At 46.8% G+C, this 288,358-nt stretch overlaps 2 protein-coding genes across 6 annotated transcripts; one reads left to right on the top strand and one right to left on the bottom strand.

Moving 5' to 3' along the window:
- Window positions 1-14,911: 14,911 nt before the first annotated feature.
- On the bottom strand, window positions 14,912-49,103 carry IRAK4 (interleukin 1 receptor associated kinase 4). 5 transcript variants are annotated; one of them, XM_069764740.1, is made up of 12 exons: window positions 48,977-49,103; window positions 37,712-37,881; window positions 33,580-33,725; window positions 31,825-31,968; window positions 30,191-30,351; window positions 25,080-25,144; window positions 21,666-21,780; window positions 21,472-21,581; window positions 21,205-21,388; window positions 15,575-15,637; window positions 15,315-15,473; window positions 14,912-15,224 (listed from the first exon to the last, which is right to left on the bottom strand). In XM_069764740.1, the coding sequence occupies exons 2-12, from the start codon at window positions 37,870-37,872 to the stop codon at window positions 15,177-15,179; spliced, it is 1,356 nt and encodes a 451-aa protein (XP_069620841.1). In that variant the 5' UTR covers window positions 37,873-37,881; window positions 48,977-49,103; the 3' UTR covers window positions 14,912-15,176. The 5 variants fall into 5 exon arrangements, with proteins under 5 accessions (XP_069620841.1, XP_069620840.1, XP_069620838.1 ...); XM_069764739.1 differs by having other exon boundaries at window positions 48,972-49,019; XM_069764737.1 differs by having other exon boundaries at window positions 48,699-48,984.
- PUS7L (pseudouridine synthase 7 like) lies at window positions 49,049-152,415 on the top strand. The gene is made up of 9 exons (XM_069764736.1): window positions 49,049-49,093; window positions 113,652-114,535; window positions 114,650-114,809; window positions 115,001-115,196; window positions 117,329-117,427; window positions 121,025-121,106; window positions 143,851-144,131; window positions 144,221-144,274; window positions 152,033-152,415. The coding sequence occupies exons 2-9, from the start codon at window positions 113,668-113,670 to the stop codon at window positions 152,360-152,362; spliced, it is 2,070 nt and encodes a 689-aa protein (XP_069620837.1). The 5' UTR covers window positions 49,049-49,093; window positions 113,652-113,667; the 3' UTR covers window positions 152,363-152,415.
- Window positions 152,416-288,358: the final 135,943 nt, after the last annotated feature.

Below are 288,358 nucleotides of genomic sequence, written 5' to 3' on the forward strand. Positions count from 1 at the left end.
ATCGCTGGGCAATATACTACGTGGCTGGGCAATATACTACGTGGTTGGGCAATATACTACATCGCTGGGCAATATACTACGTGACTGGGCAATATACTACGTGGCTGGGCAATATACGTCGCAGAGCAATATACTACATCGCTGGGCAATATACTACGTCGTTGGGCAATATACTACATCGCTGGGCAATATACTACATCGCTGGGCAATATACTACGTCGCTGCCCAATATACTACATCGCTGGGCAATATACTACATCGCTGGGCAATATACTACATCGCTGGGCAATATACTACGTCGCTGGCCAATATACTACATCGCTGGGCAATATACTACGTCGCTGGGCAATATACTACATCGCTGGGCAATATACCACATCGCTGGGCAATATACTACGTCGCTGCCCAATATACTACGTGGCTGGGTAATATACTACATCGCTGGGCAATATACCACATCGCTGGACAATATACTACGTCGCTGTCCAATATACTATGTGGCTGGGCAATATACTACGTGGCTGGGCAATATAATACGTCGCTGGGCAATATACTACGTGACTGGGCAATATACTACGTGGACATGTATATTCTAGAGTCCCCGATGCGTTAGAATCGGGTCACCATCTAGTAATAACTATATTTGCAGATTAAACTGTAATTATGTTATTGGCATTATCTCCCAAATAAAAATAAAATACTGCTATATTGCTGTAGTACAATCATTAAAATTAAACATTACTGAATTGTTAGTTTTCGTAAAGGGAACCTGTCACCCCCCTTGGCGTTTCTAACTAAAATTGCCACCTTGTGCAGCACTAATGCTGCATTCTGCCAAGGTGGCTATTTTATTTGGGGTCCCTGCAAACGCTGAACTATTCGTTTTTATAATTTGCCCCTCATACCTGTAGTCTGTCCGGGGGGCATGTCTTTTCCCCCTGGACACAAACGCCTCCCAGCCATCCCTCAACCCCTCCGTGCGCCGCCTCCTCTGCAGTTATTAATGTCCCCGGCGCCTGCGCTGTAAGTTCCCATCATGTGATGGGAGTCGAAGGGCAGTGCAAACTGCGCATGCCCAAAAAAACTTACAGCGCAGGAGCCGGTAACGTTAATGACTGCAGAGGAGGCGGCAAACGGAGGGCCTGAGGGATGGCTGGGAGGCATTTGTGTCGGGGGGGAGGGGGGTGTCAGGCCCCCCTGACAAACTACAGGTAAGAGGGGCAAATTCTAAAAATGAATATTTCAGTGTTGACAGAATGCAGCATTAGTGCTGCACAAGGTGGCTCTTTTAGTTAAAAAGCCAGGGGGGGTGACAGGTTCCTTTTAAGAAGCCTAATTTTCAATGCTGATGTCTCCTGTACAATGAAATATAATATATAATATCACATGTAATAGAAAAGCTTAAATGTATTATCTGACAAGAGGTTGTTCATTTTTCTCATTTTTTCATGAACATAAAGTGTGACCAAGTGTCTATAGTAAAAACTAAAACTACTTTACATTTGAAAATTATGGAATATCAAGCCTTTCAATTTACAGTTTAAAAAAATCTACAAAGATTAGATTTAATTAGGATATAAAATTAAGTGAAAATATTGTCTGAAATAGACAAAGGCCTGGTAAATATATACTCACTATTAAAATCGGATCTGAATGAATCTGTAAACCAAATGATGTTGTTAAACAGCAATACTGATGTATAATGGATGCCCAGAGAATATTGGGAATTACCAGGGCTAGTCACAGAACCTGGATAATCGGGACAGTTTCCAGAGTTAAGGTCATTGTGTTTACAATTCTTTTTTCAGTCAATTGTTGTGTCCAATCAATCCAGAAGATGGCAGCACTCACAAAACAGTGAATCATCTGTATTTCAAAACATCAGCTAAAACAAAAACATTGTGTATGGTATGGCTGGTATGTTTTCTCGTGACATATTATACTTCATGATAGTGGTAACATTTATTTGATATGACTTGCGTTTATTTGTTGAAAATGTCGCAATTTTCACATTTTTATGCCCTTAAATCAGAGAGTCATATATCGCACATAATAGTTAACAAATAATAATAATAATAATCTTTATTTTTATATAGCGCTAACATATTCCGCAGCGCTTTACAGTTTGCACACATTATCATCACTGTCCCCGTTGGGGCTCACAATTTAAATTCCCTATCAGTATGTCTTTGGAATGTGGGAGGAAACCGGAGTGCCCGGAGGAAACCCACGCAAACACGGAGAGAACATACAAACTCTTTGCAGATGTTGTCCTTGGTGGGGCTTGAACCCAGGACTCCAGCGCTGCAAGGCTGCTGTGCTAACCACTGAGCCACCGTGCTGCCCAAACAAATAACATTTCCCGCATGCTTACTTCACATCCACACAATTTTGGAAACATAAGTAAACAAAGTTTATTAACCCTTCAAGTGCTCCATAAGAATTAATGCAATGTAAGATAGATTTTTTTTTCACAAAAAATTTAATTTAGCCCCATTTGTTTTTCATTTTCACAAGGGGAACAGGAGAAAATGAACCCCAAATTTGTCGTGCAATTTCTCTTGAGTACATCGATACCGATATGTGGGGGAATACTACTGTTTGGGAGCATGGCAGGGCTCGGAAGGGAAGAACCATTTTAAGTTTTAAATGCAAAAATGTCTGGAATCGAGAGCGCCAAGTTGTGCTGGAGAACCCCTGATGTGCCTAAACAGTGTAAACCCCCACAAGTGACCCTATTTTGGAAACGAGACACCTCATGGAATGTATCTACAGTGGGGAAAATAAGTATTTGATCCCTTGCTGATTTTGTAAGTTTGCCCACTGACAAAGACATGAACAGTTTATAATTTTAAGGGTAGGTTCATTTTAACTTTGAGATGTAGAATATCAAAAATAAAATCCAGAAAATCACATTGTATAAATGTATTTGCATTTTGCAGTGAGAAATAAGTATTTGATCCCCTACCAACCATTAAGTGTTCTGGCTCCTACAGACCAGTTAGATGCTCCTATTCAACTCGTTATCTGCATTATACAGTCACCTTAATAAAAGACTCCTGTCCACAGACTCAATCACTGCAAGATGGGCACGACCTAAGAGCTTTATAAGGATGCAGCTTCACGGCCGTGGCAAACAACCTCCGCTAGGGGGCACAGGTTAGGGGAAAAAGGTAGCACTCATCGTGTAACACCACAGAGCAAAGCGAGGAGTGCGACTAGGAGGCGGCAGAGTACTCAGAGAGGCCGGTCAGCAACAAGCAGGAAGATGAAGTACCAGAAGTCACAGCAATGCACGTGGTCAGAGACAAGCCAGAGATCGGAACAAGATGGGAGCGTGGGATCCAAAAGATGAGACAGAAGATGTAGTCGGGGTACGAGCCAAAGAGTCAAAGCCAGACGGAAACGTAATAACCATACGTACCAAACGTAATAATGACCATCTATTATCCTTTCAGAGAACGAAGTGCTGATACAGTATCTGTGGTGAAGGATGTGACCTGTCCAGTTGATTGACGATTGAGTGGAGCATCACCAGTTATTTGGAATAAGAAAAAAGAACAATGATAACAATTAAAGGAGCTTCCTTGAATTGCGAGTTAGGACCTGGAAACATCTTTTAAGGAATAATCCCAATATGAACAATCCATGAATTATATAACTCTTGGGATATGAATAAGTAATGATGGTGATGTTTAATGTGGATTGAATTACAGTGTTTTAATGTGCTTTAGTGTCAAGTTTCCACTGCTATAAGGGTTTCACTATAATATATTATTTGTTTATTCTTATTATATTTAGGTTTTTTTTGTGTTTATTTACACTAGTATATACATTTTTTCTTTTTTGTTCATTAATAGGTGTAATGTGGGAGACAACTATAGACTCGCCTCACTTTCAAATAACCACTGTTCACATAGTATACATTTGGTCTAATCATCAGTATCATATGTACATATATTATTGGCTAATTCCATTATGCAGTTTATCTACACACTACTATTTTCACTGATTGCCGGGATGGTGCTCATGCCCCGCTGTAGTCGTTCTGGATGTCCTGCTCCTGGCAACTGATGGTAGCGCTTGACTTCTGCCCGGTTATCACTGGAAGGCTTGCGTTCCATTGGCCGGAGGTGGGAGGTCTCTGCGTGGGTGACGTCGGCGCCGGATGCGCCGCTGGGTCCCGGCTTACACGTGGGTTACTATGGACACAGGCGCAGTATTTAGATATTAGTATTTAATGCCAAATGTGAGGTCATATCAAGGCGGGCATACAGATAGTCACCGGCACAGGTGCAATGATTCTATGTAGCAGTATTACAGTTATTGGCTCTCTGATTGGCTAAATGGATGGTTAAAATGGATCCCAGTCTCTCCTCCAAACACGCCCCCAGAAGGATAGGCGAAACGCGCATCGGGGTGAGACGCAGCAGGGAAGACACGTCATTCAGGTATTCTTGCTATCTTATGCACTTTATAGGCAGTGGTTATTTACTAGGAACATAGCCAGTTTTTTAATTAGATCTTGACATGGAAACTTAGGGAAGCAATCTTCATAATGATATGAGCATCTGTATGACAAGTATATATGGTAAATTTAGGTCCATTTATGAAGGACACGTTGTTTTTCTATAGGGAACATATAACTCTGCCATGCAATGTATACGAATTGAGTAATATGGAACATTTTGTGGTGTGTCGTTACCTGCTGGTCCTCTAGTTTCGCTTGAGGCATCCAGTATATACTTGAATAATTTTATGTATTTGTTATGAATAAACTTTACTGATTTTATATATACACTCCTTGTTCCTTGATTGGTTCTGAGTTGATGGAAACGTAATAACAGATGGAAAGCAGGAGGCAGGGTTCAGAATTCAAGCCAAGTCATACACTGTAGGAAGCCACCAAACCCACACCAAGTCAGGGATAGGGAATGGGTCAGGAAGAAATACAGGTAATCAGAGGCAGAAGGATCACACTAGGGTATACGGGTCAGCTGCTCAAGCCAGGGACTGGAACTATCACTGACATGCTACCAGGAGGGGCACCAATAAATAGCCACCCACGAACAAAAGAGAGGCAAGAAAGGTTAACCCCATCATATCCAGGCCGGGGAAAGAAAAGCAAGAAGCAAACCCTGACCTGGATCATGACAGATGTCACGGACAAGAGCATAGACCTGCACAAAGCTGGAATGAGCTACAAAACCATACGTAAGAGGCTGGGTGAGGAGACAACTGTTGGTGCAATAGTAAGAAAATGGAAGAAATACAAAATGCCTATCAATCGACATCTATCTGGGGCACCATGTAAAATTTCACCTTGTGGGGTATCCTTGAACATGAGGAAGGTGAGAGATCAGCCTAAAAACTACACTGGGAACTTGTTAATGATCTCAAGGCAGCTAGGACCACAGTCACCAAGAAAACCATTGGTCACACATTACACTGTAAAGGTTTAAAATCCTGCAGTGCCAGCAAGGTCCCCCTGCTCAAGAAGGCACATATGCAGGCCGGTCTGAAGTTTGCCAATGAACACCTGGATAATTCTATGACTGATTGGGAAAAGGTGCTGTGGTCAGATGAGACAAAAATTGAGGTATTTGGCATTAACTCAACTCGCCGTGTTTGGAGGAAGAGAAATGTTGCCTATGACCCAAAGAACACCGTCCCCACTATCAAGCATTGAGGTGAAAACATTATGTTTTGGGGGTATTTCTCTGCTAAGGGCACAGGACTACTTCACCGCATCAATGGGAGAATGGATGGAGCCATGTACCGTAAAATCCTGAGTGACAACCTCCTTCCCTCTGCCAGGAAATTAGAAATGGGTGGGTCTTCCAGCAAGACAATGACCCAAAATATACAGTCAAGGCAACAAAGGAGTTGCTTAAAAAGAAGCACATTAAGGTCATGGAGTGGCCTAGCTAATCTCCAGACTTTAATCCCATAGAAAACTTATGGAGGGAGATGATGCTCCAAGTTGCCAAGTGACAGCCTCAAAATCTTAATGATTTAGAGATGATCTGCAAAGAGGAGTGGAACAAAATTCCTCCTTATATGTGCGCAAACCTCATCACCAACTACAAAAATTGTCTGACTGCTGTGCTTGCCAACAAGGGTTTTGCTACCAAGTATTAAGTCTTGTTTGCCAGGGGGATCAAATACTTATTTTTCACTGTAAAATGCAAATACAGTTAGGGCCAGAAATATTTGGACAGTGACACAATTTTCGCGAGTTGGGCTCTGCATGCCACCACATTGGATTTGAAATGAAACCTCTACAACAGAATTCAAGTGCAGATTGTAACGTTTAATTTGAAGGGTTGAACAAAAATATCTGATAGAAAATGTAGGAATTGTACACATTTCTTTACAAACACTCCACATTTTAGGAGGTCAAAAGTAATTGGACAAATAAACATAACCCAAACAAAATATTTTTATTTTCAATATTTTGTTGCAAATCCTTTGGAGGCAATCACTGCCTTAAGTCTGGAACCCATGGACATCACCAAACGCTGGGTTTCCTCCTTCTTAATGCTTTGCCAGGCCTTTACAGCCGCAGCCTTCAGGTCTTGCTTGTTTGTGGGTCTTTCCGTCTTAAGTCTGGATTTGAGCAAGTGAAATGCATGCTCAATTGGGTTTAGATCTGGAGATTGACTTGGCCATTGCAGAATGTTCCACTTTTTGGCACTCATGAACTCCTGGGTAGCTTTGGCTGTATGCTTGGGGTCATTGTCCATCTGTACTATGAAGCGCCGTCCAATCAACTTTGCAGCATTTGGCTGAATCTGGGCTGAAAGTATATCCCGGTACACTTCAGAATTCATCCGGCTACTCTTGTCTGCTCTTATGTCATCAATAAACACAAGTGACCCAGTGCCATTGAAAGCCATGCATGCCCATGCCATCACGTTGCCTCCACCATGTTTTACAGAGGATGTGGTGTGCCTTGGATCATGTGCCGTTCCCTTTCTTCTCCAAACTTTTTTCTTCCCATCATTCTGGTACAGGTTGATCTTTGTCTCATCTGTCCATAGAATACTTTTCCAGAACTGAGCTGGCTTCTTGAGGTGTTTTTCTGCAAATTTAACTCTGGCCTGTCTATTTTTGGTATTGATGAATGGTTTGCATCTAGATGTGAACCCTTTGTATTTACTGTCATGGAGTCTTCTCTTTACTGTTGACTTAGAGACAGATACACCTACTTCACTGAGAGTGTTCTGGACTTCAGTTGATGTTGTGAACGGGTTCTTCTTCACCAAATTAAGTATGCGGCGATCATCCACCACTGTTGTCATCCGTGGACGCCCAGGCCTTTTTGAGTTCCCAAGCTCACCAGTCAATTCCTTTTTTCTCAGAATGTACCCAACTGTTGATTTTGCTACTCCAAGCATGTCTGCTATCTCTCTGATGGATTTTTTCTTTTTTTTCAGCCTCAGGATGTTCTGCTTCACCTCAATTGAGAGTTCCTTTGACCGCATGTTGTCTGCTCACAGCAACAGCTTCCAAATGCAAAACCACACACCTGGAATCCACCCCTGACCTTTTAACTACTTCATTGATTACAGGTTAACGAGGGAGACGCCTTCAGAGTTAATTGCAGCCCTTAGAGTCCATTGTCCAATTACTTTTGGTCCCTTGAAAAAGAGGACGCTATGCATTACAGAGCTATGATTCCTAAACCCTTTCTCCGATTTAGATGTGGAAACTATCATATTGCAGCTGGGAGTGTGCACTTTCAGCCCATATTATATATATATATATAATTGTATTTCTGAACATGTTTTTGTAAACAGCTAAAATAACAAAACTTGTGTCACTGTCCAAATATTTCTGGCCCTAACTGTAAATGTATATAATTTATACCATGTGAATTTCTGGATTTTATTTTTGATATTCTATCTCTCAATGTTAAAATTAACCTACCCTTAAAGTTATAGATTGTCCATGTCTGTCAGTGGGCAAACTTACAAAATCAGCAAGGGATCAAACACTTATTTTCCCCACTGTAGATGTGGGGTGAGCACCTTGAACTCCCGGGTGCTTCACAGAAGTTAATAAGATAAAGCTGTGAAAACAAAAACATAAATAACATTTTCCCACAAAATTATTTTAGCCTCAAATTTTTAAATTTTCATGATAGCAGGAGAAAATACACCGTACAATTTTTTGTGCAATTTCTCCTGAGTGCACTAATACCACATGTGGTCGAAAACTACTTTTGAGGCACAGTGCAAAGCTCAGAAGGGAAGAAACACTATAATGTTCAGATTTTGCTGGAATGGTTTTAGAGTGCCATGTCACATTGGCAGAGCCCCTGACGTGTCAGAACAGCAGAAACTCCCCCATAAGTGACATCATTTTACAAACTACACCTCTCAATTAATTCATCTAGGTGTGCAGTGAACATGTTGACACAACATGTGTGTGACGACACAGCATTTCTTAATTATGCCAGACATAAATTGTGTAGTCACAGAATCAAAGTATTGACTCTTCTTATGGGATGAATATTTACCTCTACAGTATTACCATCTCCTACATTATATTTTGTTATCTCTGAAAAACAGTAATGCATGACCACTGAACAATGATGTTTGCTGATGTGTTGATTACATACCTTGTCCATGCTAGATAGGTTTTCCTCCTCTGGGAATGCCAACAAACTATGTAAATTGATTACATAATCATGTCTAAAAATGAACCATACGGCGCTGCTTAGTTGCTCCAGGTGAATAAGCAGCAAATATATGGACGAAATCACTCCCAATCGTCCCAGAAGTGGTTAATCAAAGAAAACTATATGTGATATTTGCGCTAAGTTCGCCTATATGAAGCCATAAATAGTTAAAATACTGGGAAATGTCATAAACAAGGTTCCCCATACAGGACTGTGATTAACAAGATGTGTTTACCTTAATATCAAAGAAAAGGAAATCTGTGTCCAGTGCTGACATGCGGAAAGGTCCTTCACTCATGTGCTGAAAGGTTGGTATCTGAAGCCTTCCCTGAATCTCTGTTCTGGAAATATCCAATATGTTGCAGGACCAACTAATCCTACGCGTTTCAGATCCCTGATGGAGTCAGTGACTCTGAAACGCGTAGGATTAGTTGGTCCCCCCCCCCCTCAAGTGACCCCATTTTGGAAATTATACTCCTGCTAAACATGTGGACTGTAAATGTAGTTTAGGCCCATTGTGTGACTCAAAAGAGAAGGGGAATTTGGGAGTGCATAACTTGCTGGATTTCTCTTGGAGGGCGAGGAGCCATTGTGTTTTTCCAGAGCCTTTTTACTACCAGTAACGTGGAAGCCCCTTATATTTCCATTGACAGATGACAGACCACTTGCATTTTATGACTGAGTTGAAGCTTTTATTGGGAACATTTTACAAAACTTCTTGGATCACATTTATTTGGCGCTCTACGCTAAGCACTTACTTTGGGGGTTTCCATCTAAATCTCCAAATGACGCGATTCAGATGAAACCCCTCGAGGGATCCTTTCACCATAAGGCAGCAGTTACTTTGGACTCCGACCTTTTCAGAAGTGCACAAAACTGTGCTAGAAGGCACTTTTATGCATGCCAAAAGTGCAGTGGCAAAAACCATCAAGCGCTACAAAGAAACTGGCTCACATGAGGACCACCCCAGGAAAGGAAGACCAAGAGTCACCTCTGCTTCTGAGGATAAGTTTATCCGAGTCGCCAGCCTCAGAAATCGCAGGTTAACAGCAGCTCAGATTAGAGACCAGGTCAATACCACACAGAGTTCTAGCAGCAAACACATCTCTACAACAACTGTTAAGAGGAGACTTTGTGCAGCAGGCCTTCATGGTAAAATAGCTGCTAGGAAACCACTGCTAAGGACAGGCAACAAGCAGAAGAGACTTGTTTGGGCTAAAGAACACAAGGAATGGACATTAGACCAGTGGAAATCTGTGCTTTGGTCTGATGAGTCCAAATATGAGATCTTTGGTTCCAACCACCGTGTCTCCGCGCGACGCAGAAAAGGTGACCGGATGGATGCTACATGCCTGGTTCCTATCATGAAGCATGGAGGAGGAGATGTGATGGTGTGGGGGTGCTTTGCTGTTGACACCGTTGTGGATTTATTCAGAATTGAAGGCATACTGAACCAGCATGGCTACCACAGCATCTTGCAGCGGCATGCTATTCCATTCGGTTTGCGTTTAGTTGGAACATCATTTATTTTTCAACAGGACAATGACCCCAAACATACCTCCAGGCTGTGTAAGGGCTCTTTGACCAAGAAGGAGAGTGATGGGGTGCTATGCCACATGACCTGGCCTCCACAGTCACCAGACCTGAACCCAATCGAGATGGTTTGGGGTGAGCCGGACTGCAGAGTGAAGGCAAAAGGGCCAACAAGTGCTAAGCATCTCTGGGAACTCCTTCAAGATTGTTGGAAGACCATTCCCGGTGACTACCTCTTGAAGCCCATCAAGAGAATGCCAAGAGTGTGCAAAGCAGTCATCAAAGCAAGAGGTGGCTACTTTGAAGACCCTAGAATATAAGACATAAGTTCAGTTGTTTCACACTTTTTTGTTAAGTATATAATTCCACATGTGTTAACTCATAGTTTTGATGCCTTCAGTGTGAATGTACAATTTTCATAGTCATGAAAATACAGAAAAATCTTTAAATGAGAAGGTGTGTCCAAACTTTTGGTCTGTACTGTATATCTATCTATATATACATATATATCAGCAGGTGAAGAGTTGTTTCTATTCCTCGTGCGGTATATTAGGCGGCTTTATTCTTCGGGTCGATGCGATTACAGCAATGTCAAATTTATATATTTTTTATGTTTGGCTGCCATCACACACTACAATAACCTTTTTTTTTTTTTTTTTTGCATTACCATATTTTTATAATTTTCATATATTTCTGCCAACAGTCATATGAGGGCATGTGTTTTGTGAGATGTTTTTATTGGTACCATTTTATGGGCCCATGACATTTTCTGATCACTTTCTATTATGAACTTTGGGAGGCAGAAAGAACATAAAACAGCAATTCAGGTTTTTTGTTTTTTTTTAGTATCATCCAGCTTCCTGCATACCATACTTAAATTATGGCAGATATTGAAAAAGTTGTGAGACAACACAAAAATATAGGACCATAGGTGATGCACATATTAATATGCGGATCATATAAAGAATTGGTGCATAAAAGACCTTATGAGAAAATTTTATATATATATATATATATATATATATATACACACATTTTTATCTAAGCAATAATTAATCAATTACCAAGGTTAAAAAAACAGACTGATCCAAAGGATAGGACACATACTAAAACAAAGGTAAATAATCACAAGCACATGATGGTAATTAAGCAGACATACATGGAATTAAAAGGTATGTATACCCTGAAACAATACTGCACTATATCCCAATCTAATGGATACACAGGGTAGAATACATATATCTATCCAACCTAAACAATAGTAAAGTTCATGTGCAATAGAAAGGGTTTTTTTTTCCATAAACTAGTTTATTTATTAATTAAGAACAGCATATAGTTACAACATTTCTAAATACAACCAAATTGGTAGTTTTCATTATAGTTGTGCAGACCATAGTGATACTGTCAAAAGTTTTCAAAAATCTCAAGATATGTTAATGTCAAATCACATATCAACATACCCCCCCACCCTTTTTTTTTTCAAGAACAGTATGACATATTAATGAATTGTTCATTAACTTCTTGCCATCAAGTTGGGCTTTGTCAAGCCTGACAAAGGAAAGAAAATAACTTTTAGAAGAAAATTATAAAAAAAATAGAAAAGTCAAGAAGATATCCTAAGGGGAGAGGAAGAGATGAGCAAGGTTTATGAATCAACCCAGATTCAGGTATGTACAAGTACAAAGTATGGTGTCTTCATCACGACAGAAGGATTGAGGAGTACTCCGGGGAATCTCTGAATAAAATCCATCCTTGCCAACTACGGAAAAAGTTGTCCAAGCTAATTTTATTATGAGCAAAGAGTCTTTCCATTCTACACAAATAATCCATTTCAAGAGACCATTCTTGGATAGATGGAGTGATTCTAGAATGCCAGTGTCTGGGAATGCCTGTTCTAGTGGCAGATAAACTGTCTCAGCAATCCTCTTTTGATAGATTTAAAAGACCCTGGTATCCTAGAAAGAAGTCAGATCTGGGGAGTTCTAGATGATGATTCCCCTGTAATGTGTTTGTGAACATCAAAGACTTTGCTCCAGAGGCCACTTATTTGAGGGCATTCCCAACAGATATGAAGCATAGTGCCTTCAGCATTTTCACATCTCCAGCATTTATTGGAGACAGAGGGAAATATCTTATGAAGATCTGCTTGGCAACTATACCATCTAGTTATGATTTCAGGCTGTTTTTTTAACCTTGATTATTGGATTGTTAATTATTGTTTAATTAAAATTCATACATTTAATATATTTTTCTCATATGGTCTTTTGTGCAGCAATCCTTCATACTTAAATTCTGGCTAAACCCCCAAGACCAGTACATGAGCAACCAGATCGGATTTTCTGTGTAGGTCTACTTACAATTCACCATTTTGAGATGTGGTCTTCATACCAGTTTGCTGAATCTGGAGCTAATGCATCAAGCTGGCAGACAGCTGCAAGCCACAATTCATGGGACCGCGATCCAGAGCTACAGGTTGGGCCCTGCTCTGCTTGGAGTGCGGTTTCTCATCCTGGTGAGGGGCCTCCCGCATACCAGGTGACTGAACGCTCTTCAAGTGACAGAACTTCGGGACTCATGTTGGCGACACTGGTTAGGGCCACACTTCCGCATGTACTAGTCCCTGGGAAGAAGGTGGGAGTAAGTTGTATCCATGAAGATGCCAACAACAAATCCATGACCCAGGTGGACGTGCCCCACAAAGTAGGAATGCTCAAAGACTTGTTGCATGCTATTGTTTTATTGTCGAGATTTTCCTTTCTATGTACTGGCTAGAGAGATGGATGTAGTGTAATGATCAGACAGGTGGCAGTGCATGTGTAGCACAGCCGTGCATGAGGCTGTGTGTCTGCAGAGCAGTATGGTACTGGTGCAAGTGTTTTGCATGTTGCTTGTAGTACTAGACTGATAGCATGTTGTAGGCAGTGAGTGTCTTTACAATATGCATATGGCAGAGTCTGTGTGAGTGGTGTGCATGTGGCAGATCATTGCATGTAATCTGTAGATAGCAGAGCCTTTTAGGCTCTATGTGTTGGCAGATGGTGCCCTGTCCCCCGATTTTGGGCAGAGGGGAAATATGTAGCAAAGCCAGGTAGGCTAGTGTTAAATCCTAGCACTGCAGGTCTTGATTAGATGCACTTGACTTGCTTTGACCAGAGCCTGTGTTCACTAGGGGTGTCAGTCTGCTGGATGCAGAGTGTGCTGCTGGTGACAGACCAGACCAAAATATGATCTATAGCTCTTAGAGAGACATGCCAGGATCTCTTGTCTGAATGGAGACTACATGGGTCAGCTAGGAAAGCGGAGCAGTCTGTGTGTGTTGGAGCTGCAAGAAGCATGTAGAAACTGCAGCCTGTCCAGTGTGAGCTGTGCCGAGAGTTGAACATTTTGTTTTGGAGCTGGAAGCTCGGGCTGAAAAGGGTACCGCGACTGGTGGGATCGTACCTCTTCTGTGTATGAAGTTTCAGGTGAGACCGCACTGACATATGTGCCCTTCTAAATAAACTGTTTATTTGCTGTGATACCTTTCTGCCCAGAAGAGGCTGTTTTTTGGTTCTCTTGGAGGAGTTTTATGAAGGCAATAAACTACACTTGTTTGGGCCTGTGTGAATGCTAGCTAATGCCTGAGAGGGTGACTCCCCACAGATCCCACAATTCAGAAGAACAATTGGGATACTGTATTTGGACCTTGTTTGTTAATAGGGAATCCTTAACACACACACACCAAAATCACCAGTGTGGGCCTTCCCTAATTTTTCTTACATAAAAAGGGCAACCCCAGTCTGATTGGTACTCCTTGAGTCACGTTCCGTATTTTCCATCAGTATTTGTAAGCCAAAACCAAGAGTGGGTGATAAATCCAGAAGTGGTGACGTGTTTCTATTATACTTTTTCTCTGGCTCTTCCACTCCTGATTTTGGCTTACAGATATTGAGGTAAAACACCGACCAAATACTGAATGTGCGAACATGCCATTACGTCTCATGATGAAACTCAAATTAAATACATTAGAGAGTGGCTTTAAACGTTCTTTGCAAAACTAGAATTAAAAGGTAATTTAGTTTAGAATAGCCATTGGTAAGTATAGGACCTTCAATTAGATGTAGCGGAGAGCGGCTTCAAGAGTGACTCTTCCCCCGTAGCTGGACCCAAGTACAACAGACAGCACACCAATTTCATTGTGTATCATGTAAAGCTTCAGTTCCATGTGGTTATACAGAGGGATTAGACACTACAGGTTACATCTGATCTCTGGGGAACTCAGACATTCAACAAATTGTCAACTCCTGCTAATAATGAGGTATTCTAAAAGTGGACAATCACTTAAAGCACTTAACGAAATAATGTTAACATCTAGTAAAGTGTTTCTGCCTAGTGTTGAGTGAAAGTGGTCACTACTCGAGTTATCATTGGTGCGCCAAGTATGGTAGGGATTGCCTGCCATATACGGGAAATCCTGACATGTTTTTTGGCTGTCCAACAGCCAAGACACATGCAGGGCGGAGACTTTAGCATGTGACTCAAGCACCCGCAATACTTTGTGCATACCTGAGCACCAGATGTAAACTCGAGTGGTGAGCACTTGCACTCTATGAATTGCTATCAATTTCATGTCTTTACTACATTGGAACATACTGTACATTAAAAAGGAAGATGGCATTCTAATATAGAAAAGGAAATTATTCATCTAAGGCGGTTGATTTACTAATTTATTTATATTTGTTACACAAAGTAGGAGATGCATAAAATCAAGAACAGAGAAAACTGGAGGAGATACATACAGCAAACGACACTGCACTTTTCTATTACACTAGTTCTTGTACAAGGACAAAGATGTTCGCCTTTGTTTCCGCTCAAGGCCTCTTTACCAATTTTATCTGCCAGATTCTTTAAAAATAAATTGTTACAGTAAGTGTAATTTAAAATGTAATAAATATATGCACAGAGAACATAGCACAAGTCAGAAACCAGAAAGGATGCTGGTGCAGTTTTCCAAATCATGGAGCACCTGTAGAATGAAATATAATGTTACAGGTTAACTGTGCAAACTGATGAAAAATATGCAATCTATTCTGCAAAATAGGTTGCCTATATATACCGTGTCAATGTTTGGTCTCTTATTCTTCGTTTGGTTCAGACACCGGCTAGAAATACTGTACATTTTTTCTACGAAGTGGAGCTCTACATCTTTCATATTTTTATCCACATACTCCTCAAGTGTTTTCTCTTCCTCTTCAATTTCTTCTTTCATCTCAAGCTGAGGGGAACAAAAAGAGAGAAAAAAAAAGCTTTTTCTGCATGTAAAGGAACTGAAAAAACTAAACTAAACTATGCAAGAAGTTAAAAAAAAATTGTTACCAGTAATACTGGATTCCGATCCTCATCAAATGGTGCAAGGCCAGAAATTATTTCCAACAATACCTAAAAATACAGTGTTGAATAAAGTGAGATTTACAAACATATTTTGTAGTTACATATCAGTGATACGTGCAAATATACGATGTACAGTTAGGTCCATATATATTTTGGACAGAGACAACATTTTTCTAAATTTGGTTATAGACATTACCACAATGAATTTGAAACAAAACAACTCAGATGCAGTTGAAGTTCAGACTTTCAGCTTTCATTTGATGGTATCCACATTAAAATTGGATGAAGGGTTTAGGAGTTTCAGCTCCTTAACATGTGCCACCCTGTTTTTAAAGGGACCAAAAGTAATTGGACAATTGACTCCAAGGCTATTTCATGGACAGGTTTGGGCAATCCCTTCGTTATGTCATTCTCAATTAAGCAGATAAAAGGCCTGGAGTTGATTTGAGGTGTGGTGCTTGCATTTGGAAGGTTTTGCTGTGAAGTAAATATGCAGTCAAAGGAGCTCTCCATGCAGGTGAAACAAGCCATCCTTAAGCTGCGAAAACAGAAAAAGCCCATCCGAGAAGTTGGTACAATATTAGGAGTGGCAAAATCTACAGTTTGGTACATCCTGAGAAAGAAAGCACTGGTGAACTCATCAATGCAGAAAGACCTGGGCGCCCACGGAAGACAACAGTGGTGGATGATCGCAGAATAATCTCCATAGTGAAGAGAAACCCCTTCACAACAGCCAACCAAGTGAACAACACTCTCCAGGAGGTAGGCGTATCAATATCCAAATCCACCATAAAGAGAAGACTGCATAAAAGTAAATACAGAGGGTTCACTGCATGGTGCAAGCCACTCATAAGCATCAAGAATAAAAAGCCTAGACTGGACTTTGCTAAAAAAAATATCTAAAAAAGCCAGCACAGTTCTGGAAGAACATTCTTTGGACAGATGAAATCAAGATCAACCTCTACCAGAATGATGGAAAGAGAAAAGTATGGCGAAGGCGTGGTACAGCTCATGATCCAAAGCATACCACATCATCTGTAAAACACGGCGGAGGCAGTGTGATGGCTTGGGCATGCATGGCTGCCAGTGGCACTGGGTCACTAGTGTTTATTGATGATGTGACACAGGACAGAAGCAGCCGAATGAATTCTGAGGTATTCAGAGCCATACTGTGTGCTCAGATCCAGCCAAATGCAGCCAAACTGATAGGTCGTAGTTTCATACTACAGATGGAGAATAACCTAAAACACAAAGCCAAAGCAACCCAGGAGTTTATTACAGCAAAGAAGTGGAATATTCTTGAATTGCCAAGCCAATCACCTGATCTCAACCCAATTGAGCAGCACTTCACTTGTTAAAGACTAAACTTCAGACAGAAAGGCCCACAAAAAAACAGCAACTGAAAACCACCGCAGTGAAGGCCTGGCAGAGCATCTAAAAGGAGGAAACACAGCGTCTGGTGATGTCCATGAGTTCAAAACTTCAGGCAGTCATTGCCAACAAAGGGTTTTCAACCAAGTACTAGAAATGAACATTTTATTTAAAATTATTTAATCTGTCCAATTACTTTTGGTCCCTTTAAAAACAGGGTGGCACATGTTAAGGAGCTGAAACTCCTAAACGCTTCATCCAATTTTAATGTGGATACCCTCAAATGAAAGCTGAAAGTCTGAACTTCAACTGCATCTGAATTGTTTTTTTTTTTTAAATTCATTGTGGTAATGTCTATAACCAAAATTAGAAAAATGTCTCTGTCCAAATATATATGGACCTAACTGTATATAGTCATCAAAGTTATTCAACCCCATCACAAATTAGGTTTATTAGAAATAATTACAAACTTTTTGCTGTTTACAATAAACCAAAGAAATAAGAATAATTTAAGTAGCTCAACACAACTAGTAAAATACCGTATATACTCATATTAACATAGTAACATAGTTAGTAAGGCCGAAAAAAGACATTTGTCCATCCAGTTCAGCCTATATTCCATCATAATAAATCCCCAGATCTACGTCCTTCTACAGAACCTAATAATTGTATGATACAATATTGTTCTGCTCCAGAGTATACTCGAGTATAAGCCGAGATTTTCAGCCCAAATTTTTGGGCTGAATGTGCCCCTCTCGGCTTATACTCGAGTCATGATCGGCGGTGGGGTCAGCGGGTGAGGGGGAGATAGCGTGTCGCACTCACCTAGTCCCGGCGCTCCCCATGCCCGTCCCACTGTCTTCGGTGCCGCAGCTCTTCCCCTGTTTTCAGCGGTCACGTGGGACCGCTCATTAAAGTTATGAATATGGACTCTACTCCCATAGGGGTGGAGCCGCATATTCATTCCTCTAATGAGCGGTAACGGTGACCGCTGACAGAGGAAGAGGCTGCGGCACCCGGAGACCAGCTGTCCGGGAGAAGGAGCCAGGGACGCCGGGAGCAGGTGAGTATTACATATTTACCTGTCCACGTTCCACCCGCCGGGCGCCGCTCCGTCTTCCCGTCCTCTGGCAGTGACTGTGCAGGTCAGAGGGCGCGATGACGTACTATTGTACGCCGCCCTGTGCCTGAACAGTCAGTGCAGAGAGACGCCGAGACGGGATTGCTGAGGAGCTGCAAGCAAGAGAGGTGAGTAAGTCATCTATGGGGCCATAATGAACGGTGCAGAGCATTCTATATGGCACAGCTTTATATGGAGCATCTATGGGGCCATACTGCACGGTGCAGAGCATTATACTGTATATGGCACAGCTTTATATGGAGCATCTATGGGGCCATAATGAACGGTGCAGAGCATTATACATGACACAGCTTTATGTGGAGCATCTATGGGGCCATAATGAACGGTGCAGAGCATTATATATGGCACAGCTTTATATGGAGCATCTATGGGGCCATAATGAACGGTGCAGAGCATTATATATGGCACAGCTTTCTATGGAGCATATATGGGGCCATAATGAACGGTGCAGAGCATTATATATGGCACAGCTTTATATGGAGCATCTATGGGGCCATAATGAACAGTGCAGAGCATTATATATGGCACAGCTATCTATGGAGCATCTATGGGGCCATAATGAACGGAATGGAGCATCTATTTTTATTTTTGAAATTCACCGGTAGCTGCTGCATTTTCCACCCTAGGCTTATACTCGAGTCAATAAGTTTTCCCAGTTTTTTGTGGCAAAATTAGGGGGGTCGGGTTATACTCGAGTATAAACGGTAACTGATTTCTCAAAATCCAAATACAAAATGCCACTTTTAAATGACTACTGCAGGCTCTGAATATTTTAGACACTCAAGGCAAGCATCTTTATTACTTAAAGGGAATCTGTCTGCAGAATCAACCCTCCTAAGCCCTCTAGATGAGCATGTAGGTAATAGAAAGCTGAATTATACCATACTTGGATATCTGCGATCTGATGTTTTATACCAGAGAAATCTATGATTTTTCTTATATGTTAAGGAGCTGTTCTAGGCTATGGGCTGAACACTAATCTGCATAAGACTCCGCCCCAGAGCTTATTTTAAATGAAATGGAGTGCTGCCAGAGTAAAATACGTAATGACTGACAGTCTACTCTCCCACAATGGTAATACCCACTTTCATTAACCCTCCGTCAGGAACAATGGATCTGACAGGCGCAGCACTTCTACTTTCATTTCTCCCTTCTCACCAGATTTTCAGGAAACCCCCTCCCTCTAGATAGTCTCCTGGCTCTAGCTGATGAGTGAAACCTGATACCACAGTTGGTCTGCAGAGCTTCAGGAAGGAAGATATAGCTGTGCTGGCTTCTCAGGCTCATTGGTCCCGAACACATAACACTTTATAAGGTTGGTATGTAATGTTTTTAGTCATTACTATTGTTTATTTAGTTTGTTTTATGAATGGATAGAGAAAGGTTTGTGGATATTTCATATAAATAAGGCAGATTTTCTTACAAATAAATGGCTATTTGATGGGAGTTTTGAAATTTGTGTATATCAAAGTTATTACTTTTATGTTGAGTAAATGGGTTTGTTTTGCACCTGATAATGTGTAGACTCTTAGTACATCCCTATGAAGGTCTATTATCACTTTTAGATCACTGAATTTGAGAAAAATAGATATTCTAGGCATTTTTGTAGCCTGCGCTTGATAGGCACATAGTTCCATTACGAGTTAGTGCAAATATTGTTCCTGACGGAGGGTTAAAAATGGGCTCTGGAGGCAGATTCTCGGGGAGATCAGTTCCCTGCCCACAGATCTTAACAGCTCATTTACATATGTGAATTTTTCAGGAACAAGACATCGGATCGCTGATATCAAGGAATTATTTTATTCACCTTTCTATTACATGCATTCTCAAGTAACAGTTTAGGAGGGTTGATCCTGACAGATTCCCTTTAGTGGAACACCTTTTGAAAATGTAATGCATGGCCAGACACCAGATTCTAGAAATGTTCCTGAGGAATTGCAGCCTCTAGTTCACCAAAATTCTTGGGTTTGTGTGGTACAACTGCTTTCTTCAAATCCCACCAAAGATTTTCTAGGGGGTTAGGTCAAGCAGCAACTAACAGTCAATCCAGAATCTTCCAGAACTTCTGAAACCAAGTTTGGGTGGATTTTGTTTCCAGTGCTTGAGCAAGCAAAGCAGAACCCAATGGATCACCTAGCCAGTACTAGGCTATTCTGTAGATAGGATGGTCTTTCAGTGTATGCTTCCTCCTCTAGACCTACTGCTGATACAGTTTCAAAATTCTACTTCTGTTTCATCATTCCACGGAATAAAACCCCCAAACATCTGACTTATTTTGTATAAGTTTGAGCATATTGGAGACATATTTTCTTGTGCTTTTTGGTCAGTATAGAGACATTCAGCATTTAGTATGCACCTTACTGTGCAATCAAAATTGCCTCCTGATCTTGATGCAGGTCTTTTGCAGTCACTCGAAGGTTTTTTATCACATGCTTCCTAAGGAATATGTCAGCAGCCACTGACAGCTTTCTCTTTGTGCCATGTCCAAGTAGTATAGCTAAAGTTCATTTAACTTTGAACTTGAGAACTATGATTCCAACTGCAACTCTAAGAACACAACTTTCAGAAGAAGAACTGGAAGATTCTGGATTGGCTGTAACAGTCTTCCAAGTTAAACCTCATAGAAAATCATTGGTGGATTTCATAAAGGCAGCTGAAGCCTAGGAAGAAGGGACTAGTTTTCCTCAGGAACGGTACCAGAAGCTGGCATCAACCTTGCAGTAGATCATGACAGCCAAAGGGTGTCTACTAAGTACTAAAGACATGTAGGGGTTGAATTCTGAAACTACGGTAGTCAGTAAAAGTAGCACTTTGTGTTGAATTTGGAGAACCCACTTGTTATATTAGTTGTGAGGAGCCATTTACATTGTTCTTAAAAGACTAACTTCTGCTAATACATTTTCAATCAAGGTTGAATTATTTTGATTGCAACTATATAATATTCATCTATACAGACACAAAACAGTGCGTATTTGATACATTAGTATATAATATATTTGTATTATGTATTGCCAAACAACCATTATTGTTGGATACATTGGAACATATCTCTGAAGCAGCTATTGCAAAACCATTAAAAGTGAAGCATGCTACAGTTACTTACCACGCCAAAGCTGAATATATCAGATTTTATAGTGACCTCTCCCCGTAGGGCCTCTGGAGCCATGTATGCTGTCGTGCCAACAATTCTTTCCGTCATCATGGTTCGTGCCAGATGTCCAGTAGCTCTCGCAAGACCAAAGTCAGAGATTTGGGGGGTAAAATTATCATCCAGAAGAATATTTGCACTTAAAGAAAAATAAAAAAAAATCAACATTGCTTCATAATGAAACAATTTAATTGTAATAATTTATTTGTGATAATCACCAACCTCTTAATGTCTCTATGGACGTGATTATTTTCATGTAAATATTTGATTCCTTGTGCTGTTCCCAACATAATATTACATCTCCTATTCCAGGATAGTGGAGCCGTGTTATTCTGGAAGAAGAAGAAAATGAGTTTCATTCATGTCAGGCACCAACCGTACATCTACTCACAAAGAAGAACATAATGGCCACTCACCAGACAAGCAAGTCGGTCCAGTAGAGAACCATTAGACATGTAAGTGTAAACCAAGCAGTAATTATCACCATCATTCGAGAAGCCAAGTAATTTCACAATGTTCTCATGATGACATCTAGAAAGTTGTTAAACTAAATGTAAATATTAATGTTTAAAATACAGTGTTGATGAATAGCACATGGAAACCTAGAAATGCCATACTATACAGTACCGTGCAAAGGTTTTTGGAAGCATGGCTAGAAGTGGTCTTCAAGAAAGAATTTTTGCCCAAAAGTCCTACACTGAACATCGAAACAAGGCCAAGCGGCTTAAAAGAAGTCATCCACTACAATGTGTGGTGGGCAGATCGATATAAACCTTAGAAATAAGGCTTTCTTCAAATACCTTGCATTTCCAAATGTGTCTAAGCGGCGCTATTGGTGTCCACTCATCGCCATCACGTGACCAGCTGAAGCTGCCTCTGATGACCGGTGATGTCAAGTCAACTTCTAGAACTGGAAGATGAACGAGCATCACCGAGGAAGGACCCAGTATCCCTGAGTGACTGGGCTGTGAGAGGAGTTTCACTGCACATCCCAGCTCAGCATGGCGCACGCTCTCCTGCACTGCTTTCATTCGTGATGCTGGGCTGGGTTGTGCGGTGAAGCTCCACCCAAAGCCCAGTCACAGGACTGGAGAGCGGTATAATAAGGAGTGTCTATTCAAAACTGAAGTATTGTGGAGGTTGCTTACAATTTGTAGCTGCATTTGTCAAACTGAGTTGGGGATGTGTTTAAGAATAATGGTGCCCTCAATGCTGACATATACGGGCAGAGTCTTCTCTATCAGCAATACCATCAGTGAGGCATCTGATTGGCTCCAAATTTATTCTGCGGCAAGATGACCCCAAACATACGGCTAATGTCATTAACAACTATCTGGAGAATAACAAAAACAAGGAGTCCTGGAAGTGATGGCATAAATGGAGCCCTGATCTCAACATCATATAGTCTGTCTAGGATAATATATGAGCAAGCCTACATCCATAGAAGATCTGTGGTTGTTCCTTAAAGATGTTTGGAACAACCTCCTCCTGAGTTCAATCAAAAGCTGTGAGAGTGTTCCTAGAAGAACTGATGCCATTTCGAAGGCAAAGGGTGGTCACACCAAATACTGATTTAATTTAGATTTCTATTTTGTTCAGTCACCATTTACTATTAAAAATAAAATTTTTGACACTTCTATCTTTAAAAGCATTCTTACTTTGCAGCATTTTTTCCACACCTGCCTAAAACTTTTGGACAGTACCTTTATTAGCCATGTTTTTTGTGTGCACTTGCTGCATAATAGACTGAAAAATCACAACAGTGAATTCTTATGATTAAGCAATAGGATATACTGGATAATAATACTCCAATTTTCCCAGTGAACATAGTAGACTATTCAAGATGAATATTAAGCAAACTATTGGGATCACTATATAATAAGGTAAACTAGCCATAGCTAGAAGAAAAGTAAGCCATGGTATGAGCCATAGGGAGAAGCAACCAAATGTGTTCAAAACGCCACAAATGAAAACAAAATTAAAAAGTGAAATTCCAGCCTAAAATAAAACCACCTTTTACTTACCTATTTCTTTTTAATGCCCATAATATACTTCAAAATAGCTATCCCAAGGTAGCAAAAAAAAATAAAACAAATACATTTGTATAATAACAGTGCACAGTGTCTTAAGAGACACGTATATTCGATTAATATTGAATTGTATGGACACACACACTCCATGGCGTACATATATGAAGAGCATGATTGTAGGAGTAAACTTTCTCCTCTAAGTGTGCTTTCACATTGCGTTCTGTGCCCCAGTTGGGGCATACATCTGAAATCCCCCGCAAAACAGGTTCCGGACGCATATGCCGACGGGGCCAATGCACTTTTTTTGGGGAGTGAACGCCTACATCATCAGCGCATGCGTCCAGACCCCGTTTTCTGGGGGATTTCGGACATATGCCCTGACGGGGACACGGAACGCAATGTAAAAGCACACTAATATACCAGTTTGCAATATGAAGTGCAGAGAGTGTGTTGTGAGCCTGCCCTCTTCATCTAAGGATCTAGGCTATCATCATTTCCAGCTATCTGCATGAAGTTCCACACTATGTCAGATGAGTATGATGTCTTTTGGGGTTGTATCTCTTTGTGCCCCTATTTGTCATTTTGTAAACTGGAATATTTTGGGGTTGAAGCATGTGTGTGGTAACATCTATGCATTTATATTATGCGGACTGTTATTTTGCATATTTGCTGGAATATTTATCAGGGTCATCCTTTTCATATTGGGGGATTGTTATTGCAGCTATGATATAGCTTTTACTGTTCTAACATTTTTGAGTGACTTTAGTTGATTGTTATCTCTCCCTTGTATACATTCACACCCCCGTTTTTTGCCTGTGTTATCATACACTGACACCACTTCATCTTGATATCATACAATGATTACAGGCCATCTAGCCCTCTGTTTCTGACTATCAGCCTTATAGGGTCTCTATAGGAGTTCAGGTACAGCCATCGTACGAGCGGGGGCGCCAATCTCGCTTTTTCTTAGGGTGCCAACCTCCGCATCTAGGTAGGTGCTCAGATAGAAGTGGTATCCAGGGAGAGGTCACTCATTTCTTCACATTGGTTTAGTGAGTTTGTCATGACATCGTTGCACTAATATTATCACCTTGTGGTTGTTAACCATTTAGGTGCTGGCAGTTCAGATTTTTTGACTGGGCATACTTCTATCATGTTAGAGGGGTCTTTTTCCTATCATTATTTACATTGACTAGTCAGGTAGAGAGCGTCTATTTTTTGGTCTGCTCTCTTGTATTTTTACAAGCCCGGGTTTTCCTAGGCGATTTAATTATAAGGAACAAATCCCGCTCTTGGGATTCTTTTATTATGTTCACTTAATAAAGGTTATATTTTAATAGGGTAGTTTTCCTTCGTAAGCCATGAAGTGCACACTGCAATCATTTAATGGGTTCACTACAGATATGCTATATGTCATACAATAAAAAAAGCACCATGGAAAACGATGCTACTATAAAATTAAAGGGATTGTCCAGGTTCTCAGGCTGGATCTGCTGCGGCATAATAAAAATCCCCTGCTGCCCCAGCGCCACCTCTCTCTGCTATTCTTTGTTTACAGGGCTGCAGTGGTAAATGTCCCATCTACAGCATGTGACCACTGCAACTGATCACTGGGATCAGAAACCATGGCAACAGACAGAACAAGTTTGCTCAACTCCGTTGTTTTCAATGAAATCAGAACGGTAACAAGCAGTTGGAAAAAAATACATTAAAAATAAGAGACAAAACCGTGAGAGCAATGCAATGTATGTAAACTACCGCACGGTATAAACAGAAGTAGTATTGGGTACATGTACTCACTGAGCCATTGTTTTTATTTCCTGTTCAAACTGATCTTTAAGGTCCTGTAAACTTGCATCAGCAATCTGCGAAAATTAGATAATTGTGCATTGAGGACATGTCACGTGCGCAAAAAAAAGAACTTGGGAGGGGGATTATCTGGGACTTGGTTTTATTTTTTTATTGTTACTACAGAATTAAGAACTAACAAGCAAACTACAGCTTTTTCTGCCCGATGCCCATCTCTGCTGGCTCAGAGCGGTCACAGACCGCTCCTGACGGTGATTCTGCAACCTCCGGTGACATCAGGTCAACAAAGCATCTTCTGCTCCACTTTGCTCTGCTGACAGGGCATTTCTGTGGATGTTATGCTGATTAACAGCCATATCCCCGCTGCTGCCTAACAGCAGGGGTCAGCTGTCAATCAGCATGACATTGCTAGTTACCCCTCTGACAGACTAGATCAGAAGAGGAAGAGCTGCTCAGTTGACCTGAGGTCAGCAGCAGAATCACTGGCAGGAGTGGTCCGTGACACCTTAGTTGACATGCCCTTAGCTCCACACCTAAAATACTTTTCTTTAAATACCCTGTCTACTTTTTCGTTTTATGTTGCGTCACTCAAATACAGAGATATTCACGGTTGTTGCTTTTGGAGAGCAGTAAGAAATCGCTGGGCTCCGCATTCATGGCAAGATAGAGAGCACAAGTTCTCTAAACCCAGTTGTTTTCAAAGGACCCAGACAACACCATAGCAGTCACAACAAGTTGCAGAAAAATAAAAAGACAAACCAGTGGGAGCAATGCAACACTATATTTAACCTCAAATACTGTGTCCAATGGGACGTTTCGTCAGCATCTTCTCTGGGAGTGCCTTCCTCCAAGGCGCTGTCAATCAAAGCAAAGCGCTCATCTAGCAGTCTAAGGGCAGGTGCAGACAAGCGTATTTTTGGTCCGAGTGTGATCTGACAAAACATTAAACACAGCCAGACCAAGGTTATGTTTTCGGGCACTGCAGATTTTCATTTTTTTTTCCCTTGGACAGTGCCTGTCTGAGGAAACAATCGCTTAATGCCCGACTTTGATCCGATATTTGGATCGCACTTGGCTATGCAAGTCAATGAGGGTGTGGGAATCATTGTGCTGCACTTGGATGACATCTGAGTGAAGTCCGATTTCCATGGCCTCATAATTAAGATGGATACATTTTTTTTTCTCAGTCTTCTGATCCAAAAGAATCAGAGTACACTATGGTCACACTCTGTTCAATCTCTGATAAGAGTTTGATTAGAGTGACGTGCATAATCGGCCAGATTCTCTCAGATGAGGACATCTACGGCCGTCTGCACCTGCCCTAAGATGCTGCTGAGCTGTTATTAATTGCATCTGGGAGGGAGAGGTGAAAAAGTAAATGCTCAAGAAGCTCCAAGTTGGCCTCCAAGGAAAGATTTCACATACTGAGCTCCAAAAGCAATAAGGCTACGTTCAGACTAGCGTTGTGCTAGTGTGCGTCGGGCGACGCAGCGGCGACGCACGCGTCATGCGCCCCTATGTTTAACATGGGGGACGCATGCGTTTTTGTTTGTTGCGTTTTTGCGACGCATGCGTCTTTTTTGCCGCAAGCGTCGGACCAAGAAAACGCAACAAGTTGCATTTTTCTTGCGTCCGATTTTCGGCAAAAAACGACGCACGCGTCGCAAAACGCAGCGTTTTTGCGTGCGTTTTGCCGCGTTTTTGCGTGCGTTGTGCGTGGAGTCGCCGACGCAGCGGCGCACAACGCTAGTCTGAACGTAGCCTAAATGTGACTATCTCTGCAATGGAGTGGTGCAGCAAACAAAAAAATTGAAAAGAACAGCAAAACTGGGGAAGCACAGGGATTTTTACAAGCTATTTAGCTACCTTTTTTAAGCAAGTGACAGGTCCTTTTTAATACTATGTAAAGTCATGGGCACAGAAATAGGTCATCAATATCAGCTCAGTGGGAGTCCAACACCAGGAAACCCCACTAATCAGCTGTCTGGATGTAAAGATATGGAGCAGATACAGTTTGGTATTATACACAGTTTAGCGATCACTCCGGGGTGATGCATCTTATCTCTCATACATTTGAATGGGAGATACTGGAATACTCAGCAGTAACTACTAACAATGTGCTGCTCCACTCTGTATACTGCTTTCATCTGGCCACGGACAAAACAGATATCAGCTGATCAGTGGCGGAACCGGGTGTCAAATTCCCACTGATCTAATGCTGATGACCAGTCCTTCAGATCACTATGCGAGTCCCAGACAACTCCTTTAACTTATAAAATGTATCTCAAATGTGCAGTAAGTAGTGATGAGCGAGCGTGGTCTGATAAGGCGTTATTCGAGCACGCTCGTGTGCTAATAGCGGGTCTTCGGCTGCTGTACAACAGCAGTAACACATGCAGGGAGTGCCTAACAAACAGGCCGTGAGACATGCAGCCACTGCGACATGAACGCAGAGTATCTTTGGCGTGCTCAAGTACTAATAGCACATGAGAGTGCTCCGATAACACCTTACCCGTGCATGCTCACTCTTCACTAGTAGTAAGTATATTACCTTTATGTATACAATTTTACTTGTGTGGTTGAGTTAAAAAAAAAAAAAAAAAAAAGAGGATATAAAACAAGTATTTGTTTGAAAATAATTACTGACCCGGCTGTGCAAACTTGTGGACACAGACATCAAATTACTGTTTAGTTACAACGACTGCAAATATAAAAAGGTGTTGGAACCCGTTATTAAGGGAAGTCTGTCATCCCCAAAATGCATTTTAAGCAAGCTATAGCTTCATATAATGGAATTAAACCTTATAAAAATCATACTAGCATTGTAACTATTAGTGTTACAGTGCATGAGAAAATAACTTAATTTGCATGCAAATGTATGGTTGGGTGCAACCCCTTGGCGCGGCCAAGATTTTGGTGCACTGTTACAAACCCTTTCTTGGGGTGAACTCGGGTCTTAAGTGAGCCAGGGTGCGTGCGAGTGCGCACTGACTCCCGGTGACGGGCTGAGCATGTGCATGCAGTGGATGTGCGCTTTCTCCTCCCTGTCTCCACCCTGCTGACGCCACTCGCTACACTCCAGGGTGTAACAGTGTAGTGGAGTGCCTTAGCGAAGAGCCAAAGATGAGAAGAAGCCCAGCCACTGTGTGTTCCTGGCTGAGCACGGCGGTGTCAACCGCCTGACTTTAGGTAGCACTCTGAGGCTAGGTTCACATTGCGTTAAACGGACTGCGCAACACAAGTGCCTTTTAAAAATCACATTATGCGATCGCGCTAGCGGTGACGGACCCTGAAACGCTGCAGACCGCGTCCGAGGGTCCGTCACAAAATGACGGCACATCACTAACACATGCCGATTATGACATGCGTTAGCGATGCACTACATAATGGCAGTCAATGGGTGCGCTAACGCATCTGTTACATATTGCAATGTGAACCTAGCCTAAGAAGTGATCACTGTGAACCAGAAGCACGGAAAGACCCAAACTTGCAAAGTGAGAGGGTGTAAGGGTGAACTCTTAAGAATGCCAAAAGGTGCAGTGAAGCCCTTTCATGTGCATAAAACTCAAAGTTGTTTTCTGAGGCATCGTACCACTAGCAGATACAGTGCTAATAGGACTTTTATAAGAGCCAAGCCCCCGATATCGTGGTATAGCCTGATGCATATTGGGGGTTACAGTTTCACTTTAAGTCAGGGAACAGATTATATGACAATAACTAAGTCACGCAGTGATAATTACCGTATATACTCGAGTATAAGCCGAGATTTTCAGCCCATTTTTGGGGGCTGAAAGTGCCCCTCTCGGCTTATACTCGAGTCATACCCAGGGGTCGGAAGGAGAGGGGGAGCAGGGGCTGTCTAATTATACTCACCTGCTCCAGGTGCGGTCCCTGTAGGTCCCCGGCTCACTGGCTCCCCAGCTTCTTCCTGTACTGAGTGGTCACATGGTTCCGCTCATTACAGTAATGAATATGCGGCTCCACCTCCCATAGGGGTGGAGTCGCATATTCATTACTGTAATGAGCGGTAACTGTGACCGCTCAGTACAGGAAGAAGCTGCCAGCAACTGCAGCGTGCCAGGAGCAGGTGAGTATAATGGGGAGGGGATCGCTGCGCGATATTCACCTGCTCCCCGTTCCGGGCGCCGCTCCGTCTTCAGCGTCTTCTGCAGTGACGCTCAGGTTAGAGGGCGCGGTGACGTGGTTAGTGCGCACCCTCTGCCTGAACGTCAGTGCAGAAGATGCTGAAGATGGAGCGGCGCCGGAACGAAGTCAGGTGAATATTGAAAGTGCCGGGGACCTCAGCGACGGAGAGGTGAGTGTGATTTTTTTTTTATCGCAGCAACAGCAAATGGGGCAAGTGTATGCATGGAGCATCTATGGGGCCATAACATTTGTGCAGCACTATACTATATGGGACAACTGTCTGTATGGGACCATAACTAACGTTTGTGCAGCATTATATGGGGCAAGTGTCTGTATGGGGCCATAATGTTTGTGCAGCACTATATGGGGCAAGTGTCTGCATGGAGCATCTATGGGGCCATAACGTTTGTGCAGCACTGTATGGGGCAAATATCTTTATGGAGCATCTTATGGGGCCATTATTAACCTTTATGCAGGATTATATGGGGAATATTTTAATATGAAGCATCTTATGGGGCCATCATAAACTTTTTGGAGCATTATATGGGGCTCCTGATTCAATATGGATATTCAAAAACACTTAACCTACTGATGTCTCAATTAATTTTACTTTTATTGGTATCCATTTTTATTTTTGAAATTTACCGGTAGCTGCTGCATTTCCCACCCTAGGCTTATACTCGAGTCATTAAGTTTTCCTAGTTTTTTGTGGCAAAACTAGGGGGGGGAGGGAAAGGTCGGCTTATACTTGGGTCGGCTTATACTCGAGCATATACGTTAACCCTTATCTGACGTAGTTTTACGATTATAAGACAGGATTCTATCATCCCTCTATCTAACTCACAAGGACCCGGTTTGAAAAGGCACCCAACCCCAGCAAGGATGAATGATCATTACGGTAATTTATATATTTTTTTTGTAATTTAGTAAAATAAAGAGACAAGACTGATACCTACATTTGTTAGTTTTTTCACTGCCACATACTGATTCTTTAAGTGGCCCTGGAAAACCATTCCAAAGCCACCCTCTCCAATCTTACTTCCTCCATTAGAAAGTGGTCGATCATCAAAGTCTCTTGTAATTCTCTTCAGAAAATTAAAGGAAAAAATGCCAAAACCTGCAACATGACATAGTAAACAGAATTAGAACCTTTGTGCAGTGTGTAAGCATTGTACTTTCCACAGAGTGAGAGGATTATACCAGCTATGGCAATAGACGTCGCCATAGACCAGCTGTGTGTCCGGGCAGAAGTCACGTTGTGACGCACTTGTGATGCCACTGCTGCAGTGGTAGTGGGCGCTGGAGCGGGTGAAGGTGAGCAACACTGATTTTATTAATATTAGCTATAGAAAGCCCAAGGGCTGAAGAAAAATGCAGAAAAAAAAAAAAAACCTACATTTTGTTTGCTTCTTGTAATTTCTGGTAAAGTTACAACAACTTTGTTTTTCCTCACCTTTTTCCAAGAGCCAGAATTTTTTTATTTTTCTGTCAACATAGTCCTATGAAGGCTTGATTTTTATAGGACGACCGGTACTTTTCGATGACACAATCCATTTTATTAGATAATGTATTCCAAAAAATTGGAAAAAAAATCCAAGTGCAGTGAAATGGTGAAAACGTGCAATTATTTTTGTTTTTTTTATTTACAGCATTTATTATACTGTAAAGGTGACCTGGAAATGTGATTCTCCAGATCAGTAAAATTACGGTGATATCAAACAAAATATTTTTTTTTATTTCGGTGGTTTAAAAAAGAAAATTTGTATATTCTGAGATCTGTCATGTTTTCAATATTCACATGATGGAGCCGAGTGAAGGCTTGTTTCTTGAGCCGACATTTTTATTGATCCAATGCTTTGATCACCTCTTAATGCTATTTTTTTGTCCTGTTGCGTTGGCAGAGAAAAAAAAAAGTCTGACATTTTCATTTTTTTTTTATTTTGCGGATTGGATTAATTAAATTTTGATAGTACCAAAGTAGTGATACCACATGTGTATTTATCTAATGTATCTTTTTTACAGTATTTTGTAGCAGAAGACTTAACCCTGCGATTGCCTAATTGCTTATACTATATATAGAAATACCGAAGTATTGATGTTTATAGCAAAAAAAAATTAAATCACAGTCTCCTATGAATGCGAGCTACAGGCTGGCTTTCACAGAAGCACCATCATGACAGACACTTAAGTCTTCAGGAGTCCCCTGGTAGTCATGGCAACCAACCTGCGCCCTGCGAATGCGTCACGGGCATGCCGATTGGGGATTAGAACTGAACCCACCCAACATGAATGCTGTAAATGCCGCTGTCATAGTTGGACAGCAGCATTTAATAGGCAAAAAGATGCAGCTCCGCTCCACATGCGGCTGTTAGAGACAGAAGATGGCTGAATATTACAGGCATCATCTGCCAGGAAAGATGTGGGCTCAAGAGGTGACATATGAAGTACTAGTATGTCACATGTCGGTAAGGGGTTATTGACCCCTTATTCTTTCAGTTCTCATTTAAAAAGTATTGAAACAAAACAAAAAGTTGAAAATTAAAATAATTGATTGTGAAAAGCATTATAGCCAGAGGTAAGAATCCACTACCTGTTGTCTCTTCATCATTTTGCTCAGGTTCTGTGCTCTGTAACACAGGGTTGCCACGTTCTGTTTTGCCACTTGTCTCAGAAGTTTGTGGCTTCTGCATTTCATCCATAGGAAGTGTTCGGCAACTGGAGCTTGGCGATGGCTCTGTTTTCAAGCAAGACAATTAAGAAACACAGTGTCATGGTAAGATAGATCATGGTCAACTAGTAGTATCTAATCCAAGTTTATAGAAAATAAGTCTTGAATAGTCAAACATAAGTAAACTTATAACTGAAAGAGTAACTTTTTTATGTTAAATTTTGTCCGGCATGGAAAGCTATGAAACTTTTATAATAAATATATTAGGGGATTTGTATTTATTCCTATAACAAAAAATGCATTTAAGTGACTTCTACACCCCTATTTTTACCCTGTTTATGTGCTGCCTTCAGCAGAGGGCAGGTATGATCCACACATTTATATTACGCCATTCATTTCCAAAGCGCTTTTACAAACATTTTCCCCTGTGATCATTGGGGCACCAGTCTGTCAGAGTACCTGGAGGAAACCCCCGCAAACCTGGGGAGAACATACAACCTCCTTGCAGATGTTGTCTTTTGGTAAGATTTGAACCCAGGATCCCAGCGCTCCCCATGTACAGATAATTGTTCCTATGTCTAAACTAAACTAGCGGTTTCTTTTGAAAATTCAGGGAAACTTAAGTAAAAGTTATAGATAGTTATAGAGGTTAATCTAACAAAGGGTGAACTACGTGGAGACAGAAATAAAGAAAAAAAAAGGGTCAATTATAGGGAGGAAGGAAGGTACCGTAAATGAGAATAGTCTATCCTCTTTATATTCCATAATTTCTATCTAATACCATTTGACCGATAATGCAGACATTATGAAAGGGGATATACGCTTTTGCATCTTCATTTATTGTTCCAATGCATCCATATGCCATGGTAAGTAAACTCTGCACATAACCTGGACCCAGAAGCCAATGAAATGTGTGGGATTCAGAAAGGGCTTGGGAGGTGCACTGCTTTCAGACGTCACTAAAAGCCCGATTTGGAAGGGTCAGGAAGCGAGTTTTGACATCTCGCCACATGTCTCAACCTCCTTCACTGCAGACAGGTCATTTGTATGTTATGAGTGCCACATTTATTTATTTTATAGAGTTAGGTCATTGCTGGGGCAAATAAACAATGGGGCAGAAATGGATGGTGGTGGTAGGAGGCCAAAACACCTGATAAGTTCTTTATAATTCAAAATCTCCATTCACTTTGAGTTTACAGCTCTTAAGGAAACCTACATCTCCATGGTGACAGACTACAAACAAACCCACTGTAGTCTGATCCTGCAGTCATACTCCCTTCTATCTGTTCACCAGTTTTTTTCTAACCTGAACTGAGCACAACACCAAGAACAGACTATACATTTTGTTTGTAGCCTGTACCCATGTAATGCAGAATTTGATGGCACCTGTAGCACAAAACAGAAGGATATTGTAGTTCAGAGAAGTGTGAAATGAGTTTCTTCATTAGTCACGTTATATGTATTACAACATATTAAAAAGATTAACCTTCCCAATTTGGCAAAGTCTGCCGTTTCCCCCCCATATCACACACACATAAGTTATATGATTTACTATGAAACTTGGCAAAGTGTGCGAGATTTTACATTTATGTAACTTACAATCTGAACAGCTCTCAAGTACAAGTTAATGCGATATAAGCACAGAAAAAATCCATGAAATAGCATTTTAATGCATACCATATGGAAAAAGTGAAGCAACCGTCAAAAATTCATTCCTCAGCAGCAAGTCCGTAAGGTCTTGTACGGTGCAGTTTGTTGTACCCCAGTCATAAAGTAACTCATGTGTAGGGCTTTTCCCCTTCTGAATGACTCCTTCAAATCGCCTGTAAAATATAGGAAACAGTCAATTGTGGATAAGGAAGTACTGTACAATACTATGGCATCATGAAGGCCGAATGACTAGAAAATACCACACATTTATTGCTGGCTTTTTTTTGCTTTATAAAAAAAGTGTTAATGAGTAACAAATGGGAGCTGACAATTCCCTACCAGATTCCTGCAAGGAAGCGGTCTGTGTAGAAATGCAGCCATATTGGAAAAGGGGACTGAGTACTTGAGATCCACTGTTAACCCCTTCACTCTGACCCAGTTTTCACCTTCCTGACCAGGCCAAATTTTACAGTTCTGCCTAGTGTCACTGTCTGTTAATAACCCTGGAACGCTTCAACATATTCTAGCGATTCGCTTTTGTGACACATTCTACTTCATGTTAGTAGTAAATTTAGGCCGATATTTGTGTTTATTTGGGAAAATATTTGAATTGCAAAGTTTTCTCCAAAATTAAAATTTTGATGCCCTTAAACCAGATAGTTAATAACTAATATTTCCCAAATGTCTACTTTATACAAGAATCATTATTTTAAACATCTTTTGTTAGTAAGTTAGAAGGGTTAAAAGTTGACCAATGATTTCTCAATTTTTCAACAAAATTTACCAAACCAAGTTTTTGTAGGGACCACATCACATTTGAAGTGACTTTGAGGGGCCTATATGACAGAAAATATCCAAAAGTGGCTCCATTCTAGAAACTGCACCCCACATAGTGCTCAAAACCACATTCAAGAAGTTTACTGACTCCTCGGGTGCTTCACAGGAATAAATGGAACGTAAAAGGAAAAAAAAAAAAGAAACTTTTACTTTTCCTCAATAATGTTGATTTAGCCCCAAATATTTCATTTTCACAAAGGTAACAGGAGATAATGGACCATACAATTTGTTGGGCAAATTCTCCTGAGTACACCAATACCCCAAATGTTTACTACAGGGCTCAGCAGAGAAGGAGCGCCATTTGACTTTTGGAGAGCAAAATTGGCTGGACTACATAGCAGATGCCATATCGTGTTTGCAGAGCCTAAACAGTGGAAAACCCCCACATGTGACCCCATTTTGGAAACTACAACCCTCAAGAAATTCATCTAGATGTGTGGTGAGCACCTTGAACCCACAGGTGCTTCACAGAATTTTAGAACATTGAGAAGTGAAAATTAAAAAAAAAAAAAAAAAACGTTTTGCCCCCACATTTTTCATTTTAAAAAGGGTAACAGGAGAAAATGGACCACAAAATTTGTTGTGCAATCTCTCCCATGTACACAGATATCCCACATGTGGTGGAAAACTACTGCTTGGGCACACGGCAGGGCAGGAGTGCCCACTGAATTTTGGCTGGAATAGAGTTCTGATGCAATGTCATATTTGAAGAACCGTTGACATGCCAAAACAGCAGAAACCCCAAAAGTGACCCCATTTTGGAAAATGTACCTCTAGAGTAATTCATCTAGCGGTGAAGTGAGCATTTTTAACCATCAGGCAACTCACAGAATTGTATAACATTGGACTAAATAAATGGAAATTTACCATTTTTTTCCACTAAAATGCTGCTCTGGCCCCAAGTTTTTAATAGGGATAACAAGAAAATGCACGGTATAATTTGTTATGCAATTTCTCCTGCGTACATCAATACACCATACATGGTAGAAAACTACTTTTGAGGCACAATGCAAAGCTCGGAAGGGAAGACGGATCATATTTGAGTTCAGATTTTGCTGGAATGGAGTAGGGCACCATGACACATTGGCAGAGCCACTGACCGGAGGTGCCAAGAACAGCAGAACCGATCCATAAGTGACCCCATTTTACAAACCACACCCCCAAATACATTCAACTAGGGGTGCAAGGAACATGTTGATACCACATGTGCCTCACAGAATTGTATACCACTGGGCAATAATGAAGGCATAATTACATTTTTACCACTTAACTGTGGTTTTAGCCCCAAGTTTTTAATTTTTATAAGGGCTAATAGACAAAAAAATGGACCTTGCAGTTTGTTGTGCAATTTTTCCTCAGTGCGCCAATAGTCTAGATGTAACTAAGAACTACTTTTCAGGCAGTGGAAAGATAGAAAGGAAGGAGTGCCATACTGTAGTCCAGATTTTACTGTTGTTGCTTGCGGGTGCCATGACCCACTGGAAGAGCCCTTAATGTGCCAGAACAACAGAACTCCACCATAAGGGTATGTGTCCACTTTCACGATGTCAGGCGGTATCATCGGAGCGGCTTTGCCGCTCTGCGGTAAGCTCCGCCCCCTTCTGGAACGCGATGATGCCGGATGTGTTCATAGCACACATCCGGCATCATCGCACCCATCGCATAGGGCCCTGTGCTATATCTTGCGGCGATGCAGCGTCGCCGCAAGATATACGGACATGCTGCGATCTGAAAAGACGCGCAGCATGTCCGGAGTCGCAGGGCCGCCGCGTGCGTGTTACCACGCATAGTGAAGACGGGATTTCATTCAATCCCCTCCACTATGCTGTAACATCTGGATGCTGCGTGTCTGACGCTGCGGCTCTATGCAACGTCAGACGCGCAGCGTTTCCTGCACGTGGAAACATACCCTAAGTGACCCCATTTTACAAACTACACCTCTCAATTAATTCAGCTAAGTGATCATATTGACACCACAAGTGTGTAACATAATTTTATACCATTGGGCAGTGAAGGAAAAATAATTTTTAAACACAAAATTGGTTTAGCCACAAATTTTACATTTTCATGAGGGAAAATAGGTAAAAACGGCACCAAAATGTGTCACACAATTTCTGCTGAACGTGGCAATATGCCATATGTCTGTACAGTACTGGTTGGCCACACGGCAAGACACGGGAGAGATGGAATGCTATTTGCCTCTTGGAAGAGTAAATTATTGTAATATATAGGGTGGGCCATTTATATGGATACACCTGGGTGGGCGATTTATAAAGTTGGATCCAAAATGGCTGACTTCAAAATGGCAGCCATGGTCACCACCCTTCTTGAAAAGTTTTCCCCCTTCCATATGCTAATGTGCCACAAACAGGAATTGATATCACCAACCATTCCCATTTTATTTAGGTGTATCCATGTAAAGTAGCCCACCCTGTAGTTTGCGGACTACATATACAGAGCCATCAATTGCCAGAAGAGCAGGATCCCCCTTCAACTGACCCCATTTATCTAGAGACAATTTTCTCAATGAAGCGTTTGAAAGAATCAGTCCTAGTGCAGTGACACACCCCAGTGCACTTCCATCATGATTTGCATATAACTTTGGCTTCTATGCTAAATTTCCATGATTATAATGTCGGATCTCTACAATGAATGTACTAAGTCACCAGGATTTTGTCACCTATTCTGAGAGCAGCATTACGTAGAGACTGAAACTCTCATTCCAGTGATGTGTCACTAACTGAGCTGCTGGCTGCAGTTTTGATAAAATGACTATTTTATCAGCAGCAGAATACCATTAGAGGACGAAAACCTGCTCTGTATAATAACAACCATACCACTGATTGGTTGCCTTCAACCTATGCACAGTGTACACAGAAAGCTGCCTATCAGTGATGTGGGCGGGTTACATGCAACGTTGCGGTAGTCCCGGCACGTTATGGTGCCAGTATGGCTGGTACTTATCTTCTCTAGTGCCGTCGCTCTGGAACTCCCACCTGGGACAATCTATTCATCTCACGTACTCAGTCCTGCCTAGGCCCGTGACCTTCAAGAGTTATAAACTCTGGGCCTTTCTGCTATTCATCACAGTTCACCACATAAACTCCTCAAGGGGGAAAGTAGGCAGCATATCTATCGCCTTACATATACACAGCTCATCATTCAGACAACTGGTGGTTTTATCAAAATGACAGCACAGCATGCAGAACAGTAAGTTACATCACGCTGCTCTCGGGGGTAGTAGAAACCTACGTTTTGGCACGGAGAACAACTCAAGAACATACATTTTCTAAAGAATAATTGGAAAAATATAGTCTTATACCTTATATGAAGCTGTGTATATCGAGGCTCTCCTGAAGATTTCCTTATATCCACAGCCAGCTTTTTCCATCCTTCTTGGGGATCAAGAAAATCAGACAACTGGCGGAAAAGTGCAGGACTGAGGTTACGAACATAAGTGGACGGTGATATGGTCTTACTCATTTCACAATCCTGTAAGAAAAATATAAAGTGTGATCTGGTCATGTAGAAAACACTTCCTGGCTTAGAATACAAAACACCATTAGTAAGTTTTAGTCATATCTATTTTCCTTACTCGGTTATATCGCGCCATTACTTCCACAGCGCCTTTCAGGCATCATCATCACTGTCACTATTGCGGCTCGCAAGCTAAGGCTACGTTCACATTTGCATTGTTGGGTACAGCATCGTCGACGCATAACGACGCATGCGTCATGTGCCCCTATCTTTAACATGGGGGTCGCATGGACATGCACCGATATGCGTTGTATTGCGTTTTTGACGCACCAGACAGGGAGCGGAAGACGCTACTTGTAGCGTTTTCCCTGGCCAAAATTCAAGAACATTACTAGTTTATGGCAACGCATGCGTCAAAAAACGCAGCGTTGTGTTTTGCGTTGTTGGTTGCGTCGACGACGCTGCGCCCAACAACGCAAATGTGAACGTAGCCTTAGTTGACGATTAGTATGCCTTTTACAGTAGCACCAACATGTTCCGGAGCCTCTTACAATTCAGTGAGTACATGTACCAACAAAACCAGACATTCGAGAGCAACAAGGTAGTAACTAATTCAAACGATGAATTACAGTACTCGTCACAAGAGCTCACAATCTGTAGGTAAAAGGTGTGACAAAGGGCTAGTTCTGATCAGCGGTCAGGGTGTAGTACCCATGCGCCAGTTACTCAGACAGCTTCTGACTATGAACACTTATGAAGTAAGTTAGGGTTCAAGGAGAATGAATTGTTAGGCCGGATTGACATATTAGTGTTTTGCAGTTTGAGAAAGGAAAGGACCAACCGCGGATCTCCTCACCCAAACTTGCAGCCGCAGACATAAATGAGGCTGGAGAGGTTGGCTCAGGAGACCATGGCCAGTTCATGCATTACTGTCTGTAATAGGAGGGAGTGAGAAACACGGATGTGTGAATCCAGTATTATGGAACTAATCAGGAGGTGACGAATAAGGTACAAGACAGAGGTGAAGTGTTTTAATTGAAAAGCGCCTGTGCTCTAGAGGTTATCGTATAGTACAGCAGTTGTATACTGTACTGTGGAGGTTATAGTATAGAATAGAAGGTCAGGACAAAACTAGGTGGCATCTGCCTGGGGCTCAGCCCGCAGAGGGGCGCTGTCAGGCTGTATTATGCAGTGCTAAGGTCTCTGTAGGGGCAGCAAAATGCTGCTCCCTGGAAGATGGATTTGGCCATTTTTCGAGTCAGTTGTTACACTGAAGGAGGATAGTATAGAGCCTAGACATCATAGGAGGCACACTGTGTGAAGAAAGGGCCCAATATGGAAAGGGGCACTTACAATAGGGGCAGTGTGGCAGTTATAGCTAATAAGGGGGGACACTGCGGTGGTTATAGATAACAGAGACAAACAGTGGCAGTTATAGTCCGGAAGGGGATATGCGTGCAGGAAATATTTTAAAAAGGAGAAGACTACATGGTTGCCCTGTACAAGAGAGACAGTCTGGAGGTCATGTTTTGGGCAGGGGTGCAATGAGAAGCAATTAGTCAGCAATTGTATACAGGGCTGACTTGACGTTGCAGTTGAGCATTGTACTAAGCTCGGTGATTGTAGCCATGTACTGATGGCGCTTCTGGCCATGGATTGTGCCGGATTCATGTACTGACAGCGACGTTTCGGTCCAAGAAAGTGAACTTTTTTCAAGCTTTTGCACCCAGATTCTCTATTCTGCTTGTTGTGCTGCTCTGTTTTTCTCCATATATTGTTAGATAACTATATACATGAATATGCTAATAAAACATTGCTGCGTCTGATAAGGGTTACTAAATCTGTATTTATGCTAGGCACATTAATTATAAAATGAGAACTGTGCAATTAATACTCTAATAGTGTGTAATACACTCTCGTCAGGAGTCAGCTCTGCTCGCCTGTTAAAGCGGTCCTCACATGACAACCCATATGCATTTCTCATACTTACGGTCACATGCCAAATAACTTCTTTTCCTGCCTCTCTCGACATGTCACTGTAATTATGCTAATCACATGAGTGGTCACAAAACGACCAAACTGCTCGACACGGGTTGTCCACTACTTGGAAAAAGTCATCACAATCCCTTTATTTCCCAACGTAAAATAATAACAGCCTGTACTCACTATGATGCCAGCAGTGTTCCAGCAATGTCGCGTCTCCCCGGGCACATGTGAAGTAGCCAATCAGCAGCCGCTAATGGTCCACTTCACCCTCACTGCCTTCAAATGTACCGTCACAGAGCAGCAGATCTCACTTCTTACAGGTACGGCTTCATCCGAAGGAAGTGAGAATGCAGGTAACCATTAGCGCCCACTGTTTGGCTGAAGGGCCCACATGACAAAATAGTGTCCCGTTAGACTCGGCACTGGTGCAGGCTGTTATTTTATGTGGGGAACAGGGGAAGACATATCATTGGGGCAACCTGTGTGGTCGCACAGGGGCTCATTTCTACTTTCAAAGCATGTGCAATTTTGCAGTTTTAGTAGCTCATGGGCAGCAAAGAACCCATATATTGTTCTTGCACAGGGGACCTTTTCTGACTGTGTCCGCCAGTGGTGAGGAATATGGTGCTTAAGAAGGGATGTGGTGGATAACCATTTTAATATATGTATCGGAGGAGGGGCAGCAGACTGAATTTTCGCCACAGGTTCAGGAAATCCTAGATATGTCTTTGCTTATAGTATGGAAGTTGTAGTAAAGTGTTGTATAGTAAAAATTCCCATATAACAGATTAGAACTTCCAAGAGGCCTATAGAAGTCAGACTTTATCTGGAACAGCAGAATGCACTCCGCAGCCAGGCAGACGGAGTAGTGTACACAGGCAGAGCACGGAGCCTGACCTATGTAGCCGTACACTCAGCAGCCCAGGCAGACGGTGTAGTGTACACAGGCAGAGCACGGAGCCTGACCTATGTAACCGTACACTCAGCAGCCAGGCAGACGGAGTAGTGTACACAGGCAGAGCACGGAGCCTGACCTATGTAGCCGTACACTCAGCAGCCAGGCAGACGGTGTAGTGTACACAGGCAGAGCACGGAGCCTGACCTATGTAGCCGTACACTCAGCAGCCCAGGCAGACGGAGTAGTGTACACAGGCAGAGCACGGAGCCTGACCTATGTAGCCGTACACTCAGCAGCCCAGGCAGACGGAGTAGTGTACACAGGCAGAGCACGGAGCCTGACCTATGTAGCCGTACACTCAGCAGCCCAGGCAGACGGTGTAGTGTACACAGGCAGTGCACGGAGCCTGACCTAGGGAGCCGTACACTCAGCAGCCCAGGCAGACGGAGTAGTGTACACAGGCAGTGCACCAAGCCTGACCTATGTAGCTGTACACTCAGCAGCCCAGGCAGACGGTGTAGTGTACACAGGCAGAGCACGGAGCCTGACCTAGGGAGCCGTACACTCAGCAGCCCAGGCAGACGGTGTAGTGTACACAGGCAGTGCACCGAGCCTGACCTAGGTAACCTTACACTCAGCAGCCCAGGCAGACGGAGTAGTGTACACAGGCAGAGCACGGAGCCTGACCTAGGGAGCCGTACACTCAGCAGCCCAGGCAGACGGAGTAGTGTACACAGGCAGTGCACCAAGCCTGACCTATGTAGCTGTACACTCAGCAGCCCAGGCAGACGGTGTAGTGTACACAGGCAGAGCACGGAGCCTGACCTAGGGAGCCGTACACTCAGCAGCCCAGGCAGACGGTGTAGTGTACACAGGCAGTGCACCGAGCCTGACCTAGGTAACCTTACACTCAGCAGCCCAGGCAGACGGAGTAGTGTACACAGGCAGAGCACGGAGCCTGACCTAGGGAGCCGTACACTCAGCAGCCCAGGCAGACGGTGTAGTGTACACAGGCAGTGCACCGAGCCTGACCTAGGGAGCCGTACACTCAGCAGCCCAGGCAGACGGTGTAGTGTACACAGGCAGAGCACGGAGCCTGACCTATGTAGCCGTACACTCAGCAGCCCAGGCAGACGGTGTAGTGTACACAGGCAGTGCACCGAGCCTGACCTAGGGAGCCGTACACTCAGCAGCCCAGGCAGACGGAGTAGTGTACACAGGCAGTGCACCAAGCCTGACCTATGTAGCTGTACACTCAGCAGCCCAGGCAGACGGTGTAGTGTACACAGGCAGAGCACGGAGCCTGACCTAGGGAGCCGTACACTCAGCAGCCCAGGCAGACGGTGTAGTGTACACAGGCAGTGCACCGAGCCTGACCTAGGTAACCTTACACTCAGCAGCCCAGGCAGACGGAGTAGTGTACACAGGCAGAGCACGGAGCCTGACCTAGGGAGCCGTACACTCAGCAGCCCAGGCAGACGGTGTAGTGTACACAGGCAGTGCACCGAGCCTGACCTAGGGAGCCGTACACTCAGCAGCCCAGGCAGACGGTGTAGTGTACACAGGCAGAGCACGGAGCCTGACCTATGTAGCCGTACACTCAGCAGCCCAGGCAGACGGTGTAGTGTACACAGGCAGTGCACCGAGCCTGACCTAGGGAGCCGTACACTCAGCAGCCCAGGCAGACGGAGTAGTGTACACAGGCAGAGCACGGAGCCTGACCTAGGGAGCCGTACACTCAGCAGCCCAGGCAGACGGAGTAGTGTACACAGGCAGAGCACGGAGCCTGACCTATGTAGCCGTACACTCAGCAGCCCAGGCAGACGGAGTAGTGTACACAGGCAGTGCACCGAGCCTGACCTATGTAGCCGTACACTCAGCAGCCCAGGCAGACGGAGTAGTGTACACAGGCAGTGCACCGAGCCTGACCTAGGGAGCCGTACACTCAGCAGCCCAGGCAGACGGTGTAGTGTACACAGGCAAAGCACGGAGCCTGACCTATGTAGCCGTACACTCAGCAGCCCAGGCAGACGGTGTAGTGTACACAGGCAAAGCACGGAGCCTGACCTAGGTAACCGTACACTCAGCAGCCAGGCAGACGGAGTAGTGTACACAGGCAGAGCACGGAGCCTGACCTAGGGAGCCGTACACTCAGCAGCCCAGGCAGACGGAGTAGTGTACACAGGCAGAGCACGGAGCCTGACCTAGGGAGCCGTACACTCAGCAGCCCAGGCAGACGGTGTAGTGTACACAGGCAGTGCACCGAGCCTGACCTAGGTAACCTTACACTCAGCAGCCCAGGCAGACGGAGTAGTGTACACAGGCAGAGCACGGAGCCTGACCTAGGGAGCCGTACACTCAGCAGCCCAGGCAGACGGTGTAGTGTACACAGGCAGTGCACCGAGCCTGACCTAGGGAGCCGTACACTCAGCAGCCCAGGCAGACGGTGTAGTGTACACAGGCAGAGCACGGAGCCTGACCTATGTAGCCGTACACTCAGCAGCCCAGGCAGACGGTGTAGTGTACACAGGCAGTGCACCGAGCCTGACCTAGGGAGCCGTACACTCAGCAGCCCAGGCAGACGGAGTAGTGTACACAGGCAGAGCACGGAGCCTGACCTAGGGAGCCGTACACTCAGCAGCCCAGGCAGACGGAGTAGTGTACACAGGCAGAGCACGGAGCCTGACCTATGTAGCCGTACACTCAGCAGCCCAGGCAGACGGAGTAGTGTACACAGGCAGTGCACCGAGCCTGACCTATGTAGCCGTACACTCAGCAGCCCAGGCAGACGGAGTAGTGTACACAGGCAGTGCACCGAGCCTGACCTAGGGAGCCGTACACTCAGCAGCCCAGGCAGACGGTGTAGTGTACACAGGCAAAGCACGGAGCCTGACCTATGTAGCCGTACACTCAGCAGCCCAGGCAGACGGTGTAGTGTACACAGGCAAAGCACGGAGCCTGACCTAGGTAACCGTACACTCAGCAGCCAGGCAGACGGAGTAGTGTACACAGGCAGAGCACGGAGCCTGACCTAGGGAGCCGTACACTCAGCAGCCCAGGCAGACGGAGTAGTGTACACAGGCAGAGCACGGAGCCTGACCTAGGGAGCCGTACACTCAGCAGCCCAGGCAGACGGTGTAGTGTACACAGGCAGTGCACCGAGCCTGACCTAGGAAGCCGTACACTCAGCAGCCCAGGCAGACGGTGTAGTGTACACAGGCAGAGCACGGAGCCTGACCTATGTAGCCGTACACTCAGCAGCCCAGGCAGACGGTGTAGTGTACACAGGCAGTGCACCGAGCCTGACCTAGGGAGCCGTACACTCAGCAGCCCAGGCAGACGGAGTAGTGTACACAGGCAGAGCACGGAGCCTGACCTAGGGAGCCGTACACTCAGCAGCCCAGGCAGACGGAGTAGTGTACACAGGCAGAGCACGGAGCCTGACCTATGTAGCCGTACACTCAGCAGCCCAGGCAGACGGAGTAGTGTACACAGGCAGTGCACCGAGCCTGACCTATGTAGCCGTACACTCAGCAGCCCAGGCAGACGGAGTAGTGTACACAGGCAGTGCACCGAGCCTGACCTAGGGAGCCGTACACTCAGCAGCCCAGGCAGACGGTGTAGTGTACACAGGCAAAGCACGGAGCCTGACCTATGTAGCCGTACACTCAGCAGCCCAGGCAGATGGTGTAGTGTACACAGGCAAAGCACGGAGCCTGACCTAGGTAACCGTACACTCAGCAGCCAGGCAGACGGAGTAGTGTACACAGGCAGAGCACGGAGCCTGACCTAGGGAGCCGTACACTCAGCAGCCCAGGCAGACGGAGTAGTGTACACAGGCAGAGCACGGAGCCTGACCTAGGGAGCCGTACACTCAGCAGCCCAGGCAGACGGAGTAGTGTACACAGGCAGAGCACGGAGCCTGACCTAGGGAGCCGTACACTCAGCAGCCCAGGCAGACGGTGTAGTGTACACAGGCAGTGCACCGAGCCTGACCTAGGGAGCCGTACACTCAGCAGCCCAGGCAGACGGAGTAGTGTACACAGGCAGAGCACGGAGCCTGACCTATGTAGCCGTACACTCAGCAGCCCAGGCAGACGGTGTAGTGTACACAGGCAGTGCACCGAGCCTGACCTAGGGAGCCGTACACTCAGCAGCCCAGGCAGACGGAGTAGTGTACACAGGCAGAGCACGGAGCCTGACCTAGGTAACCGTACACTCAGCAGCCAGGCAGACGGAGTAGTGTACACAGGCAGAGCACGGAGCCTGACCTAGGGAGCCGTACACTCAGCAGCCCAGGCAGACGGAGTAGTGTACACAGGCAAAGCACGGAGCCTGACCTAGGTAACCGTACACTCAGCAGCCCAGGCAGACGGTGTAGTGTACACAGGCAGGGCACGGAGCCTGACCTATGTAGCCGTACACTCAGCAGCCCAGGCAGACGGTGTAGTGTACACAGGCAGAGCACGGAGCCTGACCTATGTAGCCGTACACTCAGCAGCCCAGGCAGACGGTGTAGTGTACACAGGCAGTGCACCGAGCCTGACCTAGGGAGCCGTACACTCAGCAGCCCAGGCAGACGGAGTAGTGTACACAGGCAAAGCACGGAGCCTGACCTAGGTAACCGTACACTCAGCAGCCCAGGCAGATGGTGTAGTGTACACAGGCAGAGCACGGAGCCTGACCTATGTAGCCGTACACTCAGCAGCCCAGGCAGACGGTGTAGTGTACACAGGCAGTGCACCGAGCCTGACCTAGGGAGCCGTACACTTAGCAGCCCAGGCAGACGGTGTAGTGTACACAGGCAAAGCACGGAGCCTGACCTAGGTAACCGTACACTCAGCAGCCAGGCAGACGGAGTAGTGTACACAGGCAGAGCACGGAGCCTGACCTATGTAGCCGTACACTCAGCAGCCCAGGCAGACGGTGTAGTGTACACAGGCAGAGCACCGAGCCTGACCTAGGTAACCTTACACTCAGCAGCCCAAACAGACGGTGTAGTGTACACAGGCGGAGCACGGAGCCTGACCTAGGGAGCCGTACACTCAGCAGCCCAGGCAGACGGAGTAGTGTACACAGGCAGAGCACGGAGCCTGACCTAGGGAGCCGTACACTCAGCAGCCCAGGCAGACGGTGTAGTGTACACAGGCAGTGCACCGAGCCTGACCTAGGGAGCCGTACACTCAGCAGCCCAGGCAGACGGAGTAGTGTACACAGGCAGAGCACGGAGCCTGACCTATGTAGCCGTACACTCAGCAGCCCAGGCAGACGGTGTAGTGTACACAGGCAGTGCACCGACCCTGACCTAGGGAGCCGTACACTCAGCAGCCCAGGCAGACGGAGTAGTGTACACAGGCAGAGCACGGAGCCTGACCTAGGTAACCGTACACTCAGCAGCCAGGCAGACGGAGTAGTGTACACAGGCAGAGCACGGAGCCTGACCTAGGGAGCCGTACACTCAGCAGCCCAGGCAGACGGAGTAGTGTACACAGGCAGAGCACGGAGTCTGACCTAGGGAGCCGTACACTCAGCAGCCCAGGCAGACGGAGTAGTGTACACAGGCAAAGCACGGAGCCTGACCTAGGTAACCGTACACTCAGCAGCCCAGGCAGACGGTGTAGTGTACACAGGCAGGGCACGGAGCCTGACCTATGTAGCCGTACACTCAGCAGCCCAGGCAGACGGTGTAGTGTACACAGGCAGAGCACGGAGCCTGACCTATGTAGCCGTACACTCAGCAGCCCAGGCAGACGGTGTAGTGTACACAGGCAGTGCACCGAGCCTGACCTAGGGAGCCGTACACTCAGCAGCCCAGGCAGACGGAGTAGTGTACACAGGCAAAGCACGGAGCCTGACCTAGGTAACCGTACACTCAGCAGCCCAGGCAGATGGTGTAGTGTACACAGGCAGAGCACGGAGCCTGACCTATGTAGCCGTACACTCAGCAGCCCAGGCAGACGGTGTAGTGTACACAGGCAGTGCACCGAGCCTGACCTAGGGAGCCGTACACTCAGCAGCCCAGGCAGACGGAGTAGTGTACACAGGCAAAGCACGGAGCCTGACCTAGGTAACCGTACACTCAGCAGCCCAGGCAGACGGTGTAGTGTACACAGGCAAAGCACGGAGCCTGACCTATGTAGCCGTACACTCAGCAGCCTAGGCAGACGGAGTAGTGTACACAGGCAGAGCACGGAGCCTGACCTAGGTAACCGTACACTCAGCAGCCAGGCAGACGGAGTAGTGTACACAGGCAAAGCACGGAGCCTGACCTAGGTAACCGCACACTCAGCAGCCAGGCAGACGGAGTAGTGTACACAGGCAGAGCACGGAGCCTAACCTAGGTAACCGTACACTCAGCAGCCAGGCAGACGGAGTAGTGTACACAGGCAAAGCACGGAGCCTGACCTAGGTAACCGCACACTCAGCAGCCAGGCAGACGGAGTAGTGTACACAGGCAGAGCACGGAGCCTGACCTATGTAGCCGTACACTCAGCAGCCCAGGCAGACGGTGTAGTGTACACAGGCAGTGCACCGAGCCTGACCTAGGGAGCCGTACACTTAGCAGCCCAGGCAGACGGTGTAGTGTACACAGGCAAAGCACGGAGCCTGACCTAGGTAACCGTACACTCAGCAGCCCAGGCAGACGGAGTAGTGTACACAGGCAGAGCACGGAGCCTGACCTAGGGAGCCGTACACTCAGCAGCCCAGGCAGACGGTGTAGTGTACACAGGCGGAGCACGGAGCCTGACCTAGGTAACCGTACACTCAGCAGCCCAGGCAGACGGAGTAGTGTACACAGGCAGAGCACGGAGCCTGACCTAGGGAGCCGTACACTCAGCAGCCCAGGCAGACGGAGTAGTGTACACAGGCGGAGCACGGAGCCTGACCTAGGGAGCCGTACACTCAGCAGCCCAAACAGACGGAGTAATGTACACAGGTGGAGCACGGAGCCTGACCTAGGTAGCAGCACACTCAGCAGCCCAGGCAGACGGTGTAGTGTACACAGGCAGAGCACCGAGCCTGACCTAGGTAACCTTACACTCAGCAGCCCAAACAGACGGTGTAGTGTACACAGGCGGAGCACGGAGCCTGACAGTTAGTTTCTTATTCTGTTTTTTTATAGGTTCAACAACAATTAATAATCATCACTATAATAACATACAATGCCGCGAGGTGCCATGACGTGAATACAAAAAAAACAGCTACAAAAATTATAAAACTGGCACAACAATGGACATCAAAGTGGGCACCGAAGGGCGTTAATGGGTTAAATGACTTTGGGCCACTGATCTCACACTTAGTATACACATATAGTGATGCCCTGCATCAAACCCAGGTCCTGTTAACCTGGCCCAAATGTGTTTTGGGCATCAGAATTGGCATCAAAGTGGGCAAACAGCCAATTTTCACAGATTTGAATAAGTAACTGATGTTTTTAAAGGGTTAAATGACTTTGGCCACTGATCTGTGTATTCCTAGTGTGAAATCAGTGGCCCAAAGTCATTTAACCTCTTAAAAACACCAGTCACTTATTCAAATGGCCAAAATCGACTGCCCACTTTGATGCCAGCTCTGATGCCCAGAACCCATTTGGGCCAGGCTGGAGAGACCTGGGTTTGATGTGGGGCGCCCTGTTCTATATGCCTGCACTGTGGTATCAGTGGCCCAAAGTCATTTAACCCTTTCACTAACGCCCTTCGGTGCCCACTTTGATGCCCACTTTTGTGCCAGTTTTATAATTCGTGTAGCTGTTTTTCAGTGTATTCACATCAGGGCTCCTCGCTGCACTGTATGTTATTATTGTGATGCTTATTATTTGTTGTTGTTAAACCTATAAAAACAACAGAAAAGAAAAAATTGCTGAATAAGAAACCAACTTCAGCCTGGTGCCGCCCAGGTGGTGCCAAGCGGTTACTCCCACCGAGACCCTACTGCCCATGGCACTCACCCGCTGCCGCCCCAGCACCGACCCCTCCAGCAGTGATGCACGCACACATACGGGACATTTCCGCATCCTCTCTGCTGCTTTCACAATACTGAACTCTCCGGCGGCCGGCACCCTTTCAGTGCTGCAGCCGGCGCTAGTTCCCCCACATCTGATCCGTACAGACTCAGGGCCGCGGCCGCACACACAAGCCCGGAGTCCGGCCCATAGTGACTCCATACAGCCACAAGTGCACGGTCACTGTCATGACACATCGTCCATGTATTACACCCTGACCTGACCCTGTGCCTTTAAGGCGCTCTGGGTGACACAGCCATCTAATTGGTTCCTGGAATCCGTAATGGGCGTGGTCTGCGGGCAGGAAGCTGAGGAGCTCTGAGGATCCGTACAGCAGTCAGGTTAGGTTACACGTGTTTGGTCATTCACAATGTGACTAGTGGACTACAAGTCACAGCATGCATCGCGTCTGGGGTGTCATGTGACTCTATTACACTGAAGGTTACACACTTTATTGGTTTGGACTAATCCAGTCTCGTCAGCAGTCATCTCTATGGGTCAGCGCTTGGACCGCAGCTTGTCACTGCGCTGGCCAGTGTGCCCATGGATGTGGCCATCGGCGGGGGCGTTAAAGAAAAACTATTATAATAAAAAACACACTGAGCTGTATGTACCATCTCCATTAATGCCCCGAGCTCAGTTGTTTGGCTGCAGCAGTAATGTCACATAGACGGCACTGCAGCCGATCACTGAGGTCAACAGCTGAAGTAGTCTACACAAGCAGAGCCACTCAGCCTAGTCATTGGCTGCAGCGCTGTCGATGTGACATCAACGGTGCAGAGATGGTTACAGTCACAGGGGAGATGCAGGGAGCAGATACAGTCACAGGGGAGATGCAGGGAGCAGATACAGTCACAGGGGAGATGTAGGGGGCAGATACAGTCACAGGGGAGATGCAGGGGGCAGATACAGTCACAGGGGAGATGCAGGGGGCAGATACAGTCACAGGGGAGATGCAGGGTGCAGATACAGTCACAGGGGAGATGCAGGGGGCAGATACAGTCACAGGGGAGATGCAGGGGGCAGATACAGTCACAGGGGAGATGCAGGGGGCAGATACAGTCACAGGGGAGATGCAGGGGGCAGATACAGTCACAGGGGAGATGCAGGGGGCAGATACAGTCACAGGGGAGATGCAGGGGGCAGATACAGTCACATGGGAGGTGCAAGGAGCAGATACAGTCACAGGGGAGATGCAGGGGGCAGATACAGTCACAGGGGAGATGCAGGGGGCAGATACAGTCACATGGGAGGTGCAAGGAGCAGATACAGTCACAGGGGAGATGCAGGGGGCAGATACAGTCACATGGGAGGTGCAAGGAGCAGATACAGTCACAGGGGAGATGCAGGGGGCAGATACAGTCACAGGGGAGATGCAGGGGGCAGATACAGTCACATGGGAGGTGCAAGGAGCAGATACAGTCACAGGGGAGATGCAGGGAGCAGATACAGTCACAGGGGAGATGCAGGGGGCAGATACAGTCACAGGAAATGCAGGGGGCAGATACAGTCACAGGGGAGATGCAGGGGGCAGATACAGTCACAGGAGATGCAGGGAGCAGATACAGTCACAGGAGATGCAGGGAGCAGATACAGTCACAGGGGAGATGCAGGGAGCATATACAGTCACAGGGGAGATGCAGGAAGCAGATACAGTCACAGGAGATGCAGGGAGCAGATACAGTCACAGGGGAGATGCAGGGGGCAGATACAGTCACAGGAGATGCAGGGAGCAGATACAGTCACAGGAGATGCAGGGAGCAGATACAGTCACAGGGGAGATGCAGGGAGCAGATACAGTCACAGGGGAGATGCAGGGAGCAGATACAGTCACAGGAGATGCAGGGAGCAGATACAGTCACAGGGGAGATGCAGGGGGCAGATATAGTCACAGGAGATGCAGGGAGCAGATACAGTCACAGGAGATGCAGGGAGCAGATACAGTCACAGGGGAGATGCAGGGAGCAGATACAGTCACAGGGGAGATGCAGGGAGCAGATACAGTCACAGGGGAGATGCAGGGAGCAGATACAGTCACAGGGGAGATGCAGGGAGCAGATACAGTCACAGGGGAGATGCAGGGGGCAGATACAGTCACAGGGGAGATGCAGGGAGCAGATACAGTCACAGGGAAGATGCAGGGAGCAGATACAGTCACAGGGGAGATGCAGGGGGCAGATATAGTCACAGGAGATGCAGGGAGCAGATACAGTCACAGGAGATGCAGGGAGCAGATACAGTCACAGGGGAGATGCAGGAAGCAGATACAGTCACAGGAGATGCAGGGAGCAGATACAGTCACAGGGGAGATGCAGGGGGCAGATACAGTCACAGGAGATGCAGGGAGCAGATACAGTCACAGGAGATGCAGGGAGCAGATACAGTCACAGGGGAGATGCAGGGAGCAGATACAGTCACAGGGGAGATGCAGGGAGCAGATACAGTCACAGGAGATGCAGGGAGCAGATACAGTCACAGGGGAGATGCAGGGGGCAGATACAGTCACAGGAGATGCAGGGAGCAGATACAGTCACAGGAGATGCAGGGAGCAGATACAGTCACAGGGGAGATGCAGGGAGCAGATACAGTCACAGGGGAGATGCAGGGAGCAGATACAGTCACAGGAGATGCAGGGAGCAGATACAGTCACAGGGGAGATGCAGGGAGCATATACAGTCACAGGGGAGATGCAGGAAGCAGATACAGTCACAGGAGATGCAGGGAGCAGATACAGTCACAGGGGAGATGCAGGGGGCAGATACAGTCACAGGAGATGCAGGGAGCAGATACAGTCACAGGAGATGCAGGGAGCAGATACAGTCACAGGGGAGATGCAGGGAGCAGATACAGTCACAGGGGAGATGCAGGGAGCAGATACAGTCACAGGGGAGATGCAGGGAGCAGATACAGTCACAGGGGAGATGCAGGGGGCAGATACAGTCACAGGGGAGATGCAGGGAGCAGATACAGTCACAGGGGAGATGCAGGGAGCAGATACAGTCACAGGGGAGATGCAGGGAGCAGATACAGTCACAGGGGAGATGCAGGGGGCAGATACAGTCACAGGGGAGATGCAGGGGGCAGATACAGTCACAGGGGAGATGCAGGGAGCAGATACAGTCACAGGGGAGATGCAGGGAGCAGATACAGTCACAGGGGAGATGCAGGGGGCAGATACAGTCACAGGGGAGATGCAGGGAGCAGATACAGTCACAGGGGAGATGCAGGGAGCAGATACAGTCACAGGGGAGATGCAGGGAGCAGATACAGTCACAGGGGAGATGCAGGGGGCAGATACAGTCACAGGGGAGATGCAGGGGGCAGATACAGTCACAGGGGAGATGCAGGGGGCAGATACAGTCACAGGGGAGATGCAGGGAGCAGATACAGTCACAGGGGAGATGCAGGGGGCAGATACAGTCACAGGGGAGATGCAGGGAGCAGATACTGTCACAGGGGAGATGCAGGGAGCAGATACAGTCACAGGGGAGATGCAGGGAGCAGATACAGTCACAGGGGAGATGCAGGGGGCAGATACAGTCACAGGGGAGATGCAGGGAGCAGATACAGTCACAGGGGAGATGCAGGGAGCAGATACAGTCACAGGGGAGATGCAGGGAGCAGATACAGTCACAGGGGAGATGCAGGGGGCAGATACAGTCACAGGGGAGATGCAGGGGGCAGATACAGTCACAGGGGAGATGCAGGGGGCAGATACAGTCACAGGGGAGATGCAGGGAGCAGATACAGTCACAGGGGAGATGCAGGGGGCAGATACAGTCACAGGGGAGATGCAGGGGGCAGATACAGTCACAGGGGAGATGCAGGGGGCAGATACAGTCACAGGGGAGATGCAGGGGGCAGATACAGTCACAGGGGAGATGCAGGGAGCAGATACAGTCACAGGGGAGATGCAGGGGGCAGATACAGTCACAGGGGAGATGCAGGGGGCAGATACAGTCACAGGGGAGATGCAGGGGGCAGATACAGTCACAGGGGAGATGCAGGGGGCAGATACAGTCACAGGGGAGATGCAGGGGGCAGATACAGTCACAGGGGAGATGCAGGGGGCAGATACAGTCACATGGGAGGTGCAAGGAGCAGATACAGTCACAGGGGAGATGCAGGGGGCAGATACAGTCACAGGGGAGATGCAGGGGGCAGATACAGTCACATGGGAGGTGCAGGGAGCAGATACAGTCACAGGGGAGATGCAGGGGGCAGATACAGTCACAGGGGAGATGCAGGGGGCAGATACAGTCACAGGGGAGATGCAGGGGGCAGATACAGTCACATGGGAGGTGCAAGGAGCAGATACAGTCACAGGGGAGATGCAGGGGGCAGATACAGTCACAGGGGAGATGCAGGGGGCAGATACAGTCACATGGGAGGTGCAAGGAGCAGATACAGTCACAGGGGAGATGCAGGGGGCAGATACAGTCACATGGGAGGTGCAAGGAGCAGATACAGTCACAGGGGAGATGCAGGGGGCAGATACAGTCACAGGGGAGATGCAGGGGGCAGATACAGTCACATGGGAGGTGCAAGGAGCAGATACAGTCACAGGGGAGATGCAGGGAGCAGATACAGTCACAGGGGAGATGCAGGGGGCAGATACAGTCACAGGAAATGCAGGGGGCAGATACAGTCACAGGGGAGATGCAGGGGGCAGATACAGTCACAGGGGAGATGCAGGGAGCAGATACAGTCACAGGGGAGATGCAGGGAGCAGATACAGTCACAGGGGAGATGCAGGGAGCAGATACAGTCACAGGGGAGATGCAGGGAGCAGATACAGTCACAGGAGATGCAGGGAGCAGATACAGTCACAGGGGAGATGCAGGGGGCAGATATAGTCACAGGAGATGCAGGGAGCAGATACAGTCACAGGAGATGCAGGGAGCAGATACAGTCACAGGGGAGATGCAGGGAGCAGATACAGTCACAGGAGATGCAGGGAGCAGATACAGTCACAGGAGATGCAGGGAGCAGATACAGTCACAGGGGAGATGCAGGGGGCAGATACAGTCACAGGAGATGCAGGGAGCAGATACAGTCACAGGAGATGCAGGGAGCAGATACAGTCAAAGGGGAGATGCAGGGAGCAGATACAGTCACAGGGGAGATGCAGGGAGCAGATACAGTCACAGGAGATGCAGGGAGCAGATACAGTCACAGGAGATGCAGGGAGCAGATACAGTCACAGGGGAGATGCAGGGAGCAGATACAGTCACAGGGGAGATGCAGGGAGCAGATACAGTCACAGGGGAGATGCAGGGAGCAGATACAGTCACAGGGGAGATGCAGGGGGCAGATACAGTCACAGGAGATGCAGGGAGCAGATACAGTCACAGGAGATGCAGGGAGCAGATACAGTCACAGGGGAGATGCAGGAAGCAGATACAGTCACAGGAGATGCAGGGAGCAGATACAGTCACAGGGGAGATGCAGGGGGCAGATACAGTCACAGGAGATGCAGGGAGCAGATACAGTCACAGGAGATGCAGGGAGCAGATACAGTCACAGGGGAGATGCAGGGAGCAGATACAGTCACAGGGGAGATGCAGGGGGCAGATACAGTCACAGGGGAGATGCAGGGGGCAGATACAGTCACAGGGGAGATGCAGGGGGCAGATACAGTCACAGGGGAGATGCAGGGAGCAGATACAGTCACAGGGGAGATGCAGGGGGCAGATACAGTCACAGGGGAGATGCAGGGAGCAGATACAGTCACAGGGGAGATGCAGGGAGCAGATACAGTCACAGGGGAGATGCAGGGAGCAGATACAGTCACAGGGGAGATGCAGGGGGCAGATACAGTCACAGGGGAGATGCAGGGAGCAGATACAGTCACAGGGGAGATGCAGGGAGCAGATACAGTCACAGGGGAGATGCAGGGAGCAGATACAGTCACAGGGGAGATGCAGGGGGCAGATACAGTCACAGGGGAGATGCAGGGGGCAGATACAGTCACAGGGGAGATGCAGGGGGCAGATACAGTCACAGGGGAGATGCAGGGGGCAGATACAGTCACAGGGGAGATGCAGGGAGCAGATACAGTCACAGGGGAGATGCAGGGGGCAGATACAGTCACAGGGGAGATGCAGGGGGCAGATACAGTCACAGGGGAGATGCAGGGGGCAGATACAGTCACAGGGGAGATGCAGGGAGCAGATACAGTCACAGGGGAGATGCAGGGGGCAGATACAGTCACAGGGGAGATGCAGGGGGCAGATACAGTCACAGGGGAGATGCAGGGGGCAGATACAGTCACAGGGGAGATGCAGGGGGCAGATACAGTCACAGGGGAGATGCAGGGGGCAGATACAGTCACAGGGGAGATGCAGGGGGCAGATACAGTCACATGGGAGGTGCAAGGAGCAGATACAGTCACAGGGGAGATGCAGGGGGCAGATACAGTCACAGGGGAGATGCAGGGGGCAGATACAGTCACATGGGAGGTGCAAGGAGCAGATACAGTCACAGGGGAGATGCAGGGGGCAGATACAGTCACATGGGAGGTGCAAGGAGCAGATACAGTCACAGGGGAGATGCAGGGGGCAGATACAGTCACAGGGGAGATGCAGGGGGCAGATACAGTCACATGGGAGGTGCAAGGAGCAGATACAGTCACAGGGGAGATGCAGGGAGCAGATACAGTCACAGGGGAGATGCAGGGGGCAGATACAGTCACAGGAAATGCAGGGGGCAGATACAGTCACAGGGGAGATGCAGGGGGCAGATACAGTCACAGGAGATGCAGGGAGCAGATACAGTCACAGGAGATGCAGGGAGCAGATACAGTCACAGGGGAGATGCAGGGAGCATATACAGTCACAGGGGAGATGCAGGAAGCAGATACAGTCACAGGAGATGCAGGGAGCAGATACAGTCACAGGGGAGATGCAGGGGGCAGATACAGTCACAGGAGATGCAGGGAGCAGATACAGTCACAGGAGATGCAGGGAGCAGATACAGTCACAGGGGAGATGCAGGGAGCAGATACAGTCACAGGGGAGATGCAGGGAGCAGATACAGTCACAGGAGATGCAGGGAGCAGATACAGTCACAGGGGAGATGCAGGGGGCAGATATAGTCACAGGAGATGCAGGGAGCAGATACAGTCACAGGAGATGCAGGGAGCAGATACAGTCACAGGGGAGATGCAGGGAGCAGATACAGTCACAGGAGATGCAGGGAGCAGATACAGTCACAGGAGATGCAGGGAGCAGATACAGTCACAGGGGAGATGCAGGGGGCAGATACAGTCACAGGAGATGCAGGGAGCAGATACAGTCACAGGAGATGCAGGGAGCAGATACAGTCAAAGGGGAGATGCAGGGAGCAGATACAGTCACAGGGGAGATGCAGGGAGCAGATACAGTCACAGGAGATGCAGGGAGCAGATACAGTCACAGGAGATGCAGGGAGCAGATACAGTCACAGGGGAGATGCAGGGGGCAGATACAGTCACATGGGAAGTGCAGGGAGCAGATACAGTCACAGGGGAGATGCAGGGAGCAGATACAGTCACAGGGGAGATGCAGGGGGCAGATACAGTCACAGGAGATGCAGGGGGCAGATACAGTCACAGGGGAGATGCAGGGGGCAGATACAGTCACAGGAGATGCAGGGAGCAGATACATTCACAGGGGAGATGCAGGGAGCAGATACAGTCACAGGGGAGATGCAGGGGGCAGATACAGTCACAGGAGATGCAGGGGGCAGATACAGTCACAGGAGAGATGCAGGGGGCAGATACAGTCACAGGGGAGATGCAGGGGGCAGATACAGTCACATGGGAGGTGCAGGGAGCAGATACAGTCACAGGGGAGATGTAGGGAGCAGATACAGTCACAGGGGAGGTGCAGGGAGCAGATACAGTCACAGGGGAGATGTAGGGAGCAGATACAGTCACAGGGGAGATGCAGGGGGCAGATACAGTCACGGGAGATGCAGGGAGCAGATACAGTCACAGGGGATGCAGGGAGCAGATACAGTCACAGGAGATGCAGGGAGCAGATACAGTCACATGGGAGGTGCAGGGAGCAGATACAGTCACAGGGGAGATGTAGGGAGCAGATACAGTCACAGGGGAGGTGCAGGGAGCACATACAGTCACAGGGGAGATGTAGGGAGCAGATACAGTCACAGGGGAGATGCAGGGGGCAGATACAGTCACGGGAGATGCAGGGAGCAGATACAGTCACAGGAGATGCAGGGAGCAGATACAGTCAAAGGGGAGATGCAGGGAGCAGATACAGTCACAGGGGAGATGCAGGGAGCAGATACAGTCACAGGAGATGCAGGGAGCAGATACAGTCACAGGAGATGCAGGGAGCAGATAAAGTCACAGGGGAGATGCAGGGGGCAGATACAGTCACATGGGAGGTGCAGGGAGCAGATACAGTCACAGGGGAGATGCAGGGAGCAGATACAGTCACAGGGGAGATGCAGGGGGCAGATACAGTCACAGGAGATGCAGGGGGCAGATACAGTCACAGGGGAGATGCAGGGGGCAGATACAGTCACAGGAGATGCAGGGAGCAGATACATTCACAGGGGAGATGCAGGGAGCAGATACAGTCACAGGGGAGATGCAGGGGGCAGATACAGTCACAGGAGATGCAGGGGGCAGATACAGTCACAGGGGAGATGCAGGGGGCAGATACAGTCACAGGGGAGATGCAGGGGGCAGATACAGTCACATGGGAGGTGCAGGGAGCAGATACAGTCACAGGGGAGATGTAGGGAGCAGATACAGTCACAGGGGAGGTGCAGGGAGCAGATACAGTCACAGGGGAGATGTAGGGAGCAGATACAGTCACAGGGGAGATGCAGGGGGCAGATACAGTCACGGGAGATGCAGGGGGCAGATACAGTCACAGGGGATGCAGGGAGCAGATACAGTCACAGGAGATGCAGGGAGCAGATACAGTCACATGGGAGGTGCAGGGAGCAGATACAGTCACAGGGGAGATGTAGGGAGCAGATACAGTCACAGGGGAGGTGCAGGGAGCAGATACAGTCACAGGGGAGATGCAGGGAGCAGATACAGTCAGAGGAGATGCAGGGAGCAGATACAGTCACACGGGAGATGCAGGGAGCAGATACAGTCACAGGAGATGCAGGGAGCAGATACAGTCACAGGAGATGCAGGGAGCAGATACAGTCACAGGGGAGATGCAGGGAGAAGATACAGTCACAGGGGAGATGCAGGGAGCAGATACAGTCACAGGGGAGATGCAGGGAGCAGATACAGTCACAGGAGATGCAGGGAGCAGATACAGTCACACGGGAGATGCAAGGAGCAGATACAGTCACAGGAGATGCAGGGAGCAGATACAGTCACAGGAGATGCAGGGAGCAGATACAGTCACAGGGGAGATGCAGGGGGCAGATACAGTCACAGGAGATGCAGGGAGCAGATACAGTCACAGGAGATGCAGGGAGCAGATACAGTCAAAGGGGAGATGCAGGGAGCAGATACAGTCACGGGAGATGCAGGGAGCAGATACAGTCACAGGAGATGCAGGGAGCAGATACAGTCACAGGAGATGCAGGGAGCAGATACAGTCACAGGGGAGATGCAGGGGGCAGATACAGTCACATGGGAAGTGCAGGGAGCAGATACAGTCACAGGGGAGATGCAGGGAGCAGATACAGTCACAGGGGAGATGCAGGGAGCAGATACAGTCACAGGGGAGATGCAGGGGGCAGATACAGTCACAGGAGATGCAGGGGGCAGATACAGTCACAGGGGAGATGCAGGGGGCAGATACAGTCACAGGGGAGATGCAGGGGGCAGATACAGTCACATGGGAGGTGCAGGGAGCAGATACAGTCACAGGGGAGATGTAGGGAGCAGATACAGTCACAGGGGAGGTGCAGGGAGCAGATACAGTCACAGGGGAGATGTAGGGAGCAGATACAGTCACAGGGGAGATGCAGGGGGCAGATACAGTCACGGGAGATGCAGGGGGCAGATACAGTCACAGGGGATGCAGGGAGCAGATACAGTCACAGGAGATGCAGGGAGCAGATACAGTCACATGGGAGGTGCAGGGAGCAGATACAGTCACAGGGGAGATGTAGGGAGCAGATACAGTCACAGGGGAGGTGCAGGGAGCAGATACAGTCACAGGGGAGATGCAGGGAGCAGATACAGTCACAGGAGATGCAGGGAGCAGATACAGTCACACGGGAGATGCAGGGAGCAGATACAGTCACAGGAGATGCAGGGAGCAGATACAGTCACAGGAGATGCAGGGAGCAGATACAGTCACAGGGGAGATGCAGGGAGCAGATACAGTCACAGGGGAGATGCAGGGAGCAGATACAGTCACAGGGGAGATGCAGGGAGCAGATACAGTCACAGGAGATGCAGGGAGCAGATACAGTCACACGGGAGATGCAGGGAGCAGATACAGTCACAGGGGAGATGCAGGGAGCAGATACAGTCACAGGGGAGATGCAGGGAGCAGATACAGTCACAGGGGAGATGCAGGGAGCAGATACAGTCACAGGAGATGCAGGGAGCAGATACAGTCACACGGGAGATGCAAGGAGCAGATACAGTCACAGGAGATGCAGGGAGCAGATACAGTCACAGGAGATGCAGGGAGCAGATACAGTCACAGGGGAGATGCAAGGAGCAGATACAGTCACAGGAGATGCAGGGAGCAGATACAGTCACATGGGAGGTGCAGGGAGCAGATACAGTCACAGGGGAGATGTAGGGAGCAGATACAGTCACAGGGGAGGTGCAGGGAGCAGATACAGTCACAGGGGAGATGCAGGGAGCAGATACAGTCACAGGAGATGCAGGGAGCAGATACAGTCAAAGGGGAGATGCAGGGAGCAGATACAGTCACGGGAGATGCAGGGAGCAGATACAGTCACAGGAGATGCAGGGAGCAGATACAGTCACAGGAGATGCAGGGAGCAGATACAGTCACAGGGGAGATGCAGGGGGCAGATACAGTCACATGGGAAGTGCAGGGAGCAGATACAGTCACAGGGGAGATGCAGGGAGCAGATACAGTCACAGGGGAGATGCAGGGGGCAGATACAGTCACAGGAGATTCAGGGGGCAGATACAGTCACAGGGGAGATGCAGGGGGCAGATACAGTCACACGGGAGATGCAGGGAGCAGATACAGTCACAGGAGATGCAGGGAGCAGATACAGTCACAGGAGATGCAGGGAGCAGATACAGTCACAGGGGAGATGCAGGGAGCAGATACAGTCACAGGGGAGATGCAGGGAGCAGATACAGTCACAGGGGAGATGCAGGGAGCAGATACAGTCACAGGAGATGCAGGGAGCAGATACAGTCACACGGGAGATGCAAGGAGCAGATACAGTCACAGGAGATGCAGGGAGCAGATACAGTCACAGGAGATGCAGGGAGCAGATACAGTCACAGGGGAGATGCAGGGGGCAGATACAGTCACAGGAGATGCAGGGAGCAGATACAGTCACAGGAGATGCAGGGAGCAGATACAGTCAAAGGGGAGATGCAGGGAGCAGATACAGTCACAGGGGAGATGCAGGGAGCAGATACAGTCACAGGAGATGCAGGGAGCAGATACAGTCACAGGAGATGCAGGGAGCAGATACAGTCACAGGGGAGATGCAGGGGGCAGATACAGTCACATGGGAAGTGCAGGGAGCAGATACAGTCACAGGGGAGATGCAGGGAGCAGATACAGTCACAGGGGAGATGCAGGGGGCAGATACAGTCACAGGAGATGCAGGGGGCAGATACAGTCACAGGGGAGATGCAGGGGGCAGATACAGTCACAGGAGATGCAGGGAGCAGATACATTCACAGGGGAGATGCAGGGAGCAGATACAGTCACAGGGGAGATGCAGGGGGCAGATACAGTCACAGGAGATGCAGGGGGCAGATACAGTCACAGGGGAGATGCAGGGGGCAGATACAGTCACAGGGGAGATGCAGGGGGCAGATACAGTCACATGGGAGGTGCAGGGAGCAGATACAGTCACAGGGGAGATGTAGGGAGCAGATACAGTCACAGGGGAGGTGCAGGGAGCAGATACAGTCACAGGGGAGATGTAGGGAGCAGATACAGTCACAGGGGAGATGCAGGGGGCAGATACAGTCACGGGAGATGCAGGGAGCAGATACAGTCACAGGGGATGCAGGGAGCAGATACAGTCACAGGAGATGCAGGGAGCAGATACAGTCACATGGGAGGTGCAGGGAGCAGATACAGTCACAGGGGAGATGTAGGGAGCAGATACAGTCACAGGGGAGGTGCAGGGAGCACATACAGTCACAGGGGAGATGTAGGGAGCAGATACAGTCACAGGGGAGATGCAGGGGGCAGATACAGTCACGGGAGATGCAGGGAGCAGATACAGTCACAGGAGATGCAGGGAGCAGATACAGTCAAAGGGGAGATGCAGGGAGCAGATACAGTCACAGGGGAGATGCAGGGAGCAGATACAGTCACAGGAGATGCAGGGAGCAGATACAGTCACAGGAGATGCAGGGAGCAGATACAGTCACAGGGGAGATGCAGGGGGCAGATACAGTCACATGGGAGGTGCAGGGAGCAGATACAGTCACAGGGGAGATGCAGGGAGCAGATACAGTCACAGGGGAGATGCAGGGGGCAGATACAGTCACAGGAGATGCAGGGGGCAGATACAGTCACAGGGGAGATGCAGGGGGCAGATACAGTCACAGGAGATGCAGGGAGCAGATACATTCACAGGGGAGATGCAGGGAGCAGATACAGTCACAGGGGAGATGCAGGGGGCAGATACAGTCACAGGAGATGCAGGGGGCAGATACAGTCACAGGGGAGATGCAGGGGGCAGATACAGTCACAGGGGAGATGCAGGGGGCAGATACAGTCACATGGGAGGTGCAGGGAGCAGATACAGTCACAGGGGAGATGTAGGGAGCAGATACAGTCACAGGGGAGGTGCAGGGAGCAGATACAGTCACAGGGGAGATGTAGGGAGCAGATACAGTCACAGGGGAGATGCAGGGGGCAGATACAGTCACGGGAGATGCAGGGGGCAGATACAGTCACAGGGGATGCAGGGAGCAGATACAGTCACAGGAGATGCAGGGAGCAGATACAGTCACATGGGAGGTGCAGGGAGCAGATACAGTCACAGGGGAGATGTAGGGAGCAGATACAGTCACAGGGGAGGTGCAGGGAGCAGATACAGTCACAGGGGAGATGCAGGGAGCAGATACAGTCACAGGAGATGCAGGGAGCAGATACAGTCACACGGGAGATGCAGGGAGCAGATACAGTCACAGGAGATGCAGGGAGCAGATACAGTCACAGGAGATGCAGGGAGCAGATACAGTCACAGGGGAGATGCAGGGAGCAGATACAGTCACAGGGGAGATGCAGGGAGCAGATACAGTCACAGGGGAGATGCAGGGAGCAGATACAGTCACAGGAGATGCAGGGAGCAGATACAGTCACACGGGAGATGCAAGGAGCAGATACAGTCACAGGAGATGCAGGGAGCAGATACAGTCACAGGAGATGCAGGGAGCAGATACAGTCACAGGGGAGATGCAGGGAGCAGATACAGTCACAGGGGAGATGTAGGGAGCAGATACAGTCACAGGGGAGGTGCAGGGAGCAGATACAGTCACAGGGGAGATGCAGGGGGCAGATACAGTCACAGGAGATGCAGGGAGCAGATACAGTCACACGGGAGATGCAGGGAGCAGATACAGTCACAGGAGATGCAGGGAGCAGATACAGTCACAGGAGATGCAGGGAGCAGATACAGTCACAGGGGAGATGCAGGGAGCAGATACAGTCACAGGGGAGATGCAGGGAGCAGATACAGTCACAGGGGAGATGCAGGGAGCAGATACAGTCACAGGAGATGCAGGGAGCAGATACAGTCACACGGGAGATGCAGGGAGCAGATACAGTCACAGGAGATGCAGGGAGCAGATACAGTCACAGGAGATGCAGGGAGCAGATACAGTCACAGGGGAGATGCAGGGAGCAGATACAGTCACAGGGGAGATGCAGGGAGCAGTGTTGTGAGTTCTGTTTTTGGGCTCCCTCTGGTGGTTACTGATGGTACTGGGTGACTTGTCTTTCCTGGGTTTCTGGGTTCCACCTGTTCCATCAGCATATGGGAGTTTCCTATTTAACCTGGCTTTGCTGGCATTTCCTCGCCGGTTATCAATGTATCCAGTCTGTCTTGTTACCTCTGCTCCCTGCTCCTAGAACCTTCTGGTCAAGCTAAGTTTGGATTTTCCTGTTTTGGTGTTTTGCTTTATTTGGTTTGTAGTCCAGCCTGCAGATATGTGATTCTTGCTGCTGGTTGCTCTAGTGGGCTGAAATTGCTCCTCATGTACCATGAGTTGGCACATGAGTTCAAGTAATTTCAGGATGGTTTTTTTGAAGGGTTTTTCGCTGACCGCGCAGTTCACTTTTGTATCCTCTGCTATCTAGCTTTAGCGGGCCTCATTTTGCTGAAACTGTTTTCATACTGCGTATGTGCTTTCCTCTCATTTCACCGTCATTATATGTGGGGGGCTGCTATTTCTGTGGGGAATTTCTCTGGAGACAAGAGAGGTCTGTTTCTTCTAATAGGGGAAGTTAGATCTTCGGCTGGAGCGAGACGTCTAGGATCATCGTAGGCACGTTCCCCGGCTACTTTTATTTGTGTGTTAGGTTCAGGGTCGCGGTCAGCTCAGGTTCCATCGCCCTAGAGCTTGTTTGTATCTGTGCTTGTCCTTTAGTGATCCCCTGCCATTGGGATCATGACAGTATAACCGGCCCACAAAGTGTTAATTGTATTGGCTGAAGTAGGAGGATAAGTAGTCTGAGGAAGTTTTTTTTTTTTTTTTTTCTCTTTCCCTCAGAGTTTGCTGCCTAGCCTTATTGCAGCGTGGCTACTTCCTCCTCCTCTTAATCTTTGAATGGCTCTGATCCCAGCTGTTTATCATGGACGTCCAGAGTTTGGCTTCCAGCCTGAATAATCTTGCCACTAAGGTTCAAAATATACAGGATTTTGTTGTACATGCTCCTATGTCTGAACCTAGAATTCCTGTCCCAGAGTTTTTTTCTGGAGATAGATCTCGTTTTCTGAATTTTAGGAACAATTGCAAGTTGTTTCTTTCTTTGAAATCTCGCTCCTCTGGAGACCCTGCTCAGCAAGTCAAGATAATTATATCTTTCCTGCGGGGTGACCCTCAGGATTGGGCATTTGCATTGGCACCAGGGGACCCTGCGTTGCTTAATGCGGATGCGTTTTTTCTGGCATTAGGTTTGCTCTATGAGGAACCTAACCAAGAGATTCAGGCTGAAAAAACTTTGTTGGCCCTCTCTCAGGGGCAAGATGAAGCAGAAATTTATTGTCAAAAATTTCGGAAGTGGTCGGTACTTACTCAGTGGAATGAGTGCGCTCTGGCTGCAAAGTTTAGAGATGGCCTTTCTGAGGCCATTAAAGATGTTATGGTGGGGTTCCCTGCGCCTGCTGGTCTGAATGAGTCTATGACTATGGCTGTTCAGATTGATCGGCGTTTACGGGAGCGCAAACCTGTGCATCATTTGGCGGTGTCGTCTGAACCGTCACCTGAGATAATGCAATGTGATAGAATTCAGTCCAGAAGTGAACGGCAAAAGTATAGGCGGAAAAAAGGGTTGTGCTTTTATTGTGGTGATTCAGCTCATGTTATATCAGCATGCTCTAAACGCACAAAAAAGGTTGATAAGTCTGTTGCCATTAGTACTTTACAGTCTAAGTTCATTCTGTCTGTGACTCTGATTTGTTCATTATCATCCATTTCCGTCGATGCCTATGTGGATTCAGGCGCTGCCCTGAGTCTTATGGATTGGTCATTTGCCAATCGCTGTGAGTTTAGTCTGGAGCCTCTGGAAGTCCCTATTCCTTTGAAGGGAATTGACTCTACACCTTTGGCTATGAATAAACCTCAGTACTGGACACAAGTGACCATGCGTATGACTCCCGTTCACCAGGAGGTGATTCGCTTCCTGGTACTGTATAATTTGCATGATGTTCTAGTACTTGGTCTGCCATGGTTACAAACTCATAATCCAGTCCTTGACTGGAAATCAATGTCTGTGTTAAGCTGGGGTTGTCAGGGGGTTCATGATGATGCACCTCCGATTTCTATCGCTTCATCTACTCCTTCTGAGATTCCTGTGTTTTTGTCTGACTATCGGGATGTTTTTGAGGAGCCTAAGCTCAGTTCGCTTCCTCCTCACAGGGATTGCGATTGTGCTATAAATTTAATTCCAGGCAGTAAATTTCCTAAAGGTCGTTTGTTCAATCTGTCAGTGCCAGAGCATACTGCTATGCGGGATTATGTTAAGGAGTCCTTGGAAAAGGGACATATCCGTCCATCTTTGTCCCCTTTGGGAGCAGGTTTTTTTTTCGTGGCCAAAAAAGATGGTTCCTTGAGGCCTTGTATAGATTATCGTCTTTTGAATAAGATTACCGTAAAATATCAGTATCCTTTGCCATTGTTGACTGATTTGTTTGCTCGCATTAAGGGGGCTAAATGGTTCACTAAGATTGATCTTCGGGGTGCGTATAATCTTATACGAATAAAGCAAGGTGATGAGTGGAAAACCGCATTTAATACGCCTGAGGGCCATTTTGAGTATTTGGTAATGCCTTTTGGACTTTCTAATGCTCCTTCAGTCTTCCAGTCCTTTATGCACGATATTTTCCGTGAATATCTGGATAAATTTATGATTGTGTATTTGGATGATATTTTGGTTTTTTCTGATGACTGGGAGTCTCATGTTCAGCAGGTCAGGAAGGTGTTTCAGGTCCTGCGGGCCAATTCCTTGTTTGTAAAAGGCTCAAAGTGTCTCTTTGGAGTCCAGAAGATTTCTTTCTTGGGGTATATTTTTTCCCCTTCTACTATTGAGATGGATCCCGTCAAGGTTCAGGCTATTTGTGACTGGACGCAGCCTACATCTCTTAAGAGTCTACAGAAGTTCTTGGGCTTTGCTAATTTCTATCGTCGTTTTATAACTAATTTTTCTAGTGTTGTTAAGCCTTTGACGGATTTGACTAAGAAGGGTGCTGATGTTGCTAATTGGTCTCCTGCGGCTGTGGAGGCCTTTCAGGAACTTAAGCGCCGGTTTTCTTCTGCTCCTGTGTTGCGTCAGCCAGATGTTTCGCTCCCTTTTCAGGTTGAGGTTGATGCTTCCGAGATTGGAGCGGGGGCGGTTTTGTCACAGAGAAGCTCCGATGGCTCAGTGATGAAGCCATGCGCGTTTTTTTTTCTAGAAAGTTTTCGCCGGCTGAGCGGAATTATGATGTTGGTAATCGGGAACTTTTGGCCATGAAGTGGGCATTTGAGGAGTGGCGTCATTGGCTTGAGGGTGCTAGACATCGTGTGGTGGTCTTGACTGATCACAAAAATTTGATTTACCTTGAGTCTGCCAGGCGTCTGAATCCTAGACAGGCTCGTTGGTCACTGTTTTTCTCTCGTTTCAATTTTGTGGTTTCATACCTGCCAGGTTCAAAGAATGTGAAGGCGGATGCTCTTTCTAGGAGTTTTGTGCCTGACTCCCTTGGAAATTCTGAGCCCTCTGGTATCCTTAGGGATGGGGTGATTTTGTCTGCTGTCTCCCCAGACTTGCGACGTGCTTTGCAGGAGTTTCAGGCGGGTAAACCTGATCGTTGTCCACCTGAGAGACTGTTTGTTCCGGATAATTGGACCAGTAGAGTCATCTCCGAGGTCCATTCTTCTGCGTTGGCAGGTCATCCTGGAATATTTGGTACTAGAGACTTGGTGGCCAGGTCTTTTTGGTGGCCTTCCTTGTCGAGGGATGTGCGTTCTTTTGTGCAGTCTTGTGAGGTTTGTGCTCGGGCTAAGCCTTGCTGTTCTCGGGCCAGTGGATTGTTGTCACCTTTGCCTATCCCGAAGAGGCCTTGGACGCACATTTCCATGGACTTTATTTCGGATCTCCCTGTCTCTCAAAAAATGTCCGTCATCTGGGTTGTGTGTGATCGCTTTTCTAAAATGGTTCATCTGGTACCCTTGCCTAAGTTGCCTTCCTCCTCTGAGTTGGTCCCTCTGTTTTTTCAGAATGTGGTTCGTTTGCATGGGATTCCTGAGAACATCGTTTCTGACAGGGGATCCCAGTTTGTGTCTAGATTTTGGCGGACGTTCTGTGCTAAGATGGGCATTGATTTGTCCTTTTCGTCTGCATTCCATCCTCAGACGAATGGCCAGACTGAACGAACTAATCAGACCTTGGAAACTTATTTAAGGTGTTTTGTTTCTGCTGATCAGGATGACTGGGTTACCTTTTTGCCGTTGGCCGAGTTTGCCCTTAATAATCAGGCTAGTTCTGCTACCTTGGTTTCTCCTTTCTTTTGTAATTCGGGGTTTCATCCTCGTTTTTCCTCTGGTCAGGTGGAACCTTCTGATTGTCCTGGAGTGGACATGGTGGTGGATAGGTTGCATCGGATTTGGAGTCATGTGGTGGACAATTTGAAGTTGTCCCAGGAGAAGGCTCAGCAGTTTGCTAATCGCCGTCGCCGCGTGGGTCCTCGACTTCTTGTTGGTGACTTGGTGTGGTTGTCTTCTCGTTTTGTTCCTATGAAGGTCTCTTCTCCTAAGTTCAAGCCTCGGTTCATCGGTCCCTATAGGATCTTGGAAATTCTTAACCCTGTGTCGTTTCGTTTGGATCTCCCGGCATCGTTTGCTATTCATAATGTGTTTCATCGGTCGTTGTTGCGGAAGTATGAGGTACCTGTTGTTCCTTCGCTTGAGCCTCCTGCTCCAGTGCTGGTGGAGGGAGAATTGGAGTATGTTGTGGAGAAGATCTTGGATTCTCGTATTTCCAGACGGAAACTCCAGTATTTGGTCAAGTGGAAGGGTTATGGTCAGGAGGATAATTCTTGGGTGGTTGCCTCGGATGTTCATGCTGATGATTTGGTTCGCGCTTTTCATAGGGCTCATCCTGGTCGCCCTGGTGGTTCTCGTGAGGGTTCGGTGACCCCTCCTCAAGGGGGGGGTACTGTTGTGAGTTCTGTTTTTGGGCTCCCTCTGGTGGTTACTGATGGTACTGGGTGACTTGTCTTTCCTGGGTTTCTGGGTTCCACCTGTTCCATCAGCATATGGGAGTTTCCTATTTAACCTGGCTTTGCTGGCATTTCCTCGCCGGTTATCAATGTATCCAGTATGTCTTGTTACCTCTGCTCCCTGCTCCTAGAACCTTCTGGTCAAGCTAAGTTTGGATTTTCCTGTTTTGGTGTTTTGCTTTATTTGGTTTTTAGTCCAGCCTGCAGATATGTGATTCTTGCTGCTGGTTGCTCTAGTGGGCTGAAATTGCTCCTCATGTACCATGAGTTGGCACATGAGTTCAAGTAATTTCAGGATGGTTTTTTTGAAGGGTTTTTCGCTGACCGCGCAGTTCACTTTTGTATCCTCTGCTATCTAGCTTTAGCGGGCCTCATTTTGCTGAAACTGTTTTCATACTGCGTATGTGCTTTCCTCTCATTTCACCGTCATTATATGTGGGGGGCTGCTATTTCTGTGGGGGATTTCTCTGGAGGCAAGAGAGGTCTGTGTTTCTTCTAATAGGGGAAGTTAGATCTTCGGCTGGAGCGAGACGTCTAGGATCATCGTAGGCACGTTCCCCGGCTACTTTTATTTGTGTGTTAGGTTCAGGGTCGCGGTCAGCTCAGGTTCCATCGCCCTAGAGCTTGTTTGTATCTGTGCTTGTCCTTTAGTGATCCCCTGCCATTGGGATCATGACAGAGCAGATACAGTCACAGGAGATGCAGGGAGCAGATACAGTCACACGGGAGATGCAGGGAGCAGATACAGTCACAGGAGATGCAGGGAGCAGATACAGTCACAGGAGATGCAGGGAGCAGATACAGTCACAGGGGAGATGCAGGGAGCAGATACAGTCACAGGGGAGATGCAGGGAGCAGATACAGTCACAGGGGAGATGCAGGGAGCAGATACAGTCACAGGAGATGCAGGGAGCAGATACAGTCACACGGGAGATGCAAGGAGCAGATACAGTCACAGGAGATGCAGGGAGCAGATACAGTCACAGGAGATGCAGGGAGCAGATACAGTCACAGGGGAGATGCAGGGAGCAGATACAGTCACAGGGGAGATGTAGGGAGCAGATACAGTCACAGGGGAGGTGCAGGGAGCAGATACAGTCACAGGGGAGATGCAGGGGGCAGATACAGTCATGGGAGATGCAGGGGGCAGATACAGTCACAGGGGATGCAGGGAGCAGATACAGTCACAGGAGATGCAGGGAGCAGATACAGTCACATGGGAGGTGCAGGGAGCAGATACAGTCACAGGGGAGATGTAGGGAGCAGATACAGTCACAGGGGAGGTGCAGGGAGCAGATACAGTCACAGGGGAGATGTAGGGAGCAGATACAGTCACAGGGGAGATGCAGGGGGCAGATACAGTCACGGGAGATGCAGGGGGCAGATACAGTCACAGGGGATGCAGGGAGCAGATAGAGTCACAGGAGATGCAGGGAGCAGATACAGTCACATGGGAGGTGCAGGGAGCAGATACAGTCACAGGGGAGATGTAGGGAGCAGATACAGTCACAGGGGAGATGCAGGGGGCAGATACAGTCACGGGAGATGCAGGGGGCAGATACAGTCACAGGGGAGATGCAGGGGGCAGATACAGTCACATGGGAGGTGCAGGGAGCAGATACAGTCACAGGGGAGATGTAGGGAGCAGATAAAGTCACAGGGGAGATGCAGGGGGCAGATACAGTCACGGGAGATGCAGGGGGCAGATACAGTCACGGGAGATGCAGGGAGCAGATACAGTCACAGGGGAGATGCAGGGAGCAGATACAGTCACAGGGGAGATGCAGGGGGCAGATACAGTCACAGGAGATGCAGGGAGCAGATACAGTCACGGGAGATGCAGGGAGCGGTTACAGTCACGGGAGATGCAGGGGGCACATACAGTCACATGGGAGGTGCAGGGGGCAGATACAGTCACAGGGGAGATGCAGGGAGCAGATACAGTCACAGGAGATGCAGGGAGCAGATACAGTCACGGGAGATGCAGGGAGCAGATACAGTCACAGGGGAGATGCAGGAAGCAGATACAGTCACGGGGCGGTTACAGTCACAGGAGATGCAGGGAGCAGATACAGTCACAGGAGATGCAGGGAGCAGATACAGTCACAGGGGAGATGCAGGGAGCAGATACAGTCACAGGGGAGATGCAGGGAGCAGATACAGTCACAGGAGATGCAGGGAGCAGATACAGTCACACGGGAGATGCAGGGAGCAGATACAGTCACAGGGGAGATGCAGGGAGCAGATACAGTCACAGGAGATGCAGGGAGCAGATACAGTCACGGGAGATGCAGGGAGCAGATACAGTCACGGGGCGGTTACAGTCACGGGAGATGCAGGGAGCGGTTACAGTCACAGGAGATGCAGGGAGCAGATACAGTCACGGGAGATGCAGGGAGCAGATACAGTCACAGGGGAGATGCAGGGAGCAGATACAGTCACGGGGCGGTTACAGTCACAGGAGACGCAGGGAGCAAATACAGTCACAGGAGATGCAGGGAGCAGATACAGTCACAGGGGAGATGCAGGGAGCAGATACAGTCACAGGGGAGATGCAGGGAGCAGATACAGTCACAGGAGATGCAGGGAGCAGATACAGTCACACGGGAGATGCAGGGAGCAGATACAGTCACAGGGGAGATGCAGGGAGCAGATACAGTCACAGGAGATGCAGGGAGCAGATACAGTCACAGGAGATGCAGGGAGCAGATACAGTCACAGGGGAGATGCAGGGAGCAGATACAGTCACAGGAGATGCAGGGAGCAGATACAGTCACAGGAGATGCAGGGAGCAGATACAGTCACACGGGAGATGCAGGGAGCAGATACAGTCACAGGAGATGCAGGGAGCAGATACAGTCACAGGGGAGATGCAGGGAGCAGATACAGTCACAGGGGAGATGCAGGGAGCAGATACAGTCACAGGAGATGCAGAGAGCAGATACAGTCACACGGGAGATGCAGGGAGCAGATACAGTCACAGGAGATGCAGGGAGCAGATACAGTCACAGGAGATGCAGGGAGCAGATACAGTCACAGGGGAGATGCAGGGAGCAGATACAGTCACGGGAGATGCAGGGAGCAGATACAGTCACAGGGGAGATGCAGGGAGCAGATACAGTCACAGGAGATGCAGGGAGCAGATACAGTCACACGGGAGATGCAAGGAGCAGATACAGTCACAGGAGATGCAGGGAGCAGATACAGTCACAGGAGATGCAGGGAGCAGATACAGTCACAGGGGAGATGCAGGGAGCAGATACAGTCACGGGGCGGTTACAGTCACAGGAGATGCAGGGAGCAAATACAGTCACAGGAGATGCAGGGAGCAGATACAGTCACAGGGGAGATGCAGGGAGCAGATACAGTCACAGGGGAGATGCAGGGAGCAGATACAGTCACAGGAGATGCAGGGAGCAGATACAGTCACACGGGAGATGCAGGGAGCAGATACAGTCACAGGGGAGATGCAGGGAGCAGATACAGTCACAGGAGATGCAGGGAGCAGATACAGTCACAGGAGATGCAGGGAGCAGATACAGTCACAGAGGAGATGCAGGGAGCAGATACAGTCACAGGAGATGCAGGGAGCAGACACAGTCACACGGGAGATGCAGGGAGCAGATACAGTCACAGGAGATGCAGGGAGCAGATACAGTCACAGGAGATGCAGGGAGCAGATACAGTCACGGGAGATGCAGGGAGCAGATACAGTCACAGGGGAGATGCAGGAAGCAGATACAGTCACGGGGCGGTTACAGTCACAGGAGATGCAGGGAGCAGATACAGTCACAGGAGATGCAGGGAGCAGATACAGTCACAGGGGAGATGCAGGGAGCAGATACAGTCACAGGAGATGCAGGGAGCAGATACAGTCACAGGGGACATGCAGGGAGCAGATACAGTCACAGGAGATGCAGGGAGCAGATACAGTCACACGGGAGATGCAGGGAGCAGATACAGTCACAGGAGATGCAGGGAGCAGATACAGTCACAGGAGATGCAGGGAGCAGATACAGTCACAGGGGAGATGCAGGGAGCAGATACAGTCACAGGGGAGATGCAGGGAGCAGATACAGTCACAGGGGAGATGCAGGGAGCAGATACAGTCACAGGAGATGCAGGGAGCAGATACAGTCACACGGGAGATGCAAGGAGCAGATACAGTCACAGGAGATGCAGGGAGCAGATACAGTCACAGGAGATGCAGGGAGCAGATACAGTCACAGGGGAGATGCAGGGAGCAGATACAGTCACAGGGGAGATGTAGGGAGCAGATACAGTCACAGGGGAGGTGCAGGGAGCAGATACAGTCACAGGGGAGATGCAGGGGGCAGATACAGTCATGGGAGATGCAGGGGGCAGATACAGTCACAGGGGATGCAGGGAGCAGATACAGTCACAGGAGATGCAGGGAGCAGATACAGTCACATGGGAGGTGCAGGGAGCAGATACAGTCACAGGGGAGATGTAGGGAGCAGATACAGTCACAGGGGAGGTGCAGGGAGCAGATACAGTCACAGGGGAGATGTAGGGAGCAGATACAGTCACAGGGGAGATGCAGGGGGCAGATACAGTCACGGGAGATGCAGGGGGCAGATACAGTCACAGGGGATGCAGGGAGCAGATAGAGTCACAGGAGATGCAGGGAGCAGATACAGTCACATGGGAGGTGCAGGGAGCAGATACAGTCACAGGGGAGATGTAGGGAGCAGATACAGTCACAGGGGAGATGCAGGGGGCAGATACAGTCACGGGAGATGCAGGGGGCAGATACAGTCACAGGGGAGATGCAGGGGGCAGATACAGTCACATGGGAGGTGCAGGGAGCAGATACAGTCACAGGGGAGATGTAGGGAGCAGATAAAGTCACAGGGGAGATGCAGGGGGCAGATACAGTCACGGGAGATGCAGGGGGCAGATACAGTCACGGGAGATGCAGGGAGCAGATACAGTCACAGGGGAGATGCAGGGAGCAGATACAGTCACAGGGGAGATGCAGGGGGCAGATACAGTCACAGGAGATGCAGGGAGCAGATACAGTCACGGGAGATGCAGGGAGCGGTTACAGTCACGGGAGATGCAGGGGGCACATACAGTCACATGGGAGGTGCAGGGGGCAGATACAGTCACAGGGGAGATGCAGGGAGCAGATACAGTCACAGGAGATGCAGGGAGCAGATACAGTCACGGGAGATGCAGGGAGCAGATACAGTCACAGGGGAGATGCAGGAAGCAGATACAGTCACGGGGCGGTTACAGTCACAGGAGATGCAGGGAGCAGATACAGTCACAGGAGATGCAGGGAGCAGATACAGTCACAGGGGAGATGCAGGGAGCAGATACAGTCACAGGGGAGATGCAGGGAGCAGATACAGTCACAGGAGATGTAGGGAGCAGATACAGTCACACGGGAGATGCAGGGAGCAGATACAGTCACAGGGGAGATGCAGGGAGCAGATACAGTCACAGGAGATGCAGGGAGCAGATACAGTCACGGGAGATGCAGGGAGCAGATACAGTCACGGGGCGGTTACAGTCACGGGAGATGCAGGGAGCGGTTACAGTCACAGGAGATGCAGGGAGCAGATACAGTCACGGGAGATGCAGGGAGCAGATACAGTCACAGGGGAGATGCAGGGAGCAGATACAGTCACGGGGCGGTTACAGTCACAGGAGACGCAGGGAGCAAATACAGTCACAGGAGATGCAGGGAGCAGATACAGTCACAGGGGAGATGCAGGGAGCAGATACAGTCACAGGGGAGATGCAGGGAGCAGATACAGTCACAGGAGATGCAGGGAGCAGATACAGTCACACGGGAGATGCAGGGAGCAGATACAGTCACAGGGGAGATGCAGGGAGCAGATACAGTCACAGGAGATGCAGGGAGCAGATACAGTCACAGGAGATGCAGGGAGCAGATACAGTCACAGGGGAGATGCAGGGAGCAGATACAGTCACAGGAGATGCAGGGAGCAGATACAGTCACACGGGAGATGCAGGGAGCAGATACAGTCACAGGAGATGCAGGGAGCAGATACAGTCACAGGAGATGCAGGGAGCAGATACAGTCACAGGGGAGATGCAGGGAGCAGATACAGTCACAGGGGAGATGCAGGGAGCAGATACAGTCACAGGAGATGCAGAGAGCAGATACAGTCACACGGGAGATGCAGGGAGCAGATACAGTCACAGGAGATGCAGGGAGCAGATACAGTCACAGGAGATGCAGGGAGCAGATACAGTCACAGGGGAGATGCAGGGAGCAGATACAGTCACGGGAGATGCAGGGAGCAGATACAGTCACAGGGGAGATGCAGGGAGCAGATACAGTCACAGGAGATGCAGGGAGCAGATACAGTCACAGGAGATGCAGGGAGCAGATACAGTCACACGGGAGATGCAAGGAGCAGATACAGTCACAGGAGATGCAGGGAGCAGATACAGTCACAGGAGATGCATGGAGCAGATACAGTCACAGGGGAGATGCAGGGAGCAGATACAGTCACGGGGCGGTTACAGTCACAGGAGATGCAGGGAGCAAATACAGTCACAGGAGATGCAGGGAGCAGATACAGTCACAGGGGAGATGCAGGGAGCAGATACAGTCACAGGGGAGATGCAGGGAGCAGATACAGTCACAGGAGATGCAGGGAGCAGATACAGTCACACGGGAGATGCAGGGAGCAGATACAGTCACAGGGGAGATGCAGGGAGCAGATACAGTCACAGGAGATGCAGGGAGCAGATACAGTCACAGGAGATGCAGGGAGCAGATACAGTCACAGGGGAGATGCAGGGAGCAGATACAGTCACAGGAGATGCAGGGAGCAGACACAGTCACACGGGAGATGCAGGGAGCAGATACAGTCACAGGAGATGCAGGGAGCAGATACAGTCACAGGAGATGCAGGGAGCAGATACAGTCACAGGGGAGATGCAGGGAGCAGATACAGTCACAGGGGAGATGCAGGGAGCAGATACAGTCACAGGAGATGCAGGCAGCAGATACAGTCACGCGGGAGATGCAGGGAGCAGATACAGTCACAGGAGATGCAGGGAGCAGATACAGTCACAGGAGATGCAGGGAGCAGATACAGTCACAGGGGAGATGCAGGGAGCAGATACAGTCACGGGAGATGCAGGGAGCAGATACAGTCACAGGGGAGATGCAGGGAGCAGATACAGTCACAGGAGATGCAGGGAGCAGATACAGTCACACGGGAGATGCAAGGAGCAGATACAGTCACAGGAGATGCAGGGAGCAGATACAGTCACAGGAGATGCAGGGAGCAGATACAGTCACAGGGGAGATGCAGGGAGCAGATACAGTCACAGGAGATGCAGGGAGCAGATACAGTCACACGGGAGATGCAGGGAGCAGATACAGTCACAGGAGATGCAGGGAGCAGATACAGTCACAGGAGATGCAGGGAGCAGATACAGTCACACGGGAGATGCAGGGAGCAGATACAGTCACAGGGGAGATGCAGGGAGCAGATACAGTCACAGGAGATGCAGGGAGCAGATACAGTCACGGGAGATGCAGGGAGCAGATACAGTCACAGGGGAGATGCAGGGAGCAGATACAGTCACAGGAGATGCAGGGAGCAGATACAGTCACGGGAGATGCAGGGAGCAGATACAGTCACAGGGGAGATGCAGGGAGCAGATACAGTCACAGGAGATGCAGGGAGCAGATACAGTCACGGGAGATGCAGGGAGCGGTTACAGTCACGGGAGATGCAGGGAGCAGATACAGTCACGGGGCGGTTACAGTCACGGGAGATGCAGGGAGCGGTTACAGTCACAGGAGATGCAGGGAGCAGATACAGTCACGGGAGATGCAGGGAGCAGATACAGTCACAGGGGAGATGCAGGGAGCAGATACAGTCACGGGGCGGTTACAGTCACAGGAGATGCAGGGAGCAGATACAGTCACAGGAGATGCAGGGAGCAGATACAGTCACAGGGGAGATGCAGGGAGCAGATACAGTCACAGGGGAGATGCAGGGAGCAGATACAGTCACAGGAGATGCAGGGAGCAGATACAGTCACACGGGAGATGCAGGGAGCAGATACAGTCACAGGGAAGATGCAGCGAGCAGATACAGTCACAGGACATGCAGGGAGCAGATACAGTCACAGGAGATGCAGGGAGCAGATACAGTCACAGGGGAGATGCAGGGAGCAGATACAGTCACAGGGGAGATGCAGGGAGCAGATACAGTCACAGGGGAGATGCAGGGAGCAGATACAGTCACAGGAGATGCAGGGAGCAGATACAGTCACACGGGAGATGCAGGGACCAGATACAGTCACAGGAGATGAAGGGAGCAGATACAGTCACAGGAGATGCAGGGAGCAGATACAGTCACAGGCGAGATGCAGGGAGCAGATACAGTCACAGGGGAGATGCAGGGAGCAGATACAGTCACGGGGCGGTTACAGTCACAGGAGATGCAGGGAGCAGATACAGTCACAGGAGATGCAGGGAGCAGATACAGTCACAGGGGAGATGCAGGGAGCAGATACAGTCACAGGGGAGATGCAGGGAGCAGATACAGTCACAGGAGATGCAGGGAGCAGATACAGTCACACGGGAGATGCAGGGAGCAGATACAGTCACAGGGAAGATGCAGCGAGCAGATACAGTCACAGGAGATGCAGGGAGCAGATACAGTCACAGGAGATGCAGGGAGCAGATACAGTCACAGGGGAGATGCAGGGAGCAGATACAGTCACAGGGGAGATGCAGGGAGCAGATACAGTCACAGGGGAGATGCAGGGAGCAGATACAGTCACAGGAGATGCAAGGAGCAGATACAGTCACACGGGAGATGCAGGGACCAGATACAGTCACAGGAGATGCAGGGAGCAGATACAGTCACAGGAGATGCAGGGAGCAGATACAGTCACAGGGGAGATGCAGGGAGCAGATACAGTCACAGGAGATGCAGGGAGCAGATACAGTCACACGGGAGATGCAGGGAGCAGATACAGTCACAGGAGATGCAGGGAGCAGATACAGTCACAGGAGATGCAGGGAGCAGATACAGTCACAGGGGAGATGCAGGGAGCAGATACAGTCACAGGGGAGATGCAGGGAGCAGATACAGTCACAGCGGAGATGCAGGGAGCAGATGCAGTCACAGGAGATGCAGGGAGCAGATACAGTCACACGGGAGATGCAAGGAGCAGATACAGTCACAGGAGATGCAGGGAGCAGATACAGTCACAGGAGATGCAGGGAGCAGATACAGTCACAGGGGAGATGCAGGGAGCAGATACAGTCACAGGAGATGCAGGGAGCAGATACAGTCACACGGGAGATGCAGGGAGCAGATACAGTCACAGGAGATGCAGGGAGCAGATACAGTCACAGGAGATGCAGGGAGCAGATACAGTCACAGGGGAGATGCAGGGCGCAGATACAGTCACAGGGGAGATGCAGGGAGCAGATACAGTCACAGGAGATGCAGGGAGCAGATACAGTCACACGGGAGATGCAGGGAGCAGATACAGTCACAGGGGAGATGCAGGGAGCAGATACAGTCACAGGGGAGATGCAGGGAGCAGATACAGTCACAGGAGATGCAGGGAGCAGATACAGTCACAGGAGATACAGGGAGCAGATACAGTCACAGGGGAGATGCAGGGAGCAGATACAGTCACAGGGGAGATGCAGGGAGCAGATACAGTCACAGGGGAGATGCAGGGAGCAGATACAGTCACAGGAGATGCAGGGAGCAGATACAGTCACACGGGAGATGCAGGGAGCAGATACAGTCACAGGAGATGCAGGGAGCAGATACAGTCACAGGAGATGCAGGGAGCAGATACAGTCACACGGGAGATGCAGGGAGCAGATACAGTCACAGGAGATGCAGGGAGCAGATACAGTCACGGAAGATGCAGGGAGCAGATACAGTCACAGGGGAGATGCAGGGAGCAGATACAGTCACAGGGGAGATGCAGGGAGCAGAAACAGTCACAGGGGAGATGCAGGGAGCAGATACAGTCACAGGAGATGCAGGGAGCAGATACAGTCACACGGGAGATGCAAGGAGCAGATACAGTCACAGGAGATGCAGGGAACAGATACAGTCACAGGAGATGCAGGGAGCAGATACAGTCACAGGGGAGATGCAGGGAGCAGATACAGTCACAGGAGATGAAGGAACAGATACAGTCACACGGGAGATGCAGGGAGCAGATACAGTCACAGGAGATGCAGGGAGCAGATACAGTCACAGGAGATGCAGGGAGCAGATACAGTCACAGGGGAGATGCAGGGAGCAGATACAGTCACAGGAGATGCAGGGAGCAGATACAGTCACAGGGGACATGCAGGGAGCAGATACAGTCACAGGAGATGCAGGGAGCAGATACAGTCACAGGGGAGATGCAGGGAGCAGATACAGTCACAGGAGATGCAGGGAGCAGATACAGTCACACGGGAGATGCAGGGAGCAGATACAGTCACAGGAGATGCAGGGAGCAGATACAGTCACAGGAGATGCAGGGAGTAGATACAGTCACGGGAGATGCAGGGAGCAGATACAGTCACAGGAGATGCAGGGAGCACATACAGTCACACGGGAGATGCAGGGAGCAGATACAGTCACAGGAGATGCAGGGAGCAGATACAGTCACAGGAGATGCAGGGAGCAGATACAGTCACAGGGGAGATGCAGGGAGCAGATACAGTCACAGGAGATGCAGGGAGCAGATACAGTCACAGGAGATGCAGGGAGCAGATACAGTCACAGGAGATGCAGGGAGCAGATACAGTCACAGGAGATGCAGGGAGCAGTAACAGTCACAGGAGATGCAGGGAGCAGTAACAGTCACAGGAGATGCAGGGAGCAGATACAGTCACGGGAGATGCAGGGAGCAGATACAGTCACGGGAGATGCAGAGAGCAGATACAGTCACAGGGGAGATGCAGGGAGCAGATACAGTCACAGGAGATGCAGGGAGCAGATACAGTCACAGGAGATGCAGGGAGCAGATACAGTCACAGGGGAGATGCAGGGAACGGATACAGTCACAGGGGAGATGCAGGGAGCAGATACAGTCACAGGGGAGATTCAGGGAGCAGATACAGTCACAGGGGAGATGCAGGGATCGGATACAGTCACAGGGGAGATGCAGGGAGCAGATACAGTCACAGGGGAGATTCAGGGAGCAGATACAGTCACAGGGGAGATGCAGGGAGCGGTTACAGTCACAGGGGAGTTGCAGGGACCGGATACAGTCACGGGAGATGCAGGGAGCAGCTACAGTCACAGAAGATGCAGGGAGCAGATACAGTCACAGGAGATGCAGGGAGCAGATACAGTCACAGGGGAGATGCAGGGAGCAGATGCAGTCACAGGTGAGATGCAGGGAGCAGATACAGTTACGGGAGATGCAGGGAGCAGTTAGTCACGGGAGATGCAGGGAGCAGTTACAGTCACGGGGCGGTTACAGTCACGGGAGATGCAGGGAGCGGTTACAGTCACGGGAGATGCAGGGAGCAGATACAGTCACAGGAGATGCAGGGAGCGGTTACAGTCACGGGAGATGCAGGGAGCGGTTACAGTCACGAGTAATGCAGGGAGTAGATACAGTCACAGGAGATGCAGGGAGCAGTTACAGTCACAGGAGATGCAGGGAGCGGTTACAGTCACAGGGGAGATGCAGGGAGCGGTTACAGTTACAGGAGATGCAGGGAGCAGATACAGTCACAGGGAAGATGCAGGGAGCAGATACAGTCACAGGAGATGCAGGGAGCGGTTACAGTCACAGGGGAGATGCAGGGAGCGGCTACAGTCACAGGGGAGATGCCGGGAGCAGATACATTCACGGGAGATGCAGGGAGCAGATACAGTCACAGGAGATGCAGGGAGCAGATACAGTCACAGGAGATGCAGGGAGCAGATACAGTCACGGGAAATGCAGGGAGCAGATACAGTCACGGGAGATGCAGGGAGCAGATACAGTCACGGGAGATGCAGGGAGCAGCTACAGTCACGGGAGATGCAGGGAGCAGATACAGTCACGGGAGATGCAGGGAGCAGATACAGTCACAGGGGAGATGCAGGGAGCAGATACAGTCACAGGAGATGCAGGGAGCAGATACAGTCACAGGGGAGATGCAGGGAGCAGATACAGTCACAGGAGATGCAGGGAGCAGATACAGTCACACGGGAGATGCAGGGAGCAGATACAGTCACAGGAGATGCAGGGAGCAGATACAGTCACAGGAGATGCAGGGAGCAGATACAGTCACAGGGGAGATGCAGGGAGCAGATACAGTCACAGGGGAGATGCAGGGAGCAGATGCAGTCACAGGGGAGATACAGGGAGCAGATACAGTCACAGGGGAGATGCGGGGAGCGGATACAGTCACAGGGGAGATGCAGGGATCGGATACAGTCACAGGGGAGATGCAGGGAGCAGATACAGTCACAGGGGAGATTCAGGGAGCAGATACAGTCACAGGGGAGATGCAGGGAGCGGTTACAGTCACAGGGGAGTTGCAGGGACCGGATACAGTCACGGGAGATGCAGGGAGCAGCTACAGTCACAGAAGATGCAGGGAGCAGATACAGTCACAGGAGATGCAGGGAGCAGATACAGTCACAGGGGAGATGCAGGGAGCAGATGCAGTCACAGGTGAGATGCAGGGAGCAGATACAGTTACGGGAGATGCAGGGAGCAGTTAGTCACGGGAGATGCAGGGAGCAGTTACAGTCACGGGGCGGTTACAGTCACGGGAGATGCAGGGAGCGGTTACAGTCACGGGAGATGCAGGGAGCAGATACAGTCACAGGAGATGCAGGGAGCGGTTACAGTCACGGGAGATGCAGGGAGCGGTTACAGTCACGAGAGATGCAGGGAGTAGATACAGTCACAGGAGATGCAGGGAGCAGTTACAGTCACAGGAGATGCAGGGAGCGGTTACAGTCACAGGGGAGATGCAGGGAGCGGTTACAGTTACAGGAGATGCAGGGAGCAGATACAGTCACAGGGGAGATGCAGGGAGCAGATACAGTCACAGGAGATGCAGGGAGCGGTTACAGTCACAGGGGAGATGCAGGGAGCAGATACATTCACGGGAGATGCAGGGAGCAGATACAGTCACAGGAGATGCAGGGAGCAGATACAGTCACAGGAGATGCAGGGAGCAGATACAGTCACGGGAAATGCAGGGAGCAGATACAGTCACGGGAGATGCAGGGAGCAGATACAGTCACGGGAGATGCAGGGAGCAGCTACAGTCACGGGAGATGCAGGGAGCAGATACAGTCACGGGAGATGCAGGGAGCAGATACAGTCACAGGGGAGATGCAGGGAGCAGATACAGTCACAGGAGATGCAGGGAGCAGATACATTCACAGGGGAGATGCAGGGAGCAGATACAGTCACGGGAGATGCAGGGAGCAGATACAGTCACGGGAGATGCAGGGAGCAGTTACAGTTACGGGAGATGCAGGGAGCAGTTACAGTCACGGGAGATGCAGGGAGCAGATACAGTCACGGGGCGGTTACAGTCACGGGAGATGCAGGGAGCGGTTACAGTCACAGGAGATGCAGGGAGCAGATACAGTCACGGGAGATGCAGGGAGCAGATACAGTCACAGGGGAGATGCAGGGAGCAGATACAGTCACAGGAGATGCAGGGAGCAGATACATTCACAGGGGAGATGCAGGGAGCAGATACAGTCACGGGAGATGCAGGGAGCAGATACAGTCACGGGAGATGCAGGGAGCAGTTACAGTTACGGGAGATGCAGGGAGCAGTTACAGTCACAGGAGATGCAGGGAGCAGATACAGTCACAGGAGATGCAGGGAGCAGTTACAGTCACGGGAGATGCAGGGAGCAGTTACAGTCACGGGGCGGTTACAGTCACGGGAGATGCAGGGAGCGGTTACAGTCACGGGAGATGCAGGGAGCAGATACAGTCACAGGAGATGCAGGGAGCAGATACAGTCACAGGGGAGATGCAGGGAGCAGATACAGTCACAGGGGAGATGCAGGGAGCAGATACAGTCACAGGAGATGCAGGGAGCAGATACAGTCACACGGGAGATGCAGGGAGCAGATACAGTCACAGGAGATGCAGGGAGCAGATACAGTCACAGGAGATGCAGGGAGCAGATACAGTCACAGGGGAGATGCAGGGAGCAGATACAGTCACAGGGGAGATGCAGGGAGCAGATACAGTCACAGGGGAGATGCAGGGAGCAGATACAGTCACAGGAGATGCAGGGAGCAGATACAGTCACACGGGAGATGCAAGGAGCAGATACAGTCACAGGAGATGCAGGGAGCAGATACAGTCACAGGAGATGCAGGGAGCAGATACAGTCACAGGGGAGATGCAGGGAGCAGATACAGTCACACGGGAGATGCAGGGAGCAGATACAGTCACACGGGAGATGCAGGGAGCAGATACAGTCACAGGAGATGCAGGGAGCAGATACAGTCACAGGAGATGCAGGGAGCAGATACAGTCACAGGGGAGATGCAGGGAGCAGATACAGTCACAGGGGAGATGCAGGGAGCAGATATAGTCACAGGAGATGCATGGAGCAGATACAGTCACGGGAGATGCAGGGAGCAGATACAGTCACAGGGGAGATGGAGGGAGCAGATACAGTCACGGGAGATGCAGGGAGCAGATACAGTCACGGGAGATGCAGGGAGCAGATACAGTCACAGGGGAGATGCAGGGAGCAGATACAGTCACATGGGAGGTGCAGGGGGCAGATACAGTCACAGGGGAGATGCAGGGAGCAGATACAGTCACAGGGGAGATGCAGGGAGCAGATACAGTCACAGGGGAGATGCAGGGAGCAGATACAGTCACAGGAGATGCAGGGAGCAGATACAGTCACACGGGAGATGCAGGGAGCAGATACAGTCACAGGGGAGATGCAGGGAGCAGATACAGTCACAGGAGATGCAGGGAGCAGATACAGTCACACGGGAGATGCAGGGAGCAGATACAGTCACAGGGGAGATGCAGGGAGCAGATACAGTCACAGGGGAGATGCAGGGAGCAGATACAGTCACAGGAGATGCAGGGAGCAGATACAGTCACAGGAGATACAGGGAGCAGATACAGTCACAGGGGAGATGCAGGGAGCAGATACAGTCACAGGGGAGATGCAGGGAGCAGATACAGTCACAGGGGAGATGCAGGGAGCAGATACAGTCACAGGAGATGCAGGGAGCAGATACAGTCACACGGGAGATGCAGGGAGCAGATACAGTCACAGGAGATGCAGGGAGCAGATACAGTCACAGGAGATGCAGGGAGCAGATACAGTCACACGGGAGATGCAGGGAGCAGATACAGTCACAGGAGATGCAGGGAGCAGATACAGTCACGGAAGATGCAGGGAGCAGATACAGTCACAGGGGAGATGCAGGGAGCAGATACAGTCACAGGGGAGATGCAGGGAGCAGAAACAGTCACAGGGGAGATGCAGGGAGCAGATACAGTCACAGGAGATGCAGGGAGCAGATACAGTCACACGGGAGATGCAAGGAGCAGATACAGTCACAGGAGATGCAGGGAACAGATACAGTCACAGGAGATGCAGGGAGCAGATACAGTCACAGGGGAGATGCAGGGAGCAGATACAGTCACAGGAGATGCAGGGAACAGATACAGTCACACGGGAGATGCAGGGAGCAGATACAGTCACAGGAGATGCAGGGAGCAGATACAGTCACAGGAGATGCAGGGAGCAGATACAGTCACAGGGGAGATGCAGGGAGCAGATACAGTCACAGGAGATGCAGGGAGCAGATACAGTCACAGGGGACATGCAGGGAGCAGATACAGTCACAGGAGATGCAGGGAGCAGATACAGTCACAGGGGAGATGCAGGGAGCAGATACAGTCACAGGAGATGCAGGGAGCAGATACAGTCACACGGGAGATGCAGGGAGCAGATACAGTCACAGGAGATGCAGGGAGCAGATACAGTCACAGGAGATGCAGGGAGTAGATACAGTCACGGGAGATGCAGGGAGCAGATACAGTCACAGGAGATGCAGGGAGCACATACAGTCACACGGGAGATGCAGGGAGCAGATACAGTCACAGGAGATGCAGGGAGCAGATACAGTCACAGGAGATGCAGGGAGCAGATACAGTCACAGGGGAGATGCAGGGAGCAGATACAGTCACAGGAGATGCAGGGAGCAGATACAGTCACAGGAGATGCAGGGAGCAGATACAGTCACAGGAGATGCAGGGAGCAGATACAGTCACAGGAGATGCAGGGAGCAGTAACAGTCACAGGAGATGCAGGGAGCAGTAACAGTCACAGGAGATGCAGGGAGCAGATACAGTCACGGGAGATGCAGGGAGCAGATACAGTCACGGGAGATGCAGAGAGCAGATACAGTCACAGGGGAGATGCAGGGAGCAGATACAGTCACAGGAGATGCAGGGAGCAGATACAGTCACAGGAGATGCAGGGAGCAGATACAGTCACAGGGGAGATGCAGGGAACGGATACAGTCACAGGGGAGATGCAGGGAGCAGATACAGTCACAGGGGAGATTCAGGGAGCAGATACAGTCACAGGGGAGATGCAGGGATCGGATACAGTCACAGGGGAGATGCAGGGAGCAGATACAGTCACAGGGGAGATTCAGGGAGCAGATACAGTCACAGGGGAGATGCAGGGAGCGGTTACAGTCACAGGGGAGTTGCAGGGACCGGATACAGTCACGGGAGATGCAGGGAGCAGCTACAGTCACAGAAGATGCAGGGAGCAGATACAGTCACAGGAGATGCAGGGAGCAGATACAGTCACAGGGGAGATGCAGGGAGCAGATGCAGTCACAGGTGAGATGCAGGGAGCAGATACAGTTACGGGAGATGCAGGGAGCAGTTAGTCACGGGAGATGCAGGGAGCAGTTACAGTCACGGGGCGGTTACAGTCACGGGAGATGCAGGGAGCGGTTACAGTCACGGGAGATGCAGGGAGCAGATACAGTCACAGGAGATGCAGGGAGCGGTTACAGTCACGGGAGATGCAGGGAGCGGTTACAGTCACGAGAGATGCAGGGAGTAGATACAGTCACAGGAGATGCAGGGAGCAGTTACAGTCACAGGAGATGCAGGGAGCGGTTACAGTCACAGGGGAGATGCAGGGAGCGGTTACAGTTACAGGAGATGCAGGGAGCAGATACAGTCACAGGGAAGATGCAGGGAGCAGATACAGTCACAGGAGATGCAGGGAGCGGTTACAGTCACAGGGGAGATGCAGGGAGCGGCTACAGTCACAGGGGAGATGCCGGGAGCAGATACATTCACGGGAGATGCAGGGAGCAGATACAGTCACAGGAGATGCAGGGAGCAGATACAGTCACAGGAGATGCAGGGAGCAGATACAGTCACGGGAAATGCAGGGAGCAGATACAGTCACGGGAGATGCAGGGAGCAGATACAGTCACGGGAGATGCAGGGAGCAGCTACAGTCACGGGAGATGCAGGGAGCAGATACAGTCACGGGAGATGCAGGGAGCAGATACAGTCACAGGGGAGATGCAGGGAGCAGATACAGTCACAGGAGATGCAGGGAGCAGATACAGTCACAGGGGAGATGCAGGGAGCAGATACAGTCACAGGAGATGCAGGGAGCAGATACAGTCACACGGGAGATGCAGGGAGCAGATACAGTCACAGGAGATGCAGGGAGCAGATACAGTCACAGGAGATGCAGGGAGCAGATACAGTCACAGGGGAGATGCAGGGAGCAGATACAGTCACAGGGGAGATGCAGGGAGCAGATGCAGTCACAGGGGAGATACAGGGAGCAGATACAGTCACAGGGGAGATGCGGGGAGCGGATACAGTCACAGGGGAGATGCAGGGATCGGATACAGTCACAGGGGAGATGCAGGGAGCAGATACAGTCACAGGGGAGATTCAGGGAGCAGATACAGTCACAGGGGAGATGCAGGGAGCGGTTACAGTCACAGGGGAGTTGCAGGGACCGGATACAGTCACGGGAGATGCAGGGAGCAGCTACAGTCACAGAAGATGCAGGGAGCAGATACAGTCACAGGAGATGCAGGGAGCAGATACAGTCACAGGGGAGATGCAGGGAGCAGATGCAGTCACAGGTGAGATGCAGGGAGCAGATACAGTTACGGGAGATGCAGGGAGCAGTTAGTCACGGGAGATGCAGGGAGCAGTTACAGTCACGGGGCGGTTACAGTCACGGGAGATGCAGGGAGCGGTTACAGTCACGGGAGATGCAGGGAGCAGATACAGTCACAGGAGATGCAGGGAGCGGTTACAGTCACGGGAGATGCAGGGAGCGGTTACAGTCACGAGAGATGCAGGGAGTAGATACAGTCACAGGAGATGCAGGGAGCAGTTACAGTCACAGGAGATGCAGGGAGCGGTTACAGTCACAGGGGAGATGCAGGGAGCGGTTACAGTTACAGGAGATGCAGGGAGCAGATACAGTCACAGGGGAGATGCAGGGAGCAGATACAGTCACAGGAGATGCAGGGAGCGGTTACAGTCACAGGGGAGATGCAGGGAGCAGATACATTCATGGGAGATGCAGGGAGCAGATACAGTCACAGGAGATGCAGGGAGCAGATACAGTCACAGGAGATGCAGGGAGCAGATACAGTCAAGGGAAATGCAGGGAGCAGATACAGTCACGGGAGATGCAGGGAGCAGATACAGTCACGGGAGATGCAGGGAGCAGCTACAGTCACGGGAGATGCAGGGAGCAGATACAGTCACGGGAGATGCAGGGAGCAGATACAGTCACAGGGGAGATGCAGGGAGCAGATACAGTCACAGGAGATGCAGGGAGCAGATACATTCACAGGGGAGATGCAGGGAGCAGATACAGTCACGGGAGATGCAGGGAGCAGATACAGTCACGGGAGATGCAGGGAGCAGTTACAGTTACGGGAGATGCAGGGAGCAGTTACAGTCACGGGAGATGCAGGGAGCAGATACAGTCACGGGGCGGTTACAGTCACGGGAGATGCAGGGAGCGGTTACAGTCACAGGAGATGCAGGGAGCAGATACAGTCACGGGAGATGCAGGGAGCAGATACAGTCACAGGGGAGATGCAGGGAGCAGATACAGTCACAGGAGATGCAGGGAGCAGATACATTCACAGGGGAGATGCAGGGAGCAGATACAGTCACGGGAGATGCAGGGAGCAGATACAGTCACGGGAGATGCAGGGAGCAGTTACAGTTACGGGAGATGCAGGGAGCAGTTACAGTCACAGGAGATGCAGGGAGCAGATACAGTCACAGGAGATGCAGGGAGCAGTTACAGTCACGGGAGATGCAGGGAGCAGTTACAGTCACGGGGCGGTTACAGTCACGGGAGATGCAGGGAGCGGTTACAGTCACGGGAGATGCAGGGAGCAGATACAGTCACAGGAGATGCAGGGAGCAGATACAGTCACAGGGGAGATGCAGGGAGCAGATACAGTCACAGGGGAGATGCAGGGAGCAGATACAGTCACAGGAGATGCAGGGAGCAGATACAGTCACACGGGAGATGCAGGGAGCAGATACAGTCACAGGAGATGCAGGGAGCAGATACAGTCACAGGAGATGCAGGGAGCAGATACAGTCACAGGGGAGATGCAGGGAGCAGATACAGTCACAGGGGAGATGCAGGGAGCAGATACAGTCACAGGGGAGATGCAGGGAGCAGATACAGTCACAGGAGATGCAGGGAGCAGATACAGTCACACGGGAGATGCAAGGAGCAGATACAGTCACAGGAGATGCAGGGAGCAGATACAGTCACAGGAGATGCAGGGAGCAGATACAGTCACAGGGGAGATGCAGGGAGCAGATACAGTCACACGGGAGATGCAGGGAGCAGATACAGTCACACGGGAGATGCAGGGAGCAGATACAGTCACAGGAGATGCAGGGAGCAGATACAGTCACAGGAGATGCAGGGAGCAGATACAGTCACAGGGGAGATGCAGGGAGCAGATACAGTCACAGGGGAGATGCAGGGAGCAGATATAGTCACAGGAGATGCATGGAGCAGATACAGTCACGGGAGATGCAGGGAGCAGATACAGTCACAGGGGAGATGGAGGGAGCAGATACAGTCACGGGAGATGCAGGGAGCAGATACAGTCACGGGAGATGCAGGGAGCAGATACAGTCACAGGGGAGATGCAGGGAGCAGATACAGTCACATGGGAGGTGCAGGGGGCAGATACAGTCACAGGGGAGATGCAGGGAGCAGATACAGTCACAGGGGAGATGCAGGGAGCAGATACAGTCACAGGGGAGATGCAGGGAGCAGATACAGTCACAGGAGATGCAGGGAGCAGATACAGTCACACGGGAGATGCAGGGAGCAGATACAGTCACAGGGGAGATGCAGGGAGCAGATACAGTCACAGGAGATGCAGGGAGCAGATACAGTCACAGGAGATGCAGGGAGCAGATACAGTCACAGGGGAGATGCAGGGAGCAGATACAGTCACAGGGGAGATGCAGGGAGCAGATACAGTCACAGGGGAGATGCAGGGAGCAGATACAGTCACAGGAGATGCAGGGAGCAGATACAGTCACACGGGAGATGCAGGGAGCAGATACAGTCACAGGAGATGCAGGGAGCAGATACAGTCACAGGAGATGCAGGGAGCAGATACAGTCACAGGGGAGATGCAGGGAGCAGATACAGTCACAGGAGATGCAGGGAGCAGATACAGTCACACGGGAGATGCAGGGAGCAGATACAGTCACAGGAGATGCAGGGAGCAGATACAGTCACAGGAGATGCAGGGAGCAGATACAGTCACAGGGGAGATGCAGGGAGCAGATACAGTCACAGGGGAGATGCAGGGAGCAGCTACAGTCAGAGGGGAGATGCAGGGAGCAGATACAGTCACAGGAGATGCAGGGAGCAGATACAGTCACAGGAGATGCAGGGAGCAGCTACAGTCACAGAAGATGCAGGGAGCAGATACAGTCACAGGAGATGCAGGGAGCAGATACAGTCACAGGGGAGATGCAGGGAGCAGATGCAGTCACAGGAGATGCAGGGAGCAGATACAGTCACACGGGAGATGCAAGGAGCAGATACAGTCACAGGAGATGCAGGGAGCAGATACAGTCACAGGGGAGATGCAGGGAGCAGATACAGTCACAGGGGAGATGCAGGGAGCAGATACAGTCACAGGAGATGCAGGGAGCAGATACAGTCACACGGGAGATGCAAGGAGCAGATACAGTCACAGGAGATGCAGGGAGCAGATACAGTCACAGGAGATGCAGGGAGCAGATACAGTCACAGGGGAGATGCAGGGAGCAGATACAGTCACAGGAGATGCAGGGAGCAGATACAGTCACACGGGAGATGCAGGGAGCAGATACAGTCACACGGGAGATGCAGGGAGCAGATACAGTCACAGGAGATGCAGGGAGCAGATACAGTCACAAGAGATGCAGGGAGCAGATACAGTCACAGGGGAGATGCAGGGAGCAGATACAGTCACAGGGGAGATGCAGGGAGCAGATACAGTCACAGGAGATGCATGGAGCAGATACAGTCACGGGAGATGCAGGGAGCAGATACAGTCACAGGGGAGATGGAGGGAGCAGATACAGTCACGGGAGATGCAGGGAGCAGATACAGTCACGGGAGATGCAGGGAGCAGATACAGTCACGGGAGATGCAGGGAGCAGATACAGTCACAGGGGAGATGCAGGGAGCAGATACAGTCACATGGGAGGTGCAGGGGGCAGATACAGTCACAGGGGAGATGCAGGGAGCAGATACAGTCACAGGGGAGATGCAGGGAGCAGATACAGTCACAGGGGAGATGCAGGGAGCAGATACAGTCACAGGAGATGCAGGGAGCAGATACAGTCACACGGGAGATGCAGGGAGCAGATACAGTCACAGGGGAGATGCAGGGAGCAGATACAGTCACAGGAGATGCAGGGAGCAGATACAGTCACAGGAGATGCAGGGAGCAGATACAGTCACAGGGGAGATGCAGGGAGCAGATACAGTCACAGGGGAGATGCAGGGAGCAGATACAGTCACAGGGGAGATGCAGGGAGCAGATACAGTCACAGGAGATGCAGGGAGCAGATACAGTCACACGGGAGATGCAGGGAGCAGATACAGTCACAGGAGATGCAGGGAGCAGATACAGTCACAGGAGATGCAGGAAGCAGATACAGTCACAGGGGAGATGCAGGGAGCAGATACAGTCACAGGAGATGCAGGGAGCAGATACAGTCAAACGGGAGATGCAGGGAGCAGATACAGTCACAGGAGATGCAGGGAGCAGATACAGTCACAGGAGATGCAGGGAGCAGATACAGTCACAGGGGAGATGCAGGGAGCAGATACAGTCACAGGGGAGATGCAGGGAGCAGCTACAGTCAGAGGGGAGATGCAGGGAGCAGATACAGTCGCAGGAGATGCAGGGAGCAGATACAGTCACAGGAGATGCAGGGAGCAGCTACAGTCACAGAAGATGCAGGGAGCAGATACAGTCACAGGAGATGCAGGGAGCAGATACAGTCACAGGGGAGATGCAGGGAGCAGATGCAGTCACAGGTGAGATGCAGGGAGCAGATACAGTTACGGGAGATGCAGGGAGCAGTTAGTCACGGGAGATGCAGGGAGCAGTTACAGTCACGGGGCGGTTACAGTCACCGGAGATGCAGGGAGCGGTTACAGTCACGGGAGATGCAGGGAGCAGATACAGTCACGGGAGATGCAGGGAGCGGTTACAGTCACGGGAGATGCAGGGAGCGGTTACAGTCACGAGAGATGCAGGGAGTAGATACAGTCACAGGAGATGCAGGGAGCAGTTACAGTCACAGGAGATGCAGGGAGCGGTTACAGTCACAGGGGAGATGCAGGGAGCAGTTACAGTCACAGGAGATGCAGGGAGCAGATACAGTCACAGGGGAGATGCAGGGAGCAGATACAGTCACAGGAGATGCAGGGAGCGGTTACAGTCACAGGGGAGATGCAGGGAGCGGCTACAGTCACAGGGGAGATGCCGGGAGCAGATACAGTCATGGGAGATGCAGGGAGCAGATACAGTCACGGGAGATGCAGGGAGCAGATACAGTCACAGGAGATGCAGGGAGCAGATACAGTCACGGGAAATGCAGGGAGCAGATACAGTCACGGGAGATGCAGGGAGCAGATACAGTCACGTGAGATGCAGGGAGCAGATACAGTCACGGGAGATGCAGGGAGCAGATACAGTCACGGGAGATGCAGGGAGCAGATACAGTCACACGGGAGATGCAGGGAGCAGATACAGTCACAGGAGATGCAGGGAGCAGATACAGTCACAGGAGATGCAGGGAGCAGATACAGTCACACGGGAGATGCAGGGAGCAGATACAGTCACAGGAGATGCAGGGAGCAGATACAGTCACGGAAGATGCAGGGAGCAGATACAGTCACAGGGGAGATGCAGGGAGCAGATACAGTCACAGGGGAGATGCAGGGAGCAGAAACAGTCACAGGGGAGATGCAGGGAGCAGATACAGTCACAGGAGATGCAGGGAGCAGATACAGTCACACGGGAGATGCAAGGAGCAGATACAGTCACAGGTGATGCAGGGAACAGATACAGTCACAGGAGATGCAGGGAGCAGATACAGTCACAGGGGAGATGCAGGGAGCAGATACAGTCACAGGAGATGCAGGGAACAGATACAGTCACACGGGAGATGCAGGGAGCAGATACAGTCACAGGAGATGCAGGGAGCAGATACAGTCACAGGAGATGCAGGGAGCAGATACAGTCACAGGGGAGATGCAGGGAGCAGATACAGTCACAGGAGATGCAGGGAGCAGATACAGTCACAGGGGACATGCAGGGAGCAGATACAGTCACAGGAGATGCAGGGAGCAGATACAGTCACAGGGGAGATGCAGGGAGCAGATACAGTCACAGGAGATGCAGGGAGCAGATACAGTCACACGGGAGATGCAGGGAGCAGATACAGTCACAGGAGATGCAGGGAGCAGATACAGTCACAGGAGATGCAGGGAGTAGATACAGTCACGGGAGATGCAGGGAGCAGATACAGTCACAGGAGATGCAGGGAGCACATACAGTCACACGGGAGATGCAGGGAGCAGATACAGTCACAGGAGATGCAGGGAGCAGATACAGTCACAGGAGATGCAGGGAGCAGATACAGTCACAGGGGAGATGCAGGGAGCAGATACAGTCACAGGAGATGCAGGGAGCAGATACAGTCACAGGAGATGCAGGGAGCAGATACAGTCACAGGAGATGCAGGGAGCAGATACAGTCACAGGAGATGCAGGGAGCAGTAACAGTCACAGGAGATGCAGGGAGCAGTAACAGTCACAGGAGATGCAGGGAGCAGATACAGTCACGGGAGATGCAGGGAGCAGATACAGTCACGGGAGATGCAGAGAGCAGATACAGTCACAGGGGAGATGCAGGGAGCAGATACAGTCACAGGAGATGCAGGGAGCAGATACAGTCACAGGAGATGCAGGGAGCAGATACAGTCACAGGGGAGATGCAGGGAACGGATACAGTCACAGGGGAGATGCAGGGAGCAGATACAGTCACAGGGGAGATTCAGGGAGCAGATACAGTCACAGGGGAGATGCAGGGATCGGATACAGTCACAGGGGAGATGCAGGGAGCAGATACAGTCACAGGGGAGATTCAGGGAGCAGATACAGTCACAGGGGAGATGCAGGGAGCGGTTACAGTCACAGGGGAGTTGCAGGGACCGGATACAGTCACGGGAGATGCAGGGAGCAGCTACAGTCACAGAAGATGCAGGGAGCAGATACAGTCACAGGAGATGCAGGGAGCAGATACAGTCACAGGGGAGATGCAGGGAGTAGATGCAGTCACAGGTGAGATGCAGGGAGCAGATACAGTTACGGGAGATGCAGGGAGCAGTTAGTCACGGGAGATGCAGGGAGCAGTTACAGTCACGGGGCGGTTACAGTCACGGGAGATGCAGGGAGCGGTTACAGTCACGGGAGATGCAGGGAGCAGATACAGTCACAGGAGATGCAGGGAGCGGTTACAGTCACGGGAGATGCAGGGAGCGGTTACAGTCACGAGAGATGCAGGGAGTAGATACAGTCACAGGAGATGCAGGGAGCAGTTACAGTCACAGGAGATGCAGGGAGCGGTTACAGTCACAGGGGAGATGCAGGGAGCGGTTACAGTTACAGGAGATGCAGGGAGCAGATACAGTCACAGGGAAGATGCAGGGAGCAGATACAGTCACAGGAGATGCAGGGAGCGGTTACAGTCACAGGGGAGATGCAGGGAGCGGCTACAGTCACAGGGGAGATGCCGGGAGCAGATACATTCACGGGAGATGCAGGGAGCAGATACAGTCACAGGAGATGCAGGGAGCAGATACAGTCACAGGAGATGCAGGGAGCAGATACAGTCACGGGAAATGCAGGGAGCAGATACAGTCACGGGAGATGCAGGGAGCAGATACAGTCACGGGAGATGAAGGGAGCAGCTACAGTCACGGGAGATGCAGGGAGCAGATACAGTCACGGGAGATGCAGGGAGCAGATACAGTCACAGGGGAGATGCAGGGAGCAGATACAGTCACAGGAGATGCAGGGAGCAGATACAGTCACAGGGGAGATGCAGGGAGCAGATACAGTCACAGGAGATGCAGGGAGCAGATACAGTCACACGGGAGATGCAGGGAGCAGATACAGTCACAGGAGATGCAGGGAGCAGATACAGTCACAGGAGATGCAGGGAGCAGATACAGTCACAGGGGAGATGCAGGGAGCAGATACAGTCACAGGGGAGATGCAGGGAGCAGATGCAGTCACAGGGGAGATACAGGGAGCAGATACAGTCACAGGGGAGATGCGGGGAGCGGATACAGTCACAGGGGAGATGCAGGGATCGGATACAGTCACAGGGGAGATGCAGGGAGCAGATACAGTCACAGGGGAGATTCAGGGAGCAGATACAGTCACAGGGGAGATGCAGGGAGCGGTTACAGTCACAGGGGAGTTGCAGGGACCGGATACAGTCACGGGAGATGCAGGGAGCAGCTACAGTCACAGAAGATGCAGGGAGCAGATACAGTCACAGGAGATGCAGGGAGCAGATACAGTCACAGGGGAGATGCAGGGAGCAGATGCAGTCACAGGTGAGATGCAGGGAGCAGATACAGTTACGGGAGATGCAGGGAGCAGTTAGTCACGGGAGATGCAGGGAGCAGTTACAGTCACGGGGCGGTTACAGTCACGGGAGATGCAGGGAGCGGTTACAGTCACGGGAGATGCAGGGAGCAGATACAGTCACAGGAGATGCAGGGAGCGGTTACAGTCACGGGAGATGCAGGGAGCGGTTACAGTCACGAGAGATGCAGGGAGTAGATACAGTCACAGGAGATGCAGGGAGCAGTTACAGTCACAGGAGATGCAGGGAGCGGTTACAGTCACAGGGGAGATGCAGGGAGCGGTTACAGTTACAGGAGATGCAGGGAGCAGATACAGTCACAGGGGAGATGCAGGGAGCAGATACAGTCACAGGAGATGCAGGGAGCGGTTACAGTCACAGGGGAGATGCAGGGAGCAGATACATTCATGGGAGATGCAGGGAGCAGATACAGTCACAGGAGATGCAGGGAGCAGATACAGTCACAGGAGATGCAGGGAGCAGATACAGTCACGGGAAATGCAGGGAGCAGATACAGTCACGGGAGATGCAGGGAGCAGATACAGTCACGGGAGATGCAGGGAGCAGCTACAGTCACGGGAGATGCAGGGAGCAGATACAGTCACGGGAGATGCAGGGAGCAGATACAGTCACAGGGGAGATGCAGGGAGCAGATACAGTCACAGGAGATGCAGGGAGCAGATACATTCACAGGGGAGATGCAGGGAGCAGATACAGTCACGGGAGATGCAGGGAGCAGATACAGTCACGGGAGATGCAGGGAGCAGTTACAGTTACGGGAGATGCAGGGAGCAGTTACAGTCACGGGAGATGCAGGGAGCAGATACAGTCACGGGGCGGTTACAGTCACGGGAGATGCAGGGAGCGGTTACAGTCACAGGAGATGCAGGGAGCAGATACAGTCACGGGAGATGCAGGGAGCAGATACAGTCACAGGGGAGATGCAGGGAGCAGATACAGTCACAGGAGATGCAGGGAGCAGATACATTCACAGGGGAGATGCAGGGAGCAGATACAGTCACGGGAGATGCAGGGAGCAGATACAGTCACGGGAGATGCAGGGAGCAGTTACAGTTACGGGAGATGCAGGGAGCAGTTACAGTCACAGGAGATGCAGGGAGCAGATACAGTCACAGGAGATGCAGGGAGCAGTTACAGTCACGGGAGATGCAGGGAGCAGTTACAGTCACGGGGCGGTTACAGTCACGGGAGATGCAGGGAGCGGTTACAGTCACGGGAGATGCAGGGAGCAGATACAGTCACAGGAGATGCAGGGAGCAGATACAGTCACAGGGGAGATGCAGGGAGCAGATACAGTCACAGGGGAGATGCAGGGAGCAGATACAGTCACAGGAGATGCAGGGAGCAGATACAGTCACACGGGAGATGCAGGGAGCAGATACAGTCACAGGAGATGCAGGGAGCAGATACAGTCACAGGAGATGCAGGGAGCAGATACAGTCACAGGGGAGATGCAGGGAGCAGATACAGTCACAGGGGAGATGCAGGGAGCAGATACAGTCACAGGGGAGATGCAGGGAGCAGATACAGTCACAGGAGATGCAGGGAGCAGATACAGTCACACGGGAGATGCAAGGAGCAGATACAGTCACAGGAGATGCAGGGAGCAGATACAGTCACAGGAGATGCAGGGAGCAGATACAGTCACAGGGGAGATGCAGGGAGCAGATACAGTCACACGGGAGATGCAGGGAGCAGATACAGTCACACGGGAGATGCAGGGAGCAGATACAGTCACAGGAGATGCAGGGAGCAGATACAGTCACAGGAGATGCAGGGAGCAGATACAGTCACAGGGGAGATGCAGGGAGCAGATACAGTCACAGGGGAGATGCAGGGAGCAGATATAGTCACAGGAGATGCATGGAGCAGATACAGTCACGGGAGATGCAGGGAGCAGATACAGTCACAGGGGAGATGGAGGGAGCAGATACAGTCACGGGAGATGCAGGGAGCAGATACAGTCACGGGAGATGCAGGGAGCAGATACAGTCACAGGGGAGATGCAGGGAGCAGATACAGTCACATGGGAGGTGCAGGGGGCAGATACAGTCACAGGGGAGATGCAGGGAGCAGATACAGTCACAGGGGAGATGCAGGGAGCAGATACAGTCACAGGGGAGATGCAGGGAGCAGATACAGTCACAGGAGATGCAGGGAGCAGATACAGTCACACGGGAGATGCAGGGAGCAGATACAGTCACAGGGGAGATGCAGGGAGCAGATACAGTCACAGGAGATGCAGGGAGCAGATACAGTCACAGGAGATGCAGGGAGCAGATACAGTCACAGGGGAGATGCAGGGAGCAGATACAGTCACAGGGGAGATGCAGGGAGCAGATACAGTCACAGGGGAGATGCAGGGAGCAGATACAGTCACAGGAGATGCAGGGAGCAGATACAGTCACACGGGAGATGCAGGGAGCAGATACAGTCACAGGAGATGCAGGGAGCAGATACAGTCACAGGAGATGCAGGGAGCAGATACAGTCACAGGGGAGATGCAGGGAGCAGATACAGTCACAGGAGATGCAGGGAGCAGATACAGTCACACGGGAGATGCAGGGAGCAGATACAGTCACAGGAGATGCAGGGAGCAGATACAGTCACAGGAGATGCAGGGAGCAGATACAGTCACAGGGGAGATGCAGGGAGCAGATACAGTCACAGGGGAGATGCAGGGAGCAGCTACAGTCAGAGGGGAGATGCAGGGAGCAGATACAGTCACAGGAGATGCAGGGAGCAGATACAGTCACAGGAGATGCAGGGAGCAGCTACAGTCACAGAAGATGCAGGGAGCAGATACAGTCACAGGAGATGCAGGGAGCAGATACAGTCACAGGGGAGATGCAGGGAGCAGATGCAGTCACAGGAGATGCAGGGAGCAGATACAGTCACACGGGAGATGCAAGGAGCAGATACAGTCACAGGAGATGCAGGGAGCAGATACAGTCACAGGGGAGATGCAGGGAGCAGATACAGTCACAGGGGAGATGCAGGGAGCAGATACAGTCACAGGAGATGCAGGGAGCAGATACAGTCACACGGGAGATGCAAGGAGCAGATACAGTCACAGGAGATGCAGGGAGCAGATACAGTCACAGGAGATGCAGGGAGCAGATACAGTCACAGGGGAGATGCAGGGAGCAGATACAGTCACAGGAGATGCAGGGAGCAGATACAGTCACACGGGAGATGCAGGGAGCAGATACAGTCACACGGGAGATGCAGGGAGCAGATACAGTCACAGGAGATGCAGGGAGCAGATACAGTCACAAGAGATGCAGGGAGCAGATACAGTCACAGGGGAGATGCAGGGAGCAGATACAGTCACAGGGGAGATGCAGGGAGCAGATACAGTCACAGGAGATGCATGGAGCAGATACAGTCACGGGAGATGCAGGGAGCAGATACAGTCACAGGGGAGATGGAGGGAGCAGATACAGTCACGGGAGATGCAGGGAGCAGATACAGTCACGGGAGATGCAGGGAGCAGATACAGTCACGGGAGATGCAGGGAGCAGATACAGTCACAGGGGAGATGCAGGGAGCAGATACAGTCACATGGGAGGTGCAGGGGGCAGATACAGTCACAGGGGAGATGCAGGGAGCAGATACAGTCACAGGGGAGATGCAGGGAGCAGATACAGTCACAGGGGAGATGCAGGGAGCAGATACAGTCACAGGAGATGCAGGGAGCAGATACAGTCACACGGGAGATGCAGGGAGCAGATACAGTCACAGGGGAGATGCAGGGAGCAGATACAGTCACAGGAGATGCAGGGAGCAGATACAGTCACAGGAGATGCAGGGAGCAGATACAGTCACAGGGGAGATGCAGGGAGCAGATACAGTCACAGGGGAGATGCAGGGAGCAGATACAGTCACAGGGGAGATGCAGGGAGCAGATACAGTCACAGGAGATGCAGGGAGCAGATACAGTCACACGGGAGATGCAGGGAGCAGATACAGTCACAGGAGATGCAGGGAGCAGATACAGTCACAGGAGATGCAGGAAGCAGATACAGTCACAGGGGAGATGCAGGGAGCAGATACAGTCACAGGAGATGCAGGGAGCAGATACAGTCAAACGGGAGATGCAGGGAGCAGATACAGTCACAGGAGATGCAGGGAGCAGATACAGTCACAGGAGATGCAGGGAGCAGATACAGTCACAGGGGAGATGCAGGGAGCAGATACAGTCACAGGGGAGATGCAGGGAGCAGCTACAGTCAGAGGGGAGATGCAGGGAGCAGATACAGTCGCAGGAGATGCAGGGAGCAGATACAGTCACAGGAGATGCAGGGAGCAGCTACAGTCACAGAAGATGCAGGGAGCAGATACAGTCACAGGAGATGCAGGGAGCAGATACAGTCACAGGGGAGATGCAGGGAGCAGATGCAGTCACAGGTGAGATGCAGGGAGCAGATACAGTTACGGGAGATGCAGGGAGCAGTTAGTCACGGGAGATGCAGGGAGCAGTTACAGTCACGGGGCGGTTACAGTCACCGGAGATGCAGGGAGCGGTTACAGTCACGGGAGATGCAGGGAGCAGATACAGTCACGGGAGATGCAGGGAGCGGTTACAGTCACGGGAGATGCAGGGAGCGGTTACAGTCACGAGAGATGCAGGGAGTAGATACAGTCACAGGAGATGCAGGGAGCAGTTACAGTCACAGGAGATGCAGGGAGCGGTTACAGTCACAGGGGAGATGCAGGGAGCAGTTACAGTCACAGGAGATGCAGGGAGCAGATACAGTCACAGGGGAGATGCAGGGAGCAGATACAGTCACAGGAGATGCAGGGAGCGGTTACAGTCACAGGGGAGATGCAGGGAGCGGCTACAGTCACAGGGGAGATGCCGGGAGCAGATACAGTCATGGGAGATGCAGGGAGCAGATACAGTCACGGGAGATGCAGGGAGCAGATACAGTCACAGGAGATGCAGGGAGCAGATACAGTCACGGGAAATGCAGGGAGCAGATACAGTCACGGGAGATGCAGGGAGCAGATACAGTCACGTGAGATGCAGGGAGCAGATACAGTCACGGGAGATGCAGGGAGCAGATACAGTCACGGGAGATGCAGGGAGCAGATACAGTCACAGGGGAGATGCAGGGAGCAGATACAGTCACAGGAGATGCAGGGAGCAGATACATTCACAGGGGAGATGCAGGGAGCAGATACAGTCACGGGAGATGCAGGGAGCAGATACAGTCACGGGAGATGCAGGGAGCAGTTACAGTTACGGGAGATGCAGGGAGCAGTTACAGTCACGGGAGATGCAGGGAGCAGATACAGTCACGGGGCGGTTACAGTCACGGGAGATGCAGGGAGCGGTTACAGTCACAGGAGATGCAGGGAGCAGATACAGTCACGGGAGATGCAGGGAGCAGATACAGTCACAGGGGAGATGCAGGGAGCAGATACAGTCACAGGAGATGCAGGGAGCAGATACATTCACAGGGGAGATGCAGGGAGCAGATACAGTCACGGGAGATGCAGGGAGCAGATACAGTCACGGGAGATGCAGGGAGCAGTTACAGTTACGGGAGATGCAGGGAGCAGTTACAGTCACAGGAGATGCAGGGAGCAGATACAGTCACAGGAGATGCAGGGAGCAGTTACAGTCACGGGAGATGCAGGGAGCAGTTACAGTCACGGGGCGGTTACAGTCACGGGAGATGCAGGGAGCGGTTACAGTCACGGGAGATGCAGGGAGCAGATACAGTCACGGGAGATGCAGGGAGCGGTTACAGTCACGGGAGATGCAGGGAGCGGTTACAGTCACGGGAGATGCAGGGAGCGATTACAAGGGGCGGTTACAGTCACAGGAGATGCAGGGAGAGGTTACAAGGGACAGTTATAGTCACGGGAGATGCAGGGAGCAGATACAGTCACGGGGCGGTTACAGTCACGGGAGATGCAGGGAGTGGTTACAGTCACGGGAGATGCAGGGAGCAGTTACAGTCACGGGAGATGCAGGGAGCAGTTACAGTCACGGGAGATGCAGGGAGCGGTTACAGTCACGGGAGATGCAGGGAGGGGTTACAAGAGGCGGTTACAGTCACTGGAGATGCAGGGAGAGGTTACAAGGGACGGTTATAGTCACGGGAGATGCAGGGAGCAGATACAGTCACGGGGCGGTTAGTCACGGGAGATGCAGGGAGTGGTTACAGTCACGGGAGATGCAGGGAGCAGTTACAAGGGGCGGTTACAGTCACGGGAGATGCAGGGAGAGGTTACAAGGGACGGTTATAGTCACGGGAGATGCAGGGAGCAGATACAGTCACGGGGCGGTTACAGTCACGGGAGATGCAGGGAGTGGTTACAAGGGGCGGTTACAGTCACGGGAGATGCAGGGAGCAGTCACAGGGGGCGGTTACAGTCACATGGAAGATGCAGGGAGCCGTTACAGTCACGGTGCGGTGTGGGGAGCGGTTACAGTCATTAGGGTAGTCCTGGGATTGGTCACAGTAATGGTGTCGGGATGGGATCAGTTATAGTCGCAGGGCCGGTGCAGGGATCAGTTACAGTCAAGGGGATTGGTAACGGTCACGGGACCAGTGCAGGGATCGGTTACAGTCACGGTGACAGTGCAAGATGCGGTTACAGTCATGGGGGCAGTGCAGGGAGCAGTTGCAGTCATGGGGGGCAGTGCAGGGAGCGGTTACCGTCATGGGGCCATTGCAGGGAGCAGTTACAGTCACGGAGCTGTGCAATGAGCGGGTATGGTCACGGGGACGGTACAGGGATCGATTACAGTCACAGGGAAGGTGTGGGGATTGGATAGAGTCGAGGGGAGTGGAGCGCCCGCTAAGACCCTGGGGTACTCAGAACGGGCCGGTTCTTAAAGGGATGTATCACAGTGGCAGTAACTCAGTCGGTGGCCCTGGGCGTCCAATAAAAGGAGTTAAAAGTGTAATGGGGAACAAAGTCTGAAGAGTAGTAATGTTCATGACGCCACCTGTGGTACTCAGCCAGGGATGGCCGACGCTGCTTAAAGGGGTCCACTGGGGATGATGGTATTGCAGCAGAGGTGGTATATCTCCCCTCAGGTAGAGCTTAGTCCCCAGGGCTCCCGGTGCAGTTGGTAAGGATGATAGATGGTGAAATGCAGGAAAGAATTGGAGGACACAAAGTTGAAGTCTCTTTACCTTTTACTGTGATGACGTTCAGGTACACAAATTACAGGTGCTCTTTGGAATCTGGGCAGCTTGGAAGCGATTCGGAATCCTCCTAGCCAGGTGGGGCTGGAAGCCTTCCTTTCTGCACTGTGTTCTCAGTCCCTTGCTGCTGGAGGCTTCAGCTGCTTGAGGCTTCATACAAGGTCCTCACTCACTCTGTCCTCATAGGTGGACACTACCCGCATGGCAGGCAACTCGAGCCTTTTTACAGGTGTCCCTTCTCGTGGTGATTCTGGGCTCAAATCTGCTGCTGTGCCTTCGGTTGTAATTGTGGCCAGGAGACTTGGAATCTCCTGGCCGGTTTCTGCTGTGGGGCATAGTTACCCCCACAACATCAGACTTCCGGCCTCCGCTTTCTTGCACTTGAACCTGGAGGGAGCCCACTCGCAGCTCCACTCCAGTTTCTCTCTCCTCCTGTGCTCCTTCTCCCCTCACTGTCTCCTACAGACTGACTGCTAACTATTCCTCCAGCCAAAATATATAAGGAAGCTACCCTCAAACAGGGTCAAGAGCTCCCCCTTCTGGCCTGGAGTCAGAACAGAGTTGTATGTACATGTTACCTGTTAAGGGGATTGTTCTCGCTTCCAGGGATGGCATCACCCTGCCCGTGAGGAAGGTAATACCACTGTGACAACCGGATTCCAGGGGTGTCACAGGAGCAGTGCAGGGAGCGCTTACAGTCACCGGGACAGTGCATGGAGCTGCTACAGTCATGGAGACGGTGCAGCGAGCGGTTACAGTCAAGATGAGCAATTACAGTCATGGGGCCGATGCAGGGAGTGGTTATAGTCAATGGGGGGGTATAGAGATCGGTTACAGTCACTCAGGCGGTTGTATTGCCAAGTTTTTAACACTAATTTTCAGATACGGCTTTAACGAAGGCTACTACTTGTGATATAACACAGTTTTATTTCAAAGTACTAAATTAGATGCAGAGAGCTGTTACAATCACTGTGGCAGGGCAGGGAGCGGTTACAGTGACGGGGTGGTGAAGAGAGCAGTTATAGTCACGGAGGCGGTACAGGGACTGGTTACAGTCACGGGGCTGTACAAGGAGCAGTTACAGTCATGGGTGGTGCAGAAAGTGGTTACCGGCAAAAGGAGTGGTTACAGTCAGGGGGCCGATGCAGAGATCAGTTGCAGTCACGGGGGCAGTGAAGGGAGCTGTTACAATCAAGGGGGTGATACAGGAAGCAGTTATAGTCACAGGAGCAGTACAGGGATCGGATACAGTCATGGGGCAGTGTGGAGATCAGTTACGGGGCGGTGCGGGGAGCAGTTACAGTCAGTAGTAGTGCAGGCAGCACTTACAGTCTCGGGGGCGGTGCAATGAGTGGCTACAGTCATGAGGGCGGTGCAGGGAGAGGTTAGTCACTGGTCACTATACTGTGAGCGTGGCTGTAATCGCTCCCCGCACTGACTGACATTCTGCTGTCCGTAGTATGTGTGTGTGCAGAGCAGGCTGTCAGTCACTGTGTCAGGGAGTGAGGTCAGTGCAGTCAGTCACTGTATAGTGAGTGATTATAACCGCCCCTAGCATACCTCCCAACCGTCCCTCATTGTGCGGGACTGCCCCAGATCTGATGCTTGTCCCGGCTGTCCTGCACTGGATGCAGAGCTTCCCGCAGACAGAACAGTTGATGCTGCTGTCACACGCCCCCTTTTGTAAGGCCACGCCCCTTCCCCGTCGGTGTGTTCCTGAGTCTCCCAGTGTGCCTCACAGTTCAGAGAGAGGGGACACCTGAGGGGACATAACACAGCCGAACACAGCCTGGGTGCCGGCGGCAATGTAAGCAGCAGGCCATGAGTGGACTGGAGGCTGCTAATGGGACAGATGCAGATCAGTGAGTAGTGGATGTCACAGAGATGACTCCTCCGTCCAGTGCATTGTGGAGGAGGAGCAGCTGCAGCTCCCTGGGAGAGAGTGACAACACTAATCAATGTGGCTGCTTTATTTCCCCAGGCATAAAAGGGCTAAGCCCCTATGACAGTCAGTCACTGTATCATCATGTGCTAATTACAAGCTGCAGCTCCGCTCGGTACACTTCGTACACAGACACACACACGCGGCTCTGCTCGGTGCACCTCGTACACACACGCGGCTCCGTTCGGTTCACCTCGTACACGCACGCGCAGCTCCGCTCGGTTCACCTCGTGTACACACACGCGGCTCCGCTCGGTTTACCTCGTACACACACACGCGGCTCCGCTCGGTTCACCTCGTACACGCACGCGCGGCTCCGCTTGGTTCACCTCATGTACACACACGCGGCTCCGCTCGGTTCACCTCGTACACACACGCGGCTCCGCTCGGTTCACCTCGTGTACACCCACACGCGGCTCCGCTCGGTTCACCTCGTACACACACACGCGGCTCCGCTCGGTTCACCTCGTACACACACACGCGGCTCCGCTCGGTTCACCTCGTACACGCACGCGCGGCTCCGCTTGGTTCACCTCGTGTACACACACGCGGCTCCGCTCGGTTCACCTCGTACACACACGCGGCTCCGCTCGGTGCACCACACACACACGCGGCTCCGCTTGGTACACCTCACACACGCACGCGGCTCCGCTTGGTACACCTCGTACACACATGGCTCCGCTCGGTGCACCTCGTACTGTGAAAGGTGTACGGAGCAGAGTCGTGTGTAAGAGGTGTACGGAGCCATGTGTACGAGGTGTACGGAGCCATGTGTACGAGGTGTACGGAGCACAGCCGCGTGTGTACGAGGTGTACGGAGCGGAGCAGCATGTGAAAGGTGTACGGAGCAGAGTCATGTGTACGAGGTGTACGGAGCACAGCCGCATGTGTACGGAGCGGAGCCACGTGTGTACAAGGTGTACGCAGCGGAGTCGTGTGTACGGAGCGGAGCAGCATGTGAAAGGTGTACGGAACGGAGTCGTGTGTACGAGCTGTACAGAGCCGTGTGTACGAGGTGTACGGAGCACAGCCGCGTGTGTACAAGGTGTACGGAGCGGAGCAGCATGTGAAAGGTGTACGGAGTGGAGCCGTGTGTGTACAAGGTGTACGGAGCACAGCCGCGTGTATACGAGGTGTACGGAGCGGAGCAGCATGTGAAAGGTGTACGGAGCAAAGTCGTGTGTAAGAGGTGTACGGAGCCGTGTGTACGAGGTGTACGGAGCACAGCCGCGTGTGTACGAGGTGTATGGAGCACAGCCGCGTGTGTACGAAGCACAGCCGCATGTGTACGAGGTGTACGGAGCACAGCCGCGTGTGTACGAGGTGTAAGGAGCACAGCCGCGTGTGTACGAGGTGTACGGAGCACAGCCGCGTGTGTACCAGGTGTACGGAGCGGAGCAGCATGTGAAAGGTGTACGGAGCGGAGTCGTGTGTAAGAGGTGTACGGAGCCATGTGTACGAGGTGTACGGAGCGGAGCAGCATGTGAAAGGTGTATGGAGCAGAGTCATGTGTACGAGGTGTACGGAGCACAGCCGCATGTTTACGAGGTGTACGGAGCGGAGCCACGTGTGTACGAGGTGTACAGAGCAGAGCCACGTGTGTACGAGGTGTGCGGAGCAGAGCCATGCGTGTACAAGGTATACGGAGCGGAGCAGCGTGTGCAATGTGTATAGAGCGGAGCCGTGTGTGTATGAGATGTATGGAGAGGAGCCGTATGTGTACGCAGCGGAGCCGTGTGTGTGGAAGGTATACGGAGCGGAGCAGCGTGTGCAATGTGTATGGAGCGGAGCGGTGTGTGTATGAGGTGTACGGAGTAGTGCCATGTGTACGAGATGTATGGAGCGGAGCCGTGTGTGTATGAGGTGTATGGAGCGGAGCCGTGTATGAGGTATATGGAGCGGAGCTGAATGTGTACGAGGTGTACGGAGCGGAGCCGTGTGTGTATGAGATGTATGGAGTGGAGCCGTGTGTGCAAAGTGTACTGAGCGCAGCCGCGTGTGTAGGAGTAGCTATGCGTGGCCATTATACGGTACGAAGTATCATGTGCGGCCAATATACAGTATGGAGCATCATGTGCAGTCATTATACAGTATGGAGCATCATGTGTGGCCATTGTACAGTATGGAGCATCATGTGTGGCCATTGTACAGTATGGAGTATCATCTGTGGCCATTGTACAGTATGGAGCATCATGTGTGGCCATTGTACAGTATGGAGCATCATGTGTGGCCATTGTACAGTATGGAGCATCATCTGTGGCCATTGTACAGTATGGAGCATCATGTGTGGCCATTGTACAGTGTGGAGCATTATATGGGGCCATTGTACAGTATGGAGCATCGCATCATGTGTGGCCATTGTACAGTATGGAGCATCATGTGTGGCCATTATACAGTATGTAGCATCATGTGTGGCCATTGTACAGTATGGAGCATCTTGTGCGGCCATTGTACAGTATGGAGCATCATGTGTGGCCATTGTACAGTATGGAGCATCATGTGTGGCCATTATACAGTATGTAGCATCATGTGGCCATTGTACAGTATAGAGCATCATGTGTGGCCATTATACAGTATGGAGCATCATGTGCGGCCATTATACAGTATGGAGCATCATGTGTGGCCAATATACAGTATAGAGCATCATGTGTGGCCTTTATACAGTATAAAGCATCATGTGCGGCCATTATACAGTATTGAGCATCATGTGCGGCCATTATACAGTATTGAGCATCATGTGTGGCCATTATACAGTATGGAGCATCATGTGTGGCCATTATACAGTATAGAGCATCATGTGTGGCCTTTATACAGTATAGAGCATCATGTGCGGCCATTATACAGAATGGAGCATCATGTGGGGCTATTATACAGTACGGAGCATCATGTGCGGCCATTATACAGTATGGAGCATCATGTGTGGCCATCATACAGTATGGAGCATCATGTGTGGCCATTATACAGTATGTAGCATCATGTGTGGCCATTGTACAGTATGGAGCATCTTGTGCGGCCATTGTGCAGTATGGAGCATCATGTGTGGCCATTGTACAGTATGGAGCATCATGTGTGGCCTTTATACAGTATAGAGCATCATGTGCGGCCATTATACAGTATTGAGCATCATGTGCGGCCATTATACAGTATTGAGCATCATCTGTGGCCATTGTACAGTATGGAGCATCATGTGTGGCCATTGTACAGTATGGAGCATCATGTGTGGCCATTGTACAGTATGGAGCATCATCTGTGGCCATTGTACAGTATGGAGCATCATGTGTGGCCATTGTACAGTATGGAGCATTATATGGGGCCATTGTACAGTATGGAGCATCGCATCATGTGTGGCCATTGTACAGTATGGAGCATCATGTGTGGCCATTATACAGTATGTAGCATCATGTGTGGCCATTGTACAGTATGGAGCATCTTGTGCGGCCATTGTACAGTATGGAGCATCATGTGTGGCCATTGTACAGTATGGAGCATCATGTGTGGCCATTATACAGTATGTAGCATCATGTGTGGCCATTGTACAGTATAGAGCATCATGTGTGGCCTTTATACAGTATAGAGCATCATGTGTGGCCATTATACAGTATGGAGCATCATGTGCGGCCATTATACAGTATGGAGCATCATGTGCGGCCATTATACAGTATTGAGCATCATGTGCGGCCATTATACAGTATTGAGCATCATGTGTGGCCATTATACAGTATGGAGCATCATGTGCGGCCATTATACAGTATGGAGCATCATGTGCGGCCATTATACAGTATTGAGCATCATGTGCGGCCATTATACAGTATTGAGCATCATGTGTGGCCATTATACAGTATGGAGCATCATGTGCGGCCATTATACAGTATGGAGCATCATGTGGGGCCATTATACAGTATGGAGCATCATGTGTGGCCATTATACAGTATGGAGCATCATGTGTGGCCATCATACAGTATGGAGCATCATGTGTGGCCATTATACAGTATGGAGCACTGTGTGGCCATATTTTTTTGTTTATAATTATTCTTTATGAACAGTGTGATCAGCAGTGCTAAATGGGTGTGGTTGGGACGTGGATATGGGTGTGACTAGTGAATGGGTGTGGTCAGAGGCGTGGCCTAAAATTTGCAGCGGCGCGCAAACTTTGTCCCTCTTTCCCACCTTCAAAAGTTGGGAGGTATGCCCCTAGGACTAGAAGTGTGCAGCTGTGGGGAGAATAAAAACAACATTTTCTCTCTGTAGCTGCTGCTCCAGTAAGTCCACCAGACAGGACCTGCCTGCAGAAGACCACTGTATCTGTAATGTTTCTGGTAGGTAACAGGTTCCCCACAGAGCTTTTTAAAACAACACAGATTATCCACTGTATATTCACTTGCAAAAAATCTGCTGCATTTTACAGTGCCAGTGAAGTGGGTGAGATTTTAAGAAATGTCATGCACTTGCTGCACAATATATCTGCTGCGTAAAGTGAGAGGAGCTTCGGGTTCATGTTGCAGACATAGGTGCGAATTTCCCCCTTTGCAGCCTCCCTGCACCTTTTTGGCAGTGTTACTACAGCAGTATATACCTCCGATGCTGAAGGTCCACAGTGGATATGTTCTGTGGGAGAGAACACAGCCGGGAGCGTTAAAGGGCTTGCTACAATATTAAATATCTTATTCACTGATCAGATTGTAGAAAAAATCTTGTCAGTATATACAGTACTAGCTATTGAACCCGTTCTACGCCCGGGTGGCGAGCATTTATATTGGTGTATGGTCTCCATCATGTGCTGCTGCCATCCTGCGTCCGTTCTGTCATGTGCTGCTGCCATCCTGCGCCCGTTCTGTCATGTGCTGCTGCCATCCTGCGCCCATTCTGTCATGTGCTGCTGCCATCCTGCGCCCGTTCTGTCATGTGCTGCTGCCATCCTGCGCCCGTTCTGTCATGCGCTGCTGCCATCCTGCGCCCTTTCTGTCATGCGCTGCTGCCATCCTGCGCCCGTTCTGTCATGTGCTGCTCCCATCCGGCGCCCGTTCTGTCATGTGCTGCTCCCATCCTGCGCCCGTTCTGTCATGTGCTGCTCCCATCCTGCGCCCGTTATGTCATGCGCTGCTGCCATCCTGCGCCCGTTCTGTCATGCGCTGCTGCCATCCTGCGCCCGTTCTGTCATGCGCTGCTGCCATCCTGCGCCCGTTCTGTCATGTGCTGCTCCCATCCTGCCCCCGTTCTGTCATGCGCTGCTGCCATCCTGCGCCCGTTCTGTCATGTGCTGCTCCCATCCTGCTGCCATCCTGCGCCCGTTATGTCATGCGCTGCTGCCATCCTGCGCCCATCCTGTCATGTGCTGCTGCCATCCTGCGCCCGTTCTGTCATGTGCTGCCCGCCATCCTGCGCCCGTTCTGTCATGTGCTGCTGCCATCCTGCGCCCGTTCTGTCATGTGCTGCTGCCATCCTGCGCCCGTTCTGTCATGCGCTGCTGCCATCCTGCGCCCGTTCTGTCATGTGCTGCTGCCATCCTGCGCCCGTTCTGTCATGTGCTGCTCCCATCCTGCGCCACTATTGTATTATATGCCCCCGTATGCTGCTGCCATATAAAAAAGAAAAAATACCATACTCACCTATCGTCCGGCTCCACTGCAGGTGTGTCTTCAAGAAAATGGTGCCGGAAAGCGCGGACTGCGCAGGTGCCGATTCCTGCTGCCGGAATCGGCGCCTGCGCAGTCCGCGCTCTCCGGCGCCATTTTCTTGAAGACACACCTGCAGTGGAGCCGGAGTGTGTGTTCAAGAAAATGGCGCCGGAAAGCGCGGACTGCGCAGGTGCCGATTCCGGCAGCAGGAATCGGCGCCTGCGCAGTCCGCGCTTTCCGGCGCCATTTTCTTGAACACACACTCCGGCTCCTCTGCCTGTGACTGGACTCTGTCACAGCAGAGGAGCCGGGAGACGGAGCCGCACGCAGCGCTGGAACGGAGGACAGGTGAATATACTTACCCTCCCCTCCTGGCGCGTCCACGGTCCCTGACTCTCCGGTGGAGATCGCGGTATGCGTTCAGTGCTTACGCATACCGCGATCTCCTGGGAGCGTCACTCTGTGGGGGCCAGACTGCGCCGGCGCTTGCGCCTGCGCAGTCTATAAAGGCTTCGGACAGAGTGACGCTCCCAGCGTTATATTATAGATGCTGCTAAGAAATAGCTTACTTGTAGTGTGGCGCCATGTAGTGTTCACAGTGTGTCGCACGTGTCTAGTGTGTGCATGTCTATCTGAGGCAATGTTTGGTCTGTGCACTGTAGGTGATATCAGGGAAAAGAGCTGAGTACCTATACCATACCTTGGCTAAGGCCACATTCACACTAGCTGTATTTGGTCAGTATTTTACCTCAGTATGTGTAAGCCAAAACCAGGAGTGGAACAATCCGAGGAAAAGTGTAATAGAAACATATGCACCACTTCTGCATTTATCACCCACTCCTGGTTTTGGTTGATAAATACTGAGGTAAAATACTGACCAAATACTGCTAGTGTGACCGCAGCCTTAGTAATTTACTTTCAAAGTCAAATCAAATATACTGCCATGAAAAGAGCGATCTCCGTACTGATGCCGTAGCCCCATATCTGCCCTAACTACAAGTCTCTACAAATTACAGATCTCTTCTAAGGCTCCATCTACCGTAATCAAGGACGTCATGTGGCAGGACCTTACTGTATATCCCCAAATAATGTTTTTGGTTTTTTTTCTGCTAAACTTATAAACAAAGCTATTGTACTGTATATTTGTTACGCAGGCGATCTTTGGGGTGTCCAATTATACCATCGTAATTAAAGTAGATAAATGAGAGGTCTAGCATCCAATTAAAGTGTTCACATCCCTCTTGACACAAGAACACTCAGCTTACACGGTTTATGCTCTTCGAACCCTAAAAGTGGTTGTCCTTGTCCACTACTCAGACTAGCCCTTCTTACATACTAGATTTCCACCCCACCACCTTTCAAGCGATGTCGACTCCCAATCTCCCAGGTCGTGAGTGACATTGTTATGTGACGTAAGCACTGCAGCCAATCATTGGCTGCTGATAGGCTGCAGTCCTCACACTTTCTTTGGACATCCAAGGTTCATCTGAAGGAAGTGTGAGTGAAGCTCCTCATTAGTGACTTCTTATTACCTGTATTGTTCAATGGTATAACTATGTCACATAAGCCCTGGGAGAACCGCCAGCACTATCACTGGAACGGCACTGGAAGTGATGTATGTGGTCAGCGGTGTTCCACATTGCTGGCGCACCCGAAGTGGCACATGTGGTTCATCATGCTTTGGGGTCCACCGTTTTTCACCAACAGTGCCTGCACGCTGGATTTGACACATGCGGGTCACCAAATTCTGCGGTCCACTGACCGATGATGCAGCGATTGTGAAAGTGATTACATTGCACCCATAAGAGGTCCATTAGTCAGGTGTCCGGAAATAGAGGTATTGCCCGGGAGCTTTCCTATTTAAATGGATCTACTTTAGGGACATATACCCAACAGGAGGCCTTGTATATGCAACACCCGCTAGAGCCGTCGGGTACTCGGAACCAGGTCAGACGGTTCTTAAAGGGGTGGTCACAGCAGCGGTGACCCGGTCCGTGGTCCTGAGCGTGCAATGAAAAGGGATTGATGATGCAAAGGACTAAAGTTTATTTAGGAAAAGGAGATTATTAGTGACGCCACCTGTGGTACTCGGCCAGGGATGGCGACGCTGCTTAAAGGGAATGATGGTGATGCAGCTGGGATGGTTCTGCTCCCCACAGGTGGAGCTCGGGCCCCAGGGCTACCAAAACAGTTTATGAGAGATGGTGGACGTTGAAGTGCAGGAATAAGGGTGCAGGAATAACTAGAGGACTCAAGGGTTACAGTTTCCTTTACCTTTAATCCCAGGTTGCAGGTGCAGTCCAGGGCACAAGTCACAGCTGGTGATGGAGATCCGGGCAGCCTGGAAGCAATTCAGGATCCACCTAGCCAGGTGGGGTTGGAGGCCTTAGGCTTCTTTCACACTTCAGTTGTTTGGCGTCAGTCACTTCCGACATAGTGACGGGTCGACGGATCCGTCACAATTGTTGAGAAAACGGTTCTAACGGATCCGTTTTTTTGACGGATCCGTTACTTGGGGGTTGTCTGGGAAAAGAATCTACTTTTTGAGCATGCGCAATTGAAAAAGCGGATTGGGGCGACGGATCCGCCGAAATGACGGTCGCGACGGATCCGTCGCCCATAGGCTGCCATTCTATGGAATGTCGGACGCGATCCGCAATTTCGGCGATGACAAAAAACGTTATAATATCCGTCCATGTCTAGATGACGTCCGCCAAATTTCGACGGATCCGTCGCATGGCGGATGGAACGGATGACCATCCGTCACAATCCGTCGCTAATGCAAGTCTATGGGAAAATAACGGATCCGTCAAAAAAAAAAGACGGATCCGTTATTTGAGGAAAAACGCCAAACGACTGAAGTGTGAAAGAGGCCTTAGAAACACTACCCGCATGGCAGGCAGCTTGAGCCTGTTCCAGGTGTCACTCCCTCATGGTGACTCTGGGCTCTCGTATGCTGCTGTACCTTCGGGTGTCCAGTGGGGCCAGGAGGCCTGCAATCTCCTATCCTCTGGATTTAGTTGCCAGATCTCCAGTTCCCACACAGCCATGTACTCCGGTGTCCAGTCTTCGGCGCTCAGTCCTGGGGTGAGCTAAGTCCCCAGCTCCTATTCCACAGATTCTCCTCACTTCTTGCCTCTTCGTCCTTCACTGTCTGCTCCCTGACTAACACTAACTAACCCCGCCTCCAGACCAGAACTTATAGGGAAGTCCCCCAGAAAACCAGGTTAGAGCTCCCCCTTCTAGTCTGGAGTCAGGAAAGGTGTTGCATGCTGATTGGATTACCTGCTAAGGAGATCCCTCTTGCTTCCAGGCATGGCACCCCCCCCCCTGAGGAAGGCAATGCCACTGTGGCAACCAAACTCCTGGGGTGCCACATATACTGTCTGATGTAGCTGAGGCTACTTTCACACTAGCGTCGGAATCTCCCCGTCACAATGCGTCGGGGAGAGATTCCGATGCTAGCGTTTAGCGCATTGCACAATGGAGGCAGCGGATGCATTTCTCCGGCGCATCCGCTGCCCCATTGTAAGGTGCGGGGAGGTGGGGGCGGAGTTCCGGCCGCATATGCGCGGTCGGAAAAAGCGGTCCGTCAGGAGCAAAAACGTTACATGTAGCGTTTTTTGCTCCCGACGGTCCGCAGAAGCACGAAGCATCCGTCGCTCGACGGATGCGATGTGTGGCAATCCGTCGCAAATGCGTTGTCAATACAAGTCTATGGGGGAAAAAACGCATGCTGCAAGCACTTTTGCAGGATGCGTTTTTTCTGCAGAACGACGCATTGTGACGGATTGCAGAAAACGCTAGTGTGAAAGTAGCCTGAGTCCTCCATCCTGGCTGCTATATCCCCGATGAGTCCCAGGAGGGATGATACGCATGTGATACTGCTTCTGGCCAGCAGAGGGAGCCAAATCGCTGTGAATGCAAGGAGCCCTGACAGCAATGCAGATTTGTGTGTGAGAGCCCATTCACTTGCCAACTCTATTGTTTAGGGTCTAGTAAGTGCATTTCTTTTTTTTTGGGGGGGGGGGTCTGGTTTCTTTGGGGGCTAAATAGTAAACAGAGAATAATACATTTAAAAATGGAAATTCAATTATAAATACTGTATGTATTTAGCCAGTAGATGGCACCACATACAACAAATAAATAGGAAAAGAAATGACCATATAAATTACTGTAATAACCCTGAGTGGAGTATTCATCAAATGATATACAGCCATGAATAAATTATAAAAGGATATCACTTGTATTAAATATCACAAAAGGTTAAGAACAAGAGGACTACTTTATAATTTAATCATGGCTTTACCTAATTTGTGAATACCGTACATCTGATTAACATTTTTACTTGTACCATATACCGGTATGGTAACTGGATACTTTTTTTCCTGATTCCGCTTTTCTTGATAGTATAAACATCCACCAATTGCTGTGGCACAGTTCATGTAAAAATATAAGACACCCCCTGAAAATAAGCTATAGCTCATTTTTCGGTCCAAAAAATAATATAAGACCCTGTGTTATTTTTGGGAAAACACGGGTAGAGGCAGGGATCTTAAGTTAGTGGCACCACTTCAGCACTGGAATAAAAAATAACACTGCAGTGGTGCTTTAACATGAAGTTGAGTACATACAGGTATACAAACCAATCATATGCTGATCTTAAGTCACATGATACCACTATGCAAATTTACAAAAAAACCACAAGACTCTTCATGGCAATGGCAATGAGGGTGTTACAAATCTTTTAACTTGAGGGCTATATTCTAGCATTTCTCAGTATTTATCGATCATTCTTAACTTTATTTTTCTGGTTTTAGATTGTTTATTAATAAAATGGAGGAAAGACCCCTGGGCCTTGGCTCTCTTTCCTATATCAGTGATCACACTGGCTTTTATGGAACCATTAAACATTCTCCAGCTGACTTTGTGGTAACAGAAATTGATATCAATGGTCAACTCGTTACAGAAGTTTACACGGGAGTAACTGAAGAATTACAAACACAGCAAAGTAATGAACAAAACCTCAAAAAAGCCAAACTCTGCCCAAATCCTGCTAAGACTAAAGACAAAGCTGATGGAGCTTCCAGTGATAAATGTGAGGCTGTGATTGAAAAAGTTGACAATGTTCTTGAGGATGAGGAGCTTCCCAGTTGTGAGGAAGACCAATATAACGTGCTTAACACTTTGTTGTGTCTAGATATACAAGAGTCCCTCTTTAACCTTGCTTCGTCGGTAAGATCTGCCTTCAATACGAATGAATCCAGAGGTGAGCATTGTGAACTTTCTTTGGGCCTATTTCCGGACAAAAATGTCAGAGCCAGTCTCCACAGTGCCGTGCGTCAGACATTCCCATTCCTCCTTACTTTTACCAGAAGCACTGAGGTTCTCGTAAAACCAAACCAGGATTACCAAGAGCTTTCCTTGCTGACGTCTGAAGAGGAGGCAGACAAATTCTTTACCTTTTTAGATGCAAAAGTAGAAGACTCCAGGTTTACATTTCTTCCAGATGTGTGTAAAGAACATAGGACATCTGTGCATCATTTCATCAGTAAAAGATTCGGGAAGCTGGTTGAAACCAAGTCCTTTTCCGAGAAAGGCGCTGATGGACTACAGAAAGTGTGCATAACTGTAAGATTCAGGGAGAGGAAGGGCTCATCTGGAAAGAGACACCGATCAGAGGAAAATGCTGAGATATTTACAGGTAGGAGTTACTCCGCTGCTGTGATTTTCAGCACGCAGGACCACATCGTCAATTTTGGAAAATGTGTATTTTTTTCCATCATTTTATAATATAAAAATGTTAATTTTTTTTTAGCTTTTACTCTTGAGAAAGAGAACCTGGAAACTCTTGAAGCTCTTGGATACTTGGCCTCTTCACTAGGAGTCCTCCCTTCAGACTTTAGCTATGCTGGTATTAAAGATAAGAAAGCCATCACGTACCAGTCGGTGGTTGTGAAGAAAGTTACTCCAGAGAGGTGCAATATTTTTCTTCTTTTTCTATATTATTTGCATATGATCATTTTAAGAATATTACTTCAAGATGTACATTATGCTTTCAGCAATCCTTATTGTCTAGTCTACGGCAATTTGATCTCGAGATCACATGCGACATAGCTAAAGCTCCAGTCACTTTACACTATTTATCTGTTTAGAATTTTTTCTTCAGGCTACGTGAAGCAGAAGGATTACTAGAAAAAAAGGGGATGAAGATTTATAATGTACACCCAACTAACCAGCACTTACATCTTGCTCAGTTAAGTGGAAACCATTTCACCATTATTGTGAGAGACGTAAGATGTCACATTCGTGATAAAACGGACGACCTGAAGAAGAGAGTTGATGAGGCAGCACATAACGTCAAGGTATGTTGAGTGGCACAAGTGAACTTTCTCTAACATCTCTAACTTATAATAAATCTGACAGAACTATTATTGAGCAATAGCGTTAATATAGTAATTAAAAGCTATAAGGTCTTTCATTGCTGTTTACTTCTACTAGTTGCAGTAGAGAAATTGATTGTAGTAAATCTAGTCCAATAGCTACCTTAGTCTACTTTCTTTCCCCCCCTGACAAAGCCAGAGCGAAACACACAAACTTGCGCTGGAGTCATTCAGTCAACATTACTTTTTTTGTTGAGTGTTGCTTGAAAATGTATTTGCATCTGTCCAATACTATCTTATCACAGTTGTTATATCTTGTTTCTAGCTTTTTTACTGCTTTTGTTAGCTTGTTTGCTAGTGAATATATTCTTTGGTCCCTTATACCATTATTGTGTGATATTTTTGGCCCCCTATAAAGTGATGGTCTCCATTTCTATCAATTTAATTTTCCGTGTCGGCAATTTTCCGTGTCGGCAATTTTCCTGTGGGCATTTTTCCTGTGGGCATTTTTCATGTGGGCAATTTTCCTGTGGGCATTTTTCAGGGAACCGGCATTTCTTACATTGTGGTCTACTTTGGTTATCACTAGATAAAGAAGATTCAATTTGCAAGACTCTGTTGTATCGTCTAGTTCTAAAATCTCTGACTGCTGGATGAGAGGCCTCCGAGTCTCCTTACCTCTCCATGCTCTTTATTCCAGACTGGTGTGGCATTGTGTGTGCATCACGCCACAGTGAAGACATTGCCACAGCCTGGCTGGTCAGAAGAAGAGCCCAGTAATGCTGAGAGGTAAGGAGATAAACAGGCCAGAGTCCTGCGAATCGATTCTCCCATCTTTAGTTATTACATGTACTAAAAAGCTGATGAAAAACATGAGTCCCAAAAATATTAAATACCTTAACAATACTTTATAGAACAAGATTTCCCTTATATGCATGGGGAAATAAAGGTATATACACTAGAACTAAAAAATGAAAAACTTTATTAAATATCATATATCAATAAAATGCCATGAGACAATATACATCTAGAGAACGACATAATAAAAACACAACAAACACAGAAATAGCACAATGAGCACCTCGCAGTATCAAAATATGAGTAGGATTGGCATGCAAGAATTGCCTATAAATGTAATCTAGACATTACAAGTATAATTACATAGTCCTATATAATCTAATGTGCTAATACAAGGTACACAAGACCCTATTCCCCAAAGCACATGACTAACTCTGTACTGCCAATAAGCATACGGGCAAAATGATCACTATTAGACATGGACTCAGAAAGGTATGCAAAACTAACTATATACTCTTGTGAGTCACAATAAGGCCTAACTGAGACCGTGCTGCTTAAACAGAGCCCATGTATAGAAAATTATGAAATCCCAGATTCCAATCAGTATGCACAGTCTATACTTACAATGAATCCCATGAGCCACATTCAGCACTCACCACTATTATAGTGGTATGCTATAGGTAACAAACCATATCTATACATCCATATTACAAGGTGTCAGAGGTGGACTTACAAGGGGAATTGCAAGAGGTGCCGTGCGTCTGTGCTGTGCACACGGCACCTCTTGCAATTCCCCTTGTGGAGTAAAAAAACTTTTTGATTATTTTACAACCCATGGGGAGTGCTATTGAAATTTTTTAGTTTTGACTGTCACTTATAACTGAGTGAGATGCAGATAGTTTTACTTTTTTATAGTGTGTAGAATTAGAAAAATATTGTGTTTAGTACTATATATAACACAAAAATGTGTAGATTTGTCAAAGGTTTTGTTTAGGTTAGGTAGTCCTAAATTGGTAGTCCAGATTGCTTTAGCCAAGGATAACTTACAGACTTTTGCAGTGCTACAGTTTTAATTTTAACTTGTGTTTTTAGTAAGGCCTTCCCTTTTTTTCACATGATGTCTTTCTTATTAACATATTTGACACACTGAAGTTATTTTACTAAGTATCTCTGAAGCCTTCAAAATAATTCCAAATAGTGGCCAGAACACAAAGGGGTACATGAAAATTCTTTTGTTTGGATGAAATCACATTTGATAAGCCATTACAGTTATTTGTTTGTGTTACAGAATATCTTTTGTTTTTCTATCATTTCAGAAAAGAGGCTTTATAAACTATTATGGACCACAAAGATTTGGGAAAGGGCAAAACATGCAGTCACATAAGATTGGATTGGCTTTACTGAAAGAAGAAATGGTATGTACCATCTTGCTGCTGTTGAATTTCTGTAACTCTTTTACCTAGCTCTGTTTTTTTAAAGCTGATGCAAATTAGAGTTCATGCTCCTGACAACTCTCTCTGCTCCCTCTTCCCTTCTCTCAGTGTCAGACATACCAGGAGGGAAGGGGGAAGTTGTACCCATATCTCCAGAGTCTATGGACGAAAGTTTTTAAAGTCTTAGGCCTCTTTCATGCATCCTGATATTTCCGGTACTGGAAAAAACAGTACTGGTGCTGTCCGTGTGTTACATATCTGTGTCATACTTGTGACATCTGTGTGCCTTCCATGTGCTGTATCAATGTGACACATACCGGTGCCTGGGAAAAGCATATAGTGCTGTTCCTAGGCGCAGAATGCAAAATTCATCAATGTCACCTAATCTCTCTGGCAACACTGATAAAACTTGTAGTCAGCACCGCCATCAGTGTATTGCGTGAATAAAATAAATTAAAAAAAAAAACGGCGTGGTGTTCCCTTCATTTTCCTAATCATCTGTTTGAAAGCCAATGGCTGGGAGCTGATGTTAATATTCTGGCAAGGGGGCAATAGCCATAAAGGTTCCTATGCTATTAATAACAGCTCAGAGCTGTTTGCTTAGGCTTTACTGTTTATTATAGTGAGATCACCCCCTTCCCCCCCCCAAAAAAAAAAAATGATGTGGAGTACTCTTATATCTACTAACCAGCAAAGGCTAAACAGACAGCTGTGGGCTGATATTAATAGCATAGGAAGGGGCCATAGATATTGGCCTGCTCCCAGACTAAGAACATCAGCCCTCAGCAGCCTCAGAAACGGCGCATGCATTAGATGCATCCAAATCTGGCACTTAGCCTCTTCCCACTTGCCCTGGTGCAAGTGGGGTAATATTCCTGGGGTTGATGTCAGCTTTTAATTGTCAGCTGACATCAAGCCCATAGGTTAGTAATGGAGAAGTGTTTATCAAATGCCTCCATTACAAACCCCATAGTCATATTTTAATAAACAGCCAGAATAAAGTCCTTTATTTGAAATAAAAACTTCTCACACCCTCTTGTATCCATTTATTCAAGAAAAAAGAAAAGTTATACTCACCTTTCCACCAATAATCCATTAATGCCCATGTCCCACAACGATCCTGATGGTATGGTGAGCGGTCGCATCAGTGGTGCGACCGCTCACCACGCCAGCTGAAAAACTGAGCTGAGCATGAGAACACGCCTGCAGGCAACCGGTAGTGACGTCATTAAGGCGACTGCCGGCCGGTCACAGACAGCACTTCTCACACTCAGCTCAATGTGTTCCTGCTGGTGAGGTGAGCGGTTGGGTCACTTATATAAACTCTCACCAAACCATCCAGATCTTCGTGGGACATGGGCATTAATGGGTTATTGGCATAAAGGTGAGTATAACTTTACTTTTTTATTTTTTGTTGAATAAATGGGTGTTTATTTCAATTAAAGGGCCTTACTCTTTCTGTGTCTTTATTAAATTGGACTATGGGGTTAGTAGTGGGGGTGTCTGATAGACATTTGTTCATTACTAACACATGGGCTTGATGTCAGCAAACATAAAACAGCTGCCATCAACCCCACCAGGTCAAGTGGGAAGAGTGGAGGCTAAGCTCCAGATTTGGAGCATCTAATGGATGCACCATTTCTGGAGCGGCTGAGGGATGATGTTCTTAGTCTGGGTGGGGGCAATATGCATGGCCCCTTCCTAGACTATTACTATCAGCCCGCAACTGTCTGTTTAGCCTTTGGTGGTAAGTAAATAAAGGGGCGACCCCACATAATTTTTTGGAGAGGGTCTCCCCTATAATATCTAGTAATGGCTAAGCAAACAGCTATGAGCTGATATTAATAGCTTGAGAACCTTTAAGGCTATTGGCCTCTCCCAGAATATTAACATCAGTCCCCAGCCGTCAGGTTTCCCTCAGCTGGTTTTGAAAATGAAGGGGGACCTCACACCGTTTTTTTAAATTGAATTATATATTTTACACACGCTATACACAGTCAGTGGGTGCTGACTCCAGCTCCCATCTGCGTCGCCTGGTCTCACTGATCGGAGGGAGACCAGGCAACAATGATGAGAGCTGTATTCAGCACTCGGCGCCTGGGAATAGCGCTAATTGTACTGCTTTCCCCAGGCGCTGGTACGTATCACACTGATGACACACAGATGTCATCCGCGTGTCATCAGTAAGCAGGTGTACGGGACGTTTTACGGACCGTGCTGCCGGAGTAAACGGACATGACTACCTGTTTTGCACACGGTTTGTGTGAACACACATGAATGTGCCCAAACCAATAGATTATAACGGGTCTACATGTGTAAGTGTCTCAGGTACGTGTGAAAACTGTTACCACACATATCAGAGACACTGATGTGTGAAGGAGACCTTATGTAGAGTAGAGAAAACAGGCTAGAGACAAGGAGGAAAGCACATGCAGGAGAATGTATAGTACTGGAGCCGTGATGTTACATGAAAGCAAGTGCAGACAGCAGTATCCTGGATATACGCAGACCTCATATCCAGCATGTATAACAGGGAGGGACACTCCCACAAGAAAAAAATCTGAAACTTGGATTAGGTTGCAAAATTGTGTATGCAGAACACATCCAAAGAGATGGACAGTGTGGCTCAGTGGTTAGCACTCCCCAAGGGCTGTGGAGTCGTGAAGCCAAACTTCCGACTCCACAATGTCCCTGACTCCAACTCCTGACTCCACAGCACTGGGAGAGGAGCTTCACTACTGAGCATGTACTTAAGTGCAGCACAGATTCATCTCAACTAAAAGCCTAGATCCTTAGATCAAGAACAGAGCAGACATTTATAGGACATTTCAGAACTTTCCCAAATTGTTATAAAAACATTCATCTCATACTGCATTGAACAACTGTACTCAATTTATTATATAATTTAGGAGTCTGAGTCGGTCCATTTTATACCAACTCTGACTCTAACAAAATGAACACTGACTGACTCTGACTCGGGCTCCACAGCCTTGCTTGCAGCGCTGGAGTCCTGGGTTCCAATCCCACCAAGAACAACATTTGTAAAGAGTTTGTATGACCTCCCCATGTCTGTCTGGTTTTCCTCCGGGTTCTCCGGTTTCCTTCCACACTCCAAAGACATACTGATAGGGAATTTAGATTGTTATCCCCAATGGGGACAGTGATGGTGATCTCTGTAAAGTGCTGTGGAATTAATGGTGCTATATAAGAGAGTAAAATACATAACAGTAATGTTTTTGTTAGATCAGATTTTTTATTGATGGTTTTGTTGTGCCATTAGATCTGCATTCATTGAATATCATAATTGTAATGAATGCACTTTGTTGAGTTCTGAATTTAGTCTGACATTGCATCTTATAAAAAGTCTTTTTATATTTTATGTTCAAAAAAAGCGGAAGGAGGTGCTACTTCGTAAATATGGGTATGTTTCACAGTGTCTAAAGCTGTACAACAGATTCTTTAGTTCTCCAGTTACAAAGTCATCTAATTTATTTAGTAATTGGTTTTCATTTTAATTCTGTGTAATTGATAAATTGATAATAATGGACCATTCATTAAAATGAAAACTTTAATTTCCAGACAAAGGCTATCAAATTGTTTTTTATCCCTGAAGAAAGTGATGATCCTGTAAATAAAGCAAAAAGATATTTTTCCCAAACCGGTAAGCACTAAATACAGTGTGTGTAAAATATGCTTATTTACGTAATATTTTCTGTATTTTTGTATCTGCTTACATTTATACACCTAATTGTTATGAAAGGCAATTCAGTACTACAATGGACATAGCGGTCAGAGCACATACAGTGATCTGACAATAACCCAAAATCATAGAACGAGCTCTGAGACGTGGGAACTCTGCAGACCGCAATCCCTAATCCTCTCCAAACAACACTAGAGGCAGCCGTGGATTGCGCCTAACTCTGCCTATGCAACTCGGCACAGCCTGAGAAACTAACTAGCCTGAAGATAGAAAATAAGCCTACCTTGCCTCAGAGAAATACCCCAAAGGAAAAGGCAGCCCCCCACATATAATGACTGTGAGTTAAGATGAAAAGACAAACGTAGAGATGAAATAGATTCAGCAAAGTGAGGCCCGACTTTCTTAACAGATCGAGGATAGAAAAGGTAACTTTGCGGTCTACACAAAACCCTAAAGAAAACCACGCAAAGGGGGCAAAAAGACCCTCCGTACCGAACTAACGGCACGGAGGTACACCCTTTGCGTCCCAGAGCATCCAGCAACAAATTAGACAAGCTGGACAGAAAAAATAGCAAACAAATAGCAAAGAAGAACTTATCTATGCAGAGCAGCAGGCCACAGGAATGATCCAGGGAAAAGCAAGTCCAACACTGGAACATTGACAGGAAGCCAGGATCAAAGCATCAGGTGGAGTTAAGTAGAGAAGCACCTAACGACCTCACCAGATCACCTGAGGGAGGAAACTCAGAAGCCGCAGTACCACTTCCCTCCACCAACAGAAGCTCACAGAGAGAATCAGCCGAAGTACCACTTGTGACCACAGGAGGGAGCTCTGCCACAGAATTCACAACAGTACCCCCCCCCTTGAGAAGGGGTCACCGAACCCTCACCAGAGCCCCCAGGCCGACCAGGATGAGCCACATGAAAGGCACGAACAAGATCGGGAGCATGGACATCAGAGGCAAAAACCCAGGAATTATCTTCCTGAGCATAACCCTTCCATTTAACCAGATACTGGAGTTTCCGTCTAGAAACACGAGAATCCAAAATCTTCTCCACAATATACTCCAATTCCCCCTCCACCAAAACCGGGGCAGGAGGATCAACAGATGGAACCATAGGTGCCACGTATCTCCGCAACAATGACCTATGGAATACGTTATGTATGGAAAAAGAATCTGGAAGGGTCAGACGAAAAGACACAGGATTAAGAACCTCAGAAATCCTATACGGACCAATGAAACGAGGTTTAAACTTAGGAGAGGAAACCTTCATAGGAATATGACGAGAAGATAACCAAACCAGATCCCCAACACGAAGTCGGGGACCCACAGGGCGTCTGCGATTAGCGAAACGTTGAGCCTTCTCCTGGGACAAGGTCAAATTGTCCACTACATGAGTCCAAATCTGCTGCAAGCTGTCCACCACAGTATCCACACCAGGACAGTACGAAGACTCAACCTGTCCTGAAGAGAAACGAGGATGGAACCCAGAATTGCAGAAAAATGGCGAAACCAAGGTAGCCGAGCTGGCCCGATTATTAAGGGCGAACTCAGCCAAAGGCAAAAAGGACACCCAGTCATCCTGATCGGCAGAAACAAAGCATCTCAGATATGTTTCCAAGGTCTGATTGGTTCGTTCGGTCTGGCCATTAGTCTGAGGATGGAAAGCCGAGGAAAAAGACAAGTCAATGCCCATCCTACCACAAAACGCTCGCCAAAACCTTGAAACAAACTGGGAACCTCTGTCAGAAACGATATTCTCTGGAATGCCATGTAAACGAACCACATGCTGGAAGAACAATGGCACCAAATCAGAGGAGGAAGGCAATTTAGACAAGGGTACCAGATGGACCATCTTAGAAAAGCGATCACAGACCACCCAAATGACTGACATCTTTTGAGAAACAGGAAGATCAGAAATAAAATCCATAGAGATATGTGTCCAAGGCCTCTTCGGGACCGGCAAGGGCAAATGCAACCCACTGGCACGAGAACAGCAGGGCTTAGCCCGAGCACAAATCCCACAGGACTGCACAAAAACACGCACATCACGCGACAGAGACGGCCACCAAAAGGATCTAGCCACCAACTCTCTGGTACCAAAGATTCCAGGATGACCAGCCAACACCGAACAATGAACCTCAGAGACAACTTTATTGGTCCACCTATCAGGGACAAACAGTCTCTCCGCTGGACAACGATCAGGTTTATTAGCCTGAAATTTTTGCAGCACCCGCCGCAAATCAGGGGAGATGGCAGACACAATTACTCCTTCCTTGAGGATACCCGCCGGCTCAAATAAACCCGGAGAGTCGGGCACAAAACTCCTAGACAGAGCATCCGCCTTCACATTTTTAGAGCCCGGAAGGTACGAAATCACAAAGTCAAAATGGGCAAAAAACAGCGACCAACGAGCCTGTCTAGGATTCAACCGCTTAGCAGACTCAAGATAAGTCAAGTTCTTATGATCAGTCAATACCACCACGCGATGCTTAGCTCCTTCAAGCCAATGACGCCACTCCTCGAATGCCCACTTCATGGCCAGCAACTCTCGGTTGCCCACATCATAATTTCGCTCAGCAGGCGAAAACTTCCTGGAAAAAAAGCGCATGGTTTCATCACTGAGCAATCAGAACCTCTCTGCGACAAAACAGCCCCTGCTCCAATCTCAGAAGCATCAACCTCGACCTGGAACGGAAGAGAAACATCTGGTTGACACAACACAGGGGCAGAAGAAAAACGACTCTTCAAGTCTTGAATAGCTTCCACAGCAGCAGAAGACCAATTGACCAAATCAGCACCCTTCTTGGTCAAATCGGTCAATGGTTTGGCAATACTAGAAAAATTGCAGATGAAGCGACGATAAAAATTAGCAAAGCCCAGGAACTTTTGCAGACTTTTCAGAGATGTCGGCTGAGTCCAATCATGGATGGCTTGGACCTTAACAGGATCCATCTCGATAGTAGAAGGGGAAAAGATGAACCCCAAAAATGAAACCTTCTGCACACCAAAGAGACACTTTGATCCCTTCAAAAACAAAGAATTAGCACGCAGGACCTGAAAAACTGTTCTGACCTGCTTCACATGAGACTCCCAATCATCCGAGAAGATCAAAATGTCATCCAAGTACACAATCAGGAATTTATCCAGGTACTCTCGGAAGATGTCATGCATAAAGGACTGAAACACTGATGGAGCATTGGCAAGTCCGAATGGCATCACTAGATACTCAAAATGACCCTCGGGCGTATTAAATGCAGTTTTCCATTCATCTCCTCGCCTGATTCGCACCAGATTATACGCACCACGAAGATCTATCTTGGTGAACCAACTAGCCCCCTTAATCCGAGCAAACAAATCAGATAACAATGGCAAGGGGTACTGAAATTTAACCGTGATCTTATTTAGAAGGCGGTAATTTATACAAGGTCTCAGCGAACCATCCTTCTTGGCTACAAAAAAGAACCCTGCTCCTAATGGTGACGATGACGGGCAAATATGCCCCTTCTCCAGGGATTCCTTCACATAACTGCGCATAGCGGCGTGCTCAGGCACGGATAAATTAAACAGTCGACCTTTTGGGAATTTACTACCAGGAATCAAATTGATAGCACAATCACAATCCCTATGCGGTGGTAGGGCATCGGACTTGGGCTCATCAAATACATCCCGGTAATCAGACAAGAACTCTGGAACCTCAGAAGGGGTGGATGACGAAATTGACAGAAATGGAACATCACCATGTACCCCCTGACAACCCCAGCTGGACACCGACATGGATTTCCAATCTAATACTGGATTATGGGCTTGTAGCCATGGCAACCCCAACACGACCACATCATGCAGATTATGCAACACCAGAAAGCGAATAACCTCCTGATGTGCAGGAGCCATGCACATGGTCAGCTGGGTCCAGTATTGAGGCTTATTCTTGGCCAAAGGCGTGGCATCAATTCCTCTCAATGGAATAGGACACTGCAAGGGCTCTAAGAGAAACCCACAACGCTTAGCATACTCCAAGTCCATCAAATTCAGGGCAGCGCCTGAATCCACAAATGCCATGACAGAATACGATGACAAAGAGCAGATCAAGGTAACGGACAGAAGAAATTTTGACTGTACCGTACCAATGGTGGCAGACCTAGCGAACCGCTTAGTGCGCTTAGGACAATCAGAGATAGCATGAGTGGAATCACCACAGTAGAAACACAGCCCATTCAGACGTCTGTGTTCTTGCCGTTTAACTCTGGTCAAAGTCCTATCGCACTGCATAGGCTCAGGTTTAAGCTCAGGTAATACCGCCAAATGGTGCACAGATTTACGCTCACGCAAGCGTCGACCGATCTGAATGGCCAAAGACATAGACTCATTCAAACCAGCAGGCAAAGGAAATCCCACCATGACATCCTTAAGGGCTTCAGAGAGACCCTTTCTGAACATAGCTGCCAGCGCAGATTCATTCCATTGAGTGAGCACGGACCACTTTCTAAATTTCTGACAATATACCTCTATCTCATCCTGACCCTGACAAAGAGCCAGCAAATTTTTCTCTGCCTGATCCACTGAATTAGGTTCATCGTACAGCAATCCGAGCGCCAGGAAAAACGCATCGATATTACTCAATGCAGGATCTCCTGGCGCAAGAGAAAATGCCCAGTCCTGAGGGTCGCCGCGCAAAAAAGAAATAACAATCAAAACCTGTTGAACTGGATCACCAGAGGAGCGAGGTTTCAAGGCCAGAAATAATTTACAATTATTTTTGAAACTCAGAAACTTAGTTCTATCTCCAAAAAACAAATCAGGAATAGGAATTCTTGGTTCCAACATAGCTTTCTGATCAATAGTGTCTTGAATCTTTTGTACTCTTGCCGAGAGCTGATCCACAAATGAAGACAGACTTCTAATGTCCATCGCTACACCTGTGTACTGAACCACCCAAATGTCTAGGGGAAAAAAAAGGCAAAACACAGTGCAAAGAAAAAAAAATGGTCTCAGAACTTCTTTTTTCCCTCTATTGAGAATCATTAGTACTTTTGGCTTCCTGTACTGTTATGAAAGGCAATTCAGTACTACAATGGACATAGCGGTCAGAGCACATACAGTGATCTGACAATAACCCAAAATCATAGAACGAGCTCTGAGACGTGGGAACTCTGCAGACCGCAATCCCTAATCCTCTCCAAACAACACTAGAGGCAGCCGTGGATTGCGCCTAACTCTGCCTATGCAACTCGGCACAGCCTGAGAAACTAACTAGCCTGAAGATAGAAAATAAGCCTACCTTGCCTCAGAGAAATACCCCAAAGGAAAAGGCAGCCCCCCACATATAATGACTGTGAGTTAAGATGAAAAGACAAACGTAGAGATGAAATAGATTCAGCAAAGTGAGGCCCGACTTTCTTAACAGATCGAGGATAGAAAAGGTAACTTTGCGGTCTACACAAAACCCTAAAGAAAACCACGCAAAGGGGGCAAAAAGACCCTCCGTACCGAACTAACGGCACGGAGGTACACCCTTTGCGTCCCAGAGCATCCAGCAACAAATTAGACAAGCTGGACAGAAAAAATAGCAAACAAATAGCAAAGAAGAACTTATCTATGCAGAGCAGCAGGCCACAGGAATGATCCAGGGAAAAGCAAGTCCAACACTGGAACATTGACAGGAAGCCAGGATCAAAGCATCAGGCGGAGTTAAGTAGAGAAGCACCTAACGACCTCACCAGATCACCTGAGGGAGGAAACTCAGAAGCCGCAGTACCACTTCCCTCCACCAACAGAAGCTCACAGAGAGAATCAGCCGAAGTACCACTTGTGACCACAGGAGGGAGCTCTGCCACAGAATTCACAACAGTACCCCCCCCCCTTGAGGAGGGGTCACCGAACCCTCACCAGAGCCCCCAGGCCGACCAGGATGAGCCACATGAAAGGCACGAACAAGATCGGGAGCATGGACATCAGAGGCAAAAACCCAGGAATTATCTTCCTGAGCATAACCCTTCCATTTAACCAGATACTGGAGTTTCCGTCTAGAAACACGAGAATCCAAAATCTTCTCCACAATATACTCCAATTCCCCCTCCACCAAAACCGGGGCAGGAGGATCAACAGATGGAACCATAGGTGCCACGTATCTCCGCAACAATGACCTATGGAATACGTTATGTATGGAAAAAGAATCTGGAAGGGTCAGACGAAAAGACACAGGATTAAGAACCTCAGAAATCCTATACGGACCAATGAAACGAGGTTTAAACTTAGGAGAGGAAACCTTCATAGGAATATGACGAGAAGATAACCAAACCAGATCCCCAACACGAAGTCGGGGACCCACAGGGCGTCTGCGATTAGCGAAACGTTGAGCCTTCTCCTGGGACAAGGTCAAATTGTCCACTACATGAGTCCAAATCTGCTGCAACCTGTCCACCACAGTATCCACACCAGGACAGTCCGAAGACTCAACCTGTCCTGAAGAGAAACGAGGATGGAACCCAGAATTGCAGAAAAATGGCGAAACCAAGGTAGCCGAGCTGGCCCGATTATTAAGGGCGAACTCAGCCAAAGGCAAAAAGGACACCCAGTCATCCTGATCGGCAGAAACAAAGCATCTCAGATATGTTTCCAAGGTCTGATTGGTTCGTTCGGTCTGGCCATTAGTCTGAGGATGGAAAGCCGAGGAAAAAGACAAGTCAATGCCCATCCTACCACAAAACGCTCGCCAAAACCTTGAAACAAACTGGGAACTTCTGTCAGAAACGATATTCTCTGGAATGCCATGTAAACGAACCACATGCTGGAAGAACAATGGCACCAAATCAGAGGAGGAAGGCAATTTAGACAAGGGTACCAGATGGACCATCTTAGAAAAGCGATCACAGACCACCCAAATGACTGACATCTTTTGAGAAACAGGAAGATCAGAAATAAAATCCATAGAGATATGTGTCCAAGGCCTCTTCGGGACCGGCAAGGGCAAAAGCAACCCACTGGCACGAGAACAGCAGGGCTTAGCCCGAGCACAAATCCCACAGGACTGCACAAAAACACGCACATCACGCGACAGAGACGGCCACCAAAAGGATCTAGCCACCAACTCTCTGGTACCAAAGATTCCAGGATGACCAGCCAACACCGAACAATGAACCTCAGAGACAACTTTATTGGTCCACCTATCAGGGACAAACAGTCTCTCCGCTGGACAACGATCAGGTTTATTAGCCTGAAATTTTTGCAGCACCCGCCGCAAATCAGGGGAGATGGCAGACACAATTACTCCTTCCTTGAGGATACCCGCCGGCTCAAATAAACCCGGAGAGTCGGGCACAAAACTCCTAGACAGAGCATCCGCCTTCACATTTTTAGAGCCCGGAAGGTACGAAATCACAAAGTCAAAACGGGCAAAAAACAGCGACCAACGAGCCTGTCTAGGATTCAACCGCTTAGCAGACTCAAGATAAGTCAAGTTCTTATGATCAGTCAATACCACCACGAGATGCTTAGCTCCTTCAAGCCAATGACGCCACTCCTCGAATGCCCACTTCATGGCCAGCAACTCTCGGTTGCCCACATCATAATTTCGCTCAGCAGGCGAAAACTTCCTGGAAAAAAAGCGCATGGTTTCATCACTGAGCAATCAGAACCTCTCTGCGACAAAACAGCCCCTGCTCCAATCTCAGAAGCATCAACCTCGACCTGGAACGGAAGAGAAACATCTGGTTGACACAACACAGGGGCAGAAGAAAAACGACTCTTCAAGTCTTGAATAGCTTCCACAGCAGCAGAAGACCAATTGACCAAATCAGCACCCTTCTTGGTCAAATCGGTCAATGGTTTGGCAATACTAGAAAAATTGCAGATGAAGCGACGATAAAAATTAGCAAAGCCCAGGAACTTTTGCAGACTTTTCAGAGATGTCGGCTGAGTCCAATCATGGATGGCTTGGACCTTAACAGGATCCATCTCGATAGTAGAAGGGGAAAAGATGAACCCCAAAAATGAAACCTTCTGCACACCAAAGAGACACTTTGATCCCTTCAAAAACAAAGAATTAGCACGCAGGACCTGAAAAACTGTTCTGACCTGCTTCACATGAGACTCCCAATCATCCGAGAAGATCAAAATGTCATCCAAGTACACAATCAGGAATTTATCCAGGTACTCTCGGAAGATGTCATGCATAAAGGACTGAAACACTGATGGAGCATTGGCAAGTCCGAATGGCATCACTAGATACTCAAAATGACCCTCGGGCGTATTAAATGCAGTTTTCCATTCATCTCCTCGCCTGATTCGCACCAGATTATACGCACCACGAAGATCTATCTTGGTGAACCAACTAGCCCCCTTAATCCGAGCAAACAAATCAGATAACAATGGCAAGGGGTACTGAAATTTAACCGTGATCTTATTTAGAAGGCGGTAATTTATACAAGGTCTCAGCGAACCATCCTTCTTGGCTACAAAAAAGAACCCTGCTCCTAATGGTGACGATGACGGGCGAATATGCCCCTTCTCCAGGGATTCCTTCACATAACTGCGCATAGCGGCGTGCTCAGGCACGGATAAATTAAACAGTCGACCTTTTGGGAATTTACTACCAGGAATCAAATTGATAGCACAATCACAATCCCTATGCGGTGGTAGGGCATCGGACTTGGGCTCATCAAATACATCCCGGTAATCAGACAAGAACTCTGGAACCTCAGAAGGGGTGGATGACGAAATTGACAGAAATGGAACATCACCATGTACCCCCTGACAACCCCAGCTGGACACCGACATGGATTTCCAATCTAATACTGGATTATGGGCTTGTAGCCATGGCAACCCCAACACGACCACATCATGCAGATTATGCAACACCAGAAAGCGAATAACCTCCTGATGTGCAGGAGCCATGCACATGGTCAGCTGGGTCCAGTATTGAGGCTTATTCTTGGCCAAAGGCGTGGCATCAATTCCTCTCAATGGAATAGGACACTGCAAGGGCTCTAAGAGAAACCCACAACGCTTAGCATACTCCAAGTCCATCAAATTCAGGGCAGCGCCTGAATCCACAAATGCCATGACAGAATACGATGACAAAGAGCAGATCAAGGTAACGGACAGAAGAAATTTTGACTGTACCGTACCAATGGTGGCAGACCTAGCGAACCGCTTAGTGCGCTTAGGACAATCAGAGATAGCATGAGTGGAATCACCACAGTAGAAACACAGCCCATTCAGACGTCTGTGTTCTTGCCGTTTAACTCTGGTCAAAGTCCTATCGCACTGCATAGGCTCAGGTTTAAGCTCAGGTAATACCGCCAAATGGTGCACAGATTTACGCTCACGCAAGCGTCGACCGATCTGAATGGCCAAAGACATAGACTCATTCAAACCAGCAGGCAAAGGAAATCCCACCATGACATCCTTAAGGGCTTCAGAGAGACCCTTTCTGAACATAGCTGCCAGCGCAGATTCATTCCATTGAGTGAGCACGGACCACTTTCTAAATTTCTGACAATATACCTCTATCTCATCCTGACCCTGACAAAGAGCCAGCAAATTTTTCTCTGCCTGATCCACTGAATTAGGTTCATCGTACAGCAATCCGAGCGCCAGGAAAAACGCATCGATATTACTCAATGCAGGATCTCCTGGCGCAAGAGAAAATGCCCAGTCCTGAGGGTCGCCGCGCAAAAAAGAAATAACAATCAAAACCTGTTGAACTGGATCACCAGAGGAGCGAGGTTTCAAGGCCAGAAATAATTTACAATTATTTTTGAAACTCAGAAACTTAGTTCTATCTCCAAAAAACAAATCAGGAATAGGAATTCTTGGTTCCAACATAGCTTTCTGATCAATAGTGTCTTGAATCTTTTGTACTCTTGCCGAGAGCTGATCCACAAATGAAGACAGACTTCTAATGTCCATCGCTACACCTGTGTACTGAACCACCCAAATGTCTAGGGGAAAAAAAAGGCAAAACACAGTGCAAAGAAAAAAAATGGTCTCAGAACTTCTTTTTTCCCTCTATTGAGAATCATTAGTACTTTTGGCTTCCTGTACTGTTATGAAAGGCAATTCAGTACTACAATGGACATAGCGGTCAGAGCACATACAGTGATCTGACAATAACCCAAAATCATAGAACGAGCTCTGAGACGTGGGAACTCTGCAGACCGCAATCCCTAATCCTCTCCAAACAACACTAGAGGCAGCCGTGGATTGCGCCTAACTCTGCCTATGCAACTCGGCACAGCCTGAGAAACTAACTAGCCTGAAGATAGAAAATAAGCCTACCTTGTCTCAGAGAAATACCCCAAAGGAAAAGGCAGCCCCCCACATATAATGACTGTGAGTTAAGATGAAAAGACAAACGTAGAGATGAAATAGATTCAGCAAAGTGAGGCCCGACTTTCTTAACAGATCGAGGATAGAAAAGGTAACTTTGCGGTCTACACAAAACCCTAAAGAAAACCACGCAAAGGGGGCAAAAAGACCCTCCGTACCGAACTAACGGCACGGAGGTACACCCTTTGCGTCCCAGAGCATCCAGCAACAAATTAGACAAGCTGGACAGAAAAAATAGCAAACAAATAGCAAAGAAGAACTTAGCTATGCAGAGCAGCAGGCCACAGGAATGATCCAGGGAAAAGCAAGTCCAACACTGGAACATTGACAGGAAGCCAGGATCAAAGCATCAGGTGGAGTTAAGTAGAGAAGCACCTAACGACCTCACCAGATCACCTGAGGGAGGAAACTCAGAAGCCGCAGTACCACTTCCCTCCACCAACAGAAGCTCACAGAGAGAATCAGCCGAAGTACCACTTGTGACCACAGGAGGGAGCTCTGCCACAGAATTCACAACACCTAATAGACCCTAGTCAAAGAAATTTGAATCAAGTATGTTCAAGGCTTATACTTGGATTTCACCGCTGGATCTGACAGTGAATTTTCACTAAAGTTCTAGTTGTCTTCCTCTCTGAAGAGACAATTTGCATATTGCTTTCTTAAAAAAAAAACAGCCTCTTCTAGGCATAAAGGTGTCACCGCAAATAAAGAGTTCATTTAGAAGGGTACATAAGTCAGTGCAGGCTCACCAGAATGGATTAGAGTCCTTTCTACTGGAGCAAACTTCATACACAGAAGAGGTATGATCCATCCAGTCTCTATAGCCCCTTCAGCCTGAATTCCAGCTCCAAGCAGGCATAGTTCCTAGGCATAGTTCACACTGAACAGGCTGCAGCTTTCACACAGTTCTCTGCAGCTCCAACACACAGACTGCTCAACCTTCCTAGCTGACCCAGGCAGTCTTCATTCAGAGAGTCCCTGGCATGTCTCTCCTCCAGCAATAGCTCACATATGGGCTGGTCACTTGCCAGCAGCACACACGACTCAACATGCAGCAGACTGACCCACCTAGTGAACACAGGCCCTGGTTCTTAGTCAAAACTAGGCAGGTTTGTTTAATCGAGAGCTGCAGTGATAGGATTTAACCCTGCCCTGCTGTGAAATCTGTAGAAAAACACTGCAAAAATAGTTTTTTCATCATACTGCCACAAAAAAAGTGGAATAAAATCGGATGAAAAATTTGCATTTGTAGATAGATAGGGTTACTGAAAACATAATTTTGTCCAACAAAATTCCAGCCCTCTCATGGCTCTGTTATCGGTCTTAGAATATGTAAATTTGTAAAAAAAAAGATCTTAGTGAGTAAAAGTAGCAAAACATAAGAACAAAATATATAAATCTGGCATCGCTGTAATTGTACTGAACAGAATAATAAAGATGTCCTATCACCTTTACTGTATAGTAAATGACGTTAAAAAAAGTTAACATTTTTTGGGAATTGTTTTTTGTTCAAACTTTCTCTCAAAAATTGGATTAGAAAGTGATCAAAAATTGCTATGCATCCTGAAATGATAATAATAAAAGTTTCAACTTATCTAGAAAAAAACAGCCCTCTGTACAGAAAATAAAAGGAAATAGCTCTCCAAATATTTAAAAAATATTTTGTTTTTTTTAGTGTGTGAAAGTAGCAAAACATAAAAAAACCTATATAAATCTGGCAACACTGTAATTATACTTAGCCATAAAATAAATCTGCTCTTTCATTTAACTGCATGGTGAACGGTGTAAAAATATAACAGCAATTCTAGAACTGCTGTTTATTTGTTCTTTTGCTTCTTATAAATGTGAATAAGGCCGGGATCACACATAGCGAGATACGGCCGAGTCTCGCAGGTTAAAAACAAGCTCTGTCACCGGCACTCTGGAGCGGAGCGTGCGGCCGCATAGCAATACATGGAGCTGCACGCTCCGCTCCGGAGTGCCAGTGCCAGAGCTTGTTTTTAACCTGTGAGACTCGACCGTATCTCGCTGTAGTGTGACTCCGGCCTAAGGCTCAGATCACATTTATCACGTGTTCTATACTGAGCACTTAAGTTTGTGTTTTCTTCTTAAAATCACATTATTTCTGTTACATTACGGTGGAGAAAACCACTTTGATCACTGCAGGCGGCCAATTTTTTTTCTTTTATTAAAAACTAGCTGAAGAGTCCGGCGTTGCCTGGGCATAGTAAATATCTGTGGTTAGTTATAGCACCTCACTTCTCTTATTTTCCCATCACGCCTCTCATTTTCCCAATCACATCTTTCATTTTCCCCCTCACATCTCTCATTTTCTCCCTCACACCTCTCATTTTCTCCTTCACTCCTCTCATCCCCCCTAACACTTGTCATTTCAACCTCACATCTGTCATTTTCTGATCACTCCACTATTTTTCCTCACTCCTCTCATTTTGCACTCACACCTTTTCATTTTCACCTCACACCTCTCATTTTCACCTCATCACCTCAGTATATACATGTTTGTCATCTCCCTTATATATAGTATACATCTGTATGTCATCTCCTGTATATAGTATATACCTGTATGTCATCTCCCCTGTATATAGTATATACCTGCTGTGTGTCATCTCCCCTGTATTTAGTATATACCTGTATGTCATCTCCTATATATAGTATATACCTGAATGTCATCTCCTTCTATATATAGTATATACCTGTATGTCATCTCCTCCTGTATATAGTATATACCTGTGTGTCATCTCCCCTGTATATAGTATATATCTGTGTATCATCTCCTCCTGTATATAGTATATACCTGCATGTCATCTTCTATATATAGCATATACCTGTGTGTCATCTCCTCCTCTATATAGTATATATCTGTGTGTCATCTCCCCTATATATAGTATATACCTGTGTGTCATCTCCTCCTGTATTAGACCTCGTTCACACGTTATTTGCTCAGTATTTTTACCTCAGTATTTGTAAGCTAAATTGGCAGCCTGATAAATCCCCAGCCAACAGGAAGCCCTCCCCCTGGCAGTATATATTAGCTCACACATACACATATTAGACAGGTCATGTGACTGACAGCTGCCGTATTTCCTATATGGTACATTTGTTGTAGTTTGTCTGCTTATTAATCAGATTTTTATTTTTGAAGGATAATGCCAGACTTGTGTGTGTTTTAGGGCGAGTTTCGTTTGTCAAGTTGTGTGTGTTGAGTTGCGTGTGGCGACATGCATTTAGCGACTTTTGTGAGATGAGTTTTGTGTGGCAACATGCGTGTAGCAACTTTTTGTGTGTCGAGTTGCATGTGACAGGTTAGTGTAGCAAGTTGTGTGCAGCAAGTTTTGCACATGGCGAGTTTTGCGCGTGGCGAGTTTTATGTGTGGTGCCTTTTGAGTATGTGCAAGTTTTGTGTGAGGCAACTTTTGCATGTGTTGCAACTTTTGTGCATGTGGCAATTTTTCTGCGTGTGCAAGTTTTGCGTGTGGCGAGTTTTGCAAGAGCCTAGTTTTTGCATGTGGCGAGTTCTGCGCGTGGCGAGTTTTCAGCGGCGACTTTTGTGTTTCGACTTTTATGTGGCGAGGTTGGTGTATTTGTGGTGAAATGTGTGCTGATGGTAATATGTGTTCAAGCACGTGGTAGTGTGTGGCGCATTTTGTGTGTGTTCATATCCCCGTGTGTGGTGAGTATCCCATGTCGGGGCCCCACCTTAGCAACTGTACGGTATATACTCTTTGGCGCCATCGCTCTCATTCTTTAAGTCCCCCTTGTTCACATCTGGCAGCTGTCAATTTGCCTCCTACACTTTTCCTTTCATTTTTTCCCATTATGTAGATAGGGGCAAAATTGGTGAATTGGAAAGCGCGGGGTTAAAATTTCACCTCACAACATAGCCTATGACGCTCTCGGGGTCCAGACGTGTGACTGTGCAAAATATTGTGGCTGTAGCTGCGACGCCTCCAACACTTTTCCTTTCACTTTTTCCCCATTATGCAGATAGGGGAAAATTGTTTGGTGAATTGGAAAGCGCGTGGTTAAAATTTCACCTCACAACATAGCCTATGACGCTCTCAGGGTCCAGACGTGTGAATGTGCAAAATTTTGTGGCTGTAGCTGCGACTCGTCCAACACTTTTCCTTTCCCTTTTTTCCCCATTATGTAGATAGCGGCAAAATTGTTTGGTGAATTGAAACGCGCGGGGTTAAAATTTCGCCTCACAACATAGCCTATGACGCTCTCGGGGTCCAGACGTGTGACTGTGCAAAATTTTGTGGCTGTAGCTGCGACGGTGCAGATGCCAATCCCGGACATACATACACACACACACACACCCACATACACACACACATTCAGCTTTATATATTAGATATACTTGATTTCAAGACACCTAGCAATTACAAAATGTGTAATGTGTGTGTTAAGAGACAGGGAAGTAGAAGTATTGATGATGGTACACGTAGTTGCCGCCCATCCATGACACAGGTTCCTGTCTCACTTTGCAGGGAAGCACAGTACACCACTTCTAAAGACAGAGCAATGCGAACAAGTGGTTGGTAGGATAGTATCTAATGCTTCCAGCAGGCTTGGCAGCTCCACAGAGTATTCCACAGGGTGCTGTCTCACCAGCCTAAAGTCTGGTTCACTTAATCCTCACTTCCTCCCACCATGTGGGATCATGTGGAGTCCCAGGAGACTAGTGATCCCACACTAGGACGCTCCTTGGAGCTCTTTACAACATAATTTCTTGATTGTGGACTCTCTACCTGCATGCTCCAAGAGATTCAGGGGGAAATGCTGTTTAGTGATACGCAAACCTTAGAGCAGCCACGGCCACAAGGATATGACAGTGGGAAATGTCAAATTTGGGATAAGGAGGAAGAGGATGATGAGGCACAGTTGCCACTAAGTCTTGTTGTTAAGTCACAAACTCAGGAGGACCAGGGTGCAGTGGTGGAAAACGAGGTCGTGGATGCCTAAGTCACCAACCCAAAGGATATGATGGCTAGCACTCAACTTAAAGATTAGAATGATGGTGCTAGTGAAAGGGGCCAGTGGTCCCATAAACAATAGTTTAAAAAAAATCACTGCACACGTACGAGTTGAGAATTATGCTTCAAGTGAGGATTTATTAATAGTGATTGCTGAAGCGACAGGCAAACTGATGTTTTGGCCAGTTAATAGCCTTTATCATTACATATACATCAATTTAATTAAGCATCTTAGGTCAAAGATATTTATTATCCCTGTGCTGTAGTATTTCATACAATATGATATGGTGTATCCCCACTGGTAAAGACTGGACCTGTGTTAAAGTGCGGTACCCAGACTAATGGGTTCTAAATTGGACAGGGATCTTTTAACAGGTTCTGACAAAAGAATGTTCCACACAGTAGGTTCTGGTGTGGAGCTGTCGCTATCCGATGGTGGCACAGTGATAGAAGCTGACACTTCCGTATCTAAGCCTGGGTCCACGATTGATGCCATCGGGTTACACCACTGCCTCTTTCCCTGTGCGAGGTGTCCACTGCCTCTTCCCCTGTCCAAAACAATGACACAGATGCCTCATATCCTGCACCTATCCTTTTACATATTTACCATCATTAGGGACTTCCAAATCCTTGTCCCAGACTAGCATTCAGCTGTCTCTACCACAGTGGTGCCGTAAGAGAGATCACCAAAGCTGATCAGCTGATGAATTCCAGTGAACCCTCTCACAGCAGCTCAGTGATACACTGCGGGAGCGATTACCTCCTGTCAGTGTATCGCCGGCTGTCTTTGAGAGCAGGCACATCAGTGTCTACTCTCAAAGTCATCAGGATCGTCATAGGACATTATGGATTATCTTTGCTGCGGACAGGTGAGGAATATTGTGGTTTATTATTTTATTTTTATTGCAGGAGACGTTGGTGTCAGTGGATTAGGCGTTTGGTGAGTATTGTTTAATTAAGTTTCATTAAAGGAGTCTGTCATTATTTCAAATAAAGGACTTTGTTCTGAGTGTCCATGTTTTTATACAATATCGATATGGGGTTACTGATGGATAGGTGTCTTATAGACGTCTCTCCATTACTAACCTGTGGGTTTGATGTCGCCTGACAATACAAAGGTGACATCAACCCCACAAAGAGCAAGGCAAAGCACCAGATTTGGCACATTTTATAGATGTGCCTTTTCTGAGGCGGCTGAGAGCTAATGTTTTTTGTCTGGGACCCGTCGTAGGCTGTAAATATCAATCAGCAGCTGTCTGCCTATCCTTTGCTGGTTAGATTTTATAGGGGGACCTTTTGTCAATTTTTTTTATGGGTTCCCCTGTAAACTAGCCAGTAAAGACTATGTCAACAGCTATGAGCTGATATTAATAGCCTCCGAACCTTTATAGCTATTGGATGCTTCCCAGAAAAATAACATCAGCCCTCAGCCAGCGGCTTTCCCTCTGCTGGGTATGAAAATTATGTGGGAGCTCATGCCATTTTTTTTTTTTTAACTAGCAGTTTGGTTACAGCCTATGTACGTTTGTTCTGTTAACGCTCCTACATTACTAATGCTCCTGATTACTAAGCCTGGGTCTTGGAGTCAAGGACAGCTGCAGACACAAAATCCTAATCCCATTACCATGATGCCACTGCAGCAGAAAGAAAAAGGTGGTGTTGAACCAAGAAATTACATCACAAAACTTTTTTTTTTTTAATATCTTTTTTTAGCTCAAAAAAGCCTTCATTGCTGTACAAAACCTCATGCAAAAAAGCATACAAAAACGTGGCAAAAACGCACGGTTTTGCTGCAGCGTTTTTCCTGCCAAGAGATGCAGAAACCTTGCAGAAATTTCTGCAAGCAAATACTCAACGTGCACACATAGCCTAACACTTTCTACCAATACCTACAAATCCAACATACTCTTTCAGCTCAATTGAGCCTGATGGATCTTAGTATATATCATCCCCTAATAGATACTATTCCTTCTATAGGTCCTACAAAGTGTTTCAATTCTACCATATATAAATACTTATTGTCACTCCAACTGGATAATCACCCCCCGACAGTTAGTTTATGTGTCCACGTTCAGGATTAAATCCGAATTAGCTGTGGATTGAACGCTGCGTACAGCCGCAGCGTTCAAGCCGCAGCGTCCAGATGTTACAGCATAGTGGAGGGGATTTTACGAAATCCCGTCTCCACTATGCATGCGAACACGCATCCGGCGGCCCTTCGTTTACGGACATGGGGTGCGTCTTTTTAGAACACAGCATGTCTGTTTACCTTGCGGCGACGCTCCGTCACGCAAGGTAAATCACAGGGCCCTATGTATGGGGTGCAGAGATTCCTGATGTGTGCAATGAACACATCCGGAATCACCGATCGTACAGAAGCGGGCGGCGCTTTGGGCAGAGCAGGTTTTCCTCTCCGACCAAAGCGCCGTGATTACGGACCGTGGACATGCACCCTTAAAGCTAAATGCGAGGCAGATGTTGGTCCTATATCAGTGGAGCAATGGAGAGAGATTCTAGGATCTGTTCCCATATTATCTCCCTGTGAGGCCCAAATGCTCTCTCAACTATAGTTAATTCACAGAGAACACAAAACTGTCACGCTCGCTCCCAGACTGGTTGGCGCGGGCGTTCGGGGGTGTGGCCCCACTGGAACACAGACCAGACTACCCTGGAAGGGGCGTAACTAAGTAGCTTACTTGGTATTCGCTGGAGCCTCTGATGGTGAGGTCAGACTTGTGCGGCAGGAAGCTACCAGGTGCTACTCCAGGGTGGTGTCTGGCTGGAAGAACCGGTAGGGACCGGTCTGCAGGCAAGTACCGTATGTAAAACAGAAGCCCAATAGAGAACAAGAAAGGTGCAAATATGTAAAAAGATATAAATTTATGAAACAAACATATAAAGACATATACACTCTGAATATTAGAGATAATAAATACAAATACAGTAACACGTCATTACCCTGAATAAAGGGGAAGAACAAGATAGGCTGTATATTAGAGAAAAACCGATAGGGCTCACTACTAAACTAGGGTATATACCACAATGACTAGGGATAAAATAAATTGGTACCAAGTATCCGTTACATCCACTTGGGACTATCTCAAATTGCTTTAAAAGTAACACAGTCCGCCAATATCTATAGGTTATCAAGTGTCATAACACAGTATCCAATGGAAAAAATGAAGATAATACATAGAGGCACAAAGATATATGCAATTCAAGCAACCCAGATGGTAATGGTATTAGGGTCCCAAAGGAATGCCTATCCTATGATATACCAGAGCTAAATGGTGCCTGTAACGTATACATACAATATAAAGATAGAGCACACCACAGAGAGCTCATGTATTACCTGCAGTCATTGTGTGTCCCCGAATAGTGGTCCCAGTAGCGTACCTCGACGCGCATTTCACTGCCCCCGCAGTTTCGTCAGGAGTGACAAAATAGTAATTATAATAAAATATCCACAATAAAACACTTGAATCCACTTGAATATTAAGATTTTGTGGTTTCATTGAACTTGTAAAGATTTTTTTTGCCGGCACTGTAGCTGTAACCAAAGAATATAACATAAGAAGACGCTATGAAATTCTCTTTTGCTTTTTCCCGTGCCCAGGAGCTGGGCTGTATGTGACCATGTTCCTGCAAGGCCGGACACATTCATTACACAGGGGCACATTTGTAAGATTATTTTGGGACAGGAACATTTTTCACAGATCCATTTGTGGAACTTATTTTATTTTTAGATCTATTAATTAAAATGTACTTTGTTGGAACAACTTCTTTAATTTTTTTCTCCATATGAAAAAGCTCATCGTTATATTTAATGATAAAGGAAAACGACCTCAATTATAGACCTTTTTTAATAAATATCAAGTGTAGTGCAGTGATGTGGCAGTGACCCAGCAAAGTTCAAAGCAAAACGTGGTTTAATGTCCAACTCACAGCAATGCACAGTACAAAATACCCTCTGGATTGCAGTTGGGAAGCATATCCTCTAGATCAGAGGTCCCCAACTCCAGTCCTCAAGGCCCACCAACAGGTCATGTTTTCAGGATTTCCTTTGCATTGCACGGGTGATGCAATTACCGTATTTTTTGGACTAAAAGACGCACTTTTTCCCCCCCAAAAAAGGGGGGAAAATGGGGGGTGCGTCTAATAATCGCAATGCAGGCTTACCTAGGTGGCAGAGGTGCGGTGGCAGAGGTCCGGTGGCAGAGGTGCGGTTGCGGGGGTGTGGCGGCAGAGGAGGCGCAGTAAGCGGGGTCCCTTTCCCCGGTATGGTGATGCAGCAGGCCCGGTATGCAGCAGAGCCGGGTGAATCCTCTTGTTATCGGTGGTGGCGGCCATTTTCCGGAGGCCGCGCGTGCGCAGATGGAGCGCTCTGCTTCCCGGGGCTTCAGGAAAATGGCCGCCGCGATCTCCATCTGCGCACGCGCGGCCTCCCGCGGCCATTTTCCTGAAGCCCCGGGAGCAGAGCGCTTCATCTGCACACGCGCGGCCTCAGGAAGATGGCCGCGCCCACCGATAACAAGAGGATTCACCCGGCTCTGCTGCATACCGGGCCTGCTGCATCACCATACCGGGGAAAGGGACCCCGCTTCCTGCGCCTCCTCTGCTGCCACACCCCCGCCACCGCACCTCTGCCACCGGACCTCTGCCACCTAGGTAAGCCTGCATGGTACGCCAGGGACCCCTCTCACGCCATACCTCTCACTGCACCTCCTGATCCCAGCACCTCCTGATCCCAGCACCTCCTCATCCCAGCACCTCCTAATCCCAGCACCTCCTGATCCCAGCACCTCCTGATCCCAGCACCTCCTGATCCCAGCACCTTCTCATCCCAGCACCTCCTGATCCCAGCACCTCCTGATCCCAGCACCTCCTGATCCCAGCACCTTCTCATCCCAGCACCTTCTCATCCCAGCACCTCCTCATCCCAGCATCACCCCACCTTGCCTCCTGTGACCCTGCTCTGCCACCGCCATAAGATACTGTAAATTCGGACAATAAGACGGACCCCCATGTTATAAAAAATCTTTTTTTCTGCAATTTTCACCCCAAATTTGGGGTGCGTCTTATGGTCCGGTGCGTCTTATAGTCCGAAAAATACGGTATTACCTGGGCAAGACTAAGGAAATCCTGAAAACATGACATGTTGGTGGGCCTTGAGGACTGGAGTTGGGGCCCCCTGCTCTAGATTGCAGCTGTTAAACACGCCAGTCCACCTCTGAGACCAGTTGCCGTGGGCGACTGCACCGCTGTGTACTCTGTGGGTGCCAGGCCTTTCAGCTCCGCTTACCTGTGACTATGTCCCAGATTTTTATTTTGGCCGTCTGTGATTTTGACATCCCTGATCTATATGGAGGTGGAAAGTTTATTTCTAATTCAGAGTAGATTTTTGGGGTATGCAAATAAAGTTTTATGAGGGATCATATTTACAGCTTATTATTGCAACTATTCTATTAATCAAAAGATGTTTGATATTATTTTATGCTTCTCTGTGCAAATTAAGTTACAAAAAAACATAAAAGAAAATATACATATATGTGCATATAATAATAATGTATGTAAAGTTTGTTATGCATGATTTCATATATATATTTATATCGTAATATGTGTACATATATGAATTCAACAATAAACATAAAAAAAGAGACCCTCGGTAATATTAACAATGGAGACTAAAGAAAGAAGAAAACTGAGTTATGATCATATTAATGTATAAAAATAAATACATTTTATTATAAACAGATTAAGATATAGGCAGCAGATATGCAACAAAAAGCTGAAGGAAGCGCATATCATGTTGCAAGATAAAAATAAATGTAAAATAGAAAGTATAAAACATCAAAAAAGAGGAAAGGGAAGCTAGTCTAGTCTAAGTATCCACATAATACCATGACTTATATATTGTGCATATTAAAGTGCAAGTGCAAATAAAAATGTGGTAACCCATACTATTTGATAATCCCCATATGTTATGGTGCAGATAGATCCAAGTCAGATTAGTGATCTATCAATATGGATATCACAATGTAGCTCTAAATATTGAAATACTCTAGGATGTGGTAGAGAGGGAAAATGTACCTGAGCCTGTAGCCTGTGTGTAAGGTATGCTTATTAGTGATGAGCAAATATACTCGTTACTAGAGATTTCACGAGCACGCTCGGGGGTCCTCCCGAGTATTTTTTAGTGCTCGGAGATTTAGTTTTTCTTGAATGATTTACATCTGTTAGCTAGCATAAGTATATGTGGGGGTTGCCTGGTTGCTAGGGAATCCCCACATGTAATCAGGCTGGCTAAGAGATGCAAATCATTCAGCTGAGGGGAGGAAAACTATATCTCCGAGCACTAAAAAATACTCGGAGGACACCCGAGTATGCTCGTGAAATCTCGAGTAACGAGTATATTCGCTCATCACTAATGCTTATATCTTGATCTGCTTATTTCACTATAAAAATTATTTATTTTTATACATTATTATGACCCCATCTCGGTTTTCTTTTTTCTTTCATCTCTGTGCAAATTAAGCCTTTTTCCTACATTTGTTTCATATTTGTTTGAAATGCTTCTATGTAATTCACAGATACACTTTTTCATTTAGTGTTTAATGTTTTACAAGGAAAAAAGGCCAGATATTGTAAGAAAATAGGTAAATGAGCTTATCCCTTTTTATCAACCTTACAATATCGTAAACTATTGGATTCGGCAGATTAATAACATGAACTATTTATGACATTCTGCAAACTAAACATGAGGTTTTAAATATATATTTTGAGCAAACTGTATTAGCCCATTTACCATTTCAGAGCAATTTCTGTTAGTAGAAACCTTTTTGCAAGGATATTGCCATCGATTTGTAATCTTACAGTGCTTTAATAACTGTATAAACAGAAGAAGGGGTGTTGAATGTGAAGAGCTCCTGCTTCTCTAAAGATATAAAACTAAATAGCCAATTATTCCCTTTTCCCTGGCTTTCTGAACTCATCACCCACTTTGAAAAAACAGCAAAAATCATTTTTAGTCAAAGCAAAAAGGGCTGCCATTACAGTGAGCTGTATAATTATGCATCCTTTTATACTCTATGTAGAGGGTAGGAGGAAAAAGAAAGATGAGAACTCAGCACAGTGAGGAGCCAGGCAGCCAGACACATGCAGATCAAGCTGTAACATCTAGCAAATTTATTTCACTGTCTTGCTGGATTCACAGCTACATAGCTCAGTACTGTGGTCTAATGTGTTTTCTGCTGCTGCTTCTGTCTAAGTGCTACAAAGAAAGAAGAGCAGGATAAAAAATTTGCTAATATTCATAGTTTGACTTGAGAGTGTAGATTTCTTAATGTTTATCGTTATTTGCTCTTCTTATTTCAGAGGATATTAAAGGTACTCTTCAATTAATGCCAGCATATAAAGTCCGTGAAAGAATGCTACTGCGGGCACTGAATAGATATGGGATGAGTGATGAGGGATGTGTTCGAGGATGGCTCAGTATTCCACATTCCATGCGCATCTTCTACATCCATGCTTATTGCAGTAAGGTCTGGAATGAAGCTACATCTTACAGAATAGCAACCTATGGCTCAAAAGTTGTAGAAGGGGACCTGGTGCTTCACAAGCAGGATGCAAATGAAATCACTTTATTAATTGACAGAGTAAGCTCTTTTTGGTTCATTGTATAAGTATACAGTTTACAGATTTATTTATACTGTGCAAGCCCTAACAAATTATTGATTTTATACAGGTTCATATTGTTACAATGGCAGAGGAAGAACAAGAAGTATATTCTATACATCAAGTAAGTACCGTATATTAATTTTAGGAGTCATCCTGGAGTTCATTCCTCTAAATGGCACAATACCTATTCTACTTGCTGCTATTAACTCCTTAAATGCCACTGTCATTTAAAGCGCATAAACCAGTGTGCACGGCGTTCCTCAAGTTAATTGACCCAGCTGTTACTAATGGAGAATGGGTCAGCATGATAGTGAGGGGCCTGCTGAAGAACTACTATGTCTACCATGACGGTGGCCCTGTGAAGACCAGCCTGTGCCTGGCATTAATAGGAAATAGTGATTTGTACTATTCAGTTGCATGTAAACGTTTTGGATTCAGCTGCCTAGCACTCTGAAAATGAAAATGTTGGAGGCCCACAAAGCAGGAGAAGGCTATAAGAAGATAGCAAAGTTTCAAGTTGCCATTTCATCTGTAAATGTAATTAAGAAATAGCAGTGAAGAGGAACAGTGGAGGTCAAGATAAGGTCTGAAAGACCAAGCAAATTTTCAGTGAGCGCTGCTTGTAGGATTGTTAGAGAGGCAAATTACAACCCTTGCTTGACTGCAAAAGACTTTCAGAAATATTTAGCAAACTCCGGAGTTGTGATACATTGTTCTACTGTTCATAGACACCTGAACAAATATGGCCTTCATGGAAGAGTCCTCAGAAGAAAACCTCTCCTGTGTCCTCACCATATAATTCAGCTTCCAAAGTATGCAAAAGAACATCTAAACAAGCCTGATGCATTTTGGAAACAAGTCCTGTGGACCGATGTGGTTAAAATAGAACTCTTTGGCCATAATGATCAAATGTATATATAGAGAAAAAAGACACAGAATTTCAGGAAATGAACATCTCGCCGACCATTAAGCATGGGGGTGGATCAATCATGCTTTGGGGTTGTGTTGCAGCTCATAGCATGGGGAACATTTCATGGGTAGAGGGAAAAATGAACTCAATGAAATTTCAATAAATTCTTAAAGCAAACATAACACCATCTGTAAAGAAGTTGAAAAAGGATAGCTTCAACAAATGGATAATGATCCTAAACACATGTCAAAATCCACAACAGACTACCTCAAAATGCTCGTTTTACAATGACCCTCACAGTCCCTTGATCTGAACATCATTGAAAATCTGTGGCTAGACCTTAAAATAGCAGTGCATGCAAGACAACCCAGGAATCTCACAGAACTAGAAGAATTTTCCAAGGAAGAATGGATGAAATCCCTTAAACAAGAATTGAAAGACTCTTGTCTGGGTAAAAAAAGCCTTTACTAGCTGTGATACTTTAAAAAAGGGGGTGCTACTAGTTTTTAACCATGCAGGGTACCCAGATGTTTGCATCAGCCCATTTTCCTTTTTCTAATGTTTAAAATGTATAAGATGAAAAAACTATTTTTTCATTTTTAAAAAACAAAGGAAATGTGTCGTCTTCAACTTTAGCACTTTTAGAAATCAGTTCATCTCAACTTACGGTACTTAACTGTTCACAATAGCAGTAATTTTGACCAAAGGTGCCCAAACTTGTACATGCCGCTGTATACTGCAAAACTGGTATTATAATATATAGTAAAAATGGTCAGACAATCGCATGTTCAAGTCCTTCAAGGGGTTTAAAAAATAATGACAAAAAAATGTTTTCTTCTTTTAAATATAGATAAACATAACCTCCCTTTCCCTTAATAAAAATAACAAATTCCAAGTCTGAGGTCCAGAGCACTCTGGAAGAGGTTTTCATCCAGGATATCTCGGTACTTGGCAGCATTTATGTTTCCTTCAATGATAACCAGTTGTCGTGTCCCTGCAGCTGAAAAACACCCCCATAGCATGATGCTGCCACCACCATGCTTCACTGTAGGGATTGTATTGGGCAAGTGATGAGCAGTGCCTGGTTTTCTCCACACATACTGCTTAGAATTATCACCAAAAAGGTCTATCTTCGTCTCATCAGACCAGAGAATCTTATCTCTCATAGTCTGGGAGTCCTTCATGTGGTTTTTAGCAAACTCTGTGCAGGCTTTCATATGTCTTGCACTGAGGAGAAGCTTCCGTCAGGCCACTCTGCCATAAAGGCCCGACTGGTGGAGGGCTGCAGTGATAGTTGACTTTGTGAAACTTTTTCTCATCTCCCTACTGCATCTCTGGAGCTCAGCCACAGTGATCTTGGGGTTCTTCTTTACCTCTCTCATCAAAGATCTTCTCCCACGATTGCTCAGTTTGGCTGAACGGCCATGTCTAGGAAGACTTCTGGTGATCCCAAACTTCTTACATTTCAGGATTACGGAGGCCATTATGCTCTTGGGAACCTTGAGTACTGCAGAAATTCTTTTGTATCCTTGGCCAGGTCTGTGCCTTGCCACAATTCTGTCTCTTGAGCTCCTTGGCCAGTTCCTTTGACCTAACGATTCTCATTTGGTCTGAGATGCACTGTGAGCTGTGAGGTCTTATATAGACAGGTGTGTGCCTTTCCAAATCAAGTCCTATCAGTTTAATTAAACACAGCTGGACTCCAATGAAGGAGTAGTACCATCTCAAGGAGGATCACAATGAAATGGATAGCATGTGACTTAAATGTGAGTGTTTGAGCAAAGGGTCTGAATACTTATGACCATGTGATATTTCAGTTTTTCCTCTTTAATAAATATGCAACAAATTCTACATTTCTGTTTTTTTTCAGTCAAGATGGGGTGCAGAGCACATTAATTATGAAAAAATGATTTTTTTTTTTAATTTACCAAATGGCTGCAATGAAGCAAAGAGTGAAAAATGTAAAGGGGTCTGAATACTTTTTGTACCCACTGTACATGATACCCTGCTGATTTTGCAAGTTTTCCCACCTACAAATAATAGAGAAGTCTGTAATGTTTATTGTAGGTACACTTCAACTGTGAGAGGCAGAATCTAAAAATAGCAACAAGAAAATCACATTGTATGATTTTTAAATAATTAAATTGCATTTTATTGCATGAAATAAGTATTTGATCCCCTGCCAACTATGAAGAATTCTGGCTGTCACAGACCTGTTAGTTTTTCTTTAAGAAGCCCTCCTGCTCTGCACTAATTAGCTGTATTAATTGTACCAGTTTGAACTCAGTACCTGTATGAAAGGCATATGTCCACACACTGAATCGCACTCCAACCTCTGCATCATGGCCAAGATCAAAGAGCTGTCTAAGGACACTAGGGACAAAATTGTAAACCTACACAAGGCTGGAATGAGCTACAGAACAATAGGCAAGCAGCTTGGCAAGAAAGCGACGACTGTTGGCATAATTATTAGAAAATGGAAGAATCACAAGAAGACTGTCAATTTTCCTCGGTTTGGGGCTTCATGCAGAATCTCGTCTCGTGGGGTAAGGATGATTTTGAGAAATGTCATGAATCAGCCCAGAACTTCACAGGTGACCTGGTCAATGATCTGAAGAGAGCTGGGACCACAGTCTCCACCATTAACGTTAGTAACACACTATGCCGCCATGGATTAAAATCCTGCAGGGAACGCAAGGTCCCACTGCTCAGGCCAGCACATGTCCAGGCCCGTTTGAAGTTCACCAGTGACCTGGATGGTCCAGAGGAGGCATGGGAGAAGGTCAAGTGGTCAGATGAGACCAAAATAGAATTTTTTGGTATCAACTCCTCTCGCTGTGTTTGGAGTAAGAAGGAGGAGTACAACCCTAAGAACACTTCCCCACCGTGAAGCATGGAGAAACATCATACTTTGGGGGTGCTTTTCTGCAAAAGAGACAACTGCACCGTATTGAAGGGAGGATGGAAAGGATCATATATCGCAAGATTTTGGCCAACAACCTCCTTCCCTTACTAAGAGCACAAAAGATGGGTAGTGGCTGGGTCTTCCAGCATAACAATGACCCTAAACAAACAGCCATGGCAACTAAGGACTGGCTCCGTAAGAAACATTTCTGTACCAAATATTAAGTTCTGTTTTTCTATTGTATCAAATACTTATTTCATGCAATAAAATCCAAATTAATTATGTAAAAATTATACAATGTGATATTTTCTTAAGATTCTGTCTCCTCATCATTGAAGTGTACCTACAATAAAAAATTGCAGACCTCTCCATTCTTTGTAGGTGGGAAAACTTGAAAAATTGGCAGTGTATCAAATACTTATTTTCCCCACTGTATATATCGATAACTCAAGATCCATCATTAACAATAGGAGGTGGGTCACACTCACCTCTTCCCCTTCTCTGCACAATTACCTCTTTTCTAGGCATGCTCAGTGTACGGTGCACTCTTTTACAGAAGTCAGTAAGTCATCTCCAGTCTACTATTTCCTTTGATCCATGTAAAGCATATTTCTAAGTGCTGTTAATAGCATTGTCACAGTGGGGGGGAAAAAGTATTTAGTCAGCCACCAATTGTGCAAGTTCTCCCACTTAAAAAGATGAGAGAGGCCAGTTATTGACATCACAGGTAGACCACAACTATGAGAGTCAAAATGAGAAAACAAATCCAGAAAATCACCTTGCCTGATTTGACAAGATTTATTTTGCAAATCATGGTGGAAAATAATTATTTGGTCATTAACAAAAGTTCATCTCAATATTTTGTTACATATTCTTTGTTGGCAATGACAGTGGTCAAACATTTTCTGTAAGTCTTTACAAGATTGGCACACACTGTTGGTGGTATGTTGGCCCGTTCCTCCATCCAGATCTCCTCTAGAGCAGTGATGTTTTGGGCCTGTCACTGGGCAACACCGACTTTCAACTCTCTCCAAAGGTTTTCTATGGAGTTGAGATCTTGAGACTGGCTAGGCCACTCCAGGACCTTCATATGCTTCTTGACGGTGTGCTTGTGATCATTATCATGCGGAAAGACCCATCCACATTACATCTTCAATGCCCTTGCTGAAGGAAGGTTTGCACTCAAAATCTCACGATACATGGCCCCATTCATTCTTTACATGGATCAGTCGTCCTGGTCCCTTTGCAGAGAAACAGCCCCAATGCATGACGTTGCCATCCCCATGCTTCACAGTAGATATGGTGTTCTTTTGATGCAACTCCGCATTCTGTCACCTCCAAACACGACAAGTTTTGTTTCTACCAAACAGTTCTACTTTGGTTTCATCAGACCATATGACATTCTCCCAATACTCTTCTGGATAATCCAAATGCTCTCTAGCAATCTTCAGACAGGCCCGGACATGTACTGACTTAAGCAGTGGGACATATCTGACACTGCAGGATCTGTGTCCCTGGCAGCGTAGTGTGTTTCTGATGGTAGCCTTTGTTACAGTGGTCCCAGCTCTATGCAGTCCATTCACTAGGTCCCCGTGTGGTTCTGGGATTTTTGCTCACCTTTCTTGTGGTCATTTTGACCCCAGTGGGTGAGATTTTGCTTGGAGCCCCAGATCAAGAGAGATTATCAGTGGTCTTGTATGTCTTCCATTTTCTTATTATTGCTCCCACAGTTGATTTCATCACACCAAGCTGCTTGCCTATTGCAGATTCAGTCTTCCCAGCCTGGTGCAGGGCTACAATTTTGTTTCTGGTGTCCTTCAACAGCTCTTTGGTCTTCATCATCGTGGAGTTTGGAGTGTGACTGTTTGATGTTGTGGACAGGTGTCTTTTATACTGATAACAAGTTGAAACAGGTGCCATTACTAAAGGTAATGAGTGGAGGGCAGAGGAGCCTCTTAAAGAAGAAGTTACAGGTATGTGAGAGACAGAAATCTTGCATGTTTTTAGGTGACCAAATACTTATTGTCCACCATAATTTGCAAAATAAATCTTGCCAAATCAGACAAGGTGATTTTCTGGATTTGTTTTCTCATTTTGACTCTCATAGTTGTGGACTACCTATGATGTCAATTACCGTATATACTCGAGTATAAGCCGAGATTTTCAGCCCATTTTTTTGGGCTGAAAGTCCCCCTCTCGGCTTATACTCGAGTCATACCTGGGGGTCGGCAGGGGAGGGGGAGCGGGGGCTATCTAATTATACTCACCTACTCCCGACGCGGTCCCTGCGCGTCCCTGCTTCTTCCAGCGCTGCATCTTCTTCCTGTATTGAGCGGTCACATGGTACCGCTCATTACAGTCATGAATATGCAGCTCCACCTCCCATAGGGGTGGAGCCGCATATTCATTGCTATAATGAGCGGTAACTGTGACCGCTCAATACAGGAAGAAGATGCAGCGCTGGAAGAAGCAGGGACCGCGCCAGGAGCAGGTAAGTATACGGGGAGGGGAGGGGAGCGCTGCACGATATTTACCGCTCCTTGCTCCGGTGCGGCTCCATCTCTAGCGTCCTCTGGCTGTGACGCTCAGATCAGAGGGCGCGGTAATGTAGTCAGTGCGCGCCCTCTGCTGAGCGTCAGTGCTGGAGACGGAGCCGCACGAGGAGCAGGTAAATATCGAAAGCGCCGGCGTCCTGAGCGAAGAGAGCAGCATTATATATGGCACAGCTTTATATGGAGCAGCTATGGGGCCATAATGAACAGTGCAGAGCATTATATATGGGGCACAGCTTTATATGGAGCATCTATGGGGCCATAATGAACGGTGCAGAGCATTCTATATGGCACAGCTTTCTATGGAGCATCTATGGGGCCATAATGAACTGTGCAGAGCATTATATATGGGGCACAGCTTTATAATGAGCATCTATGGGGCCATAATGAACGGTGCAGAGCATTCTATATGGCACAGCTTTATATGGAGCATCTATGGGGCCATAATGAACTGTGCAGAGCATTATATATAGCACATTTTTATATGGAGCATCTATGGGGCCATAATGAATGGTACAGAGCATTATATGTGGCACAGTTTTATATGGAGCATCTATGGGGCCATAATGAACGGTGCAGAGCATTATATATAGCACAGTTTTATATGGAGCATCTATGGGGCCATAATGAACGGTACAGAGCATTATATGTGGCACAGTTTTTTATGGAGCATCTATTCGGCCATAAGGAATGGTATGGAGCATCTATTTTTATTTTTGAAATTCACTGGTAGCTGCTACATTTCTTACCCTAGGCTTATACTCAAGTCAATAAGTTTTCCCAGTTTTTGTGGCAAAATTAGGGGGGTCGGCTTATACTCGGGTCGGCTTATACTCAAGTATATACGGTACATCTTTTTAAGTGGGAGAACTTGCGCAATTGGTGGCTGACTAAATACTTTTTTTACTCACTATATATTTTTTTCTGACATGCTTCGACATATAAATATAAGTAGAAGATTTGGGCACCATAGACCGATACCAGACTAATCTGGTGCCACCCCCGGTTGGCTTTTAAGAGTGCCATTTCACGTGATTGGCAGGTCACTCCCAGGGGGGCGCGGGACTAGTCCTTTCTTTGGCTAAAATCCGTGGTTAAATGCTCTAACTGTATTTTTTTCTGAAAAGCTGGAGCATTTCTGAGAAAATTATTTTTGACTGCAATCATGCAGCCAGGCTCTAATTCATGTTGCTCGCGGTTTGGGGATCTTGAATAACCAATAGGTTCTCTTTCAGATGTTGTAGAAAACTCGTAACTCTTAAACACTTAATCCTGCATATCAATTAAATTGATAAAAGTCATCATATTTAAATAAGTTGTACAAGGCTAATAATATGTGGCTGGAGTCTTGTAGAACCATTGCCGCTGTAGACCTTGGGTCTGGGGTGTGCATTGCACTATAGAAGGGACTAATATGTACACTACAAGACACAGTCTATGAACATCAGTGGTGCTGTTTCTGTAAGTCATGTTTTTCTTTTGCCATGTTTCAGACCTGTCATTTTATTCTAGGTAGTCCTTCCGATGCCAGGACACAGCATCAGATATCCTACTAACCAGGTTGGACAGTGGTACAAAGACAATCTTGCCAGTGCTGGTCTTCAGTCTTGTAATTTTCGAGTTGGGACATTACAGTTGAACATTCCCGGTTGTTACAGGCATATAATAAAATATCCACAGAACTTTATTTATGAACCTATTGTACAAATTAATGAGCCAAATCAGGAGAAAGATTCAGAACAAACAACATCCCAGAAAGCAAGACTAAAATTGTCCTTTACATTAGATTCTTCCTGTTATGCTACTATTTGTCTCCGAGAGATGATGAAGTGCAACTTCTAATGCTCATTATTTTACTGTAATTGGATGGTAAATAAACAGGTTGATCAAATCTTTTTATGCTATGCCTATAGTTTTTTTTTTTAGGAAATTAAGTTTCTTACGATTACATGCATTATGCAAAGTTTAGACTAGAATTACTGTGAGTCTTTCAATACTAAAATGGGCCAGCTTATAATAATAACATTGTGATTTAAAGGAACTTTTATATTGATGTACTTTCCTTAGGATGGGTCATCAATACTAGATCGGTGGGGGTGCAACTCCCCACACTCCCGCCAATCAGCTGAACCCGCTGCAGGTGGCAGCCGGATGCGCCCAGTTGTGGAGCGGAACAGCACAGCTTAGTCAACTGTATAGTGGCTGCAGCAAGTTACTGCAAATCCACCTCTATTTATTTGAATAGGTGAGCTTCTGAAGATAGTAAAACCAAAAACACTCAGTTTGAAAAAATGTTGCAGTAATCCGCAAGTGCTAGTAAAAGATGTAAAAAACAGGGTATTTGGTTGATACGTTTTTTGCAAAAAATGTATACTAAGCTGCTCTACCAATCTTCACGGTATACCCTTATCAGAGCAGTCCTAACTAATGTATGCAATCCCTATCTGATGTATTAAAAACCTGATCATCTGTATATAACCTGTGTGAACAGGGTTCAGAGAGGAAAAATCCATGTGTGCATACAGGGTAGAACAGCTTTTGTGCAGATAGCCCACTCCTCTTGGGCTATCTGCACAAAAGCTGTTCTACCCTGTATGCACACATGGATTTTTCCTCTCTGAACCCTGTTCACACAGGTTATATACAGATGATCAGGTTTTTAATACATCAGATAGGGATTGCATACATTAGTTAGGACTGCTCTGATAAGGGTATACCGTGAAGATTGGTAGAGCAGCTTAGTATACATTTTTTGCAAAAAACGTATCAACCAAATACCCTGTTTTTTACATCTTTTACTAGCACTTGCGGATTACTGCAACATTTTTTCAAACTGAGTGTTTTTGGTTTTACTATTCTCTTTTGTGTCTTCAGGTTTCTTGGTGGTGTGTGAACATGATCATACAGACTTGTTCACTGTGCAAGTAGCCCATGTGTTCCTGTTTCCATAATTGTTCTCTTGTGTCTACAAGACTGGGGAGTTCCACCACTCCTCTTGGGCTATCTGCACAAAAGCTGTTCTACCCTGTATGCACACATGGATTTTTCCTCTCTGAACCCTGTTCACACAGGTTATATACAGATGATCAGGTTTTTAAATACATCAGATAGGGATTGCATACATTAGTTAGGACTGCTCTGATAAGGGTATACCGTGAAGATTGGTAGAGCAGCTTAGTATACATTTTTTGCAAAAAACGTATCAACCAAATACCCTGTTTTTTACATCTTTTACTAGCACTTGCGGATTACTGCAACATTTTTTCAAACTGAGTGTTTTTGGTTTTACTATTCTCTTTTGTGTCTTCAGGTTTCTTGGTGGTGTGTGAACATGATCATACAGACTTGTTCACTGTGCAAGTAGCCCATGTGTTCCTGTTTCCATAATTGTTCTCTTGTGTCTACAAGACTGGGGAGTTCCACCACTCCTCTTGGGCTATCTGCACAAAAGCTGTTCTACCCTGTATGCACACATGGATTTTTCCTCTCTGAACCCTGTTCACACAGGTTATATACAGATGATCAGGTTTTTAATACATCAGATAGGGATTGCATACATTAGTTAGGACTGCTCTGATAAGGGTATACCGTGAAGATTGGTAGAGCAGCTTAGTATACATTTTTTGCAAAAAACGTATCAACCAAATACCCTGTTTTTTACATCTTTTACTAGCACTTGCGGATTACTGCAACATTTTTTCAAACTGAGTGTTTTTGGTTTTACTATTCTCTTTTGTGTCTTCAGGTTTCTTGGTGGTGTGTGAACATGATCATACAGACTTGTTCACTGTGCAAGTAGCCCATGTGTTCCTGTTTCCATAATTGTTCTCTTGTGTCTACAAGACTGGGGAGTTCCACCACTCCTCTTGGGCTATCTGCACAAAAGCTGTTCTACCCTGTATGCACACATGGATTTTTCCTCTCTGAACCCTGTTCACACAGGTTATATACAGATGATCAGGTTTTTAATACATCAGATAGGGATTGCATACATTAGTTAGGACTGCTCTGATAAGGGTATACCGTGAAGATTGGTAGAGCAGCTTAGTATACATTTTTTGCAAAAAACGTATCAACCAAATACCCTGTTTTTTACATCTTTTACTAGCACTTGTGGATTACTGCAACATTTTTTCAAACTGAGTGTTTTTGGTTTTACTATTCTCTTTTGTGTCTTCAGGTTTCTTGGTGGTGTGTGAACATGATCATACAGACTTGTTCACTGTGCAAGTAGCCCATGTGTTCCTGTTTCGAGCTTCTGAAGATGTAAGAAGAAAATATCATTTTAGGAATCAAGCATATGATCACAGAGAAAGTCATTATTAGAGAGGACGGACATTTTTTTCCTATTTTGTTCTCCCATTTTTTTCTAAATTGCATCTTGGAATAGACATGTGGAAATCTGTACAGGAATCCAAGGGGTAATGCTTCTCCTTGCGGTGAGTGACATGTCAAGCATGCCGAGTTGAGGAGACTTTTAAAGGGAACCTGTCACCCCGAAAATCCGGGGTGAGGTAATCCCACCGGCATCAGGAGCTTATCTGCAGCATTCTGTAATGCTGTAGATAAGCCCCCGATGTAACCTGAAAAGGGAGAAAAAGACGTTAGATTATACTCACCCAGGGGCGGTCCCGCTGCTGGTCAGGTCGGATGGGCGTCTCCGGTCCGCTGCGGCGCCTCCTATCTTCTTTCCATGTCGTCCTCTTCTGATCTTCAGCCACGGCTCCGGCGCAGGCGTACTTTGCTCTGCCCTCTTGAGGGCAGAGGATAGTACTGCAGTGCGCAGGCGCCGGAAAGGTCAGAGGCCCGGCGCCTGCGCACTGCAGTACTTTGTCTGCCCTCAACAGGGCAGAGCAAAGTACGCCTGCGCCGGAGCCGTGGCTGAAGATCAGAAGAGGACGTCATGGAAAGAAGATAGGAGGCGCCGCAGCGGACCGGAGACGCCCATCCGACCTGACCAGCAGCGGGACCGCCCCTGGGTGAGTATAATCTAACGTCTTTTTCTCCCTTTTCAGGTTACATCGGGGGCTTATCTACAGCATTACAGAATGCTGCAGATAAGCCCCTGATGCCGGTGGGCTTACCTCACCCCGGATTTTCGGGGTGACAGTTTCCCTTTAAGCCGCAATGCTCCTCTGGGAAATATGCAAATTGTCTCTTCAGAGAGGAAGAGGACTAGAAATCTATTGCCCCCGATAGGAAGTAACAATCCTAAAAGTCAATATTGACCCTTTAACGAGACCTGTCACATGACTTGGGATAAAAGCCAAACCAGAAATCTCAATTGCAGACACTGTTTCGGGGTACTGCCCTGGCACTCTCCACAGGGAGAAATGTTACCACTTGGATCCCTTTAAGATGCCACGAGGGGTAGTATTTGGCTTTTACCCTAAGTAATGTGACAAGGCACGTTAGAGGGTTGATATTGACTTTCAGCATTGCTACTTCCTATAGGTGGCGCTAGAGTTCTAGTCCTCTTCCTCTCTGAAGAGACAATTTGAAATCTGTACAGTCACAGGCTGACATTGGTAAAGGGAGGTCCAGTATTTGTAGCTACACTAAGCTCAAGATTAACACCATAGAGTACCAAAACCACTACATTAAAGTAGTTAGTTGGCACCATTCAGTTTCACATTGGATGTCAGCAGTGCCAAGGATGTTAAGACCGCAGACATCTGACTAGATGCGTGCACGATCTGCAGTTATCAAGTGCAGATCCTCTTTTAATTAAAAGGACACAACAAGGGTGTCGGCAGTTGTTTAGGGTCATAACATCATCAGCGATGCTCACCTCTGATGTGGAAGTGAGCAGTGCTGGATAAATACTGTACTTTTTAAATTACTGTATTTTCTGGCGTATAAGACTACTTTTTAACCCTTGAAAATCTTCTCAAAAGTCGGGTATCGTCTTATATGCCAGGTGTCGTCTTATAGGCAGGTGCGGAGTAATCTGCGGTCGCCGCATATAGTGGGGGGAGCGACCCCAATGACAAGGAGAGGGGGCACCTCACCGGGAAGGTGTAAGTGAAGCAGAGGCAGAGAAGGAGATAATAGGATATAAGGGTGAGCCAGATGAGTGAAAGAGGCGTGTTTTTCTAGGCACAGCATCGCTCTCTCTTATTTGCATAACCCTGGCATCCCAGATGCTGACAGTTTGCTTCACTTACACCTTCTGGTGAGGCTCCCTCACCTCGTCATCGGGACCACTCCCCCCACTATATACTTCGACCGCAGATTGCTCCGCACCCACCCTATAAGACGACACCCGGCATATAAGACAACCCCCGACTTTTGAGAAGATTTTATATTTTAACTGGAAAAGTTGGGGGTCGTCTTATACGCCCAGTCGTCTTATACGCCGGAAAATACGGTAAATATTTTTTTTCAAGATTATGACTTTCTACAGCATCCGCTCTGCTCTGTATGCACTCTTCTAAAAGTTTTTTCAACTGTGGTTGATTTCTTACTATTATTGGGCATAAAACATTAAAACCACTCACAAAAGTTTAGATACTCTTCAAGATGCATTTTTAATTCTGCCAATAATTGGAAACTTTAGTGGTCGACCTATACAGGTTGTCAATCATCTGATGCACAAGTCAAAAGTTCATTTGTCTGGCTAAATAATTTTTCAGCTTACCTAAAAGTAAACTGCATAAACACTTACAGTATATACTGTACGTAGCCCCTATAAAAATCATATATAGTTTAACTTAAAAGGGGTGCCACCACTAGGCGGGTCCTGGCCGGTAGTTTGCATATTGCATACTTGTCCGCTCTGGGAGGATTCACAAGTCTGCAGTCACACAGAGTAAGTGCAGACTTATCATTCTACACTATACAACCCCTTTAATAATTGCTGAAAAATCTACTTTTTAATATGCAAATGAGGGAGCTTCGGTGCACCCTTGGCATGGCCTATGCCTTGTTTCACCCTTATATTTGCATATGAAGCCAGTCCCTTGTCTTCATTGACAGTGCTCACTTAGTAAAAGTGGCAGCTTGCGAATTAGAATTGATATTGGAGGAGCACAGCAGCACAGGTGTGCATAATGTGTCAGCACAGGTGTGCATAATGTGTCAGCACAAGTGTGCATAATGTGTCAGTGCAGATGTGCATAATGTGTCAGCGCAGGTGTGCATAATGTGTCAGCGCATGTGTGTGTAATGTGTCATCGCAGGTGTGCTTAATGTGTCAGCGCAGGTGTGCATAATGTGTCAGTGCAGGTGTGCATAATGTGTCAGCGCAGGTGTGCGTAATGTGTCAGCGCAGGTGTGCGTAATGTGTCAGCGCAGGTGTGCGTAATGTGTCTGCGCAGGTGTGCGTAATGTGTCAGCGCAGGTCTGCGTAATGTGTCAACGCAGGTGTGCATAATGTGTCTGCGCAGGTGTGCATAATGTGTTAGCGCAGGTGTGCATAATATGTTAGCGCAGGTGTGCGTAATGTGTCGGCGTAGGTGTGCATAAAGTGACTGTGGGAGCATACTGATGCCAGATTCCTGCATGCCTGCAGCCGACACGTGATGCCCTGGAAGAGAAGTAATCAAATTGACTCAGTGAGGCGGAGATGGCCCTTGTGATATACGTGTCACATATGCGATGTGCGTAATGTGTCTGCGCAGGTGTGCGTAATGTGTCAGCACAGGTGTGCATAATGTGTCAGCGCAGGTGTGCGTAATGTGTCAGCGCAGGTGTGCATAATGTGTCAGCGCAGGTGTGCATAAAGTGACTGTGGGAGCGTACTGATGCCAGATTCCTGCGTGCCTGCAGCCGACACGTGATGCCATGGAAGAGAAGTAATCAAATTGACTCAGTGAGGAGATGGCCCTTGTGATATGCGCATGTTATCTGCTCATTTAACACCCCTCATCGTTATTGAAGCCATTCAAAGGGCAGCCAAATACAGACAAAAACTTGGTGTCAGAACAAGCCTGCAGCCACATTGGGGGCACATTTGGAGCACGCTGCTGCGCTCGTCCAGTGTCAGTGTGCAAGCAGTCTTGCAAGCTGATTTTAGCACTCAATTTTACCAATAGAGTGCTGTCAATAAAAACAAAAATACAAAAATAATATACAAATAGGGAGGGATGGTACACCAAATCATAGGCTAGCCAAGGTGCACCGATGCACCCTCAGTTGCATATTAAATAAAATAATATTTTTCGGCAAATATTAAAGAAGCACTCCAGAAATTTTTCCCCTTAAACCTGTGTAAATGTTAGTGTAGTGTAAGGTCTGTGTTATGAATCGATATACTCACCAATCGCTGTCTTCTCATATACCTGACTCCATAATGACTTCACATCCATAAAATATTCCCATTCCACCTTATATACTATGACCACCATACTGTCCGTGCTTGTGTAGTATGACCATCACACTGCACCATTAAAAACTAAAACACCACACTGTCCTCTTATAAATTATACCCACCCAGCACACTTTCCTCAGTTATGAACTATGATCTCCACACTGTCCCCACATCATGCTGCCTCTTCTTTAAAACCCCTTTCTGACCTCGGACGGGATAGTACGTCCGAGGTCAGATCCCCTGCTTTGATGCAGGGCTCCGGCGGTGAGCCCGCATCAAAGCCGGGACATGTCAGCTGTTTTGAACAGCTGACATGTGCCTGTAATAGGCGCGAGCAGAATCGCGATCTGCCCGCGCCTATTAACTAGTTAAATGCCGCTGTCAAACGCAGACAGCGGCATTTAACTACTGCTTCCGGCCGGGCGGCTGGAAATGACGTCATCGCCGACCCCATCACATGATCGGGGTCGGCGATGCTTCAGAATTGTAACCATAGAGGTCCTTGAGACCTCTATGGTTACTGATTGCCGGCAGCTGTGAGCGCCACCCTGTGGTCGGTGCTCACAGCACACCTGATTTTCAGCTACATAGCAGCGAACAGCAGATCGCTGCTATGTAGCAGAGGCGATCGTGCTGTGCCTGCTTCTAGCCTCCCATGGAGGCTATTGAAGCATGGCAAAAGTAAAAAAAAAAGTTAAAAAAAATGTGAAAAAAATAAAAAAAATATAAAAGTTTAAATCACCCCCTTTCGCCCCAATCAAAATAAATCAATAAAAAAAAAATCAAATCTACGCATATTTGGTATCGCCGCGCTCAGAATCGCTTGATCTATCAACTAAAAAAAGCATTAACCTGATCGCTAAACAGCGTAGCGAGAAAAAAATTTGAAACGCCAGAATTACGTTTTTTTGGTCGCCGCGACATTGCATTAAAATGCAATAACGGGCGATCAAAAGAACGTATCTGCACCAAAATGCTATCATTAAAAACGTCATCTTGGCACGCAAAAAATGAGCCCTCAACCGACCCCAGATCATGAAAAATGGAGACGCTATGGGTATCGGAAAATGGCGCAATTTTTTTTTTTTTTTTTTAGCAAAGTTTGGAATTTTTTTTCACCACTTAGGTAAAAAACAACCTAGTCATGTTAGGAGTCTATGAACTCATACTGACCTGGAGAATCATAATGGCAGGTCAGTTTTAGCATTTAGTGAACCTAGCAACAAAGCCAAACAAAAAAACAAGTGTGGGATTGCACTTTTTTTGCAATTTCACCGCACTTGGAATTTTTTTCCCGTTTTCTAGTACACGACATGCTAAAACCAATGATGTCGTTCAAAAGTACAACTCGTCCCGCAAAAAATAAGCCCTCACATGGCCAAATTGACGGAACAATAAAAATGTTATGGCTCCGGGAAGGAGAGGAGTGAAAAACGAACACGGAAAAACGAAAAATCCCAAGGTCATGAAGGGGTTAATGTCTCACTCATAATGAGCCCCATACACGGCTCCTCTCCGTACTGCGCCCTTTCCACTGTCCCTCTCTATACTGAACCCGCTATGCTGCGTTTTCTCCATACTGGCCTTTCCATTCTGCCCCTTTTCCTTAATGAGCTGCCTCCTCTGTATACTGAGGTCCTTCGCACTGCTCCATTTTTCATACTAAGTCCCCTACGTTGCCTCTCTCCATATTGCCCCCCATGTTGCTCTCTCCATACTGAGCCCCTCACACTGTCTCCCCACCATACTGAGTTTTACACTGTTCTCCATCCATTTTGTCCTTACACTCTTCCCTCACTCTGTAAACCACCATAACCACCAATCTACAGTAATAACCCCAATTAAAACCCAGTCTACAGTTAAACCCCCCCTAAATGCCAGTCTATAGAAATAGACCCACTGATCCACAGTCTATAGCAATTGTCCCCTCTAACCTGCAGTCTGTAGTAATAGTCACCACTAACCCCCAGTCTACAGTAATAGCCCCCCTATCCCCCAGTCTACAGTAATAACCCTGTCGGGGTCGTCACGACAATGCCCTTCCTTCACCAGTCATTCCAAATCAGAATAAGAGCATTGGTCCCGGATAAGAATGATTCAGACAAAATGCTGGTTCAAACTCATTGCATGCTCGTACTTCCACACGTAGTGGCAACGTCACAGCAACTGACTTTATTTTCTAATACACAACATTATATGATCTATTGGGGGAAGGTGTGCAGAGGGCGGGGATAGGCAGGGTTTAAGCAATGTATCTAGTATTCAGTCTTTCTGGTTGGCTCTGACATCATCTGATGAATCTTCTTTTCTCCACGTCACTTTAAGTATCATTTCAAGAGAAATGATACTTGTCCTTCTGGAATGTGGAACTTGCTTCTTCAGCAGAATCAGAATTTAGGGCAAAGGTGAATACTGGCAGCCATCTTAAATTCAGTTAAATTTGCATTAGCAAGCATAAGGGGAAAAACTTATTGTTTCACAGCATAAGAATACATAAAAGTACAAAAGAGTATAAAGATATATATTTTCACCTTGACAATCCCCCCTACACACTAAGTTTTTCCCTAAGAAGAAAGATCCTTCGAGACTGTCCATGTGATGGGGAAAGGGGAGGTGGATTTCTTCATCCAGACACCTCAGAAGCTCTCCCCTTGTGAGAGGCCTCCAGGCAGCTGAACCCTTCACTAGCTTCACATGGAGTTCTCCCGCTGTCCCTAAACTAAATCTCTTAGCAACATCTGAGAATTGGGGTTTTTGTCTAACTTCTTGAGGGGGACGTACTTAGGGATCTCCCCTGGATCAGTGCCATCGCACTCTGGTGGGTCTACTTCTTGGTTGAGGAAGGTGCCAGTCGGAGTTGCCTCAGTGATAACCTTTTTATACAGGGGAATAACACAACAGAGGATTATCGATCCAACTACAAGAAGAGCAATCAGTACTAGACAAGCTTGTTGAAACAATCCTTTGAGCCCACCCAACCAACCGGAAAAGAAAGATGTGTCTACTAGTGTTGAGCGATACCGTCCGATACTTGAAAGTATCGGTATCGGATAGTATCGGCCGATACCCGAAAAATATCGGATATCGCCGATACCGATATCCGATACCAATACAAGTCAATGGGACATCAAGTATCGGAAGGTACAGTTAGGGCCAGAAATATTTGGACAGTGACACAATTTTCGCGAGTTGGGCTCTGCATGACACCACATTGGATTTGAAATGAAACCTCTACAACAGAATTCAAGTGCAGATTGTAACGTTTAATTTGAAGGGTTGAACAAAAATATCTGATAGAAAATGTAGGAATTGTACACATTTCTTTACAAACACTCCACATTTTAGGAGGTCAAAAGTAATTGGACAAATAAACATAACCCAAACAAAATATTTTTATTTTCAATATTTTGTTGCAAATCTTTTGGAGGCAATCACTGCCTTAAGTCTGGAACCCATGGACATCACCAAACGCTGGGTTTCCTCCTTCTTAATGCTTTGCCAGGCCTTTACAGCCGCAGCCTTCAGGTCTTGCTTGTTTGTGGGTCTTTCCGTCTTAAGTCTGGATTTGAGCAAGTGAAATGCATGCTCAATTGGGTTTAGATCTGGAGATTGACTTGGCCATTGCAGAATGTTCCACTTTTTGGCACTCATGAACTCCTGGGTAGCTTTGGCTGTATGCTTGGGGTCATTGTCCATCTGTACTATGAAGCGCCGTCCAATCAACTTTGCAGCATTTGGCTGAATCTGGGCTGAAAGTATATCCCGGTACACTTCAGAATTCATCCGGCTACTCTTGTCTGCTCTTATGTCATCAATAAACACAAGTGACCCAGTGCCATTGAAAGCCATGCATGCCCATGCCATCACGTTGCCTCCACCATGTTTTACAGAGGATGTGGTGGGCCTTGGATCATGTGCCGTTCCCTTTCTTCTCCAAACTTTTTTCTTCCCATCATTCTGGTACAGGTTGATCTTTGTCTCATCTGTCCATAGAATACTTTTCCAGAACTGAGCTGGCTTCTTGAGGTGTTTTTCTGCAAATTTAACTCTGGCCTGTCTATTTTTGGTATTGATGAATGGTTTGCATCTAGATGTGAACCCTTTGTATTTACTGTCATGGAGTCTTCTCTTTACTGTTGACTTAGAGACAGATACACCTACTTCACTGAGAGTGTTCTGGACTTCAGTTGATGTTGTGAACGGGTTCTTCTTCACCAAATTAAGTATGCGGCGATCATCCACCACTGTTGTCATCCGTGGACGCCCAGGCCTTTTTGAGTTCCCAAGCTCACCAGTCAATTCCTTTTTTCTCATAATGTACCCAACTGTTGATTTTGCTACTCCAAGCATGTCTGCTATCTCTCTGATGGATTTTTTCTTTTTTTTCAGCCTCAGGATGTTCTGCTTCACCTCAATTGAGAGTTCCTTTGACCGCATGTTGTCTGCTCACAGCAACAGCTTCCAAATGCAAAACCACACACCTGGAATCCACCCCTGACCTTTTAACTACTTCATTGATTACAGGTTAACGAGGGAGACGCCTTCAGAGTTAATTGCAGCCCTTAGAGTCCATTGTCCAATTACTTTTGGTCCCTTGAAAAAGAGGACGCTATGCATTACAGAGCTATGATTCCTAAACCCTTTCTCCGATTTGGATGTGGAAACTATCATATTGCAGCTGGGAGTGTGCACTTTCAGCCCATATTATATATATATAATTGTATTTCTGAACATGTTTTTGTAAACAGCTAAAATAACAAAACTTGTGTCACTGTCCAAATATTTCTGGCCCTAACTGTATTCTCATGGTTCCCAGGGTCTGAAGGAGAGGAAACTCTCCTTCAGGCCCTGGGATCCATAGGGATGTGTAAAATAAAGAATTAAAATAAAAAATATTGATATGCTCACCTCTCCGGCGGCCCCTGGACTTCACACTGCTAACCGGGAGGCTTATGTGACCGGCACGCGACCAATCAGAAGCCGCGACGTCATTCTCATTCACAAAACTGCTAATTCTAGGAATTGAGGACCTGCGAATGACGTCGCAGCCTCTGATTGGTCGCGTGCCGGTCACATGGGCGGCACGCGACCAATTAGAAGCCGGGACATCATTCACCGGTCCGAAAGGCGCACTTTTTAAACAAAGAAGCCTCCCAGATAGCAGCGTGAAGTCCAGGGGCCGCCGGAGAGGTGAGCATATCAATATTTTTTATTTTAATTCTTTATTTTCCACATCCCTATTGATTCGATACCGATACCCGATATCACAAAAATATCGGATCTCGGTATCGGAATTCCGATACCGCAAATATCGGCCGATACCCGATACTTGCGGTATCGGAATGCTCAACACTAGTGTCTACTACAGCATTAGTTTTTAATTCTGCTGCTAACCCATTTATCTTTCTAAGGGCTATCATGGTCTTTCCATTTACCCCAGAGTTCTGAGGGATATAGGTACAACACTCCTCTCCCACCATCCCACAGACTCCTCCTTTCTCAGCTAAGATCATATCAAGGGCTAGTCGGTTTTGGAGGGTCATTCTAGTGTTAGGGCTCAATTCCTCAACTATACCCTGGAAAGCATCACAGATAAAATTGACAAACCTTTGTTCACTGTAATATATGTAATTGATCCAATGAACATTTTTGTTAATCTGCACCTGTGGGATTATGGAAGCAAAGCCAGCATAGATCTGGATCTGGGCTATAAAAATTGGTAAGGCACCCCCCTTGGCACTCCAATGCCATCGACATATACCAATGGATCTTCTTCATAACTCATGTGGAGCTGATAGAGACTTCTCCTCTTTCTGGTATGTTCATCAGGTGTCTCTGGATCCCAAGGTAAAATCTTGAACTGCACAGCTAGTTTAACAAGGGTACATTGACCTGTCCAGGCATTAGGCAACCTAGGATGGAGCTTACCATCTCCACATCTACTATATAAAGCTGAATGTGTGTATGTGTGTGTGTGTGTGTGTATGTCCGGGATTGGCATCTGCACCGTCGCAGCTACAGCCACAAAATTTTGCACAGTCACACGTCTGGACCCGAGAGCGTCATAGGCTATGTTGTGAGGCGAAATTTTAACCCCGCGCGTTCCAATTCACCAAACAATTTTGCCCCTATCTACATAATGTAGAAAAAAGTGAAAGGAAAAGTGTTGGAGGCGTCGCAGCTACAGAAACAAAATTTTGCACAGTCACACGTCTGGACCCTGAGAGCGTCATAGGCTACGTTGTGAGGTGAAATTTTAACCCCGTGCTTTCCAATTCACCAAACAATTTTGCCCCTATCTACATAATGGGGAAAAAGTGAAATGAAAAGTGTTGGAGGCGTCGCAGCTACAGCCACAAAATTTTGCACAGTCACACGTCTGGACCCTGAGAGCGTCATAGGCTATGTTGTGAGGTGAAATTTTAACTCCGCGCTTTCCAATTCACCAAACTATTTTTCCCCTATCTACATAATGGGGAAAAGTGAAAGGAAAAGTGTTGGAGGCAAATTGACAGCTGCCAGATGTGAACAAGGGGGACTTAAAGAGTGAGAGCGATGGCGCCAAAGAGTATATACCGTACAGTTGCTAAGGTGGGACCCCGACATGGGATACTCACCACACACGGGGATATGAACACACACACAAAATGCGCCACACACTACCACGTGCTTGAACACATATACCACCCTCAGCACACATTTCACCACACATACACCAACCTCGCCACATAAAAGTCGAAACACAAAAGTCGCCGCTCAAAACTCACCACGCGCAAAACTCGCCACATGCAAAAAATAGGCTCACGCAAAACTCGCCACAAGTGCAAAACTCACCTCATGGAAAACTCGCCACACGCAAAACTTGCACATGCGGAAAAATTGCCACATGCACAAAATTTGCAACACATGCAAAAGTTGCCTCACACAAAACTTGCACATACTCAAAAGGCACCAGACATAAAACTCACCACGCGCAAAACTCGCCATGCGCAAAACTTGCTGCACACAACTTGCTACACTAACCTGTCACATGCAACTCGACACACAAAAAGTTGCTACACACATGTTGCCACACAAAACTCATCTCACAAAAGTCGCTACATGCATGTCGCCACACACAACTCAACACACACAACTTGACAAACGAAACTCGCCCTAAAACACACACAAGTCTGGTATTAGCCTTCAAAAATAAAAATCTGATTAATAATCAGACAAACTACAAGAGCAACAAATGTACCATATAGGAAATACGGCAGCTGTTAGTCACATGACCTGTCTATTATGTGTATGTGTGAGCCAATATATACTGCCAGGGGGAGGGCTTCCTGTTGGCTGGGGATTTATCAGGCTGCCAATTTATCTTACAAATACTGAGGTAAAAATACTGAGCAAATAACATGTTAACGAGGTCTAATACAGGAGATCACACAGGTATATACTATATACAGGGGAGATGACACAGAGATATATACTATATACAGGAGAGATGACACACAGGTATATACTATATAAAGGAGGAGATGACATACAGGTACATACTATATACAGGAGGAGATGACATACAGGTATATACTATATACAGGAGGAGATGACACACAGGTATATACTATATACAGGAGCAGATTACCTACAGGTATATACTATATACAGGAGGATATGACATACAGGTATATGCTATATATAGAAGATGACATACAGGTATATACTATATACAGGAGGAGATGACACACAGATATATACTATATACAGGGGAGATGACACACAGGTATATACTATATACAGGAGGAGATGACATACAGGTATATACTATATATAGGAGGAGATGACATACAGGTATATACTATATATAGGAGGAGATGACATACAGGTATATACTATATACAGGGGAGATGACACACAGCAGGTATATACTATATACAGGGGAGATGACATACAGGTATATACTATATACAGGAGATGACATACAGGTGTATACTATATATAAGGGAGATGACAAACATGTATATACTGAGGTGAAAATGAGAGGTGTGAGGTGAAAATGAAAAGGTGTGAGTGCAAAATGAGAGGAGTGAGGGAAAATAGTGTAGTGATCGGAAAATGACAGATGTGAGGTCGAACTGACAAGTGTTAGGCGGGAATGAGAGGAGTGAGGGAGAAAATGAGAGGTGTGAGGGAGAAAATGAGAGATGTGAGGGGGAAAATTAAAGCCGGGCTCTTCAGCTAGTAACCAATAAATGTCGTACATATACTGTGTGTGATTAACTAGCAAGTCAGTATCTAGGGAACTGTTCTCTTTGCAGAAACCTGTCTCGAAGACCCCTACTGGTGTACCTGTAGTGTTGTGGGAATTATAGCAGGTATAATTATCAGCTAATACGGTTATCCCTCCTGGGACCTTTAGTTTAGGTGCTTCATGAATTAGTGGGACATAATCTGAGCAATCAGTGGACTTTAGACCCTTCAACAGATTCATAACACAGGCAGTAGTATTAAGTATATTCAATATATCCCAAATTTGATCATCTGGATAATCTGTGGCCCTAACCAATTTATCCCACATTTGTATAACTGACAATTTTATTGGCTATACCCATCTGTATTACTAATCTTTCATGATATTGTACAAACTTATTATTCAAGGATATTGGGGAATTTAGACTGTCCCATGCGGTTACCAATATTATTATATGGAAATACGAAAAACTAAAACATTATGTCCCCTTATTTGCTACTAGTCTGTTTGACCAGCTTGCACTGCGATACGTGGATCCATGTCGGCCTTCCTTCCAGCTTTACTGACATAGGAGTAATGAGGAGGACCTGGTAGGGACCGTCATACAAGGGTTCTAGTCCGTGTTTTCTGACATAGCTTTTCACGACCATAAAACCACCAGACTTCAAATTGTGACCAGTGTTGGTTTCTGCTGAATCTGGAAGGGAAGAAGAAACTAAAACATGGGTGTTAGCAACATTTTTACTAAACTGAATAACATATTGAACAGCACAGTAAGTTTCTTCTGACAACTACTGAGACTGAAAATTTGCAACTGAGAACCTAGCACCAAACAATATCTCATATGGGGACAGGCCATATTTTGCAATAGGGGTAGTACGAATATATAAGAGCCCTGGCCATGGAGCCGTAGTCTCCTGCATCATTTTGGTCAATTGTCCCTTCAGTGTGCCGTTCAGCCTCTTAACTTTCCCACTGGATTGTGGATGGTACGGAGTATGGAGGGCTACAGTGGATCCAAGCATTGTCAGAACCTCCTGATACACATGAGAAGAAAAAGCCGGGCCTTGGTCACTTTCATCAACTTCTGGAACACCATATCTGTATTTGACTTCCATCACCAGTTTCTTTGCTGTGGTCTTTGCAGTCACGTTGGTAACGGGGAATACTTCTGGCCAACTGGAGAACATATCGACAACCACCAGACAATATTCATACCTTCCAGACTTAGGCAACGTGATGAGATCCACCTGGAGCTTTTGGAAAGGATAGTCGGGCTTAGCAAGATACTTCGGGGGTACACGTTGAAGTTGACCGGGATTGCAGGTCTGACAGATACCTCGATGTGTGGGCCCATGCGCCCACGTGGCAATAGCAGGGTACATCCGCTTAGGGAGACACAAGTGGGTCCTTTTTCCTGAGACTATGTCCATACGTGCTCCATCAGTCTTCCACTGCTTCACTTCTTCCTTTGGAAACATTCTCTGCATCGTCATTAAGCGGCCTCGCGGGGTCCGACAGAAAACTTCAGTCTGGCATAGATCATCAGGTTCCTGTAGAGTCAGTGTTTCTTGTAACTGTTTACGCTGACAGCGTGTGGTCACCATAGCTGGTATTGTCAGTTCAACGGGTAGAAGAGCAGCGGCTTTTGCTTGCATATCCGCAAAGGCGTTACCACCAGTCTGTGGACTGTTCCTAGGACCGTGCTCCTTAACTTTGATAATGGCCACCTGAGTAGGTAATTCGATTGAGTCCATGAGGGTTTTAACAGCTTCAACATTCTTCACTGAGTCCCGGCAGTAGTAACAAATCCTCGATTAGCCCATAGGGCTCCGAAATCATGAGCAATACCAAATGCATACTGTGAGTCCGTGTATTTATTAGCCCGCCTCTCCTTGGCCAGAACACATGCAGTAGACAGAGCATGAAATTCTGCTTCTTGTCCTGACAGTGAGAGAGAGAGAGTGCAGCTCCGGGCACTACAGTATCTTCCGTAGTAACAGCTTATCCGGTGTGGAATCTGCCAAAATCATCACCATATTTTGAATAGTCTTTCAGGGCCTTGTAGAGAAATTGCATTATGCGGGATGCGTCCGGTATCCACTGACAACATAAAGTACATAGTCCAAGAAAATGCTGGAGTTCAGTCTCATCTTTTGTAGCTGACGGTTATTTTTCTTTCTTCTGTGAGGTGTCTGGCACCCTGAAGGAGACAGTGACCCAAAAATATCACTTGACCAAGGCAGAACCGAAGTTTCGAGGCCGAAACCCGACAGTTCAGATCTGCCAGATACTTGCGAAAACTAACAGTGGCAACAATGGCTTCCTGCTCTGTCTGTGCGCACAACAAAAAAATTACCCACATACTGAAGCAACGTGACATAAGAATATTCTAACTGCCAGGGTAAAAGACACTCGCCCATATTTTTTTTTTTTTCTTCTGCAAACTGATTGGGAAAGGGCGTGTAAGATACACATCTCATTATATTCATCTGCATAGGGGTTATATAACGTAAATACCATTTGACCATCATCTTGGCTCACCAACTCTCTAGGTCTGCTCAGGTGCACTTATACGTCCATCATATTGTCTTTGTCTGTAAAATGGGAAAGGTTTGTTCTCAGGGTCAGCCAATTATTTTAGCGTAGCTAGCTAGTCAGAGGGCTTCCAGGGATAATACTCCTGTATCTGTCTTACACTACCTGATGCGGTTGGTTCTCTGGTGGTGGGGGTGACTAGATGACCGGTTGGGGGTGACATGACATGCTGGTCTACAGCTCCTTCCCAAAAGGATTACTGTCAGCTTACTCCCAAAAGTTAATATCCCCACTACCCACTAACCACAATCCTGTGTCAGCTTCTTATATCACTACATGTGATCTTGTCTGGACAGGATTCAACGTAATTCACTTAGGTTGGGTTGCAGCACAGATTATACAAGTATTTCTCCAGTCTGGGTTTGTCTGACCGCAATATTTACAAATCCATCTGTCTTGTCTTGGTCTGAGAATTAACATGGAGAGGGAGATTTCCAGACACAGAGTGTTAGGACTGGCGGAACGCACCAAGACAGATGATATAGATGCGTTCGCAGTCCGGGGTCCACCGTGCAGGTGAAAACCTGCTGCTAGCAATTTGCAGACTATATGGCGGTACACTAAAGTATACACGCGTGGGTTAAACCTCACCCAGCGTGAAAGAAGCAATCCTGTTAAGTCACAGGACCGCGGTACCGCACCTAAAGCGCGAGCAAGTAGTCAGCGAACTCAACCCCAACTAGGATTGAAGTCCGATTAGACCCTTGCTGGCACAACACCGCAACTGGGTGTGTAAGGAAACAGAATAACAATATTAAAGCACAAGAGTGCATGCGGTGCCGCACTGACGAACGCCACCAACCACCCAGGCTTGGGTAAGGAAAGCACAGAGGAAGTGCACAGCGCCGTACTGGCGGTCACAGCAACTGGACGCTGTAATGTGTGATTCGTGCTGTAGGATAAGTCGGGCGCTAGATAGCAACCATACACCTTCCGCGAACAGACATTCAATAGGGTAGGGGTATCCAAGGACGACTTGCACTCACAACATACACACATTAGCAATTGTAAGACAATACTTGCGCATGGCCGTGCGGTCATGCGCAGTTTATATAGTTGCAGCACAGGAAGTGGCTACAGCACTTTTGCCCTTCCAAGACCTGCCAAGAGGACCAATGGAATGTGCTGCAGAGCCTGAGCACATGACCCTCGATCTCCAACGGGAGATCTTACCCTGGGCATGCTCAGTACGTGCAGACAAGGACTTAGTCCCAGAGAAGTCCGCTCGCTGCTGACCAGCACTGACTTTAATGGCAGAGACTGGAGAAGCAGCAGTAACTCTCAGAACAGAGTGAGAATGAGCAAGACGCTGGGACCGACGTCTTTGCTGAGCAGACTCCACTGCGGCCGGATAAGAATGGGAGACCGCAGCGGAGGTGGTTCGAGATTCCCCCTGTGCAGAAGCGGGAACTCGACCCCTAACATTACCCCCCCCAGGGCCCTCCCCTCCTTGGGCCTCGCTACTTTCGAAGGCAGCAATGAGCTGCGGAGCTCGAATGTGCTCAGCAGGCTCCCAGGATCTATCCACAGGACCGTAACCCCTCCAGTCCACCAAATAAATTTTTTTGCCACGAACCACCTTGTACCCAAAGATAGCGTTCACCTCGTAATCGTCCGTAGACGAACCCGACGTCCCAGTAGATGACTCAGAAAACCGGGACATGTAGACGGGCTTAAGGAGGGACACATGAAAGGTGTCGGTGATACCTAGGCGTGGAGGAAGGGCCAAACGGTAAACCACAGGATTAACCTGTTCGAGGACCTTAAAAGGACCTAAGTAGCGAGGTGCAAACTTGGTAGACTCAACTCGCAGCCTGATGTTACGGGCGGAGAGCCACACTAAGTCGCCAGGAGCAAAGGTTGGAGCGGGGCGCCGATGTGCGTCGGCGGAGGACCTCATTCTCTCCTTGGAAGCCTGAATGGCATCCTGAGTGCGATCCCAAATGTCCCGTGCCTCCACAGCCCAGTCTGCCACCCTGGAATCGGCGGAAGACACGGGCATGGGCACAGGTACCCGCGGATGCTGACCATAGTTAAGGAGGAATGGAGTCTGTCCAGTGGAATCAGCGACAGCATTGTTAAGAGCAAACTCCGCCCACGGTAGCAAAGATGCCCAGTCATCCTGCTTAGCAGAAACAAAATGTCGCAGATATGTGACCAAGGTCTGGTTGGCTCTCTCTACCAACCCATTCGTCTCGGGATGATAAGCCGAAGAGAGATTCAACTCGATACTGAGAAGACGACAAAGCTCTCTCCAGAACCGAGACGCAAACTGGGGACCTCGGTCACTGACAATTTTGTCTGGCATACCGTGAAGACGAAAGATGTGTTTGACAAACAACGCTGCCAAGGCCCGTGCAGAAGGTAACCGGGGAAGCGGCACCAAATGCACCATTTTAGAAAAATGGTCGGTGATTACCCAAATAATGGTACAGCCACGAGACTTGGGCAGACCCACAACAAAATCCATCCCGACCATCTCCCAGGGCCTGTCTGCCACCGGCAGAGGGTATAACAAACCAGCTGGCCGTTGTCGGGAAGACTTATTCTTGGCACAAGAGACACATGCCTGAACGTAGTCTCCGACGTCACGAACCATATGTGGCCACCAGTACATTCTCGCCAGTAACTCAGATGTCCTTTTTGCCCCAAAGTGTCCACCCACTCTGGACGAATGAGCCCAAGAGAGAACCTCCGGACGCAAATTGATGGGAACAAAAGTCTTGCCCGGAGGCACAGACTCTAGTGAAACCGGAGCTACAGTTCTCAGACTCTCCGAAGGGACAATGAGCCGAGGCTCGTCCTCCTCCTCCTCAGCTGACACGAAGGAGCGAGAGAGAGCGTCAGCACGAATGTTCTTCTCCCCGGCGAGATAATGTAGGGTAAAGTGGAACTGGGAGAAAAACAAGGACCATCTGGCCTGACGAGAATTCAGCCGCTGGGCTGTTTGTAAATAGACCAAATTCTTGTGATCCGTGAAAACTTGGAAAGGGAACCGAGCACCTTCCAAGAGATGTCTCCACTCCGAAAAGGCCAACTTCATTGCCAGCAACTCCCTATCCCCGATGGAGTAATTTCTCTCCGCTGGTGTGAAGGTCTTTGAGAAAAAGAAGCATGGGTGCTTCCGACCCTGAGCATCCTTTTGATAGAGGACTGCTCCAGCACCAACGGATGAGGCATCCACTTCCAAAAGGAATGGCTTACCCACATCGGGACGATGTAAGATGGGAGCGCTTGCAAAATGGGACTTTATAGAAGTGAAGGCCTTGGAGACCCCTTCGGACCATGATTTGGGATTCGCTCCCTTCTTGGTGAGGGATACCAAGGGAGCTACCAAAGTTGAGAAGTGGGGAATGAACTGGCGATAGTAATTTATGAACCCCTTAAAGCGCTGCACCACTTTAAGAGAATGGGGTTCCTGCCAGTCCATCACTGCTTGTAGTTTGGCAGGATCCATAGCCAATCCCTGGGCCGAGATGATATAGCCCAGGAAAGGCAAGGACTCCTGCTCAAACACACACTTCTCCAACTTTGCATATAAGGAATTCGCCCGTAAGAGTTCGAAGACTCTGCCAACATCTCTCCGGTGGGAGTCAATATCTGGAGAGAAGATGAGAATATCATCCAGATAGACTACGACCGAGGTAGAAAGCATATCCCGGAAGATATCGTTGACAAAGTCCTGAAAAACGGCTGGGGCATTACAGAGCCCGAAAGGCATCACCAGGTACTCATAGTGCCCATCCCTGGTATTGAAAGCCGTTTTCCACTCGTCCCCCTCACGGATGCGAATCAGATTGTAGGCACCCCGCAGATCTAATTTGGTGAATATTTTAGCTCCCCTTAATCTGTCAAAGAGCTCCGATATCAGGGGCAACGGGTATTTGTTCTTAATAGTGATAGCATTGAGACCCCTGTAATCGATGCAAGGACGTAACTCCCCGTTCTTCTTTTGCACGAAGAAGAATCCCGCCCCTGCCGGAGACACTGACTTCCTTATAAACCCTCTTGCCAAATTCTCCTGAATGTATTGAGACATAGCCTCCGTCTCAGGGAGAGAGAGGGGATATACCCTTCCCCGAGGAGGTTCGGCTCCAGGCAAGAGGTCGATAGGACAGTCGTAAGGGCGATGGGGCGGTAGAGTCTCAGCAGCCTTTTTAGAGAACACATCTGCATAACACCAATAATACCTGGGAAGTGATGAAAGATCTGCGGGTACCTCGGTAGTAGAGACCTGTACACACTCACTCACACACCTGCCCAAACAAGACTTACTCCAACCCAATATTCTCCCTGAGGACCACTCAATATGTGGGGAGTGGAAACGGAGCCAGGGTATTCCCAGCAAAATCTCATCCATTCCCTCAGGAAGGACAAGAAGGGAAATAATCTCCTGGTGGGAAGGAGATATGGACAGCGAGAACGGAACTGTCTGGTGTGTGATTTGCAGTGGGAGTGTCGCCCCATTCACAACTCTAACCGTTATTGGTTTGGCGAGCATGACTAGTGGTATAGCATGACATGTAGCAAAAGCAGAGGACATGAAGTTTCCCTCTGCTCCTGAATCCACACAAAGCTCAACTGTTAGAGTGGAGGAGCCTAACAGGATTGTCCCTTTAAAGGACAGCTTGGAGGAGAATGCAGCTGTGTCTAGTGAACCTCCCCCAATGGTTACTAGACGCGATCGTTTCCCGACCGCCGCGGACATTTATTGGCGTAATGTCCATGTTGTTGACAGTTATTACAAACCACGGGTACTCGAGCGGCTAGAGATTTAGGTCCCGCTCGAGAAACCTCCATGGCCTCATGGGAATCTGACGCCAAGACAGGGGATTCCAGAGGTCTGGTGAAAGTTGGAGCCAGCCGAAACCTCTGCCTACACTGGGTCCGCTCCAACCTCCGCTCGTGAAAACGGAGGTCGATGCGGGTAGACACAGAGATAAGTTCCTCCAGTGTGGCCGGTATCTCCCTAGTGGCCAAGGCGTCCTTCACATGGTCTGCCAGTCCCCTCCAGAACACCGGAATAAGAACTTTGTCTGGCCACTCTAACTCTGAAGCTAGAGTCCGGAACTGGATGGCAAACTGGCTGACCACGGACGTACCCTGTGTAATAGACAACAATTGGAGTGCGGTGTCGTGGGTAACCCGAGGCCCTAAAAAGACCTGCTTCAGAGTGTCCAAGAAGAGAGGAGCACTCTGTACCACACGATCATCTCGCTCCCAGAGTGGCGTTGCCCACTCCAACGCCCTGCCCGACAAGAGAGATAGGATAAATCCCACTCTCGCCCGCTCCGTAGGAAAACGTGACGCCAGGAGCTCAAGATGTATAGAGCACTGGCTCACGAATCCGCGACAATGTTTACTGTCGCCAGCAAACTTGTCAGGAAGCGGGAGACGGGATAAAGTCGGAGCAGGGGTGGCAGCGGACAAACTGGCTGCGGCTACACTTGCAGCCTGCACAGCTACAGCAGTGACATCCACAGCTGAGGTTGTACGCTCAAGAGCCGCCAACCTTCCCTCCAGCTGCTGGATGTACCTCTGTAAACGCTGGTCGTCCGCCATTTTACTAGCCAGACCCTGGCGCTAGTATTATGTTAGGACTGGCGGAACGCACCAAGACATGATATAGATGCGTTCGCAGTCCGGGGTCCACCGTGCAGGTGAAAACCTGCTGCTAGCAATTTGCAGACTATATGGTGGTACACTAAAGTATACACGCGTGGGTTAAACCTCACCCAGCGTGAAAGAAGCAATCCTGTTAAGTCACAGGACCGCGGTACCGCACCTAAAGCGCGAGCAAGTAGTCAGCGAACTCAACCCCAACTAGGATTGAAGTCCGATTAGACCCTTGCTGGCACAACACCGCAACTGGGTGTGTAAGGAAACAGAATAACAATATTAAAGCACAAGAGTGCATGCGGTGCCGCACTGACGAACGCCACCAACCACCCAGGCTTGGGTAAGGAAAGCACAGAGGAAGTGCACGGCGCCGTACTGGCGGTCACAGCAACTGGACGCTGTAATGTGTGATTCGTGCTGTAGGATAAGTCGGGCGCTAGATAGCAACCATACACCTTCCGCGAACAGACATTCAATAGGGTAGGGGTATCCAAGGATGACTTGCACTCACAACATACAAACATTAGCAATTGTAAGACAATACTAGCGCATGGCCGTGCGGTCATGCGCAGTTTATATAGTTGCAGCACAGGAAGTGGCTACAGCACTTTTGCCCTTCCAAGACCTGCCAAGAGGACCAATGGAATGTGCTGCAGAGCCTGAGCACATGACCCTCGATCTCCAACAGGAGATCTTACCCTGGGCATGCTCAGTACGTGCAGACAAGGACTTAGTCCCAGAGAAGTCTGCTCGCTGCTGACCAGCACTGACTTTAATGGCAGAGACTGGAGAAGCAGCAGTAACTCTCAGAACAGAGTGAGAATGAGCAAGACGCTGGGACCGACGTCTTTGCTGAGCAGACTCCACTGCGGCCAGATAAGAATGGGAGACCGCAGCGGAGGTGGTTCGAGATTCCCCCTGTGCAGAAGCGGGAACTCGACCCCTAACACAGAGTTAAAATGGATATTGGAGTATGAGACTGGATTTGTGTTAGGGAGGGGGGCTGGAGCTGGAGTCTAGTGAGCCACTGATAAGGAATAGAGCTGCCGTTCTGGGGGCTACAGAGCGCAGCTGCTGATACAGAATGGGTTAAGTTCTTCTGGAAACTTTGTACTACTTTTAATGCATCGTCCGGAGTGGAATAAATCTCTCGATTCGCTGCTATTTGTCTATAGAAGGCCATGGGGGATATTTCTGGCTGATAATAAATGCTGTCAGCGTTTACCAAGGGAAAGGTGGGGGCTACAACTCCGGATCTTCTTGCTTCACAATTGTAACAGACGTCTCTCCACTGAGAATTAGTAACTCTGCATACATCACAAATCCACCCGGCAGGATCATAGGGTGGGGGCGCACTGTTTTGGCAACCCAGGATATATTGGAGCTTTGGGGTTAAGGGGCACAGGGCTTACAGTCGGGAGAAGAGACTTAATTTCCTGGGGAGGGACCATATTACCTAACAGGGAGCCCCCCTGTACCAAATTTCTTATTGTTTGCTTTTCCAACACATTAATCTCAGTCACTTTCTCAGTTCCTTCCTGCACCACAAACATCCAGTTTTTTTTGTCATAGCAATAGACAATTTTCCTTTTTTTTTTTTTTTTCAACGTGACAAAAACAGATCCGAATTCACTTTCTCTGTTAATCCTTAATTTGATATATATCAACCACTCAACTTGAAGCAGGTGAATCTTTTACCAATCTATCAATCACACTGATAACCAAACAATCTCTTACAAGTGCCTTCTAACACAAAACACCATATTTTACTTTAAACTTACAATAATTCTTACTACACAAGGAGAGGACGCAGCGACTCGCCCCCTCCATACCAGAAACATGGAGCAGATAAGAACATCACAGCATTCCTCAACACAAAAGAAAGCAATAGCGCAGCGGTTTGACCCCTCCCATCGGGTGTCTCGGAAAACCACACAGAGTAACGGAAAACAGCAGTTCTCAGACTTAATTAATTTCTACAAAACCTTCACACAATTCATATGCCAAAACACCCTAGAAAAACTAACGATCGAGACACCCTACAACCAAACACGGGCTCTGCATCCTATGATCCTCCCTCTCCATCAACCGCTTTCCATCCCTCGTTCTTTAAACCTCGCGCAACTCGCAGATGAGCTTGCGCTTGTTCTAACAATCCTTTATCTTTCAACATGCCCTTTTTGTTCTCTATGAGATGGTGCCATGTAGACGGCTGCAATCTCCCTGACGAGGGCAATCCTACATGCTTGTACAACCTCTCAACATTCTTGACTGCCTTCTTGCCCTCCCGTGACTCTACTATTGTCTTGACTTCCACAGCATCCTCACTTAACTCGTGGGGCACGGACTTCTTCTGCTTCAGGAGACGCAACATGACTCACAGAATACTACGCCCTTCTGCAGTAGGCCGCTGACAGCGATAACAACACTGTATTCCCAACAAAAAAACAACACGGAGCCTCGCGTTCGACGTGTTATGAATAAAGAGCCTCGCGCTCGATATCCTGTCCCTAACCCCTGAACACCAGTGATTAACAGTCTACCCTGTCACGATATTCTAAACAGTCGGGAGGCGGTCTCCTAGTGAGAGCCCTCCACAGAAAAACAGGTGGTACCCTCTCGGGACGTCTTAATTACCTAGTTGGTACAATATCACAGAGTAGGGTTGAGCGACCTTGACCTTTTTAGAGTCGAGTCGTGTTTCGCGAAACCCGACTATCTTAGAAGTCGAGTCGAGTGGAATCGGCCGATTATGGCGAAAAGTCGGGTATCGCCCGAAACACGAAACCCAATGCAAGTCAATGGGGGAGCATAGTCGGCAGTGAGTGGAGGCCAGGAAAACACCTACACTGCCCATTTTAATGGCAAAAACATCCATTCTTGTTACAGAAGCTTGTCAATCGTAATTTAGCTTATAATAATTGGAAGGCATTTGAAATTGGGGGTCATTTGGCTAAAGTTGTGGGGGGTAGGGCTGGTTCAAGTAATTAGTGGGCCCAGTAAATCTGGACCACGTCACGGCAGTGGAGCAGGGAGAGGTAAGTATTTCAACTTTGCAAGTGCTGTGATCCTGAGCAAGCAGGGGGGGCCTACTCGTTGGCATTGGCACTGGCACAGGGCCCCTCAAAGTACAGCGGTGTGTTTGCACGGCGGGGGCGCCTCCCACCGGCAGCAACACTTTTGCGTACTATGAGAGGCCCTGTGCCAGTGACGTCGCCAACTAGTATTCCTCCCCCCACCTGATGAAGGAACCTGCACTTTCATCTGCACCTTCCTCTTTGTCCCCGTGTAAGGTGGTATGGTATGCGGGAAGAGGAACCTGACTTTCAGCAGGGTCACAATCTTGCTGTGTAGCGTGCACGGGGAATTTTGCGTTATGGGTCAATGTACCAGAAGACTCATCTATCACTGGCTGGGCAATGGGCAGGATGAGGAGGAAACACAGATATAGGCCCAAAGAATAAAGTTGGCTAAATGCAGTTCAAAATTGGTAACACAGGACGAACCAGGGGGCATTGCAGTGGAGGACAACTGGAATGAGAGGCTGACACAGAGAGTAGGCCCAAATCAGTAAGTAGTCGAAATGCAGTTCAAAATTGGCAACCGTAGTAAACAGGCGGCACAGCTTTGTTCAGTGGAGGAGAACAGCAAGTAGTGGCAGACACCGATAGTAGGCCCCAACCCAACTAGTAGGCCAAATGCAGTCTAACATTAACAACTACTTAACGAGAGCCTGAAAATGGAATTTCAGGACAGGAAACCAGGAGAACAGCAAGGAGTGGCAGACACCGATAGTAGGCCCCAAACCAACTAGTACGCCAAATGCAGTTGTTCCATTTAACCACAATTTAATGAGAGCCTGAAGATAGAAGTTCAGGAAAGGCAACCTGGAGAACACCTTGGAGTGTAACACACCATCTCTCTACACCCCATACCCAATTTGTAGGCCTAATGCAGTGTAGTTTTCAACAACTACTAAACGAGAGTCGGAAGATCGAAGCAATGTGGACGGAACCTGGGGAACACCTTGGAGTGTAACACACCGTCTCTCTACACCCCATACCCAATTTGTAGGCCTAATGCAGTGTAGTTTTCTACAACTACTAAACGAGAGTCGGAAGACCGAAGCAATGTGGACGAAACCTGGGGAACACCTTGGAGTGGAACACACCATCTCTCTACACCCCATACCCAATTTGTAGGCCTAATGCAGTGTAGTTTCCAACAACTACTAAACGAGAGCATGAAGATCGAAGCAATGGACAGGAAACCTGGGGAACACCTTGGAGTGGAACACACCATCTCTCTACACCCCATACCCAATTTGTAGGCCTAATGCAGTGTAGTTTCCAACAACTACTAAACGAGAGCCAGAAGATCGAAGCTCAGGAAAGGCAACCTGGAGAACACCTTGGAGTGGAACACACCATCTCTCTACACCCCATACCCAATTTGTAGGCCTAATGCAGCGTAGTTTCCAACAACTACTAAACGAGAGCATGAAGATCGAAGCAATGGAGAGGAAACCTGGGGAACACCTTGGAGTGTAACACACCATCTCTCTACACCCCATACCCAATTTGTAGGCCTAATGCAGTGTAGTTTCCAACAACTACTAAACGAGAGCATGAAGATCGAAGCATTGGCGAGGAAACCAGGGGAACACCTTGGGGTGGAACACACCACCTCTCTACACCCCATACCCAATTTGTAGGCCTAATGCAGTGTAGTTTCCAACAACTACTAAACGAGAGCCAGAAGATCGAAGCAATGGAGAGGAAACCTGGGGAACCCCTTTGGAGTGTAACACACCGTCCCTCTACACCCCATACCCAATTTGTAGGCCTAATGCAGTGTAGTTTCCAACAACTACTAAACGAGAGCATTAAGATCGCAGCAATGGCGAGGAAACCTGGGGAACACCTTGGAGTGGAACACACCATCTCTCTACACCCCATACCCAATTTGTAGGCCTAATGCAGTGTAGTTTCCAACAACTACTAAACGAGAGCCAGAAGATCGAAGCAATGGAGAGGAAACCTGGGGAACACCTTGGAGTGTAACACACCGTCTCTCTACACCCCATACCCAATTTGTAGGCCTAATGCAGTGTAGTTTCCAACAACTACTAAACGAGAGCATTAAGATTGCAGCAATGGCGAGGAATCCTGGGGAACACCTTGGAGTGGAACACACCATCTCTCTACACCCCATACCCAATTTGTAGGCCTAATGCAGTGTAGTTTCCAACAACTACTAAATGAGAGCCGGAAGATCGAAGCTCAGGAAAGGCAACCTGGAGAACACCTTGGAGTGGAACACACCATCTCTCTACACCCCATACCCAATTTGTAGGCCTAATGCAGTGTAGTTTCCAACAACTACTAAACGAGAGCATGAAGATCGAAGCAATGGAGAGGAAACCTGGGGAACACCTTGGAGTGGAACACACCATCTCTCTACACCCCATACCCAATTTGTAGGCCTAATGCAGTGTAGTTTCCAACAACTACTAAACGAGAGCATGAAGATCGAAGCAATGGAGAGGAAACCTGGGGAACACCTTGGAGTGTAACACACCATCTCTCTACACCCCATACCCAATTTGTAGGCCTAATGCAGCGTAGTTTCCAACAACTACTAAACGAGAGCCGGAAGATCGAAGCTCAGGAAAGGCAACCTGGAGAACACCTTGGAGTGGAACACACCGTCTCTTTACACCCCATACCCAATTTGTAGGCCTAATGCAGTGTAGTTTCCAACAACTACTAAACGAGAGCATTAAGATCGCAGCAATGGCGAGGAAACCTGGGGAACACCTTGGAGTGGAACACACCATCTCTCTACACCCCATACCCAATTTGTAAGCCTAATGCAGTGTAGTTTCCAACAACTACTAAACGAGAGCCAGAAGATCGAAGCAATAGAGAGGAAACCTGGGGAACACCTTGGAGTGTAACACACCGTCTCTCTACACCCCATACCCAATTTGTAGGCCTAATGCAGTGTAGTTTCCAACAACTACTAAACGAGAGCATTAAGATTGCAGCAATGGCGAGGAATCCTGGGGAACACCTTGGAGTGGAACACACCATCTCTCTACACCCCATACCCAATTTGTAGGCCTAATGCAGTGTAGTTTCCAACAACTACTAAATGAGAGCCGGAAAATCGAAGCTCAGGAAAGGCAACCTGGAGAACACCTTGGAGTGGAACACACCATCTCTCTACACCCCATACCCAATTTGTAGGCCTAATGCAGTGTAGTTTCCAACAACTACTAAACGAGAGCATGAAGATCGAAGCAATGGAGAGGAAACCTGGGGAACACCTTGGAGTGGAACACACCATCTCTCTACACCCCATACCCAATTTGTAGGCCTAATGCAGTGTAGTTTCCAACAACTACTAAACGAGAGCATGAAGATCGAAGCAATGGAGAGGAAACCTGGGGAACACCTTGGAGTGGAACACACCATCTCTCTACACCCCATACCCAATTTGTAGGCCTAATGCAGCGTAGTTTCCAACAACTACTAAACGAGAGCCGGAAGATCGAAGCTCAGGAAAGGCAACCTGGAGAACACCTTGGAGTGGAACACACCATCTCTCTACACCCCATACCAATTTGTAGGCCTAATGCAGTGTAGTTTCCAACAACTACTAAACGAGAGCATGAAGATCGAAGCAATGGAGAGGAAACCTGGGGAACACCTTGGAGTGTAACACACCGTCTCTTTACACCCCATACCCAATTTGTAGGCCTAATGCAGTGTAGTTTCCAACAACTACTAAACGAGAGCATTAAGATCGCAGCAATGGCGAGGAAACCTGGGGAACACCTTGGAGTGGAACACACCATCTCTCTACACCCCATACCCAATTTGTAGGCCTAATGCAGTGTAGTTTCCAACAACTACTAAACGAGAGCCGGAAGATCGAAACTCAGGAAAGGCAACCTGGAGAACACCTTGGAGTGGAACACACCATCTCTCTACACCCCATACCCAATTTGTAGGCCTAATGCAGTGTAGTTTCCAACAACTACTAAACGAGAGCATGAAGATCGAAGCAATGGAGAGGAAACCTGGGGAACACCTTGGAGTGGAACACACCATCTCTCTACACCCCATACCCAATTTGTAGGCCTAATGCAGTGTAGTTTTCTACAACTACTAAACGAGAATCGGAAGACCGAAGCAATGTGGACGAAACCTGGGGAACACCTTGGAGTGGAACACACCATCTCTCTACACCCCATACCCAATTTGTAGGCCTAATGCAGTGTAGTTTTCTACAACTACTAAACGAGAGTCGGAAGACCGAAGCAATGTGGACGAAACCTGGGGAACACCTTGGAGTGGAACACACCATCTCTCTACACCCCATACCCAATTTGTTGGCCTAATGCAGTGTAGTTTCCAACAACTACTAAACGGGAGCCAGAAGATCGAAGCAATGGAGAGGAAACCTGGGGAACACCTTGGAGTGTAACACACTGTCTCTTTACACCCCATACCCAATTTGTAGGCCTAATGCAGTGTAGTTTTCTACAACTACTAAACGAGAGTCGGAAGACCGAAGCAATGTGGACGAAACCTGGGGAACACCTTGGAGTGGAACACACCATCTCTCTACACCCCATACCCAATTTGTTGGCCTAATGCAGTGTAGTTTCCAACAACTACTAAACGGGAGCCAGAAGATCGAAGCAATGGCGAGGAAACCTGGGGCACACCTTGGGGAGGCAGACACCGTTAGTAGGCCCTACCAAAGTTGTACCCCCAATGCAGTTTTAAAATTCCTAGAGGCTGAAAACAAGACTATTGACGCTCAGCTTTTTTCAAAGGAACACAGCTGAATTGAGTGGCGCAGACAGACACAGGTAGTAGGACTTAAATCAAAAATGTGGCTCACTGCAGCTTAAAAAAGTTACAGGGGTACACAAGCAGCAGTGCTCTGGGCAGTGGAGGACAATTTCAATAGTGGACCGCAGACAGACTTTGTACGCCTACTATTAAAAAAAGGATGCTCTATGCAATTAAAAATAGGTTCCAGGGGTCCACGGGCAGCAGTGGTGTGGTCAGTGGACGAGTATTGGAAGGAGGGACCGCAGACAGGCGTAGTAGGCCTAACATAACAAAATTAGGCTGTAGACACTGTAAAATTGATTCCAGGGGTACACGGGCAGCAGTGGTGTGGTCAGCGGAGGAAAATTGGAATTAGGGACTGCAGACAGACTTTGTAGGCTGTCCCCTGTGGACCATGCATCCAACACATTAACCCAGTGCGCCGTAATGGACACGTAACTTTTTGTGGACATGCCTACTGGTCCATGCGTCTCTTGTCAGGTGCACCTTTTTACTGTTTGATTGCCTGAGTGCTATGACAATGCAGACTTTTTCATGCCGGTGGAGGGCTGGGATGGCTTTTCTCGCAAAAGAAATGTCGACTGGGTAGCTTGAACCGTTGCACAGCGTAGTTCATCTGGGCTTTCTAAATATAAAACAAAGAAAAAAAGGAGGCTACATGCACTTTCAGCTGGGTTCCAGGGGTACACGGCCAGCATTGGTCTGGTCAGTGGAGAACTATTGGAAGGAAGGATCGCAGACACGCTTCGAAGGCCTAACATAATAACAGATGGCTGTAGGCAATTTTAAATTGGTTCCAGGGGTACACGGGCAGCAGTGGTGTGGTCAGTGGAGGCCTAGTGGAAGGAGTGACCGCAGACAGGCATCGAAGGCCTAACATAATAACACATGGCTGTTGGCAATTTTAAATTGGTTCCGTGGGTACACGGGCAGCAGTGGTGTGGTCAGTGGAGGCCTAGTGGAAGGAGTGACCGCAAACAGGCATCGAAGGCCTAACATAATAACACATGGCTGTAGGCAATTTTAAATTGGTTCCAGGGGAACACGGGCAGCAGTGGCCTGGTCAGTGTAGTAGTAGTAGAAAGAACGGACCGCAGACAGGCATCGAAGGCCTAAAATAAAAAAATTGGGCTGGCTGTAGGCAATTTTAAATTGGTTCCAGGGGTACACGGGCAGCAGTGGTGTGGTCAGTGGAGGCCTAGTGGAAGGAGTGACCGCAGACAGCCATCGAAGGCCTAACATAATAACACATGGCTGTAGGCAATTTTAAATTGGTTCCGTGGGTACACGGGCAGCAGTGGTGTGGTCAGTGGAGGCCTAGTGGAAGGAGTGACCGCAAACAGGCATCGAAGGCCTAACATAATAACACATGGCTGTAGGCAATTTTAAATTGGTTCCAGGGGAACACGGGCAGCAGTGGCCTGGTCAGTGTAGTAGTAGTAGAAAGAACGGACCGCAGACAGGCATCGAAGGCCTAAAATAAAAAAATTGGGCTGGCTGTAGGCAATTTTAAATTGGTTCCAGGGGTACACGGGCAGCAGTGGTGTGGTCAGTGGAGGCCTAGTGGAAGGAGTGACCGCAGACAGGCATCGAAGGCCTAACATAATAACACATGGCTGTAGGCAATTTTAAATTGGTTCCGTGGGTACACGGGCAGCAGTGGTGTGGTCAGTGGAGGCCTAGTGGAAGGAGTGACCGCAAACAGGCATCGAAGGCCTAACATAATAACACATGGCTGTAGGCAATTTTAAATTGGTTCCAGGGGAACACGGGCAGCAGTGGCCTGGTCAGTGTAGTAGTAGTAGAAAGAACGGACCGCAGACAGGCATCAAAGGCCTAAAATAAAAAAATTGGGCTGGCTGTAGGCAATTTTAAATTGGTTCCAGGGGTACACGGGCAGCAGTGGTGTGGTCAGTGGAGGCCTAGTGGAAGGAGTGACCGCAGACAGGCATCGAAGGACTAACATAATAACACATGGCTGTAGGCAATTTTTAATTGGTTCCAGGGGAACACGGGCAGCAGTGGCCTGGTCAGTGTAGTAGTAGTAGAAAGAACGGACCGCAGACAGGCATCGAAGGCCTAAAATAAAAAAAATTGGGCTGGCTGTAGGCAATTTTAAATTGGTTCCAGGGGTACACGGGCAGCAGTGGTGTGGTCAGTGGAGGCCTAGTGGAAGGAGTGACCGCAGACAGGCATCGAAGGCCTAACATAATAACACATGGCTGTTGGCAATTTTAAATTGGTTCCGAGGGTACACGGGCAGCAGTGGTGTGGTCAGTGGAGGCCTAGTGGAAGGAGTGACCGCAAACAGGCATCGAAGGCCTAACATAATAACACATGGCTGTAGGCAATTTTAAATTGGTTCCAGGGGAACACGGGCAGCAGTGGCCTGGTCAGTGTAGTAGTAGTAGAAAGAACGGACCGCAGACAGGCATCGAAGGCCTAAAATAAAAAAATTGGGCTGGCTGTAGGCAATTTTAAATTGGTTCCAGGGGTACACGGGCAGCAGTGGTGTGGTCAGTGGACGCCTAGTGGAAGGAGTGACCGCAGACAGGCATCGAAGGCCTAAGATAATAACAGATGGCTGTAGGCAATTTTAAATTGGTTCCAGGGGTGCATGGGCAGCAGTGGTGTGGTCAGTGGAGGCTTAGTGGAAGGAGGGACCGCAGACAGGCTTCGAAGGCCTAACATAACAAAATAGGGCTGTTGGCAATTTAAAATTGGTTCCAGGGGTACACGGGCAGCAGTACAATGGTCAGTGGAGGCCTACTGGAAGGAGGGACCGCAGACGGGCTTCGAAGGCCTAACATAAAAAAATAGGGCTGTTGGCAATTTAAAATTGGTTCCAGTGGTACAAGGGCAGCAGTACAATGGTCAGTGGAGGCCTAGTGGAAGAAGGGACCGCAGACAGGCTTCGAAGGCCTAACATAAAAAAATAGGGCTGTTGGCAATTTAAAATTGGTTCCAGGGGTACACGGGCAGCAGTACAATGGTCAGTGGAGGCCTAGTGGAAGGAGGGACCGCAGACAGGCTTCGAAGGCCTAACATAACAAAAATGTCAATACAATGGTATTGTCAGTGCCAGGCATTGAAGGATGTCAGCGCATAGACTAAACATTGGTGGAGCTGTGAGAGATAATTTTGCAAGTGGTAGAGCACTGTTTGAGCTGGGGTGGGGGGGGGGAACTGTCTTGTGGCCGGCGGTACAGGCCCAGGGCCCCTCATATTACAACGGTGTGTCTGACGTTGGGTGCGCACCACCACCGCCAGAGACACTTTATTGTACTATGAGGGACCCAGTGGCAGTGCCGTCGACCAAAAGCTGGCACACCCACCTCTTCAGACAAACAGCACTCTCACGGGTGCTGGCGCCAAGTGGCGATACCACGGCCCCGTGTGGGGAGTTTGGCCATTTAGTGAGGTGTAAACATGTCGTATGCTGGACAATCAGGTGCTGAAAATTACGAGATTGGAAAAGTCATTCAGAATAGTCCACAGGCAAGACCTTTTCTTAGGAAAGCTAGGTGTCAGCCGGGCAAGGTGGGGCAAAAGATTTCGAAATCCAGTTGTGGTTCATTTTAATGAAGGTTAGATCATCTACATTTTGGGTAGCCAGACGAGTCCTTTTTTCTGTTAGTATTGAACCTGCAGCACTGAATACTCTTTCTGATAGGACACTAGCTGCCGGGCAAGCAAGCTCCTGCAATGCATATTCTGCCAATTCTGGCCAGGTGTCTAATTTGGATGCCCAGTAATCAAATGGGAATGACGGTTGAGGGAGAACGTCGATAAGGGATGAAAAATAGTTTGTAACCATACTGGACAAATGTTGTCTCCTGTCACTTTGAATTGATGCTGCAGTACCTGTCCTGTCCGCGGTCATAGCAAAATCACTCCACAACCTGGTCAGAAAACCCCTCTGGCCAACGCCACTTCTGATTTCTGCCCCTCTAACACCTCTGGTCTGCTGGCCCCTGCAGCTCGTGTGAGAACGATCACGGGCGCTGTGTGCAGGGAATGCCAGAAGCAAACGGTCAACAAGAGTTGATTGTTTGGTTGCTAATATTATTTCCAAGTTGTCATGTGGCATTATATTTTGCAATTTGCCTTTATAGCGAGGATCAAGGAGGCAGGCCAACCAGTAATCGTCATCGTTCATCATTTTAGTAATGCGTGTGTCCCTTTTGAGGATACGTAAGGCATAATCCGCCATGTGGGCCAAAGTTCCAGTTCTCAAATCTGCGGTTGTGCTTGGTTGAGGGGCAGTTTCAGGCAAATCCACGTCACTTGTGTCCCTCCAAAAACCAGAACCCGGCCTTGCCGCGCCAACAATTTCCAGTGGCCCTGGAAAAGCTTCCTCATTAAAAATATAATCATCCCCATCATCCTCCTCGTCCTCCTCCTCGTCTTCGCCCGCTACCTCGTCCTGTACACTGCCCTGGCCAGACAATGGCTGACTGTCATCAAGGCTTTCCTCTTCCTCAGCTGCAGACGCCTGATCCTTTATGTGCGTCAAACTTTGCATCAGCAGACGCATTAGGGGAATGCTCATGCTTATTATGGCGTTGTCTGCACTAACCAGCCATGTGCATTCCTCAAAACACTGAAGGACTTGACACATGTCTTGAATCTTCGACCACTGCACACCTGACAACTCCATGTCTGCCATCCTACTGCCTGCCCGTGTATGTGTATCCTCCCACAAAAACATAACAGCCCGCCTCTGTTCACACAGTCTCTGAAGCATGTGCAGTGTTGAGTTCCACCTTGTTGCAACGTCTATGATTAGGCGATGCTGGGGAAGGTTCAAAGAACGCTGATAGGTCTGCATACGGCTGGAGTGTACGGGCGAACGGCGGATATGAGAGCAAAGTCCACGCACTTTGAGGAGCAGGTCGGATAACCCCGGATAACTTTTCAGGAAGCACTGCACCACCAGGTTTAAGGTGTGAGCCAGGCAAGGAATGTGTTTCAGTTGGGAAAGGGAGATGGCAGCCATGAAATTCCTTCCGTTATCACTCACTACCTTGCCTGCCTCAAGATCTACACTGCCCAGCCACGACTGCGTTTCTTTCTGCAAGAACTCGGACAGAACTTCCGCGGTGTGTCTGTTGTCGCCCAAACACTTCATAGCCAATACAGCCTGCTGACGTTTGCCAGTAGCTGCCCCATAATGGGAGACCTGGTGTGCAACAGTGGCAGCTGCGGATGGAGTGGTTGTGCGACTGCGGTCTGTGGACGAGCTCTCGCTTCTGCAGGAGGACGAGGAGGAGGGGGTGCGAACGGCTACAGCCAACTGTTTCCTAGACCGTGGGCTAGGCAGAACTGTCCCAAACTTGCTGTCCCCTGTGGACCCTGCATCCACAACATTCACCCAGTGTGCCGTGATGGACACGTAACGTCCCTGGCCATGCCTACTGGTCCATGCATCTGTTGTCAGGTGCACCTTTGTGCTCACAGATTGCCTGAGTGCATGGACGATGCGCTCTTTAACATGCTGGTGGAGGGCTGGGATGGCTTTTCTGGAAAAAAAGTGTCGACTGGGTAGCTCGTAGCGTGGTACAGCGTAGTCCATCAGGGCTTTGAAAGCTTCGCTTTCAACTAACCGGTAGGGCATCATCTCTAACGAGATTAGTCTAGCTATGTGGGCGTTCAAACCCTGTGTACACGGATGCGAGGCTAAGTACTTCCTTTTTCTAACCATAGTCTCATGTAGGGTGAGCTGGACTGGAGAGCTGGAGATCGTGGAACTAGCGGGGGTGCCGGTGGACATGGCAGACTGAGAGACGGTGGGAGATGGTATTGTTGCCGCCGGTGCCCTAGATGCAGTGTTTCCTACTACGAAACTGGTGATTCCCTGACCCTGACTGCTTTGGCCTGGCAAAGAAACCTGCACAGATACTGCAGGTGGTGCGGAAAATGGTGGGCCTACACTGCCGGAAGGGATGTTGCGTTGATGACTAGCTTCATTGGCCGAGGGTGCTACAACCTTAAGGGACGTTTGGTAGTTAGTCCAAGCTTGCAAATGCATGGTGGTTAAATGTCTATGCATGCAACTTGTATTGAGACTTTTCAGATTCTGCCCTCTGCTTAAGGTAGTTGAACATTTTTGACAGATGACTTTGCGCTGATCAATTGGATGTTGTTTAAAAAAATGCCAGACTGCACTCTTTCTAGCATCGGATACCTTTTCAGGCATTGCAGACTGAGCTTTAACCGGATGGCCACGCTGTCCTCCAACAGGTTTTGGCTTTGCCATGCGTTTTGGGCAAGATACGGGCCCGGCAGATGGAACCTGTTGCGATGTTGATGCCTGCTGCGGCCCCTCCTCCTCCGCTTCAGAACTGCTGCCGCCTGCACCCTGTTCCCCCAATGGCTGCCAATCGGGGTCAAGAACTGGGTCATCTATTACCTCTTCTTGTAGCTCGTGTGCAACTTCGTCTGTGTCACCGTGTCGGTCGGTGGTATAGCCTTCGTGATGGGGCCACATAGTCTCATCAGGGTCTGATTCTTGATCATTACCCTGCGAGGGCAATGTTGTGGTCTGAGTCAAAGGACCAGCATAGTAGTCTGGCTGTGGCTGTGCATCAGTGCACTCCATGTCAGATTCAACTTGTAATGGGCATGGACTGTTAACTGCTTCACTTTCTAAGCCAGGGACGGTATGTGTAAAGAGCTCCATGGAGTAACCCGTTGTGTCGCCTGCTGCATTCTTCTCTGTTGTTGTTTTTGCTGAAGAGGACAAGGAAGCGACTTGTCCCTGACCGTGAACATCCACTAACGACGCGCTGCTTTTACATTTACCAGTTTCACGAGAGGAGGCAAAAGAGCTAGAGGCTGAGTCAGCAAGATAAGCCAAAACTTGCTCTTGCTGCTCCGGCTTTAAAAGCGGTTTTCCTACTCCCAGAAAAGGGAGCGTTCGAGGCCTTGTGTAGCCAGACGACGAACCTGGCTCCACAGCTCCAGACTTAGGTGCAATATTTTTTTTCCCACGACCAGCTGATGCTCCACCACTACCACTACCCTCATTACCAGCTGACAATGAACGCCCCCGGCCACGACCTCTTCCACCAGACTTCCTCATTGTTTTAAAAACGTAACCAAACTAACGGTATTTGTTGCTGTCACACAACTTACACGGTGAGCTATAACTTCAGTATGATTTAGCTACCCCTTTACAGGTGGGTGAGACCACAACGAAAATCAGGCACAATGTTACACACTCTGTTTTTGGTGGCACCAAATGAGAGAGATGCCACACACGCAGGACTGTCACTGAAGCACAAATGTAAATATTAATCTCCCACTGTTTTTTTTTATTTTTTATTTTTTTTTTCAGGGAGACTTTAGAAACAAAATAAAATAAAATGATTTTTTCAGGAAGAATTTAGAAACCAAATAACATAAAATGATTTTTCCAATGACAATTTAGAAACCAAATAAAAAAAAAAAAAGGCTTTCTATGCCCCACTGAGTGAGAGATGCCACACACAGGAGTCAGGAGTGGCACACAAGCCCGGAGGCCAATATTTTTCTCCCAATGATTGATGTAGTGATTTTTTCAGGTAGATTTTGGAACCCAAATCAAGCTAAAAAAATAATAGGCTTTCTATGGTGGCCCACAATTGGAGAGAGAGAGAGATGGCACACCCAGGAGTCAAGACTGGCACACAAGCAGAAAGGGCAATATTAATCTCCCACTAATTTGATTTTTTTTTTTTTTTTCAGGGAGACTTTAGAAAAAAAAAATAATAAAAAAAAATGATTTTTTCAGGAAGAATTTAGAAAACAAATAAAACAAAAAATAGGCTTTCTATGGCCCACTGAGTGAGAGATGACGCACACAGGAGTCAGGAGTGGCACACAAGCCCAGAGGCCAATATTGTTCTCCCAATGATTGATGTAGTGATTTTTTCAGGTAGATTTTGGAACCCAAATCAAGCTAAAAAAATAATAGGCTTTCTATGGTGGCCCACAATTGGAGAGAGAGAGAGAGAGATGGCACACCCAGGAGTCAAGACTGGCACACAAGCAGAAAGGGCAATATTAATCTCCCACTGATTTGATTTTTTTTTTTTTTCAGGGAGACTTTAGAAAAAAAAAATAATAAAAAAAAATGATTTTTTCAGGAAGAATTTAGAAACCAAATAAAATAAAATGATTTTTTCAGGGAGAATTTAGAAAACAAATAAAACAAAAAATAGGCTTTCTATGGCCCACTGAGTGAGAGATGACGCACACAGGAGTCAGGAGTGGCACACAAGCCCAGAGGCCAATATTTATCTCCCACTGATTGATTTATTGATTTTTTCAGGTAGAATTTAGAACCCAAATCAACCAAAAAAATAAATAGGCTTTCTATGGCCCACTATTTGTGAGAGAGATGGCATGCTCAGGACTGGCACACAAGCCCAGAGGCCAATATTAATCTCCCACTTTTTTTTTTTTTTTTTCAGGGAAAATTTATAAACCCAATAAAAAAAATAATAAATAGGCTTTCAATGGCCCACTATCTGAGAGAGAGAGATGGCACGCTTAGGACTGGCACACAAGCCCAAAGGCCAATATTAATCTCCCTTTTTTTTTTTCAGGGAGAATTTATAAAACCAAAAAAAAAAAAAAATAAATAGGCTTTCTATGGCCCACTATTTGTGAGAGAGATGGCACGTTCAGGACTGGCACACAAGCCCAGAGGCCAATATTAACCCCTCTGTGACCTTAGACGTACTATCCCGTCGAGGTGCCCTGGGCTTATCTGACCCTGGACGGGATAGTACGTCATAGCCGATCGGCCGCGCTCACGGGGGGAGCGCGGCCGATCGCGGCCGGGTGTCAGCTGCTTATCGCAGCTGACATCCGGCACTATGTGCCAGGAGCGGTCACGGACCGCCCCCGGCACATTAACCCCTGGCACACCGCGATCAAAGATGATCGCGATGTGCCGGCGGTGCAGGGAAGCACCGCGCAGGGAGGGGGCTCCCTGCGGGCTTCCCTGAGCCCCCCGCAGCAACGCGATGTGATCGCGTTGCTGCGAGGGTCTCCTCACCTCCCTCCCTGCTCGAGCCCCGGATCCAAGATGGCCGCGGATCCGGGTCCTGCAGGGAGGGAGGTGGCTTCACAGAGCCTGCTCAGAGCAGGCACTGTGAAGGCTGCAGCGCTGCATGTCAGATCAGTGATCTGACAGAGTGCTGTGCAAACTGTCAGATCACTGATCTGTGATGTCCCCCCCTGGGACAAAGTAAAAAAGTTAAAAAAAAATTTTCCAAATGTGTAAAAAAAATAAAAAAAAATATTCCAAAATAATGAAAAAAAAAAAAAAATATTATTCCCATAAATACATTTCTTCATCTAAATAAAAAAAAAAAAACAATAAAAGTACACATATTTAGTATCGCCGCGTCCGTAACGACCCGACCTATAAAACTGTCCCACTAGTTAACCCCTTCAGTAAACACCGTAAGAAAAAAAAAAAAAAAAACGAGGCAAAAAACAACGCTTTATTATCATACCGCCGAACAAAAAGTGGAATAACACGCGATCAAAAGGACAGATATAAATAACCATGGTACCGCTGAAAGCGTCATATTGTCCCGCAAAAAAAGAGCCACCATACAGCATCATCAGCAAAAAAATAAAAAGTTATAGTCCTGAGAATAAAGTGATGCAAAAATAATTATTTTTTCTGTAAAATAGTTTTTATCGTATAAAAGCACCAAACCATAAAAAAATGATATAAATGAGGTATCGCTGTAATCGTACTGACCCGAAGAATAAAACTGATTTATCAATTTTACCAAACGCGGAACGGTATAAACGCCTCCCCCAATAGAAATTCATGAATAGCTGGCTTTTGGTCATTCTTCCTCACAAAAATCGGAATAAAAAGCGATAAAAAAATGTCACGTGCCCAAAAATGTTTTCAATAAAAACGTCAACTCGTCCCGCAAAAAACAAGACCTCACATGACTCTGTGGACCAAAATATGGAAAAATTATAGCTCTCAAAATGTGGTATTGCAAAAAATATTTTTTGCAATAAAAAGGGTCTTTCAGTGTGTGATGGCTGCCAATCATAAAAATCCGCTAAAAAACTCGCTATAAAAGTAAATCAAACCCCCCTTCATCACCCCCTTAGTTAGGGAAAAATAAAAAAAAAATGTATTTATTTCCATTTTCCCATTAGGGCTAGGGTTAGGGCTAGGGTTAGGGCTAGGGTTAGGGCTAGGGTTAGGGCTAGGGCTAGGGCTAGGGTTAGGGCTAGGGTTAGGGTTAGGGCTAGGGTTGGGGTTAGGGCTAGGGTTGGGGCTAGGGTTAGGGCTAGGGTTAGGGCTAGGGTTAGGGCTAGGGCTAGGGTTAGGGTTAGGGCTAGGGTTAGGGCTAGGGTTAGGGCTAGGGTTAGGGCTAGGGTTAGGGCTAGGGTTAGGGCTAGGGTTAGGGTTGGGGCTACAGTTAGGGTTGGGGCTAAAGTTAGGGTTAGGGTTTAGATTACATTTACAGTTGGGAATAGGGTTGGGATTAGGGTTAGGGGTGTGTCAGGGTTAGAGGTGTGGTTAGGGTTACCGTTGGAATTAGGGTTAGGGGTGTGTTTAGATTAGGGTTTCAGTTATAATTGGGGGGTTTCCACTGTTTCGGCACATCAGGGGCTCTCCAAACATGACATGGCGTCCGATCTCAATTCCAGCCAATTCTGCGTTGAAAAAGTAAAACAGTGCTCCTTCCCTTCCGAGCTCTCCTGTGTGCCCAAACAGGGGTTTACCCCAACATATGGGGTATCAGCGTACTCAGGACAAATTGGACAACAACTTTTGTGGACCAATTTCTCCTGTTACCCTTGGGAAAATACAAAACTGGGGGCTAAAAAATAATTTTTGTGGGAAAACAAAAAGATTTTTTATTTTCACGGCTCTGCGTTATAAACTGTAGTGAAACACTTGGGGGTTCAAAGTTCTCACAACACATCTAGATAAGTTCATTGAGGGGTCTAGTTTCCAATATGGGGTCACTTGTGGGGGGTTTCTACTGTTTAGGTACATTAGGGGCTCTGCAAACGCAATGTGACGCCTGCAGACCAATCCATCTAAGTCTGCATTCCAAATGATGCTCCTTCCCTTCCGAGCCCTCCCATGCGCCCAAACGGTGGTTCCCCCCCACATATCGGGTATCAGCGTACTCAGGACAAATTGGACAACAACATTTAGGGTCCAATTTCTCCTGCTAACCTTGGAAAAATACAAAACTGGGGGCTAAAATATAATTTTTGTGGAAAAAAAAATATTTTTTATTTGCATGGCTCTGCGTTATAAACTGTAGTGAAATACTTGGGGGTTCAAAGCTCTCACAACACATCAAGATGAGTTCCTTAGGGGGTCTACTTTCCAAAATGGTGTCACTTGTGGGGGGTTTCTACTGTTTAGGTACATTAGGGGCTCTACAAACGCAATGTGACGCCTGCAGACCATTCCATCTAAGTCTGCATTCCAAATGGCGCTCCTTCCCTTCCGAACCCTCCCATGCGCCCAAACGGTGGTTCCCCCCCACATATGGGGTATCAGCGTACTCAGGACAAATTGGACAACAACTTTTGGGGTCCAATTTCTCCTGTTACCCTAGGGAAAATACAAAACTGGGGGCTAAAAAATAATTTTTGTGGGAAAAAAATTTTGTTTTATTTTTATGGCTCTGCATTATAAACTTCTGTGAAGCCCTTGGTGGGTCAAAGTGCTCACCACACATCCAGATAAGTTCCTTAGGGGGTCTACTTTCCAAAATGGTGTCACTTGTGGGGGGTTTCAATGTTTAGGCACATCAGTGGCTCTCCAAACGCAACATGGCGTCCCATCTCAATTCCTGTCAATTTTGCATTGAAAAGTCAAACGGCGCTCCTTCCCTTCCGAGCTCTCCCATGCGCCCAAACAGTGGTTTACTGCCACATATGGGGTATCAGCGTACTCGGGACAAATTGGACAACAACTTTTGAGGTCCAATTTCTTCTCTTACCCTTGGAAAAATAAAAAATTGGGGGCAAAAATATAATTTTTGTGAAAAAATATGATTTTTTATTTTTACGGTTCTGCATTATAAACTTCTGTGAAGCACTTGGTGGGTCAAAGTGCTCACCACACCTCTAGATAAGTTCCTTAGGGGGTCTACTTTCCAAAATGGTGTCACTTGTGGGGGGTTTCAATGTTTAGGCACATCAGTGGCTCTCCAAACGCAACATGGCGTCCCATCTCAATTCCTGTCAATTTTGCATTGAAAAGTCAAATAGCGCTCCTTCCCTTCCGAGCTCTCCCATGCACCCAAACAGTGGTTTACTGCCACATATGGGGTATCAGCGTACTCAGGACAAATTGGACAACAACTTTTTGGGTCCAATTTCTCCTGTTACCCTTGGTAAAATAAAACAAATTGGAGCTGAAGTAAATTTTTTGTGTAAAAAAGTTAAATGTTCATTTTTATTTAAACATTCCAAAAATTCCTATTAAACACCTGAAGGGTTAATAAACTTCTTGAATGTGGTTTTGAGCACCTTGAGGGGTGCAGTTTTTAGAATGGTGTCACACTTGGGCATTTTCTATCATATAGACCCCTCAAAATGACTTCAAATGAGACGTGGTCCCTAAAAAAAAATGGTGTTGTAAAAATGAGAAATTGCTGGTCAACTTTTAACCCTTATAACTCCCTAACAAAAAAAAAAATTGGTTCCAAAATTATGCTGATGTAAAGGAGACATGTGGGAAATGTTACTTATTAAGTATTTTGTGTGACATATCTCTGTGATTTAATTGCATAAAAATTCAAAGTTTGAAAATTGCGAAATTTTCAAAATTTTCGCCAAATTTCCGTTTTTTTCACAAATAAACGCAGGTACTATCAAAGAAATTTTACCACTATCATGAAGTACAATATGTCACGAGAAAACAATGTCAGAATCACCAGGATCCGTTGAAGCGTTTCGGAGTTATAACCTCATAAAGGGACAGTGGTCAGAATTGTAAAAATTGGCCTGGTCATTAACGTGCAAACCACCCTTGGGGGTAAAGGGGTTAATCTCCCACTTTTTTTTTTTTTTTCAGGGAAAATTTATAAACCCAATAAAAAAAATAATAAATAGGCTTTCTATGGCCCACTATCTGAGAGAGAGAGATGGCACGCTTAGGACTGGCACACAAGCCCAAAGGCCAATATTAATCTCCCACTGATTGATTTATTGATTTTTTCAGGTAGAATTTAGAACCCAAATAAAGCAAAAAAAATAGGCTTTCTATGGCCCACTGAGTGAGTGATGATGCACACAGGAGTCAGGAGTGGCACACAAGCCCTGAGGCCAATATTTTTCTCCCACTGATTGATGTAGTGATTTTTTCAGGTAGATTTTGGAACCCAAATCAAGCAAAAAAATAAATAGGCTTTCTATGGCCCACTGACTGAGAGATGGCACACAGGAGTCAGGAGTGGCACACAAGCCCTGAGGCCAATATTTTTCTCCCACTGATTGATGTAGTGATTTTTTCAGGTAGATTTTAGAACCCAAATCAAGCAAAAAAATAAATAGGCTTTCTATGGCCCACTGAGTGAGAGATGGCACAGACAGGGATGGCACTCTAGCAGAAATGCCAATCTTAATCTCCCACAAAAAAAAAAAAAAAAAAGGAACTGTCCTTCAATTACTATCTCCCTGCAGTAATCTCAGCCAGGTATGGCAGGCAGCAATAAGGAGTGGACTGATGCACAAATTAAATAAAAAGTGTGGACAAACAAACAAGATAGCTGTGCAGAAAGGAAGGAACAAGAGGATTTGTGCTTTGAAAAAAGCAGTTGGTTTGCACAGCGGCGTACACACAGCAATGCAGCTATCAGGGAGCCTTCTAGGGCAGCCCAATGAGCTACAGCGCTGAGGAAAAAAAAAATGTAGCTTCCACTGTCCCTGCACACCGAAGGTGGTGTTGGACAGTGCAAATCGCTACAGCACAAGCGGTTTGGTGGTTAATGGACCCTGCCTAACGCTATCCCTGCTTCTGACGAAGCGGCAGCAACCTCTCCCTAAGCTCAGATCAGCAGCAGTAACATGGCGGTCGGCGGGAACGCCCCTTTATAGCCCCTGTGACGCCGCAGACAGCAAGCCAATCACTGCAATGCCCTTCTCTAAGATGGTGGGGACCAGGACCTATGTCATCACGCTGCCCACACTCTGCGTTTACCTTCATTGGCTGAGAAATGGCTCTTTTCGCGTCATTGAAACGCAACTTTGGCGCGAAAGTCGCGTACCGCATGGCCGACCCCGCACAGGGGTCGGATCGGGTTTCATGAAACCCGACTTTGCCAAAAGTCGGCGACTTTTGAAAATGAACGACCCGTTTCGCTCAACCCTATCACAGAGGCTGCGTCTCCTATTCGTAGGCTGCGTCTCCTATTCCTTTCTCAAAGCCGCCCCCAATCCACAAACTTCCTCAATCTTTCACTCTATCACTACTAGGCAATAGTCACGGGTAGGGTGGTTGAATGGAGTACAATGACCGGTGGAGGAGGTGTGGTGTACACGAGGACGCGCAGAGTGCGACGTCTCTCAGTTGCTGGTTCGAAGCGTGGCACAGGATCGCGCTCGGTCTCACCACTCGACCGGTCACTCCCCGGACCCAAGGAGACCACAGACTAACCAATAACGGCTGAAACACTAGCAAGTGTGACACATACATAGTATGCGATCTCCACTTACCGTGTTTGGAGGGTGATCAGTCCTCGAGGTCAGCCACTGCGGGTGTCGTCCACGGACGTCCAGGTATGGGTCCAGAGGGTCTCGGATGGCGGGCCACGCCCCACGTTGGTTGTGCCAAATTTTCGGGGTCATCACGACAATGCCCTTCCTTCACCAGTCATTCCAAATCAGAATAAGAGCATTGGTACCGGATAAGAATGATTCAGACAAAATGCTGGTTCAAACTCATTGCATGCTCGTACTTCCACACGTAGTGGCAACGTCACAGCAACTGACTTTATTTTCTAATACACAACATTATATGATCTATTGGGGGAAGGTGTGCAGAGGGCGGGGATAGGCAGGGTTTAAGCAATGTATCTAGTATTCAGTCTTTCTGGTTGGCTCTGACATCATCTGATGAATCTTCTTTTCTCCACGTCGCTTTAAGTATCATTTCAAGAGAAATGATACTTGTCCTTCTGGAATGTGGAACTTGCTTCTTCAGCAGAATCAGAATTTAGGGCAAAGGTGAATACTGGCAGCCATCTTAAATACAGTTAAATTTGCATTAGCAAGCATAAGGGGGAAAACGTATTGTTTCACAGCATAAGAATACATAAAAGTACAAAAGAGTATAAAGATATATATTTTCACCTTGACAACCCCACTAACTCCCAGTCTACAGTTATAACCCCACTAACTCCCAGTCTACAGTAATAGGCCCACTAAACCCCAGTCTACAGTAATAGCTGTCATGATCCCAATGGCAGGGGATCACAAAAAGGACAAGCACAGATACAAACAAGCTCTAGGGCGATGGAACCTGAGCTGACCGCGACCCTGAACCTAACACACAAATAAAAGTAGCCGGGGAACGTGCCTACGATGATCCTAGACGTCTCGCTCCAGCCGAAGATCTAACTTCCCCTATCAGAAGAAACACAGACCTCTCTTGCCTCCAGAGAAATACCCCACAGCAAATAGCAGCCCCCCACATATAATGACGGTGAAATGAGAGGAAAGCACATACGTAGTATGAAAACAGTTTCAGCAAAATGAGGCCCGCTAAAGCTAGATAGCAGAGGATACAAAAGTGAACTGCGCGGTCAGCGAAAAACCCTTCAAAAAACCATCCTGAAATTACTTGAACTCATGTGCCAACTCATGGTACATGAAAAGCAATTTCAGCCCACTAGAGCAACCAGCAGCAGAGAATCACATATCTGCAGGCTGAACTAAAAACCAAATTAAACAAAACACAAAACAGGAAAATCCAAACTTAGCTTGTCCAGAAGGTTCTAGGAGCAGGGAGCAGAGGTAACAAGACACACTGGATACATTGATAACCGGCGAGGAAATGCCAGCAAAGCCAGGTTAAATAGGAAACTCCCATATGCTGATGGAACAGGTGGAACCCAGAAACCCAGGAAAGACAAGTCACCCAGTACCATCAGTAACCACCAGAGGGAGCCCAAAAACAGAACTCACAACAGTACCCCCCCCTTGAGGAGGGGTCACCGAACCCTCACGAGAACCACCAGGGCGACCAGGATGAGCCCTATGAAAAGCGCGAACCAAATCATCAGCATGAACATCCGAGGCAACCACCCAAGAATTATCCTCCTGACCATAACCCTTCCACTTGACCAAATACTGGAGCTTCCGTCTGGAAACACGAGAATCCAAGATCTTCTCCACAACATACTCCAATTCTCCCTCCACCAGCACTGGAGCAGGAGGCTCAAGCGAAGGAACAACAGGTACCTCATACTTCCGCAACAACGACCGATGGAACACATTATGAATAGCAAACGATGCCGGGAGATCCAAACGAAACGACACAGGGTTAAGAATTTCCAAGATCCTATAGGGACCGATGAACCGAGGCTTCAACTTAGGAGAAGAGACCTTCATAGGAACAAAACGAGAAGACAACCACACCAAGTCACCAACAAGAAGTCGAGGACCCACGCGGCGACGGCGATTAGCAAACTGCTGAGCCTTCTCCTGGGACAACTTCAAATTGTCCACCACATGACTCCAAATCCGATGCAACCTATCCACCACCATGTCCACTCCAGGACAATCAGAAGGTTCCACCTGACCAGAGGAAAAACGAGGATGAAACCCCGAATTACAAAAGAAAGGAGAAACCAAGGTAGCAGAACTAGCCCGATTATTAAGGGCAAACTCGGCCAGCGGCAAAAAGGTAACCCAGTCATCCTGATCAGCAGAAACAAAACACCTTAAATAAGTTTCCAAGGTCTGATTAGTTCGTTCAGTCTGGCCATTCGTCTGAGGATGGAATGCAGACGAAAAGGACAAATCAATGCCCATCTTAGCACAGAACGTCCGCCAAAATCTAGACACAAACTGGGATCCCCTGTCAGAAACGATGTTCTCAGGAATCCCATGCAAACGAACCACATTCTGAAAAAACAGAGGGACCAACTCAGAGGAGGAAGGCAACTTAGGCAAGGGTACCAGATGAACCATTTTAGAAAAGCGATCACACACAACCCAGATGACGGACATTTTTTGAGAGACAGGGAGATCCGAAATAAAGTCCATGGAAATGTGCGTCCAAGGCCTCTTCGGGATAGGCAAAGGTGACAACAATCCACTGGCCCGAGAACAGCAAGGCTTAGCCCGAGCACAAACCTCACAAGACTGCACAAAAGAACGCACATCCCTCGACAAGGAAGGCCACCAAAAAGACCTGGCCACCAAGTCTCTAGTACCAAATATTCCAGGATGACCTGCCAACGCAGAAGAATGGACCTCGGAGATGACTCTACTGGTCCAATAATCCGGAACAAACAGTCTCTCAGGCGGACAACGATCAGGTTTACCCGCCTGAAACTCCTGCAAAGCACGTCGCAAGTCTGGGGAGACAGCAGACAAAATCACCCCATCCCTAAGGATACCAGAGGGCTCAGAATTTCCAAGGGAGTCAGGCACAAAACTCCTAGAAAGAGCATCCGCCTTCACATTCTTTGAACCTGGCAGGTATGAAACCACAAAATTGAAACGAGAGAAAAACAGTGACCAACGAGCCTGTCTAGGATTCAGACGCCTGGCAGACTCAAGGTAAATCAAATTTTTGTGATCAGTCAAGACCACCACACGATGTCTAGCACCCTCTAGCCAATGACGCCACTCCTCAAATGCCCACTTCATGGCCAAAAGTTCCCGATTACCAACATCATAATTCCGCTCAGCCGGCGAAAACTTTCTAGAAAAAAACGCGCATGGCTTCATCACTGAGCCATCGGAGCTTCTCTGTGACAAAACCGCCCCCGCTCCAATCTCGGAAGCATCAACCTCAACCTGAAAAGGGAGCGAAACATCTGGCTGACGCAACACAGGAGCAGAAGAAAACCGGCGCTTAAGTTCCTGAAAGGCCTCTACAGCCGCAAGAGACCAATTAGCAACATCAGCACCCTTCTGAGTCAAATCCGTCAAAGGCTTAACAACACTAGAAAAATTAGTTATAAAACGGCGATAGAAATTAGCAAAGCCCAAGAACTTCTGTAGACTCTTAAGAGATGTAGGCTGCGTCCAGTCACAAATAGCCTGAACCTTGACGGGATCCATCTCAATAGTAGAAGGGGAAAAAATATACCCCAAGAAAGAAATCTTCTGGACTCCAAAGAGACACTTTGAGCCTTTTACAAACAAGGAATTGGCCCGCAGGACCTGAAACACCTTCCTGACCTGCTGAACATGAGACTCCCAGTCATCAGAAAAAACCAAAATATCATCCAAATACACAATCATAAATTTATCCAGATATTCACGGAAAATATCGTGCATAAAGGACTGGAAGACTGAAGGAGCATTAGAAAGTCCAAAAGGCATTACCAAATACTCAAAATGGCCCTCAGGCGTATTAAATGCGGTTTTCCACTCATCACCTTGCTTTATTCGTATAAGATTATACGCACCCCGAAGATCAATCTTAGTGAACCATCTAGCCCCCTTAATGCGAGCAAACAAATCAGTCAACAATGGCAAAGGATACTGATATTTTACGGTAATCTTATTCAAAAGACGATAATCTATACAAGGCCTCAAGGAACCATCTTTTTTGGCCACGAAAAAAAAACCTGCTCCCAAAGGGGACAAAGATGGACGGATATGTCCCTTTTCCAAGGACTCCTTAACATAATCCCGCATAGCAGTATGCTCTGGCACTGACAGATTGAACAAACGACCTTTAGGAAATTTACTGCCTGGAATTAAATTTATAGCACAATCGCAATCCCTGTGAGGAGGAAGCGAACTGAGCTTAGGCTCCTCAAAAACATCCCGATAGTCAGACAAAAACACAGGAATCTCAGAAGGAGTAGATGAAGCGATAGAAATCGGAGGTGCATCATCATGAACCCCCTGACAACCCCAGCTTAACACAGACACTGATTTCCAGTCAAGGACTGGATTATGAGTTTGTAACCATGGCAGACCAAGTACTAGAACATCATGCAAATTATACAGTACCAGGAAGCGAATCACCTCCTGATGAACGGGAGTCATACGCATGGTCACTTGTGTCCAGTACTGAGGTCTATTCATAGCCAAAGGTGTAGAGTCAATTCCCTTCAAAGGAATAGGGACTTCCAGAGGCTCCAGACTAAACCCACAGCGATTGGCAAATGACCAATCCATAAGACTCAGGGCAGCGCCTGAATCCACATAGGCATCGACGGAGATGGATGATAATGAACAAATCAGAGTCACAGACAGAATGAACTTAGACTGTAAAGTACTAATGGCAACAGACTTATCAACCTTTTTTGTGCGTTTAGAGCATGCTGATATAACATGAGCTGAATCACCACAATAAAAGCACAACCTTTTTTTCCGCCTATAATTTTGCCGTTCACTTCTGGACTGAATTCTATCACATTGCATTATCTCAGGTGACGGTTCAGAAGACACCGCCAAATGATGCACAGGTTTGCGCTCCCGTAAACGCCAATCAATCTGAATAGCCATAGTCATAGACTCATTCAGACCAGTAGGCGCAGGGAACCCCACCATAACATCTTTAATGGCCTCAGAAAGGCCATCTCTGAACTTTGCAGCCAGGGCGCACTCATTCCACTGAGTAAGCACCGACCACATCCGAAATTTTTGACAATAAATTTCTGCTTCATCTTGCCCCTGAGAGAGGGCCAACAAAGCTTTTTCAGCCTGAATCTCTTGGTTAGGTTCCTCATAGAGCAAACCCAATGCCAGAAAAAACGCATCCGCATTAAGCTACGCAGGGTCCCCTGGTGCCAATGCAAATGCCCAATCCTGAGGGTCACCCCGCAGGAAAGATATAATTATCTTGACTTGCTGAGCAGGGTCTCCAGAGGAGCGAGATTTCAAAGAAAGAAACAACTTGCAATTGTTCCTAAAATTCAGAAAACGAGATCTATCTCCAGAAAAAAACTCTGGGACAGGAATTCTAGGTTCAGACATAGGAGCATGTACAACAAAATCCTGTATATTTTGAACCTTAGTGGCAAGATTATTCAGGCTGGAAGCCAAACTCTGGACGTCCATGATAAACAGCTGGGATCAGAGCCATTCAAAGATTAAGAGGAGGAGGAAGTAGCCAGGCTGCAATAAGGCTAGGCAGCAAACTCTGAGGGAAAGAGAAAGAAAAAAAAAAAAAAAAACTTCCTCAGACTACTTATCCTCCTACTTCAGCCAATACAATTAACACTTTGTTGGCCGGTTATACTGTCATGATCCCAATGGCAGGGGATCACAAAAAGGACAAGCACAGATACAAACAAGCTCTAGGGCGATGGAACCTGAGCTGACCGCGACCCTGAACCTAACACACAAATAAAAGTAGCCGGGGAACGTGCCTACGATGATCCTAGACGTCTCGCTCCAGCCGAAGATCTAACTTCCCCTATCAGAAGAAACACAGACCTCTCTTGCCTCCAGAGAAATACCCCACAGCAAATAGCAGCCCCCCACATATAATGACGGTGAAATGAGAGGAAAGCACATACGTAGTATGAAAACAGTTTCAGCAAAATGAGGCCCGCTAAAGCTAGATAGCAGAGGATACAAAAGTGAACTGCGCGGTCAGCGAAAAACCCTTCAAAAAACCATCCTGAAATTACTTGAACTCATGTGCCAACTCATGGTACATGAAAAGCAATTTCAGCCCACTAGAGCAACCAGCAGCAGAGAATCACATATCTGCAGGCTGGACTAAAAACCAAATTAAACAAAACACAAAACAGGAAAATCCAAACTTAGCTTGTCCAGAAGGTTCTAGGAGCAGGGAGCAGAGGTAACAAGACACACTGGATACATTGATAACCGGCGAGGAAATGCCAGCAAAGCCAGGTTAAATAGGAAACTCCCATATGCTGATGGAACAGGTGGAACCCAGAAACCCAGGAAAGACAAGTCACCCAGTACCATCAGTAACCACCAGAGGGAGCCCAAAAACAGAACTCACAACAAATAGCCTCCCTAACCCCCAGTCTATAGTAATAACCAATAACAAATCTTCAGTTCTATGAACACTTACCTGTTCCAGTGTCTGTTTTCCTCCTGGCTCCTGTCCTCCCCTGGTTCCAGTGTCTGTTCTCCAGTTTCCAATCTCTGTCCTCCTCTGTGGCACCCTGCTGTGATGCCTGCAGCATGTTGAGATGACTTCATCGCGCTGCGGATGCATCAGCAGCATTTGGACACCACAGTACATCGGAGCAGGAAGCTGATTGTCTCTCTTCTGACCACAGAAGTGCCGGCGTTAGTAGTTCTGGGGTCAATCAACTCAATCAGAGTCCATGATTTATTTGTATTTTTTTCTTAAAGACATGAATAAAAATGAATGGTGTGCTGTGACATCTGCAGCATGGTGAGATGACTATTGCACTGCAGATATGTCAGCAGCCTTTGACGCGATAGCACCTCAGAGCAGGGAGCTGATTCTGACCCCAGAAGTGCTGACGCTAGTAGTTCCGGGATCAATCATCTCCCTGACTCCATGGTTTACTTGTATTGTGTCTTAAAGATGCAAATACAAATGAAAGGAGTTGCGTGATCCCCCCCCTCCTCTGAAAAGACTGCAAATTTATCACATTGTCTAATAGAGGAGAGGGGAGGTAAAAGAGAAAAAAAATTCCTCCCTCTCCTTGCACCACCCTAGGCGGAACACCCTGCCCATCTTGTAATAATGTTCCCTATCCTGTAATAATATTTCACATCCTGTAATATTTTCCCATGTTCTGTACTAGTATCCTTCATCATGAACCCTATCCTGTAGTATTGTCCCCGATTCTGGTCCCTTTCTTTAAAGGGTTGTCCCGGACTTTTATTATTTTTATGTGTGGGCCTAAGAACTTACAAACAAGTATTTACTAGCTACCTATCTGTTCTGCCTGGTGCCGATCTCTGCCAGCTCAGAGTGGTCACGGAACGCTCTTGCCTGTGATCCTGAGGCTTCCTCTGACATCACGTCAACAGAGCAATGTTTTCTGTTCCGCTCTGCTCTCTTGACCGGGTGTAGCTTCCGATGTCGTGCCGATGGCAGCCAGCTTCCCGATGCCTAACTGAATGGAAGAGGAAGAGCTGCTCTGTTGGCAATTTGGCAAAAGTTTCAAAATTTTCAAACTTTTAATACTTATACCCTTAAACCAGAGTCATCTCACACAAAATAATTAATAAATAACATTTCCCACATGTCTACTTTACATCTGCATCATTTGTTAAACATAATTTTTTGTTAAAAGGGTTACAATTTGATCAGCAATCTTTCATTTTTCCAACACACTTTTAAAAAAAACATTTTTTCTAGGGACCACATCCCATTTGAAGTGACTTTTTTTGGGGGGGTCTATAGCCCCAGAAAATATCCACAAGTGACACCATTCTAAAAACTGCACCCCTCAAGATTCTCGAAACCACAATCAAGGAGTATATTAACCCTTCAGGTGCTTCACAGAAACTAAAGCAACGTGGAAGGAAAAAATTTACATTTTCATTTATTTCAAAAAAATTTCAATATCTTTTACTTTAGCCCTCATTTTTTTTATTTTCACAAGGGTAAAAGGAGAAAATAGACCCCAAAATTTGTTGTGCAATTTCTCCTGAGTACGCTGATATCCCAAATGTGGGGGAAAGCTATTGTTTGGGCTCATGGCAGATCATGAAAGGGAAGGAGCATTTGGAGAGCACCTGATGTACCATAAACAGTGGAAAACCCCCACAAATAACCTCATTTTGGAAACTAGACCCCTCAAGGAATGTATCTAGATGTGTGGTGAGCACCTTGATCCCCCAGAACAGAAGTTTATAACTTAGAGCCGTGAAAATAACAAAAATCACATTTTTCCCGCAAAAATGTACTTTTAGCCTCAAATGTTTTACTTTCACAAGGGTAATAGTAGAAAATGGACCACAACATTTGCTGGTCAATTTCTCCTGAGTACGCCGATACTCCTTATGTAGGAGAAAACTATTATTTGGGTGCACGGCAGGGCCCAAAATTTGCTGAAATCATTAGCTGAAGGAATGTCGCATTTGGAGAGACCCTGATGTGCCTAAACAGTGTAAACCCCCCAGAAATTACCCCATTTTGGAAACTTCACCTATCAAGGAGTTTACAGTATTTAGTTGTGTGATGAGCAGCTTGAACTCCCATATGCTTCACAGAAGTTTATAATGGAGAGCCGTGAAAACAAAAAAATAACATTTTTACCACACATTTCTCCTCCAGGCCCTTGGGAACCATATTTCTATAAAAAAAAAAAAAAAAAAAAAAAAATATTGATATACTTACCTTCCGATGGCCCCTGGAGTCCTCCCGATGGGCCCAGGAGTCCTCCTGCCTCTCAGCGGTGCACGCGGCCTCTTCCCTTCCCAGGGATGCATTGCGCGAAAGACCTGGGATGCATAGGCGGCATCAATAGTAAAAAAAAGTTGGTCACACTTGTCAAGCACTATGCTTGACAAGTGTGACCAACCTGTCAATCAGTTTTCCAAGTGATGCTGCAGATCGCTTGGAAAACGCTAGCATTCTGCAAGCTAATTACGCTTGGAAAACACTAGTGTTTAGAGGGAAAACACATGTCCATTCTGCAACGTGTGCACATAGCCTTACAGTTCTGGCAAATATTAAGAGACCACTGCAAACATTTTCAGTTTGTCTGATTTTTCTCTTTATAGGTATATTTTTGAGTAAATTGTAAATTGTTCTTTTATTCTATAAACTTCTGACAACATGTCTCCGAATTTTCAAGCAATAAATTTTGTAATTTTTTCAGACAAAGAAAAATGGTCAAAATGTAAAACAAAACAAAACAGTGCTTTCAGACCTCAAATAATGAAAAAAAAACAAGTTCATAATTATTTAGAAACAACAATACTAATGTGAGTTCAGAAATCAATATTTTGTGGAATAACCATGATTTTTAATCACAGATTTCATGCGTCTTGGCATGCTTTCCACCAGTCTTTCACACTGCTCCTGGCGCAAAAATGTAAGCAGTTCTTCTTTGTTTGATGGCTTGTGACTATCATCCTCTTGATTACATTCCACAGGTTTTCAATAGGGTTCAGGTCTGGAGATTGGGTTGCCCATGACAGGGTTTTGATGTGGTGATCTCTTAATTTTTGCCAGAGCTGTAGATGTGAGAACCAAAGATCAATTTTTCCACTAAAATGCTTTTTTAGTACCACATTTATAATTTACACAAGGAGGAATGGAAGAAATTGGACCCCACAATTTTTTTATGCAATTTCTCCCGAATGTAGCAGTACCCCATATGTGGTTGTACATTATCCTTTGAGCATTTGGCGGGGATTAGATGGAAAGGATCTCCATCTCCATCTCCAGAATCCAACCTTTTCTCACCTTTGAAACTGCTAAGACTCTTACTGTCGCTCTTATTCATTCTCGTCTTGACTACTGCAACTCTCTTCTGATCGGTCTCCCTCTTTCCAAACTTTCTCCTCTCCAATCCATCTTGAATGCGGCAGCCAGGGTCATATTTCTGTCCAACCGCTTCACCGATGCCTCCATCTTGTGCCAGTCATTACACTGGCTACCCATTCGCTACAGGGTCCAGTATAAACTCATCTCTCTCACCCACAAAGCTCTCCGCAGTTCTGCACAGCCTTATATCTCCTCTCTCATCTCCGTCTATCGCCCTACACGTGCCCTCCGTTCTACAAATGACCTAAGACTAACATCCCCCGTAATCCAAACCTCGCACCTCCGTCTCCAAGACTTCTCTCGTGCTGCGCCAGCTCTCTGGAATGCACTTCCCCAGACGATCAGACTGATACCTAGCCCCAACCTATTCAAGCACGTTTTAAAAACCCATCTCTTCAAACAAGCCTACCACATCAACTACTCAGTATACTAACTTTGTCCTGTTCCCTCCTTCCAAATATTATCTGCATGTGAATCTGCACCCTACTATTCATCTGTCTCCACACCCTCCATGCACACGATAACTGCATTTGATACTAACTTGACTATTGCACTTAAAGGGAACCTGTCACCCCGCTTTTTCAGTATGAGATAAAAATACTGTTAAATAGGGCCTGAGCTGTGCGTTACTATAGTGTATTTTGTGTTATGAATAGGTAATTCAGAACCACAATGGACCTTGAAGTTCAGAGCACACAAAGTGACCTGACAATAACCAAAAAACATAGGACGAGCTCTGAGACGTGGGAACTCTGCTGACCGCAATCCCTAATCCTATCACACCACACTAGAGGTAGCCGTGGATTGCGCCTAACGCTCCCTATGCAACTCGGCACAGCCTGAGAAACTAGCTAGCCCTGAAGATAGAAAAATAAGCCTACCTTGCCTCAGAGAAATTCCCCAAAGGAAAAGGCAGCCCCCCACATATAATGACTGTGAGTTAAGATGAAAATACAAACACAGAGATGAAATAGATTTAGCAAAGTGAGGCCCGACTTACTGAATAGACCGAGGATAGGAAAGCTAGCTTTGCGGTCAACACAAAAACCTATAAACAACCACGCAGAGGGGCAAAAAGACCCTCCGCACCCACTAACGGTACGGAGGTGCTCCCTCTGCGTCTCAGAGCTTCCAGCAAGCAAGAAAAACCAAAATAGCAAGCTGGACAGAAAATATAGCAAACAAAAGTAACACAAGCAGAACTTAGCTTATGCTGGGAGACAGGCCACAGGAACGATCCAGGAGGAAGCAAGACCAATACTAGAACATTGACTGGAGGCCAGGATCAAAGCACTAGGTGGAGTTAAATAGAGCAGCACCTAACGACTTAACCTCATTACCTGAGGAAGGAAACTCAGAAGCCGCAGTACCACTTGTGACCACAGGAGGGAGCTTGATCACAGAATTCACAACAGTGGTGGTTCAGGACACAGGTGTGGTGATGGACATTAAAGGTCTGTCTTCATGTGTGGATCTTCTCACTGCAAGAGTACAAAATATTCAAGATTTTGTGGCTCAGAATTCTATGTTAGAACCAAGAATTCCTATTCCTGATTTGTTTTCTGGAGATAGAGCTAAATTTCTGAGTTTCAAAAATAATTGCAAACTGTTTCTGGCGTTGAAACCTCGCTCCTCTGGTGACCCAGTTCAACAAGTTAAGATCATTATTTCTTTATTACATGGCGACCCTCAAGACTGGGCATTTTCCCTTGCGCCAGGAGATCCTGCATTATGTAATATTGATGCGTTTTTTCTGGCGCTCGGATTACTGTACGATGAACCTAATTCAGTGGATCAGGCAGAGAAAAATTTGCTGGCTCTGTGTCAGGGTCAGGATGAGATAGAGATTTATTGTCAGAAGTTTAGAAAGTGGTCTGTGCTCACTCAATGGAATGAATGTGCTTTGGCAGCAATCTTCAGAAAGGGTCTCTCTGAAGCCCTTAAGGATGTCATGGTTTAATTTATCTGTACCTGAGCACGCCGCTATGCGGAGTTATGTAAAAGAATCTTTAGAGAAGGGTCATATTCGCCCGTCGTCATCGCCATTGGGAGCAGGGTTCTTTTTTGTGGCCAAGAAGGATGGTTCGCTGAGACCTTGTATTGATTACCGCCTTCTAAATAAAATCACGGTCAAATTTCAGTACCCCTTGCCGCTGCTATCTGATTTGTTTGCTCGGATTAAGGGGGCTAGTTGGTTCACCAAGATAGATCTTCGTGGTGCATATAATCTTGTGCGTATTAAACGGGGCGATGAATGGAAAACTGCATTTAATACGCCCGAGGGCCATTTTGAGTACCTAGTTATGCCATTCAGACTTGCCAATGCTCCATCAGTATTTCAGTCCTTTATGCATAACATCTTCCGAGAGTACTTGGATAAATTCCTGATTGTATACTTGGATGATATTTTGGTCTTCTCGGATGATTGGGAGTCTCATGTGAAGCAGGTCAGAATGGTGTTCCAGGTCCTGCGTGCTAATTCTTTGTTTGTGAACCCTTCCACCTATGGAATACGTTATGGAAGGAAAAAGAATCTGGAAGGGTCAAACGAAAAGACACAGGATTAAGAACCTCAGAAATCCTATACGGACCAATGAAACGAGGCTTAAACTTAGGAGAGGAAACCTTCATAGGAATATAACGAGATGACAACCAAATCAAATCACCAACACGAAGTCGGGGACCCACACAGCGTCTGCGATTAGCAAAACGTTGAGCCTTCTCCTGGGACAAGGTCAAATTGTCCACTACATGAGTCCAAATCCGCTGCAACCTGTCCACCACAGTATCCACACCAGGACAGTCCGAAGACTCAACCTGCCCTGAAGAGAAACGAGGATGGAACCCAGAATTGCAGAAAAACGGCGAAACCAAGGTAGCCGAGCTGGCCCGATTATTAAGGGCGAACTCAGCCAACGGCAAAAAGGACACCCAATCATCCTGATCAGCAGAAACAAAACATCTCAGATATGTTTCCAAGGTCTGATTGGTTCGTTCAGTCTGGCCATTTGTCTGAGGATGGAAAGCCAAGGAAAAAGACAAATCAATGCCCATCCTAGCACAAAAGGCTCGCCAAAACCTCAAAACAAACTGGGAACCTCTGTCAGAAACGATGTTCTCTGGAATGCCATGTAAACGAACCACATGCTGGAAGAACAATGGCACCAAATCAGAGGAGGAAGGTAATTTAGACAAGGGTACCAATGGATCATCTTAGAGAAGCGATCACAAACTACCCAAATGACCGACATTTTTTGAGAGACGGGGAGATCCGAAATAAAATCCATAGAGATATGTGTCCAAGGCCTCTTCGGGACCGGCAAGGGCAAAAGCAACCCAATGGCACGAGAACAGCAGGGCTTAGCCCGAGCAGAAATCCCACAGGACTGCACAAAAGAACGCACATCCCGCGACAGAGACGGCCACCAAAAGGATCTAGCCACTAAATCTCTGGTACCAAAGATTCCAGGATGACCAGCCAACACCGAACAATGAACCTCAGAGATAACTTTATTCGTCCACCTATCAGGGACAAACAGTTTCTCCGCTGGGCAACGATCAGGTTTATTAGCCTGAAATTTTTGCAGCACCCGCCGCAAATCAGGGGAGATGGCAGACACAATTACTCCCTCTTTGAGAATACCCGCCGGCTCAGGCAAACCCGGAGAGTCGGGCACAAAACTCCTAGACAGGGCATCCGCCTTCACATTTTTAGAGCCCGGAAGGTACGAAACCACAAAGTCAAAACGGGAGAAAAACAGCGACCAACGAGCCTGTCTAGGATTCAACCGTTTGGCAGACTCGAGATAAGTCAAGTTCTTGTGATTAGTCAAGACCACCACGCGATGCTTAGCTCCTTCAAGCCAATGACGCCACTCCTCGAATGCCCACTTCATGGCCAGCAACTCTCGATTGCCAACATCATAATTTCGCTCAGCAGGCGAAAACTTCCTGGAAAAGAAGGCGCATGGCTTCATCACCGAGCAATCACAACCTCTTTGCGACAAAACAGCCCCCGCTCCAATTTCAGAAGCATCAACCTCGACCTGGAACGGAAGCGAAACATCTGGTTGACACAACACAGGGGCAGAAGAAAAACGACGCTTTAATTCTTGAAAAGCTTCCACAGCAGCAGAAGACCAATTGACCACATCAGCACCCTTCTTGGTCAAATCGGTCAATGGTTTAGCAATACTAGAAAAATTACAAATGAAGCGACGATAAAAATTAGCAAAGCCAAGGAACTTTTGCAGACTCTTCAGAGATGTCGGCTGAGTCCAATCATAAATGGCCTGGACCTTAACAGGGTCCATCTCGATAGTAGAAGGGGAAAAAATGAACCCCAAAAATGAAACCTTCTGAACACCAAAGAGACACTTTGATCCCTTCACAAACAAAGAATTAGCACGCAGGACCTGGAACACCATTCTGACCTGCTTCACATGAGACTCCCAATCATCCGAGAAGACCAAAATATCATCCAAGTATACAATCAGGAATTTATCCAGGTACTCTCGGAAGATGTTATGCATAAAGGACTGAAATACTGATGGAGCATTGGCAAGTCTGAATGGCATAACTAGGTACTCAAAATGGCCCTCGGGCGTATTAAATGCAGTTTTCCATTCATCGCCCCGTTTAATACGCACAAGATTATATGCACCACGAAGATCTATCTTGGTGAACCAACTAGCCCCCTTAATCTGAGCAAACAAATCAGATAGCAGCGGCAAGGGGTACTGAAATTTGACCGTGATTTTATTTAGAAGGCGGTAATCAATACAAGGTCTCAGCGAACCATCCTTCTTGGCCACAAAAAAGAACCCTGCTCCCAATGGCGATGACGACGGGCGAATATGACCCTTCTCCAAAGATTCTTTTACGTAACTCCGCATAGTGCTCAGGTACAGATAAATTAAATAGTCGACCCTTAGGAAACTTACTACCAGGAATCAACTCGATAGCACAATCACAATCCCTATGCGGAGGTAGGGCATTGGACTTGGGCTCATCGAATACATCCCGGTAATCAGACAAGAACTCTGGGACCTCAGAAGGGGTGGATGATGAGATAGACAGAAATGGAACATCACCATGTACCCCCTGACAACCCCAGCTGGACACAGACATTGATTTCCAATCTAATACTGGATTATGGACTTGTAGCCATGGCAATCCCAACACGACCACATCATGCAGATTATGCAACACCAGAAAGCGAATATCCTCCCGGTGCGCAGGAGCCATGCACATGGTCAGCTGGGTCCAATACTGAGGCTTATTCTTGGCCAAAGGCGTAGCATCAATTCCTCTCAATGGAATAAGACACTGCAAGGGCTCCAAGACAAACCCACAGCGCCTAGCAAACTCCAAGTCCATCAAATTCAGGGCAGCGCCTGAATCCACAAATGCCATGACAGAATAGGAAGACAAAGAGCAGATCAAAGTAACGGACAAAAGAAATTTCGACTGTACCGTACCAATGGTGGCAGACTTAGCGAACCGCTTAGTGCGCTTAGGACAATCGGAGATAGCATGAGTGGAATCACCACAGTAGAAACACAGCCCATTCTGACGTCTGTGTTCTTGCCTTTCAGCTCTGGTCAAAGTCCTATCGCACTGCATAGGCTCAGGTTTATGCTCAGATAATACCGCCAAATGGTGCACAGATTTACGCTCATGCAAGCGTCGACCGATCTGAATGGCCAAAGACATAGACTCATTCAGACCAGCAGGCATAGGAAATCCCACCATGACATCCTTAAGGGCTTCAGAGAGACCCTTTTTGAAAATAGCTGCCAGCGCACATTCATTCCATTGAGTGAGCACGGACCACTTTCTAAACTTCTGACAATAAATCTCTATCTCATCCTGACCCTGACACAGAGCCAGCAAATTTTTCTCTGCCTGATCCACTGAATTAGGTTCATCGTACAGTAATCCGAGCGCCAGAAAAAACGCATCAATATTACATAATGCAGGATCTCCTGGCGCAAGGGAAAATGCCCAGTCTTGAGGGTCGCCACGTAATAAAGAAATAATGATCTTAACTTGTTGAACTGGGTCATCAGAGGAGCGAGGTTTCAACGCCAGAAACAGTTTGCAATTATTTTTGAAACTCAGAAATTTAGCTCTATCTCCAGAAAACAAATCAGGAATAGGAATTCTTGGTTCTAACATAGAATTCTGAGCCACAAAGTCTTGAATATTTTGTACTCTTGCAGTGAGATGATCCACACATGAAGACAGACCTTTAATGTGCATCACTACACCTGTGTCCTGAACCACCCAAATGTCTAGGGGAAAAAAAAGGCAAAACACAGTGCAAAGAAAAAAAAATGGTCTCAGAACTTCTTTTTTCCCTCTATTGAGAAGCATAGTACTTTGGGCCTCCAGTACTGTTATGAATAGGTAATTCAGAACCACAATGGACCTTGAAGTTCAGAGCACACAAAGTGACCTGACAATAACCAAAAAACATAGGACGAGCTCTGAGACGTGGGAACTCTGCTGACCGCAATCCATAATCCTATCACACCACGCTAGAGGTAGCCGTGGATTGCGCCTAACGCTCCCTATGCAACTCGGCACAGCCTGAGAAACTAGATAGCCCTGAAGATAGAAAAATAAGCCTACCTTGCCTCAGAGAAATTCCCCAAAGGAAAAGGCAGCCCCCCCACATATAATGACTGTTAGTTAAGATGAAAATACAAACACAGAGATGAAATAGATTTAGCAAAGTGAGGCCCGACTTACTGAATAGACCGAGGATAGGAAAGCTAGCTTTGCGGTCAACACAAAAACCTATAAACAACCACGCAGAGGGGCAAAAAGACCCTCCGCACCCACTAACGGTACGGAGGTGCTCCCTCTGCGTCTCAGAGCGTCCAGCAAGCAAGAAAAACCAAAATAGCAAGCTGGACAGAAAATATAGCAAACAAAAGTAACACAAGCAGAACTTAGCTTATGCTGGGAGACAGGCCACAGGAACGATCCAGGAGGAAGCAAGACCAATACTAGAACATTGACTGGAGGCCAGGATCAAAGCACTAGGTGGAGTTAAATAGAGCAGCACCTAACGACTTAACCTCATTACCTGAGGAAGGAAACTCAGAAGCCGCAGTACCACTCACATCCACCAACGGAAGCCCATAGACAGAATCAGCCGAAGTACCACTTGTGACCACAGGAGGGAGCTCGACCACAGAATTCACAACAATTTTGTGTACCCTGATTCCCCACCTATGCTGCCGAAATAACTTACCAAAGTCGCCATTTTCGCCTGTCAATCAGGCTGGTCTGGTCAGATGGGCGTGGTGACATCGCTGTTTCTTCCCCCAGATCTTGCATACATTTCCGTTGGTGGCGTAGTGGTTTGCGCATGCCCAACTTCTGAATCCACTGCGCAGGCGAAGAAAAAACCCGCGATCGGCGCTATTTCCCTGGTGATCGGTGGGGCGGCCATCTTCCTGAGGCTGCGCGTGCGCATATGGCGTCCTCTGCTGCCCGGGGCTTCAGGAAAATGGCCGCGGGATGCCGCGCGTGCGCAGATGGAGATCGCAGCGGCCATTTTCCTGAAGCCGAGATGCGAACTACACACAAAATACACTATAGTAACGCACAGCTCAGGCCCTATTTAACGGTATTTTTATCTCATACTGAAAAAAACTGGTGACAGGTTCCCTTTAAACACACGGGCTGATGACCGGATCATGCAGCTTCATATGAAAATCCCTGTTTATTACAATTGCCAGACCTGAAATAACAATCACTTTTCACCTATTGTGTCCCCCTCATTTCCTTGTAGATTGTAAGCTTGCGAGCAGAGACCTCACCCCTAATGTCACTGTTTAAATTGTCTTAACTTATACTGAATTTATTGTCTGTACATGTCCCCGCTTAATTGTAAAGTGCTGCGGAATATGTTGGCGCTATATAAATAAATATTATTATTATTATTATTATTAAGGATTAGCTGAGCAACTGAGGTGCCAAAACAGCAGTACCATCCCCCCAGGTGACCTCATATTGGAAACTTCACTGCCTAAGGAATTCATCTAGGGGTATAGTGAGTATTTTAAACCCATAGGTACCTCACAGAATTTATAACTTTGAGATGTGGAAATATGACATTTTTGTGGTAAAAAAGTATTTATTGTATTTGCTGCAAAAAATTTCAGGTGTGCAAGGGTTAATTGGTGAAACTGAACCCTATAATTTATTGTGCAATTTCTTCCGAATGTGATGATGCCCCATATGTCAGCAGAAATTACTGTTTGGCCACAAGTCAGGGCTGAGAAGGAACTGGCACTATTTGGCTTTTGGAGCAAAGATTTTGCTAGAACAGTTTTAGGGGCGACATTTGCAGAGCCCGGAAGGTGCCAAAACAGCAGAAAAACCCCAAGTGTGACCCCATTGTAGAAATTGCATCTCTCAATGTATTCATCTATGACTGCAGTGACTGTTTTTTTAACATCCATACCACGCTTTTATTCTGGAGAATTTCAAATATGCCAGATTAGTACTCATACATTGTGCCCCCATGCAGTGTAGAGCCCCCGTATATTATAGTGCCCATACATTGTGCCCAGCTTGTGCTTCTCGTGACAGGCACCCTGTAAATTAAGTGCTCTCTCCCTAGTGCAATAATGTCAAACATGTGGCCGCTTACTGTGGTTTAGGCACGGTGTGGCTCAGGAGAGGGCATTTGAATATGGGAGTGCAGAATTCACTAGATTTTATTGGAGGGGTTGCTGGAGCTAAGTCACTTTTCCGGAAACTTTGTTTTACCAGTAACGTTGGAGCCCCCTATAGTTCCAGTGACAGATGACAGACCTGAGTGGGGCTGGTTTTGTGCTGGATCTTGTAGGGTTTTATTGATAGCATTTTGGGGTACATAACATTATTTGATCGCTTCCAGAATAAGACTGAATCACATTCTCCTATACTGAGCACTTATGTTGAGGTCGCCATGTAAATCCCATTAAAATGCAATTCAGACAAAACCCCTAACAGAGCCACCCACCATAATGAGGCAGATAAAGATTCCAACTATCTCATATGTGAGTGGTTCCTGATTTTGTCTGAATCGCAGTTTTATGGAATTTACACGGAAAACCCCGGCGTAAAGCGCTCAGCGGAGAGCGCCGAATAAATGTGAGCCAAACCTTATTCCAATTTTTGGGAGGCAGAATGAACAAATAGACAGTAGTACAAGAATAGTTCTTATTTTTGAGCTGTTGTTCACCATGCGGTATAAGTGATAAGACGAATTTATTTTTCAGGTCAGTGCGATTACAGCTATACCAGATTTCTATAGTTATATTTTAGGTTTTGCTGCCATCACACAGTAAAAATGCTTTTTTTATGAAAAGTTTTTTGTCACCATATTTTGAGAGCTGTAACTTTTTATTTTTTGTCAGAGTTGTATGAGGGCTTATTTTTTGTGTAACAAGTTTCAGATTTTTTTGGTACTATTTTGGGGCACATACTATTTTTTAATCGCTTTTTATTCAGATTTCAAACACAATTATTGTTTTGTTTTTTTTTTTGCACCATTCACCAAGCGGTAAAAGTGATAAGATCGATTTGTTCGTCGGGTCAGTAGGATTACAGCGATACCAGAGTTGTATTTTTTATGCTTTGCTATTTTCACACACTAAAAGCAATATTTTACAAAAATGAATTTTCTTTTACATCATCATATTCTGAGTGCTGTAACTTGTTAAATTTTTTGCCAAGTAAGCCATATTAGGATTTGTCGTTTGCGGGATGGTTTGGCGTTTTCATTTATAGGGGAAAAGAATTGGGACTAATGTACCCAAATAATCTACGTAGATTAAAGTAGATTGGGAACTTAAACATTGACTTTTATTGGGACAATTTTTTAAGTAAATCCACATACAACATATAATAAGGTGCAATTGTGCAAATATTACATACAGGATATCAGTAGCATTCAGTTTGTCTTTCATTATCTTTGATACATTTCTTATTATTGAGTACAGTTATTGATGTACCTAGCCTATATTTGAGGCCATACTTACTGTACCTAACTGACCATTCAGTGTTTTTAGTGACTGACCCATATGGTAGGCACCTTTGTGCTGAGACTAGACCCATTGGCATTATCCGGTACTTAGCAGGCACGTACATCGGTAGCAATAGTGATTGATACACAGAGTACGCTACATTGCTACTAGGATCTTGTATGTATCTTTTTCTCAATGGCAACTTGCACCTTATTATATGTTGCATGTCGATTTAAAAAAAAAAATAGTCTAATAAAATTAATCTTGAAGTTCCCAATCTGGTTGTTTTCATTTATACCATTTTTTACATACGACTTTGTGATAGCTTTTTATTCACTTTTTTGAGTCAGTATGATGAAAAAACAACTGTCATGAACCGGGGGTGTTTCGTTGCCCCAGTTCTTCATCGGGGATTTATTTATATCCCACTTACCAGTCCCGGTTTGGAACTTGCAGCTCTCTGGTGCCCCCTTCCCCTAAGGTCAGTCAGGGGACTGCACCTAGGGTAATTAGTCGCCAGAAAGGCTGCCTTGCTAGGTACTGGTTATTGGGCACACTGCAGTGAGCTACTATACTGTATCTACTCCCACTCAGGTGGGAAATATAATTATCAAACGCTGTCTGTCGCTGCCAGTTTCCCCAAAAGCTCAGGACACTTTGCTGCCACCAGCTCCTATTACTTTGATTAATAGAGGGTCAGGAATCAACCCAATCAGTAGCGTAATTTACTTCAGAGGATGTTCAAGGTAAACATAATGAGTAAATGCTATAACTTTTACTCCAAAAAGAAATAGGCAGTGTTTACAAAAGTCTAAAAATTTTTACAAAAATGAGACAAATACAATATGTACACACCAATTACAAAATTAAAGGGAATTAAGATGAAAAAAATACGTAGTCATCTCAGACATTAGCAAGCCATGTGGTGAGAAGTGTGACACATCACAATGCATCAGAGCAGATTACAGAGCCTCTGTCAGCTGACTTCCTGGGCAAAGACCACTCCTAAAATGAGGTTCCATATTTTATACCCTCTGCCTCATTACCTCACTGAGTGGGGGGAGCTTTGTGTGCCCTCCCTTTTTCCAAAGAGGCTCAGAATTTTAGTAAAACCTCACATCCATCATAATTGGAGCTGGAAACCTCGTAGAGTGATGACGAAAGTATTACCTGTCTTCTTACGAGGTTAGCTTACATTTAAGTCTAAACATGGGGTAGCTGTGTGACCTGGTTACGTAGGAATCCATTTCTTGGATTCTGCTGAAGCTGGAGTCTAGAAAATTCACTGGTGTGTGGGTCTATTAATGCATATTCCAAAATATGTAACTTTCACACCTTTATCACTACTTGGGGTTGAGTTAGTTCTTCTTGAATAACTCTATCATACAACAAATGAGCACATGTTTCCAGAACTGCTTTCAGCCATTTTCACAGCTGCCAGGAGGGAGGGGGGGAGGAATCACACACTGCAGTCTCACATAACAGCTGTATTGTCAGCAGAATGAAGGTGTGTGTTTTTTTTACTTTATTGCATATTTTACTTTTTTTCTCTTTTTCAGTGTGGGACATGTATAATTTTTAATTTGATCACTGGTCTTATATACAGCTGTACTCGTGTACTGCAGTGCATGAGACTGTCAGTGTCTCACTGCTGACAACTGGGTCCCAAAGTAACCAGGGGTCATCACATGAGCTCAGGGTACCATGCTAACCATCAGGACCCGCGTTTCTCATCGCAGAAGTCCGATGGCTACTAAGGGGGTCTTATGACCCCTTTGGTGTAACTTGAATACTGCTGTCGCGATTGTTAAGGGGTTAATTGGCCTTGATCAGTCGCAAAACCGGCCAGGTCCAATACTGCAGGGTGTCAGCTGTCATGTACAGCTGACACCCACAGGAATTGCCGCCACCGGTCAATGCTATTCCCTTATTCGCCATCGCGGTTTCAAAATGGCAATGAGGAAATAAGGCCCTTTAACGGGAGCCATTTTAATGCATCTCGGCAGTCGTTAAGGGGTTAATAATATCCCCTGTCCAAACACTCTTCTCCAGTACATTTAAAAAGAAACAAAAAACAATTCCTCTTACCTCTCCCTTCTCTCACAATAAGCAACGTCTTGTCCTGCTCCATAGCTGTTGCAGTGCATAGGGCGGTACTTGGCAGCGCTATAATGTGACGGCATGCCGATGTCAGCTACTGGCCTCTGATAGACTGAAGGCCTGCATAGCCATTGCGGTGCACAAAACTGATGGCTCTTTGCTCTGCAATACATTTCAACTGAATGTGTGCCTGAGGACACATGTCCAGTTGAAGTAGGTGGGTCCTCCGCAGGCCCGGTCATGGACACCTCCTCTGTGACTGCTATAACTACTCCCTTGCTTTACCCTCATGCAGGATTGACGTTATAAAAAGGGGGGAAAACTTCTGCCATATCATGTCATGGAGACTGCAGACTTCACAGAATTTTGGGGCCGTGCAGCATTAATCATAGCCATGTACTCATCTGATTAAAGAAAGCTGTATTGCTCAAAACAGTTGTACATTTCTATGGTGTGATTTAAGAACTGCTTTAAGAGATCTGTTTATGTGCCTGCAAAGGAACACCAGGGCTTGAATTGGAATTTATTTAAGCTGCAATCAATGTTTTATACAGCAGATGGCAGTAAATGTTTGTATTTCATATGTACTGATCATTTAAATAAAAGTTTGTTTTATCATAATGAAAAGTAAAAGAGAGTTTGAAACCATGTTAGACAGTTGATAAGAATCTTAGCACCTTCACACCAGAGCCTGTTTTTTCTTTCCTGACAAGGCTAATTTTTTCAATTCTGATCAGTGTCACTTTCTGTGGCATGAAATCTGGAATTCTTCACTGTATGCCAGTGATTCTGAGGTTGTTTTTTTGCGACACAATGCACCTTATGTTAGTGCTAAACTTAGGTCTATATGATTTGCATTCATTTATGAAAATATCAAAAATTTCACAAACATTTCAAAAAATGCGCAATTTTTCAAACATTTAATTTTTATGATCTTAAAACAGTCATACCCCACAAAATAATTAATATCATATACCACATGCCTACTTTACATTATTATCCTTTTTGACATACATTTTTTTTGTTGGAATGGTAATTTGCGATAATTTAAAAAAATCTATATTTTTAAGTACCAATTTGAAAGTGACTCAAACCCATAAACAATACCCCTCTTAAAAAAAACTACAACCTTTAAAATTTCTAACCCTTCAGGTGCTTCATAAGATTTAATGCGAACTAGAATAAAAACATGAAAAATATATATTTTTTTGTACTAAAATGTTACTTTAGCCTCAAATTTTTTATTTTTGCAAGGGTAAAAGGAGAAAATGGACACCAAACTACTGTTTGAGGATAATACAGATCTCGGGAGGGAATGAGCACTGATTGATTTTTGCTTACAAATTTGGATGGAAAATTATGGACACTATGCTGCATTTGCGGAGCCCCTGATATGCCAGAAACTCGAAACAAAGGACTAGATTTTGGAAACTACACCGATCAAGGAATTCATAGATAGTGTGATAAGCATCTTAAATCTTCAGGTGCTTCTCAGATTCTTACAATCTTGTGCTGTGAAAATTAAATATTACATGTTTTTCCACAAAAATGTTGCATTAACCCCAAATTTCCACAAGGGTAACAGGAGAAATTGCACTATGACTTGTGTGGTCCATTATCTCCTAAGTACACTGATACCCCACATGTCGTCAGAAACTCTTGTTTGGGCACATGTCACGGCTAGGAAGCAATGGAGCGTGTTTTGACTTTTGCAGCACTATTTGTTCCAGAATAAATTGCGGGCGCCATGTCAATTTGAAGAGCCCCTGAGGTGTCAGATCAGCAGAAACTCCCACAAGTGACTCAATTTTTGAAACTGCATCCATCATGGAATTCATCTAGTGATGTGCTGAGTATTTTAAACTCACAGTTTATTAACAGAATTTTAAAACATTGGGCTGTGAAAATGAATTATTATCTTTTTTTTCCACAAAAATGTTGCTCTAGCCCAAAATTTCTCATTTTCACAAGGGTAATAGGAGAATATGGATGACATACTCTATTGTGCAATATCTAATTCATACACAGATGTCCCACATGTGGCCGGAAACAGTTTTTGGTCACAAAGCAGGGCTCAGAAGGGAAGGATCACTATTTGATTTTTGAGAGCAAATTTGGTCAAAACAGAGTGCAGATGCCATATCGTATTTGCAGAGCCCCAGAAGTGCCAAAGTAATAGAAAGCTCAAGTAAGGCTTCTTTTACACATACCGTTGTTTTGCGGCCCGTTTTTGCAGCCCCAATAGATTTCTATGGGGCCGCAATAATTTCAAGGTGCGCCCGTTTGGCCGTGAGGGCCGTATTTACAGCCATGAAAAAAGATTGAGCCTGCTCAATCTTTTTCACAGCTTACGGACACGGCCCCCATTGAAATCAATCTGGCCGCAAAAACAACGGAAGCTTGTTTTTGCGGTGCACCGTGACTACCGGTTTTGCGGAACACCATTTTTTTTTTCCAGTACTATTTCCATAGTATTGAAAACCTAAAAAACGGTGATCTGCAAGTTATTTGCGGTCCGTTATTGTGGTAGACCTTGAAAATTGCGGCGATAAGGCCCATAAAAAAGGCCCTCAATAACGGGCCGCAAAAAACTCGGTATGTGAAAAAGAAGCCTAAAAGTGAACCCATTTCGGAAATTACACCCCTCAAGGAATTTATCTAGAGGTGTAGTGAGCATCTTAAACACACTGGGGCTGCACATAATTTTATGATATTTGGCCATGAAAAGGAATTATGTTTATTCCCCTAAAATGTTGATTCAGCCCAAAATTTCTCATTTTTACAAGGGTAACAGAAGAAAATTGGCCCCACAATTGGTTGTGCAATTTCTCATGAGCACGCAGATACCCTATAGGTGATCAGAAAATACTGTTTGGGCACAGAACAGGTCATAGAAGGAGCGCTAATTTAATTTTGGTGTTCAATTTTTGCTAGATGCCATGGCTCATTTGGTGAGCCTCTCATATGCCAAAACAGCAGAAGTAATCAATAGAAATACTACGGTGGGCAGTCATTGATTCAACTAAATGATCATTGCTACATGCTAGAAAACCGTATATATATATCAAATAATACTACGCCACTGGAGGCTTGCAAGTGAAAATATATGAACATAATACACAAACTTTATTTAGTACAGCAAAGAATCTGTACAATAAAACAGGCCGACGTTTCAGTCAGGACGATCTTCATCAGGGCCCTTGAGAAGGACAAACAATGGCCTTCTCAATGACCATGATAAAAGTCACTCTGACCGAAACGTTGGCCTGTTTTCTTGTACAGCCTGTTAGGACTGGCGGAACGCACCAAGTATAAGATGAAGTATTAATAGGTGCGTTCGCAGTCCGGGGTCCACCGTGCAGGTGAAAACCTGCTGCTAGTAAATGGCAGCTCTATATGGCGGTGGAAGCGAACCCTGTAAAGCCACAGGTCCGCAATACCGCACTAAAGAGTGCAAGCAAGGAGTCAGCGAACTGAATCCCAAGACTCAGGGTTGAATTCCGTTCAGACTACTTGCGCACAACACCGCCACTGGGTGTGTTAGGTAACTGATAGTTAGAGCACCGAAGTGCGAACTGTGCCGTGCTGGCAGACACCACTAAGCACCCAGACGTGGGTCAGGAAGCGTACTACTGGCGCGTAGCGCTGCACTGGCGGTCACAGCATTAGACGCTGATTCGTGTGTGACACGTTGAGTGGTTAGTCGGACGCTAGATAGCAGCCATACACCTTACGCGAACAGTCATACAATAGGGTAGGGGTATTTAATGAACGACTTGCACTCACAACAAACACACGTATACAATTGTACACTAGTGCATGGCCGTGCGGTCTTGCGAAGCTTATGTAGCTGCAGTACGTTCAGGACGTTCCAATAAAGGACCAATGGGCAGCTGCCACAGAAGTTAGCCCTTTCAGGACCCTCCAGGAGGACCAATGGGAACCGCTGCAGCATCTGAGCATGTGACCCTCGTTCTCCAACAGGAGATCTCACCCTGGGCATGCTCAGAAGGGAAAAAGCAGGACTCAAAAGCATCCACTCGCTGCTGCCCAGCGCTGGCTTTAATGGCAAAAGCTGGAGAAGCACCAGCAAGCCTAAGCACAGAGTGAGAGTGAGACTGAGCCAGACGCAAGGACCGACGTCTCTGCTGAGCAGGTTTCACTGCGGCAGGAGAAGAATGAGAGACCACAGCAGAAACGGCCCGAGATTCTCCCTGTGCAGAAGTGGGAGCTCGACCCCTAACACAGACAATTTGCTTCACTAAATAAAATTTGTAAATTTTCACTTGCAAACCTTCAGTATTATTTGATATAAAAAAAGCAGAAGTGACCCCAACACTTTGGTTAAAATAGACTGCAGATGCCATGTCACATTTCTAGAGCCCCAGAAGTGCAAAGTAATAGAAACCCCACCACAAGTGACCTCAGTTTGGAAACTACACCCCTTGAGAACATTATCTAGTGGTGTAGTTAGCATTTTAAGCACACATGTGATTCACAGAATTATATAACATTGGGTTGAGTAAATGGAAAATTACAATTTTTTTCCACTAAAATGCTGCTTTGGCCCAAAGTTCTTAATTTTCAGAAGGGGTAATAAGAGAAAATAAATATTACAATTTGTTACACAATTTCTCCTGAGTACATCAATACCCCATATGTGGTTGAAAACTACTTTTGAGCAAAGTGCAAAGCTCAGAAGGGAAGAGGCGCCATATTGGAATGCAAATTTTGCTGGAATGGTTTGAGGGTGCCATGTCACAGTGGCAGAGTCCCTGAGGTACCAGAACAGCAGAACCAAACATAAGTGATCCCGTTTTGCAAACTACAGCCCTCAGTGAATTAATCTAGGGATGCAGTGAGCAAATTAACACTATAGATGTTTAACAGAATTTTGTGCCATTGGGAGGTGAAGATAAAATAATTACATTTTTATCACTAAAATGTTGTTTTAACCCTAGATTTTACATTTTCATAAGGGTAAATGTTACAATACCCCATATGTGGATGGTACAGTACTATTTGACCACACAACAGGGCTTTGGAAGGAAAGAGCGCTATTTGACCATTGGGGGCTCAGATTTTCCTAGAGTAGTTTGCAAACTCTTTGTGAGAAGTCCATAAGTATCAGAACAGCAGAACCCCCCACAAGTTACCTCATTTTGTAAGTTACTTCCATTTATCTACAAGAGTAGTGAAGACTTTCTCACCGATGATTTCCAGAAACAAATCTGCAGTGGATGTTGCAGAGTGAAAATTGCAAATATGTTAGCCTAGTGCCCAATACATTGAAGTGCCCAATACTTTGTAGTACCCAATGCATTATGCCCAGCTTGTGCTTCTGGAGACTCACACCCCATAAATTAAGTGGGCTCTCATCACTACAGTAATGACAAACATGTGACGCTAACTGCTGTTTAGGCACACTGTCGAGTTCAGTGGTGAACTGGTGATTGGTGGCAATTGGATTTGGAGGTACAGATTTCGCTGGAATTCTTTTTGGGGAAGTTGTATTGTTTTTCCAGAGCCTTTGTGCTGCTATAATGTGGAAGCCTCCTATATTTCCATTAACATAGCACGGACCCAATTGGGACTTGATTTTTTGGGGATTGAGTTGAAGCTTTTCTTGCTAGTATTTTGGGGTACAGAATATTTTGGATCACATTTATTCTATGTACTGAGCTGAGCACTTTCCATCTAAATCTTTGAAATACATGATTCAGATTAAACCCAGATGGATCCATTCATTATAATGAGGCAGTCTGTGTTTTTCTCGAATCTGTCTGGCCTCTGTTCAGCAGTGTCTGTCTTTTCAGCGATGTACAAAATTGTGGTTGAATGCGTTTTTATGCCTAAAAGATAGACAGTGACAGATCAGAATCTAGACAGAGTCTAAAATGACTCCTCCTGCCTCTTTATAGGGAATTTCCATTTGGAGTTTGCATCGCGTATTTCAGAGAATTACACATAAACATTGCCGTAAGTGCTCGTTGTAGAGAACTGTATAAATGTGGGCCAAGTCTTATTTTGCTTTTTGGGAAGCAGAATGAACAAATCATCAGCAGTTCAAGAATTACTTTCATTTATTTTTTGCGCCGTTCACCGTGTTGTATAAATGAACCACAGTAATACCAGATTTATATGCTATTTTTCTATTTTGCCACTTTTGCACACTAAAAACAATTTTATAAGTAAAAAATGAATTTTTTAGGATCACCATATTCTAAGAGCTATAACATTTTTATTTTTTGTTGACAGAGCTGAGTGGGAACACATGATTTTTTTTAACCCCTTCCCGACCTTTGACGCCACGTAGGTGTCATGAAAGTCGGTGCCAATCCGACCCATGACGCCTATGTGGCGTCATGGAAAGATCGCGTCCCTGCAGATCGGGTGAAAGGGTTAACTCCCATTTCACCCGATCTGCAGGGACAGGGGGAGTGGTAGTTTAGCCCAGGGGGGGTGGCTTCACCCCCCGTGGCTACGATCGCTCTGATTGGCTGTTGAAAGTGAAACTGCCAGAGCGATTTGTAATATTTCACCTATTAAAACTGGTGAAATATTACAATCCAGCCATGGCCGATGCTGCAATATCATCGGCCATGGCTGGAAACAATAATGTGCCACCACCCGACCCCACCGATCGCCCCCCCAGCCCTCCGATCTGTCCGGTACACTGCTCCGGCTCCCCTCCGTCCTGTGCTCTGCTCTCCCTGTGCTCTTGTCAGCTCCCCCCGTGCTCCAATCACCCGCCCTACACTCCGATCCACCCCCCCGTGCTCCGTTCCACCCCCGTGCTCCGTTCAACCCCCCCATGCTCCGTTCCACCCCCCGCGCTCTGATCCACCCCCCCATGCTCCGACCCCCCCATGGACCCCCCCACCCCATCATACTTACCGATCCTGCCGGGGTCCGTCCGTCTTCTCCCTGGGCGCCGCCATCTTCCAAAATGGCGGGCACATGCGCAGTGCGCCCGCCGAATCTGCCGGCCGGCAGATTCGTTCCAAAGTGCATTTTGATCACTGAGATATCATCTATCACAGTGATCAAAATAAAAAAAATAATAAATGACCCCCCCCCCTTGTCACCCCCATAGGTAGGGACAATAAAAAAAAATAAAGAATTTTTTTTTTCCACTAATGTTAGAATAGGGTTAGGTTTAGGGGTAGGCTTAGGGTTAGGGGTAGGGTTAGGGTTAGGGCTAGGGTTAGGGCTAGGGTTAGGGCTAAACCGCTGCAGATTTATGGCGGATTTACCGCGTTTTTTCTGCGCATTTCACTGCGGTTTTACAACTGCGATATTCTATTGGAGCAGTTGTAAAACCGCTGCGGAATCCGCAGAAAGAAGTGACATGCTGCGGAATGTAAACCGCTGCGTTTCCGTGCAGTTGTTCTGCAGCATGTGTACAGCGATTTTTGTTTCCCATAGGTTTACATTGAACTGTAAACTCATGGAAAACTGGTGCGGATCCGCAGCGTTTTCCGCAGCGTGTGCACATACCTTTAGAATTAGGCTATGTGCACACGGTGCGGATTTGGCTGCGGATCCGCAGCGGATTGGCCGCTGCGGATTCGCAGCAGTGTTCCATCAGGTTTACAGTACCATGTAAACATATGGAAAACCGCTGTGCCCATGGTGCGGAAAATACAGCGCGGAAACGCTGCGTTGTATTTTCCGCAGCATGTCAATTCTTTGTGCGGATTCCGCAGCGTTTTACACCTGTTCCTCAATAGGAATCCGCAGGTGAAATCCGCACAAAAAACACTGGAAATCCGCGGTAAATCCGCAGGTAAGACGCAGTGCCTTTTACCCGCGGATTTTTCAAAAATGATGCTGAAAAATCTCACACGAATCCGCAACGTGGGCACATAGCCTTAGGGTTAGGGTTGTGATTAGGGTTGTGTTGGGGTTAGGGTTGTGATTAAAACATCATTTTTGAGGGAAGAAAAATGATTTTTTATTTTCACGGCTCTGCGTTGTAAACGTCTGTGAAGCACTTTCGGGGTCTAGTTTCCAAAATGGGGTCACTTGTGGGGGGTTTCTACTGTTTAGCCACATCAGGGGCTCTGCAAATGCAACGTGACGCCCGCAGAGCATTCCATCAAAGTCTGCATTTCAAAACGTCACTACTTCAATTCCGAGCCCCGGCATGTGCCCAAACAGTAGTATACCCCCACATATGGGGTATCACCGTACTCAGGAGAAACTGGACAACAAATATTGGGGTCAAATTTCTCCTGTTACCCTTGGGAAAATTAAAAAATTCTGGGCTAAATAATTATTTTTGAGGAAAGAAAACGTATTTATTATTTTCATGGCTCTGCATTATAAACTTCTGTGAAGCACTTGGGGGTTCAAAGTGCTCACCACACATCTAGATAAGTTCCTTTCGGGGTCTAGTTTCCAAAATGGGGTCACTTGTGGGGGGTTTCTACTGTTTAGCCACATCAGGGGCTCTGCAAACGCAACGTGACGCCCACAGAGCATTCCATCAAAGTCTGCATTTCAAAACGTCACTACTTCTCTTCCGAGCCCCGGCATGTGCCCAAACAGTGGTTTACCCCCACATATGGGGTATCAGCGTACTCAGGAGAAACTGGACAACAACTTTTGGGGTCAAATTTCTCCTGTTACCCTTGGGAAAATAAAAAATTGCAGGCTAAAAGATCATTTTTGAGAAAATAATTTTTATTTTTTATTTTCATAGCTCTGCGTTATAAACTTCTGTGAAGCACTTGGGGGTTCAAAGTCCTCACCACACATCTAGATTAGTTCGTTTGGGGGTCTAGTTTCCAAAATGGGGTCATTTGTGGGGGGATCTCCAATGTTTAGGCACACAGGGGCTCTCCAAACGTGACATGGTGTCCGCTAATGATTGGAGCTAATTTTCCATTTAAAAAGCCAAATGGCGTGCCTTCCCTTCCGAGCCCTGCCGTGCGCCCAAACAGTGGTTTACCCCCACATATGGGGTATCAGCGTACTCAGGACAAACTGGACAACAACATTTTGGGTCCAATTTCTCCTATTACCCTTGGCAAAATAGGAAATTCCAGGCTAAAAAATCGTTTTTGAGGAAAGAAAAATTATTTTTTATTTTCATGGCTCTGCGTTATAAACTTCTGTGAAGCACCTGGGGGTTTAAAGTGCTCAATATGCATCTACATAAGTTCCATGGGGGGTCCAGTTTCCAAAATGTGGTCACTTGTGGGGGAGCTCCAATGTTTAGGCACACAGGGGCTCTCCAAATGCGACATGGTGTCAGCTAACAATTGGAGCTAATTTTCCATTCAAAAAGTCAAATGGCGCGCCTTCCCTTCCGAGCCCTGCCGTGTGCCCAAACAGTGGTTTACCCCCACATATGAGGTATCGCCGTACTCAGGAGAAATTGCCCAACAAATTTTATGATCCAATTTATCTTATTGCCCATGTGAAAATGAAAAAATTGAGGCGAAAAGAATTTTTTTGTGAAAAAAAAGTACTTTTTCATTTTTACAGATCAATTTGTGAAGCACCTGGGGGTTCAAAGTGCTCACTATGCATCTAGATAAGTTCCTTGGGGCGTCTAGTTTCCAAAATGGAGTCACTTGTGGGGGAGCTCCAATTTTTAGGCACGTGAGGGCTCTCCAAACGTGACATGGTGTCCGCTAAAGAGTGGAGCCAATTTTTCATTCAAAAAGTCAAATGGCGCTCCTCCCCTTCCAAACCCTTCCGTGCGCCCAAACAGTGGTTTACCCCCACATATGAGGTATCAGCGTACTCAGGACAAATTGGACAACAACTTTCGTGGTTCAGTTTCTCCTTTTACCATTGGGAAAATAAAAAAATTGTTGCTAAAAGATCATTTTTGTGACTAAAAAGTTAAATGTTCATTTTTTCCTTCCATGTTGCTTCTGCTGCTGTGAAGTACCTGAAGGGTTAATAAACTTCTTGAATGTGGTTTTGAGTACCTTGAGGGGTGCAGTTTTTAGAATGGTGTCACTTTTGGGTATTTTCAGCCATATAGACCCCTCAAACTGACTTCAAATGTGAGGTGGTCCCTAAAAAAAATGGTTTTGTAAATTTCGTTGTAAAAATGAGAAATTGCTGGTCAAATTTTAACCCTTATAACTTCCTAGCAAAAAAAAATGTTGTTTCCAAAATTGTGCTGATGTAAAGTATACATGTGGGAAATGTTATTTATTAATTATTTTGTGTCACATAACTCTCTGGTTTAACAGAATAAAAATTCAAAATGTGAAAATTGCGAAATTTTGAAAATTTTCGCCAAATTTCCATTTTTATCACAAATAAACGCAGAATTTATTGACCTAAATTTACCACTAACATGAAGCCCAATATGTCACGAAAAAACAATCTCAGAACTGCTAGGATCCATTGAAGCGTTCCTGAGTTATTACCTCATAAAGGCACACTGGTCAGAATTGCAAAAAACGGCAAGGTCTTTAAGGTCAAAATAGGCTGGGTCATGAAGGGGTTAATGAAGTTTTATTCCACAATGTGATGATTTTTTTTTCACTGTGTTCACTGAAGGAGTTAAATAGTGTTACAGTTTTATAGATCAAGTCATTCCGGGTTGCAATCCCAAATATGTATATTTTTTGGTTTATGTTTATTTTTGTGGAAAAATGCTAATTGTTGTAATACTTTTTCATGCTTCTTTTTCTTTCATTTTTTTTACCTTTATTTGTCTGATCTAATGCATTGCAATAGACTTGTATTGCAATGTATTAGACCCATCAGTTTGACACTGACAGAATGCCTGTTAGACCCTGCTTATGTCAGTTTTGACACCTGCGCTTCCTATCGCCCTAGATGGGTCCTTTCCCCCATTCGCCTTCATGTGCCTAAACCCTGGCTGACCTTGGGTCTTAGCATCTAGATAGTGATCTGAGCAGTAAGACACTAGCTTTACTCCTACAATAATAGAACACATGAAATGGGATGGACAGGGGAAACACACAACAAAGGATATCCAGGAACTCAACAGCTATTCCAGGTAAATAAGGGACAGGATAGAAAAAGCTATTGTTGGCATGGCAGGAAGCCAGAGTTTTAGTAATGAAGGGGGAGTGTACAAATAAGCACCAGCTGAGACCAAAGCTATATGGAATCTCAGCAGAATTAAACCAAGGAATTTTACCCCCTTTCATATCAAAAGAAAGAGTAAACCTGCATCATTCATGTGAATAGTCACGTAGGCTTCAAGGAGGACCTGTGATTAACTAATCTATGTGATCTACTAATCTATGTAATCTACTGATCCCAGGTGCACCACATATCCCAGAAGAGTGCGGCACACTCGTGACAGTACCCCCCCTTCTACGAGGGGCCTCTGGACTTTCAGGGCCTGGTTTGTTCAGATGAACTACATGAAAAGAACGAACCAATCTACCGGCGCTAACTTCAGATGCTGATACCCTCATTCTTTCCTCCTGACCATAACCTTTCCAATGCACCAGGTACTGGAGGGAACGATGAACAAAATGAGAAACAACTATTCTTGATTCCTGAAATTCTAGATTACAGTCCACCATGACTGGAGGTGGCGGCAAGGGTGATGGATCAGATGACGCAACATACTTTTTAAGCAATGATCAAAAAAAGATATTGTGAGTCTTACAGTAAATGCTTAAATGGTAACTCAAGGTAAAAAGCTACAGGATTAATGACAGCGACCACTTTATATGGACCAATGACACTGGGACCCAGTTTGCAAGAAGGAACTTTCAGTTTGATGGTCAACCATCCCTATTGAAAGCACAGAAATGAATGTGAAAACCATATGCACCAAAGAATGGTGACTTACTCATGGACTTATAGCAACGATTATTTAGCACAAATTCTGCCAAAGGTAAATAACCTGATTAATTGTCCTTGTCTTCAGAAACAAAACACCTAAGGTATGTCTCTAGGCTTTGATTTATATGTTCAGTTTGACTATTAGATTGTGGATAGAAAGCCAAGGAAAAAGATTGATGCACCCCTAGGTGAGAACAAATAGCTCTCAAAAATGTAAACACAAACTGGATTCCTTGATCTGTGACCACATCGGAGGGAACCTCGTGAAGCTTCACAATCTCACTGATAAATACCTGAGCCAAGGTTTTTGGCATTTGCGAGAGCCAATAATAAAGTATGCCATTTTGCTAAACCTATCCTCCCCCACCAAAATCACTGTTTTTCCAGTGGATGAAGGAATGTTGGTAACAAAATGTATAAACAAATGCGTCCATATGCTGTCAGGAATTACCAATGGTAGGAGAGACCTGGGCAGACGAGACAAAATCCACAATGTCCTGATGCAACCTAGGCCACCACCAAAAATGATGAGAGAGGAGGTCCAACTTGGTTTTTTGCCAGGGTGATCAGCAAGAACTGAGTGATGATTTTCTCCTAAGATGTAGTGGTACAAATAATTTACCTGAAGAACAAGAAGCAGGAGAATCCCCTTGAGCCTTCAATACCTCACCCTCAAGATCTGAACATACAGTAGAAATAACTACTCCATCTTGAAGGATAGGAACAGAGTCCTAAGTACTACCTCCTCCAGGGAAACTCGGGGATAATCCATCAGTCTTGACATTTTTTATCTCCAGGATGATAGTTGACAAAGAAATTAAACCTGGTAAAGAATAAAGATCACATAGCTTGTCTCGGAGAGAGACATTTAGCAGATTCTAGGTATCACAGATTTTTACAGATTTTTATGGTCAGTAATCACCATGACCTGGTGAGCTGCTTCCTCCAGAAAATGATACCACTCCTCAAAAGCCAACTTAATAGCCAAATGTTCCCTATTGCCAATGTCATAGTTTCTTTCGTAGATAGTTTTTTTTAGGGAAAAACGCATATGGGCACCACTTATTAGGAGACAACCCCTGAGATAAAACTGCCCTAACCCTACCACAGACGCATCAACCTCAACAAAAAATGGTTGTGAAACATCAGGCTGAACGAGTACAGGAACCAAGGCAAAACATTTTCTCAAGGAAACAAATACCTGGGGGGCAGAATTAGACCAATTGGAAATATGTGCACTTTTAGTTCATGTCTGTAAGTGGTTTAATAATTGCCAAGAAGTTCTGGATAAACCTAGGATAGTATTTAGGAAAACCCAGAAAGCATTGTAGGGCTTTAAGATTTTCTGGAGGGTCCCATTCCACCACTGTGCGGACTTTCTCAGGGTCCATCCAAAACCCTGAAAATGATACCAGGTATTCTAAAATCGGCACTTCCTATACAGCAAACATTTTTTTTCCAGCTTAGCATGCAATTTATTATCTCTTAAAATCTATAATACCTGTCTAACATGTACCTGATGAGACCCAAAATCGGGTGAGTAAATCAAAATATCATCGGGATATACCACCACAAATTCACCCACCAGATGATGAAGGATATCATTAACAAAATGTTGGGAAATGGCAGGAGCATTAGGCAAACCAAGTGGCAAGACAAGGTTTTCACAATGACTCTTCAGGAGTGTTAGGCTTGGTTCCCATTGCGTTAATGGGAACGCGCTAATGGACAGCGTTGCACGGCGAAATTAACGCCGTGCAACGCGTCCGTTAGCGCGCCCATTCACGGCAATGGGAACGCGCAGCACTAGAGCGTGCCATGTTCGGCACGCGCTAGCGACGCGCCGGTGTTTCCTGGCACGCCGCGGACGCTGCTTGCAGCGTCCGAGGCGCGCCCGCGGTCCGTTCCCCGCTCTCGCAGATCGGGGATCTGCGAGAGCGGGGACGTTACCGCGACCCCGGGACGCGGCCACATTAAAAACATTGCGTTAGCGCAACCCGCTAGCGCTAGCGCTAAACGGGTTGCACTAACGCAATGTGACCCTAGCCTAAAAGGGCATTGTCCACTCATTCATAGCTCTGATTCTAATTAGATTATAGTCCCCCCCTAAGGTCCAACTTGGAAAACCATTTTGCACCAACAATCTGATCAAACAAGTCTGGAATGAGCGGAAGGGGATTGGGGTCTAAAATGGTAATCTGATTTAACTCCAGAAAGTCAAAACAAGGATGTAGACTCCCATCTTTTTTCTTAACAAAAAAAAGAACCCTGCTGCCATAGGAGAAGAGGAGGGTCTGATATGTCCCTTCGCAAGACTTTCACAACTATAATTTTTCATAGCCTGCCTTTCAAGGCCAGAAAAATTGCATAACCTGGGTTTCGGTAGTTTTGCTCTAGGCTAAACGTTAACGGGGCAATCATAGGCATGACGGGGAGGCAGTTCCAGACACTTCTTTTCTGAAAATACATCCTCAAAACTGGACAGAAAAGGAGGTAGGATTTTGATGGAGACGGTAGAGAGAGGGATATCATGCAGTTGTTATTACAGAAATTACTGCACCTAACTATCGCTCTGGATTAACAATCTACCACAGTAACCAAGTAACCAACCAAGGGAGGCATAGTACAATAGGAGTAGGTAGACCTTCAAGAACCAGGCCAAAGAGAAAAAAATAGGTGGCACTTCATGATGCAGTAAAACAATCCTTTCTTTATTCAATGTAAGTAGTACATGGATGCAGGGGAGCAGGTGCAGCGGAGGACGACGGCCATTTTGTGTTGATCAGATGCTTCAACAGGTCCAGGTATGCACCTGGGATTTTGCAAGCCGTACACTGCTGGTCCACCAAGTAAGCTTGAAAAGGTATGTTTTAAGTTGTTTGGTGCTAATTGTTATCATTTTCCACAAGACTTTCAAGAACATAGTACAAAATTAGTTCTGTGTGAAGGGCTCCTATCTGCAGATTTAAATTATGCACCATCTGCGTGAAATACCCCTGACCAAGAGGCACAGAGTCAATAGAAAATATGGGAATGGGTTTGCCCAGAATGTCACAAGCAAGATCATGAGTCTGGGCAAACCGGGCATCCACTATATTGCTCCTGCCCTGCTATCAAAAAGAATAGAAATTACCTAAGTTTTCATACCTACCACAACCTCTGAAGTTAAGATAAACTGAGAGGTATGTACGGAGGAAATATATACGCGCAAGTTGTAATCCTCCACGCAACCTGGGGTCAGAAGCTTTCCTATGTTGTTTTAAGTTTACATGCAGAAGGATAGGCCCCAATGAAGCGACCCCTTTGATCACAAAAAAACAAACAAAGTCTTCCGGCAAACTACAGGAGGCACAGACCAAAGAGATGCTCTCCCCAGCTGCATGGGTTCCTCAGGACACTCGGTAGAGCTTTTACCCTTAGAGAATTCTACTGAGGAAGGGGTCACTACAGTTTTATCACTGAGGTGTCTGTCAATCTGAATGGCTAAAGCCATAGCAGCCTTTAAAGACTCAAGAGTTTCATACAGGACCAGGGGACCTTAAACCTTTCTGGCAGACCCTGACAGAAATGGCTTCTGAGGTACAGATAATTCCACTTGGTGTCAGTGGCCCATATGCGGAACTCCGAACAAAACTCCTCTGTTGGCCGATCCCCCTGCTATGGCTTACATAGCTTAGACTCAGCAAGGGAGACTCTGTCAGGGTCATCATAGTTGAGACCCAGGGCAACAAAAATCTCATGTACTGATCGGAGGGACAGCTGTCTGTTTAGCCTTTGCTGGTTTTAAGATATGGGGGGACCCTACATCCTTTTTTTCTGGTATGCTTTCCCCCCCATAAATTAATCAGTGAAGGCTAACCAAACAGCTGTGATCTCATATTAATAGCCTGGGAAACTTTAGTGATATTGCCCTTCATCTCGGAATATTTACATTAAGCCTCAGTCGTCAGCTTTCCTCCTGCTGCTTATGAAAATTACAGGGGACCCCCAAGAGTTTTTCTTTTCTTTTTTTATTTATTAACAAGAACAGTAAAGTCACATTATTGAAACAAATTCTCTTGATTTGTAAGTGCCAGTGTCGGACTGATGAATGCTCGCGAATCCGGCACTCGGCACAGCATTCAACAGTCCAGCATTGGAGCTATCATAAGGCCTGGTGGCTTGAACTCAGGTAACCACATGGGAAACTTTGAGGGACATGTTAAGGATACTGGAGTTTTCAACTGCTGGAACATCTGGAGGCTGTGAACTAAGGTTACCTTGGGTGTGTATTTTACTGTACTTGTTAATAAATAAAAAATAAATGAAAAAAATGGTGTGGTGTCCTTCGTAATTTTCATACGATTCATAAGAAAATTCTCACAGTGCTCATGATGATGCTCATTGAGGTCACCGTCCTAGCTCACAGTGAAGTGTCAGTGAAAATGCAGCCTCAGTAATCTGTGATAACCTTGATGATGTCACTGCTAGTAACTGAAGCTGTGCTTGCAGCATCTCATTCTCCAATGGCTTTCAGCCTGGATGGTTCCATCATGGCAATGTTCAGATTGTAAATCACATATCACAGACATAAAGTTGTGCTCAAAAGTTTACATACCCCACAAAATTTTTGCTTTCTGGGCCTTTTTGGAGGGAAAGCCCAAACACTAGACAAGGTAAGAATGGAGACCCCTAGGCAGATCTAACAACATCCTCTCTCACCTGACACCCCTAAATAGGTTCCGCACCAATCACCGAGCAGGAACCTAATCCCTGCCTGACCCTAGTGATAGGCCCTGGATAGGGAGTGGATGGGGTGAGCGCTAGTCAGCCCACACTGCATCTAAAGACAGAGAGTGGACAAATGAGGGGATACACTTAACTTGCGAAGACCACCAAGATATCTTGCCAGCAATCCTACAAGAGTACTCCAAGAAGACACTAGCCGACTGCTAGTACTTCTAACCAGACAAAATGAAATTGAGCTAACACCAGCATCTTGCTGAGGAGACTGAAGGTATTTAAACCTTCATCAAGAGTGTGTTAATTATCAGCAGAAGGTGGCAGTAACTGTTGGGTCCTAGAGAGAGAAGGATATCACTCCATAACAGAGATGCAAAAGTCAAAAAGGTGCTTGTACAGCTAATCACAAAGATCTTCTAAAGCTGGATCCAGGATGACTGTCTGTCACACCTGACACACCTGTGACAATTAAGGTGTGGGATAGAATTCTAATCTTCACTTCAGACAGGTGAGGGATATGGCTGTTTATTATTTTTCTTTTTTTTACAGGAGGCAAGGGCTTCAATGAAATGGGCATAAGGTGAGTATCAAGGTTGTTTATTATTTTCTGTTTTTAGAGAACAAGGTCTTCAATTGAATAGGAAAATGTGAGTTTAATGTCAGTGGCCATGAAATAGCTGACATCAACCCCACAAATATTACTCCACCTGTCACCGCACCAGGGCAATTGGGAAGAGCCTGACAAAGCTGTTTTTAGGCTGGGAGGGGCCAATACCCATGACCTCTTACCAGCCTGAGAATACAGGCCCCCAGCTGTCAACTTTAGCTTGGCTGGATGTCAAAAATGGGGGGACCCCAGTTAATTTTGTAAATGTATTTATTTAAATAATTGTAAAATAATTTAAAAAAAATGGTGTGGGGATCTCTTTATTCTTGATAACCAGCCATGATAAAGTTGCCAGCTGAGGTTTGCAGCTCGCAGCTGTCAGTTTTGCCTGCACTGATTATCAAAAATAGAAGAGACCCCACGTCATTTTCTTTAAATTGTATTTTTTTACAGCACAGGTGCCAGCAGATGAATACTCCTATCATCGGCTGTATTCAGCAACTTGATTAATGCTTCCCAAAACACAGGCTGCATCAATCAGAAACTTGACTACAATTGCAGTAAGGTTTATTCTTTCCTAAAAGGCTTCAACATTTTAGAGAAAATATATTTATTAGAAATTAGATTGTCCAGGTGATTGACATAGAAAAAGATCTATCAATTAGCTGGATTAGCGCCAAGAGAATGGCAGCTCCAGACTAGTCTCATCTCTGGCGATGGTTCCTGGTCAGATCTTCCAACAATATAGTCTTTGAAGCAGGCAGCATGAATCAGTTGCCAGGTTCCCTTTAAACTGCCTGACTTTACAAAACGCTTTTCAATACCAATTATCCCCAAAAAATGTGAACCACAAAGCATATTAGTATTTTTTTACAGTGTCACTTTGGGACATGATAACTGTATGGTTTACAGCTGAATATATTGACGCTCTATTTTGGACAATATAGCAGGTGATTTTACTTACATATATGAGCATAAGAATGTGATCATATTTCATTAATATTCGCAAATTGCATGCTAGTCTTGAATAGTGCACTGAAGTAAGATGCCTCAAACTTATTAAGAGACAAATTAATTTTGTAATTTTGTGCTTCTTTCATCTGTCATGTGCCACCACTGGAGAAGTTACTACATTATTATAGTTATTAACCTGTAAGAATTAAATTTACTTCAGTCATGTCTTCGTCACCGATTAAACTACTTTTTCTCCCATCTGCTCTGCTCTGTACATAGATGTGACCTTTCTTATCATTTTCCTTGGCTTAACATGTGCAGCATTTGGCTAACAGATTTTGAAAAAATTAACAGGAAAAACATGATTTTGAAATACTCTGTCATGAGATGGTTATGCTATATGTGTCTGTGTGTGGCTTCCCACTGGTTGTAATGTAATATATGTCTTGTCAACGGTTTTTAACATGTTACAATCAATATAGCTCCAAATTTGTTAAAGAAAACATTGCAATCTTTAAAGGGAACCTGTCACCAGTTTTGTGACATCGCAGATAAAAATATCACCTCATTGTAGGTCTGCTATGCATTCCATAAATCTCTATATAACCCCCTGACTCCTCTTGTATACTCCTTAAAAACTTTTTTAACGTCTCCCGCGCTGTATGATAATCTTCTCAGTCCTGTCCAATGGGCGTGGTTTTGGGCCTCTACATCACTCCCATCAGCTGTTGCTCGCCGTCCTACTTCATGGATGACGCCTCTTGCGCCATGCGACATCTCGCGCCTGCTCAGAAATATTGCATTTCGCACCTGCGCCGTATGCTTTGCCCAACTGCGGGCAAAGCCGAAAAACAGAAGTGTCATGCGCCAACACACGTACCTCCGGCTCATGTACCAGAACTACATTTGCCAGCGCATGCACACTTCTGTTTTTCGGCTTTGCCCGCAGTTTTGCAAAGCATACTGTGCAGGAGCAAAACGCTATATTTCTTAGCAGGTGCGATATGTTGCATGGCGATGTGGATCGTTAACCATGTCAGGAGGATGGTGACCAGAAGCTGGGGGAGGGATTCTGATGCCCAAAACCACGCCCATCGGACCGGATTGAGAAGATTACCATACAGCATGGGAGAAATTAAAAATATTTTTTGTGAGTATACAAGAGGAGTCAGGGAGTTATATAAAGATTTAGGGAATGGATAGCAGGCGCTGAATAAGGTGATATTTTTAACTGCTTTGTCACAAAACTGCTGACAGGTTCCCTTTAAAGGGACTCTGTCACCTGAATTTGGAGGGAACAATCTTCAGCTATAGGGGAGGGGTTTTGGGGTGTTTGATTCCCCCCTTCCTTACCCGCTGGCTGCATGCTGGCTGCAATATTGGATTGAAGTTCATTCTCTATCCTCCATAGTACACGCCTGCGCAAGGCAAGATTGGACACATACTGTATTTACGTTATAGCTGTTTGCTAGAAAAGACTAAGAACAAACTGAAACATGAATCTACTAATGCATAGTGTTCTTACATGTGTGTTTCAGTAATCAAGAGAACAGCTTAATGGTGCAACACTGAGATCCACTTATCCATGCTTTTATATACCAATACCATATATAAAACTATTTATACCAATTAAATTATGTATACCAATTTGCATGACATGTACCAATGGCTTGGCACACATTATACCACAAGCTGGGTACCCCATACATAGTCATGTGCCCTTCAACCAATTTATTATATACAACTCAAACCAACATATAACCAGAAAAGTGAAAAAATGAGTCAATATTCAAATTAAATAATTCTTATTTTTAATATTCCTTAAAGGGGTTTTTCCATTCAGTAAATGTTAATCATTGCCTGCAGGTTATTCTACTGAAACCAACAAATCACACCGCTGCTCCTAATGTCTGGCTTTTGTTACGGCGCTGATGTCACGTTGATAGCATAGTAATCAATCAGTGAATTCTACAGCTCTCAGTGGGGTGCTTTATCTATATGAGAACACCCTGTTTAGAGCCTCTGAGCCCACCAATTGGCTGTCACACTGTCAACGTCACGTGAGGACTGCAGTCAAAGCCAGACACCGGATGCATTAGTGCGACTCACCAGTGGACCTGGGGGAAGGTGAGTATAGCCGGTTATGTTTCTTTAGAATAACTTGCAGCCAGGGATTCACATTTACTAAAAAGGAGCATCGCTTTTCTAAAACAGCAATGCAGTGCTTATGTAACACCCCAGGAACACCCCAGGAATCTGGTTGTTATAGTAGTGTTGCCTTCCTTTCGGGGAGGGTGATGCCATGCCTGGAAGCCAGGAGGATCCCTTTAACAGGTAGCACATACATTCAACATGTTCTGATTCCAGGCCAGAAGGTGGAGCTCTGAACCCGGTTTCAGGGGAGCTTCCCTAGATATATATTCTGGCTTGGAGGAGGAGTTAGGCAGTCTAAAGAGGGAGTTGGAGCAGACAGTTGGAGGAGAGGAGAGTGAGCAGAAAAAGCTGGGGCCATGCAGACAGGTGGTTCTGCAGCTCCAGGCCAAAGTGGAGAGGTCAGACACCGTGGTGACTGTAGCACGTGAGAGAGGAAGAGAAGCACAGGAGAAGTGAGGAGCTGGAGGGGAGTGGCGACTGGGCTCCCTCCACGCTGAAGCGCAGGAACAGGACACTGGGAGTCCCAGGCTGTGTGGGACTGTATGCCCCACAGCAGAAACAGGAGGGCAGAAGACTTCAGGTCATCTGTCTGCACCCACACCCGTAGGTACAGCAACATACAGAGCCCTGAGTCATGATAGAGACACCTGTAAAAAGGCTTGCATTGCCTACCATGCGAGTACTGTCTTAGGACAGAGAGAGAGAGAGGACCTTGAAAGAAGCAAGGGACTCGCCTTACAGCCCAAGAAGGAAGGCTTCCAACCTCACCTGAAAGGGGGATCTATAAACGCTTCCAGGCTGACCGGACCTCACCAACACCTGTTACCGGTACCCTGGACTGTGGCCATAAACCACCAGTGAACAGGTAAAGAGACTGCAACCTTGTGTCCTCTGATTCTTTCTGGTACCACACCATGTTTGCCTATTACACCGGGAGCACTGGGGACCCAGTTTCACCTGTGGGAAACCATATCATCCCTGCTGCAGTACCATCACCCCAGAGGACCCCTTTTAGGCAGCGTCGGTCATTCCTGACCAAATACCACAGGTAGCGTCACGAACACTCTTTATTCCAAATAATCCCTTTAAAGACCTTCCCTTTAATTTGGACGCCCAGGGCCATGGACCGGGTCGCTGCCATTCTGACCACCCCTTTAACGACAACCGGACCAGGCCTGAGTATCCCAAGGCCCTAGCAGGCGCTCCACTTACAGGAAAGAATGGCGCTCAATAAGTGCGAATTCCAGATAATATTGATAGAGAGAAACAGACAAAAAAGGACACTCATAGGACCAGCCAAAGGATTACTAGTACTGATAGTGAGACATGTAATCACTGTTTTACCTATGCCTTTGTGCTATAACATGTAAGCTCAATTACGTGTCATAGTCAGCATAGTAGTTTCAGGATAACCTTAACCATAATATGATAAACGAATTGTCACCCATCACTGTGGCCCCACACACATTTCACAGCTGTTTTGCAAGGTGTCTTCCTCAGTCTCCTAAGATTGGCGAAATAATTCTAAAACTCTGCATACTGAGCCCACAGAGGCCAAGCAATATTTGCACATTGCAGGCCATGTTGGGTCCAGTAGATACATGCTACTATTCCTTTATACAAGCTTTATACTCCACTATTGCTCTATAGCTCTAACACAATGACTTCCATCTTTTACGCTATATGTGCCTGAATAGTGAAAAATGATCCGGCGCACTGTGCTCACTGTCCTTCAGTAGTCTGAGATGCTTCTCTTCTTCTCGGACTGTCCAGCATGGACGGGCCAATTGGCACTGTCGGTCAGTCTGAGAGCTTGGGTTGATACTTTTTTTTACAGCAAATGAGTAGCTAGTACTTGTCAAAAGGTGAACTAAAGTTTGACATAAAGCTGCATGACTTACACTAAGACTTCATACGTTAAACATCTGGGCACAGCTAGAAATGACTACAGCATGACATCATTACAAGACATGAGACTACACATAAAAGTACTAAAGAAGCGATTCGGCACCACAGGTAGCGCTGGATAAACTTGTATTTTCCTTCCAGCGATACATAGACTCTGCAGAAACATACTGAGTGCTTCCTAAAATTAGGAAAAAAAGATGCTGGGAAGTTCATGATCTACAGTGATGGCAATAAAGGGTTAGTGCAAGATAATGGACATTTCATTTCCTCTGTTAAAAAGTTCTGCAAACGTTTTAATGGGTCCTCACGCTCCATTCTAGAATTGTGCTCACCACTGGCAGATGCGCATTCTAAGAAAATGATTTCATTCAGGGCCAGCTGTTCATCAAGTCTTCAGCAGACACGTGCATTTAAAATTTATGGCAGTTTTCTGCTATCAGATTGGATAATGCCGACATCACAGAGCACTAAATAAGTTAACAGATGTGTAAGCCGCCTCCGATATTGATGGCTTCGGGTGACAGCCTAATGTGTATTGATGCTTCTGAAATAGGATTCAGCCTGTTGATTCCCTGCCTAACCAGCCCTGCAGAGGTGCAGCTACGGGTTCAGCTCGGGGGGCGAAACATGTGAGTGGGCCCATAACAGGTGGACATATCTTTAGTGCAACCTGTGTGGCCGCACATGGACCCAATAGATAAGGGGGCCCATTTCTACCTCTAAAGGAGGTGCAATTTTGCATTTTGATGAGCTATAAGGCTATGTTCACACTTTGCGGATTCCACTGCGGAATTTTCCGCAGCAGAATTCCAAAATCCGCAGTGAAAGACCGTCACGGTTTTTACTGCGGATTTATCGCGGTTTTTACTGCGGTTTCTTATGCGGTTTTTCATCTGCATTTTCCTATTGGAGCAGATGAAAATCCGCAGTAAAGAAGTGACATGCTGCGGAATGTAATCCGCTGCATTTCCGCGCGTTTTTTTCCGCAGCATGTGCACAGCGTTTTTTGTTTCCCATAGGTTTACATTGTACTGTAAACTCATGGGAAACTGCTGCGTATCCGCAGCAAAATCCGCAAAGTGTGAACATAGCCTTAGGCTACTTTCACACTAGCGTTTTCTGCAATCCGTCACAATGCGTCGTTTTGCAGAAAAAACGCATCCTGCAAAAGTGCTTGCAGGATGCGTTTTTTCCCCATAGACTTGTATTGACGACGCATTTGCGACGGATTGCCACACGTCGCATCCGTCGAGCGACGGATGCGTCGTGCTTTTGCGGACCGTCGGGAGCAAAAAACGCTACATGCGCGGCCGGAACTCCGCCCCCACCTCCCCGCACCTTACAATGGGGCAGCGGATGCGCCGGAGAAATGCATCCGCTGCCTCCGTTGTGCAGTATGTTAAACGCTAGCATCGGAATCTCTCCCCGATACATTGCGACGGGGAGATTCCGACGCTAGTGTGAAAGTAGCCTTAGGCTGCAAAGGGCCCATCTAATGTTCCTGCACATGGGCCCCTTTCTGTCTGTGGCCCCTAACCAGGTAACCATGATTATAAATATGGTGGGTATAGGGGAATCTCAGGAGAATGCCGCACTGTTATTGAAAATAAATCTCTATACAAAGGCCAGCACTGATATTACTGACATACGGTGACATGTAGTGGTAGATACTAGTCCTGCAGGACATATAGAGATCACAGTACAGTTACAGATGGTGCCTTACAGCTGACATTCTTTCTGTTGGTGTCATTCACTTTTCCCGTCTTTTCCATCTGGCCCAGACCGACATGGCAACTTCTCCAGCTAGGACTCATCTGCAGAGATTACAAAAAGACACATTTCACTTCACACATTTCCAGCCACATCAACATCTATTCCCAACCTGCACAAACTCCTCATCCTGCTGCTACCCCAATACTGAGACATTAATGCTATTTGTGTCTGTGGCACCCCTAGAGGTATTTGCCACAAAAATAGTTACTGACACTAAATACAAATATTAAGATAGCAAAACCTCCGGCCAGAAGGGGGAGCACCAGAGACTCCCCTTGATCCATTCTGGTCTGAGAGAAGAAATGGCAGTTGGGCTAAGGAGTTGAAAGTGAGAGGTCATACAGCTGAATTTCTAGCAGCCCTATGACGGTTTCCAGGCCCAAATCACCGGCCTGAGGAGAAGAGGGATAGAGAAAAAGGACATTGTGAGAACCGGGTAGCATTAATCACTACCCAGAACAGGCGCAAAGACGGATACCGGATCCGTGGCTGTATTCATTATATATAATACAGCAACCGGAAAAACGTGAGGTGATATCAGCTTCACTAGGGCCGGACGCAGCAACAGACACAGAGTTCAGCGGTACTCCCGGAGGGGGTAAACCGATAAAAGGACTCGGGTTGCCCGTCGAACCAGGACCCGGAGGGGACAGATTGGGCCGGCAGCCAGTTCACATACAGCAGCAGGGCCACACAGAAACTGCGTACAATAAGAGGCGAAGACCCCGGCAGGGTCAAAGTAACTCAGAGTTCCCATACAGACTCCAGTGACAGGACTGGTTGTAAATCCCTTTATGTTGAAGTAAACTGGTTAAACGTTTCAGTGCCTCAGTCTTTCATTTGGATAATAGCCATCTATCCAGGATCGGGATCATCACCGCTGGGAGAACCTGCTGCTGATCAAGTAAGTGCCTGTTCCCTCACGATACCCCTTACACTGTGCATTGCCTGAGGCCACAGCACCGGGTCAAGCCACCCGTGACATCCCCCTCAAGAGACAGACTCCATTGGTCCGGTGCTGGGTACCCCGGTCTCCTGGGCGTCACATGTCCCTCTTACTGATTCTGCTGTGTTGTACAAAAACAGAGCTCCTCTAAGTGCCCCACATAGTAATGCCAACACTGTGCCCCTCACATAATAATAATGCCTCTTCTGTGCTCTCCAGATGGTAAAATTGTCCCCTAGAAAATATTAATTTCCTGTGCATGTGCCCTCCACATTTTGTCCCTTGAAAGAAATAATACTCCATGTGCAACTTTGATGGTCACAATACTGAGTGTAACTATAACAACAGCGTTTAAGTGCCCACTTAACACTTAATAATGTCCCCTGAGTTCACCATGTATAACTCCCCTATACACTGTATGGTGGGCCCACAGATCCCCTATACGCAGTATAATGCTGACAGAGCTCCACTATACACAGTATAATCAGCCAACAGCTCCCTTAGATATAGTATGATGTCCCCCAGAGTTCCCTCTATGCACAAAATAATGTCCTCACTGGTCACCCAAACCACAGTATAATGACTCCCACAGTAGTCCTCACACTTTATGATGTCCCTCACACTGTATATTGGCACTCCCAGTAACCTCCACAGTGTTTATTGGTCCTCACAGTAGCCCCATACTGTATAATGTCACTCACACTTCATAATAGCTGCCACAGTAGACCCCACACATTATGAAGGCCATGCACAGTAGTCCACACTGTATAATGGCCCTCCCATTAGCTCCCACACTGTATAATGCCCCCACAGTAGTCCCCGCGCTTTATGATGGCCCCCCCCAAAGTAGTCCCCACACTTTATAATGGCCCCACAGTCGTTCCCACACTTTATGATGGCCCCCAAAGTTTTCCCCACACTTTATGATGGCCTCCACAGTAGTTCCCACATTGTGTGATGGACCCCAAACTGTATGATGACCCTCACATTAGCTCCCTCTCTGACATTCTGTGTGTGCATGCACTGGTGACTCACCCTGCCATTCTGTAGACCATTGGCTAAGGCTAGTTTCACATTTGCATTTAAATCCACAGCGTTTAAAACGCATCCGCACGTGGTGAAAAAAATGCATGTAAACGCGTGCAAACGCTGCGTTTTTTAGACGCATGCGTTATCGCATGCGGTTAAAAAAAAGCCGTGCTTGTACGCGTTTACAAGCGCTTTTTCCTGCGTTTGCGCTTTTGGTACGCATGATGAGAAATTTCACAAGAGAAAAATCAAGATCCAGACACCGCCAATGGGACTACAGAGGGCTTGTATTATGACGAAACGCGGAACGGTATAAATGGCCCCCCAAAAGAAATTCATGAATAGCTGGTTTTTGTTCATTCTGCTTCACAAAAATCAGAATAAAATGCGATCAAAAATGTCACGTGCCCGAAAATGTTACTAATAAAAATGTCAACTCGTCCCGCAAAAAACAAGACCTCACATGATTCTGTGGACCAAAATATGGAAAAATTGTAGCTCTCAAAATGTGGTAACGCAAAAAATATTTTTTGGAATAAAAAACGTCTTTTAGTGTGTGACAGCTGCCAATCATAAAAATCCACTAGAAAACCCCCTATAAATAGAAATCAAACCCCCTTCATCAACTCCTTAGTTAGGGAAAAAATAAAAAATTAAAAAAATATATTTATTTCCATTTTCCCATTAGGGTTAGGGTTAGGGCTAGGGTTAGGGTTAGGGCTAGGGTTTGGATCCCTTTATCACCTTGGTGGTGGCTTAGGGTTAGGTCTAAGGTTAGGGCTAGGGTTAGGGTTAGGGTTAGGGCTAGGGTTTGGATCCCTTCATCACCTTCATGGTGGCTTAGGGTTATTGTTAGGGCTAGGGTTAGGGCTAGGGTTAGGGCTAGGGTTAGGGCTAGGGTTAGGGCTAGGGTTAGGGTTTGGATCCCTTTATCACCTTGATGGTGGCTTAGGGTTAGGGCTAGGGTTAGGGTTAGGGTTTGGATCCCTTTATCACCTTGATGGTGGCTTAGGGTTAGGGCTAGGGTTAGGGTTTAGATCCCTTTATCACTTTGATGTTGGGGGGTGGCTTATCAGTGTCTAGACTTGTGTTTCTCTATTGAAATGCATGCGTTCAAAAACGCAACCAAACGCATGTGCTTAAAAACGCATGCGTTTACATAGACAGCAATGCATTTTTTTACGTAAACCTTGCGCAATCGAACGCATGCGTTTCCTGGCGGCAAATAGACGTCTCTAGAAATTACTACATGTTGCATTTCCGCACCAAGCCGCAAGCGACGAAAAGACACATGCATCGTCAAACGCGGCAAAACGCGAACAAAAAAACGCATGTGTTTTTAATGTTAAATATAGGAAAACACGACGCATGTGTTTATATGCCATACATACGCTGCGGCAAAAAAGGCAAATGTGAAACCAGTCTTAGGCTAGTTTCACACATCAGTTTTTTGTTTTCAGGCAAAATCCGGCTAATTAAAAAAAAAAACGGATCCAACATAAATTGTGGAAAACTGATGCACCAGATCTGTTTTTTAGCTGGATCCGGTCGTCTTGGTTTTTTTTTACTTCCGGGGAGGAGGAGGAGGAGAGAGAGGGAGAGGGAGAGACCGGAAAATCTGCGTGATTTGTATGGAAAATGCTTTGAAAACCGGATCCGGCGCCAGATTCATTGTTTTACACCTCTGTTTCATGTGTTCTTGGCCGATTCCGTCAGTGTGAGTTTTTTTCCGCCGGACAAAAAAACGTTGCAGTGGACGTTTTCTCCATCCGCCGGAAACGACTATTTGGCCAGAAATTAACTTCATTCCTCCTGGCATCCTTGCTCTTCCAGTCATAGGGGAGGCTCCGGCGCGTTTTCAGTCACTGCTCTGTGTATAGAGAGTAGCGGCTGTAAATGCACCCCGGCACTGACTGACAGTTGGCTCAGCACTGCCTGCCACCCAGTAGCTACGCTGCAAATAATATTGCTCCTTAAGTGCCTAGTTAATATTTAACCATGTCTCCCGAGTCCCCCTATGTACAGTAATAATGGCCCCAGCATCGTTGATGTGAGCAAGGGGTCATGTGATGACTCTTTTGGCTTCTCCCTATTCTCTTCTATTGGGAGACATCAAACTTATCTATTCAACATGTGCATATAGCAAACGTGGTTGCATGACCACCTTATCACACCAGTGGTATTGGAGTCTCATAATTTGGTGGTCTCTGAGCTCCTTCGCCAGTTCCTTTGACCTCATTTTGGTAGTTTGTAGTCTCAGAGTGACTGCAGACATTTATCCCAAGCCTTTAATAACTTTATAATAATAAATAGCTTATTATGAAATTATTAAATAGAATCCAGCTCGTGGTTACTGCATTGATATACTTGTTAGAGGGCAGACATACGGACGTATTTCTTGTGTGAGGATCGCATCGCAATCCTAGGACTGACTGTCAGCTCTCCTGACCTGAGGGAACCAGCTGCATATTAATCCATCATGCTGTCACGCGAAGGTCAGGAGGGGTATTGGGCCAGTCCGAGGATTGCATCGCAATCCTCGCATGAGTTAAACGGCCGTCTGTCTGCGCCCTTATGCTAATACTAATGGTGGTTACACTAATACTTAAAAATTAACCTATTATTAAAGTAACTAGATGGTGGCCCGATTCTAATGCATTGGGTATTCTAGAATATGCATGTCCACGTAGTATATTGCCCAGCCATGTAGTATATTGCCCAGCCACGTAGTATATTGCCCATCGACGTAGTATATTGCCCAGTCACGTAGTATATTGCCCAGCCACATAGTATATTGCCCAGCTACGTAGTATATTGCCCAGCCACGTAGTATATTGCCCAGTCACGTAGTATATTGCCCAGCCACATAGTATATTGCCCAGCTACGTAGTATATTGCCCATCGACGTAGTATATTGCCCAGTCACGTAGTATATTGCCCAGCCACATAGTATATTGCCCAGCCACGTAGTATATTGCCCAGCCACGTAGTATATTGCCCATCGACGTAGTATATTGCCCAGTCACGTAGTATATTGCTCAGTCACATAGTATATTGCCCAGCTACGTAGTATATTGCCCAGCTACATAGTATATTGCCCAGCCACCTAGTATACAGCACAGAGCCACATAGTATATTGCCCAGCCACATAGTATATTGCCCAGCCACGTAGTATATTGCCCAGCCACGTAGTATATTGCCCATCGACGTAGTATATTGCCCAGTCACGTAGTATATTGCTCAGTCACATAGTATATTGCCCAGCTACGTAGTATATTGCCCAGCTACATAGTATATTGCCCAGCCACATAGTATACAGCACAGAGCCACGTAGTATATTGTCCAGCCACGTAGTATACAGCACAGAGCCACGTAGTATATTGCACAGCGACATAGTATACAGCACAGCGACGTAGTATATTGTCCAGCCACGTAGTATACAGCAGAGCCACGTAGTATATTGCACAGCAACGTAGTATATTGCCCAGCCTTGTAGTATACAGCACAGAGCCATGTAGTATATTGCCCAGTGACGTAGTATATTGCCCAGCCACGTATGTCACAGGTTAAAAAAATTAAAAATAAGCATACTCACCTAACGATCCGAGGGCCCCTTGTAGTTTAACATACCCACCATTCTGGTCGCTGCTCCTCAGCATCCCGTGTCTCCGCCTCTTGGGATCCAATGGCGCTGTGCATATGGGCGCGCGGCTGCCGCCATCTTGTGTTCCCAGGATGCTTTGCGAAATTACCCATATGACTTAGCAGTCTCGCAAGACCACTAGGTCTTTTGGGTAATTTCGCAAAGCATCGCTGGGAAAGAAAGATGGCGGCAGGTGCAAGCGCCTCAGCGGACAACGGAGGGTGAGTATAGCAGGTTTTTTTTTATTATTATTTTTAACATTACATTTTTTTTACTATTGATGCCGCATAGGCAGCATCAATAGTAAAAGGTTGGGGACACACAGGGTTAATAGCGGCGGTAACGGAATGCGTTACCCCTGGCATAACGCGGTCCGTTACCACCGGCATTAACCCTGTGTTAGCGGTGACCGGAGGGGAGTATGGAGCGGGCGCTGGGGACACTGACTGCGGGGATTAAGCAGCGGAGCGCCGGGGACACTGACTGCGGGGAGCGGAGCGCCGGGGACACTGACTGCGGGGAGCGGAGCGCCGGGGACACTGACTGCGGGGAGCGGAGCGCCAGGGACACTGACTGCGGGGAGCGGGGAGTATGGAGCAGGCGCCGGCCACTGACTGCGGGGAGTATGGAGTGGCCATTTTCTTCCGGACTGTGCCAATCGCTGATTGGTCGTGGGTGGCTGTTTTGCGGCGACCAATCAGCGACTTGGATGTCCATGATAGACAGAGGCCACGACCAATGAATATCCGTGACAAAAGGACAGACAGACGGAAGTACCCCTTAGAGAATTATGTATATAGATAATGCTATTAACCTGTATTATTATGCTTGTTATACTAATACTTATAAAGGACCCAGCTCACAAGTATAAAAAGCCCCCTACCTCCCCATCTCCAGCCCCCCTAAGACAGCAACTATTACATGTGATGGAGTGCATGTAATCTCATAACATTAAACAGTATAATAATCAGCCCCCAGTGCCCTGTCCCCCACCCATACTTCAACACCTACAATACCCCCATCCTCTCACATTCACCCCACATTGCCCTGACTCCCTCCCACAATAACCACCATCCTCTCACATTCACCCCCAGTGACCATGACATGCATAAATTAAATCAATCTAAAAAATTTGATTACTACTTACCTATGAAGTTTGCAGGCAGTGAGGCAGGACCAGGAAGTATGGAGTTATATGCAAGGAGGGCAGTAGGACCCAGCTTGCCTGAGCCAATCAGAGCTTTTACAGCTGCTCCTGACCCAGCCTGGAAGAAGCTTTTCAGGTCAGACAGCACCGTACACTGCACTGACTTAGGCTCTCCAACCTGCCACTGTGCAGAGTCTGTTCGACAGAGGAGAAGGCATTTTGATGCTTTCTTCCTGAAACTTCAGATTTGGCATCATGACAAAAGTGACTGTGGCTCCGGGTGGGCCCCTTCATGTGATGGGGCCTAGGGCAACGGCCCTCTCTGCACCCACAGTAGCTACGCGACTGCAGCCCAGTATAATATTATTCAGTTTAATTCATGTTTTAAAAAAGCATTTATAAGTCTCTCTTTTCCTATGCCAGTTAGCGCTTTGACTAGTATATGTGGGGTTACTTTCCCCAGACTAGTTGGCCCTCTTTCCTTGTTATCAGCAGACAGCTCTTTTGAACTTCCAGTCATGTGTAGTGCACCTCTGAAGCCGGGAATGATATACCTGGCTACAGAGGAGCAGTGATGCTGCCGAAATGAGTGGCATGCACCTGCGAGATTTGCATGAGCTGGCGATGATGACAGCTTGTGCAAACTATATTGTCACAGTCACAGGGCCGACAAGTCAGAGTAAGGCTACTTTCATACTAGCGTCGTGCACTGCACGTCGCAATGCGTCATTTAGGAGAAAAAACGCATCCTGCAAAATTGCTTGCAGGATGCGTTTTTTCTCCCTTGACTAACATTAGTGACGCATTGTGACGCTTTGCCACACGTCGCAACCGTCGTGCGACGGTTGCGTCGTGTTGTGGCGGACCGTCGGCAGCAAAAAACGTTATATGTAACGTTTTTTTCCTGCGTTGTGTCCGCCATTTCCGACCGCGCATGTGCGGCCAGAACTCCGCCCCCTCCTCACCGCAGCTCAGAATGGGGCAGCAGATGCATTGGAAAAATGCATCCGCTGCCCCCGTTGTGCAGCGCTTCCACAGTATGCGTCGGTGCGCCGCAACGTCGCATTGCGACATGCAGTGCACGACGCTAGTGTGAAAGTAGCCTTAGGCTACTTTCACAGTAGCGTTTTCTGGCGGCCGTCACAATGCGTCGGCGCGACGTATCGACGGATGCATCAAAAATAGTGAAAAACGGATGCAACGCATCCAGTATTTCGACGGATCCGTCGTGGATCCGCTAGACGGTTCCATCGAAAAACTGGATCCGTTGCATCCGTTGTGTCCGTTTTTACCATCCGGTTCATCCGTCTTTATGATGGATCCGTTTTCCATTACTAAAACTGGGAGTCTCCCAATTGTGATTGGCTATTGGAAAATAGGGAAACCTATATATTGACTGTTTTTACAGCCCATCTTTGAAAGGGTTTAGAGAAAGTGGCAGAGAAGGAAGGAGTGCTTGTGAAGATTGCGAACGTAGTTACTGATGTGATTTTTGAGACCAATCGGCTGGATATAATAGTTCGGGAGAAGGAGGCAGCAGGAAGACGGAGGATTCTTCAACAGCAACGTCGCCAGCAACGCCTATGGATACATCCCATAAATGCACAGCGGATGACCCGGGGCGTGTATTCAACACTCTACATGGAGTTGCGGCAGAACCCGGATACATTTTTTAATTATGTTCAGATGAGGCAGGAACACTTCGATGTTTTGCTGGAACTTGGGGATGTAATCCGAAGGCAGGACCCACAGATGAGGTTTTCTCACCGGCGGAGCGGCTGATGGTGACACTGCGGTAAGCCTACTTGTTTTTTTAAATCATTGTTCATATTTAATGCCATGTAAACATGTTTTAACCTATGGAAAACCACATCAGCAGTGAACATGCTGCAGAAAATACTGCTCTGAAACACTGTGTTGCATTTTCTGCAGCATGTTAATTTTTTTATTGTTTGTGGCCATTCCACAGTGTTTAACACTTGTTCCATAATAGGAATGCACAGATGTAAAAATGCTGTTTTTAATGTGCACTACAACAGAACAAAAACTTCCGCAGTGCCATTTATTGAAACTTCAACAAAAAAAAAGTGAAATATTTGTGTAAATTGCTTAAAAATGTTATGTTGGTCTTTGCAATTTTTACTAACATTTTTATTTGTTTTTCACAGATTCCTGGCTACAGGAGAATACCTAACTTCACTACATTACCAGTTCCGCCTTGGAATATCAACAATTTCCAGAATTGTGAAAGAGACCTGTCTGGCTATCTGGGAAACCTTGCACCAGGAGTACATTCCACAACCGACAAAGGACATCTGGCTCCAGAGTGTGGACATTTTGAGAAACTGTGCCATTTCCCAAATTGCTTGGGTGCCGTAGATGGCAAACGCATCTGTATTGCAAAAGCGGCAGGATCTGGCTTAGAGTACTTTAACTACAGGAAGTACTTTTCAATAGTACCCATGGCCATAGCAGATGCCAACTGTAAATTTATGGCTGTGGACATTGGAGCCTATGGCCGGTCCAACGACTCGCAAGTCTTCAAAACTTCTCCGATGGGCCGTTGTTTGTATGGAGATACATATGATTTTTCACCAGCAAGACCACTCCTGGGAACAACTGGACCACCTATGCCATATGTCTGTGTTGGTGATGAGGCATTCCAGTTGTCACCACACCTACTAAAACCGTATGCAAGCAGAGACTTGATCCGAACAAAAAGAGTTTTTAATTACCGCTTAACTCGAGCCAGATGAGTGGTGGAGTGTGCGTTTGGCATTCTAACCGCAAACTGGCGAGTTCTGCTAACTGCCATAAGACTGCACACACAAACAGTGGATGAGGTTGTCAAGGCCTGTGTGGTGCTGCATAACTATGTTCTTTCTTAGGAGCCTGTTTCATTGGATGATGAGGACTCTGAGACAACATTGTGGGATTACCAAAGCAGCTCTGTTCGCTCCGCAGGTTCTGTTTCCAGAATGAGGGACCACTTTGCAGAGTATTTCGTGTCACCTGTAGGCAGAGTGCCATGGCAAGACAACATAATATGAGATCTTTCTTTCATGTCTTGGTGATTTATGTTTCTGTGCAAAGTGTTTTTATTGACACCAAGTTTTATTAATTAGTTTCCAAAACTTTTGTATGTTTTGTAATAAACCAAATATTTTATACCTTTTAACGTGTGGTGTGTAATTTTTTTTACCTTGTTTGTTATCATACCAGCATACCTAAATGTGGAGGGGCTGGAAGGTTGGACCACGTCGATAGGTGGGGAAAGCCTACTGGGTTGGGGTGTAGTGGAAGGGGGGAAAAACAGGAGGCTGAGCAGGGGGGGTGGTGTTGGGGTAGGTGGAATACTAAATGGGAACGAAAGCTTGACAAGGAAGAAAACATTGGGGAGGACATTGGGATTTGGGGCCGGGATGGGAATTGGGACTGGGCTGGGTATTGGGACTGGACTGGGTATTGGGACTGGCCTGGGAATTGGGACTGGGCTGGGAATTGGGCCTGGGATGGGAATTGTTAAGTAAAAAGGGCAGCACACTGCAGCGCCAAAACATGCAAACTTGAAAACACGAAACGTGAACTGCATTACTGCACTAGAAATATGAAAAATGAGAGCTTTTAGCGCATAAAAATGGCCATATTTATGTGTACCTCGTAGCCACTTTACGGCATCTCTCTTATACGAGGTCCTACGCTTGACCTACCTCACCGAGGATAAACGTCTCCATCTGAATGGGTACATGTGACACCTCTTCTTGGACTCAAATTCTCTCTTTCTGTGGAGGGGTATTGGACCTACTATAATTAAAACACCTGTGGCTAGGAGGCGGGGAGTGCACGATCAGAAGGCTAAAGAATACATTTCAAAAACCTGACCTGCACATCCAAACATAGACTGAGTGTGAACAGGTGCTGAACCCAGAGTCGCCAACTCGTATATAGTTAAGTAAAAAGGGCAGCACACTGCAGCGCCAAAACATGCAAACTTGAAAACACGAAACGTGACCTGCATTACTGCACTAGAAATATGAAAAATGAGAGCTTTTAGCGCATAAAAATGGCCATATTTATGTGTACCTCGTAGCCACTTTACGGCATCTCTCTTATACGAGGTCCTACGCTTGACCTACCTCACCGAGAATAAACGTCTCCATCTGAATGGGTACATGTGAAACCTCTTCTTGGACTCAAATTCTCTCTTTCTGTGGAGGGGTATTGGACCTACTATAATTAAAACACCTGTGGCTAGGAGGCGGGGAGTGCACGATCAGAAGGCTAAAGAATACATTTCAAAAACCTGACCTGCACATCCAAACATAGACTGAGTGTGAACAGGTGCTGAACCCAGAGTCGCCAACTCGTATATAGTTAAGTAAAAAGGGCAGCACACTGCAGCGCCAAAACATGCAAACTTGAAAACACGAAACGTGAACTGCATTACTGCACTAGAAATATGAAAAATGAGAGCTTTTAGCGCATAAAAATGGCCATATTTATGTGTACCTCGTAGCCACTTTACGGCATCTCTCTTATACGAGGTCCTACGCTTGACCTACCTCACCGAGAATAAACGTCTCCATCTGAATGGGTACATGTGAAACCTCTTCTTGGACTCAAATTCTCTCTTTCTGTGGAGGGGTATTGGACCTACTATAATTAAAACACCTGTGGCTAGGAGGCGGGGAGTGCACGATCAGAAGGCTAAAGAATACATTTCAAAAACCTGACCTGCACATCCAAACATAGACTGAGTGTGAACAGGTGCTGAACCCAGACTCGCCAACTCGTATATAGTTAAGTAAAAAGGGCAGCACACTGCAGCGCCAAAACATGCAAACTTGAAAACATGAAACGTGAACTGCATTACTGCACTAGAAATATGAAAAATGAGAGCTTTTAGCGCATAAAAATGGCCATATTTATGTGTACCTCGTAGCCACTTTACGGCATCTCTCTTATACGAGGTCCTACGCTTGACCTACCTCACCGAGAATAAACGTCTCCATCTGAATGGGTACATGTGAAACCTCTTCTTGGACTCAAATTCTCTCTTTCTGTGGAGGGGTATTGGACCTACTATAATTAAAACACCTGTGGCTAGGAGGCGGGGAGTGCACGATCAGAAGGCTAAAGAATACATTTCAAAAACCTGACCTGCACATCCAAACATAGACTGAGTGTGAACAGGTGCTGAACCCAGAGTCGCCAACTCGTATATAGTTAAGTAAAAAGGGCAGCACACTGCAGCGCCAAAACATGCAAACTTGAAAACACGAAACGTGAACTGCATTACTGCACTAGAAATATGAAAAATGAGAGCTTTTAGCGCATAAAAATGGCCATATTTATGTGTACCTCGTAGCCACTTTACGGCATCTCTCTTATACGAGGTCCTACGCTTGACCTACCTCACCGAGAATAAACGTCTCCATCTGAATGGGTACATGTGAAATGGGATGGGAATTGGGCCTGGGATGGGAAAGTGGTTTGGAAAGGGTTGTTTGCAGAGACAGTGGCTGTGTGGGGAGGTGTGGGAGTTGTTCCGGCTTCGGAGATGACCTGCACTAGAGCAGCATGGCAGCCTTTCATTACCCACATCTGCTGGTCAAGAGTAAGCTTTTCCATGCTCCTGAGCATGGAATGAAAAAAAAGGTTGTTTGGAGATTGACTTACATCTGAATGCAGCCTATCCAAGTGACTGCTGTGTTCACTCATGTGTGTTTGCAGCATGTTGAAACCAGCAGCCACTTGCTCTCCCAAAATTTTGAAAGAGCTTTGGAAGGCTGCATTCAGATGCAAGAACTCAGGAGCATAGCTCCTTTCCGGACCCCTCTGTCACTGCCACCACAAAGCTAATGGTGGTCTAGAGGTGGCAGGATCAGAGGGGTGGGGTAAAGAGAACGCTAAGTCTTGACCAGCAGCTTCAAGTAACGAAGGCTGCAATGATGCTCCAATTCTGGCGGTGGTGGAAGTGGATGGGGCAGAGGTACCAGAAGGGACAGACGAGGGGTCAGAGGGGTGGGGTCTAACGACGTGGCCCTCGGAGGCGGACTCCTGAGAGATCGCTCCAGAGGGGTCCAAGGTAGATGCAGGCTCCCGATGGCTACAGACAGTGCTGTGAAAAAAAAACAATTAATATATTAATTAGGATAGGAAAAAGCCCTGCCAGAAACCAAACAAGTTAGACAGGTAAGCATAGTGATTTATTCAATGGGCTGTTGAATACTTACGTTCTACTCAACATTGTTTCCCTGAGGAAGGACAGGGCATGGCTATATCGAGTCCTTCTACGTCCTGCTGAGCCACTCTGGGTCTGCATCTTCTCGTTAAACTCCCTCTTGAAGCGATCCCTGAGTGCCACTGCTTCATAACCCTATCACCTGTAAAGACAAGAATGAAATTAAAAAAAGTGTTAATTACAACACATTCCGTTCAGCTCAAAATATAACTGAAAAGTGAATACTTACATTCTTGAGTCTGCTGCCTTGGCTGAAGGTCCTCCCACCTCAGCAAAACGTTTTGGCATACTTCCTCCCAGAGTAGACGGGTCACATAAGTATCAGCATGCCTGCGGTCAGCCATGTTCCACAGCGGCTCCCGCTCGCGGACCTCCTCGATGAGGCGGTCAACATTGATTCTGACGTCCTTACCATCCGAGTCTGGAGCACGCTGTGAAGACTGTGAAAAGAAAAAAAAAATATGACACTGAAACACAAAACTACCAAACAACTCACTGCTGGCTGACCATGGCGGCGATTACAACGGAAGGGGCTGGGAGGACCTTCATGTGCAGCAGACTAAAACAAATTAAAAAAGAATTATGTTGGATGTAGGCATATGTTGTATGTGTACTGTGATGTATGATGAACTGTTTTGTATGTGTTGGGTGCACTGTGATGTGTGAACCATCTCGTCTCCTTCTGAGAGGCCCTCGGCTGCTTCAGCTTCCTGTGAAAACATTATTAATGCATATAGTGATTAACAGAAATTTTAACTTTAACACCAAAAACTTAAAAAAATTTAAATTACAGCAACACGCTGTCGCTGTGGAGGAGGGCTCCCAGAAGAAGACATTCTTCAGTGGTCCCTGGTGGCTCTGCAAGTATAAAGTTCCTTGTAATCTACTATACACATTGAAATTGAAGCTTTTGGGTCTTTAATACTTACATCAGCAAAGCGGCTTGCTCCCTTCTGGCTTGGTTCCAGGCGGCTGTAGTCCCTGGTGGCTCTGCAAGTATAAAGAATTTATCGTTAGAACCACCCCCCAAACCAGCTAATGTAAAAGATTTAATAACCAACCTGCGCAAAGGATCTGAGCAATGTTCATGCAGGCCAACAGGAAACGTTTTGAGAAATAAACCCCCCAAAAAATATACCCAAGGCACACCAGTCTGAGCTGGATTCCCTACTTCAATAGTATGTGCAAGCTGTAAAACCATTTCCCCCACCCCTAATAAAAAAAAAATATACCGTATTTTCCGCTTTGGAAGACGCACTTTATTTCCCCCAAATTTGGGGGGGAAATGGGGGTGCGTCTTACAAAGCGGATATACCACTTACAGGCTGGGATGAGGGGGTGTCCGCCGCCGCTGCGGCCCGCCGCCGCCCGCCACCGCTGTCGCCCACCACCGCTGTCACCTCGTCCGCCACCGCTGCTGCCCCGGGTGATGCTGGAGGCTCCGATGCTGTGGGGGGCTCTGGCGACATTTTGTGAAAGACCAGAGCCCCCCGGCACTTCTTCCATGCGTTCCTGTATGACTGACTCCGGGAAAATGGGAAAATTTCAGCGCTGAGATCTCATCTCTCGAGATTCCGGTGGCCATTTTCCTGGAGTCAGTCATACAGGAACGCATGGAAGATCTCATCTCCTGAGATTCCGGCGGCCATTTTTCCAGAGTCAGTCATACAGGAACGCATGGAAGAAGTGTCGGGGGGCTCTGATCTTTCACAAAATGTCGCCAGAGCCCCCCGCAGCACCGGAGAGAGCCCTGCAGCACCGGAGCCCCCCTGCAGACCCCCTCATCCCAGCCTGCAGCACAGGAGCCCCCTGCAGACCCCATCATCCCAGCCTGCAGCACAGGAGCCCCCTGCAGCACAGAAGCCCCCTGCAGACCCCCTCATCCCAGCCGCAGCCACAACCACTGGTAAGTAATAATATAAGACTATAAGATTATAAGACGCCCCACCAATTTATTAAAAAAAGGTTTTTCCTATTTTTCTCCTCAAAATTTGGGGTGCGTCTTATAATCCGGAGCGTCTTACAAAGCGAAAAATACGGTATATATACCCTCTTGTAAAATTGAAATGCCCACACACCAGTTGAAAATGTATTGATTCCATATGTGATTTGAAAAGATCCCTTTAAAAATCACTTTAAAAAATTAAATTTACCATTTAAAAATTTTAGATTACCTTTTATCTTAAACAATACACCCTAATCCAACTCAGCATTGCATGTGTGGCCATTTGTACATACGGCATTTTAAAATTTACCTTTGTGAAATGGTACTACGGACATTTTGAAGAAAATTTTTATTAATTATTTTTTAATTTTCTATTTTTAGCTTCACAGTTAGGAGCTACAGTGCTCTTTATTTTAAATACAAGTACATCAACTGGAAATGTTTAAAACAATACAGTTACAACAAAAAAAAAATTAAAAGAAAAAAAACAAACACACACGCAAGACACATGCTAACAAACTGAAACCACATGCTGCACAGACCACACTACTTGGTAAACACATCACAGTAAAAAAAAAAATGCCCGGGCACTCACCCAGTCGCACGGACGCATGAACCCGCAATCACCCGGACGCACGCACGCACGCATGCACAAAAGCACACAGGCGCAGGCATAACGCACGCACACACCACAAAAGCACACAGGCTTATGCAAACACACACAGAAGCACACGCACAAAAGCACACAGGCGCAGTCAGGGGTGAACCTAGCCTCTGTGCTGCCTGAGGCAAAGTGCAAAACGGCGCCCCCCATAGTAAATTTGTTTAAATCGGAAGGAATAAATCTGGTTCATACAGATTTATATCTATACTGTAAAAATGAGGATAATAGTGGACATTTTAATTTAGAGAAATAGAAAAAAGATGTCCAAACAGATCACGCCTCCTTCTCCCGAAACGCTTAGCCAATCACAAGCGACGCACACAGGGCTGTCCGGAGCTAATAGCAGGGGCATTCCTATTGGGTTGAGTAAGGGATGTGAGAGTGGGAAGGATAGCGAGCACAACCGATGCTCAAGAAAAATATGGCTGAATGCCTGTATGTACTGAGGGGGCAGCATTGGACATGGTGTGTAAGTTATGGGCCATCAGTCCTCCAGCAGAGATGTTTGTGAAAAGGACAATGCATCCTGCACCAGGGTGTACAAAGAGATCATGGGGCCCCAAACCACAAGCTCTTATTGCTCCCCCCCCCAGATTCCTCTTTCATTGCCCCATAAAGTATGATACCAGCAAAGGTGCCCCGCAAACACTATGACCCCCCACAATTATTCGTCCACACGCACAGTATGATAACCTTTACTGTACCCCGTCAACTATCCCGCTACACTATGATCCCCAGCTGTGAGCCCCATACAGCCCTCCATAATGTATAAAGGATCTACATATAGTATAATGGCCCCCACTTCCTCATAGCCCTTCAAGTTTATCATGCCCCCCACAGAGCCCTCCAAATATTATAATTACTTCCATATAGTATAACTGGCTTCCTATAGTTCTCCGTATATTATAATGCACCATCCATCGTCTTCCATATAGTATAATGTCCCCCCATAGTCTTCCATATAGTATAATGCACCCCCATAGTCCTCCATATAGTATAATGCACCCCCATATGCCTCCATATAGTATAATGCACCCCCCATAGTCCTCCATATAGTATAATGCCCCCCATAGTCATCAATATATTATAATGCACGCCCCATAGTGCTCCATATAGTATAATGCACCCCATAGTTATCAATATATTATAATGCACGGCCCATAGTCCTCCACATATTATATTGCCAGTGTGCGAGATCAAAGGCAAGGATACAACCTTTGACGTATATGAACGTCAAAGGTGGTGAAGGGGTTAAATTACATTCTATACAGCACACATGTGCTGGAAAACACATGCTCATTACATACACATCGTACAGTCACAGACACACACATCATACATGTCCGTAATACACACATGCTATATAACAGATGCACAGCAGGTACACATCATATACACAGAACATGCATGCAGGACAAGTGTATATACATACACATCTCAGTATTCTCACAAGATATCTAAACACACAAACATACACAGCCCCCCACACACAGAGATACAACACACACATGCAGACACAACCCACAGTTAACACAGAGACACAACCCACACTGACATACAACAGACACAACCCACACACCATAGAGAGACACAATCCACACACACAGGTAAACACACCACAGACACAACCCACAAACAGAAACAACCCAGACACCACAGAGACACAAACTACACACACACAGATACACACAACCCACACACACGCAGACACACATAGACACACACAGACACAGCCCACAGAAAGACAGAGACACAACCCACACACAGACATGCAGCCCACACAGACACGCAACCCACACACCACACAGAAAGACACAACCTACACACAAACAACCCACACAGACACACAACCCACACAAGCAGACACACAACCAACACACAGAAATGCAACCCATAAACAGATAAGCAACCCACACAGACCACACACACGCAGACACACACATAGACACAAACCACACACCACCGAGACATGACCTACACACAGACACGCAACCCACACAGATGCACGCAGACACGCAACCCACACACAGACACATACACAGAGGTACACAGGCACACACAAGCAGACACACAGACACGCAACCCACACAGACCCGCAACCCACACAGACACACGCAGACAAACACAGACACACAAGCAGACACAGACACGCAACCCACAGACAGACCATACAGACACACACAGACACAACCCACACAGAATGACACAACCCACACACAGACACGCATCCCACACAGACATACACACAAGCAGATACACACACAACCCACACAAGCAGACACATACACAGACAGACACGCAACCCACACACAAGCAGACAGACATGCAACCCACACAGACACACAACCAACACACAGATACGCAACCCACACACAGACACGCAACCCACACACAGATACGCAACCCACACACAGATATGCAACCCACACACAGATACGCAACCCACACACAGATACGCAACCCACACACAGACATGCAACCCGCAGACATACCATACACAGACACACACATAGACACAACCCACACACTACACAGAAAGACACAACCCACACACCACACAGAAAGACACAACCTACACACAAACAACCCACACAGACACGCAACCCACACAAGCAGACACACAACCCACACACAGACACACACAGAGACGCAACCCATAAACAGACAAGCAACCCACACAGATAAGCAACCCACACAGACCACACACACGCAGACACACACATAGACACAACCCACACACCACAGAGACACGACCTACACAGACACGCAACCCACACAGACACACGCAGACACGCAACCCACACAGACATACACAGACGTACAGACACACACTAGCAGACAGATACACAACCCGCACAGACACGCAATCCACACAGACACGCAATCCACACAAACACACGCAAACACAAACACACACAAGCAGACAGACACACAACCCACAGACAGACCATACACAGACACACACATAGACACAACCCACACAGAAAGACACAACCCACACACAGACATACACACAAGCAGACACACACAGACACGCAACCCACACACAAGCAGACAGACACGCAACCCACACACAAGCAGATACGCAACCCACACACAGACACGCAACCCACACACAGACACGCAACCCACATACAGACATGCAACCCACACACACAGACACACATCCCGCAGACAGACCATACACAGACACACACATAGACACAACCCACACAGAAAGACACAACCCACACACAGACACGCAACCCACACACAGACATACACACAAGCAGACACACACAACCCACAGACACATGCAGACAAACACAGACACACACAAGCAGACACAGACACGCAACCCACAGACAGACCATACACAGACACACACAGACACAACCCACACAGAGAGACACAACCCACACACAGACACGCAACCCACAGACATACACACAAGCAGACACACACACACAACCCACACAGACACACACAAGCAGACACACACACAGATAGACACGCAACCCACACACAAGCAGACAGACACACAACCCACACACAGACACGCAACCCACAAACAGACACGCAACCCACACACAGATACGCAACCCACACACAGATACGCAACTTGCAGACAGACCATACACAGACACACACATAGGATACTTTCACACTTCCGTCGTGGGGCCTCTGTTGCAATCCCTCGTTTTGGGCAAAAAACAGATCCTGCAAATGTGCTGGCAGGATGCGTTTTTTGCCCATAGACTTTTATTAGCGACAGATCGCGACGGATAGCCACACGTCGCATCCGTCGTGCGACGGATCCGTCGTATTTTGGCAGATGGTCGTCACAAAAAACCACCATTTTCGACCGCGCATGCGTGGCCGAAACTCCGCCCCCTCTTCCCCAGACTGCAGAATGGGCAGCGGATGCATTGAAAAACTGCATCCGCTGCCCACGTCTTGCAGTAATTTCACAACGTTCGTCGGTACGTCGGCCCGATGCATTGCGACGGGCACGTACTGACGGAAATGTGAAAGTAGCCATAGACACAACTCACACACCACACAGAAAGACACAACGACAGAGAGACAACCCACACACTACACAACCCCCCCACACACACACTCTTCTGTGCTAAGGGGTGGGGGCTGGTGTACATGTGCAGCAGGGGATCTGTCACCTTGTGGATTGGAGCTGCTTCTCCTGTATCTTCCAGCACAAGTGGCTCCTTTCTGATCTTATTTCCTGGTTCTCAGTTCTTCCCTTCAAAGAGGTGCCATGCAGGAGGACAGGAGCACTAGACAATCAGCTCTTCTGTCAGTGTTCTTCTCCTGTAGGACACCTCCCATCTCTGAGTTGCTGAACCCGGAGCCTAAAAGCCACTGCACACCAGTAATCAAAGTCCATATTCCCCCAGTATGAAGCGGGCAGCAGCACAGCAGGAGATAACAGGATGTCAGGGAGACAAGAGCGGCCAAATGCAGGCACAAGCCAGAATCTGAAAGAACGCTCCCCGCAGATGTCGCCCCCCTTTTTATCAGCAGGTGGCGCCACCTGAAGCAGCTGACTCAAGTGGCCTCATGATAGCGACGCCTCTGGGCGCAGGCATAACGCACGCACACACACAAAAGCACACAGGCTTATGCAAACACACACAGATGCACACATGCACACACACAAAAGCACACAGGCTTATGCAAACACACACAGATGCACACGCACAAAAGCACACAGGCGGACAAAAACACAAAGACGCACACAGACACGCACACACACACACACACACGCATGCACCCACAGACACATGCAAAAATGGCAGGACTCACACTGTCTGGATGCTGGCAGGCCTCAGGCTGGAGCTGGACGCTGGCTAGCTTCACAGTGGCAGGCCTCAGGCTGGAGCTGGACTCTGGCAGGACGCTGGCTGGTGCAGGACGATGGCAGGCCTCTGGCTGTATTCAGGTTTAGCTCTGGCTGTATTCAGTATGTCATACAGACACAAACACATGCACACGTGCACACACACACACAGACATGCACACACATGCACACAGACACACGCAAAAATGGCAGTACTCACACTGGCTGGAAGGCTGGAGCGTGACGCTGGCTTCTGGCAGCACAGTCAGGCTTTTGCTAGGTTTTATAGCAGGCCTCTGAGCTGGATGCAGGCTGGCTGGACGCTGGCTGGCTGGACGCTGGCTGGCTGGATGCTGGCAGGATGCTGTCTTCTTGCTTCTTGCTGGCACATTTTTACGGGTGAAGCCCCAAGCCAGGTTTTATGTAGATTTGGGGGTGTCTGGCCAATTGGCTACAAAATCCTGATTCTGAGCATGCTCAGTGTAAAAAAACGTATTCCAGCGCTGCATTTCGTCATACGACGTGTCACGTGTTTTCCCGACGCAGACAAAAACGTTACAATCAATGTTTTTTTCAGACGACGGTTCGCCAAATTCTGATGCATCCAGTGCACGACTTATGCGACGCGTGACAATCCGTCGCGATGCATCGCCAATACAAGTCTATGGGAAAAAAACGCATCCTGCGGGAGATTTTGCAGGATGCAGGATGCATTTTTTTCACAAAACGATGCATTGTGATGATCTCCAGACGATGCCAGTGTGAAAGTAGCCTAAACTAACACCTCATTGACTAGTCAAAGCCCTCATTAGCATAGCAAAAGCAAACCTCATAAATTTTTTTTTAAACATGAATTAAACTGAATAACATTATACAGGGCTGGTTAAGCAGGGAATTTAGTTATATGTGTTACACCCGTTTCGGTTTCTGTACCATTGCGGGGTCCCCATCGGGACTCCCGCTCTGTGCCGGCTTCACGCTGTTAGGATGCAGCCTCTGCCTCTCCTTCTTTTCCTGCTTCCTGGCGTGCTGCCAGCAGGTTCTCAGGCAGAGTGCTTAGGTCATGCGCGTGCTCGCTCCCGGTCTCATACATTTTTCAAAAGATGCTTCTGGCCAATGGGGTGTTGTTCATTGCTATTTCTAGCTCCTCCCCCATAGAGAGGGCGCCGGAGCAACAAGTTTCCACTGTTGATTCTTCTGTTCCTGTCAGCATGTGCTTCTGAAGTTCTCTGCCAGTACTCTGCTCATACTCTCTGTCTCCACAGATCATCAGCTACTGGTTACCCGGTTATCTTGGACGACGTTCACTCTGTCTATGCCAGATCTGTCTCATCCCACCAATCTGCCATCCTCATCTCCGGACAATGCCAGTACCGCTGGAACCAGCTTCTACCCGTCCACCCGGTGTCACCTGGCTAGCTCCACCTCTCCCGCTAACCCTGCTTGTCCATTTGTCCCACTGGGACAGCTGCTACGAGTTTGGTGTCTAACTGGAGGTAGCACCCGTGTCCCCCAGGCATTCCATTCTGACCCTGTTCAAGGGGACTTACGACAGGTGTCTGGGGCTCACGTAGTCATGCCCCCTTTGGAGCCCCCCCGGACCATGGTCCCGAGGTTCCACATTAAACCTAAATAAAAACGAATGTGAACTTCAACTTCTGTGCCTCCGTTTCCATTCATTACAATATGTATGTGAATGCTGCTTGATTGTAAGGCATAGGGGACCTGAAAGGTTCCCTTTAATATTTTCGGCGATGCTACATCTATTGCTATCTGCAGCTGCAAATTTTTTTTAGTTTCCTAAGGATAGATTGTGATACATGCAATTTACAGTGGGTATGGGAAGAATTCAGATCCTTTAAATTTTTCACTCATTGTTTCATTGCAGCCATTTGGCAAATTCAAAAAGGTTAATTTTTTTCTCATTAATGCACAGTACACTCTGCACCCCATTTTGACTGAAAAAAAACAGAAATGTAGACATTTTTGCAAATTTATTAAAAAAGAAAAACTGATATATCGCATGGTAATAAGTATTCAGACCCTTTACTCAGACACTCATATTTAAGTCACATGCTGTCCATTTCCTTGTGATCCTCCTTGAGATGGTTCTACTCCTTCATTAGAGTCTAGCTGTGTTAAATTAAACTGATAGGACTTGATTTGGAAAGGCACACACCTGTATATATAAGACCTCACAGATCACAGTGCATGTCAGACCAAATGAGAATCATGAGGTCAAAGGAACTGGCCAAGGAGCTCAGAGACAGAATTGCAGCAAGGCACACATCTGGCCAAGGTTACAAAATAATTTCTGCAGTACTCAAGGTTATTAAGAGCACAGTGGCCTCCATAATCCTTAAATGGAAGATGTTTAGGACCAACAGAAGTCTTCCTAGACCTGGCCATCCAGCCAAACTGAGCAATTATGGGAGAAGAGGCTTGGTGAGAGAGGTAAAGAAGAACCCCAAGATCACTGTGGCTGAGCTCCAGAGATGCAGTAGGGAGATGGGAGAAAGTTCCACAAAGTCAACTATCACTGTACCCCATCACCAGTCAGGCCTTTATGGCAGAATGGCCTGATTGAAGCTTCTCAGTGAAAGACATATGAAAGCCCGCATAGAGTTTGCTAAAAAAAACACATGAAGGACTCCCAGACTATAAGAAAAAAGATTCTCTGGTCGGATGAGATGAAGATAGACCTTTTTGGTTTTTAATTCTAAGCAGTATTTGAGGAGAAAACCAGGCACTGCTCATCAATTGCCCAATACAATCCCAATAGTGAAACATGGTAGTGGCAGCATCATGCTATGAGGATGTTTTTCATCTGCGACTGGTTGCAATTGAAGAAAATATGAATGCGGCCAAGTATAGAGATATCCTGGATGAAAACCTCTTCATGAGTGCTCTGGACCTAAGACTTGGCAGAAGGTTCACCTTCCAACAAGACAATGACCCTGAGCACACAGCTAAAATAACAAAGGAGTGGCTTCAGAACAACTCTGTGACCATTCTTGACTGGCCCAGCCAGAGCCTGACCTAAACCCAATTGAGCATCTCTGGAGAGACCTGAAAATGGCTGTCCACCAACGTTCACCATCCAACCTGAAGGGGCTGGAGAGGATCTGCAAGGTAGAATGGCAGAGGATCCCCAAATCCAGGTGTGAAAAACTTGTTACATCATTCCCAAGAAGGCTCGTGGCTGTACTAGCTCAAAAAGGTGCTTCTACTCAGTACTGTGCAAAGGGTCTGAATACTTATGACCATGTGATATTTCAGTTTTTCTTTTTTAATAAATTTGCAAAAATTTCTACATTTCTGTTTTTTCAGTCAATATGGGGTACAGAGGGAAAAAAATCAACTTTTTTTGAATTTACCAAATGGCTGCAATGAAACAAAGAGTGAAAAATTTAAAGGGGTCTGAATACTTTCCGCACTCACTGTATATATTGTATTGTTACACTGAGGGCCAATAACACCCAGGAGTCTCAACACATCATAAGTGCTCCAGTCTTGCACATGGCCATGTATGTACAGTATGTTTTACAATACCAAAGACTATCTAGTAAAGCCAATACTGCTTTATTTTAGACCTAGAAATCACTATTTTTCACATGTGAATTAAAATTCCAGTAACTTTAACAAAACAAAAAGCCCATATATTTGATCTCTACATGTTTAACAATACATTACATGAAAGTCCTGAACTGCTTTTGAAGTGACAGTTAATTGCAACCATGTCACTAATGACCTTACTGATAGACTACATCCTGTATATTTACTGTGTTGCACTGATATGTGCACTAATTGTTTATTTCCCGTGTTCCTATAATTTTACTATCAGCATCTTACACAATTTCCTGGTGGTCTAACTGTAAAATATACCATCATCAAGAAAAGTATTTCTTGTAGCACATGTCTCAAGCTCATAGAGTTCAAAACACAATAGCTAAAGTGGGCAAGCAGCTTCAAAAGACAACTCCTGCACCTTCTACCAGCAATAACACAGGTTCCTGATGTAACCGCGATGGAGATTGCTGTTTTGGCTGCTACCAGAGGAAGAGTTGCCCAGATTGGGCAAACTTCTTACCATTTGTAAAATGAAAGTTTAGGAATGGTTGCTTTTAAACTATAGTGTGTATACAACACTGAAATATTTATACTGGCTAGCGAGCCATCAGTTGTTTCGTTATCATCAGAGGAGGTATTCAAATGAAAGGTCATGCCATTGGCAATAGATGATGATGGGCACAGCTCACCTGTTTCTCCCTCCTATACCTTCACTGCATAGTGACCTCTCCACATATCATGGAGAGTGCCCAAACACTTTCATGCCTACTAATCAGCTAATTTGAACAGATTATAATTTTAAATGTTCTCTAGACTTGTTTAAGGAACTCCAGGTCAAGTCCTAGAAGTAGTCTGTGATACCAACTCCTAATAATAATAATAATTTTATTTTTATAGCGCCAACATATTCCGCAGCACTTTATATTTTAGAGGGGATTTGTCGAGACATAAGACATTACAGCATAACAATATGCTAATTATGCAAATTGTATATTCAGAGAGGAAGAGAGCTAGAACTCTAGTGCCACCTGTTGGAAGGTAGCAATCCTACAAGTCAATGTTGACTCTTTATCGATTCTTGTCACATGACTTAGGATAATACCCCAACCAGAATCTCAATTTGCAGACACTGTGTTTGAGATTCTGGTTTGGCTATTATCCTAAGTCATGTGACAGGGCTCGTTAAAGAGTCAACATTGACTTGTAGGATTTCTACCTTCCAATAGGTGGCACTAGAGTTCTAGCTCTCTTCCTCTTTGAAGAGACAATTTGCATAACTAGCATATTACCCAAAGGAGCATTGCGGATTTAAGTCTCCTCATCTCTGCATGCTTAGCGTGTCGGTCTCCGTAAGGAGAAAAGATACTCTTAGGATAGCATAACAATAATCACATAAATCACCAGATACCAAGAGGAATGAGGGCTCTGCTCGCAAGCTTACAATCTATGAGGGAATAAGGGAGACACGAAAGGTGGATGGTAACAATTGCTTTCATTGTTTGGACCAGCCATAATATAAGAGATTGGGTGTTCATGTAATGTTGCATGAACCGGTTATTAGCCTGTATATGTAACAGTACAGACACAGAGCGCTATTAAATGCATAAAGCATGTGAGAACATGATACGAGAAACCTGGTTATGGTAAAAATGTTGAATGGGCAATACAGGGATAGTTAGATTGATGTCTTGAGGCGGTAGACCAGTCTGAAGAAATGTGTTTTTAGGGCACGCTTAAAACTGTGGGTATTGGGGATTAATCAAATTATCCTGGGTAGTGCATTCCAAAAAATTGGCGCAGTATGTGAGAAGTCCTGGAGACGGGAGTTTGAGGTTCTGATTATTGAGGATGTTAACCTCAGGTTATTCACAGAATGGAGGGCATGGGTAGGGTGGTAGACTCAGACGAGGGAGGAGATGTAGGGTGGTTCTGAACCATGGAGTGCTTTGTGGGTGAGAGTAATACGTTTATATTGAATTCTGGAGTGGAAGGGAAACCAGTGCAATGACTGGCACATTGAAGAGACATCGGTGTAACGGTTGGTGAGGAATATGATGCTGGCTGCAGCATTCAAGACAGATTGAAAAGGGGAAAGTTTGGTAAGAGGGAGGCCGATTAATAGAGAGTTACAATAGTCCAGGCGAGAATGAATAAGAGAAACAGTCAGAGTTTTTGCAGAGTTGAAAGCAAGAAAAGGTGGAATTATATAAATGTTTTTGAGGTGCAGATAAAAAAAGCGAACCAATGATCAAATGTGGGGGATCAGGTATGACCCCATGACAGCCGGCATGTTGCTGGGGAAAATGGTATAACCAAACACGGAAATGGCAATGTCGGGCATCGGTAGGTTAGTAGAGGGAGGAAATGCAAAGAGTTCAGTTTTTGACAGGTTCAGTTTCAGATAGAGGGAGAACATGATGTTGGAGACAGCGGTAAGACACTCACTGGTGTTTTCTAATAAAGCAGGCGTGATGTCAGGAGTAGAGGTGTATAATTGGGTGTCATCAGCATAGAGATGGTACTGGAAACCAAATCTACTGATTGTTTGTCCCATAGAAGCAGTATACAAAGAGAATAGGAGGGGGCCTAGGACTGATCCTTGAGGAACCGCAACAGTAAGGGGAAGATGAAAGGAAGAGTACCCAGCAAAAGATACAGTGAAGGAGTGTTCAGAGAGATAGGAGGGGAACCAGGAGAGAACAGCGTCCTTGAGGCCAATGGAGTGGAACATAGTGAGTAGGAGCTGATGATCCACAGTGTTGAATGCTGCTGAGAGATCCAGGAGAATTAGCTTGGAGAAGTGACCATTAGATTTAGCTATTGGTAGATCATTAGAGACTTTACTGAGGGCAGTTTTAGTAGAGTGTAAAGAGCGGAGACCAGATTGAAGAGGGTTGAGATGAGAGTTATCTGAGAAATAGCGGATAAGACAGGAGTGGACCAGGTGTTGGAGGAGTTTATAGATGAAGGGAAGATTAGAGACAGATCTATAGTTAGCAGTAGTGTTGAGCATTCCGATACCGCAAGTATCGGGTATCGGCCGATACTTGCGGTATCGGAATTCCGATACCGAGATCCGATATTTTTGTGATATCGGGTATCGGTATCGGAAGTGTAAAATAAAGAATTAAAATAAAAAATATTGTTATATTCACCTCTCCGGCGGCCCCTGGACATCAGCGGGAGGATCCGGCGTCCGGCACGGCTTCTTTCTTCAAAATGCGCGCCTTCAGGACCTGTGGAATGACGTCCCGGCTTCTGATTGGTCGCGTGCCGCCCATGTGACCGCCACGCGACCAATCAGAAGCCGCGACGTCATTCCTCAGCTAAAGTCCTAGAATGAGCGCCTTCTAGGACCTGAGGAATGACGTCGCGGCTTCTGATTGGTCGCGTGGCGGTCACATGGGCGGCACGCGACCAATCAGAAGCCGGGACGTCATTCCACAGGTCCTGAAGGCGCGCATTTTGAAGAAAGAAGCCGTGCCGGACGCCGGATCCTCCCGCTGATGTCCAGGGGCCGCCGGAGAGGTGAATATAACAATATTTTTTATTTTAATTCTTTATTTTACACTTTAATATGGATCCCAGGGCCTGAAGGAGAGTTTCCTCTCCTTCAGACCCTGGGATCCATGAGGATACATTCCGATACTTGATGTCCCATTGACTTGTATTGGTATCGGATATCGGTATCGGCGATATCCGATATTTTTCGGGTATCGGCCGATACTATCCGATACCGATACTTTCAAGTATCGGACGGTATCGCTCAACACTAGTTAGCAGCACAGTTTTGGACGAGGGATGTTTTTTTTTACTAATGGATATATGATGCCATGCTTAAATGAGGATGGAAAGATACCGGAAGAGAGAGAGAGGTTGAATATTTTTGTTAGGTGAGTGGTGACTGCAGGGGAAATGGACTGGAGGAGATGTGACGGGTCACTAGTGCAAGTAGTAAGGCGAGAAGATGCAAGGAGCCTGATCACTTCTTCTTCCGTGACTGGTTCAAAGACAGTGCATGGTAAGAGGGGATTGGGAGAAAATTTCCTGTCAGATATGGTCAATGTTTTAATTTGAAATAATTGGCAAGATCGTCAGCATGGAGATCCGTGGTTGGGGCCTGCACTCTTTGGTTGAGTAGGGAATGAAAGTGTCAAAGAGACGTTTAGGGTTGTAGGATAGTGAGGTGATGAGGGTGCTGAAATAGGTTTGTTTGGTGAAGTGAGGTGTATGTTTTAAGCATAAACTTATAATGGATGAAATCTTCAGGCAGATTAGATTTTCTCCAAAGACGTTCGGCACACCTGGAGCACCATTGTAGGAAACGTGTTTGCAGTGTGTGCTGAGTTGTTCCCAGCATCAGTGGTGTCTGATTGCTAGATCCAGGTTTCAGTAAGAGCTACAAGCTTAAGAGAATCAGAAAGGAAGAAGTCATGAATGAAAGAGAGTTTATTACACACCAGCTGATGATATACTGTACCTAAACCACTGTAAGAACATCAATAAGCAGAAAAGTAATCATAAGAAGTCATAGCAGACAACAATTCAAGGCAGAGTCAGGAAAAAGACAAGGTCAAATCGGAAAAAACAAACAAAAAAAAAACAGTTCATAGGTGGACAGAAATCCAAAGATTAGATAGGCGTGTGTTAGGAGTCGAGTTTCCTCTGCTGCACAGGGGGAATCTCGATCCGTCTCCGCTGCGGTCTCCCATTCTCCTCCAGCTGCAGTGGAGTCTGCTCAGCAGGGATGTCGATCCCAGCGTCTCGCTCAGTCTGACTCTGTGCGAAGAGTTGCTGCTGCTTCTCCAGTCTCTGTCATTAAAATCAGTGCTGGTCAGCAGCGAGCGGACTTCTCTGGGACTAAGTCCTTGTCTGCACGTACTGAGCATGCCCAGGGTAAGATCTCCCGTTGGAGATCGAGGGTCATGTGCTCAGGCTCTGCAGCACATTCCATTGGTCCTCTTGGCAGGTCTTGGAAGGGCAAAAGTGCTGTAGCCACTTCCTGTGCTGCAACTATATAAACTGCGCATGACCGCACGGCCATGCGCTAGTATTGTCTTGTAAATATGTGTGTGTGTTGTGAGTGAAAGTCGCTCTTTAAATACCCTCCCTATTGAATGTCTGTTCGCGGAAGGTGTATGTTTGCTAATCTAGCGCCCGACTTATCCAACAGCACGAAACACACATTGCAGCGTCCTCTTGCTGTGTCCGCCTGTACGGCGCCGTGCGCTTGCCTTGCGCTTTCCATACCCAAGCCAGGTGGTTGGTGGCGTCCGTCAGTGCGGCATTGCTCGCACTCCTGTGCATTTATATATTTATTCTTAGTTTCCTTACACACCCAGTTGTGGTGTAGTGCCAGCGAGGGTCTAATCGGACTTCAATCCCAGTTGGGGTTAAGTACGCTGACTACTCGCTCGCGCTTTAGGTGCGGTGCCGCGATCCTGTGACGCAGCAGGATTGCTCCCTTCACGCTGGGTGAGGTGAACCCACGTGTATATACTTTAGTGTACCGCCATATAGTCTGTGTTTACTAGCAGCAGGTTTTCACCTGCACGGTGGACCCCGGACTGCGAACGCATCTATATCACCTTTCTTGGTGCGTTCCGCCAGTCCTAACAGAATACTAGCGCCAGGGTCTGGCTAGTAAATGATGGACGATCAGCGTTCACAGCGGTACATCCAGCAGCTGGAGGGAAGGTTGGCGGCTCTTGAGCGGTCAACTTCAGCTGTGGATGTCACTGCTGTTGCTGTTCAGGCTGCTAGTGTTGCTGCAGCCACCTTGTCCACTGCCGCTCCTGTCCCGACTCTAACTCGCCTCCCGCTTCCAGAGAAATTCTCTGGTGACAGTAAGTCTTGTAGGGGTTTCGTAAGTCAGTGCTCTATCCATCTCGAGCTTCTGGCCTCTCGTTTCCCTACAGAGCGGGCTAAGGTGGGATTTATAGTGTCTCTTCTGTCGGACAGAGCGTTGCAGTGGGCTACGCCGCTATGGGAGCGTAGCGATCATGTGGTGCAGAGTGCTCCGTTGTTTCTGAGCACTCTGAAACAGGTCTTTTTAGGACCTCGTGTCACCCATGATACGGCGCTCCAATTGTTGGCATTGACTCAGGGCTCGTCCTTGGTCAGTCATTTTGCCGTCCACTTCCGCACCTTAGCATCTGAGCTGGAGTGGTCGGATAAAGCCCTCATTCCTATATTTTGGAGGGGGCTGGCTGACCACGTTAAGGACGCCCTGGCCACTAGGGAGATTTCCGCCACACTGGAGGAATTAATTACTCTATCCACTCGTATTGATCTCCGTTTTCACGAGCGGAGGTTAGAGCGAGCCCAGTGTAGGCAGAGGTTTCGGCTGGCTCCCACCTTCGCCAAACCTTTGGAATCTCCAGACCAGGTTCCTGAGCCCCATGAGCCTGTGGTAGAGTCTCGAGCAGGATCTAAGTCCCGGACCGCTCGTGCACTCCAGATTTGTCATCTTTGCCAACAGTCTGGACATCTTGCCTCCAGATGTCTCCAGCGGTCGAGGAAACGTCAGCGTCTAGTGGTAGTTGGTGGAGGTGCACTAGACACGGCGACGTTTGCCTCCAAATTGTCCTTTAAGGGGACAATAACATTGGGCTCATCCTCTCACTCGGTGGAACTCTGCGTGGATTCTGGGGCTGAGGGCAAATTTATGTCTTCAGCCTTCGCCCAACGTCACGCAATTCCTCTGGTCATGCTATCTCAACCAGTAACGGTATGAGTGGTGAATGGGTCGACACTGCCCACACAGATTACACATCAAACTATCCCTTTTACTCTGTCCATGTCACCATCTCATCAGGAGATTATATCTCTACTCGTCATTCCTGAGGGAATTGATGAGGTTCTCTTGGGGATACCTTGGTTACGGTACCACTCTCCTCACATCGAGTGGTCCTCAGGCAGAATTCTGGGATGGGGTGAATCTTGTGGGAACAGGTGTCATCGAGAGTGCGTTCAGGTTACTACTACAGAGGTACCCGCAGATCTCTCCTCTCTCCCCAAGCAATATTGGTCTTATGCAGACGTATTCTCCAAAAAGGCAGCGGAGACTCTTCCGCCCCATCGCCCCTATGACTGTCCTATTGATCTCTTGCCTGGTGCTTAGCCTCCCCGGGGTCGAGTCTATCCATTATCTCTCCCGGAAACGGAGGCAATGTCTCAGTACATACAAGAGAATCTGGCAAGAGGGTTCATCAGGAAGTCAGTGTCACCTGCTGGGGCAGGGTTCTTTTTCGTGCAGAAGAAGAATGGAGAACTACGTCCATGCATAGACTACAGGGGTCTTAATGCTATCACAGTTAAGAACAAGTACCCTTTGCCGTTGATATCTGAGCTTTTCGATAGGCTTCGGGGAGCTAGAGTGTTTACTAAATTAGATCTGCGGGGTGCTTATAACCTGATTCGCATCCGTGAGGGGGACGAGTGGAAAACGGCATTTAACACCAGAGATGGACACTATGAGTATCTGGTGATGCCCTTCGGGCTCTGTAATGCACCTGCCGTTTTCCAAGACTTTGTCAACGACATCTTCCGGGATATGCTTTCCACCTCGGTTGTAATCTATCTGGATGATATTCTCATCTTTTCTCCAGATATTGACTCCCACCGGAGAGATGTTGGCAGAGTCTTCGACCTCCTACGGGCAAACTCTCTTTATGCAAAGTTGGAGAAGTGTGTGTTTGAGCAGGAGTCCTTACCTTTCCTGGGCTATATCATCTCCGCCCAGGGATTGGCTATGGATCCTGCCAAACTACAGGCGGTGATGGACTGGCAAGAGCCCCATTCTCTTAAAGCGGTGCAGCGCTTTATGGGGTTCATAAACTATTACCGCCAGTTCATTCCCCACTTCTCAACTCTGGTAGCTCCCTTGGTAGCCCTCACCAAGAAAGGAGCGAATCCCAAATTGTGGTCGGAAGAGGTCTCCAAGGCCTTCACTTCTATTAAGTCCCACTTTGCTAGCGCTCCCATCTTACATCGTCCTGATGTGGATAAGCCATTCCTACTGGAGGTGGATGCCTCGTCCGTTGGTGCTGGAGCAGTCCTCTACCAAAAGGATGCTCAAGGTCGGAAGCATCCATGCTTCTTCTTCTCCAAGACCTTCACGCCAGCGGAGAGGAACTACTCCATCGGGGACAGGGAGTTGCTAGCAATGAAGTTGGCCTTTTCGGAGTGGAGACACCTTCTGGAAGGTGCGCGGTTTCCCTTCCAAGTTTACACGGACCACAAAAATTTGGTCTATTTGCAGACAGCCCAGCGGCTAAATTCTCGCCAGGCCAGATGGTCCCTGTTCTTCTCCCGGTTCCACTTTTCCCTTCATTATCTCGCCGGGGAGAAGAATATCCGTGCTGACGCTCTCTCTCGCTCCCTTAGGTCAACTGAGGAGGAGGAAGAGGAGCCTCGGCTTATTGTCCCTTCCGAGAGCCTGAGAACCGTGGCGCCGGTTTCGCTAGAGTCTGTGCCTCCGGGCAAGACTTTTGTGCCCATTAATTTGCGACCGGAGGTTCTCTCTTGGGCTCATTCGTCCAGGGTGGGTGGACACTTTGGGACAAAGAGGACATCTGAGCTACTGGCGAGGACGTACTGGTGGCCGCATATGGTCCGGGATGTCAGGAATTATGTTCTGGCGTGTGTCTCCTGCGCCAAAAATAAATCTCCGCGTCAAAGGTCAGCTGGTTTGCTCTATCCCTTGCCGGTGGCAGATAGGCCCTGGGAGATGGTCGGGATGGACTTTGTTGTGGGTTTGCCCAAGTCTCGCGGCTGTACCATCATTTGGGTCATCACCGATCATTTCTCAAAAATGGTGCATTTGGTGCCGCTGCCGCGGTTACCTTCTGCACGGGCCTTGGCAGCGTTGTTCATTAGACATATCTTCTGCCTGCATGGTATGCCAGACAAAATTGTCAGTGACCGGGGTCCCCAGTTTGCGTCTCGGTTCTGGAGAGAGCTCTGTCGTCTTCTCAGTATTGAGTTGAATCTCTCTTCCGCTTATCATCCCGAGACGAATGGGTTGGTAGAGAGGGCCAACCAGACCTTGGTCACATACCTGCGACATTTTGTTTCAGCCAGGCAGGATGACTGGGCATCCTTGCTATCATGGGCAGAGTTTGCACTGAACAACGCCGTAGCCGACTCCACTGGACAAACCCCATTCCTCCTCAACTATGGTCAGCATCCACGGGTACCTGTGCCTATGCCCGTGTCTTCCGCCGACTCCAGGGTGGCAGACTGGGCTGTGGAGGCACGGGATATTTGGGACTGCACTCAGGATGCCATTCGGGCCTCTAAGGAGAGAATGAGGTCCTCCGCCGATGCTCATCGGCGCCCCGCTCCGACCTTTGCTCCTGGCGACTTGGTGTGGCTCTCCGCCCGTAACATCAGGCTGCGAGTTGAGTCCACTAAATTTGCTCCTCGCTACTTGGGCCCATTCAAGGTCCTCGAGCAGGTTAATCCTGTGGTCTATCGTTTGGCCCTTCCGCCACGCCTGGGTATCACCGACACCTTTCATGTGTCCCTCTTGAAACCCGTGTATATGTCCCGATTTTCCGAGTCATCTGCTGGGACATCGGGTTCGTCTACGGACGATTATGAGGTGAACGCTATTTTGGGGTGCAAGGTGGTGCGTGGTAAAAAATTTTATTTGGTAGACTGGAAGGGTTATGGTCCCGAGGACAGGTCCTGGGAGCCTGTTGAGCACATTCGGGCTCCGCAGCTCATTGCTGCCTTCGAACGTAGCGAGGCCCAAGGAGGGGGGGGCCCTAGGAGGGGGGTAATGTTAGGAGTCGAGTTTCCTCTGCTGCACAGGGGGAATCTCGATCCGTCTCCGCTGCGGTCTCCCATTCTCCTCCAGCCGCAGTGGAGTCTGCTCATCAGGGACGTCGATCCCAGCGTCTCGCTCAGTCTGACTCTGTGCGAAGAGTTGCTGCTGCTTCTCCAGTCTCTGCCATTAAAGTCAGTGCTGGTCAGCAGCGAGCGGACTTCTCTGGGACTAAGTCCTTGTCTGCACGTACTGAGCATGCCCAGGGTAAGATCTCCCGTTGGAGATCGAGGGTCATGTGCTCAGGCTCTGCAGCACATTCCATTGGTCCTCTTGGCAGGTCTTGGAAGGGCAAAAGTGCTGTAGCCACTTCCTGTGCTGCAACTATATAAACTGCGCATGACCGCACGGCCATGCGCTAGTATTGTCTTGTAAATATGTGTGTGTGTTGTGAGTGAAAGTCGCTCTTTAAATACCCTCCCTATTGAATGTCTGTTCGCGGAAGGTGTATGTTTGCTAATCTAGCGCCCGACTTATCCAACAGCACGAAACACACATTGCAGCGTCCTCTTGCTGTGTCCGCCTGTACGGCGCCGTGCGCTTGCCTTGCGCTTTCCATACCCAAGCCAGTGTGGTTGGTGGCGTCCGTCAGTGCGGCATTGCTCGCACTCCTGTGCATTTATATATTTATTCTTAGTTTCCTTACACACCCAGTTGTGGTGTAGTGCCAGCGAGGGTCTAATCGGACTTCAATCCCAGTTGGGGTTAAGTACGCTGACTACTCGCTCGCGCTTTAGGTGCGGTGCCGCGATCCTGTGACGCAGCAGGATTGCTCCCTTCACGCTGGGTGAGGTTGAACCCACGTGTATATACTTTAGTGTACCGCCATATAGTCTGTATTTACTAGCAGCAGGTTTTCACCTGCACGGTGGACCCCGGACTGCGAACGCATCTATATCACCTTTCTTGGTGCGTTCCGCCAGTCCTAACAGCGTGTAAATGTCAATTTCTTTTGGAAATAACAGCACCAACATGCGCTTTATGAAGACAGAAAGCTTGTGATCTGGCATTCATATGGATATTACTTACTTTACCACCTACCTAAACATTTTGTTCACCAAGTACGTTCATAGTTATACAATGACTTGCGAAAGTATTCACCCCTTGGCCTTTTTTCATATTTTATCGCATCACCTGGAATTTCAGTTTTTTTTGTGGGTTTGCATCTGTTCATGTAAAGAACATGCCTACATCTGTGAACATTTGGTTTATTTTGGTGAAGCAAACAACAAGTAGGGGGAAATAACTGAAAACTTCAGTGTGCATAATTATTCACCCACCTAAAGTCTATACTTTGTAGAACCTTATTTTCAGCAATTACACCTGTAAGTCGCTTTGGTTTCCTCTAGTCAACAGCAATTTTTAAGTCTAATCGCATATTCTCAACTGGATTAAGGTCTGGGCATTGACGAGGCCACTCCAGAACATTTCCATGTTTCCCCTTAAACCACTGAAGTGTTGCTTTAGCAGTATGCTTTGGGGCATTGTCTTGCTGAAAGCTGAACCTCTGTTCCAGTCTCAAATCACTTTTGTTTAAGAATACCCCTTTATTTTCCACCATCCATCTTCCCCTCAACTCAGACCATTTTCCCTGCTGCCAAAAAGATCCCTACTGCACGATGTTGTCATCACCATATTTCACTGTGCAGATAGTATTCTTTGTGTGATGAGCTGTGTTGTTTTGGCGCCAGAGGCAGCATTTACCTTAGTGGCCAAAAAGTTCAATTTTGGTCTCATCTGACCCACAGCATCTTCCTCCATACAGTTTGGGAGTCTCCCACATGTCTTTTGGCAAACTCAAAACAAGCCTTACAATGTTTGTCTGTAAGTAAAGGCTTTTTTCTGCCCACCTCTATGGAGTGTATGGCTTAGGCCGGGGTCACACTAGACCGTAATACGGACGAGTGCAATGCGATCAAAAATTGCATAGTGCTCGTCCCAATGTTAATCTATGGGGCAGCTCCTATCATCCGATATTTTCTCGGCCGTATTCAGGATTCGAGTGAAATCGCAGTATGCTGCGATTGTCAGTGTATCTCGGCCGAGAATCGCCAATGCAAGTCTATGGGTGCGAGAAAAAATCGGATTACACACGGACCATGCGTGTGCATTGCGAGAAATACGGAAGGCTTCTCCAGGTGACAGGAAATTGAATCATCCATTATCGGGAAGCTTTGGCATGCTAATTTCAGGGCCACGCTGGATTGAAAAACAGGGAGCACGCCTTCACGGAGTGTACTGCATAGCAGCATGGCCAGGCATATAAATGTTGAGATGCTGATTGCTCTCGTCCATGATAGACCAGAATTATGGGACCAACGCGACGCACATTATGCGGACCGTGCACGTAAAGACGCAGCATGGAGGGCAATCTGTCGCCACATGTTCCCCGATTTTGATGAGCAACCTCATGAGGTTCAGCAAGAAATTTGTAAGTACCATCCTTTACCAAAATTGTGTTTAAAATTGGTTTCTTGCTAAAACTAACCATGAACACGTCATATGTGGTGTGTTTATTAGTGATGTAAATGTTAAAAGCTCTTGGTTGCAAAATCATCAACATGACACACAAATATGGTTGAAATGTACTAGCAATAGTCCTTTAATATAGGACAAAGGGAGTTTTATGTCCCCCTAGGCTCCAGGGCCCATGTGTGATTGCAAACCCTGTACCTGTTGGAGTTATATGCTTGATAGTTAAAAAAATTCTTGTGTTTCTTTGCAGTGAATGATGTCAATAGATGCTGGCGGAGTTGCCGGGACCAATACCGGCGTGAATGTCAACTTTCTGGGTGGAGTGGTGATGCAGCACCCAAAAAAAGAAAATATCATTATTATGATCGGCTTAATTTTCTTGCACCAATGATGGAGCTCAGACCGTAAGTGCATGCATGTCACAAAATTTTTAACACATTATAACATGAATATGTTTTTAAATTTTTTTTTTAAATATTTTTATATTTACTTGCGTCCCATTCTGGCTCGCTCAGGCTGCGGACCAGACGTTGTATACAAATTTTGATAGATGCGGCAACACCCTCAAACAACCCGACTCCTGTGTTTAACTACCTCGAACGTTGGTAAATGTCATCTACAAACCTTCTGGCGGTGCAAGACCTTCCACCAGAACAAACACAAACAGTCGCAGCACCACCCCCGCCACGTATAGCTCCACAACAACAGCCTGCCCAAAGCAACCAACAAACACAACTTAGGCCAATTTATGATTATCCAGCAACTGCTCAATCTGACCACTTGAACAGACACACGTTTGGAGGTTGGTCCCAACATGTGTCTGCTTGACATGGCCATATTGGGGGGTATGACCAAATGGGACAATCCAGTACACAGGACTTAATGCACTTCTACCCTCAACATCAAGTTTTACCTCAGACACAGGATAGATCCTTGCAACACCACCCTCCATATATATCTGGCATACCACAGGTTGACAGTCAGGTTGGTCATCCACCTAGGCCAAGTTCCGCACATGCTGGACACCCGCCATCACCATCACCACCCCCAACCTACCAGAACCTGAAATTTCTCCAAACCAGTTTTTGGCCTGTCATTTACGCTGTTTTTGGTGTTAAGTTATTTGCGCCCTTGGCATGATATGCTTTCTTGTTTGCTCAGGTTAATATGCCTACAATTACATATGATGTGAATATGTTTTTGGCTACTAGATATATGCTTTGAGCAGTAAAAATGGTTTTACAAATATGAGTGTTATGTATTGTTCTGACTAGGGTTGAGCGAAATGGGTCGGCCAGATTCAGAAGTTGCCGAATTTTGGCAAAGTCGGGTTTCATGAAACCTGACCCGACCCCTGTGTGGGGTCGGCCATGAGGTCAGCGATCTTCTGATCTGGAATCGGAATTCCGATACCGAGTTCCGATATGTTTAAGATATCGGGAATCGGTATCGGAATTCATAGTTAAGTGTAAAACAAAGAATAAAAAAAAAAATATTGATATACTCACCCTCGGACGCGCCCTGGTTCTCACCGGCAGCCTTCCTTCCTAAGAATGTGCGCCTGAAGGGCCTTCGATGACGTCGCGGCTTGTGATTGGTCGCGTGAGCGGTCACATGGGCATCACGGGACCAATCACAAGCCGCGACGTCATCTAAGGTCCTTCAGGCGCTAATTCTTAGGAAGGAAGCGTCCGAGGGCGCGTCCGAGGGTAAGTATATTCCTAATAGGTATATACTCACCCTCAGACGTGCCCTGGTTCTAACCCACAGCCTTCCTTCCTAAGAATCAGTGCATGACGCCCATGTGACCGCTCACGCGACCAATCACAAGCCGCGACGTCATCGAAGGACCTTCAGGCACTGATTCTTAGGAAGGAAGGCTGCCGGTGAGAACCAGGGCGCGTCCGAGGGTAAGTATATCAATATTTTTTATTTTGATTCTTTATTTTACACTTAAATATGGATCCCAGGGCCTGAAGGAGAGTTTCCTCTCCTTCAGACCCTGGGAACCATTAGAAACCCAATGCACTGCATTGGGTTTCGTGTTTCGGCCGACCCCGACCCCGACTTTTCTATAGGATCGGCCGATTTCACTTGACCCGACTTTTGAAAAAGTCGGGTTTCGTGAAACCCGACCCTATAAAAAGAAAAGTCGCTCAACCCTAGTTCTGACTACATACATGATGTGACAACTTAACAAAATAAGTATTTTGTAAGGACAAACATACTACACAATTCTAACAGGAACATTATGCTATTTATTAAGTTAGAATATAACTAAAGATTAAAGCAAAACAGCATTGTCTTGCCAGACAGTCGATCGCTCTGGTGACACAAAATAATTTGTTAACACATCACGAACTTTTAGGGCTGATGACGTGAAGGAAGAACACGTGTAGTAGACAAGACAGTATTTGCATAATCAACTTCATCATCAGCAGATGATGGGTAATCATGGTATCTTGTAAAGTTGTGAAGAACAACACATGCTTGTATCACGCCATTGACATTTTCTTCACTCAGTTGGATTGCGGACTGAAGTACCCGCCATTTTGCATTGAGAATGCCGAATGAACACTCTACCAGACGGCGGGCACGGGAAAGACGCAAATTAAAAATTCGCCGCCTGTAGTCCAGGCCTCTCCGTGGATAGGGCCTCATGACATTCCTTGATAATTGAAACGCCTCATCTGCTACCATCATGTAAGGCACCGCATCCAAATTAGCCCCTGGCATGTGACTTGGGGGTGGGAGATCCAAATCATTGTTGTGCAGCCGCCGACCCATAATGGAAGAACTGAAGACTCTAGAGTCTCCAGTTCTACCATAGGCCCCAATATCTACAATTATGAACCTGTAGTTGCTGTCGACTAGGGCCAACAACACTACAGAGAAAAACTGTTTATAATTATAGAATTGGGTCCCTGATCCCGGCGGCTTACGCACACGGATGTGCTTTCCGTCCAGAGCCCCAATACAGTGCAGAAACTGGCACGTGTCCTGAAATCCTTGTGCAATACGTAACCAGTCTGCCATTTTAGGCTCAGGCATCACCTCTTGATGGAGTCTTCTCCAGATTTCTGAGCATGTATCCCACACAATTCCAGAAATTGTGGATTTGCCCAGTAAAAACTCTAAATGCAGTGTTGCATATGAAAGGCCAGTGGCAAGGAATCTAAAAGAAAACAGTATGTTTAAAAAAAACACACAAAATGAACACATTACAGTGTTATATGGTCAAAAACTAAGATTAGATTACTAAGATGCCATGTTTAATCAAACATTAAGTTAAGTAAAAAGGGCAGCACACTGCAGCGCCAAAACATGCAAACTTGAAAACACGAAATTTGAACTGCATTACTGCACTAGAAATATGAAAAATGAGAGCTTTTAGCGCATAAAAATGGCCATAAATATATTCTCAGCGAGGTAGGTCAAGCGTAGGACCTCGTATAAGAGAGATGCCGTAAAGTGGCTACGAGGTACACATAAATATGGCCATTTTTATGCGCTAAAAGCTCTCATTTTTCATATTTCTAGTGCAGTAATGCAGTTCAAATTTCATGTTTTCAAGTTTGCATGTTTTGGCGCTGCAGTGTGCTGCCCCCTTTTTACTTAACTATATACGAGTTGGCGACTCTGGGTTCAGCACCTGTTCACACTCAGTCTATGTTTGGATGTGCAGGTCAGGTTTTTGAAATGTAATCAAACATTAAGGACATGCGATGGCTTTGATGTTCTCTAAACTAAAATATTATAAAAGCACAAATGATGTTGAAGTTACATAACAATTTAATGATCTAATTATAAAAAGGGGTAAGACCATGAAAGTAAAAACATTATTTGTAAAAAGAGGATTTATACATATCGTAACGTAAGGATAAGGCGATCCTCTGCAGAAATAGATTTGCGCAGCATCCTGGTGTCCTTCTTGGTGATCCCTGGTCGCAAAATCTCCAACAAAATATCAAATGTTTGTATCCTCATCCGACAATAGTTGAAGAACTTGTCTGGATTTGTCCTCAGAGCAGCATACAGACGGTTGAAATGGCCTTTATTGATCCGTTGCTTCAAAAGTGGATGTACCCACATCTGTCTCCACCTCCTCGGATCTACAATAACTGGGTATGGCTCCCCAAAACGTTGGGAAAGTACCCAGTTGTAAAGCACATGCTCTGTGGTGTTAAAAGTCAGTAGATCAGACATGTTGCTCAGCAAGCAGAAATCCACCAACACAAGCAGGGACTCTACTGCATAGATTGGTGGCTGCCACCTGTTTTAGGGCCATTAAATAGTGTTCTTGATGATGATTTAAATTTTTTCAGGTGAAAAAAACGTTATATGTCCATTTTGCAAAATCTCGCCATAGGGATGCCATACGGATGTCACATGGATGTCAAACGGATCATTTGATGCGAGAAAAGCGCATCCTCGCACTGCACACGGATCACTGTTTTGTTAACATTTGTGCGATTCCCGTCCGTGAAATACGGACCTTTTTTATACTTTGTGTGTGTCCCCGGCCTTATTGTGGTCGTATGGACAGATAATCAAGGGTATACTTGGAAACTGTGCAGCTCCTTCAGGGTTACCTTTGGTCTCTGTGCTGCCTATCTGATTAATGCTCTCCTTGCTCTGGCTGAGAGTTTTTGTGGGCGGACTTCTCTTGGCAGGTTTGTTGTGGTACCATGTTCTTTCTATACTGTCATACACGTTAGCAGGGTGTGCAATGAGACATGTAGCTAAACCCCCTGTCTTCTTTAAGAAAAGAGAAGAGGCTGTAAAATTGTAACCTTCTTTTATTGATTGCAGATGTGACAGGAAAGGGTGAAACTATAGGATGCAATAACAGAAGCATTTCAGAATATATAACTGCACAGAGCACGAAACACAAATAGTCTGCAATACACAGTAACATGAGGTAATATACAAACTGATGATTACCACCTTAGTACAGCAAACGTATTGATAAACACAGCATTATAACACATAGATAGTGCTTACCAACTATGCTTAGAGCAGGCTGTTTAACCCTGTAGTGACAGAGCCAATTTGGTACTTAATGACCGAGCCAATTTTTCCAATTCTGACCATTGTCACTTTATGAGGTTATAACTCTGGAACGCTTTAACAGATCCCGCTGATTCAGAGCTTGTTTTTTTTTGTGACATATTGTACTTCATGTTAGTGGTAACATGTCTTCGATATTACTTGCGATTATTTATGAAAAAAATGGAAATATGGCAAAAATGTTTAAAATTTAGCAATTTTCAAACTTTGTATTTTTATGCCCTTAAATCAGAGAGATATGTCACAAAATTTAATAATAAATAACATTTCCCACATGTCTACTTTACATCAGCACAATTTTGGAAACAATTTTTTTGTTTGTTAGGGAGTTATAAGGGTTAACAGTTGACCAGCAATTTCTCATTTTTATAACACCATTTATTTTAGGGACCACATCACATTTGAGGGGTCTATATGATAGAAAATAACCAAGTGTTACACCATTCTAAAAACTGCACTCCTCAAGGTGCTCAAAACCAAATTCAAGAAGTTTATTAACCCTTTACGTGCTTCACAGGAACTGAAACAATGTGGAAGGAAAAAATGAACATTTAACTTTTTTTTGCAAACATTTTATTTCAGAACCATTTTTTTTATTTTCACAAGTGTAAAAACAGAAATTTAACCATATGTGGGGGTAAACCACTGTTTGGGTGCACCGCAGAGCTTGGAAGTGAAGGAGCGCCATTTGACTTTTTCAATGCAGAATTGGATGGAATTGAGATTGGATGCCATGTCACGCTTAGAGAGCCTCTGATGTGCCTAAACAGTGCAAACCCCCCACTAGTGACACCATTTTGGAAACTAGACCCCTTAAGGAACTTATCTAGATGTGTGGTGAGCACTTTGAACCCCCAAGTGCTTCACAGAAGTTTATAACGTAGAGCCATGAAAATAAAAATCGCATTTTTTCTACAATGATCTTTTTGCCCCCAAATATTTATTTTCACAAGGGTAACAGGAGAAATTAGATGACAAAAGTTATTGTGCAATTTCTCCTGAGTACGTCGATACCCCATATGTGGGGGTAAACCACTGTTTCGGCGCACCGCAGAGCTTAGAAGAGAAGGAGTGCCATTTTACTTTTTCAATGTAGAATTCGCTGGAATTGAGATTGGACGCCATGTCGCGTTTGGAGAGCCCCTGATGTGCCTAAAAATTGAAACCCTCCACAAGTGACACCATTTTGGAAACTAGACCCCCCATGGAACTTATCTAGATGTGTGGTGAGAGCTTTGAATGCCCAAGTGCTTCACAGAAGTTTATAATGCAGAGTTGTGAAAATAAAAAAATAAAAATTTTCCACAAAAAGATTTTTTAGCCCCCAAGTTTTTTTTTTTACAAGGGTAACAAGAGAAATTGGACCCCAAATGTTGTTGTCTAATTTGTCCTGAGTATGCTGGTACACCATACGTGGGGGTAAATCACTGTTTGGGTGCATGGCAGAGCTCGGAAGGGAAGGAGCGCCGTTTGGAATGCAAACTTTAATAGAATGGTCTGTGGGCATTATGTTGCGTTTGCAGAGCCCCTGATGTACCTAAACAGTAGAAATAACCCAACAAGTGACCACATTTTGGAAACTAGACCCCCCAAGGAACTTATCTAGATGTGTGTTGAGAACTTTGAATGCCCAAGTGCTTCACAGAAGTTTAGAATGCAGAGTCGTGAAAATAAAAAATATTTTTTTTTCCACAATAAAGATTTTTTAGCCCCCATGTTTTTATTTTCACAAGGGTAACAAGAGAAATTGGACCCCAAAAGTTGTTGTCCCATTTGTCCTGAGTATGCTGGTACCCCATATGGGGGGGTAAACCACTGTTTGGGCGCACGGCAGAGCCCGGAAGGATGGAGCGCCGTTTTGGAATGCAGACTTTGATAGAATGGTCTGTGGGCGTTATGCTGCGTTTGCAGAGCCCTGATGTACCTAAACAGTAGAAACCCCCCACAAGTGACCCCATTTTGGAAACCAGACCCCCAAGGAACTTATCTAGATGTGTGGTGAGACCTTTGAATGCCCAAGTGCTGCACAGAAGTTTATAATGCAGAGTCATGAAAATAAAATAAAAAAAATTTCCACAAAAAAGATGTTTTAGCCCCCAAGTTTTTATTTTCACAAGGGTAACAGGAGAAATTGGACCCCAAAAGTTGTTGTCCAACTTATCCCGAGTACGCTGATGCCCCATATGTGGGGGTAAACCACTGTTTGGGTGCACGGCAGAGCTCAGAAGGGAGGGAGCACCATTTGACTTTTTGAGCGCAAGATTGGCTGTCGTGTTTGGAGACCCCCTGATGTACCTAAACAGTGGAAACCCCCCAATTCTAACTCCAACCCTAACCCCAACACACCCCTAACCCTAATCCCAACCTGATCCATAATCCTAATCCGAACTCTAATGATAATCACAACCCTAACCCCAAAACAACCCTAATCTCATCCCTAACCATAACCCTAATCGAAACCCTTAATCCAACACACCCCTAATCCTAATCTGAACCCTAACCTCAAACCTAATCCTAATCCCAATACACCCCTAACCCTAATCCAGCCCTATCCTTAACCCTAATCCCAAACCTAACCCTAATCCCAAACCTAACCCTAATCCTAATACCAACCCCAATCCAAACCCTAATCCCAACTCTAACCCTAACTTTAGCCACAACCCTAGCCCTAACTTTAGCCCCAACCCTAGCCCTAACTTTAGCCCCAACCTTAACCCTAGCCCTAACCCTAACTTTAGCCCCAACCTTAACCCTAGCCCTAACCCTAACTTTAGCCCCAACCCTAGCCCTAACCCTAACCCTAAATTTAGCCCCAACCCTAACTCTTACCCTAAATTTAGCCCCAACCCTAACCCTAGCCCTAACTTTAGCCCCAACCCTAACCCTAGCCCTAAGGCTACTTGCACACTTGCGTCGTGTGGCATCCGTCGCAATCCGTCGTTTTGGACAAAAAACGGATCCTGCAAATGTGCCCGCAGGCTGCCTTTTTTGCCCATAGACTTGTATTGCCGACGGATGGCCACACGTTGCGTCCGTTGTGCACTGGATCCGTTGTGTTTTGGCGGATCGTTGTCACAAAAAAAGTTCAATGTAACCTTTTTTTT

The sequence above is a fragment of the Ranitomeya imitator genome, chromosome 4, assembly GCF_032444005.1.
Source record: "Ranitomeya imitator isolate aRanImi1 chromosome 4, aRanImi1.pri, whole genome shotgun sequence".
Lineage (NCBI taxonomy): Eukaryota > Metazoa > Chordata > Amphibia > Anura > Dendrobatidae > Ranitomeya > Ranitomeya imitator.

Excerpts from the sequence above, each read along its gene's own strand:
- IRAK4 (XM_069764737.1), bottom strand. The coding sequence starts at position 48,914 with ATGGAGTCACTATGGGCCGGACTCCGGGCTTGTGTGTGCGGCCGCGGC. Across the intron at positions 21,781-25,079 it reads GAAATAAAAACAATGGCTCA|ATGTCATCATGAGAACATTG; the intron begins GTGAGTACATGT and ends ACAACTTTCTAG. Across the intron at positions 21,389-21,471 it reads GTCCATAGAGACATTAAGAG|TGCAAATATTCTTCTGGATG; the intron begins GTTGGTGATTAT and ends TTTTTCTTTAAG.
- PUS7L (XM_069764736.1), top strand. The coding sequence starts at position 113,668 with ATGGAGGAAAGACCCCTGGGCCTTGGCTCTCTTTCCTATATCAGTGAT. Across the intron at positions 121,107-143,850 it reads AAGATATTTTTCCCAAACCG|AGGATATTAAAGGTACTCTT; the intron begins GTAAGCACTAAA and ends TTCTTATTTCAG. Across the intron at positions 144,275-152,032 it reads AAGTATATTCTATACATCAA|GTAGTCCTTCCGATGCCAGG; the intron begins GTAAGTACCGTA and ends ATTTTATTCTAG.